Raw genomic sequence first — 286599 nt, forward strand, 5'->3', positions numbered from 1 at the left:
CTTTGCTTCTTGAGATCATTTATCTTGTTGAGAAGATAGTTTGAAAATACTTATTAGAGGGTAGTTTTTTTTTTTTAAAGGAAAGTGACTCAAAAGTGAAGTTTTCATTTAAGACCTCCCTCTCTTTCTCTGTCTGTCTCTCTCTCTTTTAAGTCATCCTTTAAAAAAAGCCTTACCCAAAAGGAAATGAGTATGAGGTAAACTGCGTTAACTTGAAGCACAGCAGAGGCGAACCTTAAAGCAGGAAGCAACATAACATCCATGTACCGCATGGCAACACATTTGGGTCATGTGAACAGACATGACCCAAACGGCCCTCCTTAAATTATTTGTGGCAATAGTGATGGTCTTCATTTTAATTTTGCCAGAGTTTTTCAAGACATCAGAAGGTAAGTGGATATAATTGTAATCTAGCTTTCCTTTCTTAATTTTTAAAAATGGGTATAGCTGATGCTTACAGGAAAGTTTTCTTTAGATATACACTGCATGGTCTGAAGTTCTATGTCTCAAAAACTAATAAAACAACATTACAATCTTAGTCGACTTGCAAATAGCATGGTAACCTTCCTCATAGTACTTAATTCAAGCAGCATACCTAATAATGCAAAGAAATATTTATAATCTGTATTCTAGATTTCAAACATTGAATTTACAATCATTTAGAATCACAACTACATGGTTTTGCTCTTTGAAACAGTCTCCTTCAAAACCGTGTGAAGTAGGATTCTCTGGGGAATTATTTAATGAAGTAAATAGCATGTGTTATGTTCAAATGCTTGAATTCCTTTATCACAACTATTTCACACAAATAGTTTGCCATCCGTTTTTGAAAAGTAAGAGTACTTACATATTTTGAAATAAGGTGAGTGCTAATGAAGCAGACATGTGTGTGTTACTTGTAACTAGAAAAATAGAACAAAATCAACTCTGTGAACATTTCAGAAAATTGTGATATGGTTGCTGAAACCTCGACTAGAAAACTAAATATATATAAATTTAAACTATTTTCATGTGTTAAATAAAAGATCTGCAAATGTATTCATGGGATTGTTTGGATGGCAGATGTGCTCCCTAGCAATTAATAAGGAGAAAAAGTAAAAAGGAGATGCTGTATTCTATCATTGAATAGTTATTATACGAGTTTGGTTAAAATCAGAGAAAAACTTAGACTTGCTGACTTACTGCGATGAATATTTATTATTGCATATATGTGATGCTAAGCACCCAGATTAAAATATTTTTGCTAATTATAATCGATGCCATATTCCAATGATTATTTAATGTTGCATATACATGCTACTAAGTAGCCAGATAAAAATATTTTTGCTAAATAAATGCTATGACTGCAATTTGGTTTTCTGGGGTTATATTGCTTAGATTAAGTAATTATAGTATATATTTTTAATGCTTGATTTCACGGAATGAAAACAAGTTATAAAAGATATAATTAGAATAAAGATAATCTATTTCAAGGATATTGTGGGTTGAGAGTAAGCTCATTTAATAGTCATCCAAGGTAGGTCCTATATAAATATACCTACTACCCCCCCCCCCCAAATCAGGTTGGATCCAACGAAAACTAGGTGAACATCCCCGCCAAAGAGTTAATAAACCATTTTCTAACCATTGGTTAGTATTTTATGAGAACTGGTGATTATAAGAGAACGTTAAAGTTTTCCTTTTTGGGTATTGTTCTTTTAGTTGTTATTTTTCTGAGTGTGAAGCATGGCCTTCAAGGGCAAGGTGAGCAGAAGGAAGCCTTGAAACGCAGAGACATTCCTGGAGAGGGACGGGTGGGAACTTCAGTGGCACTTTGAATTGGTGGGTCGAAGAGAGAGCTCTTGTAAAATCCACCTTAGCCAAACTTCCTTGGTTAATAGTTGTGTGTTGGTTCTTCTTCATCTTGACAATAGTCAACTATCACTTGTCATGACATTTGTTCTCTTGGTTTCATAACTGATGACAGTAGCTCCCAATATTACCTTTCCTGTCTTGCCCCAAACTTAAACTAGCTGTTGCTCTTTTCCTGGTCCAAGAACAGCATAGATATTTCTTAAAACTCCTTTTAGGGTGATGGAATTTTTTTTTTTTGTTTGAGACAGTGTCTTACTTTGTCATCCTGGGTGGAGTGCTTTGGCCATCATAGCTCACAGCAACCTCAAATTCTTGGGCTCAAGTGATCCTCTTGCCTCAGTTTTTCATTTTTAGATAAAACGGGGGTCTCATTCTTGCTCAGGCTGGTCTTGAATTCGTGAGCTGAAGCAATCCACTAACCTTAGCCTCCCGTAGTGCTAGGATTACAGGTGTGATCACCGCACCTGCCTTTTTTTTTTTTTTTTAATTTTAGAATCCAGGTCTTGCTATGTTACCTGGGCTTACCTTGAACTCCTGGCTCAAGCGATCCTTCCTTTTCAGCATCATGAGTATCTGGCACTCACCACTGTGGCAGTCTGGATTTATTTCAGGATTTTGTTTCAAAGAAACCCTGCTTGTGGCTTGGCACCTATAGCTCAGCGACTAGATGCCAGCCACATACACCAGAGCTGGTGGGTTTGACTCCAGCCCAGGCCTGCCAAACAACAAAGACAACTATAACCAAAAAATAGACGGGTATGTGGCGGGCACCTGTAATCCCAGCTTCTTGGGAGACTGAGGCAAGAGAATTGCTTAAGCCCAAGAGGTTGACGTCACAGCATTCTACCTAGGGCATAGTGAGACTCTGTCTCAAGAAAAAAGAAACCCTGCTTGAGGCCAAGAAACAAAAATGTTTAGAAACTATCATCTTCTATTATGTCACTTAGTGGCAGACATTTTAGACAGAGCTACCATGAACAAAAATTTGATTTAGGAAAAATATAATAATAATGCTTTATATTTTTATAATGGTTTATGGAGCACCAGGAACATGTTCCTTTCTAAAGGTTCATTTCATATAGTCCTGTGTTCGTTAGGTAAGGAGACTTGAACATAATTATTTTACTCCTTTTTTTATTAGTTTTTAATGACAATACTACTTGGCCTATGAAATAAGTGGAAGTGTGAACCAATGTATTTCATAAAGTAGCTGATAAATTTATTTGATGATAAGCTATGAATGTTCTGGAAGTGTTAAAATTAACCTTATAACATTCTCCTGCTTCCCCTGTTACTGGTGGCTTTTTTGTTTTCGTTTTTTCTTATGTTCTGTACACTTTAATTTCTAAGATAAATATTATAAAATGATTTTTACTTATAAATTATTCACTGATACCCAGTCTTTAACATGTCAAATGAATTCAAAAGGAATCTTAATGAGGAGTAATGTATTCACCAGGTTTAATAGATTTGATTTCAAAATAATAAACCCTCTGAAGTCCAAAGATAAAAATAGAGCACTGTGTTTGATCAGTTTCATTAAGAATGTATCTGAGCCTCTGAATAATCATTAATAGGAATATTCAATCATCACAGTTACATAGAGTAAGCTATTTAGTCTAACTTTACCAAAGAAGGGGGAACTTCTTTAATGTTGTTTGAGAATTTTAATGAGTTTGCGTTAGGTATGCACTACTCACGAGACAGTCTATTCTACAGCACTGTTTTTAATCTTTCGGTTTATTTGAAAGGCGGCTAAAATACAGTAGTTACTATAATGGTTTGATAAACTTATATTACATGTAGATAATGAAGATACGAAGAAATGGTGGATTTATTTTGACTTTGAGTTTCTTACAATTAAGGGAGCTGGGTTACTCCCAAATAAGAGATTTTACCAATCTGCTTTTGTTGGACTTACAGTTTGAGAGACTTGGTTACCTTCATGTAAATCCCAGTGTTCTTTATTTATTCTTTCACTTATCAATACTGTTTACCTTTACTAAGAACCCCAGGTTACAAAAATGAAAGGCAAGTGTTCCCTCAAGGAGTTTTCAGTTAAGGGAAGATTGACTGTCAATAACTAAATACATTTATACTCTACTCAGAATAATTTTGATTAATAAAAAAGGTAATTAAATCAATACCATGGTTACTACAATAAGGCTGCAAAAAAGGTGCAACTGAAACATAAATATTGCTTCTAGGTGTATTTTGGGGGAGGATGTTCTTTCTGTTTCCATTTGCAAAGAGAAGTAACACATGTCAGAGTTCAAATGTTCACCTAAGCCCTTTCCAAAAGAAGGGATGATTATCATTATTGATTCTAAAATAAACTGGTCTCAGATCAACATCTCAAAAGTTCCAGAAACTAGAAATTATAGTGAGCTACAAGTGTACTCCCAAAGATTTGCCCTGATGCAGGAATAGCACAGATGAAAATCACCCCACACCTGATTTTATCTAGCTGTTTTGACTTCTTCACTTTCTTGTTAGAGGCAAACATGCATAAACTATGTTTACCAACTTTCATTTCCCCTTCTATTTCAAACTTTCTGATGGAAATGGTGGTATAATGGACAGTGAAATTGAAGAAAACTAAGGATACAGGAACTTTAAACTCTTAGCAAACCGTAGGATAAACCCTGGTGGAGGGCGGCGCCTGTGGCTCAGTGAGTAGGGCGCTGGCCCCATATGCCGAGGGTGGCGGGTTCAAACCCAGCCCCGGCCAAACTGCAACAAAAAAATAGCCGGGCGTTGTGGCAGGCGCCTGTAGTCCCAGCTACTCAGGAGGCTGAGGCAAGAGAATCGCTTAAGCCCAGGAGTTGGAGGTTGCTGTGAGCTGTGTGAGGCCACGGCACTCTACCGAGGGCCATAAAGTGAGACTCTTTCTCTACAAAAAAAAAAAAAAAACAACAAAAAAAAACCCTGGTGGATATGATGTGTTCACATTATTTATGTCTCTGTAAAGACCCATGTATCAAGGGTAACTGATTAATTTCCTGACAGTGTTACTCTAGCTCTCAAAAAAGAGTACTTTATTTTCTTTTTATTGACTGGTTCATAAAAATTTAATCAAGTGGGCTGGGCGTGGTGACTCATGCCTGTTTGTAATCCTAGCACTTTGGGAGGCTGAGGTGGGAAGATTGCTTGAGACCAGCCTGAGCAAGAGTGAGACCTCATCTCTATTAAAAAAATAGAAATACTAGCTGGGTGTGTTGGCGCAGGCCTGTAGTCCCAGTAACTCGGGAGGCTGAGGCAAGAGATTTGCTTAAACCCAGGAGTCTAAGGTTGCTATGAGTTATGACTCCACAGCAGTCTAGCCTGGGGCAACAGAGTGAGAATCTGCCTCCAAAAAAAAATTTAATAAGTAAGCACCAAAAAGCTTACTGGGATATAGCCTTATAACTGCTAAAACAATTTTTACATGTACCAGGTACTACGTATTATGCTGGCACACAAGTATGTTGGCACAATAACTCATTTTAATTCATTAAGTATTTCACCTTACTCATGGTGACTTCTCAAGAAAGAATGTTCTAAAAACCTTCAGAAAGGAGGAATAAAACTAGATGGGTAAGTTTAATTTGTCATATGACGTCACTTCTTCGTGAATTTTCTGAATGATTATAGTTTTAAAATGGCTACTAATAGAGATGATATTTTATCTTATTTTAATTTTTTTTCAAAGTCTCACTCTTGGCCCTGAGTAGAGTGTCATGGTGTCATAGCTCACTGCAACCTCAAAATCTTGGACTCAGACAATCCTCTTGTCTCAGCCTCTGAGTAGCTGGGATTAAAGGCGCCCACCACAACGTATATATTTTAGACAATGTGTATTGGGGAAAAAATGTGCTGAATAGAATGCTTTCCATTGCTTTGGGACACCCAGCCTTATTCTTTCATCTCTTAGGTTGCAAAAGCAACAACCTTTGCTTGGGGTACTTACTAAACGCTTGTCTCATTGTTTTGGCAGATAAATGCTTTATTTGGATATATATATATATATATATATATATAATTTTTTTTTGAGAGAGAGAGAGAGATTGATGAATGGGGCCTCCCTTTATTGCCCAAGTTGGATTCTAACTCCTGGGCTCAAGCGATCCTCCTGCATCAGCCTCCCAAGAAGCATCTTTTTCGCTTTTATAGACAAAAGTGATTTTCCCCAAGACATTCATATGGTGATGTATCTTCTTACACTGTTCTGTTTCTTTTCTCTTATTACTTAGATACTTTATTTATTTGTTTTGCAAGTGTTTGGTCTGACTTGTCCACATAGAAGATAAGCTCCATTAAACTGAGATTTTGAATCTGTTTTGTTCACTAACCTATTTCAAGCAGTTAGGACAGTCCCTGGCTATTAGGGGGCACCCAATGAGTATCTGTTGATTGAGCAAGTTTCTGAGTCATGTTGTTAAGGAAATAAAAAGAAAACCTTCTGAAAGGAAGTATTTCTTATCTGATCTTCACAACCATCTTGTGACTTAGGCAGGCGCAATGTTAGCCTTTTCTTTTTTTAAAGATAAAAGTTCATCACAAATCTAGAAATTTTAGGTTGTGCCGCCTGTGAAATTTACTTTATAGAATATTTTACCTAAAAGATGTGTGTCTCTTTACCCAGCGTCATTCTCCTGCCATTTTCTTTTTCTGTGGGGAATTTCATAATGTGCTTTTACTTCCCTTATTTTGACAAGTAAAATGAGCAGTCTCTTTCTTATGTTTCAAACCTGCCTTTCAAATACTGTTACAGTATGTTAAATGTTACCCACAACTTTGCCCTCTTCCCTTACAAACATTTTATATAGTCTTCCCCAAATGTCCTATAAAGAATTCCATACCCTTTCTAGATACCCTTGTTTCTGATCTGGTTAACTTCGCAGATATATCACCAGCACACAACGTGATTTTTTTCCCCAAATTTCCCACTTACTATTATCAGATAGTGTCGTGACCGCATAAACGATCACCCGTGACAAAGATGGAGAGTACAAGCTTCAAGACGTGGGCTTCCCATAGGTGCAGGGAGAGCCCCGAGCACTTCTCGCAGAGTTCTTTTATTGAGAAGATACATATGGGTGGAAAGATTACTAAGCAAAGATATGCAGGGGCTGTGTGCTCAGGGAAATGATCTCAGAGGTGCCAAGAGAGTATGTGCTCAAGAAAATGATCTCCAAAAAGACTACATGCGATTTTTTCCCACTAATCCTTCAAGGAACTGCCATCAAATGCTTAATGTTTAACATCAGCCTTAGTATTGCAGGACTGATCTTTGCTTCTCCAGGATTACTTGGTGGCTTGCCTTCCAAGTCACAAGAGATTTCCAGGCTTGCCAGGAGACTGTCTTGTTCTCAGTAATTCCTCAGATGAGTTATGAGATTATTACTGTTATAGTAAGTATGATGTTCAATTCTCTATAAGAGAGGCTTCAGCTATTGGCCCCCAAATTGAAATATAAGTGTGTTTTTGCTATTTAAGCTGCTATTTAAACTCAAAATCTTTTTGAGTTTATGCTGATTGTTAAAAAGGCTGACTCGTGACCAAAGGAAAGCAACAAATGTTAATGAACATCTCTATAAATTATGCAGCTAAACCATAAGACCTGTCCTATTCAGGCAGCTAATTTTAAAATTGCTGAAGAATGTATATGGAATAGCTAATAAGGATGAAAGCTCTTTAGAAACAATTGACTATGTTTTAAAAAGGCGTAATCTATGTATAATACAATGGGAAGATCTTAAGTGTTTAGTTTTATGAATTTTGACACTTGTGTGCACCTATCACATACAAGGTACAGATTTATATCACCCCTCATAAATAGATTTCTAGTACCCATTCTTATTAGATCTTCCCTGGTAATTCTGAGACAAACTTCTAACCTGTGTCACCATATAGCAATTTGTCTCTTCTCATATTTCATATAAATGGACCCATCACACAGTATCTAATTTTGGTCTGGTTTCTTTGGCTTAGCATAATGTATTTTTTAAAATTTGAACTAATATAAAGGACCAATTTTTTAGTTATTATGGGTACATAATAGTTGTATGTATTTATAAGGGTACATGTGATGTTTTGATATAGGCATACAATGTGAAATAATCAAATCACAGTAATTAGGGTATCCATCACCTTGGGCATTTATCCTTTCTTTGTGTTAGGAACATTTCAATTCCACTCTTTTTCTTTTTGTTTTTTGTTTTTTTGAGACACAGTCTGTCACCTTGAGTAGAGTGCGATGGCCTCATCATAGCTCACAGTAACCTCAAACTCTTGGGCTTGAACAATCATCTGGCCTCAGCCTCCAGAGTAGCTGGGACTATAGGGACCCACCAGGATGCCTGACTAGTTTCTCTATTTTTAGTAGAGACAGAGTGTCTCTCTAGCTCAGGCAGGTCTCCAAATCCTGAGCTCAAGCAATCCACCCACCTTGGCCTCCCAGAGACCTAGGAGTACAGGCGTGAGCCACCACACCTGGCCAATTTCACTCTTTTGGTTAAAGTATACCCTAACTTATTGTTGATTATAGTCACTTTGTTGTGTTATCAAATATTGTTCATTCTGTCTAACTATATTTTTGCACCCACTAACCATCCCCACTTTATCCATTCCCCCTCCCCACTCTTCCCAGTCTTTGGTATCCATCATTCTACTGTTCGTCTCTGTGAGATTAATTGTTTTTAATAATTAGCTACCTTGTATGAATGAGTACATTGTGTAATATTCCATTCCAATATACCACAAGTTTTATTCATTCATCTGTTGATAGAGACTTAGGTTGATTACAAATCTTGGCTATTGCAAACAGTGTTGCAATAAACATGGGTGTGCAGATATCTTTTTGCTATACTGAATTCCCTTCTTTTGGAAATATATCTACCAGTGGGATTGCTGGGTCATATGGTAGTTCCTTTTTTGAGGTTTTTGAGGAACCTCTCTGCTGTTCTCCATAGTAGTCGAACTAATTTACATTTCCACCAACATCATATGAGGGTTCCCCTTTCTCCACATCCTCACCAGCCGTTGTTATTACCTGTCTTTTTGATAAAAGCCGTTTTGACTGTGGTGAGATAATATCTCATTGTCATTGTGATTTGCATTTCTCCAGTGACTAATGATGTGGAGGATTTTTTCCATACACCTGAAGTCCATTTGGATGTCTTCTTTTGAGAAATATCTCTTCACATCCTTTGCCCATTTTTTTTTGTAGAGATAGAGTCTCACTTTACCGCCCTTGGTAGAGTGCCATGATGTCACACTGCTCACAGCAACCTCCAGCTCTTGGGCTTAGGTGATTCTCTTGCTTCAGCCTCCCGAACAGCTGGGACTACAGGCACCCGCCACAATGCCCGTCTAATTTTTTGTTGCAGTTTGGCCGGGGCCAGGTTTGAACTTGCCACCCTCGGTATATGGGGCCAGCGCCCTGCTCACTGAGCCACAGGTGCTGCCCCTTTGCCCATTTTTTAATTGAATTATTTGATTGTTTTCCTATTGGGTCTCTGGAGTTCCTTATACATTCTAGTTATTACTCTCTTGTCAGCTGCATAGTTTGCAAATATTTTCTCCCATTCTATGGGCTAGCTCATCACTTTATTGATTGCTTCCTTTGCTGTGAAGAAGCTTTCTAGATTGATATGATTCCATTTGTCCAATTTTGCTTTGGTTGCCAGTGGTTTGGGGGTATTGGTGTCTTTTCTGTCTTCTCCCACGCCTCTTTCCTTGATATATGTTAACACCAGGTACTGTGATTGCTCAGCTGATTTTTGATTCTTCTGTAGGTCCTCCTTGCATGGATAACTGTGGATGGAGTCTGCGCGGAGGGATGCTTGCTAGAGATTTCTATTCAGGGAAGCTCCATCTCCCTGGCATAATGTTTTTGAGAATCATCCATGTTATTGAATGTAATAGGAGTTCTTTTCTTTTCATTGCTACGTGCTCCGTTCTATAGATACTCTACGTTTGTCCCTTTATCTATTGGATTTTTTCCAGTTTGGGGCTATTATAAATATGCCAGTATGGACACTATTTCACAAGTGTTTGTGTGAGCATGTTTTCATTTCTGTTGGGTAACTATCTAGTAGTGGATGGAGAAGCTGCCTGCCTTAGTTAGTTTGGGCTGCTGTAACAAAGTTCCACAGGTTGGGTGGCTTATAAACAACAGAAAGTTATTTCTTACAGTTCTAGAGGTTGGAAGTCTGAGATCAAGATGCCAACATGGTCAGTTCTAATGAGAGTCCACTTCTAAGTTGCAGACTGCTGACTCTTTGTATTTTTATGGGGTGGGAAGGGAGCTGGCTTGCTCTCTGGCCTCCTCTTATAAGGGCACTAATACCATTCATTAGGGCTCCACCTTCATGACCTAATTACCTATGATGGGCCTCCCTTCCAAATAGTATCATATTAGGATTAGGGTTTCAACATATGAATTGTATTCAGTGCATTACACTGGACATATTTAAATTTGTAAGAAGCTGCCAAATGCCTCCCTACAGTGATTGTAGTAGCAATGCTTCCAGTAGCAAAAATTCTTATTTTCTTTAGTTTACACTTAATATATGGAAGTAATAACACTTAGAATATGTATAATCTAAGGCTGGGTATGGTGGTTCACATCTGCAATCTCAGCATTTTGGGAGGCCGAGGTGGGAGGATCGCTTGAGTCTGGGAGTTGGAGACTAGCTTATGTAGTGAAGCGAGACTCTTATCTTTACAAAAAAAAAAAAAGGATGGCAAGGTGTAGTGGTATATGCCTGTAGTCCCAGCTAGTTGGGAGGCTGAGGCAGGAAGATTGCTTGAGCCCAGGAGTTTGAGGCTGCAGTGAACTATGATCATGCCATGGTACTCCAGCTGGGGCAACAAAGTAAGAGACACTATATCAAAAAGGTATGTACAGGCAGTGCCCATAGCTCAGTGGGTAGGGCACCAGCCACATACACCCAAGGCTGGCAGGTTCAAATCCAGCCCGGGCCAGCTAAAACAATGATAACTGCAACAACAACAACAACAACAACAACAAATAACCAGGTGTTGTGGCGGGCGCCTGTAGTCCCAGGTACTTGGGAGGCTGAGGCAAGTGAATCACTTGAGCCCAAGAGTTTGAGATTGCTGTGAGCTGTCTCCAAGGGCAACCAAGGGTGACAAAGTAAGACTCTGTCTCAAAAAAAATAAGTATGTACGGATGTGTAGTCTGAAATAAGCCATGTTTCTCCAAAGTACCCTGACAACCAGTTATATTGGAGGAATAGTCTCAGTCTTGGAAAAATGTGAGTTGAGCTAGAATAATTTCTGAAGTTCCTGTTATCTGTCAAACAAGGAGATTTTATTACAAATTCTCACTTATCTTCAAAAACCAATGGATGGTTGAGATTTTTGTTCTTACAGCCATACTCTGAAAAATATCCTTGGCATAAGATATCTAAAAAATGAGAAATTAAATGTTTTAAAACTTTATAAGTATATAATTGAATTGATAAGAAAATAAGAAAACTCTTCAGAGGCAGAAAATGAGTAGAAATTATAAATCCATATGGGTAAGCGAGAGTGAAAAATTAGTTGCCTCCAGAGCATCTGTAGATCTCTGGTGCCCTACTATTTTGGTCATTGGGCCATACATAGGGGAACAGAAGGCAGAGGCTAAGACTGAGATTCTAAAAAGTGATATTTGCTCCGGGTGGCGCCTGTGGCTCAAAGGGGTAGGGTGCCGGCCCCATATGCTGGAGGTGGTGGGTTCAAACCCAGCCCTGGCCAAAAACTGCAAAAAAAAAAAAAAGTGATATATGCTCCATAAAACAGTATTCTGGGGAAAAATATTTCTATATTTCTAGCTGTGAGAAAATTTGTCGGTCTCTGCCTTAGCTATGAATAGAGTAAGGAAAAACCTCCCTTGATACTTTATAAACACAACTGGACATAATGTGCATGTTGAGGGTAATTACTTGTGAGGTGTGGAAAGTCCAATCTAAGAATTTAATTAAAGTGATTTTGGGTAAATGGTGCCATTAGACACCCAGCAGAGAAAAGTACCAATCCTCTCTGGAGGAAAACATTTTCACACCAGGCCTCAAATAATTTCCCAAATAAAATTCCAAGGAACATGAGATATTATCTATTTTTTAAAGTTTTTAAAATATTTTATTTATTTACTTATTTATTTATGAGATAGAGTCGCACTCTGTTGCCCTGGATAGAGTTCTGTGGCATCATAGCTCACGGCAACCTCAAACTCCTGGGTTCCAGTGATCCTCTTGCCTCAGCAAGTCACAAGCAGATAGGGTTACAGTCACCTACCACCACACCTGGCTAGTTTTCCTACTTTTAGTAGAGATAGGATCTTGATCTTGCTCAGGCTGATCTCCAACTCTGAACTCAGGTGATCCACCCACCTTGGTCTCCCAAAGTGCTAGGATTAAAGGCATGAGCCACCTTACCCAGTTGAACATAAACTATTATCAAAATTCATAAAACATATGAAGCCTCAACAGAGAAGAATCAACAGAAAAAACAGAATCAGATCTTAAGGAATTCAGATAATGAAATTATGAGAAGTAAAATATAAGATAAATACTTAGTTTGTTTCAATAAATAAAAGATGACATCAAAAAGCATGAATAAGTGCAGATGAATGTAGATGGGCCTTTATTTCACATCCTTAACAAAAACCAACTCAGTGTGAATGATGATGATTATTATTATTTGTGGTTTGGGCTGGAGCCGGGCTTAAACTCACCACCCCCAGTATATGGGGCTGGCACCCTACTCCTTGAGCCACAGGAGCTGCCCCTCAAAGTGCATTGAAGACTTAAATGTAAGACTCGAAACTGTAAAAGTACTAGAAGAAAACATAGTGAAAAATTCAGTACCTATGGATAAAAGTTTCAATTCACAGGAATGTATATCAATTCTGAATTAGTATGTCCCCAATAAGAAAGCTTAAAAGAGACCTTCATAAATTCATTATAATTGTGGGAGATTTTAAACATACTTCCCAGTATAAATTACAACCAGATGAAGAATATGAATCATAGACAATTCAAAGAATTCAAATAGGCTTGGTGCCTGTAGCTCAAGTGGCTAGGGCAACAGCCATATACACCGGAGCTGGCGGGTTTGAATCCAGCCTGGGCCCACCAAGCAACAATGACAACTACAACCCCAAAATAGCCGGGCCTTGTGGCAGTTGCCTGTAGTCCCAGCTACTTGGGAGACTCGGGCAGGAGAATCACTTAAGCCCAAGAGAGTTGGAGGTTGCTGTGAGCTGTGACCCCATAGCACTCTACCCAGGGCAACAGTTTGCGACTCTGTCTCAAAAAACCAAACCAAACAAAAAACCCCCAAAGAATTCAAATAACTAGTTTTATCTAATAGACATATTTAGAATATTGGACTCAACATCTGGAAATACATATTTCTTTCAGGAACTTATGGAACATTAATAAAAACTCACCACATAGTAAGACCATAAAAGCAAGACTTGATAATGTTCAAACTATCTTTAAAATACATCTCTGACTAAATCTAATGAGTTAGACTCTAGTAACAAAAAGAAAGCTAAAAATCAATAATGTATTTGGAAATTAAAAATTTATTTCTAAATAACCTATGGTTGAAGACCAGGTGCGGTGGCTCAAGCCTATAATCCTAGCACTCTGGGAGGCCAAGGCAGGTGGATTGCCCTGAGCTCACAGGTTGTAGACCAGCCTGAGCAAGAGCAAGACACTGTCTCTAAAAATAGCTGAGTGTTGTGGTGGGAGACTGTAGTCCCAGCTACTTTGGAGCCTGAGGCAAGAGCATCACTTGAGTCCAAGAGTTTGAGGTTGCTGTGAGCTGTGATGCCAGTGCACTCTACCAAGGGTGACAAAGTGAGACTTTGTCTCAAAAACAAAACAAAACAAAAACTATGGTTAAAAAGAAATTATAATAGAAATTAGAAAATACTATTAATAAAAATATTATCTATTTAAACTCAAGGAATATTATAGAAATATATAACTTTAAATGCTTATACACATGTCTGAAAAAGAACAAAATAAACCCAAAGAAAGAAAAGGTGAGAAATAATAAATAAACACAAGAGAAGAAGTCAATGAAATTAAAAGGATAAACATAGAAAGGAACACAAGTTGATTCTTTGAAAGGACTAAATTGAATGGACAAAGACTGATGTTTTAGTTTCGTGTGGCTGCTGTAACAAACAGTCACACCTTAGTGGCTAAAAACACCACCAATTTATTATCTTTCAGTTGGAAGTTTGACAGTGGTCTCACTGGGCTAAAATCAAGGTAACAATCAGTAGGGCTGTGTGCTTTCTGGAGGCTCTGGGACAGAACCCATTTTCTGGCTGGTTTGAGCTTCCGGAAGCTGCCTGAATTCCTTAGCTGGTGGCCTCCTTCCACCTTGCAGGTCAGCAGTGGCCTGTTGAGCCTTTCTCACATTGTATGACTCTGACACTGAATCTGCTGCTGCCTTCTTCCACATTGTGGTGACACTGAAACCACACAGATAATCCAAGATAACTTCTCTATTTTAAGATCAGCTGATTAGCAAACATAATTTCATCTTCTGCCTTAATTTGCCATGTAATGTAACTTATTCACAGGTTCCAGAAATTAGGAGATGCACATCGTTGGCAGCCATTATTCTGATTCCCAAAACGGAATAATCAGAAAAGGAGAGAAGAAACAAATAATTAATGATAGGCCTGAAAAAGGAATTTAACTACAGAAATAGCCGAAATACAAAAGTATAATAAGAGAGTATTGTGAATGACATGTCAACCAATTTAAAACGTAAGGATTCATTTCTAGAAAAATATAACTCACTGAAACTTAGGATAAAATGGAAAGCTCAACAAGTACAACCATCAAAGAAATTGAGCCAATAATTTATTCTTCTCTAAAGGAAACATGAGTTTCAGATGATTTTACATGCAGGCTCTACCAGACTTCCAAGAGACAATCCAAATAGATAAATGTAACCTTATATAAAGCTTTTCACAACATAAAGAGGAACATGTTCCAATTTGTTTTATTTTATTTTTATTGTTTTATTTTAGAGACAGAGTTTCTTTCTGTAACCCAGGCTGGAGTACAATGATGCAATCATAGCTCACTGTAACCTTTTTTTTGAGACAGTTTTATTGTGTTGCCCTTGGTAGAGTGCTGTGGCGTTGTCACAGCTCACAGCAACCTCAAACTCTTGGGCTCAAGCAATCTGCCTGCTTCAGCCTCTCAAGTAGCTGGAACTACATGTGCCTGCCACAGTACCCAGCTATTTTTAAAGATGAGGTCTTGCTCCGACCCAGCCTGATCTGGAAACTGTGAGCTCAGGCAGTCCACCCACTTTGGCCTCCCCAGAGTGCTAGGATTATAGGGTGAGCCACCATGCCCAGCGTAACTCACTGTAACCTTGAACTCCTGGGCTCAAGCAATCCTCCTGCCTTAGCCTCCTGAGTAGCTAGAATTACAAGTACACACCACCACTAGTTAAAAAAAAATATTTTGTAGAAACAGGGTCTTGCTATATTACCCAGACTAGTCTCAAATTCCTGGCCTCAAGTGATTCTCTGGCCTTGGCCTCCCAAAGTGCTAAGATAACATGCATAAACCACCGTGCCCTGCTTCCAATTTATTTTTTAAAGCTAGTTCACCTTAGTACTCAAACATAACACAAACAATACAAAAAGAAAAAGTTTATAAGTCAATCTCATTTATAAACATAGATTCAAAACTTTTTTTTTTTTTTTGAGACAGAGTCTCACTTTGTCACCCTGGGTAGAGTGCCACGTCACCATAACTCACAGCAACCTCAGACCCCTGGGCTCAAAAGATTGTCTTCCCTCAGCCTTCCAAGTAGCTGGGACTACAGGTGCCCCTCCCCACCCCAAAGCCCGGCTATTTTTAGAGAAGAGGTCTCTCTCTCTCTAGCTCAGCCTCATCTCAAACTCCTGAGTTTATGTGATCCACCCATCTTGGCCTCCCAGGGTGCCAGGATTACAGGCGTGAGTCACCGCGCCCGGCCTACATAGACTCAAAACTTTGAAACTAAACACTAAGAACCCAAATGCAACAATGTGTAGAAAAATGGTCAAATTAGATTTATTCCTGGGGTGCAAGATTTAGTTAGCCTTAGAGAGTCTAATGATGTAATTTACTACTTTAACATATTAAAGAAGAAAGACCATAGAATCATTGTAATAATGGTCAAAAGCATTCAATTATATTCAACAGATCTTATAATTAAAAATTCTTAGTAAACCAGGAAAAGAAGGGAATTTCCTTAAATTGATAAAGGGTATCTAAAAGTGATGATAGGAAATATTATCCTTAATGATGAAATGTTACAAGGTTTCTTCTTGCCAGCTGTGATGCTTGTAGTCACAGCTACTAGGGAGGTTAAGGTGGGAGGATAGCTTAAGCACAGGAAGTGGAGGCTGAAATGAGTTATGATCTTGCCACTGTACTCCAGGTTGGTGACAGAATGAGACCTTTTCTCTATCCCACCCTCCCATAAAATCCACACGTATTCTTAAGATCAGGAGGCGCAAGCAAAGATGCCCACTCTCATCATGTCTGTTCAACATGGTATTGCAGGTCCCAGTCAGTGCAAGAAAAAGAAATTGAAAGTATAAGAATTGGAAAGTAAGAAACAAAATGGTCATAATTTACAGTTGATATTCATATCTGCATAGAAAGTAAAAAAGCTGGGCAGTGCCTGTGGCTCAGTGAGTAGGGCGCCGGCCCCATATGCCGAAGGTGGCGGGTTCAAACCCAGCCCCGGCCAAACTGCAACAAAAAAATAGCCAGGTGTTGTGGCGGGCGCCTGTAGTTCCAGCTGCTCAGGAGGCTGAGGCAAGAGAATCGCTTCAGCCCAAGAGTTAGAGGTTGCTGTGAGCCGTGTGACACCACGGCACTCTACCGAGGGCAGTAAAGTGAGACTCTGTCTCTACAAAAAAAAAAAAAAAAAAGTAAAAAAGCTATATAGGGGAAAAATTCAAATTAATAAGGAAGTCTAACAAAGTGGCAAAAGATAAGATTGGTATTTAAAAATCAATTTTATTTCTATATACCACCAACAAACAGAAAACACATATTTATTTATTTATTTATTTATTTATTTATTTATTTATTGAGACAAGAATCTCTCAGTCTCTTACCCTGGCTAGAGTGCAGTTCCATCATAGCTCACAGCAACCTCAAAGTGTTGGGTTCAAGCTATATCCTCCTGCCTCAGCCTCTCAAACAGTTCAGATTATAGGAATGTGTCACCATGCCTGGCTAAATTTTTGTATTTTTACAAGAGGTAGGTGTCTGCTCTTCTTCAGGCTGGTCTGTAACTCCTGGCCTCAAGTGATCCTGGCAGATTGCTCTGGCCTGGCAGAATGCTAGGATTACAAGCGTGAGCCACGGTGCCCAGCCATAAAACATATTTCTTATTTTATTTATTTATTTTTTATTTAGAGGCAGAGTCTCACTTTGTCACCCTTAGTAGAATCCTGTGGTGTAATAGCTCACAGCAACCTTAAACTCTTGGTTTCAAGCGATTCTCTTGTCTCAGCCTCCCGAGTAGCTGGGACTACAGGCACCTGCCACAACGCCCGGCTATTTTTAGAGATGGCGGGGTGGGGGGGTCTAGTTCTGGCTCAGGCTGGTCTCAAACCTGTAAGCTCAGGCATCCACCTGCCTCAGCCTCCCAGAGTGCTAGGATTACAGGCGTGAATCACCGCTCCCAGCCCATAAAACACATTTCTTAAAAGGCACTATTGGCAATAGCAGCATAAAGCAATGTGGCTAGGAGGAAATCTAACAAATGATGTAAAAGCTCATAAATGGAGAAAAATTGAAACTTTATGAAAGATATCAAAGAAAACCTGTCAATAGGGAGAAAGAAAGGAAGGGAAGGAATGTCAGGAGGAACTATTTATTATATCTTTCTTCTCCAATTGACTTCTAGAATCAAGTGAGAATTACAGTTGGGTTCCACACTGAGTTTAAGCTGATTCTAAACTTGATTGGAAAGAACAAAAGGACAAGAATCTCCAAGACACTCATGAAAAAAAGAACAAGCTTAGGGGAGTTGTCCTAAAAGAAAATGAGTTAAGTCAGTATACTATCTTTGTAAAGATAGAAAAATGGACCAGTGGCAGAAAATTGAGAACCCAGAAATGGGCTCATATATACATGGAATCTTTACATATATTTGAGAGATGTGTCTTTACAAATAAGTGGGGAAAAAACCAGACTATTCAATAAGTCTTAGTATAATTGATTATCCATAAGGAAAAAAGAAATTTGGCTTCCTCCCTCACACTGTATATAATTATAGGTGTTACAAGAACTTAAATATGAAAGGCATAGGGGAAGATCTTTTTAACCTTAAGGGAGAAGGCTCTCTTAAACAAGACACAAAACTCAAATTGTAAAGAAAGTGATTGTTAAATTCACTACATTAAAATTAAGAGCTTCCTTTAACTAAAAGTTCACACAGAAAATGAATAGACAAGGTGCAAACTGGGAAAAAATACCCAAAATGTAAACAACTCCTTTAGGCTGAGCACTCTGGGAGGCTGAGGCAGGTGGATCGCCTGAGCTCAGGAGTTCAAGACCAGCCTGAGCAAGAGCGACACCCATCTCTACTAAAAACAGAAAAAACTAGCCGGGTATTGTGGCTGGTGCCTAAAGTCCCAGCTCCTCGGGAGGCTGAGGCAAGAGGATCGCTTGAACCCAAGAGTTTGAGGTTGCTGTGAGCTATGATGATGCCAGGGAACTCTACTCAGGGCAACAGAGTGAGATGCTGTCTCAAAAATAAAAATAAATAAATAAATAAAGGACTCCCTCAAAATTTAAACAGAAAACTTAAAAAACTTCTGAGCATTAATAAGAAAAAGACAAACACCCCTCCTAAAATGGAAAAATAGAGGAAATTAGGAAAGCACACATTGAAACCATGATGAGATTCTATTTGATACTCACCAAATTGGCAAACTTGAAAACCATGGGCCACAATGTGTATCAAAGAGAACCTTTGCACATTGCAGGTGGTAGTATAAATTGGTACAACCACTTTGTATAATGATTTGGTATTTTCTAGTACAATTGAAGATGCACTTACCAAATGGCTAGCAATTTCACTACGCTGGAGACATGTCATGAATATTCGTAGTAGCATTATTTTAAGATTGACTTTATTGAGATATAATTTACATGTAATAAAAGGTACCCACTTTAGTACATTTTAGCGCATTTAGTTTTGATGGGTTTTGGCAAATGTGTACACCAAGGTAAGAACCACTACAATGAAGATGTAAGTTGCCTCTTTTTCTGTTGCACGAGGGCCCTTTTTGCATTGTCAATGCAGTTTTCCATTTTCTTGAATTTCACACAAATGGAATCAGACAGCATGTAGTTACTTGTGCCTTGCTTCTTCGACTTGGCATAATGCCTTTGAGATTCATCCACGTTGTTGCTCCCTTTTTGTTTCTGAGTGGTGTCCTATAATATTATGTAGAGACCTCAGAAGTTTCTGGCTATTATAAAGTTAAAAAACCACCATAAGAATTTATGTATAGGTCTTTGTGTGGACATATGTTTTTATTTGTCTTGTGTGAATTTCTAGAAGTGGAATTTTTGGGTCAGATGGTAAGTATATGTTTAACTTGTAAGGAAATCTGTTTTCCAAAATGGTTGTACTATTTTACAGTCATAGCAGCAATGTACGTGAGATGCAATTCATAGCAACCTTATTCATAACAGCAAAAAATGGAAACAACACAAATGTTTGCTGTCGGAAGAATGAATAAGGAAGTAAATTGTGGCATTTTATTTATTGTCATTCATAAGAATACCACAAATAAGTCACCACAGCTCTGTGTACCAAAAATGACTACAGCATATTAAACAATAACAAAAAAAGCAAATCATGCGGGGCGCAGTGGCTCACCCCAGTAATCCTAGTACTTGGGAGGCCAAGGCAGGTGGATTGCCCTGAGCTCACGGGTTGGAAACCCGCCTGAGCTAGAGCAAGACTTCATCTCAAAAAACAGCCAGGCATTGGGGTGGGCGCCTGTAGCCCCAGCTACTTGGGAGGCTGAGGCAAGAGAATCACTTGAGCCCAAGAGTTTGAGGTTACAGTGAGCTATGAGGCCATGGCACTGAACTGAGGGTGACAAAGTGAGACTCTGTCTCAAAAAAAAAAAAAAAGCAAATCACAGGAGAATACATACAGTACTGACAGTATATTCCATATGCATGTATGTATTTTCAAGATATGCTGTGTAGGAGTGGGAAGGGGATGAGATGGTGTAAAGATATTGCTAATATCTGTTTTTCCAATCTGGATATGAGTATTTGTTATTTTTATTACCCTTTAACTGAAACAGTACATTTTATATATACCTATATACATACAATATAATTTTATAATGCAATTTAAAAAATAAAGATAGGTGATACTTCTCTAGTGTTATTATTGCTTTTCTTTAAAAAGAGAAACTAGGGCGGCGCCTGTGCTTCAGTCAGTAAGGCACCGGCCCCATATACCGAGGGTGGCGGGTTCAAACCCGGCCCCGGCTGAACTGCAACCAAAAAATAGCCGGGCGTTGTGGTGGGCGCCTGTAGTCCCAGCTACTCGGGAGGCTGAGGCAAGAGAATCGCTTAAGCCCAGGAGTTGGAGGTTGCTGTGAGCTGTGTGAGGCCACGGCACTCTACCGAGGGCCATAAAGTGAGACTCTGTCTCTACAAAAAAAAAAAAAAAAAGAGAAACTAATTGACTTTCACATTTGTCCTATATTGCCATGTATTTCCCTAATTCTGTTTAGTATTCTATATACTTTCTCTGAAAGGCAGCAGTCTTAATACTGAAGTAATTCTGCAATGCATTTCCATCTCTGAGAGTGAGAATTTAGATGTCAGACTTCCAGCAATATTAATGATGGTAGTTAAATTCATAAATCCTTGTTTATGGTGCTGAGAATATAGCCCACCTGATAGCAAAAAAACGATCAAGTAGGATTTTTATTTATTTCTTAAAATCATACCAAGGAATAATGTGCCCTCTATTTCTTTTCCAATAGAATTATTTAAAACTGAGGTTTAAAAACCAACATCAAGTGACCTGATAGCCAAATATAAAGGATGTGGCATCAATTCTAGAAACCCCAGTAGGTCCCTTATTAGATAAGAGGACTGCAGTATTGATAGTAAAAATTTTCTATCTCCCTTCTAGGTCATATCATAGCAATATACATTCAAGAAGTTGAACATTTCATAAGATAAAAAAATGCCAGTAAGGAAAATGGAAAGATGGCAAGAAATAAATTTTTCATGTATTATAGTGATATTAAAAAGACTATAGATTATAGAGTTCCATGCCATAGTGTGTTTCCATATCACCATGGGACATTGTTACTGAATGCAATATTTTTTATTACATTTACAATTTGATTACAACTTTGACTGCAAATGTATTAAGACATATAAGATTGCACATGTGAGTAAATTTTTTATAACTGGAAACTAAATGTGAATTATTACAGAAGCATTTCATAAGGGCTAGTAAGTGATCTTTTAATTGATTATATAGTAAAAAAAAAATCACCAATCACCATTAATTAAAGACTGATGATGTTACTATTAAAATACAAATTCCACAAATTAAAAATAAGCTTTAATGCCAGTCGCTAGCTTGATTTTCTTTTCTTTCAAGTTTTAAACAAGATATATGACTGGGAGTAATCATTCTAAAAACTGAAATAATTCTTTCATCGTGCTCCACATTATTTAGAAATCTTAAAAATAGCCCCGGAGTGGTGGCTCACGTCTGTAATCCTAGCACTTAGGGAGGCCAAGGCAGGTGATTGCCTGAGCTCAGGAGTTCAATACCAGCCTGAGCAAGTGTCTACTAAAAGCAGAAAAACTAGCTGGGTTTTGTGGCTGGCACCTGTAGTCCCAGCTACTTGGGAGGCTGAGATAAGAGGTTCTCTTGAGCCCAAAATTGTGAGGTTGCTGTGAGCTGTGATGTGTAGCACTCTATCCAGGGAGACAGAGTGACTCTGTCTCAAGAAAAAAGAAAGAAAGAAAGGAAGGAAGAAAGAAAGAAATCTCAAAAATACTTTTGCCTACCAGGTGGCGCCTGTGGCTCAAAGGAGTAGGGCGCCGACCCCATATGCTGAAGGTGGCGGGTTCAAACCCAGCCCCGGCCAAAAACTGCAAACAAACAAACAAACAAATAAAAACCCCCTGAAAACTGTTGTGCCCGTATGGTTATATGAGAGATGGTAAAGAAGCCACATAAAGGTGGAATTGACCATGTCACATAGTAACTGTCAGACTGGGATTTTCTGCCAGAGCTGTTACCTATTCTTTAGTGGATCATTATTGCTAAATAGGAATTCCCGAGTTTTTCACCATAGGGTTTGATTATTTGTGTTAATTAAATCATAGGTAATCCCATCCTAAATGAAGGATGAATTTTTAATTTTTACTTTTGGTGGTGAGTTTGTTTTTTAAATGACATACATTTTGTACAAATTTTGAGTGTTATCCGATATTCTATACTACCTGCTGCTACGACGTATGTACAGCCCCATGAGGTTAGCAGGATCCAGAGTTAGTCTCTGTTTTACTAGTGAAAAAACTAGACTCATGGAGGTTAAGTAAATTGTTTAAGTATCTTGGCTAATGACAGATATTACAGTCTTCATCTTTCTGAACTCAGTTTCTGACCTCAGTATTCTTTCTCTTATATCATCATTTCCATATCTGATGTCTGCCTTCAGGCAAAGGTAAAAATTATGATGCCATCTTGTAAAATTTGATCTTTGGAGATTCTGATAGGCTGAATAATGGCCACCCAAAGATATCACCGTGCTGATCCTTGGAGGCTGAAAATGATACCTTACAAGGAAAGGGGCCTTCGTTGAGCCCGCATAGGTGAAAAACTCATTTCAATTCAAGTTGGGGGGAGGGGTAATAAGGGAGGGGGGTCAGGTGCTCTCACTGAATGGACATGGGGTGGGGTGTTGGGCACACCTTGTGTGTGGGACAAAACCACAAGAGGGACTCTACCTAACAAAATCCAATAATTAAGGATGTTGAGATGGGAAGGTCAACCTCGGTTATGAAGAGGGGATAACCTGGGATTGTCCCGGTGGGCTCTGAATCCAGTCACAAATGTCCTTATAAGAGAGAGGTGGGGGGGGGAGGGAGAGATTTGACCCAGACAGGAGTAGAAAACAGAGACACAAGGAGAAGGCAGTGTGAGCAAGGAACAATAGTAGCCACCAAAAGTTGGAAGAGGGATAAGGAACAGATTCTTCCCTGGAGCCTTTAGAAAGAACACAATCTTGTGGACATGTTAATTTGTGACTGTTGAAACTGACGTTAAACTTCTGGCCTCCAGAACTGTGGAGGGAATGAATTTATCTTGCTTTGAACCACTAAAGAGTTGTGGTAATTTGTTTCAGCGATGCTAAGAAACTAATATGGAGGGCAGCACCTGTAGCTCAGTAAGTAGGGTGCCAGCCCCATATACCAAGGGTGGCAAGTTCAAACCTGGCCCTGGCCAAACTGCAACAACAACAACAACAACAATGACAACATAGCCAGGTGTTGTGGTGGATGCCTGTAGTCCCAGCTACTCAGGAGGCTGAGGCAAGAGAATTGCTTAAGCCCAAGAGCTGGAGGTTGCCATGAGCTGTGATGCCACAGCACTCTACCGAGGGTGACAAAGTGAGACTCTGTCTCTAAAAAAAAAAAATTAAGAAACTAATATGGAAATACTGCCCAAGGTTTTCATTGCCTCTTTAGCTTCACGCAATTGACTTGAGTCTCTATTTTGGAACAGATAGATTCAAAAGAACTTAAGGTTTACCCATCAAAAATTCCCCAGATAAAGAATGGTTAAAATAGTAGTGTTTCCAAGCAGGTCCCTACAAGGAAATCTGTTCTCTGAAAATCAGTAGGAAACGTTGACAAGTTTAAAAAAGAAATATGTAGATGGAATATTGTTAATTCATGTTAGAAAAAAAAGCCTTGAAACTGATAAGTTGAATTATACTGAATCCTAAGAAAATTTGGGAGGGTGTCACGTACTTATCTGAATGCCCCAAACTCAAAATTTTACAGTAAAAAAGTATTTTTTTTCTTTACAGAAAGAGTGTTGGAGCTATCATGTCTGGAAGTGTGTTTACAACCTAATTTCACTTATACACTCTCGGACCTAAATTTTTCTTTTGTAACTCTTCTGCAACCAGTTAGGGAAACTCCGATTATCATGGGAATCTTTCTAAATCACTCTAATTGTCAAAACTTCACCAGAATTTGCCAAGACATCGCAAGTGGATTTAAAACGTGCTCTTCGTGTTTGGTTTGTGAGTCCAAAGGAAATACCGATTTTATTTTTCAGGAACAAACATCAAAAGGTAACACAAAGTGAAAGTGAGAATAAAAGGCATCAAGTATAAATTAACTTATTCTGTTCCAAACAGGTTAATAATATATTCCATTGTAAAATTCATGGCATTGGAACACTTGGTGGTGTGACTGTTGAGTGACTGTTGGGCTTTGGAATAGTGCTCGTTTTTGGTTTAGTTTTACTGAAGACAAAGTGTTCTTAAAATATGTGAAAAGGCCACTATCACTCACATGCATTAGATGGTTAACTACAAGCACAGTGTTGTACAGCAGATCTCTAGAACTTACTGTTTTTGCAGAACAGAAATTTTATAGTCATTCAGCAGCAATTCTCCATTTTCTCCTCCACCAAGCTCCTGGCAACCACCATTCTACTCTGTTTTTAATTATCTGACTACTTTGCATGCCGTAGATATGTGAAATCAAGCAGCTTTTTTCCTTCTGTAACCGGCTTATTTTACTTAGCAAAATGTCCTCCAGTTTCATTCATTTTGCACATGGTAAACTTTCCTCCTAAAAAAAGGCTGAATAATATTCCTCTGTGTGTGTGTGTGTATCACATTTTCTTAACCTACTCCCCTATCAGTGGACATTCAGGTTGTTGCTTTATCTTCTTGCCTATTGTGAATAGTGCCGCGATGAACGTGGGAGTGCAGATACCTCTTGAAGGTGCTAATTTCAATTCTTTTGATACCAAGAAGTGGGATTACTAGATCATAGGGTAATTCTATTTTAAAATGTTTGAGGAACTTCCATACCATTTTTCTTAGTAAATGGACCATTTTACATTCCCACCAGCAGTGTGCAAGGGCATCAATTTCTCCACATCCATGTCAACATTTATCTTTTTTTAATAAGGGCCACCCTGACAGGTGTGCGGTGTTTCTGATTGTAGCTTTGATGTTCTTTTTCCTGATGATTAGTAAGGCTGGGCACCTTTTTACAAACTATTGGCCATTTGTATGTCTTCTCTAGAAAAATATCTACTCAAGTCCTTTGCCCATTTGGTAATCAAGTTATTGGGGGTGGGTTTTGTTTGTTTCTTTGTTTTTGCTATTGCATTGTGCATATTAACCTTTATCAGATACATGTGTATATCTGGCCTTGTCATTCAGTTGATTATTTCCTTTATGTCATCTTTCTACTTGGGTTACTTCACAGCATGGTGGCCTTCAGTTGCCAGACTTTCCCAGAGTGGTTCAAGGCTCCAATTTTAGTGTTCTGAAGACCAAGGTGGAAATTGCTTCTCCTTTTTGGCTTAGTCATGCAGTGTCTCTTTCTCTGCATTTTATTGGTTATAAGCAGGTCATACACCCTCCCAAATTCAGTAGGAAAGGAATTAGACTCCGCCTATTAATGAGAGGATGGCAAAGTTTTAGAATAATGTGTGTTATGGATTGAATTGTGCTCCTCCAAAATTCATACGTTAGCGCCCTCACCCCTCCATACCTCAGGATGGGAAATTATTTGGAAATAGGGTTATTGCAGAAGTAATTAGTTAAGATGAGGTCATTATAGTGGGCTCTAATCCAATATGACTATGATCCTTATAAAAAGGGGAAATTTGGATACAGACATGCACATAGGGAGAATGCTGGTGAAGATAAAGGCAGAGGTCAGGGTGAAGCTTCTACACGCCAATGAACGCCAAACATTGCCAGCAAACCCCCATTATGTAGGAGAGAAGCATGGAACAGATGCTCCCTCAGAGGCCTTACAACTCGGCGACTTGTTGATACTGTGATCTCACGCTTCTAGCCTCTAGAACTGAGAGACAAATTTCTGCCCATTAAACGAGTTTATGATACTTTGATACAGAAGACCTAGAAAACTATTCATAGTGCACTGTGGGATGGGAAATATTGTTGTGATCATTATGGAAAAATGCAAGTCTGTCTGTCCCACAAGCCATCAGGGAAATGTCTGTATTTTCTCTGAAATGCTCCAATCTTTTTTCAGCCCTACCACCACCTGTTTTTCATGATGTTAAAAAAGTTAATCGCTTTAATAATTATGTTTAGCTCAGATTGTATTAAAAAAATCAACACATTGGGCGGCGCCTGTGGCTCAGTCGGTAAGGCACCGGCCCCATATACCAAGGGTGGCGGGTTCAAACCCTGCCCCGGCCAAACTGCAACCAAAAAATAGCCGGGTGTTGTGGCGGGCGCCTGTAGTCCCAGCTGCTCGGGAGGCTGAGGCAAGAGAATCGCTTAAGCCCAGGAGTTGGAGTTTGCTGTGAGCTGTGTGAGGCCACGGCACTCTACCGAGGGGGCCATAAAGTGAGACTCCATCTCTACAAAAAAAAAAAAAAAAAATCAACACATTGTACCCCACATATGTATAAATGTATTCATGATCTTTGTGTATTTGACTTAATAAAAAAAAAATTATGTTTAGTGCAGGTAACTTTTTGTTTTCATTTTCTTTTATAGAAAAGAGGATACTTAGTTTTGAATTGTATGTATTTTCTCATAATGTGTGAATATTTTGCAAGTAACATTTCCTTAATTTCTTTCTAGTTTTTATCATGACAGGATCAGTGGAAGTGAAAACAAATGGTTTTCATGCACCTTGTCAACATTTTAACTTCACTGTGGCCCCTCTAGCTGACCACTTGGAGGAATATAAGGCTACCTGTCATCTAAAGTCCCACACTAGACAATCATCAGTCATGGAAGAAGAGGCAGCCAAGGAAAAATCTGCAAACCATACTTGTAGAATTATGGAATACCTGAATAATTGTGTACATGTTTCTTTGCACCTGGAAATGGATGTAAAAAGTAAGTTTTAAAGGAAATTAGAAGGAAAAGGAATAATCAGATATAGACAGAAAATTAAGTAAGGGCTACCACATTAACTGAAACTCATAAGTTGAAAAATTTTATTGGTGAAAAAATATGATTTGAAAGAATGCTGGTCTTTTTTTTTTTTTTGAGACAGAGTTCGCTCTGTTGCCCTGGGTTGAGTGTCGAGGAGTCCTAGCTCACAGCAACCTCAAACTCTTGGGCTCAAGCAATCCTCCTGCCTCAGCCTCCAGAATAGCTGAGACCACAGGCGCCACACAACGCCTGGATAGTTTTTTCTATTTTTAGGAGAGACAGGGGTCTTGCTCTTGCTCAGGCTCGTCTTGAACTTCTGAGCTCAAACAATCTATACCCCTCAGCCTCCCGAAGTGCTAGGATTACAGGTGTGAGCCACCGTGCTTGGCTAGCATGCTGGTCTTTTTCTTTGTTTATTTTTCTTTTAAAATGTGATTTTTATGGGACTGTCACCTGAGGCAAAGGAAGTCTTTATGGGTCAGGATTCGAGGGGACTAGAAAGATTCTCTGTCCCACAATGACTTCCAGACATGAATATCAGCCATGCTGGAAGTAATACCACCACACTCGGAACTAAAGCGTGACATTTCCTTTGCAGTGTAAATATCCATGCGCATGATATATGCTATGTAATTTTTCTTTTATGTTGATTTAACATATCCTCTCTTAGAGTGAGAACCAGGTCTAGATGAAACGGGATTTTTGATTTAATGCTGGCAAGATGGGGTGAGGTACAGGTAAGGCACCTGGAGTCACTGAGTGACTCTGTGGGACAAGTGGGAGACTGAAAGAGAATTCTTAGATGTATCAGGATTCTGTTGAAGGGTGATTAACTTCCTAGTTTACCCTATTCTGAATCATTGCAATTTATCCTTTATACTAAGCAGTGTACTCCCACTTCACTCATAAAAACTACTCTTGAAAATATGATATATTCATTTAATGAGTGCCTGCTGTATGCCAGGCAGTGTGCTCTTCATTAGTTAGATGAGCGTCAAACAATCTAGAAGAGGGAGATGCCTCATATGCATGAGTAGGGGCATCCCAGAGCCACAGGAGCTGTGCTAGAGTAACAGGCCATCCTTTTTGATAGTCCAGACATGTGGAAAGCTTTCAGATTGCTTGAGAATGCCGTATCTAACGTGTTCATTATTTTAAAGGCAATTCTTTTAAAAGTATTACATTTAGCTGGGTGTGGTGACTCATGCCTATAATCCTAGCACTTTGGGAGGCTGAGGTGGGTGGATTGCTTGAGCTTAGGAGTTCGAGACCAAGAGTGAGACCCTATCTCTATTAAAATACTAAAAACTAGCCAAATGTTGTGGTTGGGTGCCTGTAGTCCCAGCTACTTGGGAGGTTGAGGCAGGAGGATCTCTTGAGCCAGGAGTTCAAGGTTGCCATGAGCTAGGCTAATGCCACAGCACTCTATCCTGGGGCAACAGAGACAGAGTCTCAAAAAAAGAAAAAAAAAAAAAGGATGCATTTATTTTAAAGCAAACAGAAATATTTTACATGTATGCATTTTTAAAGTAAAACAGGACTGCAAAGAAATTTCTCCTGTGAATTAGTTTGCCCAGGGCCCTATAGTCTGCAACTGAAGGTTGTTTCAAGGGGGGTGTATTTTGGGGGGAATGGAAAAGGACACGAAAAAATCTGAACAGAAGTGAGACTGGAAGGCTGATTCTGGAAAGATTGCATAGAGACAGTGACTCCAGTGAAATCTGAAAGATTACAGAGGTTTGGGTTATAGATGTAAAAAACATTTTTTCAGCATACATTTGTGTATCCATTTAATTGCTTTTCACATTTTCCTAAATCATAAAGAGAAAATAAGCACATGCATAATTTAAGAGTTTTTTTTGGAGGGGGGGGTGTTAATGAAAAAAATCCACAAATTCTAGATTCAGAGTGAAATGATTGTTAACAGCTTTTGTGCATCTACAACTCAGAAAGATAGTAGCCATGCACACATACATACTCTTGGATTCTGGAAAAGGTATAAATCCAGTTTGCCATGTGTAGGTAACAGGTTTATTCATAGTTTACTCTGCTGTGTAAAGACTAATTTGATCTTCTTTACAAACCCGCTTCATTAGGAGGTGAAACTAAATTTAGTCCATTCTGGGTAAATTCATTCTGAAACAATCATTGAAACAGTCATTTTAGGTTTTTTCCAGAAGGCTACAGAGGTGAGTGGGCAACCTGAGACACTGGGAGACAACTCTTCTGCATTCATGCTATGGTGGTGGCCCTGGCTGATTGGTCCCAATCATGTGTTTTGTGCCATTGTAATATACATTTGGCGAATGCATGGTTCTTTTTCCATAGTTTTATCAGTGCTCAGTGACATCTTGGTCACTGGGCCCATCTTGGCTTTTAATAAAAGCAACCAATGTTCTCTGACATTTAACTGAATTTTTTTTTTAAAGACAGGTTCTTACTCTGCTTGCCTTGTAATCATAGCTCACTGCAGCCTTGAACTCCTGGGCTCAAGCAATTCTCCTCAGCCTCCTGAGCAGCTAGGACTATAGGCATGTATCCCCGTGCCCAGCTGATTTCTTTAATTTTTATTTTTGTAGAGATGAGGTCTTGCCATGCTGCCCAGGCTGGTCTTGAACTCCTGGCCTCAAGAGATTCTCAGCCTCCAAAAGCACTGGGATTACAGGCATGAGCCTCTGAGCCCAGTTGACTGCGTGCTTTTATATTGCTGAGTAAAGAATGCAAGTTTGACAGGTGAATAGCAGGGAATGATTTTGAGGAGGCTGAGTGCTGCCATCCCAGACAACCCTTGCCCTTTCTCCGTTGAGCCTCTTCTCTGAATAAACCCATTCTGGGTTTCTGCGAAGGAAATACCCAGATCATGAGCACCACAAAGGCAGTCACCCCAGGGTAGAAACAAGTTCATATCCTGCTAAGTTGAAGAAGCACTAGCTCTGTTTTGTATGCAAGGAAGAGGGCACACAGGGTGGTTAGAAAGTCAGTAGACGATTGTGTTGGACATGATGAGGTCACTCTTGTTTGAATAACTGCTCCCTGGGGTTGCTGGCCAGGGTGTTTTCATGGGTCTGCGGGAGACCGTGCTAAGCTATTGCTGGACAGTGACCCTCCCTCCTATATTGCCTCACTATTATCTGAATTAACAAGTTTATCCTCATATTCTTAATAAATTAAGGCAGGGCAACTGTGTTTAATTAATGCACACGCTGTGTGATTATTGTCACCCAAGCCAGGGTACTGCCGTTGCCCTGTGGAAGGAGGGTCTGGTTACTGATCTGCCCCTCACTTATATACCTCAGCCCAGTCCTTTATCTTTGCCTGCCTTTCTTTTTCCCCCTCTCCTCCTTGTGCTCAGTACATCTTTGTTGATTGGAGGACATATTTTTGGGTTGCTTGGTCTATGGCCAAAATGGTTAATTACAAATGGTTCTGACTATGGGACTCTGTTATGCTGTGGTCTTATCCTAGTGACAGCAATGACAGTGAAACTACTATCAGTATATCAGCCGGGCACGGTGGCTCATGCCTGTGTCCTAGCCCTCTGGGAGGCCGAGGCAGGTGGATTGCTTGAGCTCATGGGTTCAAGACCAGCTGGAACCAAAGCGGGACCTTGTCTCTAAAAATAGCCGGGTGTTGTGGTGGGCACCACAACAGTAGTCCCAGCTACTCTGGAGACTGAGGCAAGAGAATTGCTTAAGCCCAGGAGTTTGAGGTTGCTGTGAGCTGTGATGCCACAGCACTCTACCGAGGGTGACTAAATGAGACTCAGTCTCAAAAAAGAAAAAAAAGAAAGAAACTACTATCAGTATAACATGTAAGTGGAATTAATCTAAGAATTTTGGAACTAAATAGATCCTTGGAAGAAACCTGGTCAAATTTCCCCATTTAATACATGAAAAAAGAATTGAGGAGAGCAAGTGACCCCTTAACAGGGATGGTTACATGGTCAGCTTTTCTGTGCAGAGTAGAATGTGCCTCTCATCAGTTGCATCATTTTACTGTATTTTTTTTCTTTGCAGATGTCATTCCTTCCATGAAGATCACTTGGTATGTTTTAGTTTTCTTAGTTTTAATATTTTTGATCATCCTCATTTTCTACAAAATACTTGAAGGTCACAGGAGAAGGCAGAAGTGTCAGAGTAAGTATTAGAAATAAATCCGTCACATAGGATAAACCATTTAATGTTAAGAATCTCCTAATCTTATCTGTGGATTTAATTTCCTTTTTAGTTCAATTTACTATGTATGCATGTGTGTACGTATGTGTTTATTTAGAGACAATTTCTCTCTGTCCCTCTGGGTTGAGTGCTGTGACATCACAGCTCACAGCAACCTCCGAACTCTTGGGCTCAAGCAATCCTCTTGTCTCAGCTTCCTGAGTAGCTCGGACTACAGGCACTCGCCAGCACACCTGGCTAGTTTTTTCTATTTTTATTAGAGAGAAGGTCACACTCTTGCTCAGGTTGGTCTCGAACTCCTAAGCTTAAGTGATCCACCCGCCTTGGCGTCCCAAAGATCTAGGATTATAGGTGTGAGCCACTGTACCCGGCCCAATTTAGCCAACTGTGTGTGTGTGGTGATCTAGGTAATTCAAGAAATAAAAGCATATGCCAAACACAGTGCTGGAATTTGGGGAGCTTCCTATGTCTGTCTTCTACTCAGACAAGTGACTAGGAAGGGAAGAAAGCCTGGGTGATGGGAAGAAGTTGGTGGCTGGAGGTTGAACAGTGGCTTAGCAGAAGTGAGGGCAGAGAGGGAGGACAGGAAGTGGTGAGGATTTCAGAGTTGGAGCTCTTGAACACAGCAGCTCTAGGTGTTGAGTGTGAGCTGGAGTCAGTCCTTAGTAAGTGTGAGGAGGTTGATAGATTATTGGCAGGACAGAACTAAAGGGGATAACTGGAAAATCAGACAGTAGGAGGAAGGTTAAAAATATCTATTAACTAGTAAGACACAGGTACCCACCTAGCGGGATGGACACTGATCATAAACTACAGGCATGGTACTACTGCAGTGTCCCTGTGCTTGTACCAGCTGAGTAGCAGGCCTGAGGGACAGTTAACGAGTAGCTGGTCTCTTACAGACAGGACAAAATGTATTCCTGTGAGAATAGGCTTTAGAGAGTCATCATGTCTACCTGCTCGGTGACACTGAGCATATTACCATATCGAGCATCCCTTTCCTTTTCTCTAAAACAAGGATAATCAACCACTACCACATAGGGTTGAGGGAAGGATTGGGATAAAGAGATTACTTAAGAATTTTAACAGTGTCTAGTGCACAATTAGTTTTCAATAAGGGACAGTAGCGTGGTGGTGGTTGTATTGTTTCCCACGTCTCCATGGTCTTTATTGGACCGGGCTGTTTGTTATTTCAGTAGACATAATGAGCGTAAGTGGTTGCCTCCCGTGTGAGTAAAGTTGCCATTAATGTTTTTGACTACGTATCTGTTGCAGGTAATTTTGCAGGCAGTTTCATATCAATCTTGTCATTGATACTTCAGTAAGAAAGCCCTTAATGCAATGATTAATAACATAACCAAAAATAATAGTTACTTTTGTAATAACTATTTTCACTAATTCTTTTTTTCTTTTTTTTTTTGAGACAGAGTCTCACTTTTTCACCCTGGGTAGAGTGCTGTGGTGTCATCATAGCTCACAGCAACCTCAAACTCTTAGGCTCAAGCAATCCTCCTGTCTCAGTCTCCCGAGTGGGATACAGGAGCTTGCCACAACATCTGGCTAGTTTTTTTTTCCTATTTTTTAGTAGAGACAGGGTCTCACTCTGGCTCAGGCTGGTCTCGAATACTTGAACTCGAGCAATCCACCCACCTTGGCCTCCCAGAGTGCTAGGATTATAGGTGTGAGCCACCCCACCCGGCCTATTTTTACTAAATCTTAAAGTACATAAACAGAGTATATGCTACTATTTTTATTTTATAGATAAAAACTGAAATTCGAAGAGATTATTTTGTCCAATGTGATACAGCTAGTAAAATGTCAGAACTAAGACCCATAGTCTTAACAGTTTTGAAAATTATATTCTTCTTCTTAATATTATTATTTTGAAACACAGTCTCACTTTGTGGACCCCAGTAGAGTGCTGTGGCATCACACAGCTCACAGCAACCTCAGACTCCTGGGCTGAAGTGATTCTCTTGCCTCAGTCTCCCGAGTAGCTGGGAGTACAGGTGCCCACCACAATGCCCAGCTAGTTTTAGAGATGGGGTCTTGCTGTAGCTCAGGCTGGTCCCAAACTCAAACTCCTGAGCTCAGGTGACCCGCCACCCTCAGCCTCCCAGAGTGCTGGGATTATAGACGTGGGTCACCTCGCCCAGCCTGAAAATTATATTATTTTAAAATAAATATGTATTATTTGGAAATAGTGCATCATTCTGAGTTTCTTGACCAATTTTTCTCTGTGAATACATGTTATAAAAGGGATAGAAGTGAGCTAGAAAAGCTCTCCAGGAAGAGCCCAGTAGTCAGAGGCCACGTTAAATTCTTATGAACATCTACCAAAGACAGACTATGTGGCTTTCAAAGGCTTGCCTTGCAAATTCGGGCATAAAATGTCATGACAATTATCACATCACTTAGGACTTATACATTACTGACCATTAAACATACGTTAAATGTTCTGTATATCATATATATGTGTGTAATATAAACCATGTAATTTTCTAGAGTTAGATTTAATGCTTTCCATTAGAGGAGAAGTCACGATGGCAATTTCTGATTGTGGAGAAGCCACTGGTGTTACAAAGAAATTACATTTGTTCATGGAAAACAATAAGGAAAAGCTCTTAATGTCTTTGTTCCTCTAGGTCCAACTGTGAATGGCCCATTCTTCTTGGTGATCCTTTGAACTAACCTGGGGAATATATGTTAAAAATGTGCTTGTTTGTCATCTAAATATTTAATTTCTTTTCTGGGAATAGGTCATAAATATAAAACTACGTCTGTGCTCTTGAGAGGAGGTGATTCTGAGAAGCTGAGAGCATTGAAAGTGTGGGTTATTCCAGGTGAGTTCCGTGGCTTGCAGACAGGAGGGCACTCAGGAAATTCCAAAGCTGCACTATTTCCCCACAGAGTAAACTGCAGATCTGAGGTCAGAACTCATTTAAATTAGCCTTGCATCTGGAATGAAGAAACTGTGGGCAAATGAGATCCAGTTTAATACGATTTATTATCAGGGGGCAGTCACGATCAACACTACCTCCTCGAATAAGGGAAAGTCTGCTTAATTGGCAAGAAGAAATTCATGTGAGTAGGCAGAGAGGAGAGAGCAGTAAGGAATAAGCCTCGGATTTATTTTTAAATGAGACAAGATACCATTATTCCTTGGAATTGCAAGAAGTAATTGCACAGTGGGTATGGCTTTCGAGGGAGCCTTCACTTAGCAGAGGGTGTTATTGTATAAAGAGAACTTCTAATAGCCCCAATTAAAAAGCCCCCTGTCCTCTCCTGAGAAATAGCAATGGAATAAGGGACTTCTAATTAGAGCAGCGAAGTGGGCTGTGAGCACCGATGCTGTGGTTCAATCTCTTTCTTCTAATTGTGAAGCCTCTTTCTGAGTTCCAACTGTCAAGTCACATTTCCAGAAAAAAGAGAGGGAGAATGTGACATGGACAAAGCCTCTTCTTCATCAAAGAGAAATAACGTCCTTGACTCTGGAAACCACAGAATTATGAGCGATTTTACTGAAGCTCCTTGTAAACAGCCAGTGCGCTTTTGTACTTTGGGAGAAGTTAGGAAAGAAAGGAAGCTTCAAGTCTAGTGTGTAAACAGTTTTCAAAAATGAAAGGACATTGAACAAAGCCCCAGTCCTCCCCACTCCCCAGCTGCACCAGTGGCCACATAGAGATTTGCACGGTATTTCATGGGAGACTATTTACCTGGAGCTCTTGTTAGCTATATAAATTGGCAGGTGCTCAGACCCTTTGCTTGAAGAAAAATTAGACAGGGTGCCCCCAAAGAGGTCAGTGAGCTTTTTTTCAATTTAGACTTTCTACTCAGTGTTATCAGTGAAATTATTATGCTATGGCTGATAATAAGAATTAGTTAAATAATCACTGGACACCAGTTAAATGGGGGTGGGGTGGGGGGGTGGTAAGTTTATGGGATTTTGTGTGGCCAATGCAAATTTTGTTTGATTACTAAAATAAAAGCCACAAAGTTGTTTTAAATGGTAAAATTAATTTTTAAAGGGAGGAAATGGCATTTTCCCCATATTCGGTACAAATGTTCAGACAGCAGGAATATTTCAACACAGTACTGCTGTATTTTATAGTTGCCTTAGGAATCCTGGTTATTTCTGTCTTCAGGTCATAATTTTGAACTCTGCAGTCTTGTCTGAGAAAAAAGTCCACGGTTCCCCTGTCAACCTGTATAATCGAGGGAATCACAAATTTTAAGTGCTGGCTAACCACAAGACTAACCTCATGAGTTGTATTTATGAGCCTGTAATTTTCGTTCACCAAAGAAACCTGTCTCAGCCATCCTTTCCCTTTAATAGCTCTTAGTAAAAATCTTCTGGCTTTATTACCAGGTATATAATATTAATGTTTAGTGCAGGCCAAGGGGTGATGGCCTTTTTTTAAAAAACCAAGAATCCTTTTGAGGCTTAGCATAGTAAAGGGGAGACAGAAGCAGATTCTTACTTATATTCCTTCCACCTAAAATGCAATCTTTCCCCTCCCTATTGTAAGTTGCTCTGAGAGAGAAATGGAAAGGAAATCATGTCTCCCTGGAGTGCTGTTTTTAAGGCCTCCCTTTGTAGTGATGGATTATGGGCAGCAGTGAGAACGTAAGGAAAAATGTGCCAGCAGGCTCCCTCTGGAGAGGCAGTAACATGGGTTTAAAAAAAAAAATGTAGTTCAACGTGGCAGTGACTGCATGTCACATTCAGCAGAGCAGCTAGTTGTCTGCTCTAACCAGACTTTCCAGAGTGTCTTTCCAGTTGTTCATGTGTTACAAAGTAAGTGTTGCTACACACATACACAGAGAGACATAGATGGGCTTGCGCCCTCCTAAAGAGATCTGTTCATCCTGCAGAGAAAAATAAGGAGAGATTACCAAGATGCTGACATCACACGGTGCTCAGCACCAGGAACGCTGGTAGAATAAATGCGTTTCACTGCCATAGAAAGAGATGCCACGCAGAATCAAATCCCAGGCTCATATAGGTTTCTAACAGTTTCCTTCTTGTTTTGAGAAATGTGAGAGCTTATGTTGTCTGTCTGGGCATTAATCTATTTTACCTCTTATTCATTCAACCATGGTCTTCACACCGATGCCAACTCTGTCTTATGTATCTTTGTATCCTTGTCATAGCATAAAATCTGGCTCATAGTTCATGCACAATAAAAGCTTATTAAATCTCACAAGCCCCAAAGGGAAATGAGTAAAAAGTGCAGGTGGTTAAGTGATGGATCGTAGGGGTGGGAAATAGACAAAGAGTAGTTAGAGGGAACATAATTCCACTCCATTAAAGAATGTCCAGCACACTGTAGAATTGCTAAGGATGTCCAAGAATAATAGAAAACACTGGCCATCTTGAAGAATGGATTCTGAGAACTTTGTGCAAGTGACTTTGGAATGTACCCCTAGAAAGAGTGCTTAATGGCTACACCATGTTAGGAAGGGACAGGAGGAGGGGGCTGGAAGCTGAATCACTGGGCACGAAGGATAGAAACCAACTTGACTGACTACAGAGAGGAAATTTGTTGGAGAACCAGTACGTAGCCCATGGAAGCAACAGGCAGGTTAGGGGATCTGAGGTTGGAAAATAAACAGCCACTAAAGGGGGCAGGAAGCCAAAAATACAGCCCAAGTTGTGTAACAGAAATGGTTTGGTGGGAGTGGCCCTGCTGGTGTCACCACCACTGCATGATCCCTCTGAGCTGCTGGGGCTTCTCTTTGCCCAGCAGCTTTGCATCTCCAAGGATTGCAAGCCCCAACGAGGATGACTGTGTGGGCATCACAGGCGCTTCCTTCCGGGGCTCCAGGAAGCAGGGACAGTTCTCTGCCCGTCTAGCTCTCTGCATCCTTGAGGTCACTCCTGACATGTCCTCATGCTGAACAATCAAGACATAATTAACTTTCTAGGATTAAAGCTTCCATTCATTCCTGAGGTCCACGAAGGGGTCATTTTTTTTATCTCCCCCCATTCTTCATCAAAAAGACTTGAAATCTTTTACCTTTGAATATTCAACTGTCCCTTGTTGAACACTGACCATGCGCCAGCCATTATGCTAAATGTTGGTGAGACAGTGGCGCTCACTGCTTTCGAGAGCTTCCAACACAATTAAGGACTTTCTGTTGCATTAGAAGAGGGCACTATGTCTCATTAAGCACCTCCCATAGGCACCATATTTTCAGACACCTTTCATTTAATTTTGTAAGAACATCACTCTTTGCCTGCTGAGAAAACTGAAGCTAAGGGGTTTAAGCAATTGGTTCACAGCCAGTTTCCTATCAGAATGAGGGTTCAAACGCAGTTTTGCCCAGTGGGTGCGCTCTCTAGTACGACACTTACTGGCAAGAGCGAACCACTGTGAAAAAAATGTGTCAAATGGTTTATGAAGTGAGTGTATGATGCCCCATAATCATATCATTGTATACAGTTATGATTTAATAAAAAAATTAAAAAAAAAAAAAAAAAAGAACCAGCATGGGAACAGCATTAAGGATTTGAGAAAAAAAAAAAAAAAAAAAGAGTGAACTGGGGATCTGCTGGTTCAGGCCACAAACCAAAACTCTCCTCATTCTTATGCTTAACACTGGAAATGGAGACAAAACATTTTTGTAGGAGCCGTGTGTGTTGACATGAGTCATCCACAAAGAAACATATCAGCATTGGCTTAAGTACTTTTTGCAGTTAATATGGGTGGGTTCTCAGGGAACATGGAGCAAAGGGATATGGAATTTTATTGTGAAAGAGAATTACTAAATGTCAAAAAGAAGTAAATGACCCGGTAATTTATATTACCCCCAAATAAAACTAATGGCAATGTGAAATTATAATTTGCAACATGTGTATATGGCTGGCATAATAAAGACTAGGCACATTTCAATTTCCTGCAGAAGTGAAGATAAATTACAGGTGTCAGATGTCCTGCAATGAAGGTAGATAATGCGAAAATTTAATCTTTACTTGCTTAACTATCCTATTTATGATTCTTAACGTACAGATTTGGGTTCATAAATTAGAAAAGGTTACAGCCATCTGCTTGGTTATAGAAGAGTTCGAAATGAAGAGGATGATTCTCTTTGCAGGAAAAAATTCACAAGTGTGAAGACTGTCTAGACAGAATAGGGTGATTTATTCTTTTCCTACATTGAATATCTGTATGTGACAACCAGTTATGCCGGGTCTGGAAGACTTGATGATAAAACACATAAGCCTCTCCTCTGACTTCATACAGACTGTCCCTGCCCGAACCATCCTGCCTTCCCCCTGCCCCTACCAAACTCCCTCTTCCCACCCTGACTTTGTCTAGTAAGCCTCATCCCTGCCCTTCTGATCTCAGCTTAACTAACACTTCCTCAGGGAAGTCATCCTGGACCTCTTGAACAGATCAATTCCTCTTATTATACACCCTTATGACACCACATATCTGTCTTTGTAGCAGTTATCCTTGTTGTTACTTTGATTGCTCTCTCTCCCATGAGTCCAGGACACTGATGACACTCATCACTGCATCCCCAGGCCATGGCATTTATGGGGGGAGCCAAAAAAGGATACACATTTCAAGAAAGGAAAAAAATTGTACTAAAATTGTAATACTCAAGTCCCACTTAATTTCTGTAAGAAGTGCTCTCATGTGACTTGTATTTATCTTTTGTTACCAATATCTATTGAGCATTATAATTTCAATACAGTTTTTTTCTTTTCTTAACATGTGTATACTTTTTTGGCACCTGCTGTATATGGGCATACAGTAGGTATTCAGTAAATCTTTGCCAGGTAAATACAATTCTACATTAACTATGTTGAAAGAATAGCTACTACTGTTTTACAAAGACCTTTCAAATACTTTCCCTTCCTAAATTATAAATTAGATAACGCCAATCCAAATAATAAAAAAGAAAACAGTTAAACACTTCATCAGTTTTATTCCTTGGAGGACTATTAAGGGTTCTGCAGTGTGAATTAACCAAGAACTGACTCAGTGGCTCAGAATATTGGCAGATGTCAGTTCAAGGAGGTTTTAAATTTCTTTTTCTTTTTCTCTTTGGTTGTTGATTCTAGATAATTTCACAGTCATTTATTTTCCATCCTCCTTTGATTTTCACATTGACCAGATTTGGAGCAGATGAGTAGTTGAGGGTCATTGTTAATAACAATGTTATTAAATGATCAATGTTAATAATAATGTTTGGAGCTTTGGTTATAGTAGGGAGTTGGCACCTTGAATAATAAAATCTATTTTAAACTGCTGTAATTGGGTCTGTTAGCCCTGAAAGGCTACTAGCTATCGTGGACTTGCAAAAAAGTGCCAATGTTTTTATGTGATGAAAAGGTCGAAAAGATATACAGCAGTTCTAAATTCCTATGGTGATATGAAGAAGTAATTAAGACTGGAAGGGTTTTTGAAATCAGGTTAAAAAACTGAATAAGAATCACTAAATGGACTGGAAATTTCTACAGCAGTCTTGACCAAAGTAATCTATGAAGATGACCCCAAATCCCTCCATTTTTGGAGAAGTCTCTTGTGAGGAAACCAAGTACGTTGTGGGCAACAGTTTAGACATTGGTACTGTCCTCACGAAGAGCCATGATGGAGAATCTGAAATACAGAGGTGAGGAAGGGAGGACTGAGGCTTGTTATTTCCAAGTTACCTGTCCACAGCCCTCCCAGCTGAGCACTCACAGGGGTCTTACTAAATTCAGAGCAGGCCCCTAAGGGGGTTTAAAAAGCTGCTGGTAAAAATATTCTGCTTTGCAATTGGTAATGCTTCCTACTTTTCAAAGTCTATCAAAATTTACCTTCATCACTTCATTTTATCTTTGTTTTCTTCCCTTTAGCCTCAAGGCAGCCACACTTGTTTTGCCAAAACCACAGGGAAATGGTCTCAGGAGTGCAGGTGTCACTGCCAAAACTTTGAACAGAGCGTATGGGGCAAGGCCGGGGCCCTGCCAGGATTGGCTGCCTGGCCTTGGCCGCCTACAAGTCCCCACAGGTGTCTCCTCTGAATGAATTCACCTGCCCCGGGGCCTTCCTTTAGGTCTGTGGACTTAGCCTCTTACAACAGCAGCGCATCAAGAAGGGTCCACTGTACAATTCAGCCCTCACCAACAGGTTCATAAAAGCTGAAGGCCAATGTTTTAATTCACAAAGAACTATCCAATCCAGAGAAATATGGACCAAAATGCTTTTGCTGGTGAACAAATCTGTCTCCTTAGACAGACAGAACCATGTTGGGAGTTTGGTAGGTTTTAAAATGTATTCCTTTGCCAGATAGTTTGAGACCACCTTTCCCACTCTAGGGATAGGCTGACTGGCTCATTTCACATAGCACTTTAAAGATTCAATTGGGTTTGGATTGGGAATAATTGTTTTGAAGATGACGCTGTGTGTTTGTGCTCTGCTCATGGGTTGATTTGATGGATTAACTCTCAGAGGATTCTCTTCTCTTCCTTACTCTCAAATCCCCAGGTCACTCCAGAGATGCCACTTGGTAGTGTCTAAACCTGTGCTCTGTTATTGAGAAAAGGGAGTGAAAGGTGTGAACTATGGTGCCCATAGATCAGCCCACAGTGGAGATGTTCAGGTCAGGTTTAGTGAAAGGGAGACTGCCCGCCTGGGCAGTACAAAGGTGGTGTCTAGGCCCTGAAGGGCAGTTAGAGACCCTGTTTATATGGAGCCATATGGGGTGGGCAAATTCTACAGCTTGCTTGGAAAGTTAGGGTCCTTTGGCAGGAGTTTCTCGGGGGTGGGGGTGGCCAGATCCTTTGTGTCTTTGTCTCAGGAGGCGAGAAGGAGAAAGGGGAGGGAAAAGGGTTTGTGTGTGGCTGTGTTGGGCCCCCCAGCAGTGAGGCACAGGTAAGTTAAATGACATTCTTCAACCACTGAGCACGTATTTATTGGGCATCTGTTATGGGTCATACTTTAAAGGTGGGTTCTGGAGAATAGTACAGGGCATAAAATGCAATTTTTGTGCTCAAGGAGGCAGACAGATGAGTAATGATAACAAAGTTGGACAAGTCCTCTGCTGGAGAAGTGGATAGCACAGAGACATGCACCTCGTATCATCACCTAAACCTATTGGTTTAATTTTGCTTTTTAGCTATTTTCAGCTTTCCAATTTAATAACCAAGTAAAATGTAGCTGAACCAGTAGTTTCAAAGATAAGAATATAAAAAATGGATGGGTCCAATTGCCATAGTAGCCCAGGGAGGCTGGCTAGGATGAAGAAGTTTTAGATGTCCCCTCATGGTGGAGTTGGAAGGTGTCTTTGACATGAAAATCATCAGGACCCAAGTGACAAAAACACCCTGAAAGTTTCCATTATTCATGGGAATCAAAAGTTACTTTGGAAAGATGAATTGAGGTTAGATGACACAGATATAAAACAGCTCTGAAAAGCAATAGAAATCTTAAAATAAAAGAGAAGAATAAGAAAAATGAGCAGCATCAGAGGGCAACTTGGACATGGTCGCAGACAGTGTGATGGGGCTTTACTTGAGAACACAAGGCGTGGAGTTTTATTTTTAATCAAAGTTTCTATTGCTGGAAATTCCCTCTGTTCATGAAATTCAGACTGGGATTCTTTTTAATTTTTTAGGCTCTTCTGAGGTTTCTGGGAAAAAAGTTGTAGATACGTTTGGTTCAGAGATTTGACAAATTCATGAAAAGACTTCTGTGAAGTTTTAAAATATTTCTGGCTGCTCCTGCTGCCTTAACCAGTGTTAGTGAATTAATGTTATTTGAAAGAAACTCTATTTCCCAGTGTAGAACTAGATCCTGCCTGTTTTAGCTATTCTGAAGAAGGTATTAAAATGACATATATCCTACCTTTTAGCCTTTTAATCAATTTTTTAGAAGTTTTGCTATTACCAGACAAGTTACATGGCTTTGGATACTAGGAGGAACTCAGGATAAAGCACCACTAGAGAATTACTTCAGACTGGCCATCATTTTGACAGGTAATAGCTTGTTATAGTACATTGCAGTTCTACTCTGCTATAAAACATCAGCAACCCAAACGAATAAGCTAATGATGAGTGGACTGGCTTTCCAACCAAAAGAACCCTATTAATTTCCTTTGATAATTAGTTTCATGAAGTGGGCTCTTCTGAAATTTTAACCTTTAAAAAGAACGATCTCCAAATCTCAAATTCTGGGTTATAAGATGTTTTGTCGAAGATTGAACAATTATATTCATTCTGAAGCTTTACTGTGCATCAGAATTAATTTGGATGTCTATAAAAATTCACACTACAGGGCGGCGCCTGTGGCTCAGTGAGTAGGGTGCCGGCCCCATATGCTGAGGGTGGCGGGTTCGGACCCAGCCCCGGCCAAACTGCAACAGAAAAATAGCCGGGCGTTGTGGCGGGCATCTGTAGCTGCTCGGGAGGCTGAGGCAAGAGAATCGCGTAAGCCCAAGAGCTGAAGGTTGCTGTGAGCCGTGTGACACCACAGCACTCTACCCGAGGGCGGTACAGTGAGACTCTGTCTCTACAAAAAAAAAAAAAAAAAGAAAAAATTCACACTACAGGTTGGCACCCATAGCTCAGTGGTTAGGGCGCCAGCCACATGCACCACAGCTGGTGGGTTTGAACCTGGCCCAGGCCTGCTAAATAACAATGGCAACAACAACAACAACAACAACAACAACAACAACAAATAACCAGGTGCCTGTAGGCCCAGCTACTTGGGAGGCTGTGGCAAGAGAATCACTTAAGCCCAAGAGTTTGAGGTTACCATGAGCTATGATGCCCTGGCACTCTACTTAGGGTGACATAGTAAGACTCTGTCTCAAAAATAAATAAATAAATAAATAAAATAAAATTCAGGCTCCCAGGCCACTATGAAGGGAGATTCTGACTGAACAATTCTGGGACAGGACCCAAGAACCTGCATTTTAAATTATTTACTACTTCTGGTGATTTTCACACCAAGGGCCTGTTGATCACTCTGTTAGCTTTCTGTTATTGTATAACCAGTTACCACAAACTTATTACAGTTTCTATTGGTCAGAAGTTTGGGCCCGGGTTAACTGGATTCTCTACTCGGGGCCCCACAAGGCTGGAACCAAAGCTGACACTTGGATTGCGTTCTCATATGGAAGCCCTGCTTGCACACTCACTCAGATTGTTGGTAGAATTCATTTCCTCAGGGGTGTGTACTGAGGGCCTTGGCTTCTTACTGGCTGGAGGCTGGAGCTGCCCTCAGGTTCTGCCAGTCTGCACGAGGTCGTCCGCAGGCAGGTCACAACATGCCAGTCTGCTTCTTCAGGCTCAGCAAGATTCTCTCTGGCCTCAGGGAGATGCCTCATCTCTCTTTTAAGGGCCTGCACCTCTTTCAGTCCGGCCCACTAAAGATAGTTTTCCTTTTCATTGATTTGGTATATTAATGACACCTGTAAAATCCCTTAATCTTTGTCTTCTAATAAAACCTAATCGCAGAGATGAAATCTCCTCCTGTTCACAGTACTGCTAACACTCACGGGGAGGAGATTATACAGAGTGTGCACACCAGGAGTAAATTAATGTTATTTGAAAGAAACTCTATTTCCCAGCGTAGAACTAGATCCTGCCTGTTTTAGCTATTCTGAAGAAGGTATTAAAATGACATATAGCCTACCTTTTTGCCTTTTAATCAATTTTTTTTTAGAAGTTTTGCTATTACCAGACAAGTTACATGGCTTTGGATACTAGGAGGAACTCAGGATAAAGCACCACTAGAGAATTACTTCAGACTAGCCATCATTTTGACAGGTAATAGCTTGTTATAGTACATTGCAGTTCTACTCTGCTATAAAACATCAGCAACCCAAACGAATAAGCTAATGATGAGTGGACTGGCTTTCCAACCAAAAGAACCCTATTAATTTCCTTTGATAATTAGTTAGTTTCATGAGTGGGCTCTTCTGAAATTTTGACCTTTCTAAAGAATGATCTCCAAATTTGAAATTCTTGAGGACCATCTCAGAATTCTGCCATCCTTTGAGAAACAGAGATTAAGCAAGACAAAACTCACAGACTGATAGAACCTTCCAGCATGAGACTAGGCTGATGCATCTAGCTCCATAGATGTGGTTGACACTTAATAAGAATAAAATAAAAGTTAAGGATACTCCAAGGCGCAAATGCAGTGAATCTGGGTGGAAGAGAACAGGGGAGAGGAGCTCCGGGCCCAGGGGAGATTGGGTCTCAGTCTCATTTTCTCGTCTTTGTCCTAATCAGTCAGGGAAGTTTTGTTATTTGCCCTTTAGAAGCTGAAATGCTCTGTAAGATGAAACTCTAACTTCAGCGGTGATTTTAGCATTTCCATAGATACAGTGAAGGGCCCTCATTAATGGCTGGGCATGGCCTACCTAATTCCTGCCCCCTAAACTTACTGTCTTAATTTTTAAACTCTTTAGTTAAAATGGATAATTTTCTGGGAAAATTTATAAAGCCTGACACTGAAAGAAATAGAAAATCTAGATAAATCAACTGACATAGAAGAAATAGAAATGTGTTAGTGATTCTTGAAATAGCAACAGGAGGAGCAGTTCACAGAAGAGTTTTTTTTTTTTTTATTGTTGGGGATTCATTGAGGGTACAATAAGCCAGGTTACACTGATTGCAATTGTCAGGTAAAGTCCCTCTTGCAATCATGTCTTGCCCCCATAAAGTGTGACACACACCAAGGCCCCACCGCCTCCCTCCGTCCCTTTTTCTGCTTTCCCCCACCATAACCTTGTCATTAATTGTCCTCATATCAAAATTGAGTACATAGGATTCATGCTTCTCCATTCTTGTGATGCTTTACTAAGAATAATGTCTTCCACTTCCATCCAGGTTAATACGAAGGATGTAAAGTCTCCATTTTTTTTAATGGCTGAATAGTATTCCATGGTATACATATACCACAGCTTGTTAATCCATTCCTGGGTTGGTGGGTATTTAGGCTGTTTCCACATTTTGGCGATTGTAAATTGAGCTGCAGTAAACAGTCTAGTACAAGTGTCCTTATGATAAAAGGACTTTTTTCCTTCTGGGTAGATGCCCAGTAATGGGATTGCAGGATCAAATGGGAGGTCTAGGTTGAGTGCTTTGAGGTTTCTCCATACTTCCTTCCAGAAAGGTTGTACAAGTTTGCAGTCCCACCAGCAGTGTAAAAGTGTTCCCTTCTCTCCACATCCACGCCAGCATCTGCAGTTTTGAGATTTTGAGATGTGGGCCATTCTCACTGGGGTTAGATGATATCTCAGGGTTGTTTTGATTTGCATTTCTCTAATATATAGAGATGATGAACATTTTATCATGTGTTCGTTAGCCATTCGTCTGTCATCTTTAGAGAAAGTTCTATTCATGTCTCTTGCCCATTGATATATGGGATTGTTGGCTTTTTTCATGTGGATTAATTTGAGTTCTCTATAGATCCTAGTTATCAAGCTTTTGTCTGATTGAAAATATGCAAATATCCTTTCCCATTGTGTAGGTTGTCTCTTTGCTTTGGTTATTGTCTCCTTAGCTGTACAGAAGCTTTTCAGTTTAATGAAGTCCCATTTGTTTATTTTTGTTGTTGTTGCAGTTGCCATGGCAGTCTTCTTCATGAAGTCTTTCCCCAGGCCAATATCTTCCAGTGTTTTTCCTATGCTTTCTTTGAGGATTTTTATTGTTTCATGCCTTAAATTGAAGTCCTTTATCCATCTTGAATCAATTTTTGTGAGTGGGGAAAGGTGTGGGTCCAGTTTCAGTCCTTTACATGTAGACATCCAGTTCTCCCAACACCATTTATTGAATAGGGAGTCTTTCCCCCAAGGTATGTTCTTGTTTGGTTTATCGAAGATTAGGTGGTTGTAAGATGTTAGTTTCATTTCTTGGTTTTCAATTCGATTCCAAGTGTCTATGTCTCATGTCTCTGTTTTTGTGCCAGTACCATGCTGTCTTGAGCACTATGGCTTTGTAGTACAGACTAAAATCTGGTATGCTGATGCCCCCAGCTTTATTTTTGTTACTAAGAACTGCCTTAGCTATATGGGGTTTTTTCCGGTTCCGTACAAAATGCAGAATCATTTTTTCCACATCTTGAAAGTATGATGTTGGTATTTTGATAGGAATGGCATTGAATAGGTAGATTGCTTTGGGAAGTATAGACATTTTAACAAGGTTGATTCTTCCCATCCATGAGCATGGTATGTTCTTCCATTTGTTAATATCCTCTGCTATTTCCTTTCTGAGGATTTCATAGTTTTCTTTATAGAGGTCCTTCACCTCCTTTGTTAGGTATATTCCTAGGTATTTCATTTTCTTTGAGACTATGGTGAAGGGAGTTGTGTCCTTAATTAGCTTCTCATCTTGACTGTTATTGGTGTATACAAAGGCTACTGACTTGTGGACATTGATTTTATATCCTGAAACATTACTGTATTTTTTGATGACTTCTAGGAGTCTTGTGGTTGAGTCTTTGGGGTTCTCTAAGTATAAGATCATGTTGTCAGCAAAGAGGGAGAGTTTGACCTCCTCTGCTCCCATTTGGATTCCCTTTTTTTCCTTGTCTTGCCTAATTGTATTGGCTAGAACTTCCAGCACTACGTTGAATAGTAAAGGTGACAGAGGACAACCTTGTCTGGTTCCAGTTCTAAGAGGAAAAGCTTTGAGTTTTACTCCATTCAGTAAAATATTGGCTGTGGGTTTGTCATAGATAGCTTCAATCAGTTTTAGAAATGTGCCACCTATGCCTATACTCTTCAGTGTTCTAATTAGAAAAGGATGCTGGATTTTATCAAATGCTTTTTCTGCATCTATTGAGAGGATCATGTGATCTTTATTTTTGCCTCTGTTAATATGGTGGATAACATTTATGGACTTGCGTATATTAAACCAGCCTTGCATCCCTGGGATGAAGCCTACTTGATCATGATGAATGACTTTTTTGATGATAAGCTGTAATCTATTGGCTAGGGTTTTGTTGAGGATTTTTGCATCTATAGTCATGAGTGAGGTTGGTCTGAAATTCTCCTTTTTGTTTGGGTCTTTTCCTGGTTTTGGTATCAGGGTGATGTTTGCTTCATAGAATGTGTTGGGGAAGATTCCTTCTTCCTCAATTTTTTGGAATAATTTCTGCAGTACAGGAATAAGCTCTTCCTTGAAAGTTTGGCAGAATTCTGGTGTGAAGCCATCTGGACCAGGGCATTTTTTGGTTGGAAGATTTTTTTATTGTTTCTTTGATCTTGGTGCTCGAAATTGGTCTGTTCAGGAGCTCTATTTCTTCCTGGCTAAGTCTAGGGAGAGGGTGTGATTCCAAATATTTATCCATTTCCTTCACATTGTCAAATTTCTGGGCATAGAGTTTCTGGTAGTATTCAGAGATGATCTCTTGTATCTCTGTGGGATCAGTTGTTATTTCCCCCTTTATCATTTCTGATTGAGGTTACTAGAAATTTTACTTTTCTATTCCTCGTTAGTCTGGCCAATGGTTTATCTATTTTATTTATTTTTTCAAAAAACCAACTCCTTGTTTCATTAATTTTCTGAATGATTCTTTTGTTTTCAATTTCATTGATCTCTGATTTGATTTTGGATATTTCTTTTCTTCTACTGAGTTTAGGCTTAGATTGTTCTTCTTTTTCCAATTCCATAAGATCTCGGGTGAGATTGTTGATGTGCTCTCTTTCTGTTTTTCAAATGTAGGCATCTAAAGCGATGAATTTTCCTCTCAAAACTGCTTTTGCAGTATCCCACAGGTTTTGATAGCTTGTGTCTTCATTGTTGTTATGCTCAAGGAAGTTAATGATTTCCTGTTTTATTTCTTCCTTCACCCATCTGTTATTCAACAGAAGATTGTTTAATTTCCATGCCTTTGGGTGGGGTCGAGCATTTTTGTTAGAGTTGAGTTCCACCTTTAGTGCCTTATGGTCTGAGAAGATACAAGGTAAAATTTCAATTCTTTTGATTCTGTTGATATTTGTTTTGTGTCCCAGGATATGATCAATTTTGGAGAATGTTCCATGGGGTGATGAGAAGAATGTATACTCTTTATCTTTGGGATGGAGTGTTCTATATGCGTCTATCAAGCACAGTTGTTCTAGGGTCTCATTTAAATCTCTTATATCCTTGTTTAATTTCTGTTTAGAGGATCTGTCCAGCTCTGTAAGAGGAGTGTTAAGGTCCCCTGTTATTATGGTATTATCAGATATCATATTGCTCAGACTGAGTAAGGTCTGTTTCAAGAATCTGGGAGCATTTAAATTGGGTGCATAAATATTTAGAATTGAAATGTCTTCTTGTTGTATTTTTCCCTTGACCAATATAAAGTGACCGTCTTTGTCTTTTTTGACTTTAGTTGCTTTAAATCCACATGTACCTGAAAATAAGATTGCAACTCCTCTTTTCTTCTGAATTCCATTTGCCTGAAAAATTGTCTTCCAACCCTTGACTCGGAGCTTTAATTTGTCTTTTGAAGCCAGGTGTGTTTCTTGCAGACAGCAAATGGATGGCTTGTGTTTTTTAATCCAGTCAACCAATCTATGTCTCTTCAGTGGGGAATTCAAGCCATTAACATTTATTGAGATAATTGATAAGTGTGGTAGTATTCTATTCGTCTTATTTTGTGAGAGTCCATTGCTTAGTTTTATCTTTTGCATCAGTGTGGAGGTTAGGTTCTGTCCTTTAATTTCTGAGTTCTTACTTTGCTGCTGATCCATTGTGGTGGTCAGTGTGCAGAACAGGTTGAAGTATTTCCTGTAGAGCTGGTCTTGTTGTGGCAAATTTCCTCAATGTTTGTATATCCGTAAATGATTTGATTTCTCCGTCAATTTTGAAGCTTATCTTAGCAGGGTACTGGAAATTGTTGGAAATTGTTCTGTTTAAGTAGATTAAAGGTAGATGACCATTGTCTTCTTGCCTGGAAAGTTTCATTAGAGAAGTCTGCGGTCACTCTGATGGATTTGTCCCTGTAGGTCAACTGCCGCTTACTCTTGGCAGCTTGCAGAATCTTTTCTTTTGTCTTGACTTTGGACAGGTTCATCACAATGTGTCTTGGAGAAGCTCGGTTAGAGTTGAGGCGACCTGGGGTCCGATAGCCCTCTGAAAGCAGAGTGTCAGAATCTTTGGTGATATTTGGGAAATTTTCTTTTATAATATTCTCTAGTATGGCTTCCATTCCTCTGGGGCATTCTTCTTCCCCTTCTGGAATTCCTATAACTCGTATGTTGGAACGCTTCATAAAGTCCCATAATTCTGACAGTGAACGTGCTGCTTTCTCTCTCTTCTTTTCTGCCTCTTTTACTATCTGAGTTATCTCAAAAACTTTGTCTTCTACCTCTGAAATTCTTTCTTCTGCATGGTCTAACCTGTTGCTGATACTTTCCATTGCATCTTTAAGTTCCCTAATTGACTGTTTCAGTTCCTTCAGCTCTGCTATATCCTTTTTATATTCTTCATATTGTTCATCTCTTATTTGATTCTGTTTTTGGATTTCCTTTTGGTTATTTTCCACTTTATTAGCAGTTTCCTTCATTGTTTCCATCATTTCTTTCATTGTTTTCAACATGTGTATTCTAAATTCCCTTTCTGTCATTCCTAGCATTTCTTCATAGGTGGAATCCTCTGCAGTAGCTACCTCATGGTCCCTTGGCGGGGTTGTTCTGGACTGGTTCTTCATGTTGCCTGGAGTTTTCTGCTGATTCTTCCTCATGAGTGGTTTCTTTTATCTGTTTCCTTGCCCTAATTTTCCTTTCACTTCCTCTTGCTCTTTAAGTTCTCGTGCCTGTGGACTAAGGGTTACAGGACCAGAAGGGTGAGATGGTTGAAGAGCAAAAAAGGGATGAAAGAAAGGAGGACCGAATGATAAGAAAAAAAAGAAAAATAGAGAAAGGAGAGGGGGTGGGTAAAAGGAATATTGACAAAAAGAAGAAAGGCACAGAAAGAGGGAGCCAGAACAATATAGGTGTACAATAGGGTACTTTGACACAACCTTAAAAAAAACCCACCTTCTGAGGGTGCCCAGTTGGGTGGTTCCCTTGAGGTCAGCAGCTCTTTGCTAACCTGATCAGACACAGTACCCCACCTCCACCCAGTAGAGAGGAAAGACAAAAATGCTATAAATCAAACCAAAACAAGCAAACAGAAAACTTTACGGGATAAAATTGGGTGAAAAACCAAATAATAGCAGTAGAAACACTAGCAAAAATGAAGTTCTAATTATTGAAAAAGACAGCAATGGGAAATTATAATTAAACTAGAAAAATTGAGAAAGAAAAAGGATCTGTATGGAAAAGGTTGAACTTATAAAACAAAACATCAACAACATCAAAATAAACCAAAAAAACCCCAGCCAAACCAAAAAAAAAAAAAAAAGAAAAAAGAAAAAAACACAACCAAAAACAAAGCAGTATGTATATGTTATTGAATATTGTCTGGGCAGCACGTGGTCTTCTGGGGTATGAGATGTTAATCACAGTTCTGATACGACTGAAGGCTGCTGATTTTTCAAACCCCAGCAGGTAGACACCCTAAATCTCTCTTCAGCCCACTTAAAAGGCACTTTGAACTTGTAAACTTGCTGAGCAGAGGCTTTCCCAGTAAAGTGCTTGTCGCTGGAATCACTGCTGAAGTGGCTATCCACTTACCCAGTGTGCCAAAACTGGTCTCACTCTGCCCCTGAGGGTTAGGGCTGCAAGGCGGCTCAGACCCCGCCCTTAGGCTACTTGGTCGCTGGGTTACCAGCTCCCACCCAGTTCTAACTCTGCGACCCTGAGGGCGGAGCTTGCCGGGGCAGATCGCTCACAATGGCTCCCTGTGACCCAACGCCAAACACCATTAGCTCCATCTGGCTCAGTGGCTCAGACTGGGGCCCTAGACAATAGCCAAAGTTCTCCGCACTCCCGCTCAGGCTCTCCCCAAGGCAGTTCAGCTGAGTGCCAAGTCCAAAGACACCAAAACAGTTCACAGGTAAGGCCTTTGGTTTGCAGTCTCGCTGCTACTGAACTTACAGTTGCGGGCGGGTTTAGATGGATTGAACACACGCGACCACTTGCCGGTTTTCCACTGTTTTAGTCCTCCTCTTGGGGTCCAGAAGTCTCTCGCTGACTCCCTGTATCCGCGCAGGGGTGATGATAGGCAGATCCCACCAGCCAGAGATGCCTGGAGTTCTATCTCCCCAGACTCACGGTGCCCAGATGCAAGAAAGTTGTTACTCGGCTGCCATCTTGCTCTGCCTCTTAGTCTCCATTTTTTTTAATGGCCAAATAGTATTCCATGGTATACATATACCACAGCTTGTTAATCCATTCCTGGGTTGGTGGGCATTTAGGCTGTTTCCACATTTTGGCGATTGTAAATTGAGCTGCAATAAACAGTCTAGTACAAGTGTCCTTATGATAAAAGGATTTTTTTTTTCCTTCTGGGTAGATGCCCAGTAATGGGATTGCAGGATCAAATGGGAGGTCTAGGTTGAGTGCTTTGAGGTTTCTCCATACTTCCTTCCAAAAAGGTTGTACTAGTTTGCAGTCCCACCAGCAGTGTAAAAGTGTTCCCTCACAGAAGAGTTTTGTGGATATTTCCAATGGTATTTCAACTGCTGCAAGACCAACAGTTGACATAAACCTGAATAATAAGATTAAAATCCAAGAAAAATGGAGTCTAATATATGAAACCATCAAGCAATTTTATTTATGTATGTCCATGAAAAAACCCAAACAAAATATTAGCAAAAACACCCAATAGTTTTAAAATAATATGTACACACACACACACACACACACACACACGCCTACCGTAATCAAATAGGGCTTATTCTGAGAATACAAAGACAGTTTAGCATTGGGAGATCTGTTAATGTCACTCATCAGTGTTTGTAGATCTAAGGGGAAAAAAGGGTTGACTATCTTTATAGATGCAAAAAATGCATTTGACAGAGTATTATACAATGTTCATTCTTCATTAAAACTTCTAATAAGGCCAGGCATGGTGGCTCATGCCTGTAATTCTAGCACTCTGGGAGGCCAAGGTAGGTGGATTGCCTAAGCTCATAGGTTCAAGACCAGCCTGAGCCAGAGTGAGACCCTGTCTCTAAAAATAGCCAGGCATTATGGAAGGTGCCTGTTCCCAGCTACTTGGGAGGCTGACGCAAGAGAATTGCTTGAGCCTGAGTTTGAGGTTGCTGTGAGGTATGATGCCATGGCATTCTATAGAGGGTGACAAAGTGAGACTCTGTCTCAAAAAACAAAAACAAAAACAAAAACAAAAAACCGAAAACCAAAAAAACCCTTCTAATAAAAATAAGATAAATATGTGTTTCCTTAACATGATAAAATATATTTGTTTCAAACAAACAAACCCCCAGAAATATGCTTAATAGAGAGACACTAAAAGCATCCCTAGCTAATCCCAGAAATTTTCAAGAATGTCCACTAATGCCACTTTATCTCCCATTGTATTAGTCAACACAATTATGTAAAAGACAGAAATACAAAGTTTCAAAATTTAAAAGAATAGGTAAAATGATCACTTATTTGGCAGATGACATAAGCATATATGTGGAAAATCTAGAACAATTCCCAAAAACAAATCATTAAAAAATTCAGCAAGGAACCAGGTATCCATTAATACTACAGAATCAATAGGATTCATACATCTAAACAACCAGTTAGAAGAATCACTGCATTCGAAACAACTGCTATATGATAGAGTAACTAGGAATAAATTTATTAAGAAATGTACATGATCTTTCTGAAGAAACTTCAGGAAAACGTTTCTGCAGGACAATAAAATAACTTGTGTAAAGGGAAAGGGGTACCATGGTCTCGAAAGGGAAGGTGAAAATATAAAAATGCCAGTTATTCCTCAATAAATAAATGTGATTTTTTTTTTTTTTGAAATAAACAAGTACAGGCAGGGCCTGTGGCTCAAGGGAGTAGGGCGCCAGCTCCATATACTGGAGGTAGCGGGTTCAAACCCGGCCCTGGCCAAAAAAAAAAAAAAGAAATAAACAAGTACATTTTAAATATTCCTATTTAAAAAACTGTCAATAATAGCCAGGAAGAAATTAAAATAGAAGAATAATGAGGAGAAGCAGTCATTCCATCATGGTTTGGGTACATGGCTAGATAAACCTATCAGATGAAAAATGAGAAAGTTCAAGACTTTGATGAAAATGGCATATCAAATCAGTAGGAAAATGAAGAATTACTTAGTGAATGGTGTTGGGATAAGCGAATAATCATTTAGGACAAGAAAATCTCACGCTAACATTAGAATAAATTTCAAGCAGATCAAAGATTTTTAAAAAATTTATTACTATTGTTTCTATGTTTTATTTTTTAATTTACTTTGATTATTATAGGTACATAACAGTTGGACATCTGTATCGGGTATGTGCGATGTTTTGTTATATGTATACAATGTGAAGTAATCGAATCGGGGTAACTGGGGTATCCATCAGGCATTTATCATTTGATTTTAATGGGAACATGAAACCATAAAAGTAATAGAAGAAACAACAGTAGAATTCATTTATAACTGTCAAGTCCACCTTTCTAATCATAACACAAAACTCAGATAAGAGACTGAGAAATTTGGCTATATGAAAAATAGTAGCAGGAAAACCCATCATAAGCCATAGCGATAAAAAACTATATCAGGCTGGGCATGGTGGCTCACATCTGTACTCCCAGCACTCTGAGGGGCTGAGGCAGGAGTATCACTTGAGCTCAGGAGTTTGAGATCAGCCTGAGCAAAGTGAGACCCTGACTTTACTAAAAAATAGAAAAATCAGGCAGGTGTGGTAGCACGCGCTTGTAGTCCCAGCCTTTGGAGAGACTGAGGTAGGAAGATGTCTTAAACCCAGGAGTTTGAGGGTACTGGGATCTAGGCTGATGCCATGGCACTGTAGCTTGGGCAACAGAGGGAGACTCTGTCTCAAAAAAACAAACAAACAGGGAAAATTATTTGCAGCTCATCAAAAATAAGCAGATAAATCCCTATCATATAAGGAGCTTCTAATCATCAATGAAGACCACAATCCAGGAGACAAATGGGTAAAGGGTAAGAATGAACTGCTTACAGAAAATAAAATACAAATGGATTTCAAAACATAGGAAAGATTGTTCAGTCTCACTCAGAATAAATTCTTTCAAAAACAATTTTTGGGGGTAGCTTTATGTGCCAATAATCTTGGCTCTCTGAGTACAGAAGGCATAGTAGTTAATCAACCAAAGATCTTTGTCCTTGTGGCACTTATGCTGTGGTGGAAATGCCAATTAAAGCTACACGGAAATGCCATTTAAAAAAAATTTATTGGATTGGCAAAATCCGGAAGTTTGACATCCCATTCTATAGCAAAGCACAATAGCTACTTACATACTTTATGCATCCAAGGGTAAATTGGCGCAATTTCTATGACAAGTCGTTTGGCGATGACCATTAAAGTTACAAATGCACAAGTCCTTTGAGCCAGCAAATCTATCTCTAGGAATTTTTCTTACATAGGACAGAAATGACATATGTGCAGTGTTTATTGCTGGAGTGTTTGCAATATCTAAAGATTAGGCACACTGTGATGGGGAGGCTGTTTAAATACTTGATGACACGTCTGTGCGATGAAATATCAGGGAGTTGTAAAAAGGAATGAGAATGTGCTTATATGGAAGCATCTCCAAAGCATACTATGATTTATACAAGTACGTATGTGGTCTGCTACCAATTATGTAAAAAAGGACCAAAATAGCACATACATATAAGTATAAATTACAGACAGTATATTTATCATATATGCATACGTAGTGTATATACACAACAGACAGAGGTGCCAAAAAATGTGTATACAGTTTAAGAAAGGAAAAAACTGTATTAAAATTATAATACAGTAAGGTTATTAGTTTTTTTATAAATATCAGTGTATATGTCGACATATACCGATAATAAAAGATAAATACAAGTCACGTTTGATTTCTGCAATTATAAGAGGTACTCAAAGTGGTGGCCATCAGTGTCCAGCCACTTTTGATTACAGTGAAATACTGGTTGAGCAACATTGACCGAGTGTCCTCATGTGTCCCTGCACATGCTGTTTCAATTTCTTCCAGAATTACCACCAGTGTAGCTGGTTTTCTATGATACACCCCATCCTGTAAGGCCCCGTCTAGGTAGAATTCAAGGGGGGTTAAGTCAGGAGAACGTGGTGAAAACTTCATCCTATCCACTGTCCTGGCAAATTCTCACTGAGGTAAGCGCTCATGTCTCAGTGTGTGTAATAATCTTGAGATGAAAACTTCCCCTTTCGCTGCGTTAAGAACATGTGCTTGTTCCGCTGACTCCTGTCTCCCTGCACACCGTAGACTCTGTGTAGAATGTGTAAACCCATCCAACACCATAGCAGAAGCAGCAGGACTTGTTGCTGTGTGAGGCCTCCCAGATCTTCCCTCGTGCACATCACACGCAGCACCATGCCTCTCACACTTGTCACGAGAGCGTGTAGTTGTTAGGCGTGTTGGAGCATCTGTTGCACACTCCCACCTCCATTGTTATACTTCCACAACATTCTTGAATTTCAAATATGGCTTCAAAATGGTCTTGCACTCCTCAAACGACAACCGTGCTTCCATCATTTTCTTTGTCCTCACATGGTGACTCTAGCATTCATTTGATTAATGCCATCTTTTGAGCAAATGTCGTACTATTCATTGCTACCATAATTCGATTCCACTTGGAGAAGTAATACATGGATAACAATGCTTAAAATGTGTATGTATTTTTTGGTGCCCCCAGTATATATATATATCAATCAAACATGACTTGTATTTATCTTTTATTATCGGTATATATATACATATACACTAATATTTATTAAAAAAAATAACCTTACTTGCCTTTGACAGAGGAAAATTGAATCCCCAAAATAAAGTTTTTATTATTAATATAAATTTTCCAATTAAAAGAAAACCTTCTGAGAGAACATTCTACAGTATTTGTATTTGAATAACATGTACCAGTATTTAGTTATCATCACGGATAAGAAACATCATATTATTGGGCGGCGCCTGTGGCTCAGTCGGTAAGGCGCCGGCCCCATATACCGAGGGTGGCGGCTTCAAACCTGGCCCCGGCCAAACTGCAACCAAAAAATAGCTGGGCGTTGTGGCGGGCGCCTGTAGTCCCAGCTGCTCGGGAGGCTGAGGCAAGAGAATCGCTTAAGCCCAGGAGTTGGAGGTTGCTGTGAGCTGTGTGAGGCCACCGCACTCTACCGAGGGCCATAAAGTGAGACTCTGTCTCTACAAAAAAAAAAAAAAAAAGAAACATCATATTATTGAATACACTTAGGTCCTCTGCCTGCCCTCTTTTTAAAATTTTTTTGAGACAGACCTTCAGTTTGATTCCCAAGGTGGAGTGCCATCCTAGCTCACAACAACCACAGACTGCTAGGTTCAAGAAATTCTCCTGCCTCAGCCTCCTGAGTAGCTGGAACTATAGGCACGAGCCACCACACCTGGCTAATTTTGCCATTTTTTTGTAGAGGTGGGGTCTTAATTTTGCTCAGGCTGGTCTTGAACTCCTGGACTCAAACAATCCCCTTGCCTTGGCCTCCCAGAATGCTAGGATTACAGGTGTGAGCCACCATGCCTGGCCTTAAATCTCTCTTTCTGATTTCCCTTCTTAAGAAGCAACTATGGAAACTTCTTTTTAAATTGTAGGTCATTAAATTTCCACCCAGGTTCAGGGCTTTTGTATAAAAAGCAGAGATGTCTATAAAAGAAAAACCATATATGGGCTTGGCGCCTGTAGCTCAAGTGGCTAAGGCGCCAGCTACATACACCAGAGCTGGGGTTCAAATCCAGCCTGGGCCTGCCAAACAACAATGACAACTACAACCAAAAAACAGCCAAGTGTTGTGGCGGGCACCTGTAGTCCCAGCTATCTGGGAGGCTGAGGCCAGAGAATCACTTAAGCCCAGGAGTTGGAGATTGCTGTGAGCTGTGATGCCAGGTGTCAAAAAAAAAAGAAAAGAAAAGAAAACAGAAAAAAAAAAAAAAGGAAAGAAAGAAAAGAAATCCACATATAATATAAAAATGAAAAAACCAACATCGCAGATTTCAGGTGAATGAAAGAGAGGCCAGGACATAGAAAATAACTTTGATCTCTACCTGATGTCAACTAAAGATAAATTAGAAGAATTTTAGAAAGTCACATAATCAGAGAGCAAGAAGACAGATTAGAATTCATCTAATTTGTAACTTTGCATCTTGGTAAAATTGTTCCTGAAATCAATATGTTGCTTTCAGGATATATTCCAACAAAAATGGGCAGCCAGTTTCCAAACTAGACTCTTTTCCTGTTACTTGACGTTGTACTTAGTTTTCTCTGGGTTGTTCCTCCTTAATTATCCTTTAGGTTTTGTGCCCAGGCAATGGGGTGAGAAGTTAAGGGAAAGAATGAAGGGAAAGATACATAGTTGAGAGAAATGGACCAAAAGTTGTAGGTAAGACATTGGGTGAGTGGTGGAAACTGCTAAAATCCTTCCTGGATGTGGGGCGTGTTTCTCTTTCTGTAACCGTTACATTGAGTGTACTCTGCCTTTTTGCATCATTATTGACTAAATACAGACTAAAACAGTTCCTCTTGAACAGCAGAGACCACACAGAGGCTGCCTTTGGCTCAGCTCCAGGAGGTGCTTCCCCCAATACCAGAACTGTAAGTTACCTTCCATGGGGCATCAGCAAGGTCAATACACATGGTGAGTAATGACTCAGCTTTGCTGACTATTTGACTTTACTCATGATAACCCTCGAACTACGTTTCTCTCTGGGGTAGGAGGTTGAAAGTGGTGAATTTGCAAAGTCAGTTCATATGAATTAGATGACATGAAATAAAATAACTGTTTTTCCCAAGATCTAGGAAGGATCAGTAAACAAATGTCTTAGTCTGTTAAACTGCCTCTGAGCTCCTCCCTGGGTGCTGTTTTTCCTGGAATTGAGCCATCTCAGAGACTCAGATGTGTAAAGCAGAAACTCCTCCCCTCATTCTTGAAATAAAAAACTTCTCTAAATTTAACACTTATTTCCACATATTTGAATCTAAAACCGTGGTTAGAAGTGCCTTTGACATTTTTTTCATTCATTCAACAAATATTAAGTAGCTATTATGTTAAAGGCTATGAATAGCCATTGTAAGGATATAATAAAAATTATAACAGGGAGGAGAAAGGGAACCAGCATTGAGTAGTACCCTCTCACTGTGTTTAGCTATATTATTACTCTCCATAATACCTTCGTGGTTATCAAAGTCCTATCAGGAAAATGATGTTATACTCAAAGGGAATAATTTGGGAAGTTTAATGAGGGCATATTAAGCCAGGATGTTAGAAAATCAAGAGGGTGTGGAGCACTCTGGCACTAGACACAGTGGGGTACTGCTGCTGTCCTTAAGAGTAGAGGGCAAAGAACACAGAGGGACAAAGACAGATAGACAGACAGACAGACAGACACAGAATGACCACATGGGGAGGACTGTCTAGCAGGAACTGTGGTCTTTGGCCAAGGGACTCCACAGCCTGTGGTTGCCCTAAAGAGAGAGGATAAATATCCCCACTTTGCTCTTCTCCTTCCTGGCACTAGTATGTGTGCTACTATTCCTCACTGGCCAAACCCAACCAGAGCCAGAGCGCACTGGAGCCCAGTGGAGGCAGTTCATGCGGGTTGACCTCCCAGGACACTAGGCAGGGGGAGAATAAGTGGAGACCAGAGGCAACCACCGGGACCCGGAATAGATCAATGCGTCAAGGACACGTTTGTGCTCAGGACTGAAGAGAGGGGGGGTCTTAGTGCATCCAGGGTCTACTTACTGTTGGCTCCGAAATTCTTGTGTAGACTATAATGTAGTCATTTGATTGTGTTGATGAAATATTGCTGGATGTTATGCTCGACAGCTTTCATTCTGGTCCTCATTCTGGCGTGCTCAGCTTTGCATTTGAAGAACTCCTTTTTGTTCATTCACCAAATGACTTTTGTGTACCTACTATATGTCAAGAATTCTACTCACTTGCTGAGCGTGGTGGTTTATGCCTGGAATCTTGGCCCTCTACGATGCTGAGGTGGGAGGTTCACTTGAGATCAGGAGTTCGAGACCAGCCTGAGCAAAGTGAGACCCCGTCTCTACTAAAACAAATAGAAAAATTAGCCCAGTGTGATGTCAGGTGCCTGTAGGCTCAGCTACTTGAGGGTCTGAGGGAGGATTGCTTGAGATCAGGAGTTTGAGGTTACTGTGAGCTAGGCTGAGACCAGGGCACTCAAGTCCAGGTGACAGAGTGAGACCCTGTCTCAAAAAAAAAAAAAAAAATTCTACTCATTGGCAATTCTACTCAGAGTCAGTGGAGAAATCAGATTAGGGAACCCCTAATTGCAATAAACAATGTTAAGTAACATGGTGAAGGTATTCACAGAGGACCAGGAGAGCATATCAGAGAGATTCCTCATTCACTGGACATCAGGCCCAGTGTCTCACAGATATTTGTAAGTATCTGTTGAATGAATGAGTAAATGCTAACTTCTGAGTCTCTCTTTGAGAATCATAAAATGTTATAACAGAAAGAAACTTGCATAAACACTTAAACACTTTCATTTTATAGAGGTAGAAAATAAGCCAAACATGCTGTAGCAGAAGAGGCTAAAGGAAACCCTAGGTGTCCTAGGTGCTGGGCTGTCAAGTTCATTGTTACTGAGCACATGGTCTTCTCAGGGAGTTTTCCCATCATACAACATAGGATCAGAAAGTGCCCTGAATCAGTGACTTCACGTTTTTTTGGTGTTCTCATAAATAAATCGTTTTAATAAATGGTTTTAAAATTGTTTTTTTTACCAGTTTTCATTCAGGTAACACTAAACAAAACTTGTGCATGAATAATACTTGCCTTTTTAAAAACATCTTCATAACATCCATCATCATAGAGGCAATGTGGACTGAACCCTTTTGAAGACCACTCATAATTTTGTTTGGGGACTGAGTCGACTGGTAAATGTTTGGATACATGACAGGAAGGCAGTAGAAATGCTGACTGGTTAATGAAAACTAGCTCAAGAGAGTTCATTTGACCCATGAGATCAAGGGAATATGAGTTTCTTCAGGAAGCCCTTGTGAGTCATAGAAAATAAGCTGATGAAAGCTGTGGAAACAGCAAGAGAATGCTTACTCTCTTTTTTTCATCCATTATTGTACAGCTTAGAATGGACCCGAGATTTTAACATTGAAGAACCAGAAACAGGATCAAGAATGAAACTTTCTCTCACTGGGCCACGCTGCAGATGCTGATTTGATGGGTTTCCCGTACAGATGGATTGTTTGTATTTAGCAAATTACTTCAAAGAGCCTGAGTTGTTTGTTTACACATTTATTTGCATTTATAAGTCTTGCCAACTTTTGGCATCAGGAGGTGCCAAAAAAATTCAAAGATACCAAAATAAAATGGATTTAAATGAAATACTTGAGTATTTAAATATAATAAATAGCAAGATGTCCCCTCTGATTTGGCTTTCCTGTTTGTCACAGCCATCACTGATGTCAGGGATATAATTATAATTATTAATATGATAAAAAGCCCACAGAGACAAGAGGGCAGCTCTTAACATGGAAAAATATGAAAATACTTTCCCAGAGTTCAGGTGAAGCTTAAATCTCCTGGGATCATTATGTGGTTAAAATTGCTTCTCTGAGTTGGTTTACAGTTTAAGTATAAGGTCAGTCTTCATATCAAGTTATGGGGCTCAGGACATGCTACGTTCAATATGGCACCTTGGTATATTGCATTTTTGAAGCTGAAGGAATTTGAGTAAATGGCAGAAGCAAGGTCACTCTGACCTTCCCCTGCCACCCTCTGAAGAAAGTCATAAACCGTTTCCTGATCTCCCTCTAAAAGAGATCATAAGAGAGGTGCCTCCCTCTGCTCACAGGAGAGGAGCTTCATGTCTCCAAAGACAGAGGGACACGGAGGAGAATCTGAACACGCAGGCCTTGCTGGGTTTCCCCCAGTTTATTTCTATCTACTCAGACTCTTTGTCCGATCACATATCTCCAACAACTCCTTTTTCTTCATCAAACCTCCAATAAAAAACACTCATGTTTAACTGTTCCTTCGGATCTTCATTTCCTTACGAAGGCTCTCGTGTACACAAAACCTACTCAACTAAAGCAGTGTCTCTTTCTCTTATTAATTTGTTTTTTATTATAGATCCCTCACCTAGGAACTTAGAAGGGTAGAAGGGAAAGAAACTCTTCCTCTTTACATGAGTAACTGAACAGGAATGAATGTTCCAGCACACAGAGGTTTTTCTGGTTTCCATTTTTTTCCCCTTCCGGATCACACACGGAGATTCTAATTGTAAAATTTAGGTACTGAAGGTTTGATAAATGGAATTCTCTGGTCCAACTTTTTCTTGTCCGTGTATCCCTAATTAATAGGTGAGTCAGGCTCCGATCTTGGGCTTTTCGGCAGGAGTGCAGGGGTGTTCTGCTCTATCATGTATGGATATGACGCAATTTCTGTGAAGCCCAATTACTGTTTCCCTGCACATCACCTATTATGTTCTGACAAATGACTCGGAAATCAATGGGAACTTGCCTTACAAAAGGCATAAATTAAGCTTCAAATTCTGTAAAATTGGGGCAGCTTTCAGGAAGCTAATTTTAATTATTTGTTAAAATAATAGACTTCAACAGATACTGTGAAGCATCCAAAGATGTGGATGGCCTCCCCTCTGCCTGCAAAGAACTTACCATCTGGTAGAGGAGACGGGGTATGCATACCACTAGTTAAGACACAAGACGCAGTAGGGTAAGGGAAGGTCATTTACAGGACGTGTGCACCCTGCTGAGGATTTATGGGCCCGTAGTATCATTTCCAGTTGTGGGGAATCAGGGCAAATTTTTCCAGATGGTGGCTTTTGAGCAGGGTTTTTTTTTTTTTAACTTTAATTAATTAATTATTAATTTACTTTGTCATCCTTGGTAAAGTGCCATAGCATCACAGCTCACAGCAACCTCAAACTCTTGGGCTTAAGTGATTCTCTTGCCTCAGCCTCCAGAGTAGCTGGGACTACAGGTGCCCGCCACAATGCCCGCCTATTTTTAGAGATGAGGTCTCTCTCTGGCTCAGTCTGGCCTTGAACCTGTGAGCTCAGGCAATTCACCCGCCTAGGCCTCCCAGAGTGCTAAGATTGAGTAGAGTTTTAAGGATGGTTTCTCCTGATCTCTCAGAATGATCAGACCTCCCAAGTATACATGATCTCAGCTCCCGTAGCCCTTTTCACATCTGTCATTTACAATTATTTTCCTGGTTGTTAATTAATAGCTGCCTCTCTCTAGGAGGGAAGCTGCATAATGGCAGAGAACATGCTTGGTTCTGCTCACCAGTTTCCCTGGCAGCTAGTAGGGTGTTTGACTCACAGTAGGTTCTTCATAAGTGCTTGCTGGATGAAGAACGGTTTATTGAGCCCCCACTATACATCTGGCATGGGCCAGGTGTAGTCTCGTTTCTTCCTCACATGACTCTGAGACAGGTGTCATTCTCCCTGGAGGCCACGGGAAGCTTGCCATCCTATTGATTGATGGGATTCAACCCTGGGTTTGTCGGGCTGCAGAGCCTGTGTTGCTCCTATCACCTGCACTGTGGAGTGGAGACGGGGCAAAGGGAGCAGAATGGATGGGGGCGCTGAGAGAAGGGGCTCAGGCCACGAGCACCACTGTGCTCTCCTCTGGGAGTGCAGGGAAGCAGCGTCTCCTGAGCCCTTGAAGAAGACGTCTGGCTGGAATTGCTGCGTGTTTGCTGCCCTGCGTGTCTTTCCTTAGCCTGGCATTCTGTCCCCTTCTCTTCCAACTGGTCTCCTAAAAACCAGCTGTGGGCCTTGGCTCCTGCCATGAGTCATGGCTTCCAGTCTACACCACTGATCCTGGCTTTTAGTGCACCCTGCTCTCAATCTGCTCTCAAATCTGACCTTGACCCTCCAGACCCTCCATGACTTAGTGTTATGTCCATGGTGCTCTCTACCTGCTTTCCTCCCCAGCTGTCACCCATACTCACCTCTTTGACCTCTGTGTCCTGCTGAGCAGCCTGGACCTTATTCCTCCATTTGAAAGATTCAGGTCTAAATTGGAGAGGGGACAGAGGAAATATGGCAGCATGCCAGGAGGCTGCCGCTGTTTTCAGTAGGTGGGTGGACTCAGTGGAACTGGAGTGGCACAGGGAAGGTGGTTTGAGGATAGTCTGTGTGGGGAGGGTCGGTGGAGCCTGATGAATGATCTGAGACAGGGGTGGCAGTGAGGTGGGCAGGGAATAGAGGAGAGAAGAAACTCAGAGGGCAACTTTCCAGGCTTCTGAGTGCAGAAAAGAACATTGCCCAAACTTAGTAGCTACTAGTTGTAGTTTCTGGAATAATTTTCCATTTCTAGAAAATGGAAATCTGTACTTTTATCTTATCCTTAAGTTCAACACTTTCCCCTCCCATGATGGTTCCATGCCTCTGCTGCTGGGTGGTTTACGGTGGGCCTGTGACCCAGTTCTAGGTGCTCTGACAAGAAAAGACATCTGCTAGGGGTAGGAGAGGATTTTTGTGGCTTTCTTTACTCTTAAGAAGGGCCTGGGGCTGGGTGGGTGGTTCATCCCTATAATCCTAGCACTCTGGGATGCCGAGGTGGGTAGATTGCTTGAACTCAGGAGTTTGAGACCAGCCTGAGCAAAAGCAAGATCCCATCTCCATTAAAAACAAAACAAAACAAACAAACAAACCAACCCCAGAAAAACTAGCCAAGCATCATGGTGGACACCTATAGTCACAGCTTCTCAGAAGCTGAGTCTAAGAGTCTGAGATTGCTGACAGCTATGATGACGCCATGGCACTCTACCGGGGCAACAGAGTGAGACTCTTTCGACTCTTTTCAACAACAACAATAAAATTAAAAATAAATAAATAAATCAAAAGGGCATGGGACCATTGTGACTAGTTCAGACCAATTAGGATTGGCCTGATTCTCAGACGAGGGAGGGGAATTGACCATCAGATAAAAACAGGGCTCTGCAAACAAGAAAAAGAGAAAAATGACTATTGATGTCAATGTTACTCCTCAATTCCCAGGAGATGTGCAAAGAGAGAAGTATTGAAAACAAAACAGACTTGTTTTTTTCCTCCTACTACACTCTTTTGAGATAGGTAAGGCTATTCTGCCACGGCATCTGTCCAAAGTTATGTGTGTTTTCAGATGGGCATTTTCACTTAGGAAAGTTCTCTCAGTATCACAAAGAGACACGACCTCTGTAGCCAACTCTGCAGGCAATCCTTACCTTTCTCCTAACCCCGCCCAGTGTCCTCTTAGGGAATTACCTCTCTCCTGTTGAACGACCTCTTGGTGGGACCTCTTGGTGGGAAAGCTTGGTAAATCAAGCTTTCTTGTCCACCGGTCAAAGGGTGGCATGTGACCTGAGCTACCTCAGTTTGACCCTCTATCCCAGGACTTTGAATTTTGGGTGCAGTGATGTGAGGGTGGAAAAAATGATTGGAATTTATTCTTTCCAGTAGCAGAGAGTGGTTCTTCTGATTCTGAACACCCAACACTTCCCCTACCCCCACCAGACCTCCTGGGTTCTGAGCCAGGTTCTCCAGCCTTTCCTAGGATTCTGTGAGCTACCAGGGATATCCAAAGGTCCTGCTTAAGTTTCCAGAGTTAGTGTCTGTTGCCTGCAGGATAAGACTTCTGACAACTGTTTTATTTTACAAAGTCATAATGTCCGAGCTGAATCTGAATGAGAAATCTTATACATCATCTAGTTTAACTCTCTCATCTTATAGCCGAGGAAACTAATGCCCCAGATGTTGAGGGTTTCACCCAAGGTCACATCACGGAGTTCATCGGTGATAGATGTGGAATAAAGATAAGGACTCCTTCACCCAAGGTGGTGCAGGCTGCTTTTTTCTTTTTAAATCCCTTTTTAGTATAAAGCTCAGCTTCTCCCTCCCTCCTCCCTGTCTTCTGTCTTTCCTTTCCTCTCTCTCTCTCTGTAACTGCAGTATTAGTAGAAGAGGATTACTTAAAAATTCCCCTCCCCTCCCCCGCAAACTGACAATTTGCTTTGTATAGTTTAAAGACTTGTTTTAAGAGAGTCCTTTCAGAGATTTGGCATCTGGTAAAGCCAGGCTTCAGCTTATATCCTTATATGGAGCCTTGCTTCTTTCCAGCTATCTATAAATGTTTATTCTCTTACATGAAATTTATGTTTGGAAAGGAAGTGGTTTGCTCTCAGGAAACATATGGGCTAGAATACTGAAAGTGATTGTTTACCACTTCTGTGTCTGTCCCTCCTAGCTATGAGTACTTGAGGAAGACTCACACAAAAAGATACATATCTGCTCTAGTTGATCAGTTGCTTTAGGGCCATCACAGCCCAGGCAGCCTCTGCCAAAGAGAGCCCAAGGCTGAGGCAGGAGTTGGGAAGGGAATTAATAACAGTACTGCTTACATGTTAGGTACTATTTGAAGCACTTAGTATCTATTAATTGATTTTTCTCCTCATAAGGCTAGGAGGTAAGAACTATTATTTTTTTTCCTTTTATAGATGAAGAAATTAATGCACAGAGAGGTTAAGTAACTTACTCAAGGTCACACAGCATTTAAGCTGCCAAGTTAAAATTTGAACCAGGGCAGTCTGGTGTGTTGCATCTTAATCATTGAATCTTACCCTATGCAGATAAAAGTGGATCCTTTTTCTTGGGGGAAAAAAGATTATTAGAGATAGATAAATACCTTTCCATGAACACTTCTGGTAGGGAGCTCTGTATTTGGAATCTCTTTTGTCCTGACAATGCTGGGAAGGTCTGCTTACCAACTATGTTCTTCCACAAGTACCTTACACAACAAATACCTCTGTTGTCTTGACCCATGTAACAAAGTACCTCAAAGAACTCAATTATTTGGTAGTGGTGAGAAGAATTGCAAGGAATGAAGTTTTTTGCTCTGAATGCTTGTAAAATAGGATCAATAAGGAATGTGTTTTTAGATCTCTAAGTGCTCTCCATACATCTTTCCAAAAGGAATGTATTAATTTGCATTCCAACCAGCAGTATAGGAGCGTTCCCTTTTCTCCACATCCACGCCAACATCTCTGGTCTTGGGATTTTGTGATATAGGCTAATCTTACTAGAGTTAGATGATATCTCAAAGTAGTTTTGATTTGCATTTCTCTGATGATTAAAAATGATGAGCATTTTTTCATATGTCTGTATCCAATGTACTCAGCCCTACTATGAAACTAATTTATGGCTTTCACATGAAAGCTATAACCCAGTTACAACCTAAGAATAGGGGGAAGGGGGAAAGGGAGGGGAGGGAGGGGGGAGGTGGGTAGATGGAGGGGGATTGGTGGGATTACACCTGCGGTGCATCTTACAAGCGTATATGTGAAACTTAGTAAATGTGGAATGTAAATGTCTTAGCACAATAACTAAGAAAATGCCAGGAAGGCTATATTAACCAGTGTGATGAAAATGTGTCAAACGACCAGCGGCGCATCTTACAAGGGTATATGTGAAACTTGGTAAACGGTCTGTGAAGCTAGTGAATGATGTCCCATGATCATATCAATGTACATAGCTATGATTTAATAAAAAAAAAGAAAAAAAAATGTGTCAAATGGTTTATGAAACTAGTGTATGGTGCCCCATGATCACATTAATGTGCACAGCTATGATTTAATTAAAAAAAAAAGGAATGTGTTAATTGATTTTTAAAAAGAAATTGTTTTAACCCACTTCACCATCCCCTGTGGTAAAAAAATCTTTCTCTCTTTCTTGCTCCTTTAAAAATATTTCAATAGATTTAGACGGTACAAAGGTTTTTTGTTATATGAATAAATTGTGGAATGCTGAAGGGAGGGCTTTTAGTATACTTATCACCAGACTGGTGTACATTGTACCAGACAGGTAGATTTTAAACCCTCACCCCCAATCTCCCTCTTTCCTTTTTAGTTTTCCATGTCTATTACATGGCCTTGTGGCTACATATATCCTTTGTTTAGCTCCCACCCATAAGTGAGAATATGTGGCATTTGTTTTTTCATTTCTGAGATACTTCACCTAGGATAGTGGGCTTCAGTTCCATCCACATTGTTGGAGAAGACATTATTTTGTTTCTTTTTTATGGCTGAGTAGTACTCCATGGGATATACAGGGAAGCCATAAAGTTTGCGTGTAATTTAAAATAGTGTGCAATTTTAAATTGCATGTGAATTTTATGGCCAGCCTATACACATTACATTTTCTTTATTTGCTCATCAATGGATGGGTACTTAGGTTCATTTCATTTCTTTGCAGCTGTGAGTTGTGCTGCGATAAACATTCAGGTGCAGGGGTCTTTTTGATAAAATGACTTCTTTGGGGTAGATACCAAGTAGTGGGATTGCTGGATCAAATGGTGGGTCTACGTTTTGCTTTTTTGAGAAATCTCTAAACTGTTTTCCATGCAGGATGTACTTATTAATAAATTCCCACCAATAGTGTGCGTCACCATCTATTGTGTTTTGACTTTGTAATAATGGCCGTTCTGACCGGGACAGGTGATGGTGAGCGTTTTTCATGTTTGTTGGTCTTTTGTCTATCCTTTGAAAAAAATATTTCATGTCTGTTGCCCACTTCTTAATGGAATTATTTGTTTTTGTCTTGCTGATTTGTATTTTTTCAGTTTTGGGGTAGAATATTCTATAAGTGTCTGTTGGGTCCTTTTGTTCTAGTGTTCCATTTAAGTCTAGTGTTTCTTTGTTGATTTTCTGCCTTGATGATTTGTCTGTCAGTGGCGTGTTAAAGTCTCCAGCTATTACAATATTGCTATTGATTTCTTTCCTCATCTCTAGTAGAATTTGTTTTATGAAAAACATACTAATTACAATGCAAAAATACCCATGTGAAGATAAGAAAAGGCCATATTCTGAGTACTTGTAAAGTCCCCCTTTGCCTTCTTGAGTTCAGAACACATTCTACTTAAAATTTGCTACAAAGAGACAGGAAATAATCTCTATTCCATTCTTATTTTGGCAAACACATATAAAGACAATGTAAGTTTTGTTTTTCAGCAATTTATCAATACAGAATTCCACTACGCCAAAGCAAATCAACAGTGCTTAATGATTATATCATAGTGAGACGTTTTTCTTGTATTAGTCTTTATTCAGAGTGAAAAATTCAGTAGGAACAAAAAGTGTATTCAAAAATTGTTGACTTGATTTCAGCTATCTAAATAGCAGTTTGATTAACAGTAGAGAAAACGTTGTACAGGATTCAATAATTGTGGCTTTTTTACAGAATAATTAGCTCAATGTGAGCAAAAGGACCTCTTTCAATGCCATATTTTAGTGTCAGCAATTTCATCAGAGGCAGAAATCACACAGACTGTGTTCTGGAGACTCCCTGCTGGTTGGGATGGAATGAGGGGTGGAGGGGCAGGAGGGAGGTTATTGGCCTATCTTGCAAACCAGTTGTATGAGTCCTAAATATATATGCTTCTCCTTCCAGGAACCCAGGTTGCTTCCTGTGCCCCAGAAAAGCCAGTGCTGACAAATCCCCTTCCTCGCTTGTTAATCACCACCACCACAGTTGAGCAGTATAGAACCTCCCCCATTAGCTCAGCTCCCAGACCTAACTTATTAGAAGTTCTTTCAGGGAAATTTAATAGAAACTTATTACATATTAAGCCCCTGGGTGAGTCCCCTTTGGATTATAAAAATGTTGCTAAGGTTAGGGGTCTTTTATTTACCCACTCATTCTTTAGTATAACACCTCCCATACGCCAGGCTCAGTCTGATACCAGGCGCAGTTAATCCAAACAGTTGCAGTGCAGTCTAGAAAGGGGTAGGCTGGGTCTTAACTCTTTGAGAGACTCATTTTGCCCATCTCTGAATTTCTAGTACCAAGCTAGGTACCCGACATAGAAATCAGCCAGCGAGTGTTGACTGCATAAAAGGAGCATCATGGTGGGCCAGCCAAAGGGCATCTAAATCAAGGCAGAAGACAGAAGTGAAGGAAGACTTCCTGGAGAAGAACATGTCTGATAAGTTAAAGGATCCTGAAAGGATAAGCTGGCCAGGGTAGAAGAAACACATATAAAGGTACTCGTGGAAGGAATTGATGAAGGTGCCTGAAAAGACAGGCAGAGAACAGACTACAAAGGCTTTGCTTGGGCATTTTCCTTAATGCTGGGGTGAGCCAGGGATTATTTTAATCAGAGGACTAAAACTATGCTGACACTACTGTCACAGCTGGATTAGAGGGGGACCATACTGAGACCAGGCTGGTATCCATCACACTGGTTTGCATGTTCTTTAACACACACACATATCATGTGCACACACATGTGCTCCTGACCTTCAGGAGACAGAGGAGGCTCTCTTTGCAAATCATAATAATTGTGCAATTCTCTATTCCGAGGACATTGCAGTAATTAATGTGAGAAGAGAGAGAGAGGTGGGCTTTGTGAAGCTTGAGAGTGTCAAAGTTCCTCAGGGGAAAATCGACAATACTGTGATCTATTGCGGTATTTTTTGCACTATATAATTTCAGCTTGTAACTGCTTAACCAATTAAAGATTAAGCAGGCAGCTTTCAAATGCTACTGCACAGCTGAAAGAATGATTTATTGCACCAAAGCTTGTTGGAATACAGAGAAGCCAGACTGCGTTCAGAGAAACACCACGGTAGGTAGCTGTTAACCCGTGTTCCAGAGCAGCTTCCTCATTCAACCTGGAGAAAAGCTGCCCTCTAAATCCTCCTCTGGCGGAGTTCCAGTGCACAATAACAAAGTAAGTCTCTAGTTAAAGAAAAGAAAAATATTCATTGATGGTTAAGCAAACACACTTTCCTGAAAAATCTTTTGTGTTTTCTTCCCAATTTTCCCCAAATAACCAGTTCTTGAACCATCACAATGAGAATGAGATATGGGGGACTTAATGAAATTTCATTCACTCTTTTGGCATGATACTATAGCCAGATTTTTAAAAATCCATTTAAAGATAAATTCTATTAAAGCACGATTTCTTTCGTGCTGGTAATACTATACTGATTTTAGGAGCGTGGCTGTAATCAATGCATAATAAGAGTTGCAGGAGTTAAATTGCCCCTCCATAGAGGTGAGATGGAGCACAGTGCAAGGGGTAACCCACAAGGATTTCTGTGGGTTTTATATTTGAGTTTTGTGGGAGGAATTGATGAATGTGGCTGAAAAGATGGGCAGAGACCAGACTCTAAAGGGCATTGGGCATTTTCCTAGAGGCTGGAGTGAGCCAGGGAATTTTTTTTTTTAAATTTATTTTTGGGGATTCATTGAGGGTACAAGAAACCAGGTTACACTGATTGCATTTGTTAAGTCCCTCTTACAATCGTGTCTTGCCCCAAAAGGTGTGGAGTCAGGGAATGTTTTAATCAGAGGAATAAGACTATGTTGACACTCAGCTTGGCACCTGTGCTCAGTGGTTAGGCTACATACAGCAGGGCTGGTGGGTTCAAACCTGGCCTGCTAAACAACAATGACAACTATAACAAAAAAATAGCCGGGCGTTGTGGTGGGCACCTGTAGTCCCAGCTACTTGGGAGGCTGGCAAGAGAATCGCTTAAGCCCAAGAGTTTGAGGTTGCTGTGAGCTGTGACACCCCAGCACTCTACTGAGGGCAACATAGTGAGACTCTGTCTCAAAAAAGAAAGACTAGTTGACACTACAGTCATGGGTGGATTAAAGGGGATTGTGCTGAGACCAAGCTGGTATCGATCACACTAGTTTGCAAGAAGGATGAGAAGAAAGTGAAGAAAGGCAAGGTGATGGGGGAAGATCTACAAAAAAGGAATGATTGATACTATTGGAAACTGATCAGGTATTGAAGGCGAGAAAAAGAAACAACTTCGGGCGCCTGGACTTGGGGCAGAGGCCATACTGTATAACCATTGAGACGGAGGACATAAAAGGGGAGGAACAGATGATGAATTCAACGTGGACATGCTTACATCAGGGCTAGTGGGACACCCAAGGACTGATGCATAGAGGTCTGGCAGGAAGTTCACAATGAGGCTGGAATTCAGGCTGTCTAGGCTCCACACTGAAACTGTGTTCTCACCAGCATGCTGGTGGGTGGTTGCAGAAGCCAGGGATATGTCCACTGGATTTCTTTGTTCAAGCTGCTATACAATTCTGGATGAAAGAAGTGCAAATTGGGCTGGGGGCAGTGGCTCATGCCTGTAATCCTACACTCTGGGAGGCTGAGATGTGTGGATTGGTTGAGCTCAGGAGTTTGAGTCCAGCCTAAGCAAGAGCCGGACTCGTCTCTATTAATATAGAAAAACTAGCTGGGCATAGTGGCAGATGCCTGTAGTCCCAGCTACTGGGGAAGCTGAGGCAAGAGGATTGCTCAGCCCATGAGTTTGAGGTTGCTGTGAGCTGTGATGCCTTAGCTCTCTATCCAGGGTAACAGAGTGAGACTGTCTCATAAAAGAAAAAAAAAAAAAAGAAGTGTGAAGTGAATTTCAAGTTGAACTTTATCTTACGTGGGAGCATGTAAAACAGTTGCAATCAATGTTTGTGGATGGACAAGCGGAAGGACAGATGACTAAATGAATGGAGAGTGTAGGTTTATGAAAATCAATAGATGTTCTCTTTTAGTTTATCTCGAGATTCACTTCTGGCATGAAAAAATGTGACTAAGAGAAGCAAAAAGGTGACATTTGCATGCAATCCACAGAGAACTTTAAAAATCACTGAGCCTTTCATTTTATAAGCCTACTAATTTCACACCATTTGATTTGTAATGTTCCCATTTGGTATTGATGCCCCAGCATTGACTGACCAACTGCTGCCTTTGCAGCAACCCAGATGGAGATGACCAGCGAGTGACAGACGGGATGCTGTTCAGCAAGCAAACATGTTGGTTAGTGCAGGACTTCCCCTGAGTAAATGTGAATCTTCACTCTCCATTCCTTGCCAGAGAACAAGTGGTTTTAAAATAAAGATAGCAGGCATTGGCTTATAACACCCATATCTTATAAAAAAATGGGGGGGGCCACATTGTGGTCCTGGGGGCTGCAGAATGGACCAAGACTCCTTATGGGGTATCAATCACGCCATCATCAAGGTGGAAGACAGGGCAGGGTGTGGACACAGGTCTTCCATTGTCATTGATGGAAAATTTTATACCTCGACATGGAAAAAGTGGCTCTGACCTTACACGAGTCATTTAAGGAAATGCTTAAAACACACAGGTGTGGTCCCTAAATGTCCCAAATGCTTTACTACTCCAAATGCACCAAATGGCTTGGGGAATGCCATGTAAATTACAAATCCACTTTGCAGTTCAGGAAGGTCTCTGGGCCTCCGATTCATTATCTGCTGAGGCTTTGCTTTGCTTTCCATTTGTTACTCTCCTTTGAGTGAAATGAAACTATGAGAGCAGAGCAGAGACCTCGATCTGTTCAACCCTGACACATTACCGGTATCTACAATTTCACCATAAATTTGGAGAAAGAGAGGCAGACGTTGCAAATGCAGGAATTTAAATCTCCTTGTGTTACATTTGTCAAGATGAGCAGATTGTAAACTGCCTCTTGCAAATATGATATGCATCTGGGCATGGAGCTAATAACGCTGAATCGCGGAATCATTCATCTGTGTAGTGTTCCAGGGCCGTCCAGGCTTAGTAGCAAGATGAGAGAGGCTCAGGAAGTTGGAGGCGTTTTCCAATGAGATGGAAATGACACATTTTTCTGTTTACGTCATCACAATCTTTACAAATTACACATTTGGAATACTTGGTTTGGACTTTTCTGAGAACAGCTAGGAGAGATTTGCATAATCATCAACTTTGTCTTAGAAACGTACAGGAACGTTGATGACAAATTCAAATCATTTAGGCACTGTCACTGGCTCTTCTGTTGAAGAATAATCTGTGTATTTTATTCTTTCCATCTCTGGCAGGGCTTGTCTTCTTATCTGCTTGATGAGAACAAATCTCTTTTGCTTCTGATTTTGATTTTTTAAAAATTCCATTGCCTAAGTCCTCAATGAATATATTTTCTTATAAAAATATAAGTATTACAAATAATACAAGAGTCCCCTTTGATGGCTGTGTCAAATTCTGACATTTTCCCCTGCATATAACACCCTTTTCCATCTCTGGTTACAAGCACCACTACTAGCTTTGTGTGTACCTTCTAGATTTTCCACGTGTGTGTGTGTGTATAGTATTTTTTGTGTGTTTGTACCTGTGTTAGTTTAGATAAAAATCATACCTCCGATTCTTTTTTCACTTAACAATACATCTTGGGGCTGTTAGTACAGGGATCTATTCTATTCTTTCTTACTGTTTCATTATACAGAATGTCCCAGAAATCACCCCTGAAGTTCCCCCAAACAGGGAAAATGGAAAATTGTAGCTCAATGTACAATTGGGCTCAATTGTAGCTCAATGTATAAAATATTCATTACAAAATTTCACAAAATACTTACAAAATATTCTCTGTGTGTTGGCCACCTCTTTGTAACATATTGTAACGAATATTTTGTAAATAAAGCTACATTTAGCTATAATTCCCCATTCTCCCTATGCATGGCAACTTCAGGGGTGACCTTTGGGACACCCTGTGAAGACTATTGGTGCACCATAGTTAACTTACTGAGGGATTCTGATGTTTCACTGCAGTCTACCCTACCTTGAAGAGTCTTGAGCGAATTCTTCAAAGTAAAAAATGTAAATTTTCCTCATTCTAATGGAAAAACATTTATGCATTTATAAGCCTCCAAATCATACCCATTTCCACAACAATACCAAATACCGTTGAAATTGATATAATTATTTCATAGTTAACATTTAACTCAGCCAAGCATTTTCTGTGAATTACCCTATGATATGGCTGCTTCCATCATCTCATTCAATATTTACAGGTTGCACACTGAGGAGTTTGACCTATTCTTTCATGCAACAAATAATTATAGAGCATTTACTCTGTGCTAAGCACTGCTCTGAGTGCTGAGAATATGGTGACAAACAAAATAGAGAAAAATCTCTGTTCTCAAGGAGCCTACATCTTAATGCAAGGAAGATAATAGACAAATAAGTAAGATAGAAAGGATGTTAGTGATGTTTTCTAAGAAAAAAAGGTGAAGGGGGTGAAGTTGCTGAATTCCAAAGGTGGCTTTTGAATAAAGACCTGAAAGCACATTTTTCTCAGTAATGTATCACAAGAATGGAAAAGCAAATATTCTATGTACTCAATACGAATATAAAGCCAGTAGACGATCTAACGCATGCCCACATAGGAGAAAAACTCATTTTGATTCAAGTTGGGGGGGATGGGGAACAAGGGGGGAAAAGGGAGGGGGCTTTGGGGTGCTCCCACTGAATGGGCACAATGTAGGGGTGTAGGGCACACCTTTTGGGTGCAGGACATAGCTACAAGAGGGACACAACCTACCAAATTCAAATATTGTGATGTGGTTGGTTGTACCCTCACATTAACCTGAAAAAAAAAAAACAAAAAAAAAAACAAACTGAAAGAAGTGAGGGAGGAAGCCACAAGGATGTCTGGGAGAAAAGCGCCCCCATGAGATGTGTCTGGGACCCAGTGATATTTTCTTTCTTTTTTTTTTGGCCTTGAGAAAGCTATTTTTTTTTATTGCTAGGGATTCATTGAGAGTACAATAAACCAGATTACACTGATTGCATTTGTTAGGCAAAGTCCCTCTTGCAGTCATGTCTTGCCCCCAAAAGGTGTGGCTCACACCAAGGCCCCACCCCCCTCCCTCCTTCCCTCTCCCTGCTCTTCCTTTCTCCACCCCCACCGTGACCTTAATTGTCATTAATTGTCCTCATATCAAAATTGAGTACATAGGATTCATGCTCCAGTGATATTTTCTGACAGAGAAGTGGATGGAGCCCTTCTGTCCTGCAGTTCACCATTTGGTTGTCCTTTATCACTTCCTAGCAGTGGAATTTTTTCCCCCAAAGATAGTTAACTAGAACTTTCCTGGAGAAGTGTCAAAAGGCAATCCTAGTTCTCAGTGAGAAATAAATTACTCAACATATAATGTTTCTCCTAGGATCAGAGGCACTTGAAGGGAAAGTGTGGTTAGCCTTCTGACAGGGAGATTGATGATGAAATCTGTCTCTGCTCGAGGCCACAGGATAGAGAGAGGGGGAATTCTTTTTTCTGACCAAGTATCTGCTCTTCTGTGGGCTCTATCATTTTATACAGTGCATTGATATAAATCCTAGCTCTTCTGATTATTAGTTAGATAATCACAGGCAGATGACTTAATCTTTCTCAGCTTCAGTTTCATCTGCAAAATGGATATGACAATAATAGCAGCTATCTCCTAAGATCGACTTGGAGGATTGTAAGGTAAAATGCTCTTCCTGTGTGTCTAAAGCATACCTGGTAAGGACTCAGTCAGTAACTATGCCATCATCCTCATTATCCCTATCACGCCACCAGGATCACCATTTCCTGGGCTTAATAGGGAACAGCGCCAAGTTCAAGGGTACAGAGACGTTGTTCAGTACTTCTTTCAAACACTCATGGGTATGTCACAGAACTTGGAACTGATGATTCAGCTTAAGGGCTGTCGAGACAGGTCTAATCTGCAAGGTAGCGAAAGCATTATAAACCAAACCAAACCAAACCATGTTCCGGGAAGGTACTAGAGGGTTAAGGATTTTCAGGAATGGTGATTGATAAATGGGCTGCCCTGGCACCAGAGAAGGGAACGGGAGGAGAAAATGGAGACATCTTGGTGGCAGCAAAGGGACCTGTGAGACAGGAAGCTGTGTAGACGATGACCAGGAAGCTGCTTGATGAAAACGTCTGTGAAATGACGGAGGGGCATGTGGCGAGAACCACTCAGGGGCCAAATGACCTCACGTGGCTTCACTCTGTGTCTCTGTAGTCTCAGTTGTTCATGGAAACAAGCAAAGCTACCGATCTACCTCACATCTCAAAGAGAGCTAAACTTATAAATCTGAGCGTGCAGATGGCTCTAAAAATAACATGTTTCATTTCTGTTTTATTGGGAAGCTCTAATTCAACAGTTAAAAATGCCAGCTTATTAGGTTAAACCGATTTGACCAGGTTTGAGTCCTGGCTCTGTTTTACTAGTTGTGTAACACTGGACGAGTTATAGAATAGGTCTGAGTCTTAATGTTCTCATTTGTACGGTGGAGATTGTAATAATATCTACCCAACGGGGCGATCGTGGGGATTGAATGGGATAATGCCAAGGAAACACTCAGCACGGTGACTAGCACATGATAAATGCATAAATAATGATTGGGACTGAAATCTTGGGTCCAGATTGTTTTCTGGCAAACGGGGAAAGGAAGTAAAACACGTAGAGAAAGAGAAGGGATATGGAAAAATATGGAAAATGGGGGGCAGGATATAAATGTTGATCCTGGAAGTTGGGTACTTGGTGATTGTCAAAAACCCAAAAAATCCTGAGAGAGAAAAAGGATAAAGATGGCAGAGACTCAAAGGCAGAAGCTCAGCTGTGTTTTATGCCAAGGTTTCATCCATCTGGCCTTGGCTTATATGCTGGTTTTTCCCTCCAAATGGCAGCTTACAAGCCTAGTAGTGAAACCCAGGCAGGGAGAGAGAACATCTCTGAATTACCCTAGATTTCTGCACTCAGTGAAGGCATTTAAGAAATACACACATTCTTCTTTTGCAATATAAAAGTCTTTTGAGATCCATAGAATAGATAGGCCTGTAAAGAGAGTTAGCAGGGACCACAGGGTGACATAACCCTTTTGGCTAATAGCTCATGTAGAGAAAAAGCCTCTGTGATCCAGACAAAGGTAAATGTAGCTTCAATCTCAACACAAAATTCTGACCCTTCATAATAAGCATCTATTTCCAGTCTATGATGACTAGTGACCCCAGAAATAGCAGAAACACCACCCATACATTTCTTACTGTTTGGGTTGTAATAATTCAATCATTGCTAAAGAGAAAATATCCAAAGGGTGGGATAACTCAGAATAATTTTAGGGTTTAAGGAAAAAAATGAACAGGTGCTGTCTTTCCCCAGGTATTTAAATAGCAGAGATTCTAGTCGAGCATCTAGTAATATGGATGAATATATGGAAAGTGAACAGAAATGGGCACAAGATACCTAGAAAAATAACGCACGTTCTTAACCTTGTCATTGTTTTTCTTTTATGTGAAAAATGGCTGGCCTGAATCCACTCATATGGTGTTATGAATTCTAATCTTCTACAAAACAAGAGCAAAACTGCAGCTCTTTTTTTTTTCTTCTTTTTCCTAATTGCAGTTCTAAGACAGATTTTCAGTATGGTCTCTTTTGATGTGCTTTATAACCACAGTAATTTAAGAAACTAAATAGAAGCCTAGATCTAAACATCAGAATATAGGGCAAACTTAAGAGGACGATCAAAGGGTAGTTTTTATATTACACAAAATACTGTCTTGACCCTGAGGAATAATTGCTTTTATAAAATTAAATACCCTTTGAAGTTACATGCTATGATCAACCCCATCTGTTCAGCACTCATGTGTGCACACACATACCTTTTTTTTAGGAAGGAGGGAGAGAAATAAAATGTTAATTTCAAATTTTGCTAACTTGCTTCCCTGAGATGTTGTATCCTGGACTTCTGGATGGCTGGGATTGAAATCTGGCTGCCTTTGCTTCTGACATAACCACAGCCTGGCCTGCCTGTGCAGGGGTAACTTCCCACATCTTCCAGCACTTTGGGGCAGCTGATTTCCACAAAGCACAAGGAAATGCTCCCATTTCTGTAGTTAGCACTTTCCTTTAGCCCACCCAGGGCCACTACTGCCTTTACTGCCTTTGAGCTCTGCAGCTGATGTCCAGCTCCTTAGCTGCCGCTGCTAAGGGTACCATCCATCCTCCTGGCTCCTGTCGGCCTTGGTTTGTCCATCATTCTCCTTTACCTGTGAGCTTGATGTACAGCCTATTGTGACACCCAGAGGGAACAGAAGCTTCACTTCTCAGGGGGATGGAATTTGTAAGCTTACACCTGTGCTTTAAGATTTGGGACTCAATTTTGCCCTTGAGATCTGTATGTGTCAATACCTGAAAGCAATTTTTCTTGAATGCATTTTACTTTGAATGTGAAATCTGCTTTTGATGCTTTTTTTATTTAATAAGATGCGGGCACAGGGCTACATTCATTATTTAGACTAGAACTTACTTTGCACTTGATGCAAGAAAAAAGTTGGGATGCTTGTTCAGGGTAATTGCATTGAGTGAAATGAATCCAACTTCTGTACAGGATTATTGAAGGAACACACACTTCCAAGGGAAGCGTGTTCAATCATTCATTCAGTAACTGATTGACATTTGCCCAGATCTGGATCCAGTGTTTGCTAAGTTTTAAAGCAAAGCAAAGAAGCAATTATATTATTTAAAAGTGATGAAAAGTGATGGTGAAAAACAGTATTAAAAGAAATTCTGGAGGGTGGATATATTTTAAGTGATCATTCTCACTTAAATAATGTCATTCACAGACCATGGAACTAGGCCCAGGGAATCATCTTTCAGCCTGTGTCTCGACCTGGCAACCTTCGACATCATGAAAAGAGAGATGCAACATTAATAATGCCAACCACTTCTGTTTTGAATAATTATCTCTTATTCTTTTAAAGATTTCTATTTTATTTTATAATTAAAAATGTTGCTATGTACTAAGTGGGTGGAGTTAGGCAAAAATCCTAAGTCTGGAAATTTAGCTCCTTAGAAAATACTTGTTTCTCTTTTACATTTCTAGTTAACATCTAAATGAATCTGATGCTAAAAATACCCTGCTGATGTGAAGATATTGTAGACCTAAATCACTTCCTCCGTACAATACATTAAAAAGTCTAAAATTTATCAACTAGCAAATCCAACATTTTTACCAGTTAATCATTCTCTGGACATAATAACAGAAACATTTCAGGCAATCAAAAAAGGAGAGAAAAAACATGTTTAATTGCTTCCCCGGGGAATTATCTTGCAGATTGTAAATAAATTGTTCTTATGTTTCTATGGCTGTTTCAGGAGAGATACAAATGCAAAACAGGACCCAGACAAATAAAATGTTAATAAGATGGTATGACAGCTTACCATCAGGATGATAGGAAAATGTCCCTACCCTGCCTGTATGGAGCAAAGGCAGTTTCTTTTATCAGGGGAATAAAAGCAAAGATGAATAAGAAATTTTTACTCTTGCAAAACTACAAGCTTCATTTGCCCTGGAGAGCGCCACTGGGCAGGACTACTTGTGGCTGCAGGCATGTGCACGGTGTTCTGAAACAGAAGCATCATCCAGAACCCTCACCCATGATGAGCGTGAGGAACCCAGGAGAAATGCCCCCTGCCAGGGCCCCTCAGCTCAGAGACTTCCGTGCAGCCGCCCACTGATCAATACCCCAGTTAGTCAAAACACACATCAGTATTTTCTGTCCTTTAGAAGTGACATTGATTCCATATAAAACAAAGTATTATTTTTTCGAGATCTTTAAAATATGACAATGGAGCTTTAATAGGAATTGCATTAAAACTATATATTGCTTTGGGTCGTATAGACATTTTAACAATGTTGATTCTTCCCAGCCATGAGCATGGTATGTTTTTCCATTTGTTAACATCTTCAGCTATTTCTTTTCTTAGAGTTTCATAGTTCTCTTTATAGAGATCTTTCACGTCCTTTGTTAGGTATATTGCCAAATATTTCATCTTCTTTGGCACTACTGTGAAAGGAATAGAGTCCTTGACTGTTTTTTCAGCTTGGCTATTGTTGGTATATATAAAGGCTACAGATTTATGGGTGTCGATTTTGTAGCCTGAGACATTGCTGTATTCCTTGATCACTTCTAAGAGTTTTGTAGTAGAATCCCTGGCATTTGCCCCCAGTGAGTGTGCTTTGTGCAGATTTTGAAATGCAGTCCTGGGAGTCTACTATGTTAAAACCCCTTTAATTTTCTACTTGACTACTGTGGGGACAAGAATGACTTTATTTTTTTTTAAATGCTAATCTGCCTGGATAACCTCAAATCTGGGAATGGCTCCAAAATATCTAGCTGATGATTCCTCCGTATGGAGGAACACCTATTCACTATCTGTTTCACTTCTCCTCCAAAACAACCCTTGAGGCTGTGACTCCAGCAGCATTCTCTTAGCCATCTACACATTTCTTCCAGAACATGTATACTTTCCCCCCAAGATATAATCCCTGGGACTGGGGGGGTCGTGGTGCAGAGATCCATCCACCTCATGGCCACCCAAGACCCATGCTTCTATCTGTAAGTCCCCCTAATAAATCATAAACTGGGTTTGTTGGCCTTACTCTTTGGTTTCTTGGCTCTTCCAACATTTGGGGGGAGTCACTTTGCACATATGATCCTTTCATGGGACAAATACTTCCAAGCTTTGTAATTCTGCCATCATGTGCTTAGATCAGAAGAAGGCAGTTATAAGCTAGATACTCTTCAACACCCCCTTTCATACATATTTTCACCCCATGTGTGGAGTTTAGGGTAAAATAGTTCAAGGAGTGTGGGAAAAAAAAAGTGAAGGATAAACTGCCAATTAAAAAGAAAAAAACACCAGTCTACCCTTTTCTTAAAGTTTTTTAAGTTTTCAAAAATCTGTTAGTATTTTAAGAATTATTATAAACCCATTGTCTGTCTCTACTGGAGTGAGATCTTTATTGTGTTTTTTGTTTGTTTGTATTTTGAGACAGAGTCTTACTCTGTCCCACTGGGTAGACTGCCATGGCATCAGCATAGCTCACAGCAACTACAAACTCTTGGGCTTAGTCAATCCTCTTATCTCAGCCTCCTGAGTAGCTGGGACTATATGAACCCACAACAACTGGTAGTTTTTCTATTTTTAGTAGAGACAGGGGTCTGCTCTTGCTCAATCTACCTGCCTTGGCCTCCCAGAGCATATTCCTTTATTTGTGAGCGTACAGTAGGTATACTCAATAAATGTTTTTGCGAGAATGAATGACTATAAAGAGACAACTATATTCCTCTTTTACCATGATTGGTAAAATATATGAGTAGTGTTATTTTCACCCATGACATTTATGTAACAAAAGTTCAGTATAAGAATTAATTTAGGCTCGGCGCGCCCATAGCTCAGTGAGTAGGGCACTGGCCACATACACCAAGGCTGGCAGGTTCGATCCAGCCCGGGCCTGCTAAAGAACAATGACAACTGCAACCAAAACAAAACATCTGGGCGTTGTGGCAGGCGCCTGTAGTCCGAGCTATTCGGGAGGCTGAGGCAAGAGAATCACTTAAGCCCAAGAGTTTGAGGTTGCTGTGAGCTGTGACACCATTGCACTCTACTGAGTGTGACACAGTGAGAGTCTGTCTCCAAAAAAAAAAAAAAAAAGAATTGATTTAAAGTAATGGAACATTTAAAGGATTAAATATAACCTAGGGTCTGCCCATGAATTTTTGAATATAGGGTGCTTACCTAGGAAAGTGGACATGAATATTTGTGAATGAACTTCAGGTTCAAGGACATTTTCCATATAAGCCACGTAGGTTTAAATTAACATAAAGAAAACACCATTATTTGTAGAAACAACCCATACAGATTAAGAAAAATGGTAACCCTCTTTAAACTTGCATTCTTAAAACTGTGCAAAATTGCTTGTAGTGTCCTCAAATGGGTGTCTGCGGCCAGCCGTACAGAAAACATCCGCTTAAATATCGAAGCAAGCTGGTGGCGTGTCCTGCCATTTGAGCTAGACGGAGCCAGCTAGACCTGGCCCGGTCACGGCCGTGCTTCCAAACAGCTGCTCTGGATATGCGAGACCTGCAGCACGGGCAGCAGCAGCTGGAAGGCGTCCTGCACATAGGTCGTGCTGTTGGAGCCCTGTGAGAGGGGAAAGGAGGTCGGGGGGTTATTTTTATAGTTTAATTCTGATGATTCTCTCAGTTTGATAATGTTCCCTCTCCTCAAACTCCTCCAATCTTGGATTCTATTTTTCTCGCCATATTGGTACTTAAAGCAGGTGTAAACACATGTTCTTGGATGGAGCATGTCCAGCTTTTAATTATCTTTAACTAACAGAGAGAGAAGAATTCACTCGAGGTGAGACAAATGATTCCTATAGACATCCGTGTGCATATTCATGGCCCAAGATGATCCGTCTTTATCTATCCTCTCCTCAGATCAACCTTGCTGCCCTGAAATAACACGAAAGCACAGCATAAAGGAGGTCAGCTGGTCCTGACCTATAGGTAACTAACCAGGAAGGGTCTATGTCAAGCTTTGGACATATCACTGGGTAACTAACTATTCACGGGAAACCCTTGAATACCATAATGCTCCGTTACATGGTCCCTTCCGCTCCGTTTGTCTATCCGATAGCACTGTTCACTAGTTTGTTAGCGTGTCACCCATGTCAGTGTGTGTCACCCATGTCTATCCGATAGCACTGTTCACTAGTCTGTTAGTGTGTGTCACCCCAAAAGACAGCATTAGACAGGCCATGGAAGGGAAAGGTAACTAAAACATGTGAAAACTTCCACTGGGAAAATGACAAGAACTCTTGACCTCATATCAGCATCAATCTGCTAATGCCGTTTCGGGTGGCCAGCACCGAGATCTCCTTATGCCACATTCAGCCTTTGCCTTCCAGGGTTTACTCTTAGCTGGGTCTGTCATCTAGGACCTTCTCCTGCAGATCCTGGCCCTTCTGGTCGCCTCCATCGCACTATGTGGCTGCATCTTAAACAGTAACCCTCGGTGCCACCACTTTGCTATCTTTGTACCTTGGTAGTTTTTCCTAAGAGTGAGGTACAAGTCCCTGAAACATGGCTATAAATACATAGGTAGTTTTGTAATTTTCAAGTTTTGCAATTGACACCTATTTCATAAAGCAAAAAAACTGCGTATCCATCACCCATGTTCAATCTTAGCTTCTTAATGCCTGAAGCTTTAGCTGGGTGCTGTGAGCCTACAGATAGGCCAGTTGCTTTTCTTTTACTTTCAGATTGATATGAGAGTACAAATGTTTAGGTTACATTGTTTCCATTTCTAAGGTAAAGTTCAAGTTGTAGTTGAGCCCTTCACCCAGGGAGTTGCTGGATACCCTCACATTTGATGGGCATTAGGTGAGATCCTGCCAATCACCCTCCTCCTCCCTCCCCATACCCTTTTTTCTCCCCCTTGCCAGACTATACTGGTGTTTTTTCTTTAGTGTGGGCTTGTAGTTGTCTATATTTTGATTTCATATTAGTATTGAGTACTTGGATACTTTTTTCCTCCATTCTTGTGATACTTTACTAAGAAGAATATGTTTCAACTCCATCCAGGTAAACACAAAAGATGTAAAGTCTCCATCTTTTCTTATGGCTGAATAGAATTCCATGGTGTACATATGCCACAGTTTGTTGATCCATTCATGGGTTGATGGGCACTTGGGTTGCTTCCACATCTTGACAATTGTGAATTCAGCTGCAATAAACATTGTAGTGCAAATGTCTTCGTGGTAAAATGATTTTTGTTCTTCTGGGCACCTAGATACCAAGTAGTGGGATTGTGGGATCATATGGAAGGTTCACTTTAGTTCTTTGAGGATTCTCTATATTTCTTTCCATAGAGGTTGTATTAGTTTGCAATCCCACCAGCAGTGCAAAAAGGGTTCCCTTCTCTTCACATCCATGCAGATTCAGGATTTTGGGATGTGGGATAATCTCATTGGAGTTAGGTGAAATCCCAGAGTGGCTGTGATTTGCATTTCTCTGATGATTAGGGATGATGAGCATTTTTTCATGTGTGGTTGGCTGTTTGTCATCTTCAGAGAAGTTTCTGTTTAAATCAGAATGGGAGAAGAAATGGCAGTTTCTTAAAGTTTGGTCTCTTGTGGAAGGCTCTGGTCCACCAATCATCTACCCTCTCTCTGCAGGAAGAATACAGCGTGGATGCTGTGAGCATGGGAGGGCTTCCCGGGCCTCTTCTCTTCCCTTCCATCACTGTTCCTGGCAAAGACCCAGCAGGGTCCAGGAAGCTTCATTTGTACACAACAGATGCCACAAAATCCTGGTGAGGGGGCAGACCACACAGTAAGTGGTCATAGAGGAGGGTGCCCCTTGTCACTGAACAGGGAAAGGCAAAACACTTTACTTGGCATTTTTGCCAGCTTGGGGCATAGATCAAGCTAAACCAAAGGATATTGTGAAGTGGGGGGTACCCATTTTGATGAAAATCATCACTGAGCAATAATCCCTCATTGCAGCCAATAACCACAGTGTTAACATCTAGAGTCAAACTTGGCAGCAGAAATCAGCTTCTGCTGGAGGAAACAGCGACAGAAATAACCTGCAAGCTTAGCGTTTCTTTTTATAATCAGGAATTCTTGAAAATTAGGTATTGTTGCTTCACCAGAGGGTTTACAGCTGGTCGAGACACACAGATGTACTCAAAAAAGACTGTTGATGATAAGATTTAGAATCGCAATAACACCTACTGCCTTTGCTTTGACTCAGAAATACTTTCTCTCTGGGGGCCACTTACCTCTAAGAACACACTATTGATCATGGGGTTAAGGACCTCGGCCTTCTTGTCACTCTGTGGAACCAAAAGTATGAAATAGACAGATTAGATGCTCATACTGCAAGGCTTGCCACACAAAAGGTCATACACTGGCTTTGCGGAGGGATCTCTTAGGAAGAGGAGCAGTGGAGATGCTTGCTACAGACCAGGCTTTGTTTTGGTGTTACGCCTGTAGGGTCTCATGTCATTTCTACAGAAATCTTAGGAGGTAGGTAGAGATCATGATAATTCCAAGTTAAAGAGAAGAAAATAGGGATTTGGAAGGTTGGATAACTTGTTTGAGGTCACATAATTTGACATTTGGTTGATCATAGTTTTTTTTTTTCCTACATTTTTATTATTCAAAACATTGCATAGGCCACATTGGCTCATACCTGTAATCCTAGCACTGTGGGAGGCCAAGGCAGGAGGATCCTTCGAGCTCAGAATTTCGAGACCAATCTGAGCAATAGCCAGACTGCCATCTCTACTAAATACAGAAAAACTAGCCGGGCATTGTGGTGAGTGTCTGTAGTCCCAGCTACTGGGGAGGCTGAAGCAAGAGAATCACTCCAGCTCAAGAGTTTGAGGTTGCTGTGAGCTATGATGCCACAGCACTCTACCCAGGGTACAGAGGGAGACTGTATCTCAAGAAAATATCTATTTAGATGACTGAGATTTCTTTTTTCTTTTTCTCTTTTGTGCCTCCTCAAATTTTGCAGGCAAGTTAAGTCACCTCACTCATCTAACCTAGTTCAAGCCCTGGGTTAGTCTTTTTTTCTTTCTCCCTTTTTTTTTTTTTTCCTTTTCTTTCTTTCTTTTTTTTTTGTAGCCTTCGGTAGTGGGTTGTGGCATCATACCTCACTGCAAACTCAAACTCTCGAGTTCAAGAGATCTGACCTCAACCTCCTAAGGAGGTGGGATGACAGGCACCCACCAGAACACCCACGTATTTTTTTAGACATGGGTGTCTCTCTCTTGCTCGGCTTGGTCTTGAACTCCTGAGCTTAAGCATTCACCCACCTGGGTCTCCCACAATGCTAGGATTACAGGTGTGAGCCACAGCACCTGGCCTTCTTTCTTTCTTTAAATGCAAACAAAGGGGCAGCATCTGTGGCTCAAAGGAGTAGGGCGCCAGCCCCATATGTCAGAGGTGGCAGGTTCAAACCCAGCCCCAGCCAAAAAAAAAAAAATGCAAACAAAGATATTTAATTATAGGGAATCTTCTAGAAGAGCACAAAATTAAAAACATCCTTAACTATAACTTGCAAACAGGTCTGGAGATCCAAATTTGAAAAAAAATATATATGAAGCACAGAGCATGGTATAAAGTATGTGCTTAAAAAGTGAAAGCTAGTGTTACTGTCATTACCCTTATATATGGTATTGGCCTATCAATCAAGAATCTTCTCTGTCTAAAATGTTCAATCTACTCTTAGACTATAAATGATTGAAGACAGAGAGTGCTCATATTAGCCTGGGTTCTCTTACTTTACCCGGAAGAGTTTATTGTAAGCAAAAATCGTACATTAAAAAATCTTCCCACAGAAATCTACATTCATGGGCATTACTCTGTTGAGGGTGGAGAAATGTCTTACTGGGGAAACCACAATGAGGTCTTGGGAAAAAACTCTTTAAAATCCCAGTCATTTTAGTAAGTAACCACAAAATCCATGATGATATTTGCTTTCATGTTTATTTGATTATCAATAAACCTCTAAAATATAATCAAAATGAGGGCAATAAAATGACGTTGGATTTCAGAATCAATGAGATGTGCAAGTGATTTAAGTGGAGCCTGGAGAGCAATACGCACTCATTAACTGCAAGTTATGAGTAATGGCTGTTTCAGAGAAGAGAAAAGACGACTTGATGTAAACGATTCATCATAGCACAGCGTCAGAGGCATTGTTGTGGAAGGATGGCATTTCAGCAAACTCTATTTTAAATCCAGCTTTTTCTTCTCCAAAATGATACCTGTGTATTCTTGATCTTGTGCATACAAACATCTGTGCATGTGTGGCTATGTACGTGTATAAATATAAGTTCAAGGACACTCCCATCTGCTAGAGCCTTGCCACTTCAGTGGTAGACAGTGGATCTGAAACCTTGTCATCACCTGAGAACTCGTGAGCAATGTCAAATCTCAGTTCTCATCATCCCAGACCTGAGAACCTGCATTTTAGCAAGATCTCCAGGTGACTGGCTCACAGGTGAAGGTTTGAGAAGCGCTGTGCTGGAACACGATATGTCAAAAGGAATGTAAAGCAACACCATGAAGAGTATGCACTAATGTATGGGAATTGATTTTTAACATGAATCAAATAAAACATAACACACACACATACCCCTGCAGACACACACACACTCAACCCCAGACAATCATAGAGAACAAAACAGCTGGCTATCTATTTGACAGATATGAGAGGCAACCAACTGGTTGCTGAAAGATCAGTTGGGTGACAGGGGTGTATCACTTCACCCCTCTGGTTTCTTCATTTAGTAACTGTGGAAAGAATGACAAGAAGGTACAAGAGAGCCCTTGGAACTAGGGTTGCCAAGGTGAAGACCTCACCCCTCTCTGCAAATCTAGCATTTACACCCAAGTCCATGGGTACTGGCTGACTTGGACAACACTGAGCACATAAGTGGATTTATATCATATCAGACATTCATATCAATGAGCTTTCACCTCCCTGTCACTCCATTTGTGTACTGTCAAGTTCTATTGCTGAAGACCTAAAATTAGAGAGACAGACTGGGCGTGGTGGCGAAGGCCTGTAATCCTAGCACTCTGGGAGGCTGAGATGGAGGGATTGCTTGAGCTCAGGAGTTCAAGACCAGCCTGAGCAAAATCGAGACACCCCCACCCCATCTCTACTAAAAATAGGAGAATTGAGAAAAGAGAATCGCTTGAGCCCAAGAGTTGGAAGTTGCTGTGAGCTGTGACGTCACAGCACTCTACCCAGGGTGACAGCTTGAGACTTCATCTATAAAATAAAATAAAAACACTAAAACTAGTTAAACATATAAGCTGCTGTTTTACAAAATAGGAGAAACAAAACCGATTTTTTTTTTCCAGATTAATATGAGGGTACAAATGATTAGGTCATAATGTTTGTATTTCTTAGGTAAGGTCCTTGTTGCAGTTGTGTCCAACCGGCACCGTAGGTGGTGATTAACTTACCCCTTATTGGCTGAGCCACTTATACAAGTGTGGGTGACAGATACCTTTTGGGGTGACAGCTAGGCCCAGGATCATTTCCCGCTTCTTTTGAGAACAGCTCTTGGTCTAAGGGGGGGTGGGGTGGGGTGTATCACAGCAGCCAGGTAGGTCTGTGAGATGTGACCCTGTCCCTATCTGCTGCTGAGTGATAACTGAGGGGGACATCTGATCCCCCTGATGGGCTGATGGGCTTTTCAAACCTTCTTATCAGGGCTCTGACTGGAGAGACACAGGGTCTGGCAATTGCTGTCGCTGAATCACATTAATAGCCGCATTATAGACAGAGGGTGCATGAGCTCCAGCTGCTCATGTGCCTACTCTGCCTTTCAGAAAGCTCCTTTTCTGTCTAAATTATTTGGAACTTGTTTCTGTTGCTTCCTGTTACAGGTTGAATTATGTTCCCCAATAAGATACACCAAAGTCCTAACCCCCAGGGCCTGAGACTGTGACCTTATTTGGAGAGAGGATTGTTGCAGATGTAGTAAGTTAGGATGAGGTCCTGCGGTCACACTCTAACCCAAGGACTGGTGTCCTTATTAGAAGAGGGAAACTTGTACACAGACACACAAGGAGGGAGGATGATGTGAAGGTACAGGGAGAAAATAGTCATGTAAAGACACAGGGACAGACGGAGTTTTTCAGCCACAGCCAAGGAATGCCTGGGGATACCAGAAGCAAGAACCACCAAGGAAGAAGGATCCACTTCCAGAGCTTCAGATGGAGCACAGCCCTGCCCACACCTTGACTGTAGACATCTAGTCTCCAGAACTGAGAGAGAATCAATTTCTGTTGTTTAAGCCACACAGGGAGTGTCTCAGCAACCCAAGGAAACTAATACCTTGCAACCAACGACACCCTCCCTCAAGCAGGAGCTAAAACCTGCTGTTTCTCACTGAAGGAATCATCAGACTTTGCACCCAGGGCTTTAGAAGGAAAAGTAGGAAGGTTAAAGGGGAATATTTTCCACCTGTCTTTTCTGGGACCACTAAGGTGGAGCTATATAATGTGCCAATTCCTTTCTTTCTTTTCTTTCTTTCTTTTTTTTTTTTTTTGTTGAGACGGGGTCCCATCCTATGCCTTGAGCCGAGTGCAATGGCGTCACAGCTCACCGCAACCTCAGACTCAGGCTGTGGGCAATCCGCTGCCTCAGCCTCCAGAAGCTGCTGGGATTACAGGTGCTTGCCTCAGCGCCTGGCTGGGCTTTTCTTTTTTTTAGGAGTCAGGGTCTCACTCAAGCTCAGGCAAGTCTCCAACTCCTCAGCTCAAGCACTTTTCCCTCCTCAGCCTCCCACAGTGCTGGGATTACAGGCACAGCGCTGGCTAATGTGACTTCTAAAGAAAACAGCTAGAAGCTACACCTCCAAACTAAGGCTGAGTCTTTCAAAGTTATTACCCTGAGAATAGAAACACTTAAGCCAATTGGTAACATTTTTCTTTGGATTACAGTTGAAGTGTGACAATAAAAACCAAGAAACTTCTTGTCTGGCTTATAAAATAGGCTTTGAGGGCAACAGTGAATGAAAATATTCCAAATTCATTATTTCAGGCTGGGTGCAGGGTGAAGCTGGGTGCTCATGTCTGTTATCCCAGCACTCTGGGAGGCCAAGGTGAATGGATCACCTGAGCTCAGGAGTTTGAGACCAGCCTGAGAAGAGTCAGGCCCTGTCTCTACTAAAAATAGAAAAACTAGCCTGGGGGTTGTGGCAGGCCCCTATAGTTCCAGTTACTGGGGTGGCTGAGGCAAGAGGATCTCTTGAGCTCAAGAATTTGAAGTTGCTGTGAGCTATGACACCCTAGCACTCAACCCAGGGCGACAGAGTGAGACCATTTAAAAAAAATTATAATTATTTTAATAAATCTTCCTGAATATATATTATCTATCTATCTATCTATCTATATATATACCTATTTATATACAGACTATATACCTATTTATCTGTAATGGGAAGACTCTTCACCTGACACTTAAAGAAAGAAAATGAGGCCCATGGCGGTTTGAAAACTCACCCTACATCTTGTATGTCTGAGATGGCAGATTCAGGGCGAGACCCCAGTCAGAGTGCCCCTTTGCTGCCCAAAGGAGCCCTAGGTCTGGCTTTAGCTTACAGCACAGTGTGGCTTGTTCTGTGGAGCTACTGAAGAAGGCACTCCATCCTCCCCGTCTCCTCAAAGCCCTTCACAGACCTACTTGCCTTAAAACAGGTGAAAAAAAAATCAATATTGTAATCTTACCCCAACAGCGGTTAAGGAATTTGTAAACTTCTTTGCTAAGGAGGCCACTTCATTGCACATGGCAGTAGTTAATCTGAAACAAGAAAAAAGAGGTTTGGAGGTTTTCAAGAAGGTACAATAATTTAACTGTCATGACCATTGCTGATACTTAAGTGTTAAATTTAAAAGAAACGCAGGTGTGCTTGAAGATGCTATACAGAAATGTGCACTCCGACAGTTTTGCTTAATAATCTTCCACGATTCACAATCATGGTTTCATCTAATCCTGGTTTTCTCTCCATGCTTAATTAAGGAATAATCATCTAACTCACTTGACTTCTTTTTAGAAGCAAAATCAAGTGCAGGAAAATACCAGGCGGGTGCTCCACATGTACAGAGGTATAAACTCTGGCCAGATGGCTTTTCTCTGGCTTTTTGGTAATTTGGAAATAAGAATGAACATTTACTGATGTACTATGGTAAACATTTTGCTATACCTGATCATATTTAATACTCATAAGTGACCTTATGGGTTATATTAATATTCTCATTATACATTATATTTAGATGGAAAAGTTGACATTTAAGGAGGTTAAGTGACCAGTTTAGGGCACTCAGTGGTGAGTAATAAAGTGGGATTCAAACTCAGACACACTCAGGTGTCTCTTGATATTTTATTTTTTTAATTATTTTTTTGTCTCTTGATATTTTGATTATTCCTTTATTAGATGCCTCAAAGTTAAGATCCTGTAGAATATGTTTTTATGATCTACATCAAAGTTTCAAGTTTACTCTAGCCATTGCACTTCTAGGACTTTACCCCAAGAAAATAAGGTATGATGGCAATATTTAACCAAAACAGTATTTATCCTCACATTATGGCTGACAAAAATTGAAAACAATTTTATTACCTAATAATGTGGGTATGATTTGATATTTTTCTAACAATTAGTATATATGACTTTTATAAATAGTCTAATAACCCCATATTACGAATCTTTTTTTTTTTTTTTTGAGACAGAGCCCACTTTGTCACTCTTGGTAGAGGGTTGTGGTGTCATAGCTCACAGCAACCTCAAACTCTTGGGCTCAAGCGATCCTTCTTGCCTCAGCCTCCCAAGTAGCTGAGACTACAGGCGCCTGCCACATAAGAAATTGTTACAAGTAGGCTCGGCACCGTAGCTCAGTAGCTAAGGAGCTAGCCACATACACCCAGGCTATCAGGTTCGAACCTGGCCCAGGCCTGCCAAACAACAATTACAACTACAACAACAACAAAAATAGCCAGGCGTTGTGGCGCGCGCCTGTAGTCCCAGCTACTTAGGAAGCTGAGGTAAGAAAATCACTTAAGCCCAAGAGTTTGAGGTTTCTGTGAGCTGGGATGCCATGGCACTCTACCAAGGGTAAGATAGTGAAACTCTGTTAAAAAAAGAAAGAAAGAAAAAGAAAGAAAGAAAGAAAGAAAGAAAGAAAGAAAGAAAGAAAGAAAGAAAGAAAGAAAGAAAGAAAGAAAGAAAGAAAGAAATTGTTAAAAGTAGTAGTAAAGTTGGTAAAGTTCTATTTTGGTAAATAGGGGCCCTATCTAACCTGTATTTAGGTTTGATGACCCATATCCATCGTCTATCCATCCATTCTTCCATCCACCCAAAACTTGTCTGCAGAAGGGGTTGAGAGTAAGACAAGGAGAGAGCCCAGACCATTCTATGTTCTTGGGCAGGTGGATGGGGAGACGTCTGTTGTACACAGACCAGTCAGGGGATTGGTGCTGCTTGGGGAGGTTGGGACACAAAGGAGCTAAGAGCAAGGTCTTTCTATCCTGTCCACACTCAGGGACTTCGGAATTCCAGCCTTCCCCTTTCTGGTACTGCCAAAATAGTGCCTAGAGATTGTCCTCAATATTCCAAACTTTCCTTATTTTTTCCTTTGCTCTTCCTTCTATATGTTAACTAAGTACATATTCTTAATATTACAAGGGGGTATTTTATGGTTCTTATATTTGATTTTTATATGCTTAGATATGAAAATCTAGATTAGATGACAAATCTTTATAAGTGAGGAAAAATGCCACCAGTACAAAAATACTAAAAGACCATTAGCCAAGGAGGCCTTCCCCTGGAAACCTACTCCTCAACCTTTAATGCCAAACGCAGTAATAGGCAAAGACCAGTCCCCTAGCAAAGTAGAATGAGCCTGCTGAGACGTGTGTGATGGTCCCTGTATATTTCTAGGGGGCTCTTATTTTTGCTCCTCTGTTTATCTAATTACATGACAATGTAATGGAGGGTACATGAACCTGTGCTAATTTTCTATATTATAAAATTCAATCATGCACATAAAGGTTGAGAGCTTATTCTTCAGCTCCACACCATTTTCATGTATAAATATTCACTAGATCGTATATACATATTTATATATACATGTATTTTTATTTCACTCAGTATACTAACAATAATAGCTACTATTTCTCAAGGAACATAATATATGACACAGATAGGTACACCTGTGCAATCCACAGTGACCATCATTGTGACCAACACACAGTTCAGACCCAGAGCTGGTGTAAGTCCCCGGAAACACTCAAGTGTGTTCGTCTACTCCTGCGAATCTCGCTGAGACGTTCCATTAACATTTCCTTTCTCTATTGGTGTAGTATGTTGAAAATGTAATTGTCCTCAAAAGTCTGTACTTCTAAGACTTTGCTCTGTTAAAAAATGATTTTGTGCCTGTCTCTGGAATGATTTAGGGTGTCTTCCCTTAAATCGTTTCATAAAGAGTTTCTAGATATAAGTCCTAGTTAATTATTCTTTTTCTTATTAACATAATGCACTTCTTGAAGGAGCCCTTCTTTCCTTAAGATGATCACAGAACAATGAAAGACCTGAAATCTGGATCTTTAGTGGCCTGGTGTGTACATGTGTGTATCTGAATGGCACACGCATATATAAAGTTGGAAAAATAAGAATTAAACATAACATTAATCAGAAATAAAATAACATGGGCCAGGTGTGGTGGCTCATGCCTGTAATCCTAGCACTCTGGGAGGCCACAGTGAGTGGATTGCTTGAGCTTGGGGGTTCACGACCAGCCTGAACAAGAGCGAGACTCTGTCTCTAAAAAATAGCTCGGTGTTGTGGTGGGCACGGCACCTGTAGTCCCAGCTACTCGGGAGGCTGACGCAAGAGGATCACTTGACTCTCAAGAGTTTGAGGTTGCTGAGCTGTTATTCCATAGCCCTTACTGAGAGAGACAAAGTGAGACTGCCTCAAAAAAAAGAAAGAAAGAAAGAAAATAACATTTGTTTACTTTATCAGAACTTTTGCTTGGTCCTGAGCTGGTTTTTCCTCTTCTTGTCCATGAAGAATTAATTCTGCTACTTTATGAAGCTGCTCAATGCAGCGGGCTGTTACTTCTGCCAGACTTTCAATGGACAACATGTATACTTCCTGAAATAAATACAAGGAAGAAAGTTAGTCACTGAGCAGATGCTTTTTAAAAATGCTATAATATTAAAAACTGTAGAATTCTTTTTGTTGTTGTTGAGATAGAGTCTCACTCTGTTGCCCTGGATAGAGGGCATCCTAACTCACGGCAACCTCAAACTCTTGGACTTGAGCAATCCTCCTGCCTCAGCCTCCAGAGTAGCTGGGACTATAGGCATGTTCCACCATGCCTGGCTAGTTTTTATATTTTTAGTAGAGATGGGGTCTTGCTCTTGCTCAGGCTGGTCTCAAATTCCTGAGCTCAAGGAATCCACCTGCCTGGGGCTGCCAGAGTGTTAGGAGTACAGGTGGGAACCACTGTGTCCAGCCAATGATAGAATTCTTAAAAACAAAACAAAACAAATATAACATGGAAAAGTTGACCTAAAGATTACGGGCACATCTAAGACTTTTGTAAGCAGAATGGTGCTATGAAGTGGAAGTTTTGCCAGGTAGCCAGGGATGGACTAAAGCTATTCACAGCTGCGTCCCCAGTACTTACAGCTGTGCTGTGCACACACAGACAGGCACCAGACAAGGTGTGTGGAGGGGAGGCTGAATAAATATACCTCAAGGGACATTTTTCCTTAGACTCATCTAATCTAAAAAGTTACTTCCATTAAAATTAAAATTCAATGTAAGATGAAGTTATTGCAAACTCCTTTTTTGAACACAAAAAGTATATAGATTACGACCACATAAATTTATTAAACCACAGAATAAAAGCTGTAGCAATGAAAATTTTTAAAACAAGCTTCAATTACTTCATTAGTTATGAGGCATAAAGACATGTTTTGTTTTTTTTTGGTTGTAGTTGTCATTGTTGTTTGGCAGGCCCAGGCTGGATTCGAACCCACCAGCTCTGGTGTATGTGGTTGGCGCCTTAGCCGCTTGAGCTACGGGCACCCAGCCAAGGCATAAAGACATTTTATAGTAACATATTTGCATGTAAGATGGAAAGCCACCCTACAGATAAATCAACTATGTTCTTAAAGACCTTTTTTTCCCCCTTTAAATTACAATCGTAAAGCTATGAGGAAAAGCTGTGCTAAGACACGAATTGCCTTGGCATAGAAAAATTTCAGTGTTTATCCCATTCTTACTCATATTTCTAGAATATGCAACATTTCTTCTCTACAAATGAAGAAGAAATGACCTCTCCTCGCTTAAAATTGGGCTGCTGATAAAATGAACCTGATATTATTGCCCTTTAGGTGGACAATCTAGAATAAATTTACCTCTACGGTCTTAGTTCTCTTTTCTTCCTTTTTGTCTTCTTCGAGACCTTCAGGCTTCTCTTCTTTTTCTTCCTTCTTCGTTTCCTCCTCTGAATCTTTTGCCACATCTACTGACACCATGGTCTGATCTTCCGCCACCCAGTCGTGGGCCTTCTTCATGGCCTGCAAAGGCCCCCAACCAACAACACCTTTATTGTGCAAATATGGAAACTAAGTAATTCCAATCCCATGACTAGACACAGGTTTCTCTAAAGGTTCAAGGATAGATCGCTGGATGTTTGAAGGGTGAAGTGGCGATTCCTTAAGCCCCTCAAAAGATAACCTTGATGTTGATTTCTGGCAAATATAAAGTAGGAAAAGGAGACAGAATAGAAAGAAGGCACGGGGAGAACACTGCCAGGGCCTGAGGATGTTTAAAAGTCAAAGTATCTTAAAAGGATGTTTGGCTAAGAAGAAAAATGACAGGGGAGGCTGAGGCGCATGGATTGTCTGAGCTCAAGAGTTTGACAGCAGCCTGAGAAAGAGTAAGACATAGTCTCTAAAACAAAAACAAAAACAAACAACAACAAAAAAAGCCAGGCACTGTGGGCGCCTGTAGTCCCAGCTACCTAGGAGGCTGAGGCAAGAAGATTGCTTGAGCCCAGGAGTTTCAGGTTGCTGTGAGCTATGAGTCTATGGCACTCCACCCAGGGCGACAAAGTAATAAGACTGTGTCTTAAAAAATAAATAAAATAAAATAAAAATGACAGTCACGTTGAAAAACCTGTAGTATATTTTTCACTTTTCATGACTAACTATAAAAGAATAACAGTACTTTAAAAAATATTTATATAGGTTAGAACTGAGCCAGGGCCATGGCTAAAGCCAGTTTCCTCACATGTCTCATGAAGCTCTTAATGTTTCATGAACCTAATAATACATAGTGCTGGGAGGGTGAAGGATGGCGCTGTACTTTTTGATTCATGGCAGGTGTTCCAACCTCCAGGTGGAGAAGGGAAGGGCTGTTGGAAAGACCAGGTGCTGTGCTGTGGCCAGTTTAATCTCACATGAGCACAGTGCAAGAAACCTGTCTGTTAAATCATGGCTGAATTAAGCAAGCAGAGGAAACCACCTTTCCTGTTATCCCTTCCATTTGGGAAAGACTCACCTACATTTTCCCATTATATTTTAAGCTGGTTATTTGAATAAAAATTGTTTCTGAGCTTATGCTAAACTTCTCACAGTGAAGTTTAAAGGTCAATGTTTAATATGTCAGAGTGTTGGACAGCAAGTTACCAGCAAAAAGATCTGGAGAGAAAAAAAAAAAAAAACAACAAAACTGTCCTGGGTATGTCCTTTTTTAGGGACAATGGTTTAACTCTGACTATGGAAATAAGCCAGTGGAATCTTGAAGCCACCACGCGCCCCTTCTGAGCAATGGCAGGGGCAGCTGGGAGATGAATGAGGCAATTTCCCACTGTGTTCAAGTCTCTGACCTGGCAGAGCCGGTGACCCCTATCAGAGATAAAGAAATCCCTCCCATCGCCACCTCTCTGCTTCCCTCTGCCCTTTTCTTTCCCACCTTGATAAGTGAATGCGTGTATAAAGCACGGCTCTCAAAAAATAAGAAAGGAGTAAAAACAGAGAGCGAGGGAATGGAAAAATATCACAGCATTTTATGTAATTAATGATCAGTTTCTCTTAAGAAACTTCACAGCGAGACCTTGAACTATCTCGAAAAACACACTCTGGTATTATTAGAGGAACCCAGATGGGTAAGGATGGAAGGCTCTTTCCAGGTGGGAAGAAAGGTGTGGCTAACCTGGTTAATATGACTGTCTCCGCTGTATCTTAGCATTTCTCTTTACGAGGGGGACGGGTAGGGGCTTGGAATTTGGAAAAGCTGCTTGGCGATTCTGTTCCCCTCTTCCATCCCCTGTCCTGGTGATAACCACTGCTCTGACGTAACATTCGATTTTGCCACGAAAAGGTAGATGCCTTGTTCAAGGTCACAGGTAGTTATTAGTAAAATTACAACTAAAACGCAGGTCTCAGGACAGTCTAGCCTGTTCTCACATTTTATTACGTTGCCTCTTCAAATCTTAACTACTGACCTCAAACTTCCCTCCCCCGTAACGTGCCATTCGGGATTTTTTCCATTTCAGATGGATCTCTAGAATTTTACAATGGAGAACACCCCCTTGCCTGCACATCCCCCCCTTTTTGTTTCAAACAAAAACTCAGAACCAAACAGTGCTGACCTTATTGAGTTTGTCAGGTGTGGCCGCGACATGTAATTCAAAGAGAAGCTCTGTAAGCTTGCTAGCAAATTCTTCTCCCTTTTCTTCTAAGCCTAGGAATAGAACATGACAGAAGTAAGAAGCATGGTTGAATTTTCACCCTTCAAAATGTGGCAGCTGCCCCAACTTTACAGCCTGAAGTCAGGGCAGACAAAGGGGAGGCCATAGTAGCCCACCAGCAGCTGCAGGGCAAAGACGGATGTCTCCCATCTGTGAGCAGGGCAGTGAGGCAGCACAGGGATCTTGCTGCCAGCAGCTCCCAGGATGCCCCCAGGTGGGCTAACAGCACTGGGAGGGACCTCGCCCCATCTTGTTCACAGCCATAGGTGGTGAGCAGCTGTGTATTGAATGAATGATGGAACAAACAACGTATGACAGCAGCATAGTTATGACTTCGATCATTCTTATGCTTGGCACTGCAACCCTGCAACCCTGATGCCACCTAAAGTGCCCTTCCTCCTGCAGAAGTACAGCATTGAGCACACAGAATTAGTCTTAATCATCGCTCTGCGGAAATTCCCCAAGGTTCCTAGGATACCTGTCGGCTTTTACAATCTCTCTCTCATGCTCTTTTTTTTTTTTTTTGAAACTGAATCTCCCTGTTCCCCTAGACTAGAGTGCTGTGGCATCATAGCTCACAGCAACTTCAAACTCTTGGGTTCAAGGGATCACCTTGCCTCAGCATCCCAAGTAGTTGGGATTACAGGCACCAGCCGGGACACCAGGCTAGTTTTTCTATTTTTAGTAGAGATGGGGTCTCACTCTTGCTCAAGCTGGTCTCCAACTCCTGAGCTCAAGCAATCCCCCAGCCCCAGCCTCTCAGAGTGCTGGGATTGCAGGTGTGAGCCACGTGCTTCTGTAACATTTCTTAACGATCTGCCTTCTCTTTACACTGAAAACTACCAAAGGACAGACATAGTATTTATTTTGCTTGTTCCTGAATCTGGAGCATCTCACACAATCCCTGGAACACGAAAAGTGCTAAAATGAATATTCACTGAATAAATAGTTTATTAATGAATTACCTAACATATAATAATACAGTAATGATATATATCATTATACATGATACAGCAATAGATATCATAAAATAAAAAAAATTAGTGTCATTAACGGGCAAAAAAGAGAATTTTAAAAGCTGCAATCTAATTTCTCTCATTTTTATCTACAAGGCAATACCATTTCAAAAGTTTCTGATAGGTGCTAAGAAGCTGATTCCACAATGGGTTTGCTACCAGTTTGGGGGAAAATAAAAACATCATTAATCTGGCCTGATTACATGATCTCAAACCCTCCAAGAAGAAACTCTCTCGTGTCAGGCCAGCAGAGAAGGCAGTACTTTCAGGGAACCGCAAGCCATGTGAGAAAGACTGTATCTAACACCTGCCTGGATGTGCTCTTTTCTGTTTTGTAGACAACCTGGTTAATCTGCAGCTCATGATGACAGCCTGGGTAGCTTGTAGGGCTTGGTTCAAAGCATGGCTTAGATCAGTTTATTACTTCCTATAATTCACATATTCTCATGAAGGAGACAGATCAATAATCAAAGTAGATCTATAAAGCACATCTATGAAGGTTTCTGGAGAACGATAAGGTGAGGAGAGGAAGAGAGGCGGCGGGGGTCTAGAAAGTGTAAATAAAAGAGTGGTGGTCTGAAAATCTGTGCCGTAATTCACCCACTGAGAGCTAATCACCTGTGTGATGCTGCTAAGACGCAAGGCTTCGGGGAGGCACTCAGATCATGAGGGTGGAGCCCTTGTGAATGACAGTGCCTTAGTAAAGAGCCCCATGGTGCTAGCTGGCCCCTTGACTAGAGGGCACCGCGTGTGAACCAGAGGGCAGGGATCCTCCCTAGGTATGGAATCTGCCAGCACTTTGATCTTGGACTATCCAGTCTCTGTAACTGTGAGAAACAAATTTTTGTTGTTTATAAGCCACCCAGTCTATGGGATTTTGTTATAGAAGCCTGAATGGACTACGATGGGAGAGAGGGTAAGCAGGTGGCATTGGGGTGATGACTAGGGGGAGGACTGTGCGGAGCCTTGAGATGCAGGAGGCATAAGAGGGGCTGGAGGAAAAGAGCCTTCCAGCAGCCATGCAGGGGAGCAAAGTCCGGGGGGAGTGTGGCCAGCAGGTTCAGAGAGCAACAAGGCTGCCCCAGAGGCTCAGGGAGTGAGGGAGGTGCATGTGTGTCTCTCAGAGGGCAAGGGGAGCAGAGAGAGATGATTGTCTTCGCTCAAGATGAAACTGCAACAAGCGAATTATTTCAACCCGAAGAGGTAGGTGCTCGGAGGGGGCATTTGCAGCACTTAATCCAGTTCTTCGTGGGGTGTTCAGGAAGCTTTCTGGAGGTGGTGATGCCTGACCAGAACCTTCAAGAATGAGTATGCATTCGTCATGCAAAGGGAGAGCTGGGGGGCTAGGGAGTGTCAGGGATGGAGACGGGCTGGGGCTGTGCGGGAGTGAGGCTGGCGCCATCAACAGCTGAGATTCTTTCTGCTGAGCAGAGGTCTAGGGGGACAAAGTGAGAGGGGCAGGGCACACCTGGGCAGCCCCCGCAAGGCCTCCCTTCCCAACCTTCCTGCTGCTTGTCATCCTGCATGAGGCAGAAAGAGCCCTGGACTGAGACTTAGACTATGTGGTTCCCCCCAACCTCTGGGCCAGTCACGGGGCTTCCTCAGCTTCTCTTTCCTCCTCTGCAAATTGAGAATAATAAAACCCATCTTTCTCTTCTGTAAAGTTGTTTTAAGGACCAACTGCTACAGCAAATGGGAAGATGTTTTGCAAACATGAAAGTTTTATGTAAATAAATAATTCTGTGCTACCTGGATCTAAACATAGGGAGATTAAAGACATAGGGGTGGAAACAACACTAAATTAGGAGGCAGGACTTCGTGTAGCTCCAACTTTCAAAGGTGCATTAATTCTGCAAAACATACACTGATAGCTTTTAGCAAATGTTTTAGGGGAAAAAAAAATCGTAGAGAAAAAAATGGAAGGAAATAAAAACAGATGATAATAAATGTTGCAACAAAGAATACCTGTTACTACAACTCTTGATCTGTGCACATGGCCAGGAAGACCTTCACCAGGGCAGTAAAAATAGAAAATGGCTTTTTAAAATCTCTTCTCAGCCATGGTAAATCAAATTAGAGATCTATGGCAGTGTGATAAAATTACACTCCGCCGGAAAGACAAACATGCAAATCATTAGCTAACATTATTAACTATAGCAGAGATTGATATTAAATTTATCTAAAATGACAGTTATTACATTTTCTCAGAGTATCAAATAAATTATTTAGTTGTTGGGAGGCTTTTAGGAATATCAATGCTTATAAGGAAAATATTTGATGAAAATGCTGTTTTCTCCCAGAATTTTGTTCCTGGATTTTCTGCCCACCTCCACTGATAAGATTCTCCTCTGTAGGGTAATCCTTTGACTTTTTTGGAGTTGTAACACTCCATCGTAATTGAATTGATAACGGAAATAACACTATTTCCTATTTAGGAAATAACACTATTTCCTCTTTTCCCAGTTCTTCATTAAGTGTTTGAATGACAATTTATTTATTAAATTAAATTAATTGAAATTAATAGTGTTTTGATAATCTAGAGATCCCCTTTGGGAAAATGGATGTATTAGGAGAGATAATAAGGTTTTGTCACTTAAGGAGAGACATTTCTTAAAGCATACTGTTTAACACTTCAGTGTTGTCTCTCTGTGTGTACCTGTGCGTGTGAGCTATTCACAAATCCCAATTTCTTAAGTTTACAGTAAGACTGGTACAAAGAAGCTGAGGCAAGAGGATTGTGTGAGCCCAAGAATTTGAGGTTGCTTCTGAACTGTGCCGCAGCCACGCTCTAGCCTGGGGCAATAGAGTGAGACTGTCTCAAAACAAACAAACGAACAACAACAACAACAAAAAACTGGTATATATCACCTATAGCAAAATTTTCTATTTAATAGCACTGAATCAAGTTTGCTTTCTAAGGAATAGAACCAAGTAGGGATGTATTACCACTTTGACTTGAACTGGCAACAATAACTCCTTGTTGTTAGGGGAGAATTTGCCATATTCTTTTTATCCTAAGTGACATCCCTCATAGGACCAGCATCTACCTCAACCATCATGAGAGTTGAAGAATAACGGCCTGATTCTTTGGGGGGATTGCTAGTCTGGGATAGGGGCATCTACTAATTCATCTTGGGTCCACATGGCAAGCTGCATGACCTTTGACAGCTAGTGTTTTAGTTTCTTCATTAGAAAAAGAAAAAGACAAGGCTGTCATCCTTTGTGACTTCTGCAGAAACAGACAAATGCTCAAAAACATTATTCCCCAACTGTATCTTTGATACTGACCTCTTCTATGCTTCCCTATAATTGATTCTTTTGTTTTGATGCGATAAGCATAAATCTCATTAAGCTGAAAGCACATAAGGTAGTAAGTGGGCTAAAGAGGGAAATGGTGTTTAAATGACAGTTGATGAATGCTTAGACTAATTTTGCCCTGAGCATTGAGGTTCAAGTATTTGAACCCTTGTGTTTAAACTTCAATAAAAAGGTCTAACACACTTGGGCTCAAAATACTGCCAGCAATTTATGAAGGCACATTATTATTACTTTGCACAGTAGGTAATAACAAGCAGAATAATAAATAAAAACTACAATTCATTGGTATTTTCCTGACTTTGTGTTAGCACTTTAAATAATAACAACAGCTAACATTTCTGAGCAGTTTTGTGTGCCAGGCACTGTGATACGTGTGTTTATATATATTATCCAACATATATAAACAGACTTGGAAATACGTATCATTGTCTGCATTTTACAACTTTAGATGCTGAGTTCTTGGAAAGGTTACATAACCCTTTTAAGGCCATACAGGTGAAAGAGTGGTGAAAATGTTTCAAATAGAATCCTTCCTGTGGTTCTAGGCCATCCCAGCCCTGTGTCTCTGGTTGCTGGAGACTTCAGCACAATCTCCATGCAATAACTGTGGGCTGTGTTTGGCTGTGTCATCAGTAAGAAATCACTCTCCATGTACATAACAAAGGGTTTACTCTCACTCTCTAATGGACAACCTAAAGTAATCATTTAGCATGCCCAACTTTGAGAATAATGTTTCTCTTCTGAAGGAAGCTTTGGTTCTCATAAACTAGAATCTAATCTCCTTGGGGTCAAGTTCATTATCTGGTTGGAAGATTACTGGGAAGTGTGTACCTGGGTGTCACTTCAGTGATTGCCAACCTGACATGTCACGTCCTGTTGTTGCACTGCAGAAAAATGGTACAGCCTTTGTCAGAACTGTACTTTTTAGTAAAAGTGTAGGACACTAATACATCCTAGCTCCTACACATGTCAATTAAAAGGAATAAGAAAAAATTGCAAAGAAATCATTGAAAGGTGTGCCCATCATCAACATGAATCATGTAAAACAACTTTCACAAGCAGACAAAAATTAGAACTGGGAGCAAAAACTGGCCATCAGAGCCCTGTTTAGCACACTGTGCTCTTGGCTAACTCAACAGTACACCCTTCTTTTAAATGCCTGTGATGTGCCAAGAATTGTGCAGAACAGCAGAGAAGTAACAGGCGTTTCCTCCTAGTGAAAAAGAGGATTATAAATCAACATGACCAGCTCCCATAACAAGCGCAGATAGATGCAAAGGGTGTTTTAGAAGCACAGAGGGTGAACACTTGAATTAAATAATTCTGCCCTGCTCAAAGGGCTGTGTTTGTTAACAGCAGTTTTATCAGGATTATGCCAACCGATCGTCTTGCTTTTTAACTGATTTCCCTTTACCTTCTTCTTCTTGATTCTCGTCATTCTCGAATTCTTTGGCTGCAAAGATGTCTTTAATGGAAATTAGGTCATTTTTTAAGAGTTCCAGCTTCTCTCCATCAAGCGATGCTAAAAATGACTGAACCTGAAAAAAGAAATAGGTCAGCATAACTGTCATCTTTTCTTCTTGTGAATAATGTTTACATACAGCTGTCCCCACTTTTCCCCAGGATGGAGGTGATTGTGTGTGGGATGGAACGCTGGGTTGAATGCTGGCTTAACTGCACATTAACTGTGCAGTTTGGGCAAGGTACACAAGCTCTCGGGGTTTTCTTATTTTTACAGCAAGATCCTTTGTGGGGCAAATGAGACAAAGAATATGAAATACATTGCACAAGTATACACAGTAGATGCTAAATAAATGGTGGTGGTAGCTCTTCCATCACACTGTGGTGTCAACTCTGGGATGGAACATCAGCTCCACACTTCCTATGACCTTGGGTATCTTATTGAACCTTTCCCTACCTCAGTTTCCTTGTCTATAAGATGAGAATTAGCTACATTGACCTTATAAACTTGTTTAGAGGGTTAAATAAAATAATGTCCTTGAAATATTTATATATGTGTATGTGTATACACACGTAAACATATAAATATTATCTGTCCATAATACACTTGCTAGAGGTCAGTCATCCTATCGACATGCACAAGACACATTTTCCTTCTCCCAGATCTTGCCGTGTGGGTGAGGCAGGCCTGTGTCAACCAAGAATGGCCATGACGGATGGGAGTGGAGGGCACACTGGGGGCACTGGGGAAGGGAGAGGGTGTGCAGGTAGACTTCACGGAGGAGGTGACACTTGGACTAATGTCACCTCTGCTCTCTGTCTTCAGAACCCCTCTTTGAAACTGTCTTCTGTATCCACTTTAAAATTATTTGTGCAGAGGGCAAGTCATCCTCTGAAGATTAATCAGACTTTCCAAAATGGTCAAAGGGCACGGAGCACCATGTAACAAGTGCAGTATGCCTGTAAAGCAGTAACGTTTTTATTTTTTTGTTCTACAGGCTGAACACTTGCTCTGGAGGGAGAGCCAGGTGAGGGGCTGCAGCCCCCTTGAGAATGTGTTTGAATACTCATGGTAGTGGATGGGCACATTGGGATGAGTGACAGGGCTAGGGAGGGCATTGGGATGCCAAGATGCCATTGTCCTAACAGTGGCTAATGCGTACCTCCATAATGCACTGGAGCAGAGCCGTGGGAGGAATCCCGGAAGGAAGTCATCAACAGGAAACCCATTAGCAGAGCGTCCCCCCACCCCCCAGAAACGAATGAGCCCTGCCTCCTCTCTGCGCTCACCTCAGAGTCTTCATCGCAGCTCACATTCTCAGGTTTTGGTTTCGGGGTCCCAGACATGTGCACATCACATTGCTATGCTTCACGTCTACTTTCTAAACAGCAGTTTTCTAATGGTAATTATTGAATAAATGTGTCTGAATACAATGCTTAGTGAAAATACATGCACACACCCGGAATAGTCTGGTTTCCCATGTTCTACTGGTGGTGGCAACCTTCCTGGAGGGAAGGCCTGGGGTTTTATATTTTGGGCACCCCACAGGGTTTTTCTAGTCTGGAACTCTTTTGTTAGCATCTTTCTAATACAGCGTCTTGTTTGTTTCCTCTAGTTCATTCCATCATGCCAAGGCAATGTACCCTGAATTTTCAGTTCAGTCCAATAATAACTAATAAGTTATTAGTTATTATACCCTCCTCAATATACATATGCTGGCTCTCTGCTTGGCACTGTGTTATGTGCCCCAGACACAAGGGTGGACAGTCTACCTTAAATCCTTTCCTTGAAAGGTGGTGTACGCTGCCATTTTGAAGATTTTCTTGTTTATGTTTACTATTTACTATTAAATGAGTGAGTATAATGGCAATCAAAAGGACTGTGTTTCTTTAACTTTTATTGAACACCACATTGCCATGCTGTTGCCATCTAGAATTGATCTAGTCAAATGGTAATGATAATAATTCCTTATGTTTCCATTTCCATTTTAGCCAATGGAATGTCAGCAGGGATGATGTGTAGCATTTCTGGGCCAAGATTATAAAAAAAATGGGAGTGTCCCCTCCTTTTTGGTATGCTGATGCAATTCAGAGCATAAGAGTGCCCCAGGGGATGGTGGAATCTGATACTGCCTTTAGAGTTGGACACAGGGAGTCCACAGGGCCCAAAGGATGTGCCCACCAGAATCCACGCTCCTCCTTCTGGAATGTTCTCCAGGTAACTGTAGCTTCCCCTTCACGGCCTGCATGGGCCTCTTGCCTAGGCTATACCCCTGAAGGCTGCCCACGCCACTGACCTGTGTATCCCCAGGCCCATGGGACAGCCAAGTATGGCTGTCTGCAGGGGGTATGGGTGGAACTTGAACTAGGGCACCCTCATACGTGCACACAAGGTTCTCTGAGGCGAGAGACAGAGCCGAAGACAAGGGAGGAGACAGGCTGAAGGGGGGTGGTATGGAGATTTGATGAGTCTGGGAATTCTAAGCAGAAACTAGCCTTCCAGGTCATCATGAAAGGATATCTATCACAGTAGGAAGGCAGAATATATTTTCTTTAACGGTTTGTTTCAAAAGTTCTTTAACTTTTAAATATTTGGTGTGTGTAGAGTTGCCAAGTAAAATACAGGACGCCTAGCTAAACTTGAATTTCAGATAAACAAGCAATATTTTCTCAGTATAAGTGCATGTCCCAAAGATTGCATGGGATATATGCACACTAAAAAAAAAAATTACTGTTTATCTAAAGTTAAAATTTAACTAGTCAGGCAGTATTTCTTTATTTTCTAAATCTGGCAACCCCAGTCTAGGTCTCTACTTGTATTTTTGCTGGAGGTCTGTGTACATAGGGGGGAGCGCAGTGGAGCCACGAGGTGGACAGACCCTGGCTCCTCATCCCTAAATGCAGGAAAGCCACCTGCTGACCAGGCACCCCTATCTTGGAATGTTATAGGACAGAAAAATAAATTCTACTGTTTATTGTAGCACCCAGTCAATATCCTTACTAAGTCAAGAAAAAATTCTGCATTCTTTACTATGAATACCCCAGAAATCTCCAGGCTAGAGAAAGAAAGCAGAGCTTAGGGAAGCAGTGTGCAAACAGAAGGAAATAGATCCCTCCAAGGACCAAATGTCCTTCCCAGCAACGTAAGTCCTTTGAGGCTCCTTTCCAAAGGGACCTGGGGCTGTTATGTAGCTGAAATATGTGCTAGAAACAGCCAGAATGAAATTTCTGTCTACCATCATAGCTTGTAATGTTTTTTACAGGGGGACCGTATTCCCTTGTAATACATATATTTTTAATTTTTGTAGAGACAGGGTCTTGCTATGCCACTCAGGCTGATCTTGAACTCCTGGCCTCAAGTGATCCTCCTGCCTTGGCCTTCCAAAGCACTGGGATTACAGGTGGGAGCCACCACACCTGGCCTCTGTAATGTTTTTACTAATAACAAACACAACATAAGAATACATATAAAAATGAAGTGTCATCGACATTCTGCGTACCTTGTTGAGTGCCCATTATGTTTTAGGCATCTTGCTACTAGCTTCACAAAGATTATCTCCTTTGACTCTGTTAATAATCCTGTGATGTAGCTTTCATTATTATTCCCATTTCCAAGTAAGGGTATCGAGGGAACAGGGGTCCAAAATCATATAGCTACCGAGTGTTGTTTAATAACATCACATCTGACTCTAGACCCCACTTTTGTAGGGAAACAATTGTGCTTCACTGGAGAACTGCATTTTCTAGACTAATACCATCCTGGATTATCAGATTCTGAAATCTATGGGGGTAATTTTACAACTCTAAATTGTAGAGAGCTGATAACAGTGTAAAATGTGGATGGCTCCTGTGTGGTAGGGAGACACCCTCCCTGCTGTGGAAAGACCAGATTTGTTGCACATTCACTTCAACATTCCTTTACTCTGTATACATTTGTGCTTCTTTGGCTTTTCCCTTGAAATGGCTATAATATCTGCCTGGTTCTCTCATTTAATTAATGAGCTAAATAAATTTTTGAACACGTGGTCATTTTGCATGACAGTCACAATTTTGCCTTTTTTTTTTTTTTTTCTGAAAGTTACCCTTGGGCAGTTATAACCACAAGACTTTCATCAAAGGTTCATGGATAACAAAAAAGGAAATAAACACAAAGTGACAAATAACTCGACAATCTGGGGTCAGGAAGGGTGTCTCCATCCTGTCTGGTGCCTGGTTGTCAGTTACAGGGCCGAGGTTGTCCTTCCAGCTTCAGCAGGCTTCAGGAGTGGCTCTGCCTCCGCACAGTCCAAACATAAGGACACAATGCTCAGAGAGCCAAAAATTACTTCTCCATTGTAAGGCTCACTGCCAAGTTCAGCTTCCTGTCCGAGGACCTGCTCTCTGCAGTGAGTGTCTGCAGGATGGCCTGCATGTGGCCTCCACTAGAAAATGACCCCAGAGTACAATCAGGCTGACCTCGAAGGAGGGTATTGCCATGTGGCCTCCACTAGAAAATGACCCCAGAGTACTGTCACGCTGACAGCTCCTCAAAAGAGCCATATAAACAATTGAGCTTATAATTTCATAGTGTTTAAAATGGTGACTAGGGCAGCGCTCGTGGCTCAGTGAGGCGCCAGCCTCATATACCAAAAGTGGCGGGTTTGAACCCAGCCCTGGTCAAATTGTAACAAAAAAATAGCCAGGCGTTGTGGCGGGTGCCTGTAGTCCTAGGTACTTGGGAGGCTGAGGCAAGAGAATCGCTTAAGCCCAGGAGTTGGAGGTTGCTGTGAGCAGTGACGCCACAGCACTCTACCCAGGGCGATAAAGTGAGACTCTGTCTCTGGAAGAAAAAGAAAAAATGGTGACTAAATAAGTGTCATGTAAATAAGATACACTCTGTAGGACATTCCTGCCCTTTGTGGGCCCAGGTGTTCTAACAGAGGGCCAAATAAATAACTATATAGACCAGAACACAAAATATACCAAAATCTTACAGTCTAAAAGAACTATCAGGTGCTTTGTTTTTACTAGGTAGGAGTGAAGACGTGGGTTGGTGGGGCATCTCTGATCTGAGGACTGTGTCACCCCAGGGAGGCCAAGGGCCAGGAGGAGCCTGATGCTGGGGGAGTGATCACTCTTCCTGCACTGGTTTTCTTGGTATTAGGGTGGGGTGATAAGTTGGTCCAAGACAGACAGGATATTATATGGAGCATGAGGGTCATCAGGCTGTTGTGATCTCAGCACAACAATGATGAGGCTCTAAAAACGAGATATCTTAGTTTGTCCAGCGTCTTTCATGTTTAGGAAAAAACACCATGGAGCAGTGGTTCTCAACCTTCCTAAGGCCATGACCATTTAATACAGTTCCTCATGTTGTGGTGACCCCCAACCATAAAATTATTTTCGTTGCTACTTCATAACTGTAATTTTTGCTACTGTTATGAATCATAATGTAAATATCAGATATTAGGCAACCCCGGTGAAAGAGTCGTTTGACCCCCAAAGGGGTTGAGACCCACAGGTTGAGAACCGCTGCCATAGTGCATGCTGCTTCCAATGAGCGGTGCAGACGTACCTTGCTTTCGCTTTCATTGGACAAAATTTCCAGGGCTTCCAGGTGTGACAAACCTTGATATTCATCAAATAGCATCCCATAGTGTGCAGTCCTCTCCACCGTGAGCTGCTGTGCCAGCCTCTGCTTCTCTTTCTCCTTAGCTTCCCTTAACATCTGCAGAAATACACAACATCTGTACAGGGGATCCATGCTTATAAGCCCTCTTTCCCATGCAAGCCAGGGACAGGATGGGGAGCACTGAATTCGTATTAAAAAAGGGTAGATTTTGGTCACTTGGACATTTCTGAAAATGAGTTTTTGATTGATGCTACTGATTATTTTGACATAATGCTCCACTTTGAATTTTCTGTGTTCCTAATGTATAAGGCAAACCAAAGCAAAAATTCTGTGCCTGGGAATAAGAAGCTTAACAGTGGTTCCCAGTGAAGTGTTCCCACGTGTGGGGCTGACTTACTCATTTTTTAAAATGCCTAAATGTTCTATATGAGTTACTTTCATATACACTGGGAAAGTCTAATCTCCTGTGAGAGGATTAATTGCAACTTTTGCACCTAGGCAGACTTCAAAGCAGAAATCAGCTGGCCTGATTTGATCTGCGGTTTACTGTTTTTGAAATTATGTGTACAAGAATATCTTCAGTGAAAAAAATTAATAAATACAAAATCATAATGTATTCATCATCAGATACTTAATACAATTAAGGCTATTTGCTTATAGATTCTTAGGCTGGTTTTTAAAAGTATTAATGGTGAACGGCCATATTAATAATTTTCTTCCTGTTATTTTTTTGGTGATTAACTAAAGAGACAACAAAATGAACCCAAGTCCACAAGTCCATCAGTCACTCCCAATTTTCTGTACTTGCTTTCGTTGATTCTAAGTATCTTTTATTTGATTACTCATTGAGTTTACTAGGGCATTAACTTTATAGGGTTCTTTAATTTCAATGGCGAGTACCATAAATGCCCTGGCCACCACTACAAGGTCACAAGGGGAAGAACATTGACCAATATAGACTTTGGTTTTTATTGTCCTTTTGGGTTATTGAGGTTGCTAGCCAAGAACCCACTGTGCTGCAGAGAGAATTCTCTCTCTTGTCTGTCTTTTTTTTTTTTTTTTTGAGACAGAGTCTCACTATGTCACCCTTAGTAGAGTGCGGTAGCATCACGGTTCACAGTAACCTCAAACTCTTGGGCTCAAGTGATTCTCTTGCCTGAGCCTCCCTAGTAGCTGGGACAACAGGCGCCCACCACAATGCCTGGCTATTTTTTGTTGCAATTGTCATTGGCCTGGGCTGGGTTCAAACCCACCACCCTTGGTGTATATGGCTGGCACTGTAACCATTGTGCTACAGGCGCCGAGCCTCTTGTCTGTCTTTAAGACTAAATTAGTACAGGCTGTGAATTTTAGAGGTTTACAAAAAAAACCAATGAAATCATCACTGGGAATTTTTAACACTTGCAATAAAACCCTACTACCCCCACTCATATCAAGACTTGGCGGTGGTAAAATAAAATAACAAAGTGACACTGAAATTGTCTCTTTTCTCTATACCAGCCTTCATCTCTCAATCTGTACTTTGGGACAGAGGGAAGAAGGGATGGGATGGAAGGGAAAAGGAAAATGTCACTTTGGAATGAGTAGGATTCACTCAAAGACAGGGAGTGAAATTAAAACTGCCTGAAGGAGGGCAGCGCCTGTGGCTCAGTGACCAGGGCGCCGGCCCCATATACTGAGGGTGGCGGGTTCAAACCCAGCCCCGGCCAAACTGCAACAACAAAATAGCCGGGCGTTGTGGCGGGCGCCTGTAGTCCCAGCTACTCGGGAGGCTGAGGCAGGAGAATCGCCTAAGCCCAGGAGTTGGAGGTTGCTGTGAGCTGTGTGACGCCAGGGCACTCTACCGAGGGCAATAAAGTGAAACTCTGTCTCTACAAAAAAACTGCCTGAAGGATAAACAGCCTGGGGAGAGATGTTGGTTCTATTTACTGTGCTCTGGAGAAGAAAAGAAGATGTGTTTCAACAATTGTGAGTGATTCTGGCCTAGAAGAATTCCTGAGAGAGGGAAGCCATGGAGACTTGCATCAGTGGAATCCCCACATCATCCTGTCTGTGTTATTCTAAGAGTGTTCCCTGTTCCACTGGGATAGCACACGTGAGCAATTTAGGTAGTTCATGTATGTACATTTCTTGTTTCTATAGTTACACATTCTTTAGCGTATAAAGGAAAAATATAACAGACTTCCCTATCTCAGTGAATGGAAGTGCCTTCCTCCTAGCTATTTAAAAGACTTTAGAGCATCCTTGATGATGCTTTTATTTCACATCTCACTTCCGCTCCATCAGGAAAGCTGGGTCTATCTTCGACTTATACCCAAAATGAGGCATTCATCACTCTCTGCAAGGTCTCCATGCTGTTTTGAGCCACCGGATCTTGTTTAAATACTGACAACTGCAATTGCCCTTGGGGAGGATGGGCAGGTGCACCCTGCAGACCCTCCTCCTCCTCCTGGGAGCACAAGTGATCAAGGGGCCCAGTGGCTGGGCATGAAATCCACCCTTCAGCCTCCCAAGACTCCTCCCTGCCAATCCCTGGTGCAGCAGGGACGCTAAGGCAGGCAGTTTGGGGACGGGCCACTCCTTGGTCAGAGGCTTTCCTGAAGGACTCTCCCGTGGCTTTGCCCAACCTTCCTCAGGCTGCCCAGCAGTCTAGGACATGTCACCCCATCCTCTCTCCCTTTCCCCTTCACTGGGGTAGGACCTGCATCTGGGACTATCAGTTCTCCCAATTTTCATTGTCTACTTTTTGGTGCCATTTGAATTTGGATTATGTACTTTAAATTACCTACACAAAAAGATAAACAAAAATGTGTTTATTTTATCGACTGAAAGAAAAAAACTACAAAAGTATATGATCCAACCTGAGACAGGGAAACAGTTCTCTCCATGAGTGTCTTGGTCCGCTTAAAGCCTGGGTCACTTTCTGCAAGGACATTCATGGTTTTCTTGCCGATAAATTCTAAGGCGTCAAGGCCTCCAGTTAAGACGCTTTTACCCTGCAGATGAGATCACGGCATGAGACTAGATGTTTAGGTTTTGCTGTTTCACAGCATTCAGCAACTCCTAGGTCACCAGCATTATCTTCAAATATTAGAATCAATATAAAGTCACAATGTTTTTTCATCAAGAGTTTTATCATCTACTGGATCCTATTTACTTTTCCTTAGAAAACCATGTATTACATAATCTGTAGGACATACAATGTTATTAAAGATGATGCTTAGAAAAATCTAAAGCATATTAGTGATTAATTTTACTGACTCTGAGGTGGGTGTGTTGGCCTGTAATCCTAGTATTCTGGGAAGCCGGGGCAGGTGGATTGAATGAGCTCAGGAGTTCGGGACCAGCCTGAGCAAGAGTGAGATCCCTAAATATAGAAAAACCAGCTGGGCGTTGTGGCAGATGCCTGTAGTCCCAGCTACCAGGAAGGCTGAGACAAGAGGATTGCTTGAGCCCAAGAGTTTGAGGTTGCTGTGAGCTGTGACGTCATGGCACTTTACCTTGGGCAACAGAGTGAGAGACTCTGTTTCTACAGAAAAAGAAAACAATTTTACTGGCTCTGTGTGCATGAATAGATATATATCTCAGACATCACATTCATAGGTGACCTAGTTGCTGTTTTTATTTGAAAAATTTTTAACCCAAGTAATGGAATTATTTGCAGCAATCTATTAAAATGTCAAATACTCTCCCTCTAGAGAATTCTTTAATCTAGTACCTTGGAGTGTAGGCCCCTCAGGCTACTTCAGATGGCTCTTGCATACTTTCAGAAACTAGCAATAACAAGCCGTAATTAGTATATTCATGAAATAAGACAGGTTGATTTCCATGTAATTCTGGCTTTAAAAATTGTTCTATTATAGAGTTATCTCTCTAAAAAATGCCCCTGTCAGCCATTGTTTTCTTGAAAAAACAAATGAGATAACCAAGACTTACTCACATAAACTATTCAAGTGAATGGAACACTGTGTGTTTCTTTGCAGCCTCGTCTGTGTTTAAACCCCAATTGTGTAACCATAAGTACACGATGCATACATCTGCATTTTCCCCACCAAACATAAAAAAATATACTTTATTTTATTATATTATTATCTCAAGCATTTCCCAATTATTCATTAATTATTATTAAATAGCAATATCAAATTTCATTGAATTAATAAAACTTATTAGTCATGTCCACCTTGGGCATTTAGTCTTGGCTTTCAGATTTGGGAGATGATCAAAAATCATGCTTTAAAATGGGTTTTAAAAGAACCATACTTAAAAAAAAAAAAAAGGATATCAGTAATTCATACTTCTGTGTAATTTGATTTATTCCCTACTAACATCCGATGAGGGAGTACGTTAGTAGGAAATAAAATGGGAGAAGGAAGGACAAGGGGACTTTTAGTAAGGCTGACCTGGTGGGGTGGTGGCATCTGGAAGGGGGTGAAGGAGGATGGAGAAAGCACAGGAAGGAATGTGAGGATCCCAGAGACAAACTCAGAGTGCCCCGTACTGTACAGAGAGGCTGTGAATTTGTGTCTTACAGCAGAGACACTGAAAGAGCTCCCTCTGTCCTTAGTCCTACAAACCCCCCCGTGGGGCGCCTGGCAGGTGTTGCTGCTCTTCACCCTACCCAGGCCAGGGGTCCTCAAGTAGGAAGGAGAGGAGTGGTCGTTTTCTATATTTTTGCCCCGAAGCCCCAAAGTCTGGGTAGGACATTCTCATAGGTTTCCCATCATGCTGGTTTCTGTTCATACCTCTAGGTCACTGCCTCTAGAACATTTCATTGCCTCTAGGACATTGTACCCTCTTGTTTGTCTATGTCCAGCATCTAACCAAGCTCCTGGCATATACTGATGGCTTAATAACATTTATGTTTTTATCGATGAATTAAAGAATGACTAAGTAGGGCATGAACTGTATTTTACAAAAACGAGTTAGTTGGTTCTTTATCATCGAAAATAAACTTTTTCTTTCTGATCCTGATGACCAGCAAGCTGTGTCATCTCAGCTGAAGTACCTTTTCCTCTTTTTAAATTATGCCTCAATGTGTTATTGTCAATATCAAGCTTTTTTAAAGAGACAGGCAGGGATCTGGGGGGATAAACTTAGGGTGATGTGCAACTTAGGGCAAGAGCAGGAATTAGGAGGTAGGGGTGGGGGAAGAACGTTGGTCTGTGCCTAAAAAATCCTTTAAAAATACATCTGAGCTATAATTCCTGACTCATTACTAGTACTTTGTTATTTGAATGGTTTTATGATTTTTTTTTAAATTTAAGAGAAACCAACCATTCAGGAAAAAACAGCTGTCCCAGCTCTGACGAAGAGTTTTCTCTCCCCACAACCAGAGGCTGTCCTTGCTGCAGCTGGGAAGGACACTGTTAAATCAGACTGAAAAATGTTCCTCTAAACAACTCCTTTCTTTTAAACATAAAACGTATTTCGTTTTGCCCTTATTATTTTGGATACAAGGTTACTCTTACTCTGCAGCACAAAGCATCAAAGAACCCATAATCCAAAGTTATGAGCAAGGCCATCTTTTCTCTGATGTATCTAGGTCACCGGTAAATAGAAATATCAAAAGGAGGCCCTGGGAAACACACGGGGAAAGAGAAGAAGTAGCTAATGACTTACGGTGTTTTGAACCACATTGGTGATGGCTGACAGCATGCCCCGAGACCCTGATGAAGGAGAGGTGGGTGGGCTTTCTGCAGGGTCCTGATCTGCAGTCACATCTGTTACTGAAGAGAAGAAAAAATCCCTATGGAGTTCATTCTGTAGCTCTTAGCTTGGAAACCTTCTAAATGTGCACAGGTTGTAATCAAGCCCAAGTCCAAGGACACCCTAAGTAAACACACCACTCACTTTCAGTGACTCTGTTTTCAGTATCAGTTTGGGTCCCTTCAGGAGATCCAGAATTTACACTGTGAATCCATAGGGTAGCTCCTGCTTTCTCCTTGACTGCTGTCAATCCATGACCTGTTAGGAAATAAAAATACAGTTCATGGATACATTAGAAATCCATGGTCTACAGATTGTCTAGGTCTGCAGTCCCCAGCTCAAGGGCTGCAGTCCCCAACTCAAGGGCTGCAGACCAGTACCACTGTGGCCTGTTGGGAACTGGGCTGCACAGCAGGACATGAGTGGCGATGAGTGAGCACGAAGCTTCATCTGTGTTTACAGCCACTCCCCATCACTCCCATCACCCCCTAAGCCCTGCCTCCTGTCAAATCATCAGCAACATTAGATTCTCACAGGAGCAGGAATCCCACTGTAAACTGTGCCTGTGAGGGATCTAGGTCCCACGCTCCTTATGAGAATCTAAGGCCTGATGACCTGATGTGGAGCTGAGGTGTGATGCTAGCGCTGGGGAGCGGCTGCAAATACAGGATGGCATGGTCTAGGTGCAGGAAAACAAGCTTGGGGCTCCCACTATTCTGTATAATGGTGAGTTGTATAATTATTTCATTATATATTACAGTGTAATAATAATAGAAATAAAGTGCACAATAAATGTAATGCACTTGAATCATCCTGAAACTATCACCCTCATCCCTGGTCCTTAGCAGCTCTGATAGTTGTCTTAAGAAGTAATGGTCCAAAAGAGCTTTCCCAGTAGTCAGCCAGGCTGCAGGGCGCTGGGGTCTTACTCCCTCTGAGCATGGACAGCAGCTTTATTCCTCCAGGACACTGCACAGTGAATATTCAATAACTATTTGGTGACACAGAGCTGACCTTCCTACCCACACACACACACACACACACACACACACAACAGTCCTTAACCGATAGGGAAATAGTCTTGTCTACATTTTATCTGGAGAGGGTTTCCCCCCTGTGAGGCCCTTATGGTGAGCTATAGCTTTTCTTAGCTGCCAAATCCAATGAGGGAATTAATAGCCTACAGATGGTCCAAGTGGTTATTTGAGTTCTTGAAGGAGAAGCAACATAGGCTGCCATTGTAAAAGCATTAGTAGGAAGACTTCCTTAGGGACTGGGCAACCTCTGGTTGTTAAAATAAAAGGCAGCAGCAATATTAACAGGTGGGGGGGAAGTTCCAAGTCACAGCAGGATTTGAGAGCTAAACAGAACCACCTACTCTTAGAAGGCACTGTTAAAACAATCTGTTAGTTGTCCACTTTCTGAATAAGAAAGAGGAAAACCTAGACGAATCCCGAACCCAAAGAGTACTATTTTATCAACAGTAACCTTATTTATCAGAGGATTTTTAACATAAACAAGGCACTGGTATTTACCAAATACAGGACTAATTATATCTGGTGGAAACCACCTATCATTATACATGACCTAGGAAACGCTGAAACTTAAGAAATGTTACTTACACTATTTACAACTTCAGTTACACACAGAAATATGGTAGAACCTCCACAGCTAACCACCTGCCTACATTGGCCACCTCCTTAAGCTGACCTAATTTGCAAAGACTGAAGATGCACCACACATACGTATCAGTACAGCAGGCCTAGAGCCTTCTGTGGACCACCTCTGTATGTTGACCTCTTTGTGCAGTCCCTTGGGTGGTCAACTTACAGAGGCTCTACTGTATCTCTATATTCACATGCAGATCATTATTATTATTGAATAATCCAAACTCATTCTTAGTAACTTGAAAAGCTAACAATGTACTGTAACTGCTAAAATTAAGATGAATTCTCTCTACCTTCCAGTGAATTCCAAGCATTTCAATGGAAATTTAGCTGAAGTTTCAGTAACACATTTAAGTAATAGGGTATCATTGTCTAAACTCTTTACATACTGAATCCATACTCCCTGCCATTAAAAAAAAAAAACACAGATGTTTTCCAAAAGGAAATAATGTGCAAATCTCAACCCATGATTCTCATCTAGATTTCGGAGAGCCAAACAAAGGAACAAATGAGTTTGAGGAGACCGGAAGATACCATCTGCTCCAATGTTATTATTTAAATTGTGTAAGAAGGATGAGTCCACATCCTTCCCTGAGATCATGTCAGGGTTTTAATGAACCTCATGTTCATGACCATCTCTTTCACCTTCCCCACCCCTTTCAGGTTAGAGCCATGATGGCTGGTCCTTTTGGAAGGGAAAAACAGCTTCTCATCATCTCAGAACACAAACAATCCCGTATACACAAGCTGCCTTGAGAAAGCCCACTTTGTTTCTGGAAGGAAATACCATTTTTTGTGTGCATACAAATGGGATCTATCTAACAGACATGAACATAGTCTGTTACATCAACTGTATTTGGTGATGAACAATTTTTTTCTGAATTTTTTTGTTGGTCAAAGTAACTTTACCACATTCTACTGGAAATTTAAAGTCGAGCTTTGTGTTTAGGTATAAGCTGTAATTTTTCATAGCCAAGATTTACACACTGTGCCACACCCTATTCTGAAGAGTAACTTCTAAAACTTTACTTAGTGTGACATCTAGTGCTCAGAAGAAGAAAATTATAATATGGAGTCACTGTGATGGGGAGGGATCCATTTCCAGGGATATTGATTGGGTGCTACCAATAAGAGAAAAATAACAAATATGAATAATACTACAGTGTACAGTTCATGGATTAATTTCTTCACATCATCATGAACCCTCTCTGAAGGCAGCATTATTACCTCCCAGGGTTTTGTGAGATTATTGAGGAGGAATGTGTGAAACCCCTGCTATAGCCAACATTTGTCAGGCACTTACTATATCCCAGGTGCTGTACTAAATGTTTTTAGTACAGCAAATCATCTCATTTAATCATCTCACCAAACTTATAATGTAAGGGATACTATTACACCCATTTCATAACTCAGAAAATGGGTGAGGTGAAATCACTTGCCCAATTTTGCCCAAAGCTGGTAAGTGACAGAGGCAGGATTCAAACCCAGTCATTGACTCTACAACCCACGTCATTTTATTTATTTATTTTTGAGAGCCCCTCTCCCAGGGGGCGTGTTATACACCCTTACAATGTATTCGCCTTACCTTAGGTCAGAGCCTGCCTCCTGCCCTCCCTCCTTCTGCCAATCGTCCTCCCCTTCCACCTTCCTCTACCCCCAGACTAGATTATATTTGTGTTTTTTATTGTTCATATGAGCATGCCATTGTTTATGTATTGATTTCATATTAGCATGGAGTACATTGGATATTTATTTTTCCATTCTTTGCCTCTAACTCCTTGGCAGTCACATCGTTGGTAAGAGCTTCCTCCTTTTAAAAACATTGTTTTATTCAAAAATGAGCTTGACTTACTTTACCTTGACCAAAAAGCAAGGTGAAGGTCCCCTCCACGGTGAAACCTTATCCTAACCCTTCCCTCTCGACTATGCCTTATGGGGGCATAGCTTGATGTTTTTGGGGTCATTTCTGTGCTGGCTGAGTTCTCAAGATGCTGGACTGCTATCTCATACACCTAGGTTAGTTTTTCTTCTCAAAAAGCATTGTGGTTCCGCTAAGCCCTCTTCTTGTTAGTTCCACCAAGCGCAAAATGTCATTGAAGGGACATCTCCCCTCTTTCTGCAAAGATGAAACAATTTGCTGATGGTAGGAGGTTCTCGCTGACCAAGTGGTAACTGAGGGAAGCAAGAGCAGTTGTGAGAAGCACTCTAGATTCCAGGTGGCTCAGCGTGGGTCCCCTATGCTGAAAGACCCCAAGAAGGGCACCAGCTAATTCGTTAGCAGGGGTTCTCTCTTTCAGTTTGCTTCATTATCGAATACGTTTCCTTCTTTTTTAATTTTCTCTTTTTCTTTTTTAAAAAATGTATATGCAAAAAAGAAACTAAAAAAAAAAAAAAAACCCTCCAGGGTGGTGCCTGTGGCTCAGTGGGTAGGGTGCCGGCCCCATATACTGAGGGTGGCGGGTTCAAACCTGGCTCTGGCCAAATTGCAACAAAAAAATAGCCGGGTGTTGTGGCGGGTGCCTGTAGACCCAGCTCTCGGGAGGCTGAGGCAAGAGAATCGCCTAAGCCCAGGAGTTGGAGGTTGCTATGAGCTGTGTGATGCCACGGCACTCTACTGAGGGTGACAAAGTGAGACTCTGTCTCTCAAACAAACAAACAAACAAAACTTTCCATAATATCATTTCCCTGATATAGCTGGTTATTTTTTTTTTTAATTAAATTGTAGCTATGTACATTAATGCAATCCTGGGGTACAATGTGCTGGTTTTATATACAATTTGAAATATTTTCATCAAACTGGTTAACATAGCCTTCATGGCATTTTTCTTAGTTATTGTGTTAAGACATTTATATTCTACACCTAGTGAATTTCACATGTACCCTTGTAAGATGCTGTAGGTGTGGACCCACCAATTACCCTCCCTTCACCCATCGTTCTCCCTCCCCTCCCCTCCCTCTCCTCTTTCCCCTTTTTCTTGGGCTATAATTGAGTTATAGCTTTCATATGAAAGCTATAAATTGGTTTCATAGTAGGGCTGAACACATTGGATACTTTTTCTTCCATTCTTGAGATACTCTGCTAAGAAGAATATGTTCCAGTTCCATCCATGTAAACATGAAAGAGGTAAAGTCTCCATCTTTTCTTAAGGCTGCATAATATTCCATGGTGTACATGTACCACAATTTATTAATCCATTCATGGGTCAATGGGCACTTGGGCTTCTTCCATGACTTAGAAATTATGAATTGGGCTGCAGTAAACATTCTGGTACAAATATCTTTGTTATAATGTGATTTTTGGTCTTTGGATATATACCTAGTAATGGAATTGTAGGATCGATGGCAGGTCTATTTTTAGATCCCTAAGTGTTCTCCAAACATCTTTCCAAAAGGAACGTATTAGTTTGCATTCCCACCAGCAGTGTAAAAGTGTTTCCTTTTCTCCACATCCACGCCAACATCTCTGGTCTTGGGATTTTGTGATATGGGCTAATCTTACTGGAGTTAAGTGATATCTCAAAGTAGTTTTGATTTGCATTTCTCTGATGATTAAGGATGATGAGCATTTTTTCATATGTCTGTATGCTGTGTGCTGTCTTCTTCAGAGAAGTTTCTCTTCAAGTCCCTTGCCCACCCTGAGATGAGATCACTTGTTCTTTTCTTGCTAATACGTTTCAGTTCTCTGTGGATTCTGGTTATTAAACTTTTGTCGGAGATGTAACCTGCAAATATCTTCTGCCATTCTGAGGGCTGTCTGCTTGCTTTACTTACTGTGTTCTAGGCTGTGCAGAAGCTTTTTAGTTTGATCAGATCCCAGTAATGTATTTTTGGTGTTGCTTCAATTGCCCAGAGGTCTTCCTCATAAAATATTCGCCCAGGCCAATTTCTTCAAGTGTTTTCCTTGCACTTTCTTCTAGAATTTTTATAGTTTCAATAAAAAGTTTAAATCTTCAATCCAGTGAGAGTCTATCTTAGTTAATGATGAAGGTGTGGGTCCAGTTTCAGTCTTCTCCAGGTTGCCAGCCAGTTCACCCAGCACCATTTGTTAAATAGGGAATATTTGCCCACTGAATGTTTTTAATTGGCTTGTCAAAGATCAAATAATGATAAGTAGCTGAGTTTATCTCTCGGTCCTCTATTCTGTTCCATACATCTACCTCTCTGTTTTTGTGCCAGTACCATGCTGTTTTAATCACTATCGATTTGTAATATAGTCTGAGGTCTGATAGCATGATTCCTCCTGCTTTGTTTTTATTTCTGAGTAATGTCTTGTCTATTCGAGGTTTTTTATGATTCCACATAAAAGGAAGTATTATTTTTTCGAGATTTTTAAAGTATGACAGGGGAGTTTTAATAGGGATTGCATTAAAATTACATATTGCTTTGGGTAGCATGGACATTTTAACAATGTTGATTCTTCCCAGCCATGAGCATGGTATGTTTTTCCATCTGTTAACATCTTCAGCTTTTTCTTTTCTTAGAGTTTCATAGTTCTCTTTATAGAGATCTTTCATGTCCTCTGTTAGGTAAACTCCCAAATATTTCATCTTCTTTGGCACTACTATGAATGGAATAGAGTCCTTGACTGTTTTTTCAGCTTGACTATTTTTGGTATATATAAAGGCTACTGATTTATGATGTTAATTTTGTAACCTGAGATGCTGCTGTATTCCTTGATCACTTCTAAGAGGTTTGTATTAGAATCCCTGGTGTTTTCCAGATATACAATCATATCATCTGTGAAGAATGAAAGTTTGATCTCTTCTAACCCTATATGGATACCCTTGATCGCCTTTTCTTGGCTAATTGCAATGGCTATGACTTCCATTACAATGTTAAAGAGCAGTGGAGACAATGGGCAACCCTGCCTGGTTCCTGATCTGAGTGGAAATGATTTCAATTTAACTCCATTCAATACGATACTGGCTGTGGGTTTGCTGTAGATGGTCTCTATAAGTTTAAGAAATGTCCCTTCTATACCAATTTTCTTAAGTGTTCTGATCATGAAAGGATGCTGGATATTATCAAAAGCTTTTTCTGCATCAATTGAGAGAATCATATGGACTTTGTTTTTTAATTGGTTTATGTGCTGAATTACATTTATCGATTTAAGTATATTGAACCAGCCTTGAGACCCTGCGATAAAACCCACTTGGTCATGGTGTATAATTTGTTTGATGTGTTGCTGGATTTTGTTTGCTAGGATCTTGTTGAATATTTTTGCATCAATATTCATTACTAATACTGTTCTATAATTTTCTTTTCTTGTTGGGTTCTTTTCCTGGTTTGGGATCAAGGTGATGTTTGCTTCATAGAATGTGTTGGGTAGTATTCCTTCTTTTTCTATATTTTGGAAAAGGTTTAGTAATATAGGTACTAGTTCTTCTTTAAAGGTTTGGTAGAATTCTGATGGGAAGCCATCTGGTACCCGGCTTTTCTTTTTAGGGATATTTTGTATAGTTGATGCTATTTCAGAACTTGATATAGGCCTGTTCAACATTTCCACTTCATTCTGGCTAAGACTAGGAAGGTGGTGTGCTTCCAAGTATTGGTCTATTTCCTTTAGATTTTCTGATAAATCTCAGATATGTCTGAGAATAGAGTTTCTTGTAATAGTCATTAGGATTTTTTGAATTTCTGAGGAGTCTGTTGTTATTTCATCTTTACCATTTCTGATTGATGAGATTAGAGATTTTACTCTTTTTTTCCTGGTTAGGTTAGCCAAAGATTTATCTATTTTTTTGACCTTTTAAAAAAATCAACATTTTGATTTATTGATCTGTTGTATAATCCTTTTGTTTTTAATTTCATTTAATTCTGCTCTAATTTTGGTTATTTCTTTTCTTCTGCTGGGTTTGAGATTGGGATGTTCTTCTTTTTCCAGTTGCTGAGATGTCCCATTAAGTTGTTAACTTCCTCTCTTTCCATTCTCTTGAGGAAGACTTGCAGTGCTATAAATTTTGCCCTTAGGACTGCCTTTGTGGTATCTCAGAGGTTCTAGTAATGCATGTCTTATCGTTTTGTTCCAAAAAATTGGTAATTTCCTTCTTAATCTCGTGTATGACCCACTATCATTCAGCATAAGGTTATTTAGTTTCCATGTTTTTGTATGAGTATGCAGATTCCTGTTACTGAGTTCAACTTTTATTCCACGATGGTCCGAGAAGATGCAAGGAATTTCTATTCTTTTAAATTTGCTGAGGTTAGACTTGTGACCTAAGATGTGATCAATTTTAGAGTATGTTCCATGGGCTGATGAGAAGACTGTGTATTCAGTTTTGTTAGGATGAAATGTTCTGTAGATGTCTGTTAAATCCAATTGTTGAATGGTTAAGTAAATCTAAAATTTCTTTGCTTAGCTTCTTATTGGAGGATCTATCCAACACTGCCAAAGGAGTGTTAAAATCTCCGACTATTATGGTGCTGGAGGAAATCAAGTTGCTCGTATCTGTTGGAGTCTCTCATAAATTGAGGCACATTCTGGTTGGGTGTATAAATGTCAATAATTTAAATCTCATCATGTTGAGTGTTACCATTAACAAATACAAAGACCATCCTTACATTTCCTTACTTTTGTTGGTTTAAAGCCTATTGTATCTGCGAATAAAATTGCAACTCCTGCTTTTTTCTGATTTCCATTTGCCTGAAATATAGATGACCAGTCCTTCACCCTGACTTTTAAGGTAAGATAAGATTCTTGTATGCAGCAGATATCTGGCCTGAGTTTTTGTATCTAGTCAGTCAACCTGTGCCTCTTTAGTGGACAATTTAAACCATTCACATTAATTGCAAATATAAGCCTGGTAGAATTTTGGGTATTGAGTTTTTCAAAAGTCCAGTGGACATTTTTAATCCTTTTGCCACTGTGGAAGTTAGAATTTGATGAAAAGTTTCTGAGTGAGTTTACTTTGGTGGTGTTGGATTGCACTGGTCATTATGGAGGATAGGTCTGGAGAGCTGGTTTAGTTATGGCAAATTTCTTCCACATGTGAATGTCATTAAAGTATTTAATTTCTCCATCATAAATGAAACTCAGTTTAGCTGGACACAGATGGTTAAATTTTTGATTCCCCTAATTCTTTGGTGGTAAAATGCATATAAGATTTATTATCTTAACCATTACTAAGTGTATACAGCATATAACCATCACCACAAACATCACTATAACCCATCTCCGTAACTCTTCTTTTCTTGTAAAACTGAACTAAATACCCATTAAACAATAATTCCCCCATTCCCCCTTCCCACCAGCCCCTGGCAACCTTCATTCTGCTTTCTCTCTCTCTGATTTTGACTACTGTGAGTACTTCATGGAAGTAGCATAATACAGCATTTGTTTGTGACTGGCTTATTTCACTATGCATAATGTCGTCAAGGTTCATTCACATTATGGCACATGTCAGAATGTCCTTCCTATTTGAGGCTGAATAATAGTCCATTGTATGGATATGGCACATTTTGCTTATCCACTCATCTGTGGATGGTCACTTAGGCTACTTCCATGTTTCAGCTCTTATGAATAAGTCTGCTATGATCATGGGTATATAATTACCTCTTAGAAACCTTATGTTCAATTCTTTTGGATATATACCCAGAAGTGCAATTGGTGGATCATATGGCAATCCTATCTTTAGTTTTTTTAGGAACTGCCTTACGATCTTCTACACCAGTGGTTCTCAACCTTTGGGTTGTGACCCCTTTGGGGGTTGAACGACCCTTTCACAGCTGTCACCTAAATACATCCTGCATATCAGGTATTTACATTGCAATTCATAATAGTAGCAAAATTATAGTTATTAAGTAGCAATGAAAATAATTTTATGGTTGGGGTCACCACAACATGAGGAACTGTATTAAAGGGTCACGGCATTAGGAAGGTTGAGAACCACCGTTCTACAGAGACTCCACCAAGTTTCCGTCCACTGACAGCACACAAAGTCCAATTCTCCCATATCAGCACAGTTTTCGGCTTTTTTTGACAGGGCTCTTCTTAATGGGTGGGAGGTGGAGGCTCACTGTAGTTTTCATTTGCATTTCCCTAATTGCAAATTAGAAATGAATATTTACTTAAATGTATTCAAAACATAATATTGGATCAACTGGTCAACCGTCATTCAAATAAATTCAACTCTTTAGTTTTTCATACATTTAAATTATATTTAATGAGGAATGTGGGTCCTTTTAACACTTTCGCTGTGATATAGGAGGGTCTTCCAAAAGCAGGAGTGTTTAGAGCTTTTGAAAGGCTTAAAGTAGTATTCTGGACCTGGCTTTTCCCACTTGGCAATACATAGTTAAAGTTTTGGCACACGCAGACAGTGGTGGGCATTTACTTCTAAAGTGACCATAGTAACATTCAGCAATGAGATATGTAGGACTTTTCCTAGGAAGAACTTATTTGTCAGACCTCCTACAACGACAGCTCTGATGGCCATTCCAGAAAAAGAGTTCCAAAATTGCTTTGAAGGGTGGACTAGGTGCTGACGTTGGTGCAGAGCTTCCCACGGGGAATACTTCAAAGGCGAATGTTGTGCCTTTCAGCAATGAGGTGTGTAGCACTTTTTCCACAATGAATTTGTGAACTTAATTGTCTGACCTGGAAACACACACACACACACACACACACACGTGGCCATAAAGTTCGTAGGCAACTATTTAAAATTGCACATGAACTTTATGGCCACCCTGTAAATACACACTGTGTTTCAGACACTTCGGTCAATGACTTCAAGATATTACAAAAAGTTGTGAAGAGCAGTTGCTTGGAAATATACATAGTTGCTATTGCCATGCTCAACTAAAAGCCAACAATAGTGTATCAAAATGAGGAGCCGATCAACCTTCCTTTTGGAAAAGTCTTCCTTCTCCATAATCCTCGTTCATGTCCATAATCAAATGCTCTTATCCCTTTAGGTTTGAAATTGACGAGAAGTGTTACTGAACTGATAGTGTTTGCCTACTCCCGGCCTCATCCGTAGATTCTACAGGATTGTGGACAAACTCCAAGTGTTAATCCTATTATCTTTGTATCAAGGATCCTTGAGAATTTCTACATCATCTGTAATGTCACCTTCAAAAACAAATCTATGAGCTACCGACAGTGATTTACAGGGTGAGGTGTTCTCACTGCACTACCAGTTTGACAAGTTTGCCATTCTCTGTAATAAACACTGTCATTATTTCTGACAGGGCTGGTAGAAAAAGTTTCGTTAAAATGTGTGGAAGGAAAAAACTGTGTAAGTTGGGAGATGATGGGGAAGGGGAACAATGGTGATTTTGAATAGTAAATAAACAGATCAGATATGGACTACTGCCCAGCCCACCTCAGGCACTCATGTAGAAGGTGTTTGTTTAGACTCATAAAACTGTCAAAACTAGAATTTCAAATAAACATTCAGGCCACTGGTAGTGTCTAGAAATAAATTACTGCATTCTACTGTAGAGCTTTTTCTTTGGCCTACTTGCATAAGTCATAGTATTGTTTCATTTTCAATACTGGTCTATCACTCAGCTTAGGAATTTATCTCAGGAAAAAGTCGAGTCTACAAGATGCTTGTGGGAAATTGTACGTAGCTGGTTCTCACATCACGTTGTTACCATCAAAATTCCTTTTTTGTGATTACATTTTCCTACTTAAAAAAACATTTCCCACTCTGGTTTCTGCTGGGAAAAAAGAACTATTTATATTGCATGTTATGAATTTGTTGAAAGCATTGTTGGCAGGTGATTGAGTCTTAGAATGTAATGGTGTGGATGTGGATGAACCAAATGCCAAGGTCAAGGCCTCTCTAAAAAGAATTGCCGGCTAGAAAATCTTTGATTTCATACATGCGTTGGGTAGGTCACTTTTTCTCATTTTCCCTTAACCTTAGGGTCAAAGCAGTAAGGCAAAAGATACCATATAAAATATAAAGGATTGACCTTTAACTCCTAATAAAAAGGAGTCAAAGGTCAATCAATTTTCTGTAGTTTTCCACTTAACACAGTAGTGGCAAATATCTTTCTCCTTCTAACATAGACATACAATATGGGATCATCATATTCTAGAAGTTGGAAGGGACCTTGGAATTTCTCAAGTTCCCCCCCCCACACCTTTCCATATCAAGAACCTGAGTCTCAGAGAGGTTAAGTGCCTGGCGTAGCTACTGACAGTCTCTCCTGATCACAGAGAGGTTAGTAACATTCAGGACCTGGCCGCAGGTCTTTTAATTCATGGTGCAGAGCTCATTCCCAGAGAGTACCCCTTTCCAAAAGTTTCTATTCTCCAATTACTCTCCTGCCAACTCCAAATACTTCTGACTATTCTAACTGCAGTTTTTCAACAACTGTAAGAAGTATTGGTTTCTATTTCTAGAGCTCAATTGATAGCTCTGTGTTTTGTTAAGGACTGTGTTTTGCACTCCCCTCTGCAACTGGAATTACCCTGGGGGTAACATGAGCTTTCTGAGTGGAAATCAATTGCAATTGAACATATGGTTATTTTCTTTCTTTATTTTCCACAGGCAATTTATAAACCTTCAAGAGCTTGTCTACTGCTGTTAGTGATCTGTTTTCCAGTAAGTTTCTTTTCCCAATGATAATAAACTCTTAATGCTGCAAAGCCCTTGGGTTGATATTATGCCTGTACCTGATGGCGGTTGTATCTAGCTTGCCTCTCTCAAGACTCCAGCTTTACATGGACAGCCGTCCAGGCAGGCACCGATAACTTCTTAAAGCCTGTGTTCACAGATGGTTGAGCACCATTCCAACCTCTGCTTCGGGCTATGAGGCTGGCTATGGCATCTCTCCATGTGTGGGATACTTCTGACCCCTATTACCTTTTGGGTTTCAAATTTCTACCACTGTTGTTTATTTCCAGCCTTGGAACCTATGACTTCAGCCTCTTCTTCTGCTGCATGATTTAGTTCTGTGTCAGGTCTGCGTAGATGCTTATCTAGTTTCAAAGTACATGTTGCTATTGTTTTAGCTATTATCACTATGTAAATTCTCAGCATGTCCTAACCAGAAGTCTCCAAAATATGATTAAGGAGCAATTAACGATGATATTTCCATTTCCATTGCGTTCATTGAGGTATGATGACCAGTGGTGATGAACAATGGAAGTACTTGCTTTTGTCCAAAGGCATTTTTAGAAAGAGCACCAATATTTCAGAAATTTTATAATCTTCTTCCTCACGTACCCTTTGTCAATTCAGGTACAACCAACTAGAAAATTTCAAAGACTCACTTCATTTTCAAAAGTCTATCATGTAGCCAGAGCCATTAAAAAATACACAGATTTGGGGACTGGCGATGTAATGGATAAGGATTTCAAACAGAAAAGAGAAGTGTGGTAGGTCGTGTGGTCATGCACCACGTAACATTTCAGACAATACTGGACTACATATATGACAGCGATCCCCTAAAATTACAATACTGCATTTGTACTGTACCTTTTCTCTGTTTAGATACATAAATATAAATATTTACTATTGTGTTCCAGTTGCCTACAGAATTCAGAACAATACCATGTTGCCTGGGTTTATAGCCTAGGGGCAGGAGGCTATCCCATAGAGCCTATGGTTATAGTAAGCTATCCCACGAAGATTTTGCACAATGATGAAAACACCTAACAAACCATTTCTCAGGAGGTATGACCATATTGAGAGATAGCCCCTAAAATTCTTGTGACCCTCCCAGATTTATACACCCTATATCATCCTTTCCCCTTTGAGTCTGGGCAGGGGTCCCTCCCAGCACCTAGGGGCTGCCCTCAAGTTCTTCTTCAAAGCCAGCAGGATCTTCTATCTCATGCTTCAAACCTCTACCTTCTGGAAGGGCCCAGTCCCTTCTAAGAGCTCTCCTGATCAGTGTAGGCCCATCAAGGATGATCTCATTTGAGTCACTCAAATTCAAATAATTAAGGACCTTAATTACATCTGAAAAATTCCTTCTTTTCTGCCAGATAGAGTAGCCTAACGACAGGAATGAAATCCCATTATATTTGCACTTCTGTCTAGACTCTGAGATTGAGGGCAGCCCCTAGGTGCTGGGAGGGACCTCTGGATACAAAGCAGGAGGAAAGTGGGGGACCTTAGTCTTAACAGCTGCAAGGAACTGAATCCTGCAGCAACTTAACTGACCTTGAAAGATGATGGACTCCTTCAAAGCAGGGGTGCCAGCTGAGCAGGCATACTTGTCTCTGGGCCTTGCCTGGCTGCACCTGCCTATCTGCCCAGTCATAGCTGCCATGTTGCCTTAGGCAAAGGTAGCCTCAGACAAGAACACAGCTGGCTGTCATCTTGACTTTAACCTGGTGAGATTTTGGACAGCTACCCTATACATGGACTCCTGACTCATGGAAACTGTCAAATGTATGTTGTTGTAAGCTTCTAAACTTGTGGTTATTTCCTACACCTGAACTTCACTCTGATACTGTATGGGACCATGTGCAGACTCCATACAGTCTCAGAGAAACCACATCTTCACCAACCCTAAGAGGTAAAGTGGCAAGGGACTGGCATGGAGACCATGCCACAGGCAGTAAGTTATTTCTTTAGGTTTTTCTGGATTAGTTACTATACAGAGCCAGGTGAGGACCACCAGAACTTTTAAGTTACTGAGAGGGTAACACGATGCCATTTACCATCTGCCTGGTGCTGTAGACATGGGGAAATTTCAAGAGCAAGTGCAAACACAAGCTCTGACTTCAGATCAAGCCAAAAGAAATCTGCCGTAGATATCACATCCTGCTTTGTAAGAAGGAAAGCCGGCACCATCTACTGGCTCCATTTGAACAAGGTAACAAAAGGCGGAGGCCTTGGGGCACACTCCACTGGAACCAAGGCTGCCCACACACAGAGGTCACATGACAACAAAACACCTAAGAAGATGCTGTATCGTAAATTCAATGGGTGAGCTGTCAGGCGACAGACAGAAAACCCTGGGAGGATCTAGGAAGCCAAAAAGTCAAATGGGTACAGCCTCTGACTGATAAGAAACAATAGCAAATGGTCTGGCCAAGTAGGGGTAGCGGCAGATACACCTGTAAGTGTGAATGAAAAGCACCTACAATTGCGACCCACGGGGCAGACACTTTCTGTATTTACTTTGAAAGGAACTTATTTAAAATTATAATGAAAAAGTAAATATTCCACCTATAATACAACCTTCTAAAGCACCAAATTCATTATAAACCAGAGTGGTTTGGACACCATTATAACTGGAAGTGTCCAGGACACTTTATTATTTTATGATCGAAACTATGAGAGCTGTATACTTTTGGTGACTGTATTATTTACTTTTCCATGACTTATTCCGATTAAAAGGTATTTTCAAGTCCCCATTTTTAGTTTTTATTTCAGAATGCATGTCACCCCTGAGTGCTGCTAGCTGCACCAGCCATTTTATAGCCGCTAAAAGTGCAAACATTTTTCGAAGGAGGATGCCTGCAGGTGCTTGTCCTCATACCTTGGGAAGAGACTCTCTCCTGTTTATAAAACAAAACAGACTCTTTTACCTTAATTTGGTTAATTTTGTTATCTGGATATGTGGTATCCAAGGCATACCCATCCCCTTCAATTAGTAACAGAGAAACATCTGTTCTATGGGTTCTCACCAGATAGGTCAACATTTATTTGGCCACTGTCTACTTTTTGCCAGAACCCTTCTAAGAAAACTAATATTTGACAGAGATGGAATTTGGAGAATCAATTGACCCCTTCTTCCAGGCAGTCTAAGTTCTATCAGGTTAGATGTCTGACCTATTTCTGACCTTGATCCATTGGGGTGGCGTGACCCCAAGGTCTTCCTATCCCTCTTGGTATTAGGAGTAACAGGAAATTGGACCAATTCATAGCCCATCATGACAGCCTCATAGTGAGGACTATACCTTGAGAATAACTAAGGTAAATAACTTGAAAGCTATGTAACCTGGGGCTTCTCTTGCCTTCCCCTTACCTTCCACTTCAGGATGAAATGACTTGCTAAATTATCTTAGACATGTTGATGTTCCACCTTCAGTTTTTATAAAGAGTACACATAGGAAGTGGTAATATGAAGAGTATCTTGACGAACCAATACTGATGGAGACATTGTCCATTATACTTTCTCTTCATATAAGAACAAATACAGAAAGTTTCTTTAAAAATTTAAAATCAAGGCCGGGCATGGTGGCTCACGCCTGTAATCCTAGCACTCTGGGAGGCTGAGGCGGGTGGATTGCCTGAGTTCAGGAGTTCAAGACCAGCCTGAGTTAGAGCGAGATTCCGTCTCTAAAAACAGCCGGGTGTTTGTGGCGGGTGCCTAAAGTCCTAGCTACTTGGGAGGCTGAGACAAGAGAACTGCTTGAGCCCAAGAGTAAGAGGTTACTGTGAGCTATGACGCCATAGCACACCAGGGCAACAGAATGAGACTCTGTCAAAACAAAACAAAAAAAAAAACCCATCATGTTATAAAAGCCCAAATCTTATATATTAAAAGACAATATAATACAGTGGTTAAAAGCCATACTATTTGGTTTGTAAATCCCAACCCAGACATTTCTGACTTTGGCCAAAGTCTTAGTCTCTCTGTGATTCAGCTTCCTTATCTGACAAATGGAGTACCTACTTACAGGGTTATTTTGAGGAACAAATGTAGTTGAGGAATGAATGAAGCACTTAGAACAGTAAGCCCTAAAAATGGTTTGCTTATATGCCAATGTTAAACCCCACTAGTATAAGGTACAATCAAAATGTCCCATCTTATTCAGTTTCTAGACTTTGTCCCAGAGCAGAGTGTACGCTTACCTACGGTGGCAGATGCAGATGAGAGCAGAGACTTGCCCCAGGAGCCCCAGCCTGCCCATCCTCCTCCACCTGGAGGGGGATCCACAGCCTATAAAAAAAACACATCAGCTGCAAGTCAGTGATTCACTTTATTTCTGAATGGAAAAACACCCATTGATTTGAAACAAGGAGAAGGCTCAAAAATAATCATCAATGATCACATCTCAATGGCTTATAGTTTATAAGGGTAATAAAAAAAATCCTGACCCTTGCTGCAATGCGTACTTCGGGACCAAATTGATTAGTGGTGGTGTTGGCTTCTGAGGGCTTAGTTTGAAGTGAGAAGGGAGTTTGGTGTTAACCGGGTCTCAATTCTCTCCCACTGTCTGGAAGGCAAGGACAAGGGCTATGTGGGGGGAAAGATATAATACATTAGGGCACAAGAGTGATTTGAAAAGGTTCAAAATAAGCAGAACCAGGCAGTTCTTACAGAGCTAAGCGAAGGTACCCTTGATGTGGAGTTCATGTTCGAGCCTCTGGGGCAGTAGGCGGAGCTCTGGCATGGGTGATGGGCAAAGAGTCTAGAGAAGTGTCAATAAGCCTGGATAGCAAGCTCTGGGAGGTAGACACCCTTCATCTGATGTGTCTGCTCCACTTTCAATGACCCCTGTAACACATGGATGGGTGAGACTGTCCCTGGCTTTGCTGGATGCAAATTCTTTTGCCTAAGTTTTTGGAATTGGAACTGAGAGATTGTGGTTCAGCATAAGCTGTTTGCTTGAATACAAGATGAAAACTCAGGCTATGCGGGTGACCATATTATATGCCTCCCCACATGAAGACTAAATATTAAGAGAAAGCAGAGTGAGCAGAATGAAGAAGCTAAGTTCAGAAGACCTGGTTGGATTTCGGTGGCTTCTCAGTCCCTGGTTTCTCTCCCTCCCCAAGGCCCTTGTCCCTGGGAGTCTATGAGATTCCCTCATTCTTGCTCACTGTTTTTTTTTTTTTTTCTTAAGTGTTTGGATCACTGATAGATCCCCAGAGGCTCAGAAGAGTACCTGGAATATAACAAGTGCTTAATAAATATCTGTTGAATAAATGGCTGAAATGCATCCATTTTCTCAGTTAGGTGTGGATACGTTTCTGTTACTTGCAACCAATGAATTCTGACTCAATTAGTGAAACCATTAATTTCTATCTGGGAATAAATTTTAGAAAATGAGGCCAGTATGGAATACATTAGGAGTTACCTATATGGAGAATCATATCTCTTTCACTCAACAAAGAAAGAAAAAGAAGTTAAGGAGGCAAGATATGATTGCAAGAGGGACTTTACCTAACAATTGCAATCAGTGTAACCTGGCTTATTGTACCCTCAATGAATCCCCAACAATAAAAATAAATAAATAAATAAAAATTAAGGAGGAAGTGAAAAATTCCCATAGAGTTTGTAGATTCTGTAATGTTTGACCTCCGGCTGGTCCCTTCCTTCTCCCTGGCAATCTTTCATCCTTGCAGATAAGAGTGGCCATGAAAAGCAGTTTTGAGCCAAGAGATATACATATAAATGGGAAAGTCTTTGCTTTCCTGATAAATTAAACAGTTATAGCTAGTGGCAACATTCTCCCCTTCCCTTTTTCTTTCCCTGAGTATAAACATGATACTTGAAACTGAAGGGATCGTTTCTGCTGCGACAAGGAAAAGGCCAAACAGTCACAGAGCCACTGTTCTAGCTCTGCTGAGCTACTAAACCAAGGTGAGAAGCTGCCTCTCCCCATTCTTTCTACTAAATGAGAAAAAAAAAATAGCTGTTTTGTAAACTACCATATGTTAGATTTTAGTACTTCCACCTACATTCCTTATTGATTCATTTAGTAAAATACCAAGTTCCACCCCTCAATGTAAAGTACTAGTCAAGAGAAAAAGGTATGGAATTAAATTGCTTGGAGTTGACCCAGGCTTCGCCAATCTGGACTAGTTACTCAAGTTAATTTAAGCATTCATTTCCTCATTTCAATAAAGAACTGTAAGTATAAGAGTCAATAACCTCACAGGTTATCGTGAAGACTTAAATAAAACTGTACAAAGTGGTAAGCATAGCGCCTGGCATATAATAAATACTCCATAAATGTTAGCTAGTAATAATAACACAAAACTCTATTTTTAAGACTCAGAAGCAAAAAGCTCTGAAAGTTGGCCGTCATTCTTTTCTTTCTGTCTGGAAACAATGAGGAGCTTGTTAACACGAATAGAAATACTTATGAATCATGACTGTCTGCTTTCATTTTTGGTGTCTACACTGATTACTTGCCTTAGCAAAGGAACCCTGTGGCAATTTTAAGTTGGTGATTAATACCACTCTTTCAGAAGATAAATTGCTGCCTATGATTAGGAAGAGTTAATACAATTAGGGGTGACAGCATCTGACTCAAATTTACAATATTTATTATGCTCTGACAGCTGGTAATTGACTAGCAAATGGAAATAAATGTTAAATGAATCTAGAACTTTTTGCTTGTATAAGTGACTTCTTCAATTGCCTTATTAATAAAGTCCTTTTACATTGAGCTGTGACTTCTCAATGAGCTACAAAGAATATTTGTCACCAATGGCAGATTCTCTAATGACTAAATATACACATTTAATATAAAATCATAAACTAAAGGCTAAACATGAATGGTAAATGTATGTCATCATGAATATTGTCTCCACTTTAAATGACCTTTATGTCACACACTTATGAGACTATAAAGTAACCAGCATGGATCTCAAGTCTATTATCAAATGTAGTTAGTTTAAAGCTTCTCTCCCACATAACTCCCACTTCCTTCAATAGATAACTTCGCATCCTAATTCATACAGAAAACAGAAGCCATCAGATGGGACCTCTCTCAATTTCCTGTCCATGCCCCATAAACTCTTTAAATAGGAAAGACATTTACATATCTAGTATCCCATTTAAAGGTCTTTATGAATAAATATGAAATAAATTTATTTAATTTAGGCTATCAAGTTTAAAGGTATCATTAGATAGGAAAAAAATACAAATCTTAGAATTCTATCAAATTCAAAGGTCTTTAACATTTAGATGGAAAATACAGTAAAACCTCTGTAAGGTGACCACCCAAGGGACTATAACAAATAGGTCAACATATGGAGATGTTATACAGTAGGAACTAGATCTATTGTACTGATAGGTACATGTAATGTATCTTTAATCTATGAAAATTAGGTCAACTTAAGGAGGTGGTCAATGTATGGAGGTGGTCAACTATGGAGGTTCTACTGTATATTTACCTACCTTAAAGATCAAAGATCAACCTGGCTGTCTCAACCCCATCAGCTTGAGTGGATTGAGAATCAGGTACCATGTATAACTTGCATCCAGGAATATATGCAGTGGGACCTATGAGACCCGACCCTTGTTAAGTTTTGTAACTCATAACCTAGCTATTCTAAACAGGGGTGCAGTACAATAGTCGGGAGTGATGTAAATTGCTCTGCAGGCTGCAGCTATGTCAAAACGTCTGCTTGAAAATGACCTCAGTTATTTCTAAGTCATTTTCTTTCTTGGTGAGCATGCATCATTCAACTCTAGGAAGATTAAAAATTAAATATAGAAAGGTTTAAAGCATCAAAGATATGTTATTAATATTTTTGTACATACTTGATCTTTTCTGTACTCCTGACCAATTAGGGTTACAATTTTTGAAAACCACTTTAAAATGAATAATTGAATTATTAACCTTCTGATTTTAAGCTGAAATGTTTTGAAGTTTATACATACTTTTACAGTATCTCCAAGGTCTTTAAATCCACTCCATAAACTTAATTTGATGGCTTTATAACGATTATTAAGTACTCAGCAAGGTTTTATACAAGTCAATAAATGAGGTACTTTAAAAGGAAACAGAATGTATTACACTTACACATTTACACCCTTAAACACATAAATGCAGTGCAAAATATTTGAATTTTGGGCAGCGCCTGTAGCTCAGTGGGCAGAGTGCCAGCCACATACACTGATGCTGGTGGGTTTGAACCCTGCCTGGGCCAGCTAAAACAACAACAACTGCAACCAAAAAAAAAATAGCCAGGCATTGTGGTGGTTGCCTGTAGTCCCAGCTACTTGGGAAGCTGAGGCAAGAGAATCGTTTGAGCCCAAGAGTTTGAGGTTGCTGTACGCCACGACACTCTACCCAGGGTGATAGCTTGAGACTCTGTCTCAAAAAAAGAAAAAAAAAAAAGTGAATTTTAAGTTGGTAAAATGGACCAAACCACACATTAATCAAAAGTTTTGAAGGTGTTCAATTTTTCTAGACTTCTAAACAGAGTAAGATTTGTGAGACGAACATAAAGCCTAAGAAGAACTGTTTTTTTTTTGTTTGTTTGTTTGTTTTTCTTTACAGTTTTTGGCCAGGGCCAGGTTTGAACCCACCACCTCTGGTATATGGGGCCAGCGCCCTACTCCTTTGAGCCACAGGCACAGCCCAAGAACTGGGTTTTTGAATTTGAAATTTTAATATCTCGAACATCAAGTGTTTGAAACAAAGTCAATGAATGAGTAGCTCTTTTTATGCACAAAAGACACACTGGCTGCACCAAAAAACCATCTAAGCATAAACCTAACTGTACTACACCCCAATTCACAATTACTTCCTCCTTTTTAATGATCATGGAAGTGACGTCTTCCTCTGAGTTACCATTATCATCTGCCCCCTAACTCCCCCAGCGCAGGTAGTTTAGTTATCTTCTCTCCTGTTTTTTTTTTTCAACCTTTCTCCATACTGGGTACTTCTCACATTTAATCATGTCCACAATTCCTCCATCTTAAAACTAACAAATGAAAATCACAAGGACAAAATGTTTCTTTCAAACTTACCCTGTGTCCTCTCAACATCTTTCTTCTTCACCTCTTGACAAAGGTGGCTATATGCTTCCTCTCTACTCCTCTACCCACCATAGCAAGACTTTTGGATTCTTATCAAGGTCACGGTGGCTTCCTGTTGTCAAAGCCCTGGACTATTTTATTATTTTATTTTATTTTATTTTGACGGAGCCTCAAGCTGTTGCCCTGGGTTGAGTGCCGTGGCATCACAGCTTGCAGCAACCTCCAACTCCTGGGCTCAAGCGATTCTCCTGCCTCTGCCTCCCAAGTAGCTGGGACTACAGGTGCCTGCCACAATGCCCAGCTATTTTTTGGTTGCAGCCGTCATTGTTATTTGGCGGGCTCAGGCTGGATTAGAACCCATCAGCTCAGGTGTATATGGCTGGCCCCTTAGCCTCTTGAGCCACAGGTGCCGAGCTCCCTGGACCCATTTTAATCTCTTTACTGTTTGACCTCTGAGTAGTTGCAAAGCTTCACCACTTTACATCCATAGAGAGTTCGGTTCTGAAGGTGTCCAGGCCCTAGCTTCTGACTCTTACTTTCTTGCCATCCTTAAGTATTATGATTTCAGCTATTTACTTTAGTTTCTACGTGCATGTTGTGATATTATGGGTGTTTGGCAGATTAAGCTACACGCCAAGTGCTGGCAGCATTCCTGTAAAATACGTATGATCCAGGGTGGTCACCCGGCATTCTAATCAGGAAAGCCATACTCGAGAGGCAGTCACAATGAGCAATTCCATGTCTCCAGTAACATCTGATGCTTTGCTATTTAGCATACTGAATTGCAAAAATGTGTTTTAATTGGCGAGCATGGTGGACTATTTACTAGCTCCTCAAAATCTGCACAGGGTTCTAGATGGTGGAATTAAAGGCACTCAAGATTTGTAGATGGTGGGCGGTGCCTGTGGCTCAAGGAGTAGGGTGCCGGTCCCATGTGCCGGAGGTGGCGGGTTCAACCCTAGCCCTGGCCAAAAAAAAAAACCACAAAAAAAAAAAAAAGATTTGTAGATGGTGAAATGTGTTTCAGAGGCTCTTCCTACCTTTACATGAATAGGCGTAAGAAAGGATTCTGCCCTGTGTAAATGGTCTTCCACCCAGCTTTGAACTTTGAACTCTCTGCTTCCTTGATGCCAGCTATCAGGAAAGAAACCCTACCTCTGAAATCCAGGCAGGTGCCCTAAGTGAACCTTTCACTCAAGGTGGTCAAAGCACTTAAAAGTATAGACAGAACAATGGCACATTCTCAAGCCTACCTGAGAAGCTGTTCTCATGGACTATTTTTAACTCTTATGTCAGGTACTGTTTCATTTAAAAACATCAGTGGTGTACAGCATGATCTGAGACTTGTTTTCATTTATAGAATGTGGTGGTGGTGAGATTGTAGAGGAAGGAGGTAACTCTCAAAGCCTCACTTTCTTGGCTGGCTCTCATAATCTATCAAAGTCTAAGAATTGCGTAGGAGCAAACTGACTTAGAGACAGGAGGCGTCCAGGGCTACGTCCTTGACCTCTGTTATTCTCTACTTATATGGGAGATCTCATCCTTTTCCATAACTTCAATAACCGTCCAAGAGCAGATAGCCTCTAAACCACATCTCTCTCCAGACCATTTTAACCAATTGTCCACAAAATATCTTTACTTGGATGTCACATGGCATGTTCAATACTGAACTTAACATCTTCTCAGTTCCTCCCCGCTCCCCAACTAGCACCTCTATGTCCCAGTATTAGTGGTTCCAAGAGTATCATCTAAGGGAACGCATTAAAAATACAGAGTCCTGGTTTGGCGCTTGTAGCACAGTGATTATGGCACCAGCCACATACACCAAAGTTGGCAGGTTCGAACCTGGCCCCGGCCAGCTAAACAATGATAACTGTAACAAAAAATAGCTGGGGGTTGTGGCAGGTGCCTGGAGTCCCACCTACTTGGGAGGCTGAGGCAAGAGAATCGCTTGAGCCCAAGAGTTTGAGGTTGCTGTGAGCTGTGATGCCACAGCACTCTATTGAGGGTGACATAGTGAGACTCTGTCTCAAAAAAAAAAAAAAGTACACATTATCACAAAATCTACTTTGTCCTAGAAAATTCTGGTTCGTACTTTCTCAAAAGCTATTCTGCCAGTTTCTTCTTTTTTAGTAAAGCAGGTATTTTCCCACAGAAACTTATTTAAAGGGGCGACGAGATTTTTGTCAGGCTTAGAGACACCTGGGATCAAATAAGCTTTTGCACTTGGCTGTTTTCCTACAGAACCTGCCATTGCTTGGGGATCTGCACACAAGATGGAAACACTCAACTTGTAAATGAACTTTTGATTCAAAAATTTGTTCTGTAGAATTTATTCTCTTCAGGATCAACAGATAAAGAGTTTATTTTCATCACTGCAAAAGACTTCTTATTAATCTCTAACAAAGGGAAAATGAAATAGAATAAATGAATGATATTCAGTATACTTGATAATGAGGCACAAAGCTAACTTCTAATATTCACTTAAGATAAAAGGATACATCAACAAGAGAGAGAGCAGGCCGGCGCCTGTGGCTCAGGGAGTAGGACGCTGCCCCCATATGCCGAGGGTAGGGGGTTCAAGCCCAGCCCTGGCCAAACTGCAAAAAAAAAAAGAAAGAGGGCTCGGCACCTGTGGCTCAAGCAGCTAAGGCACCAGCCACATACACCTGAGCTGGTGGGTTCGAATCCAGCTCAGGCCTGCCAAACAACAATGATGGCTGCAACCAAAAAATAGCTGGGCATTGTGGCGGGTGCCTGTAGTCCCAGCTACTTGGGAGGCGAAGGCAGGAGAATCGCTTGAGCCCAGGAGTTGGAGGTTGCTGTGAGCTGTGATGCCACAGCACTCTACCCAGGGTGACAGCTTGAGGCTCTGTCTCAAAAAAAAAGAGAGAGAGAGAGAGAGCAGATTCCCTTTTCTGGTAATCCCTATAAAGAGACTAAATCCCCTTTTCTGGTGATCTTAAGAAGAGACTACACAGAAGGGTATAAATATGACCTGGGTGAAAGAGATACCCTCTCCCCCGAAGGCCTTTCAGCCAGGGATATCAGCTTTCTGCCTTTCTTAGAACAAACATACTTACAGGTCTTGGCCCTATGCATTGGCTCCTTCTGAGCTCCAGATGCAGTGGAGAAGTCTGAAACTGGACGGTTTATCTCTCAGCAACACAGGATTTTGAATTAGTTCCTTTAAGTCATCTCAGGGCAGAATAGTGTGGTCAGGTAATACTTTTCTTACCACACTGGGATAATTATTAAGGGTGGCATTTATACACATAATAAAAAATGGGAGCCACAATTCCCCACGGAGAAGGATTGTGGGGGGAAAACTTGTTCTGGAGTTGGGCAGACTTGGCTTGAATGCTTACTACTTAGCCTTTTCCCTATTTTGGGTGGGCTGTTTGACATGATCTTGTGGTCCACCTCTCTACCAACAGCATGCAAATTGCCAGCTTTATAGTTTATTAATGTCCCACCTTTATTTCCTGTGTGGCTGTTGTCATTTCTTTCTTTTCTATTTATTTATTTATTTTTTTTGAGATAGAGTCTCAGTCTGTCACCCTGAGTGTGATGGTGTCATCTTAACTCACAGCAACCTCAAACTCGTGGGTTCCAGTGATCCTCTTGCCTCAGCCTAGTGTATAGGCTTGCACCACCATCCTGGCTAGTTTTTCTATTCTTAGTAGAGACAGGGTCTTTTTTATTTTGTTTAATTGTTTCAGGTTAATTTGAGGATACAAAGAATTAGGTTACAGTGTTTGCGTTTGCATCCCCCTTATCGTGCCCCACCCCCAAGAAGAGTGCCATACACCTTAACACTGCGCCCATTAAGTGGGAGCATACCCATCCTCCTCTCTCGTCTTTCTCAGCTCCTTTGTTCCCCACCCCTACCCCCACCTTGAATTGATTGGAGTGTTTTAGAGACAGGGTCTTGCTCTTGCTCAGGCTGGTCTCCAACTCCTGAGCTCAAGCAATCTACTTGCTTTGGCCTCCCAGGGTGCTAGGACGGCCTCCTAGGCACAAGCCACTTTGCCTGGCCATCATTTCTTTCTTAAACCTTAATGAATGAAAAAGTATCCCAGTGGCCAAAAGAACAGATTTGTTCTCAGAATGCTTCTGAACCATTATTTAAGCACCACAGAATTTTATTTTATTGTTTTTTTTTTGAGACGGAGTCTCACCATGTCTTCCTCGGTAGAGTGTGGTGGCATCACAGCTCACAGCAACCTCAAACTCCTGGGCCCAAGCAATTCTCTTGCCTCAGCCTCCCAAGTAGCTAGGACCACAGGTGCCTGCCACAATGCCCAGCTATTTTTTTGTTACAGTTATCACTGTTGTTTAGCTGGCCCCAGCTGGGTTCGAACCCGCCAGCCTTGGTGCACGTGGCCAACACCGTAACTGTGCTATGGGTACCAAGCCATCACAGAATTTTAGAGCTGGAATGGTAGTGAAGATCACCAAATCAAAGAATCATAAAAAGGACCTTGAAAGTTCCTTAGCCTGGAGCGATTGTTCTCAATCCCCATTGAACATTAGAACCACTTGGTATACTTTAAAAAAATACTAATATCCAAGCCTGATGTGTGATCGCTGATTCAGAATCCTTGGGGTTGGTATCCTGGCGTCAGTCTGTGTCAAATCTCCCCCAGTGGCTATTATGTCCAGCTAGAATTGAGAATCTCTGGTCTAGGGGCTCTTAATATTCTAATCTAGGGAGTCCATAGCTGGCTTTAAAGGGCCTGGGAACTCTCAGAACTCATAAACAACATCTTGTGGATGTTTACTTTATCTGATCCAAACTCCCAGTAGAGGGCAGACCTCAAATCCACCCTACTGTACCACTGCTCAAGAAGGCAGTCCAACCTGGACAGGAGGAAGACCAGGGCCCGTCTCCTACTTTCATGATGATGGTGGAGGTGGTGGCATTAGGAAAACCCAGCTGGGGCAGTGGTATTGCCATAGTATAAGGGACCAACAGGGAGATGCTGGCCTAGTCTATCCCCCTTAGAGACAGGTGCAGACACTGAGGGGAAGGAGAAGCAAATGTGCTCTGCCTCTGGCCCCTGGAAGGTGGTGTGTGATGATAAAATAGGGACCTAAATGCTGAAGGTCTCCAAAGTGGATTCGTAAATGTGCATTGGAATTTAAGTAGTCTTATAGCAGCTTGACTCGTTCAGGATTCAATCGGCCTTGTTAATCATCCAGGGCCATTATGTCTGATATTTTACTACCATGTAGGCCAGGACAGGCTGACTTCTCTGAGCCTCATTGCCTCATCTATAAATTGGGGTCAGTAATACCCAGCTTTGAACTGTTGGTGGAGTGAATGACATTGTATATAAAGTGGCTAGCAGAGGGCCTGGCACACAGGTTGTGTCCTATAATTGGTGGATGTTATAAATGTTAATTAATTATAAAACAATTATAAAAATGCAATTTTTAGGATAAATTATTCTCCTATGTCTTACCAACATTTTTTTTTTTTGAGACAGTCCCACTTTGGCACCCTCAGTAGAGTGCTGTGATGTCATAGCTCACAGCAACCTCAAACTCTTGGGTTTAAGTGATTCTCTTGTCTCAGCCTCCCAAGTAGCTGGAACTATAGGTGCCCACTACAACGCCTGGCTATTTTGAGAGATGGGGTCTCACTCTGGGTCAGGCTAGCCTCGAACACGTGAGCTCAGGCAATCCACCCGCCTTGGCATCTCAGAGTGCTAGGATTACAGGCGTGAGCCACTGCGCCCGGCCCCCAACACGTTTTTGATGATAGAAGTGATGACATAACACATTCTGAACTCCCAATTCCCACCCACAGAGCTTGGTGCTAAGCTCTGTCAGTTAAGAACTCAGGTTGAAATGAACTGGATGCATCACTCTTACCGGGTCATTCTGCTCCTTCAGGGGTATTTCAGATCCTGGTTCTCCCTCAAGGCTGACAGAATCAATGCACCCAGCAAGTTTATCCTCAGGCACTTCTCTGTTGAGAGGTGGCTCTGTGGCCCTGGTGTCTCTGGGCTGCTCAAGGCACTCAGCGGCTTCAGTTTCTGTACCCTGAACAGCTGCGGTTTCATGCCCCTCTTCTGCAGGACCAGCTGGCGTTGGTGCATTTGAAATTGTAGCTGAACCACAGTGCATTTCTGCATCTTCAGGTAAAGAATCACTATTGGGCATCTCAGTAATTTTGTCCTTATCTCCAGTGGCTAAGGTGTCACCAGCATCATCAGACATTTTTATTATCTGCCAACACAATTATAAACACTTTATGCTTTAATCTGAATTATAAAGCTTTCATTTAAAGCCCTCCATATTTAAATTAAATCTAGTAGAGCTAAACTTTCTTCTACTAATAAGAAACTTCATGTAACCTCACAGGAGGCTGAATTACGGCGATATCCATGACTTAATCCCCAGAACCCGTGAGTGCGACCTTACATAGTGATTAAGGATCTGGGGATGGAGGGATTATTTTGGTTATCTGGGTTGGCCCTAAATGTAGTCAAGAGTGTCCTTATTAGAGGGAGGCAGTGGGAGATTTGACTACAAAGAAGAAAAGGTGATTTGATGGCAGAAGCAGAGGCTGGAGGGATGCACTTTGGAATTGCAGAGGAAGGGGCCCCAAGCCAAGGAATATGGGCGCCACCAGGACCTGGAGAGTGGCAGGGAAACCACTCTCCCCTGAGACTCCAGAAGGACCCAGCCTGCCAATACCCTGACTGTAGTCCAAAGACACTGACTTCAGACTTCTGACTGCCAGAACAGGAAGAGAATAAATTTGTGTTGTAATTTGTTAGGGCCATAATAGCAAACTAATGCAAACCTACAGTGCCATCTTTAAACTTTCCTGGATCTCTTACTTGGCATGAAACAATATGCACATGGGAACTAAGAGTATTATCTATAAAATTATTTATTTAATCTGACTTTATTAGTTATAGAGGTAGCAATTCTGAGAATAAACATAGGAAGCACCCAAGTGCTTATCAAATAAATACTTGTAATTTGCTTTGCAGTGTCATCAGAGATTCAAAGCAAGAAAGACATACATATATATATACGTATGTGTTGTCAGGGACCAGTGGTCATGGCCTGGGACAATGGTTTAGTCAGGGAAATACAAGGATAAAATGGAAAGAAGTGAGTATTCTGTTCTTTCCTTTCCTTCCCTCACCTCCTAGTGAACTGAGTTAGGAAGTATTTTCATTTCATTATTGTTAATAACTGATAAAAATGCAACTATTAGGAGAAATTATTCTCATATATGTCTTACCAACACATTTTTAATGAGTTATAACAGAGATGATATTACTTTTAAACAAAAGTACCTGCCAGACCTTGAATTTGGTGATAACGCTTTCGTAAACAAGTCTACGGGTAAGAAAGGCAGTGAATGCGGCCCTCGCTCTAGCTGGTATATGAAGTCTGGGATATTCCTGGTTGGTTGTGGGCTGTCAAGGACTTGGGTCAAAGCTAGCTGAAATAGCAAAGAATGACACAAGGCCACTGCACAGAAAAGGGGTGGTTGCTGTGGTTTCTGCAGGGGAGGGGAAATGACTCAGGGGTACTTGAAAATCACTGGGCAGTTGATAAAATCTCTGTGAAAACCTCTGAGTCAGGACTGGCCTGAGACATGCAATTGGCAAACTACAACCTGCTGGCCAAAACTTGCCCTCTGCCTGTTTTGATAAATAACATTTCATTGGTCCCTTTGTTTACATACCATACGTCATGGCTTCTCCAGCACCACCACAGCAGAGCTGAGTAGTTGTAACACAGATGACACAACCTGCAAAGTTGCAAAGCCTAAAATGTTTACTATCTGACCTGTTATAGAAAATTTGTGCTGACCTAGGGTATTGCTTGATTGCCACGGCCTAGACAGCTCTGTCTTAATTTCTTAATTTCTCCCATCCTTGCTTGAGTCCGAAGGACAAAACCAATAAGGAAAACGGACCCATGAATACATAACACTTCAATATCACTTTTATTCCTTCCCATTTTTTTCATCAGAAGTCAGTTGTAGGGATTGTCCTTTTTTTTTTTTGAGACAGAGTGTCACTCTGTTGCTCTAGGCAGAGTGCTGTGGTGTCCTAGCTCAGATTCTTAGGCTCAAGAGATCCTCTTGCCTCAGCCTCTCAAGTAGCTGGGACTAGAGGTGCCCGCCACAACACCTGACTAGTTTTTCTATTTTTAGTAGAAACGGGGGTCTCACGCTTGCTGAGACAGGTCTCAAACTCCTGAGCTCAAGCAATTAACCTGCCTCAGCCTCCCAAAGTGCTAGGATTACAGGCATGAACCACAACCCGTGGTTTAGTATTTTTATTTCTTGGTAAGCTGAATTGAAAACCCTTACTATTAATCTGGATTATTAAGAAGCTCTAAACTATTTTCATTTTCTATAAGCAGGACCACAAGAATAAACCTGGGAATGACAAACATTTATGGGCAAAAAAATAACTAAAACCATTGTGGACACTGATATATGACATGTTCTGTACTAAACATGTTGTTATACTGTTTGTAACATCTTCTAAAATACTTCATGTTACAGATGACCTGTTAAATAATTTTAATTCATGCCTTCAGGGTGGTTAACATCTGAAGTGGTCTATTCAGGAATATACCCTCCGTACGGTCTCACTATGTTGCCCTCTGTAGAGTACCGTCGTGTCACAGCTCACAGCAACCTCAAACTCCTGGGCTTAAGCAATTCTCTTGCCTCAGTCTCCCAAATAGCTGGGACTACAGGCACCCACCATAATGCCTGGCTATTTTTTGTTGCAGGTGTCATTATTGTTTAGCTGGCCTGAGCAGGGTTTGAACCCTCCAGCTTCCATGTATGTGGCTGGCACTGTAACCACTGTACTACTGGCGCCGAGCCAGGTGCCTGATTCTTGAAAGGGTTCAGCCATTGTCCTCTTTAATCAGCACGCCAGGGTGTGCTAATTAGCATAAGGGATATTAGAAATCATTCTTCACTGGTGAAATGGAAGGGGTTAAAGATGTATGGATCAGCAAGAAACAACGTACAGAAGCCTTCTGCCCTTCTATGGCCAGGGCACAACATTATATTGAGTCCACATGAGTGCCCTTTGGAGTAGGGTTTTTTTCTAGTGCTTCTGGCTGATTGCAGAACTCTGAAGCCTGAAGGTGACTAGAGTCCTGCCACCAGAATGCAGGCCTAAAAGGACAGTGAGCTTATGAGAACAGGCTGCATAACTAAGCCTAGTTGCTAATATGCATGTACATGGCAGAATTCCATCAGAGAATTTGGGTTTGTGGTAATACAGATCTTGATAATGACGCTGCAGGGAAGGAAATCTTTAATCTTCACCTACCTCTGATGGCCAAATTGCCTTAGTTCAGTTAACCACAAGGGTAGGAAAATCACTGCAAGAAAACTTCTCTGCAATTGCTCTGTATTCAAGCAGCAACATCAACAACCCTTCAGAAATACCACCCCCCCAAAACAAAAAAACCCAAAACAAAAACAAACCCAAAAATGAATAAGCTGTAAGGTGTTGAAGTGATATTGTTAGAAAAATACTCATGGGTAGCTTGGCGCCTGGAGCTCAAGCGGCTAAGGCGCTAGCCACATACACTAGAACTGGCGGGTTGGAATCCAGCCCGGACCTGCCAAACAACGACAACTCTAACCAAAAAAAAAAAAAAAAAGAAAGTCAGGCCTTGTGGCGGGCGCCTGTAGTCCCAGCTACTTGGGAGACTGAGGCAAGAGAATCGCTTAGGCCCAGGAGTTGGAGGTTGCTGTGAGCTATGATGATGCCAAGGCACGCTACCCAGGGTGACAGCTTGAGGCTCCATCTCAAAAAAACAAACAAACAAAAAAAACTTATGGGTAACTCATAAATTTCAGAAAGACCAGATTTTCATATTTATTTAGAAAATAAAAATGGTCACCATAAGGAGAGCCCTATTTCAACTTCCAATTGCGCGTATCTTTAATCTGTATTCACTTCTACCTCTTTACAGGCTTAATTTTCTCTAAATAAAAATAAAAAAGTAAAATCTTTTTGTTTGTTTTGGTATACTTTTATTACTGTGATGAGGGAAAGGTAATCGTTTTTAAGATGCTTCCCTTTGGTCTGAAATCATTAGAAACTTAGTCCTAAATACACAGCTGTTTCTGAACAGGGACCGCTGGAGCACCCCAGGACTACAGCTGTGACCCACACTGTGTTTCCAGGGCTGGTCCTCATCTTGGTCTGGTCCCCATCTCCATCTGCCCCCAAAGCACAGTCAGCCTTAGAAACCTTTCCTGATTTACGGTTTGGAATGCTGATCACTGCAACCATGTCCCGTGGCTTCGAGACTATGGAGACTCAATCCACAGAAACAAGGAGGCTGCTTCAGGAAACTCCGAGGAGAGGAAGGGTGGCATATAAAGAAGCCTTTGTAGGCTGGGAATAAGTTAGTTTCTCATGAGGAAATTCATTCATCACCTAAAATGTTCCCAGAACTATGTAAGGTTTTGGAGCAGCAACATCAGAGTTGCTAAAATAAGCAGGCAACAGAACACACGGTCGTTATCCTTCAGAAATGAATGACCTTATGCACTAACACAAAACAGTCAAAAAGTGATCCATCAGATAACGGAAAGATGCACCTGAACTAGACTGACCCTGTGCAAGGGATAACCTCTGTACAGTAAGGTTGCACCAAATGATCTATATACTTTGTTCCCAACCCCCAACTGCGGGACTGGGGCCAGTCCATGATAGAGAAAAATAAGGACAAGATTGCAGCAAATTTTTTATAAATCTAAATTTATTAAATGTTAAGGATTGCCTTCACCTTGCAAGTTTATCCTTCATTGCTTTTCTTGGCATTAAAATATCTTTCATTTTATGTAATGGCAGTGACAATGGACGGATGGACTCGGTTGGCAAAATAAAAATTTAGTTAACATGATATCCTATGTGAGATCATCTCCCCCAGTTAAAAAAAGTACTAGTCAGTGAAGGACCAGGAGTAAAACTCTGGATGAGAGGCTCTGAATCAGGCTGTGACAATCCCCATGAAGCCTGTCAAATACATGTACCCAGCCTGCTGCCTTAAGGCCACATGTCCTTAACTGGATTATTTTATTTTATTTTTTGAGACAGAGCCTCAAGCTATTGCCCTCGATAGAGTGCTATGACATCACAGCTCACAGAAACCTCCAACTCCTGGGCTCAAGCGATTCTCCTGCCTCCATCTCCCAAGTAGCTGGGACTACAGGCGCCCACCACAACGCCTATTTTTTGGTTGCAGCCGCCATTGTTGTTTGGTGGCCAGGCTGGATTCAAACCCACCAGCTCAGGTGTATGTGGCTGGCGCCTTAGCCACTTGAGCCACAGGTGCCGAGCCAAGGGACCTTTTAATTGTATCTAAATTTTGCAGAACAAATTCTTTAAAATCCAGATTTATCCAAATTTTACCTAACAAATTCTTTAGGCTGGGTGCAGTGGCTAAAGCCTATAATCCTAGCACTCTGGGAGGCTGAGGCAGGTGGATTGCCTGAGCCCAGGAGTTCCAGACCACCCTGAGCAAGAGTAAGACCCCAACTCTAATAAAAATAGAAAATCTATTGGGCATTATGGCAGGCACCTATAGTCCCAGCTACCTGGGAGTCTGAGGCAAGAGGATCCCCTCAGTCCTCAAGAGTTTGAGGTTGCTGTGAGCTACGATGCCACAACTCTCTACCACTTTATGGAGGGGTGACAAAGTGAGACTCTATCTAAAAAAAAAAAAAAAAAAAGGCTCAGTGCCTGTACCTGTAGCTCAGGGGCTAGGATGCCAGCCACATACACTGGAGCTGGAGGGTTCAAACCCAGCGCGGGTTTGAACTACAACCAAAAAACAGCCGAGCATTCTGGCGGGTGCCTGTAGTCCAGCTACTTGGGAGGCTGAGGCAAGAGAGTCGCTTAAGCTCAAGAATTTGAGGTTGCTGTGAGCTGTGACGTCACCACATTCTACAAGGCAACATAGTGAAACTCTGCCAAAAAAAAAAAGGACAAAAAATATATATATTTTTTTAATTAAAAAGGGTACAGCAGAGAAAGATGAAGCATTTCTTGCCTCTTTGGGTACTTAAAAAAAAAAATTTTGAAATCAGAAGGCTATAGGTTTCCCACCCCAGCATGGGACCTATTTGCTTACCTGTTTAAAAACAATTAGGTGTAAACACCCCCACACTGCACCTGTGCCCCTGGTAATCTAGCTCCAACCTCTCTGACCTCCTGCAACTCTCAGCACACCCTGGGCTCCTGCCTCACCAGACTTTCCATCACTTCCCACAGCTCATGAGCCTCCCTGTCTTTTCTCACACTGGTTCCTCTGCCTCACTGCCCAGCCTCTGATAGGTAATGTCACCTTTATTACGAATTTTTCCTTAATATGCCCACTCCTGCCAAAGAATTAACCACTCCCTTTTCTGTTTTTGGTACTTTGCATAAACTTGTACTGTGTTGACAGGGAGATCTGCTTCTGTCATCCTGTCCTCCAGGACTGTGACCAAGCAGCACCTAGCTTGGGTTCTGATCGTCACGTATTTACTGAAATGCACTGTGTCTGATATTAATTAAAGGACAATATTTGACATAGCCCTGGGCTTATAAGTAAATGGCTACTTATATGGAATGAAATCTCTGAGACTGAAATGAAATCTCTGAGACTGAATGAAATCCCCTCCCACCCTCAAATTCCTTCTGCACAGGCTCACTTGTGCCTCAAATTCCACCCCTAAAGTTTGTTTCATTCCTTTGCTTAAGCTTACAATATAGAAGTTTAGCAGATTCTTTCCTGAGCTCAGGTTTGGTGAAAGAAAAAAGGGAGAGAACAGACGAATACGGGTGGGGTAGAAAAAGGGCCACCAGGCGGAAGAGAGGATTACAAGCTGCCTCTGAGGACAGGGTGCGTCTCTTTTTCCGTCCCCCCAGGTTGGCTGAGGTCTTAATGGAGTTCGAGAGACTTTGATTTAAAAAGCCACCTGCTAGCATCGTTTAAGATGTTTAGAAAGGGGACCGATGGGGTCAGAGAGGTACAGAATATGTCCTCATAGCCCACAGAGATGTCTTCCTACTCTAGGATGAAGGCAGCACCGTTCAAGCCCCTGATCCGAGGTGGCTGGAAACTTCAGTTTCCAGGGGTGGAGGGGGCTGGGGCTCTGGAGAAGAGAGGGGGACCCAACCCGGGGGTCTGCGAATCCAGGTGGCGCCAGCGTAGAGAGCGGGCTGGGGTGCAAGTGGGGGCAGGGCGCGGGGGAAGAGTGATGCGCTTGGGTGCGAGGTCAAGGCTGCAGCTCTGCTGTCCAAGGCCCAGGGCAGGACCACCGCCGGAGGAGGCCTTTGCCTCGCGCGTCCCGCTCCCACCGCGCCCCGGGCTGCGGGGACGCCGCTGCCTCTGACCCGCTCTCTGGGGGGAACTTTTTCAGACTCGCTTGGCGCTAGGACGGGGAGTTCGAGGCCAGCTCCGCGGAGGTTCTCGCCGGCCGAGGGGGCAGACCCGGCGTGCGGGCGTGTGGGTGTGTGCATGAGCGTGGACCCGGAGCGACACACACTCACACACACACACTCACACGCCCGCACCCACGCAGGGCCCTCGGCCGCGCCGCCAGCGCCTCGGCGGACCTTCGCCCCCAGGCCGGGTCCTCCCGGGTCGCGCCAAGTCCCTGCCGCTGGCTTCTCACTACCGCAGAGGGCAGGAGCGACAGTAAGGTCCCCCGACCCCACCCCGCGGCGACCGCCCAGCGTGCCCAGCCCTCCCGCTCGCTGGGGAAAGGGGATGGGGAGAGGGTGCCCGGGGTTCTTACCCCTCCGGCGGCCAAGTGCGCGCGGGAGCGCCCGGCGCGTCCCGCCCCGCCACGTCGGCAGGGCTGGCGGGGACGCGGCCAGAGGGCGGGCGGGGAGGGGCCGGCGAGGCCGCTGGAGAGGGCGCCCCGCCCCCGCCGAGGCCCCGCCCCGCCGAGGCCCCGCCCACTGGGAGCCCCTCGGGGGCGCTCCGACCCCAGAGCCGGGCGCGCCCTGCCTGCAAACTTCTCGCGAGCGGAGTTGCCCCCCCAGCGCGGGGCGGTTCTCGGGGTTCTCGGGATCCCTCTGCTGCCTCTGAGAGCGCCCGGAAAACCCTGCAGTTTCCCTGGAAGGGGCTGCTCAAGTTAAGCCAGAGTTTGTGATCTGCCAGTTCTGCGCGGAACTGAATTCCACACTGCGGTCGGTGGGAGCGAACCTCCCCTTACGACAAAACCCCCCATTTTCTAGGAGGCCAGTTTGGGAATGTGGATCAAAACTCAAACTCATTTGCTCTGACCCAGGAATTCCTCACCTGAGAATTGGGCCGGGGTGTCAACTGTGCGAACAGGGGTGTATGCAGGAGGGTGTTTATTGAAGTTTACGCCGGGGAAAATCGGGAACACTCCAGATGTCCCTCGGTAATGCATTGGTGAAGGAAGCTACGGGAACATCACCGTCGGATGTGTGGTAGCCTTCAATATTAGAGCTTGTTAACCTGGAAGGAAGGCCGTGTACTAAGGCCTTCCTCAAATATGGCTAAATATTAACTCTGGGGCGGGGAAGCTTTCTGTGGTATAAACTAGTTCAAACTAGTTTTGTTAATATGTGTGTGTACATACGTTTTATATAAAAGTCAGGAAAAATATAATTGAAAACCAGAGATTCTTTCTGAGTGATGTGTTTAAGGCAAATTTGCTCCTCTTTCTCCCGCTCTACACCATCTTTAGACAAAAATTATAAATTCAAAAATAAAGAAAAATACAGCTTCACTATCTCACCTTCAATATCATTACTATTTTTAATAGTGTGTGGATCCAACTGTAGTTTTTAGCTTCTATAAACACACATATATGTAACAGTTTTTGTTTGCTTTGTGTAAAAACGACAAGATATTGATATTGTATAAAGTTTTCCCTACTAATTATATATCACAGTCATCTCTCTTGGTCAATATATATCAACCCATATCATTCTTCTAATACTTGCATTATATTTTATAATATATTTGTATTAATTTTTTTCAATTCTTTCCCTATTGATGGACAATCAGGTCATTCTTTATATTCTAGTTTCTTCCTTAAATTTTCCACATTAAATAAAAAAAATTATTATGCTTATAGAAAAACTGGAAAGTTATCTTACTTTGGGGGGAGGAGGTGGAAATTGCTTTAAACTGAGATCAACTTTTTTGAATTGGGCCAGAACTTTGATCTGTAACTAGACCTTGGCTTTTGTATCTCAGTTTTTTTTTTCCTTTAAAATAGAGAGCATTGCCCTGCACTGTCCCTTTCAGTTCTGACATTGTGAGTGTTATCAAATTGTGTTCCGGTATAATAGGTGTGTTTGGGTGTGCCACAGATGCAAACATCCATGCTGTGACTCCAGCGCCTGCCTAGAGACCTTTGCAAGCATCTTGGCTAGACATGCCTGCCCTGCCCCGCTGAGTGACAACAGTCCAATCAGACAGTGCCTTTTGAAAGGGCTGGTTCCTTTTCTCCCTTGACCCAAATCACAGCTGTCTGGTAAAGGACATCAACCAAACAATCCTAGCGGCAAGTTTTTCTTTCTTTTTGCTGACTGCAAATTTTTCCCTTTTACTCAAATGTAGCTGCTTCCAAGCCTATCAGGTTTTTTTTTTTTTTTTTGCAGTTTTTGGCTGGAGCTGGGTTTGAACCCACCACCTCCAGCATATGGGGCCAGTGCCCTACTCCTTTGAGCCACAGGCATTACCCCACCTATCAAGTTTTATTTCAAACATTTTATTTTTCTGAAACTAAAAATTTTAAAGTTAATTATGAAAATTCTGGAGTATTTAAAACATATTTAAAAGGTAGAGACTAAGGCTGGGCGTGGTGGCTCACACCTGTAATCCTGGCACTCTGGGAGGCTGAGGTGGGTGGATTGCTTGAGCTTAGGAGTTTGAGACCAGCCTGAGCAAGAGTGAGATCCTAGCTCTACTAAAAATAGAAAAAATTAGCCAGGTGTGATGGTTCACACTTGTCATAGCTGCTTGGGAGGCTGAGGGAGGAGGAGCACTTGAGCCCAAGAGATTGAGGTTGCTGTGAGCTATGATGCCACACACTTCATACGCGGTGACAGAGTGAGAGTTTGTCTCAAAAAAAAAGAGAAAGAGCGAGAGAATAATATGACAAATACTAATTTGTGTAAAAAGATGAATACTATGATGATACCCAGATTTACCACATTTTTTGCCATATTTATTTTATAACCTTCTTTTATTTCTTTTTTCTTTATTTTAATCCCATGACAGATTATAGAACCTTCTTTTAGAAAAAAATTGTTGCAGGTATGTCTATAACCCCATCCCTTCTACTTTCCCTGTTCACTGGAGGTGACCATTAGCCTGAGGTGGTTGTATATCCCTCCCACCTAAATTTCTGTATGTTTATTACATATATCCGCATCACCCATAAACAGATAAATAATTGTTTTACGATGTTTGAAGATTTTATAAATTATATCCTGTACATTTGTTTACTAAGCATTCTACATTTGAGAATTAATCATGTTCATACACGTGGCTCTAGTATGTTTATTTCAAAGTTCTCATAAGATTCCAGTGTCTGAACATGCCACAATTTATCCATTTCCTAATTGAAGGACATTTACTGGCTTCTGTGCTGCAATGGCCACCTTTGTACATATTTTCTTACGTCCCAGGCTAGAAATGCAATATGGTTCACCTTTACTAGACATTGCCATATTTCCCTTCACTGTGGTTCAATCACTTTTTTAAAAAGTATGTGCTATGTACCAAATACTGGGAATAGTATTTAGGTGCTGGGAATAAGGAGCAGTGCAAAATCTTGCCTCCAGGAACTTACATTCTATAGAAAGGGAGGCAGACCCTGACTAGGTGGTGGAATAAAGCAGACTGTGGAATCTACAGGGTCCAGGGAGTAATGGGTGTGAGCAACTACGGGCAGGGAGGGCCTCGTTGATAAAGTGACATTTCAGTGTAGGCTTTATGGAAGTAAGGGGCTGAACCATGGTGATATCCGGGGACAGACTCAGGCAGAGGGAAGTGCAAGAGCAGTTGTGGATTCCAAGGAAGGGATTTTTGCAAAGATCAGAGAAATGGGAGCATTGTATGATGTTGATGGATACACTCTCAGAAGGGTAATGTCAACGTGATTGGAGCAGTGAGTGGAAGAAGGTGAGGCTGGAGAGGTGGGCGGAGTCTGAGAGTGGGGACAGACCAGGCAATGCCTTGCAAACTATGTAGGCATCTGAGCCTATACTTTGAGTGAGAAGGGAAACTTGACAGCTTTTGAGGAGTGTGCATGATTCTAGTGTTTGAGTCTAGTCAGACAGGGATGAGGCAGGGTGGGTAGGTGGAGGGAAGGGTGCAGGAGGGGATACCTGTCAGGAGGCCATAGGAATTATCCACTTGAGAGAGAATGGTGCCTTTGATGGCCATGGGACTGGTGGAGGGCATGAGAGATGTTCTGTTTGTCGACTTACTTCAGATAAAAACCCAATAAAATTTGCTCATGGACTGAACGTAGAACTTGAACAGAAAAGAGAGGCGTCTCTGGTTACTCCAGGGATTTTAAGCCTGAGCTAGTGGAAGAGTAGAAATATCATTTATTGTAATGAGGAAGGATGCAAAGGGGATTTGGGGTTTGAGGTATAGAGATTCAAGTGTTTGTTTTCAACAAGAATTGTGTAGCAAGGGTTTAGTAGGCAGCCGAATGTGACAGTTCAGGGAAGTCTGGTCTGGAGACAGTAATTGGGGAGCCATCGGCAAACAGATGGTTTTGAAGCCATGGACCAGGATGAGAGTGCATGGAGTTAAAGAAGAGAAGACATCTGAGACTGAGTCTTGGGTATTTCATGCCATAGAGATAAAGGGAAACCAGAAGGAGGCTGAGAAAGAATACTAGTGAGATAGCAGGAAATTTGGGGGTAGGGGGAGTAGGGAGGGGAAGTATGGTGTCCAAGAAGCCAAGTAAGAAAACATCTCAAGATCTTTTAACTCTGTTAAATGCTGCTGATCGTTTATCCATAAGATAAAAATTGAGAGTTGACCATTGGATTTGGCAATGTTGTGGTCATTGGTGACCTTGAAAAGAGCTATGAATATTCTCTTGAGTGGTGGTGAAGGAAACCTGACGAGTAGATTTGAGAGAGTGGGAGGAGGATAATTGTAGACAGTGAATAAAACAACTTTTTCAAGGAGTTCTGGTATGTAGAGCAGCAAGGAAGAGGAGGCTGTGGATTCAAAGGGAGGGGTTTCTATAAAGATGGAAATATTGTAGCTTTATATGATTGCTGGAATAATACATCAGAGCAGGAAAATGTTGATGCGGTAGAGAAAGGATAATTGCAAGAATGATTTCCTTGACTAGCAGGATGGGGATTTAGTGCTTGATGAGGAGGGACTGGCTCTGACATAGAAAATTATTTAGAAGGGCAAAGAAAGTGCTTGCAGAATGATAGTTCTGGGGGAGGTTGTGGAAATGCTCTTTTGGTAGAATTGTTTTTTTCCTTGTGCAAATGAAGCATCATCAGCCAAGAATATAGAAGGGATGGAAATTTCAGGAAATGGGAGATAGAAGAGCAGGAGAGTGAAGGGGCAGGGGAGGGGAGGGGTGATAGGGAGGGCAGTAGGATTGCTGCGCTCTTCTCTTTCTGAAGGTTGGGCCCCAGGCATAAACTTCAAGTGAGACCATCCTCCTAGGTGTGTATTTCTCGAACTATGTTCAGCCACTTGAACTCAGTATAGTCCAGTGGAGAATTGGGTTCAACTTGGGTTAAGTGGGAAGGAGTAAGTTAGCTTAGGGTGAGTACAGAAGAATGATTACAAAGATAGATCATGATCTTTCGGTGCAGTGCAGTAGGGCTGGGGAATTGTTGACATCAAAGGGAAAGAGTTGAAGGTAGAAACTGGAAAGTGGAATGCTGACAATAGAGGTTACAGAGGGAGGTGCTGGCAATGGTAACAACAACATTTAAGACATAATAAGGGAATGTGTGACTGAGGTAGGATGCAGGACAAGATCATTAGATGAGACAATATCAAAGAATTGAGAGGCCAGAGGAATGGACGAATCTCTACGTAGCCACTGAAATCACTAGAATTATGAAAGGGATGGTATTGAACTTAGTGAGTGGTGCTAGAATACTCGATGGGGCTCAGTAGATGATTGCAATTAGAAGGAGTGGGTTGTAAGAAGTGAGGGGAGGAACGGTGGTCTGGAGCAGCAGGGCGGGTTAAGGACACCTGTGCCACCTGCAGGCTCTGAGGTGTGAGGGGTGCCGTGAGGAAAACGGCGACCACTAGAAGGCGCTGTGCTCAAGATAGCGTGCACGTCTCGGTGCCCTGATCCTTGCCGGCTTGGAAAGCACTAACTTTAAGAGCTTTCGAAATAAAATGGAAAGCTGGCCTCTCTGCCCCAGACCATTTGAATCAGAATCTTTGAACATGTGCAAGCATTCTGTGTCCTCACATTCTAAGCAACGTTTGGTATTGCTAGATGTTTTAATCTTTGTCTACCTCAGGCGGCGCAGGGTGTCTCCTGGTTATCTGAATTTGTATTTTCCGTGTTCTAATGAGAACACCCGCCTTTTCATGTATTTGAGCTAGTTCTGTTTCCTATCCTGTGATCCCTCTGTTAATTTTATTCTTTGCTCATCTTGCCTCATTGGGTTTGTTAGTCATTTTTGTATTGATTGTAGGGAATCTTTATGTATGTTGGATATGAACCATTTTGTGATTATGTGTGTTACAAACACCTCCCTGACTTTACATCTTTTGTATTAACCTGGATGGAGTTAGTAAAGTATCACAAGAATGGAAAAGCAAGTATCCAATGTACTCAATGCTAACATGAAGTCAGTTGAAGAACTAATATAGGCCCACACAAGAGAAAAATTCAATTTAAGTTGGGGGGAGGAGAAAAAGGGTGGGGTGATGGAAGGAGGGAGGGGGATGGGTATGGTCCCACCTAATGGGCACAATGTAAGCGTATATGGCACACCTACTGGGTGCAGGACACAACCACAAAAGGGACCTTACCTAACAAATGCAAACATTGTAACCTAACATTTGCACCTTCATATTAAATAATCTGAAATTAAAAAAAAGAAATTAAAATAAAAAGAACTTAGGAAAATGAGAAGAAGTCGCCTAGTCTGTGGCTTGACTTTTTTTTTAAGTTCAGCAGAAAATTTTAGTTTCAATATCAATAGCCAATATATAATATACACATTATTAATCTTATTCATGTGGTTTGCACATTTTATGGTAGTGATAATTATCACATAAGTCATTTCAAAGCTGTTGGTAGACACTAATATTTATTCCTCATGTGGAGAAAGATGAAAGGCAGTTATTTATTTATTTATTTATTCTGAGACAGAGTCTCAAGCTGTTGCCCTGGGTAGAGTGCTGTGGCATCACAGCTCATAGCAACCTTAAACTCTTGGGCTTAAGCAATTTTCTTGCCTCAGCCTCGCAAGTGGCTGGGATTACAGGTGCCTGCCACAACACCGGGCTATTTTTTGTTGTAGTTGCCATTGTTAAGCAGGCATGGGCCTGGCCTCCAACCGCCAGTCCCCGTGCATGTGACTGGCACCCTAACCACTGAGCTACGGCGCCAAGATTGAAGGGGAGTTTTTTAAAAAGTAAAAACCCTCAAAATAATGTTTTGCCTCTATATAGGAACTTAATATTTGCTGGCTTTAGACTGTGTTATTTTACTTATCCCTCTGTTACCTTTTGAAAAAGTAAGCAGTACATATGTACGGTAAAAAATCCAAACAGAACCTTAAGGTATACTATGGGGAATAAAAATCTCTCTCCTGCTATATCTCTTTCTCTCTCAGTTCCTGCTTAAAAGTCACAGTTTCTTTTATAACGTTTGAGAAAAAACCTTTTTATTCTCAAAAAACCTGCGGCTTTTCTAACAAATTACTTTAAATTGCATGGTTTAAAACCACAGAAATTTATTCTCTCACAGTTCTGGAGGCCAAGGCAGCCAAAATCAAGGAGTTGGCAGAGTGGTGCCCTCTTCAGCCTCTGGTGGCACCTGACATCCCTTGGCTTGTGTCTACAACACCCCTATCTCTGCCTGTGTTTGAAAGGCTCTGCTTCTCTCTCTGTGCCTCTTGTGAGGACAGAGGGCCTTATAAGGCAGGATGGGGTAGCACTGAAGCACATAGATACTGGGGCCTCAGACGGCCTGGGTTCGAATCCCAGCCCCTCCACTCTAGCAGGGCAACTTTGGACCATGACCTAACTGCTCCTGCCCTGCTGTTAAGTGGGGTAATGGCAATACTTATATCACCTTTATGTGGGTGAAGTGAATTGAGGCTTGCACAGTACTCACAACAGTGCCTGGCAAGAAGATAATCTGTGTACACATGTGCCAGCCAGATCTTGTGCAAATGATGTCACATCCTCCACACTGCTCTGCCCCTTGATTTTTTTCACTTCACAGAATATCCTGAAATCTTTCCACTTTAGCACATAAAACCATATTACTTGCATACAATTCCCAACTCTTCACTATTATGACTTCTCTACCACTTCAATCACTGTTCTAGCTACTCTGGGCATGGTGGCTCATGCCTGTAATCCTAGCACTTTGGGAGGCTGAACTGGGTGGATTGCTTGAGCTCACCAGTTCGAAACCAGCCTGGGCAAAAGAGGGAGACCCCATCTGTACTAAAAATAGAAAAACTAGCCGAGCATTGTGGCTCACGCCTATAGTCCCAGCTACTTGGGAGGCTGAGGCAAGAGGATTGCTCAAGCCCAAAAGTTTGAGGTTGCTGTAAGCTACGATGCCACAACACTCTACCCAGGGTGACAGAGTGAGACTGTCTCAAAAAAAAAAAATCATTTTTTTCTCTATAAAAACACAAGTGCTTTCATTTCATGGATGAATACGTGGGGTCTAAACAAGCTTAGGGAACGTGCCCCAAGCTGTACAGTTTATAGGTGCCCAAGTGGGGACTTGAGCCCTGTACTGTTTGTTTTGTTCCCTATTACTTGATTTTTGTGGTCTTTGCCATGCCCTGGAAAACACTTCTCAGAGTTATGGCAGCCTCAACAAGATTGATCTCCTCATTCCCCAGCACTGGAGTGGCAATGCCATACCTTAATGAGACGTGTGCAGTGTGACCAACTCTGCAGGGATGTGTGTGTGTTTTCTTAAGACTTCAGTCCAGTGTTGCTTGAAATTCCATCAGAGCCATAGCTGGCCCCTTTCCCCTCTGCCTGGTTCATAGATCTGGTTTCCCAGTGCTGTCTGTTTCCTTTTGCTGAGGGAGCCAAGATTCACCTCCTCCTCAGTGAGCCTTGCCAAGCCTGAGAAGACTTCCTGTTATGTTTGATGAGTAAGGATGAATCTTAAGAAGTAAGCCTTCCTCTTCCTCCTTGAAAGTGGAAGTGATTCTTACCCAGATGTTCAACTTTGTTATTGGCCAAATTGTAGGGTTTTTATAGAACCTCAGTTAAGAGAGAGGTCTGGGGACTAGAGTATTCTGGCTACCTGAGGTCTTTGGTTGGCCAGATACCTTCTTTTTGTATTAACCCTTGTTGATATCATTTTAAAATTACTCTAAGTGATCTTTAGAAGACTGATTTTTATTTTTTTATTTTTATTTATTTATTTATTTTTTAAAGACAGAGTCTCAATTTTGTTGCCCTCAGTAGAATGCCATGGCATCACAGCTCACAGCAACCTCCAGCTCTTGGGCTTAGGCGATTCTCTTGCCTCAGCCTCCCGAGTAGCTGAGACTACAGGTGCCTGCCACAGTGCCCAGCTATTTTTTTTGTGGCAATTTGGCCAGGGCCGGGTTTGAACCCACCACCCTCAGTATATGGGCCTGGAGCCCTACCCACTGAGCCACAGGCTCTGCCCAGAAAACTGATTTTTAAATTAGTCCTTCAGGATCTCAGGGTTATTTATTACTCCAGAATTAAAAATTAGAACTTCTAATAATACCAAGTATAGATCAGAATGTAAGGAAACAGGGTGCAGTTCTGCTCAATTATGGCTAAATAGGTATCAACCTCTAAACTTTCCTTGAAAGTCAAATAAAAAAAATAAAAAGCAAATTGTGGACTTAAGCTTACTTTAAAGTATTTCATCCAGCTAAAACTGTGTTCAAAAATTGCTTGATAATGAAAAAAAATTGCTTGATAATGGTAATATCAATTATCTTAAAAAATGTTAAGTATGGTGATGATAAAAAAACAAGCCAAATTCAGTAACTTTCTATCCAGGTGACAATTTAATAGTCAGGCTGCAAACTCCTAGGGAGGAATATTACTTTAGAAAAATGTTTTCCTTCACACCTAAGTTTTGATCAGCTGCTTGCTTCTATGAATTTAAAAAATTGTTTACTGGTTTAGTCTGTAGCCTAGAAAAAGCTGCCAACTTGGGTGGTTTGCTCCTGACCTTCAAAAGTGAAATTTACTGGGAGAAGTAATTCCAGTGAGGGCCAACAGATGGCACCAGGTGTTTCTAAGATAGCGCTTTACTTAAATTTCAGCTGAGGACTTGCTTTTTCTAAGCATTTACAAACGTATTTCCGTGCGTTTACCGGTTATTTTCTCTTCTTCTGAAAAAGAAATCTTGGTAAGTAAAAAAGCTTTTGTAGCTTTTTCAAATCATGCCTCACGTGCTTCAAATAAGCAAGAAAATGCTAATTATTATGTAGGAAATAGGGACTGTTTGCTTGACGTCTCTGCAAAATGATTTAAAGTATTTTCTTAAATGTTGCGCTGGCCTCTGAACTGCACAAAAAAGATACGAAGTAGCGCTTGTGTATATCTTGAGAAGATAAAAACCAACCAGCTCTTGCAATGATAGCTGAGGGAAAAACGAACTCATTTATTTCTTCTTTGAACTGCTCAATTTTCTCTTTCCCCTTTCTGTAGTTTCTGGGTTTTAGTAACATGTAACACTGATCGGCAGTGTATTTTTGTGTATTTGTGTGGTGTATTTTTACAGTAGACGCGCGTGTTTCATTTCTGCCTTCCCTTGCTACCCTAACAGTTTATTGGTCTGTATCTGTCCCTAATCCCTAAGCTTTTTGAAAGCAGGAATCGCGTCAGTTCTATTGGTGTTTATGTGCCCAGCGTGGGCGTCGGCACAACGCAGACTCGTAATAAACGTTTCTTAATTGAGGGAAGTAGCAGAGACCCAGCTCTTCTCAACACCGAATATGCATCAGCGCCTGGCGCGCCCCTTTCTCCAGGTCTCACCTTAAGTTTGACAAATGAATTCTCTTGCAAATTTGTCGACTTGATAATGACATCTTTTCTCCACTTACCCCACTTTTTGTTTCTGATTTCTCCTATCTTGCAGTTTTCATTTTATAGCTCTCACCCCCATATGTTTTCTGAAATAGAGTTTTTCATCTTTTCTTCTTGCCCTTTTCATTGGATGTATAAAAGAAATCAACAGCTTTGTCCTGTTACCTCTTTTTTACATGCTTAAAAAGACTGTGAACTCTCTAATCTTTTCCCTTTCTACTCGCTCCCCCTTTCCCCCACTCTTAAATATAAAAGTTACTGGCTTGTTCATTTCATTAATACTTGTGTTTTTGTGACAGGGTGCTGGAAGGACAGCTGATCAACTTTTCACATGGTGGCTGAATTTCAGTCCCCTGAACACAGATATGGCTCTGGGGGGTTGGGGCGCTGTAAGGGAGATCCTTATCCATGAATGTCCCTTACCTACCATTGTGTAGATATTCTGTCTTTGTATTTTAATATTCCAAATAATATGTTTCTTAAATATAAAATATTTTTACATTTTCTATATTTAAAGACAACTCTTTTTTTTTTTTAGAGACAGAATCTCACTTTGTCTCCTGGGTAAAGCGCTGTGGCATCACAGCTCACAGCAACGTCCAGCTCCTGGGCTTAGGCGATTCTCTTGCCTCAGCCTCTCTGGGACTACAGAGGCCCGCCACAACCCCTGTCTATACAACCCCTCAGTGTATATGGCTGGCTCCCTACTCACTGAGCCACAGGCACCACCCTAAAGACAACTCTTGAATTGTCCTAAGATAACTTTTTCAAATTGTAAAAGATATTCAAATTTATAAATATTCAAAAATATGAGAAAGAAAATGAAATTTTCTATAATTCAGAGATTCAGAGATAATCATGATTAGCATTTCGTGTATTTCTTCACATTCTTTTGTCCCCTAGCCATTGTGTATATGTTAGGTTTTAATCATATTTTATGAAACTAGAGACGTACTACAGATATAATTTTGTATTCTTTTATTCACTTAACATTATATTGTAGGTTTTTATTTCCTAGTGCAATATTTGAGGCTGCAAGCTATTCCATGTTATGGGGTATCATAACTGATGTAACAATTTTCTACACGAAACATTCTGGCTTTTTTCAATTTTTCATGTTATGAGTATCTTCATGGTCATATTTTTGTAGGTATCTCTCATTATTTCTTTAGAAAATTCCTAGGAATGAAATTACAAAAATAAGAGGAGGCATATTTTTAAGAAATTCATATAAATTACCAAATTGCCCTTTAGAAAAGTTGTGGTGATTTTTCACTTCTGCCTAAGCAATACATAAGAATTCTTTTAGTTCCCACTTAACAACACTGGGTATTACATTTTTGAATTTTCCAAATTTGGTATGTGAAGAAAATCATACCTTTAAAAAAATCTTTTAAGAAATAAAAATTCTCATTTGACTCACTTTGTCTTTTTATGCTTAAATATCTTAAAGTAAAAAGTGTAAATATTCTCAAAACCTATTCCTAATGCTTTATTTTGTATCTCTAAAAAAAGTAATTTTCCTAAGTAGCCAAGTAACATTAGCACAAATTGAAATTTTGTTCTTTTTTTTTTGAGATAGTCTCACTATGTCACCCTTGGTAGAGTGCGGTGGCATCACAGCTCACAGCAACCAACTCTTGGGCTTACAAGATTCTCTTGCCTCAGCCTCCCAAATAACTGGGACTACAGGTGCCAGCCACAACGCCCAGCTATTTTTTTCTTCCAGTTGTGATTGTTGTTTAGCTAGCCCGGGCTGGGTTTGAACCCCCCCACCCTCAGTGTATATGGCTGGCACCATAACCACTGTGCTATGGGCACCGAGCTGAAATTTATTCTTAATAATATTTAATAGCTGGTCCAACTTAGAATTCTCCCTTTTGTTACTAAATATCAACAAGATGTTATGTGCTATTTAATTTTAACATGCATTTTTACTGTTTGTGAGATTGGACATTACATGTTATCGGCTATTGATTTTTTTTGTAAATTCATTGTGCAAATAATATGCTGTATTTAATTTTTAATGTTGAAAATCTGGGAAGCATAGGTACAAACTAGGAGGAAAACAAAACTCCTTCATAATCTCATCATGTACACAAAATGATTCTTAATATCTTGGTATACATCTTACTAATTTTTCAACATATGTGTACATATTTACTTAATTAGTTTTTTATAAACTGCTTTTTGTCACCTACATAGAGATGATGCGATTTTTCTCATGGAATTAGATTATTATTATTTTTTTTTTATTGTTAACTCATAGCTGTGTACATTAGTGCAATCAAGGGGCACAATGTGCTGGTTTCATATACAATCTGAAATATTCTCATCAAACTGTTCAACATAGCCTTCATGGCATATTCTTAGTTATTGTATGTAGACATTTGTATTCTGCATTTCGTAAGTTTCCCCTGTATCCATTCTAAGATGAACCATAGGTGTGGCCCCATCCATTACCCTCCCGCCACCCTAACCTCCCCCCACCCTTCCCCTTCCTTGGCCCTTTCCCCATAGTCTTGTGCTATAGTTGGGTTATAGCCTTCTTGTGAAAGCTATAATTTAGCTTCATAGTAGGGCTGAGTACATTGGATACTTTTTCTTCCATTCCTGAGATACTTTGCTAAGAAGAATATGTTTCAGCTCCATCATGTAAACATTAAAGAGGTAAAGTCTCCATCTTTCTTTAAGGCTGCATAATATTCCATGGTATACATGTACCACAATTTGCTAGTTCATTCATGGATCGATGGGCACTTAGTGATTATGAATTGGGCTGCAATAAACATTCTGGTACAGATGTCTTTGTTATATTGTGATTTTTGGTCTTCTGGATATAAACCTAGTAAAGGAATTATAGGATCGAATGGCAGGTCTATTTTTAGGTCTCTAAGTATTCTCCAAACATCCTTCCAGAAGGAACGTGTTAGTGTGCATTCCCACCAGCAGTGTAGAAGTGTGCCCTTTTCTCCACATCCGCACCAACATCTCTGGTTTTGGGATTTTGTTATGTGGGCTACTCTTATTGGGGTTAGGTGATATCTCAAAGTAGTTTTGATTTGCATTTCTCTGATGATTAAGGATGATGAGCTTTTTTTCATGTGTTTGTAGATCGTGCATATGTCTTCTTTAGAGAAGTTTCTCTTTAAGTCCCTTGCCCACCCTGAGATGGGATCACTTTTCTTTTCTTGCTAATACATTTGAATTCTCTGTGGATTCTGGTTATTAGACCTTTATCGGAGGTATAACCTGCAAATATTTTCTCCCATTCTGAGGGCTGTCTGCTTGCTTTACTTACTATGTTCTTGGCTGTGCAGAAGCTTTTTAGTTTGATCAGGTCCCAGTAGTGTATTTTTGATACTGCTTCGATTGCCTGGGGAGTCCTCCTCATAAAATATTCACCCAGGCCAAATCCTTCAAGAGTTTTCTCTGCACTTTTTTCAAGTATTTTTATAGTTTCATATCTTAAGTTTAAATCTTTTATCCAGTGAGAGTCTATCTTCGTTAATGGTGAAAGGTGCGGGTCCAGTTTCAGTCTTTTACAGATCACCAGCCAGTTCACCGAGCACCATTTGTTAAATAGGGAATCTTTTCCCCACTGAATGTTTTTAATTGGCTTGTCAAAGATCAAATAATGGTAAGTAGCTGGATTCATCTCTTGGTTCTCTATTCTGTTCCAGACATCTCCTTCTCTGTTTTTGTGCCAATACCATGCTGTTTTGATCACTATGGATTTATAGTACAGTGTCAGGTCTGGTAGCGTGATTCCTCCTGCTGTGTTTTTATTGCTGAGTAATGTTTTGGCTATTCAAGGTTTTTACTGATTCCATATAAAATGAAGTATTATTTTTTCAAGATCTTTAAAATATGACAATGGAGCTTTAATAGGAATTGCATTAAAATTGTATATTGCTTTGGGTTGTATGGACATTTTAACAATGTTGATTCTTCCCAGCCATGAGCATGGTATGTTTTTCCATTTGTTAACATCTTCAGCTATTTCTTTTCTTAAAGTTTCATAGTTCTCTTTGTAGAGATCTTTCACATCCTTTGTTAGGTATACTCCCAAATATTTCATCTTCTTTGGCACTACTGTGAAAGAAATAGAGTCCCTGACTGTTTTTTTGGCTTGGTTATTGTTGGTATACATAAAGGCTACAGATTTATGGGTGTTGATTTCATAGCCAGAGACATTGCTGTATTCCTTGATCACTTCTAAAAGTTTTGTAGTAGAATCCCTAGTGTTTTCCAGATATACGATCATATCATCTGCGAAGAGTGAACATTGATCTCTTCTGACCCTATGTGGATACACTTGATGGCCTTTTCTTCCCTAATTGCAATGGCTAAAACTTCCATTACAATGTTAAAGAGCAATGGAGACAATGGGCAGCTTGCCTGGTTCCTGATCTAAGTGGAAATGATTTCAATTTAACTCCATTCAATACGATATTGGCTGTGGGTTTGCTGTTAATGGCCTTTGTTAGTTTAAGAAATGTCCCTTCTATACCAATTTTCTTCAGTGTTCTGATCATGAAGGGATGATGGATATTATCAAAAGCTTTTTCTGCATCAATTGAAAGAATCATATGGTCCTTATTTTTTAGTTTGTTTTTGTGCTGAATTACATTTATTTATAGATTTACGTATATTGAACCAGCCTTGAGACCCTGGGGTAAATCCCACTTGGTTGTGGTGTATAATTTTTTTGATGTGTTGTTGGATTCTGTTTGTTAGGATCTTATTGAGTATTTTAGCATCAATATTCATTAGTAATATTGGTCTATAATTTTCTTTTCTTGTGGGGTCTTTCTCTGGTTTGGGGATCAAGGTGATGTTTGCTTTGTAGAATGTGTTGGGTAATATTCCTTCTTTTGCTATATTTTGGAAGAGGTTTAGTAATATAGGTATTAGTTCTTCTTTAAAGGTTTGGTAGAATTCTGACGTAAAGCCATCTGGTCCTGGGCTTTTCCTTTTAGGGAAATTTTGTATAGTTGATGCTATTTCAGAACTTGATATAGGCCTGTTCAACATTTCCACTTCGTTCTGGCTAAGTCTTGGTAGGTGGTGTACTTCCAGGTATTGGTCGATTTCTTTCAGATTTTCATATTTCTGAGAGTAGAGTTTCTTGTAGTATTCATTAAGGATTTTTTGAATTTCTGAGAGGTCTATTGTTATTTCATCATTACCATTTCTGATTGATGAAGTTAGAGATTTTACTCTTTTTTCCTGGTTAGGTTGGCCAAAGGTTTATCTATTTTATTGATCTTTTCAAAAAACCAACTTTTGGATATATTGAACTGTTGTAAAATTCATTTGTTTTCAATTTCATTTAATTATGCTCTGATTTTGGTTATTTCTTTTCTTCTGCTGGATTTGGGGTTGGCGTGTTCTTCCTTCTCCAGTTGCTTGAGATGTCCCATTAAGTTATTAACTTCCTCTCTTTGCATTTTCTTGAGGAAGGCTTGCAGTGCTGTAAATTTCCCTCTTAGGACTGCCTTTGCAGTATCCCAGAGGTTCTGGTAATTCGTGTCTTAATTGTTGTTTAGTTCCAAAAATTTGGTGATTTCCTTCTTAATCTCGTCTATAACCCATCTATCCTTCAGCATAAGGTTGTTTAGCTTCCATTTTCTTGTATGGGTATGCAGGTTCTTGTTGTTATTGAGCTCAACTTTTATTCCATGATGGTCTGAGAAGATGCAAGGAATAATTTCTATTTTTTTTAATTTGCTGAGGTTAGATTTGTGGCCTAGGATGTGGTCGATTTTGGAGTATGTTCCCTGGGCTGATGAGAAGAATGTGTATTCAGTTTTGTTGGGATGAAATGTTCTGTAGAGGTCTGTTAAGTCCAGATGTTGAATGGTTAAGTTTAAATCTAAGATTTCTTTGCTTAGCTTCTTTTTGGAGGATCTATCCAGCACTGCTAAAGGGGTGTTAAAATCTCCAACTACTATGGAAGTGGAGGAAATCAAGTTGCTTATGTCTGTTAGAATTTCTCTTATAAACTGAGGTGTATTATGGCTGGGTGCATAGACATTAATAATTGAAATCTCATCATACTGAGTATTACCTTTAACAAATATGAAGTGCCCATCCTTATCCTTCCTTATTTCGGTTGGTTTAAAGCCTATTGCGTCTGTGAATAGGATTGCAATGCCTGCTTTTTTCTGCTTTCCATTTGCCTGGAGTATAGATGACCATCCCTTCACCTTGAATCTATATTTGTCTTTTAATGTAAGATGCGATTCTTGTATGCAGCAGATAGCTGGCTTGAGTTTTTATATCCAGTCAGCCAACCTGTGCCTCTTTAGAGGGCAATTTAAACCATTCACATGAATTGAGAATATTGGTAAGACTTTTGAGAGTCTGGTGGACATTTTTAATCCTTTTGCAACTGTGGAAGTTGGAATTTGATCAAAATTTGCTGGGTGGGTTTACTTTTATGGTGGAGGATTATGCTGGTCTTTATGGAGGATAGGTCTGAGAATATCCTGAAGAGCTGGTTTATTTATGGCAAATTTCTTCAACATGTGAATGTCATTGAAGTATTTGATTTCTCCATCATAAATGTAACTCAGTTTAGCTGGGTACAGGATCCTGGGTTGAAAGTTATTTTGTTTTAGGAGATTAAAAGTTGATGACCATCCTCTTCTAGCTTGAAAGGTTTCAGCAGAGAGATCTTCAGTTATTCTAATATTCTTGCCCTTGTAGGTGATGGTTTTCTTTTGTCTGGCTGCTTTCAGAATTTTCTCCTTCATATTAACTTTAGTGAAATTGATTATGATGTATCTGGGGGATGTCTTATTTGGGTTGAGTTGTGCTGGAGTTCTGAAACTGTCTGCTATCTGAATTTCAGAATCTCTTGGCATGTGTGGAAAGTTCTCTTTCATAATCTCATAGAGAGGAGACTCTGTGCCTTGTGAAGCCACTTCGTTGCTTTCGGGGTTCCCTATAAGACGAATATTGATTTTCTTCAAATTATCCCAGAGCTCTCTGAGAGAATGATCTGTTTTCACCCTTCATTTCTCTTCCTCTTTGAGAGTTCGGGAGCATTCAAAAGCTTTGTCTTCAACGTCAGAAATCCTTTCTTCTGCTTGCTCCATTCTGTTACTGAGGGATTCTACTGTGTTTCTCAGATCTTTGAGGGCTGCAACTTCTTGTCTCAATGTGTCAAAATCTTTGGTCATCTGGTCTTTGAATTCGTTGAATTCTTGAGATATCTTTTGGGTTACTGCTTGGAATTCTAATTCGATCTTATTTGTTATCCAGATTCTGAATTCGATTTCTGACATGTCAGCTATTTGTTTGTGCATGGGATCTTGTGCTGTGTCTGCCCCATTGATCCTTGGGGGTGTTGATCTACTCTGATTATTCATATTGCCAGAGTTTTTCTATTGATTTCCCCTCATGATTGTTTTTCACCATTGCCTCTGGCCGTCCTCAGAGTTGGGGAGGTGTCTCTCCAAGATTAGACCCCAGTGGGATCACTCTATTGTTGCTGGATCTTTGTAGGGAGTGACCCTGTGTAGCTCCTCTGGGGCTGCCCCAGCCGGGGAGTTCTGGTTGTGGAAGCAGCTCCGATTGTGACACATCTGGATCCAGCAACAGGGCTAGAGGTGGTGTGCATGGTTCTGGGAGTGCCTGGCGCCCAGTGACTTTGGCACAGAGAGCCCAAGGCTCTAGCAATCTCTGGCTGGGAGAAGGGCTCTGCATGTTGGCAAGGAGGGCTCCCGAGGGCACATGGCTACCAGAGTCCCTGGCCATATGAGCGGGCCAGTGTGGAGGCAGGGAGGGTAAGGGAGGGAGGACGCAGGGTTGCGCGGCTCCTGTAATTGCTGGTCAGGGCATGCGGAGGCCCGGTGGTTACAGGTCACGGGTCATGGGTCACGGCGCAGCTCTTATGGAGGTCCAGGCAGCGCCAAGCCCAGGAGTTTGAGGTTGCTACGAGCTGGGACACCACGGCACTCTACCCAGGGCAACAGCCCGAGGCTCCAGTGTGCCAAAACCGGTCTCACTCTGCCCCTGAGGGTTAAGGCTGTAAGGCAGCTCAGTTCCCGCCTTTAGGCTGCTCAGTCACTAGGTTACTAGCTTCCACCTGATCCTTGGTCTGCGACCCTGAGGGTGGAGCTTGCCAGGGCAGTTCTCTCACAATGGCTTCCTGAGGGCCACAGCCAAACACTATTAGCTTCGTCTGCTCAGCGGCTCAGTCTGGGGCCCTAGACAATGCCCAACGTTCTCCGCACTCCTACTCAAGCTCTCCCCAAGGCATTTCAACTGAATGCGAAGTCCAAAAACACCAAAACAGTTCACAGGTAAGGCCTTTCCGGTTTGCAGTCTCACTGCTGCTTGTACTTATGGCTGCTGGCGAGATTAGGTCAATTGAACAGAGGGGCAAAATTTCTTCATGCCTTCCATCAGGGAATCTGTTGAAATTTGAGTTGTTGGATTAGTGAGTGCTGAATCATGTCTAGCTGAGTTTGTTGCTTCTTGTCTAATGTAGGTTGGAAAAATACTTATCTATTTTTTTTTTTTTTATTGTTGGGGATTCATTGAGGGTACAATAAGCCAGTTACACTGATTGCAATTGTTAGGTAAAGTCCCTCTTGCAATCATGTCTTGCCCCCATAAAATGTGACACACACCAAGGCCCCACCCACCTCCCTCCATCCCTCTTTCTGCTTCCCCCCCCATAACCTTAATTGTCATTAATTGTCCTCATATCAAGATTGAGTACATAGGATTCATGCTTCTCCATTTTTGTGATGCTTTACTAAGAATAATGTCTTCCACTTCCATCCAGGTTAATACGAAGGATGTAAAGTCTCCATTTTTTTTAATGGCTGAATAGTATTCCATGGTATACATATACCACAGCTTGTTAATCCATTCCTGGGTTGGTGGGTATTTAGGCTGTTTCCACATTTTGGCAATGGTAAATTGAGCTGCAATAAACAGTCTAGTACAAGTGTCCTTATGATAAAAGGATTTTTTTCCTTCTGGGTAGATGCCCAGTAATGGGATTGCAGGATCGAATGGGAGATCTAGGTTGAGTGCTTTGAGGTTTCTCCATACTTCCTTCCAGAAAGGTTGTACTAGTTTGCAGTCCCACCAGCAGTGTAAAAGTGTTCCCTTCTCTCCACATCCACGCCAGCATCTGCAGTTTTGAGATTTTGTGATGTGGGCCATTCTCACTGGGGTTAGATGATATCTCAGGGTTGTTTTGATTTGCATTTCTCTAATATGTAGAGATGATGAACATTTTTTCATGTGTTTGTTAGCCATTCGTCTGTCGTCTTTAGAGAAAGTTCTATTCATGTCTCTTGCCCATTGATATAAGGGATTGTTGGCTTTTTTCATGTGGATTAATTTGAGTTCTCTATAGATCCTGGTTATCAAGCTTTTGTCTGATTGAAAATATGCAAATATCCTTTCCCATTGTGTAGGTTGTCTCTTTGCTTTGGTTATTGTCTCCTTAGCTGTACAGAAGCTTTTCAGTTTAATGAAGTCCCATTTGTTTATTTTTGTTGTTGTTGCCATTGCCAAGGCAGTCTTCTTCATGAAGTCTTCCCCCAGGCCAATATCTTCCAGTGTTTTGCCTATGCTTTCTTTGAGGATTTTTATTGTTTCATGCCTTAAATTTAAGTCCTTTATCCATCTTGAATCAATTTTTGTGAGTGGGGAAAGGTGTGGGTCCAGTTTCAGTCTTTTACATGTAGACATCCAGTTCTCCCAACACCATTTATTGAATAGGGAGTCTTTCCCCCAAGGTAAGTTCTTGTTTGGTTTATCAAAGATTAGGTGGTTGTAAGATGTTAGTTTCATTTCTTGGTGTTCAATTCGATTCCAAGTGTCTATGTCTCTGTTTTTGTGCCAGTACCATGCTGTCTTGAGCACTATGGCTTTGTAGTACAGACTAAAATCTGGTATGCTGATGCCCCCAGCTTTATTTTTGTTACTAAGAACTGCCTTAGCTATACGGGGTTTTTTCCGGTTCCATACAAAACGCAGAATCATTTTTTCCAAATCTTGAAAGTACGATGTAGGTACTTTGATAGGAATGGCATTGAATAGGTAGATTGCTTTGGGAAGTATAGACATTTTAACAATGTTGATTCTTCCCATCCATGAGCATGGTATGTTCTTCCATTTGTTAATATCCTCTGCTATTTCCTTTCTGAGGATTTCATAGTTTTCTTTATAGAGGTCTTTCACCTCCTTCGTTAGGTATATTCCTAGGTATTTCATTTTCTTTGAAACTATGGTGAAGGGAGTTGTGTCCTTAATTAGCTTCTCATCTTGACTGTTATTGGTGTATACAAAGGCTACTGACTTGTGGACATTGATTTTATATCCTGAAACATTACTGTATTTTCTGATGACTTCTAGGAGTCTTGTGGTTGACTCTTTGGGGTTCTCTAAGTATAAGATCATGTCGTCAGCAAAGAGGGAGAGTTTGACCTCCTCTGCTCCCATTTGGATTCCCTTTATTTCCTTGTCTTGCCTAATTGTATTGGCTAGAACTTCCAGCACTATGTTGAATAGTAAAGGTGACAGAGGACAACCTTGTCTGGTTCCAGTTCTAAGAGGAAAAGCTTTCAGTTTTACTCCATTCAGTAAAATATTGGCTGTGGGTTTGTCATAGATAGCTTCAATCAGTTTTAGAAATGTGCCACCTATGCCTATACTCTTCAGTGTTCTAATTAGAAAAGGATGCTGGATTTTATCAAATGCTTTTTCTGCATCTATTGAGAGGATCATGTGATCTTTATTTTTCCCTCTGTTAATATGGTGGATAACGTTTATGGACTTGCGTATGTTAAACCAGCCTTGCATCCCTGGGATGAAGCCTACTTGATCATGATGAATGACTTTTTTGATGATAAGCTGTAATCTATTGGCTAGGATTTTGTTGAGAATTTTTGCGTCTATGTTCATGAGTGAGATTGGTCTGAAATTCTCCTTTTTGTTTGGGTCTTTTCCTGGTTTTGGTATCAGGGTGATGTTTGCTTCATAGAATGTGTTGGGGAAGATTCCTTCTTCCTCAGTTTTTTGGAATAATTTCTGCAGTACAGGAATAAGCTCTTCCTTGAAGGTTTGATAGAATTCTGGAGTGAAGCCATCTGGACCAGGGCATTTTTTAGTTGGAAGCTTTTTTATTGTTTCTTTGATCTCAGTGCTTGAAATTGGTCTGTTCAGGAGGTCTATTTCTTCCTGGCTAAGTCTAGGGAGAGGGTGTGATTCCAAATATTGATCCATTTCCTTCACATTGTCAAATTTCTGGGCATAGAGTTTCTGGTAGTATTCAGAGATGATCTCTTGTATCTCTGTGGGATCAGTTGTTATTTCCCCTTTATCGTTTCTGATTGAGGTTATTAGAGATTTTACTTTTCTATTTCTAGTTAGTCTGGCCAATGGTTTATCTATTTTATTTATTTTTTCAAAAAACCAACTCCTTGTTTCATTAATTTTCTGAATGATTCTTTTGTTTTCAATTTCATTGATCTCTGATTTGATTTTGGATATTTCTTTTCTTCTACTGGGTTTAGGCTTAGATTGTTCTTCTTTTTCCAATTCCATAAGATCTCTTGTGAGATTGTTGATGTGCTCTCTTTCTGTTTTTTGAATGTAGGCATCTAAAGCGATGAATTTTCCTCTCAAAACTGCTTTTGCAGTATCCCACAGGTTTTGGTAGCTTGTGTCTTCATTGTTGTTATGCTCAAGGAAGTTAATGATTTCCTGTTTTATTTCTTCCTTCACCCATCTGTTATTCAACAGAAGATTGTTTAATTTCCATGCCTTTGGGTGGGGTTGAGCATTTTTGTTAGAGTTGAGTTCCATCTTTAGTGCCTTATGGTCTGAAAAGATACAAGGTAAAATTTCAATTCTTTTGATTCTGTTGATATTTGTTTTGTGTCCCAGGATATGATCAATTTTGGAGAATGTTCCATGGGGTGATGAGAAGAATGTATATTCTTTATCTTTGGGGTGGAGTGTTCTATATACGTCTATCAAGCATAGTTGGTCTAGGGTCTCATTTAAATCTCTTACATCTTTGTTTAATTTCTGTTTAGAGGATCTGTCCAGCTCTGTAAGAGGTGTGTTAAAGTCCCCTGTTATGATGGTATTATCAGATATCATATTGCTCAGACTGAGTAAGGTCTGCTTCAAGAATCTGGGAGCATTTAAATTGGGTGCATAAATATTTAGAATGGAAATGTCTTCTTGTTGTAGTTTTCCCTTGACCAATATAAAGTGACCATCTTTGTCTTTTTTGACTTTAGTTGCTTTAAATCCACATGTATCTGAAAATAAGATTGCAACTCCTCTTTTCTTCTGAATTCCATTTGCCTGAAAAATTGTCTTCCAACCCTTGACTCGGAGCTTTAATTTGTCTTTTGAAGCCAGGTGTGTTTCTTGCAGACAGCAAATGGATGGCTTGTGTTTTTTAATCCAGTCAGCCAATCTATGTCTCTTCAGTGGGGAATTCAAGCCATTAACATTTATTGAGATAATGGATAAGTGTGGTAGTATTCTATTCGTCTTATTTGGTGAGAGTCCATTGCTTAGTTTTATCTTTTGCATCAGTGTGGAGGTTAGGTTCTGTCCTTTGATTTCTGAGTTCTTACTTTGCTGTTGATCCATTGTGGTGGTCAGTGTGCAGAACAGGTTGAAGTATTTCCTGTAGAGCTGGTCTTGTTGTGGCGAATTTCCTCAATGTTTGTATATCTGTAAATGATTTGATTTCTCCGTCAATTTTGAAGCTTAGCTTAGCAGGGTACAGAATTCTGGGCTGAAAATTGTTCTGTTTAAGTAGATTAAAGGTAGATGACCATTGTCTTCTTGCTTGGAAAGTTTCATTAGAGAAGTCTGTGGTAACTCTGATGGATTTGCCCCTGTAGGTCAACTGGCGCTTACTCCTGGCAGCTTGCAGAATCTTTTCTTTTGTCTTGACTTTGGACAGGTTCATCACAACGTGTCTTGGAGAAGCTCGGTTAGAGTTGAGGCGACCCGGGGTCCGATATCCCTCTGAAAGCAGTGTGTCAGAATCTTTGGTGATGTTTGGGAAATTTTCTTTTATAATATTCTCTAGTATGGCTTCCATTCCTCTGGGGCATTCTTCTTCCCCTTCTGGAATTCCTATAACTCGCGTGTTGGAACGCTTCATAAAGTCCCATAATTCTGACAGTGAACGTTCTGCTTTCTCTCTCTTCTTTTCTGCCTCTTTTACTGTCTGAGTTATCTCAAGAACTTTGTCTTCTACCTCTGAAATTCTTTCTTCTGCATGGTCTAACCTGTTGCTGATACTTTCCATTGCATCTTTAAGTTCCCTAATTGACTGTTTCAGTTCCTTCAGGTCTGCTATATCCTTTTTATATTCTTCATATCGTTCATCTCTTATTTGATTCTGTTTTTGGATTTCCTTTTGGTTATTTTCCACTTTATTAGCAATTTCCTTCATTGTTTCCATCATTTCTTTCATTGTTTTCAACATGTGTATTCTAAATTCCCTTTCTGTCATTCCTAACATTTCTATACTGGTGGAATCATCTGCAGTAGCTACCTCATGGTCCCTTGGTGGGGTTGTTCTAGACTGGTTCTTCATGTTGCCTGGAGTTTTCTGCTGATTCTTCCTCATGAGTGATTTCTTTTATCTGTTTGCTTGCCCTAATTTTCCTTTCACTTCCTCTTGCTCTTTAAGTTCTTGTGCCTGTGGACTAAAGGTTACAGGACCAGAAGGGTGAGAAGGTTGAAGAGCAAAAAAAAAGGGGATGAAAGAAAGGAGGACCGAGTGATAAGAAAAAAAGAAAGATAGAGAAAGAAGAGGGGGTGGGTATAAGGAATATTGACAAAAAGAAGAGAGGCACAGAAAGAGGGAGACAGGGCAATATAGGTGTACAGTAGGGTACTTTGACACAACCTTAAAAAACCCCACCTTCTGGGGGTGCCCAGTTGCGTGGTTCCCTTGAGGTCAGCAGCTCTTTGGTAACCTGATCAGACACAGTACCCCACCTCCACCAAGTAGAGAGGAAAGACAAAAATGCTATAAATCAAACCAAAGGAAGCAAACAGAAAACTTTACAGGGATAAAATTGGGTGAAAAACCAAATTATATCGGTAGAAACACTAGCAAAAATGAAGTTGAAGTTATTAAAAAAAGCAGCAATGGGAAATTATAATTAAACTAGGAAAATTGAGAAAGAAAAAGGGATCTGTGTGGAAAAGATTGAAATTAAAAAAACAAAAGAATATCAGCAACGTCAAAATAAACAAACAAAAAAAACAACCAAGCAAAAAAAGAAAGAAAAAAATACACAACCAAAAACAAAGCAGTTTGTATATGTTATTGAATATTGTCTGGGCAACACGTGGTCTTCTGGGGTATGAGATGTTAGTCACAGTTCAGATACGACTGGAGGCTGCTGATTACTCAAACCCCAGCAGGTAGACACCCTGAATCTCTCTTCAGCCTATTTAAAAGGCACTTCGAACTTGTAAACTTGTTGAGCAGAAGCTTTCCCAGCTTTCTTGCTGGAATTGCTGCTGAAGTGGCTATCCACTTACTCAGTGTGCCAAAACCGGTCTCACTCTGCCCCTGAGGGTTAGGGCTGCAAGGCGGCTCAGACCCCACCCTTAGGCTACTTGGTTGCTGGGTTACCAGCTCCCACCCGTTTCTAGCTCTGCTACCCTGAGGGCGGAGCTTGCCGGGGCAGATCGCTGACAATGGATCCGTGTGACCCACCACCAAACACTATTAGCTCCGTCTGGCTCAGCGGCTCAGACTGGGGCCCTAGACAACGGCCAAAGTTCTCGCACTCCCGCTCAGGCCTTCCCCAAGGCAGTTCAACTTAGTGCCAAGTCCAAGGACATCAAAACAGTTCACAGGCAAGGCCTTTCTGGTTTGCAGTCTCGCTGCTACTGAACTTACAGTTGTGGGCGGGTTTAGACGGATTGAACACACGCGACCACTTGCCGGTTTTCCACGGATTTAGTCCTCCTCTTGGGGTCCAGAAGTCTCTCGCTGACTCCCTGTATCCTCATAGGAGTGATGATAGGCAGTTCTCACCAGCCAGAGATGCCTGGAGTCCTATCTCCCCAGACTCACGGTGCCCAGATGCAAGGAAGCTGTTACTCGGCTGCCATCTTGCTCCGCCTCCGAGGAAGTCCTATTCGTCTCTATTTTTTATGAAAATTGTGTTAGAAATGAGATCTCATGCCTAAAAAATTTTTCTGAGATTAGAAAAGATCTATATTTCCTATGATCTGAATATTTGTGTCCCTCCACAATTCATATGTTGAAACCTAATCACCAGTGTGATGATGTCGGTGTCGCTCAGCCGCCGACCAGCAGGGACGAACACACCAACGCAAACAGCTTTCAGCAAGTTTATTATCGGGGGCAAGCAGCTTGTCCAGGGAGAGCAGGATGGAAAAGCTCTAACCTTGTTTACAGCACTCTATATTTATACTCTAGGACACTTCCTGTTGTCGGTTTCTTGACCTAGATATCTCTCCAATGAGCGCAAAGGGCATGGGGCGGCAAGGTTGTTGCCAGGGCGCAGCCTGCCGAGCATGTTTCCTAAAGTACGCCTCCGCCATCCTGTTTTTGTGCCTGATCGACACATTGTATAAGGGCCCTCCACATGATGACATTAGTAGATGGAGCCAGGAGAAGGTGATTAGGTTACAAGAGTGGGCAGTCGGAAGCCACTGAGGGGTTTACACAGTCATGGAGCCTTGTCTGGCCTTGTGAGCTGGTGTGTGCTGGCTTTTGTCCTCCATGAAGACACACAGATGCTTTTCTGAGCAGATCAGAGCCTGGGTAGAGTAGACTCCTGAGTACTGGCCTGGGTTCCTGGGACTACCTCCTTGTTTCCCTTTAGTACAATTTTAGTCTGATTCCTTTTTCCCAGTCATAGACATGGGGTCTGGGTGCATATGTCTGCTGCCACCCCTCAGCCAGTCATAAATGTAGGTTTGATCTGCACTAATTTTATCTCTTCCAGTGGCCCCATGAACAGGGTATCATTTCTGGCTGTCCACTTATAGCTAGTTTTCTTCAGGCCCAATTCATGGAAGGGAAGGAAGTAAGAAGTTCTTCCTTGTGACATGAGCTCAGACTCGTTCCAATCCTCATCTGCCCTCATGAATATTTATTCATGTTATCTTCCACTGGGCTGATAGTCATCAAGCTGCAGCTGGATCTGCCTCCTGGCCGGGCCTCACTGTCACATCCATCCTGGGCTGGTGGACATTTAGGCTGTTTCCACATTTTGGCAATTGTAAATTGAGCTGCGATAAACAGTCTAGTGCAAATGTCCTTATGATAAAATGATTTTTTCTTCTTCTGGGTAGATGCCTACTAATGGGACTGCAGGCTCAAATGGGAGATCTAATTTGAGTTCTTTAAGGATTCTCCATACTTCCTTCCAAAAAACTTGTATTAGTTTGCAATCCCACCAGCACTGTAAAAGTGTTTCCTTCTCTCCACATCCAAACCAGCATCTGCAGCTTTGAGACTTTATGATGTGGGCCATTCTCACTGGGGTTAGGTGATGTCTCAGAGTGTTTTTGATTTGCATTTCTCTGATGATTAGGGACAATGAGCATTTTTTTCATATGTTTGTTAGTCATTCGTCTGTCTTCTTTAGAGAAGGTTTTATTCATGTCTCTTGCTCAGTGATATATGGAATTGTTGGGTCTATTTTGTTGATTAATTTGAGTTCTCTGTAGATCCTACTTATCAAGCTTTTGTCCAATTCATAATATGCGAATATCTTTTCTCATTCTAAAAGTGTGTATTTGCTTTGGTTATTGTCTCCTTAGCTGTACAGAAGCTATTCAGTTTAGTCTTTTTCTCTGTTTTGAGACAGAAGCCTGCTCTTTCTGCACTCCCATCTGCAGAGTGCCTTTGTGTCACTGTAGCTCCCTACAATCTCAAACTCCTGCCTCAGCCTCTTGAATAGCTGGGACTACAGGCATGTCCCACCTAATTTTTCTATTTTCAGTAGAGACAAGGTCTTGGTCTTACTCAGGCTGGTCGTGAACTCCTGAGCTCAAGGGATCCTCCCACGTTGGCCTCCCAGAGTGCTGGGATTATAGGTGTTTACCACTGTGCCTGGCCATCCTTTGCATTTCTGGGGTCTCAGTTATAAGGTCTACTTTTTCATTTATTTATTAAGTATTTTCTTTTGGGGGGGTTATTTATATTGATTTTATCTTTTAAAAAGACCAATTTTTGTTTTACTAATTTTTTTTTTCGGTCTCTGTTTTGTTATGCTCTGATCTTTACTATTTCTTTCCTTCTACTAATTTTGGGTTTGTTCTTGTTCTTCTAGTGCCTTGAAGTGCATTGTTAAGTTATTTAATTTGAAAGCTTTCTGCTTTTTGGATGAAGGTGTTTATTGCTATTATATAAACTTCCCTCTTACCTCTCTTTTGGTGTATCCCGTAAGTTTTGGTATATTGTGTTTCCATTTTCATTTGTTTCAAGGAATTTTTTTTATTTTCTTTTGAATTTTTTCATTGACCTAATGGTCATTCAGGAGCATTTTATTTCATTTCCATGTATGTGTACAGTTTCCAAAATTCCTCTTATTGTTGATTTCTGGTCTTATTCCATTATGAAATCTATTTGCATTCAATGCTTTTATTGACAGGTGAGCATTTATTCCTGTCATTGGGTTGTTTTCTGGTTGTTTTATATGTATATATTTTTCCTTTTTCCTCTTGTGCTTATCCTTGCTATTTGTGGGTTAGTGGTAATATTCTCTGGCCCCTGGGCAGGAGGTCTTTGGGCATCCAAGAGGCTTACTTAGGTGCTTTCAATGGCAGTGATGTGCCAGGTGTGTTCTTGGGTGATGTGTGGCATTGGCAGTAGCAGCAGGTGGTGGGACAACCCTTAGGCCCCACAGTGGCACATACAGGTTCCAGCAGTGGTGGTAGCAGGCTGGCTGGGTCGAACCCTGGGGCCCCACGTGACATGCATGGATGGGTGTCTGTAGCATGAGTGTGTGCAGGTGCTGGTAGTGGAGGGTGGGGCAGACCTGACCTCAGGCATCCTGAAGCTTTGTGCAGGTTTGGTGACTTCACCACTGGAGGGGGCAGACAGGGCTGTTGTCAATGGTAGCAGCCCTGAGCGCGTGCCTCTTAGGCTTTGGGCAATGCAGGCTTCATTTCCCTTTGTCCTGGGGGCAGCCTCCCTAGTGCACTGTGCTGCTTGTTCCCAGGTGGGACATCACATGGGCTAGCGTGCTGGAGACTTGGCTGTACTGCTGGGGTTAGTACATGATGCTGCAAACCTCTGGGTAGATCTAGGGGGATGTCAGTGAGGCTTCTGGGATATGGAGATTTAGGTGCTGTGGGGCCTCAGAGCAGGATATAGTTTGATGGGGTTTTGGCTCTCAAAATGGCATTGTGCTGCAGCTGCTTGGGTCTCTGGGGTATGCAGGGGACATCCAGGGTGAATTCCTGCCCTGGAACAATGGAGTTGCATGGACTCCAGGCAGCTTCCTGTATTATTCTTAGTGCTCTTAAGGGCTGAGGGGCTCTCCTGTGGCTAGCGTGGCAGATGTCCATCATGGGAATGTAGACTGCTGGGAATCTTTTGCTTACCCCTTCCCTGGAGAGGGGAGCTCCTCCTGGCTCCTGGCTGATTCTAGTTGGGTTGGTACTTGCTTCCCTCGTTCAGCGCCTCAGAGGTTCCTTGTCACTTCCCTGCTAAATTCTGGTGTTCTCTCTTAGAATCTCCATTTGACACATGGTTATCTAATTGCCATTTTGGTCCTTCATTGTAGAGAGAATGAGTACTGGGTGCCTCTAGTCAGTTCCTCCAATTCATTTATTTTTATTGTTGAATATTATTTTATTATATGAATGGACCAGTTTATCTTTTTGTGTTGAAAATGTATCTTGTTGCTTCCAATAAACTTTTATAAACATCCACATGTAGTTTTGGGGGAGTTTTCAATTCATTTGAGTAAATACCTGGGAGTGTGGTCTTTGGATATGGTAATATTACCCTTAGCTTTATAAAAAAACTGTCAGATTGTCTTCCAAAATGGCCATACCATTTCACTTTCCAACCAACAATGAGAGTTCCTGTTGCTCCACACCCTCACCAACATTTGATGTTGTTTGGGGATGTTAGGCACTTTCGTAAGTGTGTAGTGATCTCTCATTGTTGTCTTCATTTGCACTTCCCTAAGGACACGTGATGTTGAGTTTCTTTTCACACCTGTATTTGTTATTTGTCTATCTTCTTTGGTGAGGTGTCTGTACAGGGGTTTTGCCTATTTTAAAATTGCTTTGTTTGTTTTCTTATTGTAGAGTTTGAGTCCTTTGTACCAAATATATGTTTTGCAAATATTTTCTCCCAGTGCATGGTTTGTCTTTTCAACCTCTTAGCAGTATCTTTTGCACAGAAGAAAATTCTAATTTTGATGGAATCCAACTTAATAGTGTTTTCTTTCTTGGATTATGTTTTTGATATGATATCTTGAAAGTCATCACCAGATCCAAAACCACTTAGACTTTTCTCATATATTATCTTCTAGAAGTTTCATAATTTTGCATTTTACATTTAGGTCTATAGTTCATTTAGGATAATTCTTGTGAAAGCTGTAAGGTCTGTGTCTAGAATTTTTTTTTTTTTACATATGGATGTCTAGTTGGTCCAGCACCGTTTAGTGAGAAGACTATTCTTTCTTCATTCTCACTTCATTGAGTGTCTTTACTCCTTTGTCAAAGATTGGCTGACTATATTTGTGTGGGTATATTTCTGAGCTCTCTATTCTTGTCCATTGATCTATTTGTTTAATCTTCTGCCAAAATCACATCGCTTTGTTTATTATAGCTTTATAGTAAGTCTTGATGTTGGGTAGTTTCAGTTCTCTGACTTTGTTCTTTTAATTTCTTTTTTCCCTGCAGAGTGGGCAACACTTTCTTGTTTATTTGTATGACTAATAGTTAATAAGCTTTTTTTTTTTTTAAAGCCCAGACATTTTGAACGTTATCATGAGGTGACTATAGAAATCAGTTTCCTCTTCCTTTCCCAGGGTTTATTATTGTTGCTTGTTGTGGCTTGTAGTTTGGTTTGTTTGTTTTGCAACTTTTCTAAACTATTTTTGTAAAGGCTGTATTTCTTGTCATGTATGGCCATTGAATTCTCTGTTCTGTTAGCTTAATGGTCAGCTAGTGACTTCAGATTTTCTTAAACACTTAGAGCAAAACCAAGAAACAAAACACCAAAAACAAAAACTCTCCTGGTTTTGCAGATTGGTTCTGTGATGAGCACTTTCTCACTGCTCATCCGGGCTATTCACAATGCTGCCTTACACCTCACTTTCTACTTGCATGGAGCCTAATATTCAGCCAGATAGAAAAATTTGGGATTTTCTCAGGTCTTTTCTGAGCATGTGTTCAGCCCTGGCTGTGTGTGTGGATTTCTAGATTCCCTGGTAAACACAGAGTTTTCCAAAGCCTTTTCTTCTTTCATGGATTCCCTGTCCCAGCCTCTTCCTTACCCTGGCTATTTAGTCTGTCTGCTGCTTGTCCCATCTGCCATCCCTTGCTCCAGAGCTACAGCTAGTTTATGCTTTCAACAAACACTCCCCAAGAGGCTGTTCCTATCCTGGGAAAGTTCTGAGGTGTATAAAACAAAGGCAACCCCCTGAGGGAAACCTTCAGGCAACCACCAGGCAGGTTAAAACACACAACCACAATTATTTGATAACAAAGCTTTTATTGTACCTGCTGCAATAACTGGGGGAAAAAAATCACATTCAATTATAGAGTAAAAAATGACTTCAATATTGAATGAAGAAATCATTTAGATTTGTTGTCTAATAAGTGGGTGTTGGAAAGTAATCATTCAATCCTTATTTATCCTAATATATATTCTAATTCTAGAATTTGGACTTATATCAAAATTCTCTGAAGGACGACAGCCCTTAAGCATAGTCACTGCAACATAATGGCCCAAGACAAAGAACTTACTATCCGAAGCTACCATTTTGTTTGCGTTATGACCATAATCATTAGAACCATAAGCCACTGCTCTGATGAAAGTGAATTTTCAATAAACATTTCAAAAATAGGCCTTACTCATGTTCCAAAAGACCTACCACTGAAAACCAAAGCCTTAGACATATCTCAAAACAACATATCTGAGCTTCGGATCTCTGATATCAGCTTTCTGTCAGGGTTGAAAGTTTTGAGACTTTCCTATAATAGAATCCAGTGGCTTGATTTTAGTATTTTCAAGTTCAACCAGGATTTGGAATATTTGGATTTATCTCATAATCAGTTGCAAAAGATATCCTGCCATCCTATTGTGAGTTTCAAGCATTTAGACCTTTCATTCAACGACTTTGATGCCCTGCCCATCTGTAAGGAATTTGGCAACTTGACACAACTGAATTTCTTGGGATTAAGTGCTGCGAAGTTACAGCAATTAGATCTGCTGCCAATCGCCCGCTTGCATCTAAGTTACATCCTTCTGGATTTAGGGAATTACCGTGCAAAGGAGGCAGAAAGTCTTCAAATTCTAAATACAAAAACACTTCACCTTGTTTTTCACCCACATAGTTTATTCTCTGTCCAAGTGAACATGTCAGTTAATACTTTAGGATGCTTAAAACTTACTAATATTAAATTGGATGATGAGAACTGTGGAGTTTTAATTAAGTTTTTATCAGGGCTCACTAGAGTTTCAACCTTACTGAATTTCACGCTCAACCACATGGAAACAACTTGGAAATGCTTGGTTAGAGTCTTGCAGTTTCTTTGGCCCAAGCCTGTGGAATATCTCACAATTTACAACTTAACAATAGTTGAAAGCATTGATGAAGAAGATTTTACTTATTCTGAAACAGCATTGAAAGCTCTCACAATAGAACATGTTACAAACAAAGTTTTTCTTTTTTCCCAGATGGCGTTATACACAGTGTTTTCTGAGATGAACATTATGATGTTAACCATATCAGATACGCCTTTTATACACATGCTTTGCCCTCAGGCACCAAGCACATTTAAGTTTTTGAACTTTACCCAGAACGTTTTCACAGATAGTATTTTTCAAAATTGTTTCACGTTAGTTAGATTGGAGACACTTATCCTACAAAAGAATGGATTAAAAGACTTTTTCAGTGTAGGTCAGATGACTAAGAACATGCCATCTTTGGAAATACTGGACGTTAGCTTTAATTCTTTGGAATCTGATAGATGTGAGGAAAACTGCACTTGGGTTGAGAGTATAGTGATGTTAAATTTGTCTTCAAATAAACTTACTAGCTGTGTTTTCAGATGTTTACCTCCCAGGATCAAGGTACTTGATCTTCACAATAACAGAATAGAGAGCATCCCTAAAGAGGTCACTCTACTGGAAGCTTTGCAAGAACTCAATGTTGCTTTCAATTCTTTAACCGACCTCCCTGGATGTGACACCTTTAGCAGCCTTTCTGTGCTGATCATTGACCACAATTCAGTTTCCCAGCCATCAGATGAATTCTTCCAGAGCTGCCAGAATATAAAGTCAATACAAGCAGGGAACAATCCATTCCAATGTACATGTGAGCTAAGAGAATTTGTCAAAAACATAGGCCAAGTATCAAGTGAAGTGGTAAAGGACTGGCCTGATTCTTATAAGTGTGATTACCCTGAAAGCTATAAGGGAACGCCTCTAAAAGACTTTCACATATCTGAATTATCCTGTAACACAGCTCTGCTGATTGTCACCATTGGGGCCATCATGCTGGTGTTGGCTGTTACCATGACCTTCCTCTGCATCTATTTGGATCTGCCCTGGTATCTCAGGATGGTGTTCCAGTGGACCCGGACCCGACACAGGGCTAGGAATGTACCCTTAGAGGAACTCCAAAGAGCTCTCGAGTTCCATGCGTTTATTTCATACAGTGAACATGATGCTGCCTGGGTGAAGAATGAATTGGTACCTTGCCTAGAAAGAGAAGATATACGGATTTGCCTCCATGAGAGAAACTTTGTTCCTGGCAAGAGCATTGTGGAAAACATCATAAACTGCATTGAGAAGAGTTACAAGTCCATCTTTGTTTTGTCTCCTCACTTTGTCCAGAGTGAGTGGTGCCATTATGAACTCTACTTCGCCCACCACAATCTCTTCCATAAAGGAGCAAATAACTTAATCCTGATCTTGCTAGAACCTATTCCACAGAACATCATTCCCAGCAAGTATCACAAGCTGAAGGCTCTCATGACGCAACGGACTTACCTGGAATGGCCCAAGGAGAAAAGCAAGCGTGGACTTTTTTGGGCTAACATTAGAGCCGCTTTTAATGTGAACTTAATATTAGACACTGAAAACGATGATGTGAAAACTTAAAAAATGTCAAGAAATTCATTAGCTTGCACTCTGAAGAACACTATGATTCTAAGTCACTGTTTAGGGGGACCTATATTATCCCCATGTCTTCAGGAAAAACTTAAGGAAAACTGTGTTTCAACAGGGGAATTAGGCGGGGGCATGAGGTGGTGCTCTACTTCCTAATGAAAAGCAGCTTATTCCTTCTTTTTCAAATTGAGGCAGTCTCTTTTGAGCAAATTCTCACTCTTTAAAGGGTTCCTCTCTCCTCTCCTTTCCCAAATGGATTTTTTGTGAGCAGGAGGAAACAGTTAATGTGAGAATCGTATGCACTGGTCCTTGGAGTGTTCTGTGACTCCTCACTGGGTTCTGGGGGAGCTTTATCATTCTGTTCAACTTTGGGGCTTAGGAAAAAGATTAGCTATGGGATATAAAAAAGTATTTTGTTTTACAGCTGTGTGATCATTTATTTAATTTTTTACTCTACTGCACAAATTACTGTGCTACAAAATTAACCAGTGGGGATTCATGGGATAATGATATACACATTAAAGGGCAATATGGATTTAGTTATAGGATGTTGAGGTGAAAGATGTAGATTTACCTGCTTGCCAAGAAAACTCAGAGCCAAATTTATTCGTCGCTGGATAATGATTGAGAATTTTCTGATCATGTTAGAATTTTGGCTAAAACCTGAAAACTGACCAAGGACAGTAAATGCTTCTAGAGTTCCAACAGAGAATGCTAGACACAGCCAGCTGGACTTACCAAGAAAGAGACCAGGTATTTTAAACCCTATTCCTCAACTCCAGACGACTAGATTAAAAATGGTGATTAAAGAGTCATTCAGTGGAAGTTCTAGGCCAGGGATGTCCAAGTTTTGGCTTCTCTGGGCCACACTGGAAAAAGAAGAGTTGTCTTGGGCCACACATTAAATACACAAACACTAACAAGAGCTGATGACCAGAAAAAAAAGCCTGTGCATGATTTTCATGATCTCTGCCACCACAAATAACCAAAAAAGTCCTTACATGGTAATCCTAACTAGGCAGCAGCCTGTTTAGAGAGTCTTTTAAAATGATTGAGTAGGTCCCAAGTTTGTGATCACTAAAGTAGAAAGTGTACATACATAAGTAATAAAACATCTTTTCTTTTGTATTTTTTAAATTATAAATGTAAAAGAAAAATGGGCAACATAAAACTAGTGAATATTTGACACTATTTCAGAAACTAATGCATCAGTATCTTGTTCAATGGAAGTAGTTGCAATTCTCAGTGAGTTCTTAAGGTGCTCATCAGATAATTTGGTTCTAATTTTACTCTTAATGGTGCTTCATTCTGGAAAATAGTTGCTAGCAAATGTCGGTGTTGCCAAAAAGCAATAGCATGAATAAAGCGTGATTGTGAAGCGAGGGATATTTGTCTCTGGGAAGACAGGACCTATAAAAGTTTACTAAAGGACCTGATCACATTTTTCTTTAAGTTGAATGTCAGATTGCAGCTCTATGCACTCCATTTGAAAATTCACAGGTTTCGTATTAACCTGGATGGAAGTGGAACACATTATTCTTAGTAAAGCATCACAAGAATAGAGAAGCATGAATCCTATGTACTCAATTTTGATATGAGGACAATTAATGACAATTAAGGTCATGGGGAGGGGAGGAAAAGCAGAGAGAGGGAAGGAGGGAGAAGGGTGGGACCTTGGTGTGTGCCACACCTTCTGGGGGCAAGACATGATTGCACGAGGGACTTTACCTAACAAATGCAATCAGTGTAACCTGGCTTATTGTACCTTCAATGAATCCCCAACAATAAAAAAAAAAAAAATTCACAGGTAATATATTTATGTTGACTGAAAGTTGAATCACAAATGCATCAGAATATTGATTACTTTTCTGGAAATCTTGAAATCTGTTTTCAAATTCTTGTATCAAATCAAAAGCATGGCTGCATATTTTTTATTGTTCACAAGATTGTGTTTAGCCAGTGTGTTGAAATGCATAAAATTGTTTGTCTTAATTTGAGCATGGCATAATTTCAGTTTCATTTGGATTATTGTTATAGTTTGAAACATTGTATTCTTGTTTTTCACCTTGAAGATTCATATTTAACTCATTTATGAGTGATTAAATCCACTAACACTGCTAACTCTGTAAGCCAGTTTTCACTGTCAAATTCTGGCACAAATTTGGTTTTTGATACCATAAACCACTCGATAACATGTCAAAACTCATAAAATCTTTTCAACATTTTGCCATGACTTAACCGTCTTAGTTACTGAAAAGTAAATGACAAGGACAGTCATGATAAGCATTTACTATCATCACATCAGTACTTTCAAGGAATTCCTGGAATTGGCTATGATTCAATCCCTTGGCTTTTATGAAATGTATAGACTTGATGGTGATTTGCATGATGTTATCCATTTTTAAAGATTTTGTGCATATACTCTGGGAGGCCGAGGCAGGTGGATTGCCTGAGTTCAGGAGTTGGAGACCAGCCTGAGCAAGAGCGAGACCTTGTCTCTAAAAAAATAGCTGGGCATTTTGAAGGGTACCTGTAAGTCCCAGCTACTTGGGTGACTGAGACAAGAGGATCACTTGATTCTCAAGAGTTTGAGGTTATTGTGGGCTGTTAAGCCACAGCACTTCACCAAGGGTGACAAGGTGAAACTGTCTCAAAACATTTTTTTCTTGTGTGTATAAATTGTCTTGATGTAATATGCAATGATACTTCATCAAACCTGACTTTTGGGTGGCAATTGCATCGTCTTCTATCAATTTTACAAGTTCTTCTCTTTTACCTGCCATTGCCAGGGCACCATCAGTAACTATACCAGATACGTTGACAATGGACAAAGAAAATTGCTTTAACATATTTTTTACTGGTTTGTATAAATCTCTTGATTTAGTTGTATCTTTTAATGGCACTAAAGAAGCCATTTCTTTAGTGACATTATGTTTGTCACCAATACTTCTAATAAAAATGGCAAATTGAGCCATATTTGTAGCATCAGTGCTGTCATCCATCACCAATGTATAAAATTTAAAATGAACAGCTTTACTTTCAAAACTTTTTTTTTTGGATTTTCCAGTTTATTCAATTTACCTTGATACAATCTGGGGAGACAAAGTGATTCTAGAAACATCCCTTTTTTTAAAGGCAAATTATATCTGCCATGTTTTCCATACATTGCTTAGTAAACTCACCATCAGTGAATGTTTTTGATTTTTTTTTCTATTAAATATGCTACCACATAACTGGCTTTTACAATGGACTCCGTCTGGGTTGTAACTTTATTATTATTTTATTTTTATTTTTTTTGAGACAGGAGTAGAGTCTGTCTCCCTGGGTAGAGTACCATGGTGTCAGAGTTTCCAGTAACCTCAACCTCCTGAGGTCAAGCGATCTTCCTGCTTAGCTTCCTGGAGGAGCTGGGACTACCTGCGCCTGCTACAACATCTGGCTAGTTTTTCTATTTTTAGTAGAGACAGGGTCTCACTCTTGCTCAGGCTGGTCTCCAACTCCTGAACTCAGGTGATCCATCAACATCAGACTTTTCAGTTCTGCTATTTTGTCCTTACGACACAAACCTTCATATGCCTCGAATTTGGCAGCGCGTTTTTGCTCATAATGCCTTTTCAAATTATAGTCTTTGAAAACTTGCACAAATACCCTGCAAATTAAGCTGAGTGCTTTACTATTTGCTGTGACAAAAAAGTAGTCATCTGCCCACTTTTCATTGAACGATCTTCCTTCATCCGTAATTTTCCTTTTTGGGGGGTTTTGTATTCTTTTGATTCATTGTGGGAGCCATGATGAGATTAATAAAATAATAATAGATAAAGGGCTATATATATTTTTATTATGAAAATGAATTTACAGGAAAATAGAAAGCAAGATTTGGGCCCTCCCACGTCTTGGCTGTAGGTGCAGGGCGAGGAAGGAGGAGGCTGATGGTGAAGTGTGGTGAGTAATGTGTGAGGCACCTCCGAGCTGTGGAAGTTCCCTTAAAATCAAATAAGAATGCCTGCCTGACATCTAAAGAACAGTAAATGACTAACGTTGCAATGGCAGCTTGAAATGTTATTGGTAATCACTGCCTCACCGGGTCACCATGAGTACATGTAATGTCCGATGGTGTCAGTTTGACTTTCTGCATCTGAAGACACTCTGGAAGCCACCTACCATGTAAAACGGTGTGCGTGTGTACAAATAGCTAGAGCATATGTATGTTTATTTTATGTGACCTTGTGACGTTGTCTACGAAGTTCATGCTCAAGAACCATGCAGTTGGTTCCACCAAAAAATTATCAAAAAATCTCATAATGTTTTAAGTAAGCTTTTGGTTTTGTGTTGGGCCTCACTCATGTCCATTCTGGGCTGCACGTGGCCCCTGGTCCACGGGTTGGACACTCCTGTTCTAGACCATGAGGAGACTGCTTTGGATTTCTTCCAAAGAGGGGCTCCAAGGATACTGGAAAAGTAGCCTGCCATCACTTAGAGACTGAAAGCTTGCAAAGTAACACAAGTGCACAGTTCCAGCATAGCAGACCAGGTGTGGGGTGAGACCTTTGGAACATTTTGAGGAATGTTTGCTGAAGTTTGGGGGTGGGGATTGGCGGTAGGAACAGTTTTTGATAAATATTCATTGACTGAATACTTCCCAGATGGAGAATTCGGAAGGTGAGGGCTTGGGTTGGGCAGCCCCAAGCAGTAGGATGTTAGAAGGGAAGCAGTGACTGTAACTTGTCCTACCATTGCTGGCATGGCAACAGTACGTGAGTTTTTTCACATGGCCTTGACCATGGAAAGAGTAGCTGGGCTTGAGCTGTCATGATGGGACCTCAGTCAACCAGGCAGCCTGATGTGCAAAGGGACTAAGGCAGTGAGAGGCCATGGGCTTGTGGGAGAAGAGGGGTACTGCAGGGGAGAGGAGGGGACATTGCTGCAAGAGATCAGCCAGGTAATGTACCATTTGCATCAAAAAACTGCAATGTGGGGTCCACTCAAGTCCTTCCAATAACCCACTAATGTGCCTCCCGTGAAAGAGCCGGCCTTGAACTCTGCCACAGTAGGAGGCAGGGGCCTGGTATCCTGCTTGCTTCATCTGACAGTTAAGGCAGGGAGATTTGCTCTTCTTTGTGTAAGCCCTGCTTCCCTTGCTGGAGAATATCCAGAATGTAGAGAAGAAAGGGTGGAGGAAGAGTAAAGAAACTGACTGAATTCATTCCTTGCTTCCCCCCTAGAGCCCCCGCGCAGCATTTGTCACCTATGCACCAGCCTGAGCAAAAGCGAGACACCCCCCCCCCCAAAAAAAGGGCTTCTGTCTTGAGTGGCAAACATGGGGCAACTCAACTGCTCTTTGTGTGGAATCGACATCAAGAGATTTTGAAAGCATAATTTTTTGGTGTCTGGGCAGCTGGTGATCGTTGGTCCCAGTGCCCATGGCGGGGGGGGGGGGGAAGGTGTAGGGGGAAGAAGAGCGAGACCCACTCTCTGCAGAAAATAGAAAAAAACTAGCTGGGAGTGGTGGTGCATGGCTGTAATCCCAGCTACCTTGGGAGCTGAGGCAAGAGGATCGCTTGAGCCCAGAGTTTGAGGTTGCTGTGAGCTTTGGTGATACCGCTGTACTCTAGCCCACCCGGGTCACAAAGTAAGACTCTGTCTCAAAAAACAAACAAACAAACAAAAATAAAATCAAGGTATTGGCAGGGTTGGCTCCTTCTGGAGGCTCTGAGGGAGAAGTCATTCCACGCCCTTCTCTTAGCTGCTGGGGTGGCTGGCAGTCCTCGGTGTCACTTGGTTGGTAGATGTGTCACTCCATCTGTGACTCTGTCTTCACAGAGTCCTTCTGGCTGAAGGACTGAGATATAAATGGGGGAGTGTAAATTCCAAGGAGGAGAACAACAATGACAAAATAAAATTCTGGGAAAGGAGGAAGTATTTCTGGATAGATTTCTAGAGGAGGATTTGATTAGAAAGGAATCAAAGAAACCAGCGGCAGCGCAAGAGCTGAGGGGATTTCTAGAATGGCAGGGACTTCCGGGGAGATTAATTACAGTCAGTTTATGAGAAATCTCAACATAGCCAAGTTTAGATATGAACTAGTTTTAATTTTACTCCATTCATTCCACCAACTGAATTCTGAAATTCTCCCCTTCTCACCCCTTGGTTGGAATTTTGAGCAGATTTCATACCTTTTCAGTCCTTTTGAGGTATAGATACTGGAATCTAGTTTAAGATTTTACAACTTCCAACTCCACCTGAAGCTCATCTTCTTTCACCGTATCATGGACTGGGCTTATAGCTCAGCTGTGGTGTACATATGGGGGTGGGCACAGTTTACCTGAGATACACACTTCCTGCTCCATGGGGAGACCAGGGAGGAGAGGGAGGAAGAAGTTCTTTTCTAGAACTGAGTGGATTAAGGCACAGGCTACGCTATAGGACAGGGAGACCTCAAATGCAGGGGCTTAAATAAGATAGAAGTTTATTTCTTTCTCAAATAATAGGTCAAGTATAGACAGGGGGCCTAGGATAGGGAGCTGTCTTTACCCCACAAAGTCATTCAAGTGCCCAGGATGGCCCATAGCGCTGTCTTCTCCTCGGCCCTTTACTCTCTCTTGCACTGCATCATTCACAGGCGCTAACAAAGCCCTCTTCTCTGAGTGTTGTAGCCCAGGGGAAGCTGAGAGGGAGACACACCCCTTTCCCATTTAGGTGACACCACAGTCTCTAATTGCCTGTTGGCAAGATTACTCTAACAGAAATCTCTAGGAGAGTAGACACCTGTCCCTCCGTCAACTTACACTCCTGAACTCCAGGAGGAATGTGTAATGTTCTCCAAATCTGCTCAGAGGGGCGGCGGGGGTCCTCCACATTTCTGGATCAGAACCAATATCCTCCCAAGAAAAGAGATACATATCTAGTCTCCCCGCGCAGTGGCCGTGAGTGATTCTACAAGCATTGCCCTTCCACTTGGCTTGAGAAGGAGACATCATCTCTCCCGTAGAGAGAGCCTGCAGGCTCACATCTTCCTGAGCTGCTGACTCACTGCCCTCCCAGCATTCTCAGGGGGATGGGAAACATTCTCAGGGTGGTGGTGGTAGAGATGGTACCATCTGGTTCAACTGCTTCTTAGCATGCCCTGGGGAAGTGTTCCAATTTTTAGCAGCTATCTGTAGAATTTGGGGTTACATAATATTTCCTTGTCCTTTGTTTTGGATCCAAGTCATACAAAAATTTCCACCCTATCCCATAATGAGTAAAACCAACTGATGTGTAGCCCAATTGAGATGTTCTGTTAAGTGGAGAACACACACCAAATTTTGGAGACTTAGAATAAAAAAAAGGTAAACTATCTCATTAAAAATATTTTATATGGATTGTGTGTGAAATAGTATTTTGAATATATTAGGTTAAATATTTTTTATAAGAAGCCATGTTCTCTGAGAATGAAAGTTTTCCTGGGGAGATGTGGCTGTATCAAGTGCATAGGTATACATGATTACAAGTGTGTGTTTGTGTAACAGTGACCCACTGGATAATAAGGAGAAAAAAAGGCAGGCAGGCAACTCAGAGGGGTGGTGATGAGTTTGCAGGGAAACACAGGATTTTAGAGTCCTTAAATGTTTCACTTCCCCTCCCCACGCCCAGCCCCTGGGCATTACTCTCTAGACCTATGCTTTTTTTTTTAAATTTCAGACTTGAACCTATAGTTAAACTTCCGGGGCACGCTTAAATTACGTTAATCAAAAGAAAGAGTTAAAACAAAAGAACGTACTTATTGTGCTTTGAACTTTTTTTGAAAATAATTTAATTAATGATCTTTAAAAAATTTCGAGGCACACCTAAGATCCTCTCCCAGCACACCAGTGTGTCGGGGCAACACGGTTGAAAATCACTGCTCCAGACCCAGATTCACCAAGTCAATGCCTTTGGGAGCCAAGAACTAATTTCTTAGTGAGAGACCACCCTCAGGTCCAGTTATGAATCTCAGGGAGGAAACGGTGGATGGCTGGGGGGAGTTTCATCCTTTCAGTTTCAGAAATGTATTTATAGACAAACCTCAGAATTTTAAACAAATTTTGAGGTGGGGGAGAAGGGGAATGGAGGAAGACAGTGATAATATCACAACTCAAAAAGAATCCCAGCTTTTTTAGTTTAGGGAAGTTGGTCTTGTTGTCTGTGTGGTGGAAAAGCTGATTGTAGGAAAGAGTTATGGAAGGAGAGAAGAGAAAGAGCTTTGTCACCCTCACGTTCAGTTTGTGACTGGACGCCCTGCCAGGCTGAGGACAAGTTCAGAGGCAGACAGGTGGCATTCCTTAGCTTTATTTCCCTATTTGTTGTTCTGTTATTTTTGTCGGCATTGTCTTAAAAGACAGGAGTGGAGATGTCAGAATGGTTTCCTTGAACATGCTGACAAAAACTAACCCAAAGGAAGGGTCTCGGACCTTCTCTGAGAAAAAAGATTCTTCATGTGTTTTTCATGCAGAGTTAAAAAAAAACAAGAACAAACTCATGTTTTGAAGAAAGTTTGAAAATATCGGAAAAAAATTTCAGCATCAAGTTTTTTCTGTAAGCTACGATTGGCATCCGTTCGATAACCAGCACATGAATTATCCTTCTTCTTGGAGAACGTGGTTTGCAAAACTTTGATCTTTACCCCTTCCTCTTTCCCGTCTCAGCCACTTTTAATAGTGAACTGATCTAAAGGAAAGAGGAAATGCAAGACACAGGAACACACCCAGACCCACATTCCCGCCTCTGCCCGCAAAGCCACCACAATGAGCATGCTGCATTTGGCCAGTTATGATCTGTGGGTTATTAACAACCCCTCCTTCGCTTCATCAGTGTAGACAGGGGTGAACTGGCTGCAGTGAAACACGGAACCCGAGACATGTGATTCTATCTCATTACAAGCCTGTCAGGTAACCCAGAGCCCCCAGTCTATACATTAATAGGAGAAAACAAGTTTATACTTACTATGTAATGTAACGCCAGTGGAATTCAGTAGATGGTGTAAAAGACCTTGTTTTGTTTTGTTTTCAACACTCAGCCGAGGCCAGCAAAGAACTAAATGTTCAAGGAAGTGCTTGAATTTCCTACAGATTGTCAAATGGAACAGCAAGCAGGTTGTCCTGGTAAGTAACATTGTATTTTGTAAAAGAAAATAATGGCGTAGCTAGTTATGGGGTGCAGAAATCTCGGGAGTCTCCAGGACTCAGTCCTGAGTGCTTTCTAAGTGGGTTTTAGGCTGGCCTGGTGCACAGCTACCACGTGGTGTGAACTGGCGTTTGTTTATCAGCTCCTAATCCTGAATCAGAGAGAAAGTTTTTTTTTTTTTCCTGGATGAACACCTCATGGGTGATTTGCTTTCCAGAGGTATTTCTGAGTTGGGAGATGCCTACCTGGGTCACAAACGTCTCCTGGTTTTCTCCCAGCACAGCTGCTAGCTCTAGTTGTTGCTTTCCAATGGCTTTTCTCTTCACTCTGTGTCCCCAGCCCTGCTCTCTTCACAGGGACAACTTAAGGAAAGTGAGATATAAGTCAGTTACTCTCAGGGGCAGTGGACAACTCCTGTGGCTTTTTTTTTATTAAGTCATATACTCATAGATCATGAATACATTTATGCATATATGGGGTACAATGTATTTATTTTTTATACAATTTGATGTGCTTACATCAAACTAATTAATATAGCTTTCACCTCATTTACTTGATTATTATGTTAAGACATTTATGTTCTACACTTGATAGATTTGACTTGTACCCTTGCAATATGCTCCACAGGTGTGGTCCCGCTGTTTACCCTCCCTCTATCAAACCACCCCCTTCCCCTCCCTTTTTTTTTTTTTTTTTTTGAGACAGTCTCAAGCTGTCACCCTGGGTAGAGTGCTGTAGTGTCACTGCTCACAGCAACCTCCAACTCCTGGACTTAGGTGATTCTCTTGCCTCAGCCTCCCCAGTAGCTGGGACTACAGGCGCCCGCCACAACACCTGGCTATTTTTTTTTTTTTTTGCAGTTTTTGGGCAGGGCCGGGGTTTGAACCCACCACCTCTGGTATATGGGGCCGCCACCCTACTCCTTTCAGCCATAGGCGCTGCCTAGGTCCTGTGTTTTTATGAGCTGATTTACTTTCATTTTTTTCTCTGGGCTATTCCCACTCCTTACTCTTTTCTGTGTTCTCAACCCACTGAATATGTTCTGAGAGCTAGAAATCAGACGGAATTGCAAGTGATGAAAATGTTTCCCAGGCCACACCCAACGTGGCCAAAAGACTTAAAAGTGAATGCGCCTTTACAAAACACAGAAAGCAAAAGGTCACATAAACACATAGGAAACAAAGCAGAAAAGCTCCTGACCTGCTTCTGACCCTTTCAATTTGTGGTTAATAGCTAGTTGGTTGGGTGCAGAGAAGAGTCTTACTAACTATTTGCAGGACTGAAAAATATGCCAGATTTATTACATGACTTTTATCCATTAAAACCCGTCAAAGCAAAGCAAAAATGTTCATCATCCCTATATATTAGAGAAATGCAAATCAAAACCACCCTGAGATACCATCTAACCCCATTGAGAATGGCCCACATCACAAAATCTCAAAACTGCAGATGCTGGCGTGGATGTGGAGAGAAGGGAACACTTTTACACTGCTGGTGGGACTGCAAACTAGTACAACCTTTCTGGAAGGAAGCATGGAGAAACCTCAAAGCACTCAACCTAGACCTCCCATTTGATCCTGCAATCCCATTACTGGGCATCTACCCAGAAGGAAAAATATTCTTTTATCATAAGGACACTTGTACTAGACTGTTTATTGCAGCTCAATTTACAGTCGCCAAAATGTGGAAACAGCCTAAATGCCCACCAACCCAGGAATGGATTAACAAGCTGTGGTATATGTATACCATGGAATACTATTCAGCCATTAAAAAAAATGGAGACTTTACATCCTTCGTATTAACCTGGATGGACGTGGAAGACATTATTCTTAGTAAAGCATCACAAGAATGGAGAAGCATGAATCCTATGTACTCAATTTTGATATGAGGACAATTAATGACAATTAAGTTCATTGGTGGTGGGGAAGGGAAAGCAGAGAGAGGGAAGGAGGGAGGCGGTGGGGCCTTGGTGTGTGCCACACCTTTGGGGGGCAAGACACGATTGTAAGAGGGGCTTTACCTAACAATTGCAATCAGTGTAACCTGGCTTATTGTACCCTCAATGAATCCCCAACAATAAAAAAAATAAAAAATAAAAAAAATAAAACCCGTCAAAGCCCTGATTTGATATCCCCGAAGTCTCCAAACCAAGGCAATTCACATGTATTGATTCATTGTATCATATAATGTGAGGCTAAACTGATCATAATGAAGAAAATTGACATAAACACACCTAGTGGTATTTTGTATTTTCAAATTAAAGCATTCTTTTTCTGCTCAACTTAGCAAATAATCATTTTACTTGGTTGTAAAAGTTTTGAGATTCTAATATAGATGAGGTTCAGTGATGTGATGTCATTAAGATTTTGATAAAAAAATACTTTGGTCTGGGGAATTGAGACATTGATTTTCATTGATTTGGCAAGTTTGGTACATGACATTTAAAGATGCTGTGAATTCCTAAAAATCAGTTCTTCCTACGTACAAAACTTTGATTTCTTAACTACAGAATAAAGTGGTTTCATAAGCTGAATACTTGAAATTAATGACTTTAAATGAAAGGGCCAAATGTAAGTTGGGTGAACAGAAGATGTTTGAGTCAATGAACTCAGCTAGATATAAAACTGAAGCCATGTTTCGAATCAATGCTTGGTGGGCAAGCAATTTTGTAAATGTAAATGCTTTGTGGTGGTTGCAGTGGTTAAGGGAACAGGACAACGTCCCTCTTGCTGGTGGTGGGCTCTATGTGAGCTAAGCACTCATGTCTGTGTCTTCCCCTTGTCTCTCGGGCCACTCTCCGCATATCTCATCGACAATGCTGATGGCTGGCTGCTTCCTTGAACGCTGGAGTTGACCAGCAGGTGGAAGGAGCCCTTGATTTGAGTACAGGCATAGGAATAAGTAGAGAGTCCCATGTGGGGCCTTAAGCCCCAACAGTTTTACTTTGACCTAACTAGTTCTGTTTTGAGATATTAGGCACTGGCCCCAGGAGTATTTGTAGTTACTTTTATTGCCATGGTCTTAGACAGTTGGGGCTGCCATAATAAAGTACCATAGCCTGAATGTTAAAAACAACAGAAATTTATTTCTCACAGTTCTGAGCCTGATGTCCAAGATTAGGGTACCAGTATGGTTGGGTTCCAGTGAGCGCCCTCTTTGGGTGCAGATTGGTGCTGTCTTCTTGTTTTCTCACCTGGTGGAAAGAAAGCCAGAGAGCTCTCTGCCGGCCCTTTCATAGGGGCATTGACTCCACTCATCTGGGTTCACCTCCCCCGACCTCACTGGGGGTTAGGATTTCATCATATGGATGGCGGGGGGAGGCAAACCATTCAAGTTACACTTTGTAACATCCATCTAAGTATTGCTCCTTGTGCCAGCAGCTCATTTAGGAAGCTGGAGAGGAAGAATTGGGAAATTTCTAGGTCTTTCAGCCAAATACAATAAATGCCATAAAAAGGCCACCTTGACTTTTAACATGGTGTCATTTCCCTTGTTCAGAGTCTTCGTGAATGCTCTTGGGGTTCCCAGGGTCTCTTCCATATTAGAAGCAATCAGGATGATGAAGGCATCTGTGGGCTCCTCTGCAAAAGGGTAAGTCCAAGAAAAGCTCTGAATACCAATAAGTTTGCATGTTTAACTTGGGGAACTTTTGCAGGTCAGGGTTGTTTCTGGGGGGTGAATTATTTATGTCCTTTGGTGCCTGCTGAGATATGGGAGGGGACATGTAAGGAGGAGTTTGGTGCTTTGCTAATGCTGATGGCGTGCTTGTGTAATAGTCCCCTTACTATTAATAAATTACTTAAGAGTACTGAGTAGCTGTGCAGCCCCAGCTGAAAGGGTCTCTAGGGGCGAGGAGTGTACACTTTCTAGGGTTCATCTCAACACAACTCTCTCTGGTCTCATGTGCCAGTGGAATGGGGACCACAAAATGGTATCTGAGCTCCAGTGGTGCAACAAGCATAGCTTAGGATGATGCCTAGCACTGCACAGGGAATACACACGTATTTGGTGAATAAAGGAAAACAAAGTTTTCTGAATAAGAGAATAAAAGTTTTCCCATTCTCAAAATCTTCCAGTCTTCACCCCCCACCCCCCACCATCATTCTTGGAATAGAATCTGCACTCCTTGCAGTGATCTTCAAGGCCCTGTGTGATTTTTTTTTTTTTGGAGACAGAGTCTCACTCTGTCACCCTAGGTAAAGTGCTGTAGTGTCATAGCTCACAGCAACCTGAAACTCTTGGGTTCAAGTGATTCTCTTGCCTCAGCCTCCCAGGTAGCTGGGACTACAGGTGCCCGCCACAATGCCTGGCTATTTTTAGAGATGAGGTCTCGCTCTAGCTCAGGCTGGTCTGAACTTGTGAGTTCAGACAGTCCATCCACCTGAACCTCTCAAGAGTGCTAGGATTATAGGCATGAGCCACCGCACCAGGTCCCCTGTGTGATCTTGGCTCTAACTCTGCTCATCCTTGCTCACTCTGTTCTAACAGACTGCTTCTCTTCTCCTCTGACAAGCCAGCCTCATTCCAACTCAGGATCTTATACCTGCCTTTTCCTTTGCCAGAAATTCTCTCCCTCCAGATCTTCCCAGAGGTTCCTCATCCACTTCATTTCTACCTCAGCTTCATCTTCTCTAAAAGACCTTCTTTAGCCAATCACTCAAAAACAGCCACCACCGAGCACTATATCCCATGCCCACAATTTACTGTCTTATTTTTCTATATAACTCTTACTGCTGCATCATATTAAATGTGGTCCTTTATTTATTTTCTGTCTTCCCACTAGATAATAAACTCCTTGACAGTTAGAACTTTATCTTGTTCACTGCTTTTTTTCCAGTTCCTAAAACATGGCCAGTAGGTGATCAATAAATATTGGTTGAAAGAATGAAAGAATGAATCTTCTGAGAGGCCTTTTATCGTGACCTAGTTACTTTTTGAATAAGACCAAGTTAGGCCCAAACTATGTGTAGGTAATAAGAGGTAATGCAAGAACTGTCCCAATTCTACTACATGGGAGAACTCTCAAGATAAGTCGTGGGAAGACATGGGGAAGTCCACCTAGCTGGAGCTCTGAATGGTCTTGGGAGGGTTGGAGGCCAGAGGATTTTCCACGAACCGTCTGTTTTGGCTTTCTATGTCTGCTGTAACAAATTACCATAAACCTGGGGGCTTAAGACAACAGAAATGTGTTCCCTGGAGATCACAAGTACAAACTCAAGCAACAGTCCAGTCTCTGCCTCTGTCTCCACATGGCCTTCTCTTTGCGTCTCTGTTGTTCCTCCTTTTGTCTTTGTCAAATATCCTCTGCCTTTTTAAGGACACTTGTCATTGCATTTAGGGGCCACCTAGATAATTGAGGATGATTCCCTCGTCTCAAGATCCTTCTCCTCATTATCTCTGTAGAGGTTCTTTTCCAAAATAAGGTTCCATTGATTTTCTAGGGATTAGGAAATGGTTAAGATGTGGACATCTTTTGGCAGGAACTATCCTTCAACCTTTTACATCACCATCCATATTAAAACTCACTTGATTAGAGCTGGCATAATCATTTATCTATATGTATATTGGCCTGGTTTTAGGCTGTATACCCCAAAAGGATGTAGCCTTCATTTTATGAGCATCTAATAAAAAATGTTTAATATCCACCATGCTTTATTTAATATAATCACCCAATATATATATATATTTTTTTTTTTTTTAGAATCTGGGTCTTTATCAAGATGCTCTGAAGAATCACTTCTACCTCGAGGAATGCCTAGTGTTACAATATGACAAGCATCTTCTGTTTTGTCATCACCTTCATGTTAATACTGGAGATTAGAATCCAATTATCTGATGAAAGTGAATTTTTAGTTGACATGTCCCAAACAGGTCTCATCCATGTTCCCAAAGATCTATTCCTAAAAACAACCATCTTAAATATATCACACAATTATATATCTGAGATTCAGACTTCTGAGATCTCATCACTGTCAAAGCTGAGGATGTTGATAGTCTCTCATAATAGAATCCAGCATCTTGATATCAATGTTTTCAAATTCAACCGGGATTTGGAGTACTTGGATTTGTCCCATAACAAGTTGGGGAAGATTTCTTGTCATCCTACTGTGAACCTCAAACATTTAGACTTGTCATTTAATGCATTTGATGCCCTGCCCATATGCAAAGAGTTTGGCAACATGTCTCAACTAAAATTTCTGGGTTTGAGTGCTACACGACTAGAAAAATCTAGGGTGCTGCTGATAGCTCATTTGAACATCAGTAAGATTTTTTTGGTGTTGGGAGAGACTTTTGAGGAAAAAGAAGACCTTGAGAGCCTTCAAGACTTTAACACAGAGAGTCTTCACATTGTTTTTCCCACAAAAAAGGAATTCCATTTTATTTTGGATGTGTCATTCAGGACTGTGGTAAATCTAGAACTATCTAATATCAAATGTGTTCTAGATGATAATGCATGTTCTGATTTCCTAAATGTTCTGGCAAAACTTCAAATGAATCCAAGGTTATCAAATCTTACTTTAAACAACATTGAAACAACTTGGAATTCTTTCATTAGAATCCTCCAGCTGGTTTGGCATACAACCATAGAGTATTTCTCAATGTCAGATGTGAAACTGCAGGGGAAACTAGACTTCGGAGATTTTAATTATTCTGGCACTTCCCTGAAGGCCTTATCTATACACCAAGTTGTCAGCGATGTGTTCAGTTTTCCACAAAGTGATATCTACAAAATCTTTTCAGATATGAACATCCAAAGTTTCACAGTGTCTGGGACACGCATGGTCCATATCCTTTGCCCATCCCAAGTTAGCCCATTCCTATATTTGGATTTTTCCAATAATCTCTTAACAGATACAGTATTTGAAAATTGTAGAAGCTTGACTGAGTTGGAGATACTTACTTTACAAAAGAATCAATTAAAAGAACTTACAAAAATAGTTCGTATGACCAAAGAAATGAAGTCTCTACAGCAATTGGATATTAGTCAGAATTTTCTAAGGTATGATGAAAATGGAGAAAATTGCTTTTGGACTAAAACTTTATTAAGTTTAAACATGTCTTCGAATATACTTTCTGACTCCATTTTCAGATGTTTACCTCCCAGGATCGAGGTACTTGACCTTCACAGTAACAGAATAGAGAGCATCCCTAAAGAGGTCACTCTTCTGGAAGCTTTGCAAGAACTCAATGTTGCTTTCAATTCTTTAACCGACCTCCCTGGATGTGACACCTTTAGCAGCCTTTCTGTGCTGATCATTGACCATAATTCAGTTTCCCAGCCATCAGATGAATTCTTCCAGAGCTGCCAGAAGATAAGGTCAATACAAGCAGGGAACAATCCATTCCAATGTACATGTGAGCTAAGAAAATTTGTCAAAAACATAGGCCAAGTATCAAGTGAAGTGGTAGAGGACTGGCCTGATTCTTATAAGTGTGACTACCCTGAAAGCTATAAGGGAACGCCTCTAGAAGACTTTCACATATCTGAATTATCCTGTAACACAGCTCTGCTGATTGTCACCATTGGGGCCATCATGCTGGTGTTGGCTGTTACCGTGACCTTCCTCTGCATCTATTTGGATCTGCCCTGGTATCTCAGGATGGTGTTCCAGTGGACCCGGACCCGACACAGGGCTAGGAATGTACACTTAGAGGAACTCCAAAGAGCTCTCGAGTTCCATGCATTTATTTCATACAGTGAACATGATGCTGCCTGGGTGAAGAATGAATTGGTACCTTGCCTAGAAAGAGAAGATATACGGATTTGCCTCCATGAGAGAAACTTTGTTCCTGGCAAGAGCATTGTGGAAAACATCATAAACTGCATTGAGAAGAGTTACAAGTCCATCTTTGTTTTGTCTCCCCACTTTGTCCAGAGTGAGTGGTGCCATTATGAACTCTACTTCGCCCACCACAATGTTTTCCACAAAGGAGCTGATAACTTAATCCTGATCTTGCTGGAACCCATTCCACAATACTCCATTCCTAGCAGCTATCACAAGCTCAAAACTCTCATGGTACGGAGGACTTATTTGGAATGGCCCAAGGAGAAAAGCAAGCGTGGACTTTTTTGGGCTAACCTAAGAGCAGCTGTTAATATTAAGTTGACAGAGTAAGCAAAAGAAATAGATTACATGCAGAGCCAAAAACATTCCTCCTTTCCACTCAAAAGTATGCCAAAAATGAAAGAAGTTCTCTTGTCAACATTGTTGCTTTGGAAGTTCCAACAATGACTTTATTTTGCATCCACACAAATGTAAACACATTTTTGAGTTTATGATGTAGATGAAAATGTGTGCTTTTTTGAGGCCCTGGTTCACCATTTATACATGTTAATAAAAACAAATAAAATTATATAAATTCTGACACATCTGGGATTCACCTGTTTCTTGCTGTAACTGAATTCATTGAGTTTATTATGAGGTCAACAGAAGCATTTGTATCTCTTTGGTGGTGTATGATCCTGGGTACCAGAGTCAATATTAGAAAACTCCATACCTTTTATGCCTAGAGCTCGCTTTCTATTACAGATTTCTACAGATATTGGTGCCTTCCCCATTTCCACTCTGCATTCATCTCTACGTGTGGGAGGCTGCTCACTGATAATGCTGGAGACTATGTGCGAAGGGGCTTTTTTCCTGGCTAAGAGGCTCATACAAAGAAGTGCTGGAAGAGATGTCCTTGGAAATAGGCCTCAACAAACATCCAAAGGATAATTGGTGGATGAATATGTCAACTTTCTGACCCAGTTTTTCAGATACATCTAGCATGAACTTTACATTATCCTTTAATTTCTCAGCCAGATAAGATTCTGCATGTCCACAGTGACAAATACAGTATTCTTTATTGGGTTCCTTCCTATTTTTTTTCCTTCTCATTTATTCATTCCTCTTTGGATGTTTCCTGAGATCACTTACTTTTGAAGTAAACTACTTGCATTTGAATCCTTGTCTCAGGGTCTACATCTGGGGGAATGCAAACCAAGAGTGCTTTCTACTCAATCCAAGTGGAAATTCTGAGTCTGGTTTTCTGTGGCTGGAGATCTTGCTAGGATTCTTGTTGCCTGAATATGTATATGCCAGAGCCTTTGCTCTGCTGATCAGAGGGAATAATATAGTTGATACGTAGTGCTTTTCTGCACAGAGCATGCCTCTCTCCAGCAACTATTAAATAGAGGATGAGTGGATTGGGACAGTGTGAGGAGTGAACTATAGCAGATGCTTTTTCATACCCAGCACACATCCTCTTGGTAGCCAGCTCAAGGCAGGGGTAGCCTTGTCATGACTGCACCATTTATCTTTCACTTTATGCTACATGCATTCACCAACAGCACTGGATGGTATCCTTGTCTGTCCAACCATTCTGATACATGCACAGACCTGGAAGTGCCAGGGATATTCTATGAGGTGATCCTGGAAAACTATATGATAGGAGCCATTAGAATTTCGGTGGTTCTCAACTTTCCTAATGCTGTAGCCCTTTAATATAGTTCCTATGGGTCGCGACAGGTTGAGAACCACTGCGTTAGATAAATATTCTTTTCTTCTAGTCTTGGGTAAAAAAAAAAAATAATAAAATGAGGCCTAGTCTATACCTGGAAAACTATATGATAGGAGCCATTAGAATTTCAGTGGTTCCTGGAAAACTATATGATAGGAGCCATTAGAATTTCAGTGGTTCTCAACTTTCTTAGTGCTGTGGCCCTTTAATATGGTTCCTATGGGTTCTAACAGGTTGAGAACAGGTTGAGAACCACTGCATTAGATAAATATTCTTTTCTTCTAGTCTTGGGCAAAAAAAAAAAAAAAAAAAAAAAATGAGGCCTAGTCTACACCAATTCTCAAGCAGTCCCCAATGCCACTGAGCCAGCTTCACTTACTAGGAAGGATTGGCTTTTGGTCCTCCTTGTTTTACTCTTCTCATTCTCCTCACTCTTGAGCCCTGAGATTACTTCTCCAAACGAATGTCCTGTACACACCTGTCTCCTTCTCCACTTATGTGTGTGTTGGGGGGGATCCAAATGGCACACAGTATACTATTAGCTTCTTGCCCTAAGGGACTTACCGCCAATCGGAAGATGTCACATGTATCCGGAAAAAAACTAAAATGAAAGTCAATGAAAGAAAAATATATAATGGAAGTTCAGAGTGGGAAAGGGTCTCCTTAGAAATGATGGGTTTTCCATTAGGTCCTGAAGGAAGATTTTAACTTTGGATTTTTCAACATGTAATGATGAATGATGGGAAGGCTATTTTAAATAGAGAAAAGAGAGCAGAGGCAGAAATACCCAGGCCTAAAACTCTCGCTCTTCGCAGATGATATGATTGTGTATCTGGAAAACACTAGGGACTCTACTACAAAACTCCTAGAAGTGATCAAGGAATACAGCAGCGTCTCAGGTTACAAAATCAACATTCATAAATTGGTAGCCTTTATATACACCAACAACAGTCAAATTGAAAAAGCAGTTAAGGACTCTATCCCATTCACAGTAGTGCCAAAGAAGATGAAATATTTGGGAATTTACCTAACAAAAGACGTGAAAGATCTCTATAAAGAGAACTATGAAACTCTAAGAAAAGAAATAGCTGAAAATGTTAACAAATGGAAAAACATACCATGCTCATGGCTAGGAAGAATCAACATTATCAAAATGTCCATACTACCCAAAGCAATATATAATTTCAACGCACTCCCTATTAAAGCTCCACTGTCATATTTTAAAGATCTTGAAAAAACATTACTTCGTTTTATATGGAATCAGAAAAAACCTTGAATAGCCAAGACATTACTCAGAAATAAAAACAAAGCAGGAGGAATTATGCTACCAGACCTCAGACTTTACTACAAATCGATAGTGTTTTGATAAACAGCATGGTATTGGCACAAAAACAGAGAAGTAGATATCTGGAATAGAATAGAGAACCAAGAGATGAATCCAGCTACTTACCGCTATTTGATTTTTGACAAGCCAATTAAAAACATTCAGTGGGGAAAAAATTCCCTATTTAACAAATGGTGCTGGGTGAACTGGCTGGCAACCTGCAGAAGACTGAAATTGGACCCACATTTCACCATTAACTAAGATAGACTCTCATTGGATTAAAGATTTAAACTTAAGACATGAAACTATAAAAATACTAGAGGAGAATGCAGGGAAAACCCTTGAAGAAATTGGTCTGGGTGAGTATTTCATGAGGAGAACCCCCCGGGCAATTGAAGCAGCTTCAAAAATACACTACTGGGACTTGATCAAACTAAAAAGCTTCTGCACAGCTAAGAACACAGTAAGCAGAGCAAGCAGACAGCCCTCAGAATGGGAGAAGATATTTGCAGGGTATATCTCTGACAAAGGTTTAATAACCAGAATCCACAGAGAACTCAAACGCATCAGCAAGAAAAAAACAAGGGATCCCATCGCAGGCTGGGCAAGGGATTTGAAGAGAAACTTCTCTGAAGAAGACAGGCGCACGGCCTTCAGACATATGAAAAAATGCTCATCATCTTTAATCATCAGAGAAATGCAAATCAAAACTACTTTGAGATATCATCTAACTCCAATGAGACTAGCCTATATCACAAAATCTCAAGACCAGAGATGTTGGCGTGGATGCGGAGAAAAGGGAACATTTCTGCACTGCTGGTGGGAATGCAAATTAATACATTCCTTTTGGAAAGATATATGGAGAACACTCAGAGATCTAAAAATAGATCTGCCATTCAATCCTGTAATTCCTCTGCTGGGCATATACCCAGAAGACCAAAAATCACAACATAACAAAGATACTTGTACCAGAATGTTTATTGCAGCCCAATTCATAATAGCTAAGTCATGGAAAAAGCCCAAGTGCCCATCGATCCACGAATGGATTAATAAATTGTGGTATATGTATACCATGGAATACTATGCAGCCTTAAAGAAAGATGGAGACTTTACCTCTTTCATGTTTACATGGATGGAGCTGGAACATATTCTTCTTAGTAAAGTATCCCAAGAATGGAAGAAAAAATACCCAATGTACACAGCCCTACTATGAAACTAATTTGGGACTCTCACATGAAAGCTATAACCCAGCTACAACTTAACAATAGGGGGAAGTGAGAAAGGGGGGGGTGGGTAGAGGGAGGGGAATCGGTGGGATCACACCTGTGGTGCATATTACAGAGGTATTTGCGAAACTTGGTAAATGTAGAATGTAAATGTTTTGGCACAGTAACTGAGATAACGCCGGAAAGGCTATGTTAACCACTGTGATAAAAATGTGTCAAATGGTTTATGAAGTGAGTGTATGATGCCCCATAATCATATCATTGTATACAGTTATGATTTAATAAAAAAAAAAAAATACCCAGGCCTATTCTGGGACTGGTGCCCAATTTGACTGGACCATAGGGTTTATGAAAAGTGATGGTAGGAGATGAGTGTAGAAAGTTCTACTAAGACCATATTGTTGAAAAATGACAGCAGGACATGAATGTGGAAAGTTCTACCAAGACCATATTGTTAAGGACCTTGAAAGTCAAACTGTGGAGTTAGAGCTTGGGATATAGGAAAGGCATCATGTAAACATCTATCAAGCATAGAGTGGAAAGCAAATCCAAACCATGATATATATGCTAAAAAAAACGTATGAAAACTCTTGTTCTGTAACGGAGTTACAACAGCTGTTAGAACTGGGTTTTCCCATTTATTTCTAAGATGATTGCACTTCCTGTATTGAACTTCATGATTTCACAACCAAGTTTCAATTACCAAGCAAGCAGTTGTGCATTGGTACTGTAACAAAGTACCACAAACTGGGTGATCTAAACAACTGAAATTCATTTTCTCATAGTTCCAGAGCTGGAAGTCCAAGATCAAGGTGTTAGCAGTGTTGGCTCTTTTGGAGAAGGGAGAGAAAAGGATCTGTTCTTCACCTCTTATCCTTGACTTGTAGACAGCTGTCTTCTGAGTCTCTTATCGTCGTCCTTCTATGCCTGTCTCTGTCCAAACTCCTCTTTTTCATGCTAAAACCAATCATATGGAACTAGAGCCCACTCTAATGACCTCATTTAACTAATTACTTCTACAACAACAACCTTATTTCCAAAGAAAGTCACATTCTGAGGTATTGGGGTTCTGGTATTCAATATGTGAACTTTGGGAGACGCAATTAAAGCCATTACACCTGGTAAGTTTAAAAGAAAAATCCTTGAAGGGAGGCATAATGTCACTTAGAGTTTATCAACAAACTCAAGATTTTGAGAAGGAAAGTTACATGATTCCCACATATACAGAGCAGATCTCACAAGTGGTTCTAAGGAAGTTGGTAGGAGGCTGAAATTGTATTGGTGGAATCTTCTGCCAAAGAATTCCAAATTGGAAGATGAAGAATTCAGGCCAAAGTATGGATAAATGTAAGTAATGAAAATAAAAACATTTTATTTCACAGGTAAATGATCAGAAGGTCTTGGTTTCAATTCTAGTTCTATCACTTATTTGTGGTTGACCTTGGACATGTTACTTAAACTCTCTAAGCTTACATTTCATTATTTGTAAAATATATTCTGGAGTAGCTAGCCAACACCTTTATATTTTTAGGTATGAATTAAAGATTGGTCCAATGTGTTCCCCTTACTACAGAGTTCGCATAGCAAGCTTCCCAGGTGGTTCTGCTGAAGCCCTTTTCCCTATAATTGAGGTAACAGGAAGTTCATGACCCCTCCCCTTACCATCCTTCTTGAGAGTAAATGGAACTCATAATATACAAAAACCTCTTTCTACAACCCTCTTCTAATTTTTAACGCCTCTTAGCCTCTTGGCCTCTCTTATTGGCTAGAGGTTGGTGATCAGCAAAGTTATCTAGTCTCACACCTCACTCAGGCACTTCTACCAAAATTTAGACTAACATTGTTCCATTTTATCAGCCTGCTACCCTAGTGAGGCTGCAATGGAATGAGCATTTTATATGGCTTATAGTAATGGCAAAGTAATTTGGCTATATATTGAGAGTTTAAAAATATTCATGCACTTCTACCTGGTAATTTCACTCTTAGGAATCTATCCCAAGGAAGTAAGTTGAAATGTTGACAAATATTTATTTACAAGTATGTTAATTGCAGGATTATTTGTAATAATGAAAAATTTGAAATACTGTAAATTTCCAACAATGGAGAAATGTGTTATATTCATTTAATGATATATTTCACAACATAAAGAACTAATAGAACAAAAGAGAAAAGCACTGATATCTCAGTCTATATACTGGCAATGAGGATGGACAACTCAAAATGGAATCCAGTTAAGAAACAAACATGAAAAATTTCAACCTCATTAATGCATCTCAAGTTTTCTCATGATTTCTTGTTTTGGGGATTTCTAGCCATGTGGATTAAAATCATGAGTGATAAATGATCAGAAGGTCATGAGTGATTTTAACCCACATGGCTACAGTAAAGAGGTTCCTCTTAAGGATTTCAGAGGAAGCAGAATTTTCTGACTGCCTCTCATATTCTCTCCTTCTGGATGACTTCTGGTGGCTTCCCATCACTTTGGACCAGCTCACCAGCTTGTGCTGCCTTGGTTGGCTGTTATAAAGTTGTGTGATGTACTTCATCCTACCAGGACACAGTCACTTTTTGAATTTTCAAAGTAAACACACATACAAGTGGATGACAAGCCTTAATAAAAATCCATCATTAAAGTTAATCAATAAGATCCCAAAAAAGATACTTTTGAGAGTCCGGAGACAGGAGAGTTATCTGTTATATAGTCATAAGGATGTTTACCTTTCTTCCCAGTCAACTTGAAGGTCCAGATACTTCTTGGAACTTAATTTTATAGTCCCCTCTTCCAAAGAAATAGAAACATGGGGAAACATGCTTAGGGAATTTCTAAGAAATTAGAACAAGATGGTTATTGCCAATGCAAGAGAAAAAAATAAAAGTAAGAGTCTAAGTCTGGGAGGTCCACATCCATCTAAAAGGTATTCCAGAAAGTTAAAAATAGAGAAAATAAAAAGAAAGACATTGTCAATAAAAAAAGCCAGAGAAATCCCACTGAAGGACATGAAATCTCCTTATAGTGCCTAGCAAAATGAATAGTACACAGACCCAAATGAAGGCACTTTCTCTAGAAATTTTAGAACACTAAGGACAACACTCAGAATGTCTTCCAGAGATATAGACAAACGAAAAACTGTGTCACATTACAAAGAATCAGAAATCAAAATGGCATTGCACATTACAATACAATAATAGAAGCTAGAAAGTAATAGAGTGATATCTTCAAAATTGCATGGGAAAATTACTTGCAACTTGGAACTTTAAATCCAGCCAAACAAGCACTCAGATATGAGGTATGACATCCAGGTTTCTTCTCCAAATTAACCACCAATGCATTTCTCAGAAAAGTACAGGTGAATGTCTTTTACTATGATGGATAAAAATCAATAAAGATGATGTTATACATTTCAGGAAACAAGAGAACCAATACCTGTGAGAGAAGTAAGGACTTTTCAAGATGGTGGCAACTGAAAGTTAGACGATGTTAGCTCTGCAGGAGTCCTAGAGAGCATTCAGTCCACACTGGAGCAAATGACAGAAGATTATTTGAAAGAGGTGATAGTTCATTTGATAGATTTGATTATATAAAAAATTTGGCTTGAGAGCTATTTGGGAATATGGAAGAGATTATCACAGATACATAGAAAACTAAAAAAATAAAAAACAAGGCTATTGTTAACTAGAAGAAAATCAAAAAGTCTAATCACTAAAAAAATAAATAAATAAATAAAAATAAAAAGTCTAATCACTGTAACCACAGTGTGTAATGTAGTTTTTAGCTATGCCCTAATATTGCATAGGTCATAATGATGTTAACAGTTGAACAACAATTTAGCCATAAGTGAAGATAGTTCATATGTAAATCCCTGACTAAATAGTGTTCTTTAAAAAAGTAAACCATTGAGTCTCAGAGAACTATTCCAGGTGCTCCTTGTAGGAGTTCAAGTGGCATAGCTTCCCTCTCCCTCCATCTCAGATCTCGTTCTCAGCCTTGCAACTTGGAACTTTAAATCTGTTTTGGGACCTGCGTGCAGTCTTGAATCTTGACCCAAGTGGCACCTTTTCTTGAAAGAACTGTAGGCCAGCTGAGTGGGGGTGAAGGTAGCTCTCTGGTGAAGAGGGCTCTCAAGTAGTGAGTTGGGGATTCAGGGTCAGTGGGAGGGGGCAGGCAAGAAGATGAGCTCTTGCAGCCCCTGAGAACAGAGAAGAGCTTGCAGTACCAAGTGGACCACCTGCTGAGTGCCATGGAGAGCAAGCTACAGGTGGCAGGCAGAAGGGTGACCCCACAGAGCATGAGCTGGGCATGTGCCCACAGGAGAGTGAGCTACAGGTGGCAGGCAGAAGGGTGACCCCACAGAGCATGAGCTGGGCATGTGCCCACAGGAGAGTGAGCTACAGGTGGCAGGCAGAAGGGTGACCCCACAGAGCATGAGCTGGGCATGTGCCCACAGGAGAGTGAGCTACAGGTGGCAGGCAGAAGGGTGACCCCATAGAGCATGAGCTGGGCATGTGCCCGCAGGAGAGTGAGCTTGTGCTGGCTGATGACCACTGCTGGAAGTAGGTGAACTGGGAGTGGGGGCAGATGCAGGCATGCTGACATGCAACAGTCGGTCTGCATGTTTATTCATGCTGCAGTCCCACCACTGTCGGTCTAGCCTTGGAATGCCCGTGCATACTAGCGTGCTCCCATGAATCATAATGCCAGTCCATCTGCTGGCCCTGGTCAGGACCCCAGCCTGTGGTCTGTGAGCAACCACACCATCACTCCAGGCTCTCAGACAGGGGTGTCCAACCTGCTGGGAGTCTAGTTCTTCCCAGGCTTCCCTTGGTGCACCCCTCACTCACTCTGTCTTGGCTTCCTGCTCCTCAGGATCCCCTGTTTGAAGGGGCAGCTGCTTCCACATACATTCCTGACAGCCAGTACCACACCTTGGCCCAAGGAGGCCTCATACAGCTTCGCAAACACCTGTATCACCGTGTTTCAGGTGAATAGAGGCACTTGTCTTAAAGTATGCAGTGACTTTTTGTTGTGCCAGCCAATGTTGATTGGATTGATAAGCACAAAACGGCAATCTCATGGGTCAAAAGAAGAATATAAAGCCTCACTAATTTCATTTTAAAATAAGAAGAATACATGCTCTGCTATTCTACCGAGCCTACCTCCCCTTGCTTATATCTGCAGTAGCAGTGTCCTCTTGAGTGGTTTACAGGTGACTCTAAGCACTAAAAGGATGCAGCTAGCCCAATTCCCCATGATTCAAAGTCAAAAATTTATTTCTCATACAGCATATAGGTGACTTTGGCACACCAGGATTTGCACACTCCACTGGTCATACTTTAGTGAGATAAAAAATACTTTTAATTCTCTTGTTGCTTTTGAGTAGTTGGAATTGAACTGTTAAGGACAAAATAAAATCACAGTTGAGGACAGCAGACTTTAGCTGAATTGGAGATTTGACTGCTCTGCCCACTAGAATGTATTCGTATTGAGCATATGTAGCTAATCTCTTGTACTGTTAACCCTATAACTGTTTTGTTTTTGTTTTTTTTTTTTTTTGAGACAGAGTCTCCAGCTGGCACCCTAGGTAGAGTGTTGTGGTGTCACAGCTCACAGCAACCTCAAACTCTTGGGCTTAAATTCTCTTGCCTCAGCCTCCCAAGTAGCTGGGACTACAGTCACTGGCCACAGCACCCAGCTATTTTTTGGTTGTGGTTGTCATTGTTGTTTGGCAGGCCTGGGCTGGATTGGAACCCGCCAGCTCTGGTGTATATGGCTGGCGCCCTAGCCACTTGAACTACAGACGCCACCCCTACAACCGTTTTATATTTTTCTTTTGACAAAGTAGCCAAAAAACAATCAGTGAAAAGCATTTTCTTCAAAATAAAGGCAATACACAAAAGAATAAAAAGTTCAGAACCACTGAGTTGACCAAATGTTTTATTTTTTAATTAGATATAAATGATATCAGATGCAGTGGTGTGCTGGTAAATAAATATTTAACAACAGATTCTCAAAAAAAAAAGTTTGACAAATTAACATTATCTCCGTTTACTTTCATAAGTCTGGAAAATTAACAAAGCAATAAATTCCTAATTTATAGTGTTTGCCAATTTCAGGGTGTAAATACTTCTACTATGGCCAATTTCAAGGAACCAATGTGATATCACTGAAGGTGAAGTTAGAAAGAAATATGCATAATAATAGTAAATATATAGTAAAATAACTAGGGAGTTCTGAGTACTTATTTCCTCTGTTTTAAATATATATAATAGTTTATGCCACAGAAAGAAATAAAAGGCTTCCAAACTGAAGAGGAGGAAGTCAAATGGTCCCTGTTTGCAGACAACATGATCTTATACATAAAAAAACCTGAATACTCTACCAATAAACTCTTGGAACTGATAGATGAATTCTGTAAAGTTGCAAGATACAAAATTAATATACAAAAATCAGTAGTGTGTTTATGCGTGAACAATGAACTGGCTGAAAAAGAAATCAAGAACACAATCCCATTTACAAATAGCTACCAAAAAGGAATAAATTTGACCAAAGAAGTGGAAAATCTCTACAAGGAAAACTATAAAACACTGGTGAAAGAAGTAAGAGGGTACAAACAAATGGAAAGACATCCTGTGTTCATGGATCAGAAGAATTAATAGGGTTAAAATGATAATACTATCCAAAACAATCTACAGATTTTGATACAATCTTTATCAAAAAATACCAGTGAAAGGGTAGTGCCCATAGCTCAGTGGGTAGAGCGCTGGCCACATACTCTGAGGCTGGTGGGTTTGAACCCAGCCTGGACCTGCTAAACAACAATGGCAACAACAACAAAAAATACCCGGGCATTGTGGCGGGCACCTGTAGTCCCAGTTACTTCGAAGGCTGAGGCAAGAGAATCACTTAAGCCCAAGAGTTTAATATTGCTGTGAGCTGTGATGCTACAGCACTCTACCCAGGGCAATAGCTTGAGACTCTGTCTCAAAAAATAAATTAGTAAATAAATAAAATGCCAGTGACATTATTCATAGAAATAGAAGAAAAATTCTAAAATTTGTATGAAACCACAAAAGACCCTAAATAACCAAAGCAATCCTGAGCAAAAAGAAGAAAGCTGGAAGCATCGCACTACCAAATCTCAGAATTTGTTATTATACAGAGGTGTAGTAATCAAAACAGCACAGTACTGGCATAAAATCTGACCCATAGGCCTATGGAACAGAATAGAGAAGCCAGAAAATAATCCACATATAGACGCCAACTGATTTTTGACAAAGGTGTCAAGAGCACTCATTGGGGGAGGGAGAGTCTCTTCAATAAATGGTGGCTGGAAAATTGGATATGGATTTCACAGAAGAACGAAACTAGACCCTGCTTCTCACCCTACACAAAAATCAACTCAAAATGGATCAAAGACCTAAATGTAACCCATGAAATGATAAAAACTACTGGAAGAAAACACGAGGAAAAAGCTTCATGACATTAGTCTAGGAGAAGATTTTATGACTAAGACCTCAAAAGCATGGGCAGAAGTCTGGGCACAGTAGTTCATACCTGTAATCCTAGCACTGTGGGAGGGCAAGGTGGGAGGCTTGCTTGAGGTCAGAAATGCAAGGCCAACCTCAGCAAGAATAAGATCCTGTTTCTACAAAAAAAATAGGAGATTTAGCTGGGCATGGCTTGCTCCTGTAGTCCCAGTGACTTAGAATTGCTTGAGCCAGCAGTTTGAGGTTGCAGTGAGCTATGACGACACCACTGCACCTTAGCCTGAGAAACAGAGTGGGACTGTATCTTAAAATAAAATAAAATAAAATAAAATAAAATAAAATAAAATAAAATAAAATAAAATAAAATAAGCATAGGCTGTAAAAAGAAAAATAAATGAGATTATATCAAACTAAAAAAATTCTGCACAGCAGAGAAAACAATCAAGAGAGTGAAATGACGACCTGCAGAGGGGGAGAAAATATTTTCAAATTACTCATCTGACAAAGGATTACTATCCAGAACATACCAGGGACTCAAACATCTCAACAGCAAAAAACAATCTGATTTAGAAATGGGCAAACACTATGAACAGACATTTCTCAAAAGAAGACATACAAATACAAGAAGGCAATAAATATATGAAAAAATGCTCAGCATCACTAATCATCATGGATGTGTAATTCAAAACCACAATTAGGTACCACCTCACCCCAGTTATGATGGCTATTCTAAAAAAATACTCCAAACTAACAAATATTGATAAAGTTATGGAGAAAAGGGAGCTCTTATACACTGTGGATGAAAATATAAACCAGCCACTATGGAGAACAATAAGGAGGGTCTTCAAAAAACTACACATAGAACTACCATGTGATTCAGCAATCCCACCATGTGGAATTTATCAAAAGGAAAGGTGATCATTATAAAGAAGAGACATCTGTACCCTCCGTGGCCATAATAGCCAAGCTATGAAATCAACTTAGGTGTATAACAGAAGAATGGATAAAGAAAATGTGGTCTGTACACATGATGAAATATTATTCAGCCCCCTCCCCCCCCCCATGAAGGAAATTCTGTCCTTGGCAATATGATGGAGCTAAAGGACGTCTTGTAAGGGACATAGCCAGGAACAGAAAGATAAACATAGCCTGCTCTCGCTCATCTGTGGAAGCCAAACACAGTTGATCTCATACAAGTAAAAAGTAGAACAGACACTATTAGAAGCTGGGAAAGGTAGGGAGAGATTTATTAAAGGCTACAAAGTTATAGCTAGATAGGAGAAATAAATTCTAGTGTTCTGTACCATTGTGGGATGACTAGAATTAACACTTCTATTATGTAGTTTCAAAGAAGAATATTGAATGTTTGTAAGGCAAAGAAATGATAAATGTTCAAGATGATGGGTGTGCTAATTACCGTGATCTGATCACTATTCATTATATTACTATGTATTGAAACATCCTTAGGGGCTTGGCGCTTAAAGCTCAAACGGCTAGAGTGCCAGCCACATACACCGGAGGTGGCGGGTTCGAGCCCAACCCGGGCCTGCCAAACAGCAATGACAACTACAGCCAAAAAATAGTTGGGCGTTGTGGCAGGTGCCTGTAGTCCCAGCTACTTGGGAGGCTGAGACAGGAGAATCGCTTAAGCCCAAAGAGTTTGAGGTTGCTGTGGGCTGTGACGCCATGTCACTCTACTGAGGGCAACATAATGAAACTCTGTCTCAGGGGCAGCACCTGTGGCTCAACAGAGTAGGGTGCCAGCCCCATATGCCAAAGGTGGCGGGTTCAAACCCAGCCCCGGCCAAAAAAAAAAAAAAAAAAAAGAAAAGAAAAGAAACATCATTAGGTACCCCGGAATACATACAGTTATTATTTGTCAATTAAAAAGTAAATTAAATATAGTTTATTTAAATGCAAGTATAAATACAATCTAATTTTTAATTGTGGTTATTTTTACCAATTGGCTCACAAAATTCTTTTTTTTTTTTATTGTTGGGGATTCATTGAGGGTACAATAAGCCAGGTTACTCTGATTGCAATTGTTAGGTAAAGTCCCTCTTGCAATCATGTCTTGCCCCCATAAAGTGTGACACACACCAAGGCCCCACCCTCGGCTCACAAAATTCTTAAAAATTAAAAATTAACTGTCATGAACTGGTATCAGCTGGCTGTAGTAGAGGGCTGGCTGTATTGGAAAAGATCATAGCAAGTATGATTCAGTGTGAAATGTTTTCATGTTCAGTCAAAACAATGGCACACGATTTGGTTGCAAACTAGGAAATTCAGGGGAATTCCTCATGCTGACATGTCTGATAGGGTGTTTATTACATGATCGAGCTCGGTAACTCTGCCTAAGATCAACGCTAAGCCACTCGTCAATAAAGTTATAAAAATAATTACACGTGGGTGAAAAATTCAGGCTTTTCCCTTATCCTCTCAACTCTTTCCCCTTGGCACTTCCTCATTTGACCTACAAATGATATTTTGTCTCTGTTCCCCTCTTGTTCTTTGCCTTCTACTCTAATTTTCTCCACTTTGGTTTTCCCAATCTTTTTGCTTTCTCTTTTTGATCCTCTGTTCTTTCTAAATTGAAACATGCTCTAAGTATAAAACACACACCAGATTTCAAAGACATCATACACAAAAATGTAAAGTATCTCATTAATTTTTTAAATATAGAGTCCTGATGAAATCATCTTTCAATATGATGGATTACATAAAATCTGTTTATAAACTTAGTTTGGCCTTTTTTGTAAAGTTACTTACAAGGCTTGCATTATTTCTATATTCTCCTGGACAGTGCTGATCTATGACCTGATAATAAAGAATTTACCAAATCCCTGCCAAAGTCTTAGGTTTCCACTAGATATCGAGGACTGTTTAAATTTATTTCATTAAACTAAAATTTTCTCCCCTTCATATCAAATATAATAAATGAATGATAAGCTATTTGAATTTCCTAATCATCTGAGAATTTTGTTACTTTTTATTTATTTTGCAGAATTATGACTCAGAAAAAATAACTTCTGTCACTATTCTCACTTACTGATACCCATAATTAAAGCAAAGGTGCTTTCCCCAATTAACACCTGCTCTGTCCTGAACTCTGAGCTAGCTCACTGTGCCCACAGGAGAAGGCGGGCCTGCCTCCTATGACTTTCCTGCCTGGATCAGGGATCTTGGCACTGTCAATCAAAGGCAAGTCACAAAACAGGCCAGCGGGCTCTCAGGTGGTCTACGAATCCTCTGCTCATTTTGGATAGTGAGACAAAGACCCAGTAGGATTGCTCACTTGGGGAAGGTTTCCTCGGGGTTAGCTTCAGCCCTGATTATAACCCAGGAGACAAAGAAATGGCTGTAGAAGGAACTATGAGAAGTGAGACTGGGTGAGGTGGCTCACACCTATAATCCCAGAGCTCTGGGAGGCCAAGGCAGGTGAATGGCTTGAGCTCAGGATTCAAGACCAGCCTGAGCAAGAGTGATACCCTGTCTCTAAAAAACAGCTGGGCATAGTGGCAGGTGCCTGTAGTCCCGGCTACTTAGGAGGCTGAGGCAGGAGGATCACGTGAGCCTAGGAGTTTGAGGTTGCTGTGAGCTATGATGCCATGGTACTTGACTGAAGGTGACAAAGTGAGACTCTGTCTCAAAAAAAAAAAAGAAAAAAAAAGGAAAAAAGAAAAAGAAAAGAAATATGAGAAGCAAAGTTAGCAAAAAGGAGAAGTGGGAATAGGAAGAGAAGCAGATTGAGGAAGAGTTAAAGAGAAGCCAGGTCATAGCTAATGTGACAAGAGCCCATGCCACTCAGGAGGGTCCAAAAAGACGGTGTGACCAGCAGGGCTGCTTCTGGGTTGTCCCGAGAAGACCTTATGCCAGGTCTCTCTGAGCATGGCTGTGTTGAGGCTGCACTTCCTGACTTTGTGCAATGACTTTAAAATAAAACTCCATTCACACGAGGTAGCCCAGGGCTTTCTGGGTGCTGCTACCAAATTACATCCCTAAGTTAATTGCACACATGGTTCTGACCATACTATTTTTTGGTTGCTAATTGTGAATAATGGTTTAAAGATTTTTGAAATCCCAGGTGAAGGCAGAGGGGGTATTATATAAACTACTAGCCACCCAGATTAGCAAAAAAATTGTGGGCTTTGGAATCAGACAGACTTGGTTTTTAATCTTGGCGCCATCTCTCACTGGATGATGACCTTGGACAAATTTCTTGTTTTCACTTAACCAGTGTCCTCATCTGTCACATGGGCAAAATGTGTATGTAATTTGTGGTAAGAATTAGCCAATATCTTGTATATGATGCTTACTGCACTTAGGAAGTAAATGCAAACTTTAGTGATAATGATGACACAGCACCGACCACTGCTCCTGTAACTTGGCCCAACATGTTTTTGGCAAACAGATTAAAAAATGAAGAAAGAAAACTTCTTCATTTGCTAACAATGTAAAACATGGTTTCTGGGAGAAGGAAGAATATGCCTTTGGACAAGTGATTATTTTTCTTTGAGATGGCAATATGATGTGAGTGGGCTCGTTGTAGTTTGAGAATTTCTGAAATAAAAAGACTTTAGAGATTAGTTCACCCAAACTAGGAACAACTTCTCCAACATTCCTAATGGGTCCAACTTGTCTCTCTGTGTCTGTAACGTAGACAAGCTTGTGTATATGTCTGAGGGGAGCAGAGCAGACTGGGTTTGTTTGTCCTTGCTTTTCCTTACACAGTTAGATGTAGTGTGATTTCCTCTCCTCTACAATATATGTAGAAACACATCCATTTTTATAATAATAACAAATTGCCTATATGATTATAAAATTTTCTTTAAGAACCCACCCCCTCCTCAGTTTTATATTACATAAACCCATTATAACCATTCATTTTAATTAAATTAATTAATTAATGAATTTTTCATTTCAGATTGATAACAGGGTGCAAATGTTTAGGTTACGTTGTCTTCATTTCTTTTTTTTTTTTTTTAATTCTTAATAATGTTTTATTTAAGCCTAACTACATATCTATTAGGGGTGGAGTTATGCTGATAACATGAGTTGCAACAATCACAAATCAGAACAATTTCCTTTGGCAATTTCCTTAATTTCAACATAGATGAATTCAAACAATTTTCCAGAAATGTTTGTATTTTGCTACGTGTTACAAGTAGCATATAAAACAGCAGTTGTAGTATTGCATGTGGACCTGTTCTCTGAGCCATTCTGAGATGGGGACAGTCTCAACCAAGATTATCTTTCCCTTAGTATTGTATTCAAATTCAAGCTTTTTGGTCAGAATCACGTAAATATAGGCAACTTGGTATGCGCGCCACTCTTTCTTCAGTCTTTTCATTATACACTAATTCAAAAAGATTAGCAACAGTCTTAAATTCATTTCTCTTCCCCAGTCAGGAGACTTTTTGTACCTACTGCATGTAATGTCATTGAGAATATTGTAACTCCCTTCTTATAAGTGAAGTGTTCCTCATGAACTTCCCATTTGTGGAAAGATTATTTCTTTCTTTGTCTTTGAGCAGTTTGAATTCATAGTGTGTTCTCAAATTTTCACCTGCTATACAAATGTAAAATCCCAAGCAATTCTTTTTGAGATTTAATCAAATAAAGTTTGGTTACCAATGTCTTCAACTTGTCAACATGTTCTGTGTCCACACTCACTGAACAAGATTGTAAACAGAACTGAAGTCAAAATTACCCTAGCAAAATATACAGATTTTCCAATATTCAACAAGTATTTCTTTTTTCTTTTTTTTTTATGAAAGAATGCTTTTATTTTTTAAAATAATATTTCTTTTTTTTTTTATAATCCAATACATACTTTAATGCACTGCTAAGAATGAAAATTCATTACTATCCAGGACAGTTTGGCAATATCTATTAACTAGTAATTACAGTTTTTACAGTTTTTTATTTATTTATTTTTTACTCTTTTTTTATTAACTTATTCATTCACTCATATAAATTTAGCTTGTACTTTGTGCACAGATCTTTTTAGGTGCTGGAGGTACAGAGATAAATAAAACAGGTGAAGTCTCTGTCCTCCAAGGAATACAGCTAATCAACAGGGGAATAAATACGCTGATTTTTGACAGAGATCATCACTTCTTTTTCTTTTTTTCTGTTTATTGTGCTTTTAATTTGCATCTTTTTTCTCTCTTCCTGACCTTATCTGTTTTTTTTTTAATTTTCTCTATACATATACATGTATTTATTTAGTTTCCACTTTTTGTCTTCACAAAATTAAAAAGGCTTAAAATTTAACGACAATAACAATGTTTAAGATAAGGACTAGAAACAAAAACCTTATGAAGAATGAACAAAGATAGATACATTCAGAAAAGAAATCAGATGATTGCTGCAATGAAATATTGAGTAATAATAATAATAATGCAAAAAAAGTAACATTCGCATTATCAGATAAGAGTATGTCTATCATAGAATGCTTTGACTCTGAGGTTCAGTATGGAGTCATCAGTTAATTTCTTCTGATTTTTTTTCCAAAGTCCCAAAAAACAGACAACTAATATTTATAAATAAAAATAAAAGATAGGGTGTTGCCTATGGTTCAGTGAGTAGGGTGCCAGCTCCATATACCGAGGGTGGTGGGTTCAAACCTGACCCCTGCCAAACTGCAACAAAAAAATAGCCGGGCATTGAGGTGGGTGTGTGTAGTTCCAGCTACTTGGGAGGCTGAGGCAAGAGAATAGCCTAAGCCCAGGAGTTGGAGGTTGCTGTGAGCTGTGATGCCACAGCACTCTACCCAGGGCAATAAAGTGATCTGTCGCTACAATAATAATAATAATAAATAAATAAATACAATAAAATAAAATAAAATAAAAGATAATTTCAAAAAAGAGATCATGCAAATATTATAGACAATAGAAAAAGAAAAAATACTTCAAAATCATTCTGCTTCATCTGGATACACCTGATACTAAAATTGGAAAAAATATATTATTATAAAGGGAAATTATAAACATATTTCACTTATAAATGAGGATGCAATATCCTAAACAACATATTAACAAGTTGAATCAAAAATTAATGTTCAAGTAATGTACCTTGGTCAAAATTAAATCCAATTGTTGTGAGAATTAGTCACTATTTTCCTTTTTTTTCTTTTTCTTTCCCTCACCCCCTCCCTCCTTCTCTCTCTGTCTGCTCCCCCCTTCTCCCATGCCCCACCATGTCATTAATTGTCCTCCTATCAAAGTTGAATACACAGGATTCTTCTTCTTCATTCCTGTGATGCTTCACTAAGAATAATGTGTTCCACCTCCATCCAAGTTAATATCAATGCTGCAAAACCTCCAGCAAAGTCTTTAACAAATGGAAGAGCATACTATGCTCATGGCTGGGAAGAATCAACATTGTTAAAATGTCTATACTTCCCAGAGCAATCTATTGATTCAATGCCATCCCTATTAAAATACCAACATCCTATTTTCAAGACTTGGAAAAAATGATTCTGCATTTGTATGGAACCAGAATAAACCCCGTATAGCTAAGGTAGTTCTTAGTAATAAAAACAAAGCTGGGGGTATCACAATACCAGATTTTAGGCTGTACTACAAAGCCATAGTGGTCAAGACAGGATGATACTGGCACAAAAATAGAGACATAGACATTTGGAATCGAATAGAAAACCAGGAAATGAAACCAACAACTTAAAACCACCTAATCTTCAATAAACCAAACAAGAACATACCTTGGGGGAAAGACTCCGTATTCAATAAATGGTGTTGGGAGAACTGGATGTCTACATGTAAAAGACTGAAATTGGACCCTGACCTTTCTCCACTCAGAAAAATTGATTCAAAATGGATAAAGGACTTAAATTTAAGGCATGAAATGATAAAAATCCTCAAAGAAAGAATAGGAAAAACACTGGAAGATATTGGCCTGGGGAAAGACTTCATGAAGAAGACTGCCATGGCAATAGCAACAACAACAAAAATAAACAAATGGGACTTCATTAAACTGAAAAGCTTCTGTACAGCTAAGGAGACAATAACCAAAGCAAATAGACAACCTACCCAATGGGAAAAGATATTTGCCTATTTTGAATCAGACAAAAGCTTAATAACTAGGATCTATACAGAACTTAAATTAATCCACAAGAAGAAAACCAACAATCCCATACATTAATGGGGAAGAGAGATGAACAGAACCTTCTCTAAAGAAGACAGACAAATGGCTAGCAAACACATGAAAAAATGCTCATCATTCCTAATTATTAGAGAAATGCAAATTAAAACCACCCTGAGATATCATCTAACCCCAGCAAGAATGGCCCACATCACAAAATCTCAAAACTGTAGATGCTGGCGTGGATGTGGAGAGAAAGGAACACTTTTACACTGCTGGTGGGACTGCAAACTAATACAACCTTTCTGGAAGGAAGTATGGAGACTTTACATCCTTTATTAACCTGGATGGACGTGGAAGACATTATTCTTAGTAAAGCATCACAAGAATGGAGAAGCATGAATCCTATGTACTCAATTTTGATATGAGGACAATTAATGACAATTAAGGTCATGGTGGGGGTGGGAGAAGGGGAAAGCAAGCTGTGGTATATGTATACCATGGAATACTGTTCAGCCATTGTCTTCATTTCTGATGCAAAGTTCAAGTTGTAGTTGAGCCCTTCACCCAGGGGCGTGCTGAACACCCTCATATTGCACATATTAGGTGAGATCCCAGAATCTCCCTCCCTCTTCCCTCTTCCTCTCCCTTCCCCTTTGCTAGACTATACTTGTGTTTTTTTTCATGTGGGCATGTAGTTGTTTATATATTGGTTTCATATTAGTATTGAGCACATTGGATACTTCCCCACCCCCCATTCTTGTGATACTTTACTAAGAAGAATGTGTTTCAACTCCATCCAGATAAACACAGAAGATGTAAAGTCTCCATCTTTTCTTATGGCTGAATAGTACTCCATGGTATTTATACACCACAGTTTGTTAATCCATTTATGGCTTGATGGGCACTTGGGTTGATTCCATGTCTTGGCAATTATAAATCGAGCTGCAATAAACATTCTAGTGCAAATGTCCTTGTGATAAAATGATTTTTTTTTCTTCTGGATAGATACCCAGTAATGGGATTGTGGGATCAAGGAGAAGGTTCACTTTTAGCTCTTTGAGAATTCTCCATACTTCTTTCCATAGAGGTTGTATTAATTTGCAATCCCATCAGCAGTGCAAAAGTATTCCCTTCTCTCCACATTCTACCATTCATTTTTAAATTGATCATTCCTCCTGTGGACAAATCTACTTGGAAATTTTCTTCTTTACTGGTGATCTCCAGTAGTGTCACCTAAACCTTTTTTTTTTTTTTTTTTTTTTTTGGAGACAGAGTCTCACTATGTTGCCCTGGGTAGAGTGCTGTGATGTCACAGCTCACAGCAACCTCCAACTCTTGGGCTTAAGCAATTCTCTTGCCTCAGTCTCCCAAGTAGCCGGGACTACAGGCACCCAACTGCCCCAATGCCTGGCTATTTTTTTTGTGGTTGTTGTTGTAGTTGTCACTGTTGTTTGGCAGGCCTGGGCCGGGTACGAACCCTCCAGCCCCGGTGAATGTGGCCAGCGCCCTAGCCACTGAGCTATAGGTGTCGAGCCTAATCTTAAATCAAGTGTTAATAAAACCCCCCAAAAATTTTCCTTTAAAAAATTTGTCTTCACTCTGCAATCTATCCATAAGATAGAAAGCTTTTTTATTTTTTACCACTTCAAGGCAAAGCCTCCAGATAACCCCTTCCTCGCCTCTTCCAGTGGGATCGCTGAAAACATGAAGTCACGTTTCTGCTCCTTCTTTTCACCCCAACCAACTTGATGGGGCAGATAACTAACCTGAACCTTGAAGAAATGCATCATTAAAGTCCTCTAAGATGTTGTGGAAAACCAGCCTGAAGAGTCTGCAAAAAATTCAACAGAGAATGAGATTTCTAAACACAGATTGATCGTGCAATTCTACGTCTCGTACATACCTCAAAGAATTGGAAGCAGAGACTTGAGCAAATATTTATGCACCCGTGTTCGTAGCATGTTCCTAGCAGCATTATTTACAAGAGCCAATGGTGAAAACAACTCCAATGTCCACTGATGAAAAAACCAATCAATAAAATGTGATGTACACACACAAGACACATGCAGGGTGCCAAAAAAGTATACACATTTTAAGAAGGAAAAAATCAGCATTAAAATCATAATACTCAATATGTACCAATAACATTTGTTATCTTGTATATTGTATCTTGTATCTCTTATATTTTCAGAAGTCAAATATGACTTGAGTATTAACAATTTTAACACAGTTTTTTCTTTTCTTAGAATGTGTATACATTTTTGGCACCTCTGTAGATGTATATCAACACATATAACACACAGAGGAATATTACTTAATCTTAGAAAGGAAAGATATTTTACTGGGCACAGCAGCTCAACCCTATAATCCCAGCACTTTCGGAGGCTGAGGTAGGAGAATCATTTGAGACTAAGAGTTCAAGAAAGGAAAAAATTTCTGATACATGCTATAACATGGAAGAACCTTGGAAACACTGAAAAGGACAAAAATTTTGTGATTTCACGTACATCATTACAGCCTTACCAGGTTCATTGCCTGCTGCTCATGAGGAATCCAATATACTGAGATAGTAGGTGTTACAGCAGAGCAAAAGTTGAACATCACGGGTGCCATGGGAGGAGATGGGAGGAAGTTTCCAAATCCATCTTCTGGAGAATTCGGGAGAAAGCCTTTTTAAAGATAGTTTAGTGGGCAAAGGGCTCGGCAATTGGGTCTGCTAATTGTCTGGGTTTGGGGCAGAACCATAGGGTTCAGAAATTGTCTTTTTTCTGAGTTGGTTCTTGAGTGTGGGTCACAACACCAGTTGAGTATGGCCCGGTGGCCTGGGTGGGTCAGCTGTTCCACCAGAATGCAGGAGCTGGGAGACATCTCAAATTAGCCTTAGGTTTCACAAGGGTGATGTTACCTATGGGAGCAATGAAGAAAGCTAAGAATCTTTATGGCCATCAACTGTGCGATTCCGGAGTAGTAAGCAAGTCTAACTAATCCCAACTGGGGAGCGATAGCTGGTTATACATATATTTCCCCTGCTACAGTTTGGTCCTTCATTAATTTTATAAGGGAATTTTCAACATGAGGTACCTAAGTAGTCAAATTCACAGAAACAGAAAGTAGAATGGTAGTTTCCAGAGACCAAAGGGAGGAGCATAGAGGAAGCTATTTTAATAGGAACAGAGCTTCAGTTTGGGAAGATGAAACAGTTCTGGAGATGGGTGGTGGTGACAGTGGCACAACAATGTACTTATTGCCATCGAACCATACATTTTAAAAATGGTTGAAATAGTAAGTATTATGTTATGTGTATTTTATGGCGCTGGCCCAATGTACCTGAGGTGGCGGGTACAAACCCTGCCCCGGCCAAAAACTGCAAAAAAACAAAAAAGTGTTCTGAGATTATGACGGACGTAACATGTAATGCCACCAACATCCAGTAGAGGGCGGAGGGGCTTAAGCTTCGTGGAAGAGCTTGCTTCAGCCCCACTCCTGTTGCTGACCCTGACCTGGTCAATTAATCGGCCTCACACCTGCGGCTGTACCCAGACAGTGCAAGTCCGGGGTAAGAACTGTAGCTTTCTTTATTGTAACCCTCATGGAAAAGAAATAAGGCTTGCAGGGTCTTTTCTAAAGAGGAGGTAATCTGAGCTGGTATAGGAAAGTAAATTTACTCAGAATTTTAGTATTTATTATTTTGCCTACAATGAACGTTGAGTGATCTTGGCGCTATTGATCTGAGGAATTAGAGATGGGTGATGGTGCTGCAGGTGCTGAAGAGTTTGGGTTTCCTTTCACTGGTTGCATATTAAACCTGGTCAGTGCTTCTACCTAGAGGGAATGGTCCCAGGCATTGCGGTGAGTTTTCTATGGCTTTTATTTTCCCTTAATACATGTTAACTGCATTTGTTGATGAGATCTTTGGCTACTTAAAGCATAATTGCTGCCCCTTTACAAATTCAAACGTTTCACATTTGTGCTGCAAGTCTAAAGGTAGGGGCCAATCTCATTGATCTGGAACAAGGAGCTCTTGCTCAGTTTCCCTCAGAAGTCAGCAGTGGCCATGTGGCTGCTGGAGAGCAGAGAACAGCGAAGGACACACATTTATTTGGCTCCTGTAAGAGCTTTCTCCCAGACAGCTAAGCTGAACTATTACTTAGAGATGTGCACACTTTGAGTTTTATTTCAATTTTTGTGAACTTAGAAGTCTCTTAAGAATATATTTGCACGCAGGCAGTCTCTTGAGCTGTGCGGGATCTTACAGTGTCTCACAGCAGTTGCTGATGGCTTCAGAGAGGCGCAGGGGGTGGGAGGGAGGAAGAGGCCAGCACCGCGCCAGGCCAGGTCAGCGGAGCCAACCTCAGTAACCCTACCCTAAGCTGCCTCATCCCAGACATTGAAGTGCCTTCCATTTGGGTTTAGCTGCCAGCCACAAAGGACCAGACACATCTGGGCACAAATCCCTGCTCTGCTGCTTGTTCACTGGGTTACCTTGTGCCAGTTACTTGATCTCTGGGCCTTAGCTCCTTCATCTCTAAAGTGGGGATAATAATGGCCGTCATTTCACTGGTTTGGAGGGGAGGGGATTGAATAAGATAACATATGGAAAGCACTTACCTCCTTGTTGGACTCATAGGAAACACTCAAAAAATGCCATTTTACTTCTGTGTTGCAAAGATCATTCAACTTGCAACGAGTTCTTAAACCCTTCTCTTTTTTTTTTTTTGCAGTTTTTGGCTGGGGCCAGGTTTGAACCCACCACCTCCAGCATATGGGGCCAGCACCCTGCTCCTTGAGCCTCAGGAACCACCCTCTTAAACCTGTCTTAATTTCTTTGCATTGGTGAAGAAAGAGACATTAGATGGTTATGTATTCTTTTGCAAACTGCCAATTGTCATTTTCTGGTGTCTTTTGACTTGGACTATTAAATAATAAGCTATTAGAGAAAGTCTTTCTGTTTTTCACCTGCTTTCAGCATAATAGCAATAGCAGAAGGAATATGATAATTATACATCCATATATACACAATTTATTGAATACAAAAGCTTATGTCCTACTTTGTAACTTTTTTTTTTTGTTTGTTTTTTTGTTTTTTGTTTTTGGCCGGGGCTAGGTTTGAACCCGCCACCTCTGGCATATGGGACCGGCAACCTACTCCTTGAGCCACAGGCGCCACCCTAACTTGTTTTTTTTATTGTTAAATCATAGCTGTGTACATTAGTGCAATCAAGGGGTACAATATGCTGGTTTCATATACAATCTGAAATATTCTCATCAAACTGTTCAACGTAGCCTTCATGGCATTTTCTTAGCTATTGTATGTAGACATTTGTATTCTGCATTTAGTGGGTTTTGCTTGTACCCATTCTAAGATGCACTGTAGGTGTGGCCCCACCAATTACCCTCCTTCCACCCCAACCTCCCCCCTCCTTTCCTCTTTCTTGGCCCTTTCCCCATATTCTTGTGCTATAGTTGGGTTATAGCCTTCATATGAAAGCTATAAATTAGCTTCATAGTAGGGGTGAGTACATTGGATACTTTTTCTTCCCTTCCTGACATACTTGCTAAGAAGAGTATGTTCCAGCTCCATCCATGTAAACATGAAAGAGGTAAAGTCTCCATCTTTCTTTAAGGCTGCATAATATTCCATGGTATACATGTACCACAATTTGCTAGTCCATTCATGGGTCGATGGGCACTTGGGCTTCTTCCGTGACTTAGCAATTATGAATTGGACTGCAATAAACATTCTGGTACAGATGTCTTTGTTATATTGTGATTTTTGGTCTTCTGGGTATAAACCTAGTAAAGGAATTATAGGATCGAATGGCAGGTCTATTTTTAGGTCTCTAAGTATTCTCCAAACATCCTTCCAGAAGGAATGTATTAGTGTGCATTCCCACCAGCTATTGTATGTAGACAAGTTGTATGTGTAGAGTGTGCCCATTTCTCCACATCCATGCCAACATCTCTGATTTTGGGATTTTATTATGTGGGCTACTCTTACTGGGGTTAGGTGATATCTCAAAGTAGTTTTGATTTGCATTTCTCTGATGATTAAGGATGATGAGCTTTTTTTCATGTGTTTGTAGATCATGCGTCTGTCTTCTTTAGAGAAGTTTCTCTTCAAGTCCCTTGCCCACCATGAGATTGGGTCACGTGTTCTTTTCTTGCTAATACGTTTGGGTTGTCTGTGGATTCTGGTTATTAGACCTTTATTGGAGGTATAACCTGCAAATATTTTCTCCCATTCTGAGGGCTGTCTGCTTGCTTTACTTACTATGTTCTTGGCTGTGCAGAAGCTTTTTAGTTTGATCAGGTCCCAAAATACAGTCTAGTGTATTTTTGATACTGCTTCAATTGCCTGGGGAGTCCTCCTCATAAGATATTCACCCGGGCCGATTCCTTCAAGAGTTTCCCCTGCACTTTCTTCAAGTATTTTTATAGTTTCATGCCTTAAATTTAAATCTTTTATCCAGTGACAGTCTATCTTCGTTAATGGTGAAAAGTGTGGGTCCAGTTTCAATCTTCTACAGGTTGCCAGCCAGTTTACCCAGCACCATTTGTTAAATAGGGAATCTTTTCCCCACTGAATGTTTTTAATTGGCTTGTCAAAGATCAAATAACGGTAAGTAGCTGGATTCATCTCTTGGTTCTCTATTCTGTTACAGACATCTACTTCTCTATTTTTGTGCCAGTACCATGCTGTTTTGATCACTATTGATTTATAGTACAGTCTCAGGTCTGGTAGCGTGATTCCTCCAGCTTTGTTTTTATTGCTGAGTAATGTTTTGGCTATTCGAGGTTTTTTCTGATTCCATATAAAACGAAGTATTATTTTTTCAAGATCTTTAAAGTATGACAATGGAGCTTTAATAGGAATTGCATTAAAATTATATATTGCTTTGGGTTGTATAGACATTTTAACAATGTTGATTCTTCCCAGCCATGAGCATGGTATGCTTTTTCCATTTGTTAACATCTTCAGCTACTTCTTTTCTTAAAGTTTCATAGTTCTCTTTGTAGAGATCTTTCACGTCCTTTGTTAGGTATACTCCCAAATTTTTCATCTTCTTTGGCACTACTGTGAAAGGAATAGAGTCCCTGACTGTTTTTTTGGCTTGGTTATTGTTGGTATACATAAAGGCTACAGATTTATGGGTGTTGATTTTGTAGCCAGAGACATTGCTGTATTCCTTGATCACTTCTAAAAGTTTTGTAGTAGAATCCCTAGTGTTTTCCAGATATACAATCATATCATCTGCGAAGAGTGAAAGTTTGATCTCTTCTGGCCCTATGTGGATACCTTTGCTCACCTTTTCTTCCCTAATTGCAATGGCTAAAACTTCCATTACAATGTTAAAGAGCAATGGAGACAATGGGCAACCTTGCCTGGTTCCTGATCTAAGTGGAAATGATTTCAATTTAACTCCATTCAATATGATGTTGGCTGTGGGTTTGGTGTAGATGGCTTCTATTAGTTTAAGAAATGTCCCTTCTATACCAATTTTCTTAAGTGTTCTGATCATGAAGTGATGCTAGATATTGTCAAAAGCTTTTTCTGCATCAATTGAGAGAATCACATGGTCTTTATTTTTTAGTTTATGTGCTGAATTACATTTATAGATTTACATATATTGAACCAGCCTTGAGATCCTGGGATAAATCCAACTTGGTCATGGTGTATAATTTTTTTGATGTGTTGTTGGATTTGGTATGTTAGGATCTTATTGAGTATTTTTGCATCAATATTCATTAGTGATATTGGTCTATAATTTTCTTTTCTTGTTGGGTCTTTCCCTGGTTTGGGGATCAAGGTGATGTTTGCTTCGTAGAATGTGTTGGGTAATATTCCTTCTTCTTCTATGTTTTGGAAGAGGTTTAGTGATATAGGTACTAGTTCTTCTTTAAAGGTTTGGTAGAATTCTGACGTAAAGCCATGTGGTCCTGGTCTTTTCTTTTTAGGGAGATTTTGTATAGTTGATGCTATTTCAGAACTTGATATGGGCCTGTTCAACATTTCCACTTCGTTCTGGCTAAGTCTTGGTAGGTGGCGTACTTCCAGATATTGGTTGATTTCATTCAGATTTTCAGATTTCTGAGAGTAGGGTTTCTTGTAATATTTGTTAAGGATTTTTTGAATTTCTGAGAGGTCTATTGTTATTTTATTGTTACCATTTCTGATTGATGAAATTAGAGATTTTACTCTTTTTTTCCTGGTTAGGTTGGCCAAAGGTTTATCTATTTTATTGATCTTTTCAAAAAACCAACTTTTGGATATGTTGATCTGTTGTAAAATTCATTTGTTTTCAATTTCATTTAATTCTGCTCTGATTTTGGTTATTTCTTTTCTTCTGCTGGGTTTGGGGTTGGAATGTTCTTCCTTCTCCAGTTGCTTGAGATGTCCCTTTAAGTTATTAACTTCCTCTCTTTGCATTTTCTTGAGGAAGGCTTGCAGTGCTATAAATTTCCCTCTTAGGACTGCCTTTGCAGTATCCCAGAGGTTCTGGTAATTCATGTCTTGATTGTTGTATTGTTCCAAAAATTTGGTGCTTTCCTTCTTAATCTCATCTATAACCCATCTATCCTTCAGCATATGGTTGTTTAGCTTCCATGTTTTTGTAAGGGTATGCAAGTTCCTGTTGTTATTGAGTTCAACTTTTATTCCATGATGGTCTGAGAAGATGCAAGGAATAATTTCTATTTTTTTAAATTTGCTGAGGTTAGATTTGTGGCCTAGGATGTGGTCGATTTTGGAGTATGTTCCCTGGGTCGATGAGAAGAATGTGTATTCCGTTTTGTTGGGATGAAATGTTCTGTAGATGTCCGTTAAGTCCAGATGTTGAATGGTTAAGTTTAAATGTAAAATTTCTTTGCTTAGCTTCTTTTTGGAGGATCTATCCAGCATTGCTAAAGGGGTGTTAAAATCTCCAACTACTATGGAACTGGAGGAAATCAAGTTGCTCATGTCTGTTAGAGTTTCTCTTATAAATTGAGGTGCGTTCTGGTTGCATGCATAAATACTAATAATTGAAATATCATGATATTGATATTTCAATATTTCATACTTTAACAAATATGAAGTGTCCATCCTTATCCTTCCTTATTTCGGTTGGTTTAAAGCCTATTGCATCTGTGAATAGGATTGCAATGCCTGCTTTTTTCTGCTTTCCATTTGCCTGGAGTATAGATGACCATCCCTTCACCTTGAGTCTATATTTGTCTTTTAATGTAAGATGCGGTTCTTGTATGCAGCTGATATCTGACTTGAGTTTTTGTATCCACTCAGCCAACCTGTGCCTCTTTAGAGGACAATTTAAACCATTCACATGAATTGAGAATATTGATAAGCCTTTTGAGAGTCTGGTGGACATTTTTAATCCTTTTGTAACTGTGGAAGTTGGAATTTGATCAAAATTTGCTGGGTGGGTTTACTTTTGTGGTGGAGGATTATGCTGGTCCTTATGAAGGATAGGTCTGAGAATATTCTAGTGAGCTGGTTTAGTTATGGCAAATTTCTTCAACATGTGAATGTCATTAAAGTATTTAATTTCTCCGTCATAAATGAAACTCAGTTTAGCTGGGTACAGGATCCTGGGTTGAAAGTTATTTTGTTTTAGGAGTTTAATAGTCGATGACCATCTTCTTATAGCTTGAAAGGTTCAGCACAGAGATCTGCAGTTATTCTAATATTCTTCCCCTTGTAGGTGATGGTTTTCTTTCGTTTGGCTGCTTTCAGAATTTTCTCCTTCATATTAACTTTAGTGAAATTGATTATGATGTGTCTGGGGGATGTCTTATTTGGGTTGAGTTGTGCTGGAGTTCTGAAACTGTCTGCTATCTGGATTTCAGAATCTCTTGGCATGTCTGGAAAGTTCTCCTTCATAATCTCATGGAGGACAGACTCTGTGCCTTGTGAAGCCACTTCATCACTTTTGGGGATCCCTATGAAACGAATATTGGTTTTCTTCAAATTATCCCAGAGCTCTCTGAGAGAGTGATCTGTTTTTGGCCTCCATTTCTCTTCCTCTTTGAGAGTTTAGGAGCATTCGAAAGCTTTGTCTTCAATGTCAGAAATCCTTTGTTCTGCTTGCTTCATTCTGTTACTGAGGGATTCTACTGTGTTTCTGAGATCTTTGAGGGCTGCAACTTCTTGTCTCAATGTGTCAAAATCTTTGATCATTTGGTCTTTGAATTCGCTGAATTCTTGAGATATCTTTTGGATTACTGCTTAGAATTCTAATTCGATCTTATTTGTTATCCAGATTCTGAATTCGATTTCTGGCATCTATTTGTTCATGCATGGGGTCTTGTCCTCTGTCTGCCCCATTGATCCTTGGGGGAGTTGATCTACTCTGATTATTCATATTGCCAGAGTTTTTCTGTTGATTTCGCCTCACGATTGTTTTTCACTGTTGCATCTGGCTGTCCTCAGAGTTGGGGAGGTGTCTCTCCAAAATTAGACCCCAGCAGGATCACTCTATTGTTGCTGGATCTTTGTAGGGAGTGACCCTGTGTGGCTCCTCTGGGGCTGCCCCAGCCAGGGAGTTCAGGTTGTGGGGGCATGTCCGGAGTGTGACACACCTGGATCCAGCAACAGGGCGAGGGGTGGTGCACACGGTTCTGGGAGTGCCTGGTGCCCAGTGACTTTGGCACAGAGAGCCCAAGACTCCAGCAATCTCAGGCCAGGAGAAGGGCTTCATGAGAGGCAGGGAGGGCTCTGGAGGGCACGCGGCTACCCAAGTCCCTGGCCAGACTAGCAGGCCAGTGTGGAGGCAGGGAGGGTACAGGAGGGAGGATGCAGGGTTGTGCAGCTCCTGCAGTTCCTGGTCAGGGCATGTGGAGGCCCAGTGAGCACAGGTCACAGGTTGCTGCTCAGCTCTTATGGAGGTCCAGGCGGGCGCCGATCATGGTCACGGTGCAGCTCTTATGGAGGTCCGGGCCAGCTATCCATGACTATGGTGTCTGAGAAGTCCTACCACAGACTGTCTGCAAGCTGCTGATAGAGTGTCTCAGTTCAAGTCCAAAGTCCTCAGAACTAGGGCAGTCAATGTTGGAACTCCACTTTGTAACTCGTTTTAATGAAATGTCATGATGCATTTCTCATGTTATTGCCCAATAGTACCTTTTATTTATTATATTAATTAAGAGAAGTTCAAACAAGAGTTCCTTCCTCTCTCATTATAGTTCCAGATCAGGTTATGGTACTAGGCAGGGAGAAGTGAGTAAGAGATGGAAACTGACAACCCAGAGGAGTCCAGATAAAGCAGCTGTGTTACATTCTGCATTTTTCCGGGACTGTGGCTCTCAGACCTAAAAGCTTAAAGTAATTTGCCACCAGTTAAAGCACTCTGCAAGGCAACATTAAAAACACCTTTGTCAACTTAATGATTTATAATCGCCAGGGTCTTGCCAACTGTGATGGAGCCTGAGGCAAAATAAAAACTTGGTTAACACTGATTCTGAGTTTATGAAAACTTTCAATATTTTGTTCTACAGCAATTTTTACATCAATTTTGACTTATAAAAATATTCATGTGAGCATGATTTATCTTGATCACTGAGTTCCTTGGCACCCCCTTAAAATTTAAGCTTTATTTGCCTCACCCTAGTCTTGGCCCTAATAACTGCCACTGTTTAAGTGTGGTACGCTAGGCATGGTATTGAGTTATTTATATCTGGTATCATTTTATGCCTCTGCACAAGCCCCATTTTATAGGTAAGAAAACCAAACCTTTTAGAGGGTGGATAATGGTTCAAGTAACACAGCCAATGAGTGGTAAAGATTGAACTTTAGCACAGTCTATCCATCCCTAATGCTGGACCCATTATTTTGTTTGTTTTTGTTTTTTGAGACAGAGTCTTGCTCTGTAGCCCTAGCTAGAGAGCATTGGCTTCATCATAGCTCATAGCAACCTCAAATTCCATGATTCAAGAGAGCTTCCTGATTCAGTCCTCAGAGTAGCTAGGACTGCAGGTACACACAATCACACCAGGCTAATTTTTCTATTTGTTTTGGTAGAGATAGAACTTAGCTCTTGCTTAGGATGGTCTCAAACTCCTAGCTTTGAGCAATCTTCCTGCCTCAGCCTCCCAAGTGCTAGGATTATAGGTGTGAACTACTATGCCTTTCCCCAAACTCATTCTTTAACTCCTGCACTGTGTCAGAAATTCACAGCATAAATTCATGTATTCAACACGTACTGCTGAGAGCATATTATGTTACTATGTTGGGCTATGGAGTAAAATGCTGAAATCATTCATTCACACATATGTAACATTCAACAAACATTTTCTGAGCACGTGCCACATGCCAGGCACTATTCCACAAGCTGGGAATACAGAAGTGAACAAGACAGACAGTGTTCATGGGGCCAAGGGGGAGGGGAAGACCATAAACCAGTGAACCAAGGTTCGTCTGCTAAGAGGTCATTCACAAGAGATGGTGAATTCATGGAAAATTATTTTCTCCATCTAGTGGCAAAGAAATTAAGATCCTCTGAAATTTAATGCATAGTTTTAAGGAAACTGAAAGAAAATGTAAACTTTATAGTCACACAATGGATGATATGGACATCATAATTTGACGAATATTTAACTATTCCTTCAGGCAACAATTGTAAACTTATTTTCTATTGGGACTATTTAGAAGTAAATAAAGAAAACGTACTCTTAAATATGTAACAGTTTAAAAATCTGTCAGGAACTAAATTAATTAAATAGAATATTCACTAGTTTTATCTGATCATTATACTATACATTTACATATTAATGCAGTATAATATTTTAGTATATACTGCACTCTAGGGAGTCACTAAAATGTGGGCAAAGAAAAAGACTACTGAAGGCATCTTAAACTCATTTGATCATGTTTTTAAAAGTTGGTGTTTTGAGAAATCATCTAATGGTGGAGATCTCACCAAAATTAGAAGTTTTGCTCTAAGATATTCAAGAACACATAGTAGAAATAATAGCTTATAGACTATAAAAATTATATAATCAATGTGGATAATTGATTTTTTTTTTAAAATTAGGCATTCTTCAAGTGTACAAGGTAAGGGAATTTACACAAAGATATTGTGATGATGTGTGTTACCAAGATCAGGAAAAGAGGCCATCTCTGCTATTATGAATGGTTACCTGGAAAACTCAGGAATGGTGCTTGTTCTCACATACACGCGCTCTCTCTCTCTCTCTCTCTCTTTTCCTCCATGTGGTGATGTACACCAGGAAGAGGGCCCTCAAAAGGAGCTGGCCTGGGTAGCCAGCTTGAGTGTAGACTTCCCAGCACCCAGAACTATGAGAAAGCCACCCAGTCTGGGTGATTTGTGCTAGCAGCCTGAACTAAGATGAAGCATTTTCATGTTCAAGTTATTTTGGGAAATAGCTGACTGTTTTCTACAATTTCTTCACTTCAAGAAAAAAATCCCTAACTCAAGAAGGTTCTAGAGAAGGACAAATCCAGGTAAGAGAGGTAATATTCTCAAGTGGCTTCAGGTTTTAATAATTCTGCCAATTCTGCTACCACATTTGCACATGTGTGCACACTCACATGCAGAGCCTCTTAGAGCGACAGGACAGCATAGCCACACTCTTCCTGTAGAGTATGGCTTCTGTTCCCTCCACTCGTCCATGGGAGCGACCAGTCTGAGGGGCAGTGTGTGCTGAACACATGCAAAGGAAGGCAGGAAAACTCTCACACTGCTAATTTATCACCTCCCCTTCGTGCCTGGTGTGGGGAAACACAGAGGCCAAGACTTCACTAATTTGCCATTAAATCCTGACAACTTCCTTCTCCCCACATCTACCTCCACCTTCTCTCTTGCGCAAGTTACTCTCTAGAGTCCCAAGGGGTTTTCCCTGCCATTCTTACACCCTCTAATCATTTCCACCCAACAAGCAGAGGAATCTTTAAAATGTACATCAGAGCTGTCACTCCTAGACTCTAAAACCTCCTCTGGTTTCTTATTTCAGAGGAAAATTGCCAAGTTCTGACAAGATCTGACCTCTTCTCCAACTCACTTTCCCACCTCCACTCATGTCAACCCTCACATTTTTCAGGCATGTTGCTACATCAAATCTTTGAATTATTCTTGCTGTTCTTGCCAAAACACTCTTTTTCCAAACAAGTGGTTTGCTCCCTTGCTCCCCTTAGATCTCTGCATGAAGGTTGACATCTCAGTGGGCTTTTTGATCACCCTATGCAAAAAAAATCCCTCCTCTGTCTCTCTGTCCCCTTCATCTTAATTTTCCTTCGAATCCTTACTACCACCTAACATATAAAGTTACTGTTTTACTTGCAGCCTCTCTCAAATTACCCAACACTAGAAGGTAGGCCGTGTAACAAGCACAGAAATCTTCTGCTCTATTCACTCCTGTTTCCCCAGTTCTTAGAAAAGTTTCTGGCAAAATAGGTAATAACTATCATCAATAATGAATATTATGAAAATCCGAGTTCTCCAACCACCTCAGCTCCGTGTCAGATCAGATAACTTGAAGGCTGATCTTCTTCTCAGATCCCTCACAGATTTACACCTGAGTTTCCTCACCTTTTAAATGGGGGTAGCAGTACTTTCCTTACAAAGTATTTTGGTAAATTATAGAGATAATGTCTACAAAGCACTTGATATATATCCTATCATACTGAAAGACACCAAGAAATGGAAACTCTTTTTGATAATTATTATTACTATTTGTCAGCTATCTAGATTGCTTTTACCACCAACCTGACAACACATGGAGGCATGAGGAAGAGAATCATTCTGTTTGTTTCTATATTTTGGACCTTACATGTGCATGGGTAAGTGTTTTTGAAAATCAGGTATCAGCTCCAGGGATTCCCTTTGTCCACAAAGAAAAATTTGAGGAATAATCCCATGATATTATTTTAAGGGCCTACAATATTTGGTGATAAAAAATATCTTTCAGGGCAGCGCCTGTGGCTCAGTGAGTAGGACGCTGGCCCCATATACTGAGGGTGGCAGGTTCAAACCTGGCCCCGGCCGAACTGTAACAACAACAAAAAATAGCTGGGCATTGTTGTGGCAGGCACCTGTAGTCCCAGCTATTTGGGAGGCTGAGGTAAGAGAATCACCTAAGCCCAGGAACTGGAGGTTGCTGTGAGCTGTGTGATGCCACAGCACTCCACCAAGGGCGATAAAGTGAGACTCTGTCTCTACAAAAAAAAAAAAAAAAAAAAAAATCTATGTGTCTATATATCTATATATCTTTCCAATTTGCTAAAATATTCAGGCCATCAAAAGGGTATTGCCTTTGACCTGAATATGAGGTTACTAAGTTGAACTGGGGATAAAGGCACTTCTATTAACTAGCATACTTCTCTCTGAGAACCCTACCTGGCCTCCGTGATGGGGCTGTGGCACAGGTTACTGGGTGGAGATCTGTCACCCAGGGCTCTGAGATCAAGTCAAAGACTCAATTCCCAGGTTAGTACCCTGTTCCAACATCTTGAAGAATGTGAGATCTGACAATTAGGTTTGTGAACTTGCCAGCACACACTTATGTTGGCAGTACTGTACAAACAACTTGGTGAAGTTTCATTCATGACCTTTGTATATCAATGTCTCCAATATATAAGACAAATAAAAACGTAACATTATATGCTGTTTTTCTAGGGGTTTGAACTCATCTTTATCATTTATATGAGGAAACCAGTGATAAAATCCTTGGAAATACAATGAAACTTATCAGAAACATTTACATTTTTTGTAGTATTATTATGTCAGTGGAAGGCTGGGCTCCAAAGCTGCCAGAAGAAAGGGAATTGACTACCAACTGTTCCAACATGTCCCTAAGAAACATTCCCACAGACATAACCCCAGCCATGACCACACTGGATTTATCCTATAACCTTCTTTTTAAACTGGAGAGTTCAGATTTTTATTCTTTCTCCAAACTGAAATTTTTGATTCTATGCCACAACAGAATCCGAGAGCTGAATATCAAAATTTTTGAATTCAACCACGAGTTAAGATACTTAGATTTGTCTTATAATAGACTGAAGACTGTAACTTGGTATTCACTGGCAAATCTCAGACATTTAGATCTTTCTTTTAATGACTTTGACACCATTCCTCTCTGTAAAGACACCAGTGGCATGTCACACCTGGAAACCCTGGGGTTGAGTGGGGCAAAAATTCAAAAATCAGATCTCCAGAAAATTGCTCATTTGCATCTAAATACCGTCTTCTTAGGATTGAGAACTCTTTCTCATTATGAAGAAGGTAGCCTACCCATCTTAAACACAACAAAACTACACATTGTTTTACCAGTGAACACAAATTTCTGGATTCTTTAGTGTGATGGAATCAAGACTTCGAAAATATTAGAAATGACAAATATAGATGGCAAGAGCCAATTTGTACGTTATGAAATTCAACGGAATCTTAGTTTAGAGAATGCCAAGGCATCTATTCTGCTACTTAGTAAAGTTGACTTACTCTGGGATGACCTTCTTCTTATCTTCCAATTTGTTTGGCACACATCTGTGAAATACTTCCAGATCCAAAATGTGACTTTTGGAGGTAAGGTTTATCTCGACCACAATTCGTTTGACTACTCAAATACTGTAATGAGAGCTATAAAATTGGAGCATGTACATTTCAGAATTTTCTTTATTCCACAGTATAAAATCTACTTCCTTTTTACCAAAATGGATATAGAAAACCTGACAACATCAAATGCACAGATGCCACACATGCTTTTCCCTAATTATCCTACAAGATTCCAATTTTTAAATTTTGCTAATAATATCTTAACAGATGAACTGTTTAAAAGAACTATCCAGTTGCCTCATTTGAAAACTCTCATTTTGAAGGACAATAAACTGGAGACACTTTCCTTAGTGAGTAGCTTTGCTCACAACACACCCTTGCAGCACTTGGACCTGAGCGAAAACCTATTACAACACAAAAATGATGAAAATTGCTCATGGCCAGAAACCTTGGTCACCATGAACCTGTCATTCAATAAATTTGATGATTCTGTTTTTAGGTGCTTGCCCAGAAGTATTCAAATACTTGACCTAAATAATAACCAAATTCAAACCATCCCCAAAGACACTATTCATCTTAAATCCTTACGAGAGCTAAATGTTGCATTTAATTTTCTAACTGATCTCCCTGGGTGCACTCATTTCAGTCAACTCTCAGTTCTGAACATCGAAATGAACTTAATCCTCAGCCCATCTCTGGATTTTTTCCAGAGCTGCAAGGAGGTTAAGACTCTAAATGCAGGGAGGAATCCATTCTGGTGCACCTGTGAATTAAGAAATTTCATTCAGCTTGAAAAATATTTGGAGGGCATAGTGGTTGGATGGTCAGATTCATACGTCTGTGAATACCCTTTAAATCTAAAGGGGACTCAGTTAAAGGACGTTCATCTTCCTGAATTATCTTGCAACACAGCTTTGTTGATTGTCACCATCATGGTTATCATGCTATTTGTGGGGATAGTTATGGCCTTCTGCTGTCTCCACTTTGATCTACCCTGGTATTTCAAGATGCTGGGTCAGTGGGTACAAACGTGGCACAGGATTAGGAAGACAAACAAAAAACAACTCAAGAGAAATATCCAATTTCACGCATTTATTTCATACAGTGAACGTGATTCTCCCTGGGTAAAGAATGAATTGATCCCTAGTCTAGAGAAAGAAGATGGCTCTGTCTTGATTTGCCTTCATGAGAGAAACTTTGACCCTGGCAAGAGCATTAATGAAAATATCATAAACTTCATTGAGAAGAGCTTTAAGTCCATCTTTGTTTTGTCTCCCAACTTTGTCCTGAGTGAGTGGGGCCATTATGAATTCTACTTTGCCCACCATGACTTTTTCCATGAAAACTCTGACCATATAATTCTTATGTTATTGGAACCCATTCCATTCTACTGCATTCCTACCAGGTATCATATCCTGAAAGCTCTCCTGGAAAAGAAAGCATACTTGGAATGGCCCAAGGACAGGCATAAATGTGGGCTTTTCTGGTCAAACCTTCGAGCTGCTATTAATGTTAATCTATCAGACACAAGACAAATGTGTGAATTACAAACATTCACAGAGCTGAATGAAGAATCCCAATGTTCTTCAATCTCTCTGGTGAGAACAGACTGCCTATAAAACCCCACACCATTAAGGAAATTGGGGGCTACATACAGTGTTGGGCTATAAATTGATATAACATTTATGATGGCAATTTGGCAATATCTATTAAAATAAAAATGGTTATTCCCTTCATATCAATCCCTGGAAGGACTTCTGAGAATATATCCTATGGAAACATTTGTACAGATTTGCAAAGGTTTCTATAAATAGTTGCTTATCCCAGCATTGTTTATAACCACAAAATGTCAAAAACATCCCAATGTCACAAAATAAGGGTAGGGTCAATAAATTTTACTACATTGATATAGTAGAATATTACATAGCAATTAAAAGAATGAGGCAGGCTGTGCCTGTAGCTCAGTAGGTAGGGTGCCAGCCATGTTGGTGGGTTCAAATCCAGCCCAGGCCAGCTAAAAGAACAATGACAACTGCAACGAAAAAATTATCTGGGTGTTGTGGTGGGCGCCTGTAATCCCAGCTACTTGGGAGGCTGAGACAAGAGAATCACTTAAGCCCAAGAGTTTGAGGTTGCTGTGAGCTGTGACGCCATGGCACTCTACCCAGGATAAAAGCTTGAGACTCTGTTTCAAAAAAAAGAAAAAAAAAAAAAAAGAATGAGGCAGCTCTATATTTATGGGTATGAGGAAAGTATATTAATATGTGAATTTATACATAGAAATCAAAGTCTAAAGGAATCTATCTGAACAAAATACATGGATGTCGCAACAGTGGTTTGGGTCTGGGAGGTTTAAATTACAGGAGTATTTGACTTCTGTATTATGTATTTTTATAATGTTTGAATTGCTTAGAATGAATCTGTATTTCTTTTGTAAGTAGAAAAAACAATAAATATAAATTTTAAAACCTATATTCTACTCATTTTGTTTGAGTCTTCCCTTTTAGACTCATGGTTCATGGGAAGAAAACATGCACTCCTGAAAATTGCAAAATTTTATTTCAAAAAGAAACACCATGCCACTTCCTTCATTAGAAAGAAATGTTTTTGCTTACCCATGTGATAAAGGAAGAAAACATCATGTTCCTTTAAGATCTGTTACCAACTCCTCTTACCTCCTTGATTCCTGTTGGGTTATTCACTTTTTCCTGGAACATTTAGTGTCTTTTCATGCCCCACGGCCGTACATTTGACTTTGTCCCTAGCTGCAAGGCCTTTCCCACCTTGGTTTGTTCAGAAAATCTTACCTTTTCCTTCAAGGACAATCTAAATGTCAACTCTGCTTTGAAATCTTCCTTACTCCTTCCTCTGAGCATGAGACTCCTTGATTCTCTTTCAACATTCTGGACGTATTTCTGCAATGGATGATGGAAGTTTCCATTTCTCACTAGACTAGGTACTCGACAAAGACTAAGATGTATTTACATCTACCCTTGTCTCAGTAGAAGTTTCTGATTCAGAAAAGGAGCCCAGTGAATGCTTATGGACCAGATACTGGATTAGGTAGAGAAGCTGAGTGGGGGATTCCATTGGCTTCAGGATAGATGTTGGAATTTGAAAGCACATTTTGAGAAGCTGAAGAAGAGCAGGAATAGGCCAAAGTCAGGCGAGAAGATAAGAGCATCCAGAATTGGAGGGTTCCTGAATATAGCTTGAGTCCTGTGAAATTGCCCATATTTCATTGCTCTTGACCTATAAAAACATCTATTTTTTTAACCTCACTCAATCTAATGAAATTAATCTCCTAACCAGATTAAAAATGGATTCTATTAATATATCTACTTTATTTCCTTATAGTTTATGGTCTTACGAATTCTTGTTAGTGGTTATTTTAAAAACTGCACTCAGGCTGGGCATGGTGGCTCATGCCTGTAATCCTAGCTGTCTAGGAGGCCAAGGTGGACAGATTGCTTGAACTCAGGAGGTTGAGACCAGCCTGAGCAAGACCCTGTCTCTACTAAAAATAGAAAACCTGAGGCAAGAGGATCACTTGAGCCCAAGAGTTTGAGGTTGCTGTAAGCTATGATGACGTGGCACTCTACCTAGGGCAACAAAGTGAGACTTTGTCTCAAATAAATAAAGAAATAACAACAGAAGAAATACTTGAGACTTTGTCTCAAATAAATAAATAACAACAAAAGAAATATTTGAGACTTTGTCTCAAATAAATAAGGAAAAAACAACAGAAGAAAACTAAGTTTAAGAAGGCCAACCTGGGAGTTTGGGGAAAGGGCTGGTGTCTATCTAGAGAGCAGATTGTGCTGTCATTTGGCTGGTAGCTAGAGTTCTGCATCATTGAGGGGGTGTGTCTCCCTGTCTCCTCCCTGGTGAGCCCGTGGTCTGTCTGGCAGGAGAGGAAACCACAGTGGGGACAGACCTGGAGAGACCACCTTTCCTGGGCTGGGTATGGATGGCAGCATGATTTTTGGAGTGAAATAGATTCTGTATAAGGGTTTATAAATCTTGAGTAAATTACTCAGTATGAGATTGTCACCTTTAAAGATTAATTGAGAACATACAAAGAAGGTAAAATTAGTCACCAGGATTCAGTTATTTCATGGTGGAATCCTCAGTTTAGCAATACAGTTTTAAAAACAATTTTAATTGTAATTTAATTACAATTTAAAAAATAACACATTTGGGTTAGCTCTCAGCAACTTCTTATTTCAGCAGCTGGAAAACCTTTAAATCTTACCAATCAGACCATTGTACTGTTTCTTTCTCTGAAACTTAGATGCCACCCAAAACTTCTAATGTGCTTGGTTTTGACTATTATGACTTATAATCAGAGAAAATGAACTTTATGTAAATTGAATCTTTTCTGCTTCTGGGGTTTGAGAAACAAGTACCAACCTGGTTTTATGCAGATCTGATAATATACTTTTGTTGTGGTGCAGGAGGGAGCTATACCTTGCCTTTGGCAAGCTGAGAATTCCCCAAGTGGGGGCTTTCCCTCCTGATCTCTGGAGGTTTGGGAGCAGAGAGAGGAATGATGTGAGAAATTCACTTGCAGAATTTTCAGTGAAATAATCTGCTGAGGCCCAGAGAGACGAACATTGTATCAACCTATAGTGAGGCCGCCTTCTCAAACCAAAAAATCTCAGGAGGCTTTTATTAGGCTTTTGGGCCATGTATATACAGAATAAAGAAGTAAAGAATTAATAGTCTCATAACTCAATCATGTGGGTGGTCTTTTGATTATAGCAAAGGTCATCAGGGTGAAGGGCAATAAGGCACCAAATCATAGAACAATTCTTAAGGACAGAACTAAATAGGTAACAAACAAAGTTACCTTAGGAGATGAGAAAAGAATGATTACAGTTATAACCTTTGGGCTAAATTGTCTTGGTTTGAAGGTAATTTTTAATTGCCTCCTAATTTTGCTGATATCTTATCTCTGCTAAACTGCTGATTTCTACCCAGATGTTCCCAAACCAGTTTCCTATTTATTCTGCTGAACATTCCAGCCCCCTCCCCACTGTGTGGGTACTGAGCAGCAGGATAGTGGGGTGAGTGATGGAGGGGTTTGGGGAGGTGAGGGGGCTGAGGCCTAGGGCCTTCCCCATGAGTCCTCTGGAATTTCAGCCTGTATTATATTTTTACCCACATCCTTTGGCCTAAGAAATTTCAGATTTCAACAGTGACCCACTCTTCTGAATCATGACATTGATGGGGATATAAGCATACTTAGACTAAATGGTGTTATGAAAACTGGAGTAACAACTCCAGTCATGTTTTAAAAAATGACTCTAGAGCTTGTGCCTTGCAAGTTCCTTTCTATTTCCTTGCCATCTGACAACTTGGAACTTCTTTCATTTTGTTTTCCCCCCAAAGGAAACTGAAGTCTCTATCAATGTGATTGAAGCCTGTGGATTCCCTGAGGGCCTTTCAAAAGCACTGAGCATCCCTGCAGATAAATGGCAATCTTTTCTGAATGTCAACAGTTAAGTTGTTGAGAATGATCCATACTCTCTCAGTAAATGTGGTACTAAATGATAGCTGTACTGAAGGAGGATTGTAATCCTCAAATTCTAGGCAGATTAGGGGAGAGGAAGAGTTTTAAATCTAATTTATGGCAAAAGCTCCAAAGGTTTCACTTCTTTATGTATTATGATGAGCTGTTCAAATAAAGCATAGATTGTGAATATTTAAGCTGAGTGAAGATTTAGAGATTATTAAGTATAACTTCATTTTCAAGTGCGGAAATGGAGGCTCTAGAATTTTAAATAACTCACCCAAGCTCAAGGTCAAACATTAGTCTTTTAACTCCTGGACTAATGCATTTCTTTCCAATCACTAAAGAATGGCTTTACTTTTGCATTTGATTTTATTATCTCAATCCTTCTATTGCCGTTCTCAAGATCAGAGCCCTGGGCAGGGCCCTTGGCATATCATGTCTAGACTCCCAAAGCCAGTTGGAGATCTAGACTTTCTGCAGTCTTTCCTATATTCTTTATTTGCCATCTAATTCATATCCCTAAAACAGTATTCTCATACTGTCAGTAACTTGCGATAGAGGCTGCTCCACAGATAAAACACCCTTGGTCCACAAACCAGAGCATCTTCTCTATATAATGGATGAAGGATAATGGGGAGCCTGGTCTCCTGTGGAGGCTTTGAAGGTGACTTCATCACTGGTACCCTGCTGGGGACACATCTCACAGTCCCTGGCTCAGTTTTCCCTCTGGTGTGCTGGGGAAATGATGTACTACTGGTATTGGTTTCTTTAGCCCTGTGCAGAGTGGGGAATGGGTCTGAGGGTGCATCCTGAAGTCCTCCAGGGGGCAAGTACAATGAGCAACTCCTGACTGTGGCTCTGGGGCTGGCCCACGCCTGCACGTATATTTCAACAAACACCAGCTGAGATGCTTCTTCCCTTCACAGAGAGGGCTGTGGAGCTGCTAGGGACACTGTGTTCCAGTTGTCCCAGGAAAAAGATGTGGCCAAAGACAAGGTTGTTCAGGGTCAGTGTGAGGGAAGTTGTGTGGGGGCTCCTGGCCAGTACAACCCCAGATGGCAGCCCCATGCTGAGCTCTTCATCATGGCACACATGTCCTCAGGATGTCTTGTTAGTAGCATCCAAGCAGACCTGTCCCTCCCCCCCACCCCACACACATCAGGGTAATTAACAATACATACAGATTCTAATCATTACTTTAAAATATTTAATGAAAACCCAGTGGACTGAATTCTATATTCTTTCACATTTTCTCAAGACATTTTGAGAAAGTCATCCCAGGTGACCTAGATGAAATGGTGGCACTTCTCATCCCCCTGCATTTGCCATCCTCTCAGTGACTACGCCATGTCCTGTTTATATTGCCTATTCCCCATCTTTTTCCTTACTAGAATGAAAACTCTTTTAGGGTTGAGATTTTGTCTGTTTTGCTCACAGACGTTGTCTCCTCCACCTCTCCCTAGAAAAGTGCCTGGCACACATTTTCTCCCCCTATGTTTTCTGAAGGGGACATAGTTTGTTTGTGGACCCTTTGGTAATTGGCCTCCCCTGAAGCCCAGTAGGGCTTTTGCTGCCAGGGTTGCCCACTTCAGCATCAACCCTTGGTGAAAATCAGGGATATAGATTTGACTCGGCAGGGGGCATTCCTTACCCTCAATAAGTGTATTATTGCTGAAACTTTCTAGGGCCTAGCATCCCTGACCTGTCCCCCCTCCCCACACACACACTCTCCATCCCTGACCTGTCTCCCCCACCACACAATCATATTCTCCATCACTGACCTGTTCCCCCACCACACACACACACACTCCATACTCTTTATGTTCTCCTATCAGAAGCTGCCTGGTCTCAGGTGCCTCCTGTGGGTAGCCCTTGAACTATTATGATATTACTACAGTAGGTTGTATAAATCACCATAAATGGCATGCATGGCTTCCCCACCCCACCACAGCTCTGTTCTTGTTGTTTCAGCCTTTTTAGAGGAGCAGGGGCAGTATTGGGCCAACATAGCCCTGCCACGGATCCATGCCTCAGATCCCCTCCCCCAGGCTTTGGAGCATCTTCCTTGACCTTTCCAAGTCCTTCGTGGGACTTGGTACTGCCAGTCCTGTCAGTGCTTTTCAAGACGGATGCCCCTGGCCCAGACCCAGACCTATATGGGACCCAGCTGTCATTTCTCCCCTTTAAGGTGACTTCTGACTCTTGCTCCCTGAACATGGGGTCAACCAGATGTCCCGAGGAACTCTGGAACTAACACATCTGGGGGTGCCTTAGAGCCTGTTTGTTGGGCCCCCAGTTGAGGTGGCTGGTCTGGCAAGCAGAGCATCCCTGTTGGCTGAAGCAGCGTGGGGTCACCCAAGATCGCTGACTCATTGATCTAGAGTGACTCTCACACTGAACACAAGATGACTTCAGGGTTTATCAGCAACCCTTAGCCTCAAGGCCCAAGTGTGGGCCTCTGTCCATCTGTGTTTTGATTGTGGTTCCTCCTCGTGTCTCCAACATCTGAGGATGGCAGGTGTGCGGGCAAGTGTCCTCCACCCTCTGCTCCCTGTGCCTTGGATGCCCAGGGCAATAGCGGCCATTGTCACCTGCTCTGAGCTGTGTGTTGTCAAGCAGTCCCTTGAGGTTGGCTTTCAAGACTGAGCCCCAGTGGGCCTTCCAAACTCTGTCCTTTCATGCCTCCTACTGATGTGATTACTTGGCTCTTCCCTGCCGGGATTAAGCAGTGCCTGACGAGGGAAGGGCATTTCTTGCAGGAGCATGACTGTGCACAGACCCTTTGACAGCCTCCCCACAAAAGACCCTGCTGGAAGCTGAGTTTATTCTGTGCTTTATAAAGTTCAGAATGGTGAACCTAACAGGACCAGTAAATGCATACTGTACCGGCTCACATTTTCCTGTACCATGTGGGGAAAACTTCCATCAACAAAGCACAGTAAGAACTTTTGAGACAGTCATTGGGAGCCAGGGTGGATGGATGATGCAGCAGCATGAGTAACAATTGGACCAGATTGCAGACCCGCTACCAGGGCTCCGCAGAGGCTGCACAGGTCCTGGGTTTGAACCAGAAAAGGTATTGCTTGTACGTTACAGAGAATCTCCAGATGTACTGAGCAGATGATAGACAGTATGTAACTCACTCTCCTCCCCCCGTCTTCATTAGGAAGTCACTAGAGCTTTATTTTATTTTTTATTTATTTTTTTGAGATTGAGTCTCACTATGTCACCCTCGGTAGAGTGCTGTGGCATCACAGCTCACAGCAACCTCAAACTCTTGGGCTTAAGTGATTCTTTTGCCTCAGTCTCCCAAGTAGCTGGGACTACAGGTGCCTGCCACAAGGCCCAGCTAATTGTTTTTGTTGCACTTGTCATTGTTGCCTAGCTGGTCCAGGCTGGGCTTGAACCCACCAGCCTGAGTGTATGTGGCTGGTGCTGTAACCACTGTGCTATGGGTGCCGAGCCGGCTCCATACACTTTAAAACAAATTTTTAATCAACTTATTTATATAGACAGAAGCCCTGCACTACCAAAGACTCTGTCCCCAGGGCCACGCACACCCTGACCAGGAGACCATCCTGGCTTTGTGCTGCTAGAAAACCTATCGCTTCTTATTACTCGGCTGTACAATGCCTTGCTTCCATTTCAGGGCAAGTCATTGGCAGCAGGACAGTATTTATCTCCAGTGCTAATGGGTGATGTGGCGAAATTCTGTGGAAGTATGATTTCTCTGACAGATTGGAACAGGCAAGTTCTAATACCACAAAAGAAGGTTTTTGGATGTTCCTCCTGTGGTTTTTATTAAAAATTGCAAGGAGATGAGGCATTTCTTATGTCATCATGGGTTAAAGCACCACATTACTAAGTTCTGTTCTGCCAGTGGAGACAGATCCTTTGTCATGCCCAGAAACTTTCTAGGCTTAAGGATTTAAGTGCCTTTCCTAGTAGTGGTGCCTTTGGCTCTGGGGAAAAAAAAAGGCCAGAGAAAGATACTGGAAGAATCTATGCCAGAATAGCTTTAATATTCCTTAGACCAAGATGGGTCCAGAGACCCATCAACTCTCAACCTCCGCCTGGTACTTTTATTTCTGGCAAAATAAGCTGACATGATGCTGTCATTAGAACCTGGCCTTGTGCTTGGCGATTGGAAGCACTCACCCTTCTTGAGGTTTTATAGAGCCAGCCACTGTTGTCAGGTTTTCATGAGTTATACCTGTTACATCTCATAGACCTAAGAGTTAATTTTTAACATTATTCTATTTAACAGGTAAAAGACCCAACCAGAAAGTTAGGATTTCATGAGCAGTAAGTGGCAGATTCCTAAGACAGTACAGTTGTAGAGGCTGCTTTCATAAGTGCACGTGCTCTGCTCTCCTGGCATAGCAAGACACAAAGACTTGACTTGGTTTATTCCCTATGTACAGTGACCCCAGGCGTACTTGTCCTTGCTAAACCCCATTCTTGGACGGATGTACCGTGTGGTGTAAGAGCAATTCTTATCATTTTGTGTGTGACCCAAATGCTACCAATCCTCACTGGCTTGTGGCTACAAAGAAGGCAGGCACGTCCATATCAGTGACCCCTCTTCTTTATCTTGCCCCTACCTGTGGAAATGGGACCTCTCGCCCTCCTGCAAAGGTCCCCAGGAGCATTTCCACTAACACCCCAGGAACACTGTGCTTGCCTGATGCTTCACTGTCACCATGCATTGTCCCCATCGTCTACTCTGTAGCTTGCAGGCAGCTAGACTTGGAGACTTTCAAGGTCCTCGCAAGAGTGTCTCACTATTGACACTGCTGAATGAAGAGCCTTCCAGATGCTGCTGTTGTCCTTGTTAAGGGGGTTTTCTCCCAGGAATCCCAGCTCTAGTTACCCCTGACAGGAGGAGCCATGCTGAGTTCCATGTGGCCAGTGTAGGTTCCATAGCTTTCTCCCCAAACAACATGTCAGTAACTCAACACCCCAATGCTGCAGGGCTGGGATCCAAGGTCTCACAAGTTTCCATTTGTACAGCACGACTCCCACCTCCAGGGGGCTCCAAACCAGTCCGCGGGGGCAAAAAGTATGACCCAGCGCCCATCCTTCCCACTATCCCGATTCCTTCCCACGCCCCCTTCCCGCCCCTACCCACGCGGATCAATTCCTGCGTGCAGAATGTGACCCAAATAAAAACCAAACTTTAATTCCTAGTTTGAGCGCAGCCAGGACACCCTGCTATATAGTGTGTGCAAATTGGATGGGGAGGTTTCCTTTACACGCAGGAAGCTGGACAAACTTGAACCTGAGCTGATAGGATAAATAGAAACTGAATAGATAATACTTTGACTTTTAATTATTGTTTTCTGTCTTAAAATTCAGCTTCAGGTCCAAGAACAAAAAGGACAAAAATGATATATGAAGATCTTTAAAAAGGAAAAAACTAAATGGAATTCAAAAAAAGGAAAGTAGCAAGAGAAGGCGAAACGCTGCAGGCCCCAGCCAGGGGGCGGCTTTCCGCTTTCCAGGCGCCGCTACCGCAGAGCGGGGCCGGGTAGCGGTCAGACGCCCCGCCCGCTCAGGAGCAGTTTCAGTTCTCTGGTGCCCCCTCCCCGCAGGCCCTTTCGCTGTGGAAAGCAGAAGTTGAGGGTATCAAAATAAACCCCATTGTGTATGCAAGGGCAGCACCGTCCGCGGAGCGCCGCTTCCTGTTGCCCACTTCTTCAATTCTGAGGGCGGCTCTTTCCAACTCGTTTATATGAACCCTGTTAGAAACTCTACTTGGCTTTGGGGGGGAAGCTGAAGGGATTTGCTGAAGCGCTTGGCTACTTAGCTGTTATCCTGTACTAAATTCTGGAAGGAGGCCTTGTGTCCGAGAAAGAATGTGCTGGGAAGGTCCGTTCTGACTTTCTCCACAACTCACCTTGACCAGGACCCCTTGAGTCAGTTCTCAGAGGCCAAAACTACAGGACTCCTGGGATTGGAATGCTAAAAGAAATGCCCCAGTTTTCTTTTGTTGTTTCGCATTTTTCGTTCTTCCTCCGCCTGCTCTCCCTCCCTCTCCCCTTCCCTTCCTCTCCCTCTCCTTCTCCCTCCCCTCCCTCCTCCCTCCCACTCCTCACTTTCCCAAAAATGTAGAATGGGGCTGCTTGGGGGGGGGGGGTGCTGCTTAATTCTCACTTCTCCCCCGAATCAGAATCAACAGCAGAGAATTGCTGAAAGCTGTGCTCTGGCTAGAACCATGCTGCAGCCCAGTCACCCGGAGAGCTTGCTGGAAATGCAAATTCCCAGGTTCTAGCACAGAATGGACATTTTAGCAAGATCCCATCTGGTTTGTAGGCACCAAGAAAGAAGGCTTTGAAACAAACTGAGCGGTACAACTTTTTTGTTGTTTTGTTCCGTAGCAGAGCAGGGTGGCTGTAGATAGTAACACGTATTGCATATTTCTAAGTAGCAAAAGAGAGGACTTAAAATGTCCCAACACTTAGAAATGATGAACACTCAGGGCGATGGACATTTGATCTTTACATATTCAATACATGTAACAGAATGCATAAATACAGAATGCGTAAAATATTAGGTATCAATTTTTTAAATCTCAAAACAACAACGGAAAAACCCCAAACCCAAACCCCCAAACCTGGTTTTTCACTGCGGCCCCTTGCGTGAAATTTGGGGTCGCAGCGCCACCATGTGGTCACTCTAGAAGTTGCTGTTGAGGTCAGCCGTAGCTGCTGGAGACGTGTCTGCGATCATGGCCTCTCTGGATCACGCTGTCAATTAGAGAGAGATACGCCCTCTTCCAAGATGCCTTCTACCCAGTCTTAAAAGAATGGTTTCTAGACTTAGGTGTTTTCTGCATTAGAAACAGTAGCAGCAACACATCAACAGCTTTCAGATCTCATGACTCGCAGGATTTTTCATAAAATTCATGAAGTCATTAAAAGTCAGATGCACAAAGCGTGACGTCAGAGACCATGTAGGTGACTGAGCCAACCTTCCAAGGATGAGGATGGCTTTATGATGATGCTTGATGTTGCCCCAACGTGTCCTGTGTCCCGGTACTGTTTTAGGCACCTATGCCTACTTCACCATAGGAACCTCACAGCAATTCCAGTAAGGAGGCTGCTACATTATTTCTGTTTTATACAAACCCATATTTTGTTGTAAGTATTTTGTTTGTAAGTATTTGCTGGTTAGGAAAATCTACAAGAAAAAGAAACTATTAGTGTAAATCTAGTAACTCTTGAAAATGAATTTGAATTAAACCCATGACTATTTGTATATTTACAGAGTGGTAGCATAGGCACATAAAAAATGTCATTTACTGCACTCCAGGCCAGGGCTAGGCACAGATAGGCTCAGTGCCTCTTGCCACAGCTCTAAGACTCTCCCAAGGATCCCAGTCCACAGGCTTGGAACCCCAAAGAAGAATAACATACCAAATGCCTTACAGATGGCACACCATAATCTGGAACCAGCTTGATTTTGTCCTGTCTCTGATGGCCTTGGCCTTGGATGGAGGACTCTTGGGGAGTAGCCTGTGAGGAAATGGACTGCAGAGAGGTTGCCCATGGTTGCCCTTCTAGCTCAGAAATGCCACACTATAGAGAACAGCAAAGCCCATGGCTAGTTTCTCCTTCCTGCTCTCCAATCTATACACTCTAGGAATGTTAATTTTCCCAGAATACAGTTCTGTTTGGGGTATTTTCCAATTCAAAGAACCTCCAGTTCTGTGCAGCTGCTAATGTGAGATGAAGCCATCTTGGTTTCCAAAGCAAACTCAAACACCAACACACCTGTTACTGGACAGGGTCTCTCTCTTACTCAGGCTGGTCTCAAACTCCTGAGCTCAAGCAACCCATCTACCTCAGCCTTCCAGAGTGCTAGGATTACAGGTGTGAGCCTCCTTGCCCAGCCATTATAAAAGATTTTAGATACACAAAAATCAAGAATCATAGAATCTGCACAGATGGAAATAAATGAAACCCTCCCAGTAACACCGATAAGCTGAGCAAGTTGAAAGAACGCTGTCAACTGTGCTTCTTGGAAGTGAAATAATGGACCATAACACAGTCTGTCTCAAAACTTTCATAGTGACCTACATATAACCCTCACCATGTGTCAGGCACTGTACTAAGCATGTGATACTTACCGATTGCATTTAGCCTCACAGTGACTCTGTGAAAGAGGTCTTGCTGCTGTAATTGTTTATAGATGAGGAAATTGATGTGCAGAAAAGTTAAACAGATTAGATCAGTGTTTCCCAAGCTTTTTGACACCAGGAACTGGTTTTATGGAAGACAGTTCTTCCACGGACAGGTGGGGGAGGCATTAGATTCTCATAAGAAGCCGCAACCCAGGTGCAGTTTACAATGAGTTCCTGTTCCTATGAGAATCTGATAATGCCACTGATGTGACGGGAGTGGCGCTCAGGTGGTGATGCCTGTGATGGGGAGCAGTTGTGAATACAGATAAAGCTTTGCTCACTCGCCTGCTGCTCACCTCCTGCTGTGTAGCCTTGTTCCTAATAGGCCACAGGACTATGCTGGTCTGGGTCCTGAGGCCAAGGGGTGGGGATTGCAGGATTAGATAGAAGAGTGGGAGTCAGGATTTGAACATCCAGGGTATCCAGACATCCAGGGCTAGAACCACAACACACTACTTACTGCTTACTCTTGTTAAGCTCTCAGTTAATTCTAGTAATATACCTGTCTGTTTTGGAGTTTTCCATGCAAACAACAATAATAATAAACACTTTAGACATCAGCTAGCAAACACATGGTTAATGCCCTAGTGAAGCAATGCAGGGTGTACAGGGGGCGGGGGGGGGGGCCTGTGTGTGGGTGCATGTGGTTGTGCGTGCAGCGAATGGAGTCCTCCAGCCCTTGGGATGCTGCTGCCCTTCCTAAGGAGCAAGGAATTTCATGCATTTCAGTACTTGCCAACTCAGGGCACCCTCAGAGAGGGCCCACAGGCTCCAGGGAGGCCCAAATAGGGAGTGGAGCCGGGTGGGGTGGGGGAGTTGGAGGCCCAGGGCCAAGCCCAACAGAAAGTGTCAAATAACAGAACTGCCTCCTCCTCAGCCTCCACCCCCAGGTTTGGGCTGAATCAAAGGGCCATTCAAGCCCCTCCCTTTCACAGGCCCAGGCCCCTGAGACTGCAACTCAGGGATCCTGATCCCACGGGCTGCTAGCTCCAAGCAGGCTTGTATTGGAAACCACAATATACTTGGCCCTAGTTTTATACACGTTTCTTTCCTGGTGCTGCAGAAAAAGGAATGAGAAGAATGAAAGGGAGAGTTCTTGGGAGACAGGCCATTCTTTCTCCAGGCTAGTGAATGAGGTTAATAAGTGGAAAAAGAAAACTACACTGTGGGAAGGGTCTTTGGAAGGGCTACCAGGCCAGGACAATTAAAAGCAAATGAAAAGGCTATATGGTCGGCTGTCTGAATGCCTCTCTCGGCCCTGAGGGGAACGCATGGACCTCAGTGCAGGGGAGGGAGGACAGTGCCTGCTCGGTGGGCCTGGGAGGAGTAGAGGTGCCTGGGTGGGCTTCTCTCCGCGTCCCTGATGCTGCTTTAGGAGCCGAGGCATGAGCTGCACAGTGATCTCCCCAAAGCCCAGAGCCAGTTAGACACTTGTTCACATCTTTGAAAGGCACACTTTTTTAGCGCTTTGCATAGCGGGATGGGGAACAAAACAAACCCCAGTTTGGGGTCTTTTTGAGTGAGTCACTTGAATCTCTGGCTGTCAGTTTCCTCTCTGTAAAATGAAGTTAGTGTTTGGACAGTCCTCTCCTGAGTCCTCTCTGAAGCTGGAACAGATAAGAGGGAGGGAAATGGAAGAATTTATTGAATAAAGTAGCCCACGTGGCATCAGTCATCTGTGACCTCAGACCATCTCCAACCCAACCCTGAAGTTGAGCCAGCCTAGTTCTGGAACTTGCTAATCCTCTCAACAGTTCCAGGTAAACTTCAAGGTGGGAACCACTGTCTCCGCATTGCCTTGGCTCCTAATGCCACCTTGCAGAAGGTGTGGAAGGTTCCTGCCAGCATCGTAGCATCGTGTTTTATTCTCAAGAAGACTTGCAGCCACGCACTTGTGTGGGAAGGAGCCCCGGGTTGTGCGCGGTGGCTGTGGAAGGTGGCTCTGTGGCCTGTGCTGGTGTGAGATCCGTAGATCTACATGTGTAGTTACACAAATATAGGTGATATTTTCCTTAAGATTCTGCAACCATTTCCCTGGTAAACGTTTCTTGCACCCCATAGTTGGGTCATGATACTTTGCCTGTGTTTTCTGAAGCATCTTAATAAATTAAAATTGTTAGCATTATAGCTTGCTCCTCTACCCTTTAAGCATCCTTTCTCTTGTCCTTTCACTATGACTCCCACCGGACCTGGCAAAGTCCCTGCCCTACAGAGGTGAATGTGTTTTCCAAAAATAGAAACAGCAGTATTTCCGGTTTCACACGTGTTCTTTCACAAACTTTCCACTCCTCAGCGTGAGGCCAAATGTATTTCTCCTCCCCTGAGACCCAGGGTGGTGGGAGGGAGGGAGAGAGACTCTGTGGCCACCTCCATAAATAGAAGGTTACTGCCCTCTTGCCTTCCAAGTCTAAATTATAAAAAGCAACTAGGCTTTCTCCTGCTGTTCTTTCCTTTGGGTCGTTCACCCTTGAAACCAGCCACCAGATTGTGAGGAGCCCTACACTAGCCCACCCAAAGAGCAAAATGTGCCACCAGAATGACACAGCCAGCCTCAGCCACCAGGCAGAGGAGTGAGGGAGCTCTCAGGTGACCCACCCTCCACCATCAAGTCACTGCAGATGTTGTAGAGCAGAGACGGGGTATCCTTGGTGTGCTGTGTCTAATTTTTGACCCACAGAATCTGCAAGGAGGGTATATACCATAAGGATGGGGGTTACTTATTAGGAATCCATAGTAACTGCAATAATGGTCAATGACAGACACCAAAGATAGCAATGAATGGCTGACCACAGACTCCGTCAGATCCCTCGACACACCCAGAAGGTGGAAAAGATAAGAACGATTGTAGGAGATGGGCGGACATGTATTGTGTTTTACTCAAGTTCTAAGACATAAATATATATAAATATCTTCTATACTTTAGTAGAAAAGATTCTTTTAAAAATCAGAGTCCTGCCTGCACTCAAATGTTTACTGCAGCACAATTTGCAATCACAAAGATGGAGAGTCAGCCTACGTGCCCATCGATTCATAAATGGACTAACAAAATGTGGCATAGATGCCATGGTGTGCTACTCAGTCATAAAAGGAAATGAATTAATGTTCTTTGTAGCAATATGGATGGAATTGGAGACCATTGTCCTAAGTGAAGTGTCTCAGGAATGAAAAAACAAACACCACGTGTGCTCTAATAATTTGGAACTAATGGTTGGGCACGCATGAGACAAGTTACAAGTCACTGGAAATCAAGAAGAGGGGAGGGGGAATAAGAGGGGGTAAAAACCCACCTAACAGCTACAATGAACACTATGTGGGTAATGGGGACGCTGATAGGCCTGACTGAAGCATTATAAAGTTATCCATGTAACAAAAATATTTGTACCTTCTTAATATTTTGAAATTTAAAAATATCAGGGTCCTATTCAGCTATAAAAAGAAATAGAGCAGTCTTGAATGCACATTAGTAAGTGAACAAAGCCGATCTGAAAAGGCCACATCCTGTATGATTCCAACTTCACGATGTGCTGGAAAAGGTTTCATAAAGATTTCTGTTGAACACCACCAGACCCCTGCCTGCCTTTTTCTATCCCTGATTTCCTTTCTTGAAGCTGTTGTTTTGGAAGTTTGACTCCATATTTCTAAATGATAGACTCATTTTCATTTTGTCATCTGTAAAATGGGCTTACAAACATCATAAGGTTAGTGTGAGCATTAAACGGAATTAATTCATAAAAATTCTTGTCACTGGCTGGGCGTGGTGGATCAGGATCATGCCTGTAATCCCAGCACTCTGGGAGGCTGAGGCAGGTGGATAGCTTTGAGATCTGCCTAAGCAAAAGCAAGACCCCATCTCTACTAAAAATAGAAAAAACTGGCTCAGCCTCTATAGCTCAGCAGCTAGAGCTGGCGGGTTCGAATCCAGCCTGAGCCTCCCAAACAACAATGACAACTGCAGCCAAAAAATAGCCGGGTGTTGTGGTGGGTGCCTGTAGTCCCAGCTACTTGGGAGGCTGAGGCAAGAGAATTGCTTAAGCCCAAGAGTTTGAGGTTGCTGTCAGCTATGATGTCATGGCACTCTACCCGGGGCAACACAGTGAGACTCTGTCTCAAAAAAATAATAATAATAAAATAAAATAAAAATAGAAAAAAATGAGACAAGAGGATTGCTTGCACCCAAGAGTGTGAGGTTGCTGTGAGCTATGATGCCACGGTTCTTTACCCAGGACGGCAGCTTGAGACTATGTCTCAAAAAAAAAAAGCACTTGTCACAATGCCTGTCACTGTCAACGTATGTGCTGATTTTGCAGTTTCAGTTATTGTCTGTTGTCTTTCTACTATAAAAAAAGATGATTTGTCTGTTGTAACACCCCCTCATGCACACCCACGGCCCCCACCTCTTCCCCTGCTGTCTGTCAATGTATCTCTTCCCTAAATTTTTAAGATCTATATTTCATGTCAGCATAATTATGACTTTGTAAATATCTATAGCACAGTCACATAGAATCTTTATGATTACATTTTCTTTCCTTTTTGACTATTTGTTTTCACTGGAGTTTATCGTCTCATTCTTTTTCTTGTTCGTTTGCTGGATTTTTGTGTACGGGGTTGCCTCTTGCATGTGGTTTCATTGTCTGTTGGTTCAGTTGCCTATGGTTAATCCCAGTCTGAAAATACGAAGGGGGAAATTTTAGAAATACACAATTTGTCCACACTGTCTATGCTCCCTGCGGGTTGGATACTTACTAGGCCATCTTGGTTATCACATTAGCTGCTGTGGAATGGCCACGCTTGTGTTTAAGGAACCTTTATATTATTTAATAACGACCCCGAAGCACAAGAGTCCTGTGCCTAATTTATAAATTAGACTTTGTGATAGGTAGGCATGCACAGGAAAAAACGTAGTGTATAGTATAGGGTTTGGTATTGTCTGTGGGCCTCCACTGGGATGTAATCCAGTGGATAAGGGGGGTGCTGCTGTACCTCTCCTGAAATCATTCCAAATCCTCCATCAGAAATGAAAATCTCTTCTATGTATGTTCTACCAGTGTAAACTTGGTTTTTTGAAAGGTATCCTTCCTGGAGCTGTCCCTCCTTCTCCTTCACCAGCTGCTCTTGAAGCCTACTGCACTGTTCTAACCCTGGAATTCCTTTTATACTCAACCTCAAAATTCCTTTCATTCCCCCTCTGTGTTAGACACTCTCTTTTATCATCCCAAGAAATCCTGATTCTTGTCTTACACTTTCATTTTGGGTGATCACATCCTCCTCTAGCTTCCAGATCATAAATATCTATAAAATTACTTCAACCTCATATACGATTGATGTTGGATTAGGTATAGAATTCTAAATTGAGGCCGGGCATGGTGGCTCAAACCTGTAATCCTAGCACTCTGGGAGGCTGAGGCGGGTGGATTGTTTGAGCTCAGGAGTCCCAGAGCAGCCTGAGCAAGAGTGAGAATCTTGTCTCTAAAAAATATTGCCAGGTGTTCTGGTGGGCACCTGTCATCCCAGCTACTCAGGAGGCTGAGGCAAGAGAATCACTTGAGCCCAAGAGTTTGAGGTTGCTGTGAGCTATGACGCCACAGCACTCTAGCAAAGGCAGCAAAATGAGACTCTATCTCAAATTAAAAAAAAAAAATTATAAATTGAAAAATATTTTCCCCTTGGAAATTTGAAGGTCTTGCTCTTCTTGCTTCCAATGTAGCTGTTGAGAAGTCCGATATGTATTTTTTTAATTTTTGCAGTTTTTGGCTGGGGCTGGGTTTGAACCCACCACCTCTGGCATATGGGGCAAGCGCCCTACTCCTTTGAGCCACAGGCACCACCAGAGAAGTCTGATATTTTATCTTGTGAATGAGGCTTATTATCGCCTGGGTGGATGCATTTAGAATCTTCCCTGTGTCCTTATAATTTTATAATTTTATGATGATGTGTCTTGATACGGTAATTTCTAAATTCATTTTGCAGGGCACCCATTTTCTCAGTAATGAAAAGTCATGTCCTTTGTCCTGAGGAATTTTCTTGAATTAGTTTTTGAATAGCTTCAACCCCTCTATTTTTTCTGTTTTTTCTTTCTGGAACTCCTATTTTATTTGAATGTTATAATTCTCAGTCAGATCTTCAAATTTTCTTATTTGTTTCTTTTTGGCCATGATTTGTAGTTAGGATTTTTCTGTTTCTCTATCAATGTTTACCTGGTCTGCTGTGCTTCTCATAGTCAGCTGATGATTTTGATGCACAATTAGATGGATTTTTGCAACTTTTTTGGTCAGTTCCACTTGTTACTGGCTGCCCTGACCTCTGTTCGTCAGTGATATTTCCTCTCTCCTCAGAAAAACATTTGCCCATTGCTGTTTTCTTCATGGCATGATCCCCATAAACTTGAACTAACAAGTTGCTGAGTTCACTTCCACTCTTGCCAAGTTCAACAAGAAATTTAATGTTTGTTCATTGCTCTGCTTCAAACTCTGACATTCTTGTGGTGACACACAGAGATATAGAACAACAGTAATTAATGAATGCCTCTCAGCAAGACACTGCCACATGTTGACATGGACGCATCTGTGAGACATTGATCCACCAAGGTCATAAAACCTTACCAAGCTGTTTATGTTGTGCTGCCGGCGTTAAGTGCAGGGTGGCAAGTTCATGAACTGAATGGTCAGACCTTGTAGGTCTTGCTGTAGCCTAGAGTTTAAGCACCCTGCTTCTGAAGATGGACGGCTCTGGGTTCAGTACCCGCTCATCTGAGTCAACTTGGTCAGACATGGCTTTTGGTTTCTTCTACAGTTACAGAAGAGAATTGAAGTGAGTGAGGGCTTGTGAGTCCCTTTCTCACAACCATGCTTCCAAGTTATAATTCTGCCACATTTATTTATTTATGTGCTTGTTTGTTTATTTAGCAAACACGTATTCGTGAGCAAGTGCAGAGCCATTTCCGTAACCTGGTCTTTAAGGCTAAAGGAAGGCCCCGATCTCTGTCCCTTGAGGTGCTTCATTTACCACCTTGCATGACAATGACATTCAAAACAGACACATCAAACCTCAGACACAGGATTCTGTTGTCTTGGCAGCTGGCATTGGAGGGAGAGGGAGGTGGGATCCTCTGGATCATGGCTATATGTAGAACCAGTTTACTCTTAGGGTGAAGACCACAGGAGTCATGGATCCTTGAATTTCATTTGTGCAACCGTGCAAAGTACCTCTAAAATGTTTTAGCCAGCGCCTGTAGCTCAGCGGCTAGGGTGCCAGCCACATACACCGGAGCTGGCAGGTTTGAATCCAGCCCAGGGCCTACCAAACAACAATGACAACTATATCCAAAAAATAGCTGGGCATTGTGGCGGGCGCCTGTAGTCCCAGCTACTTGGGAGGCTGAGGCAAGAGAATTGCTTAAGCCCAAGAGTCTGAGGTTGCTGTGAGCTGTGATGCCATGGCACTCTACTGAGGGTGACAGCTTGAGACTCTGTCTCAAAAAATAAATAAATAAACAAAATGTTTGAGCCAAGCCACACATCTTAAATATCCTTAATCACTCCCATTAGAACCCATTTCTAAACTCTCTCATGCTATTTAACAAGCCACTATAATCACAAACAGAAACCTGTTTCTGACATTTCTGACATTCTCTATGCTGATTGGCAGCACAGTAGCTGTTTGTTTGTTTTTTATTGTTGGGGATTCATTGAGGGTACAATAAGCCAGGTTACACTGATTGCAATTGTTAGGTAAAGTCCCTCTTGCAATCATGTCTTGCCCCCGTAAAGTGTGACACACACCAAGGCCCCACCCCCCTCCCTCCGTCCCTCTTTCTGCTTTTCCTCCCACCCCATAACCTTAAGTGTCATTAATTGTCCTCATATCAAAATTGAGTACATAGGATTCATGCTTCTCCATTCTTGTGATGCTTTACTAAGAATAATGTCTTCCACTTTCATCCAAGTTAATACAAAGGATGTAAAGTCTCCATTTTTTAAAATAACTGAATAGTATTCCATGGTATACATATACCACAGCTTGTTAATCCATTCCTGGGTTGGTGGGCATTTAGGCTCTTTCCACATTTTGGCGATTGTAAATTGAGCTGCAATAAACAGTCTAGTACAAGTGTCCTTATGATAAAAGGATTTTTTTCCTTCTGGGTAGATGCCCAGTAATGGGATTGCAGGATCAAATGGGAGGTCTAGCTTGAGTGCTTTGAGGTTTCTCCATACTTCCTTCCAGAAAGGTTGTACTAGTTTGCAGTCCCACCAGCAGTGTAAAAGTGTTCCCTTCTCTCCACATCCACGCCAGTATCTGCAGTTTTGAGATTTTGTGATGTGGGCCATTCTCACTGGGGTTAGATGATATCTCAGGGTTGTTTTGATTTGCATTTCTCTAATATATAGAGATGATGAACATTTTTTCATGTGTTTGTTAGCCATTCGTCTGTCATCTTTAGAGAAGGTTCTATTCATGTCTCTTGCCCATTGATATATGGGATTGATTGTTGGCTTTTTTCATGTGGATTAATTTGAGTTCTCTATAGATCCTAGTTATCAAGCTTTTGTCTGATTGAAAATATGCAAATATCCTTTCCCATTGTGTGGGTTGTCTCTTTGCTTTGGTTATTGTCTCCTTAGCTGTACAGAAGCTTTTCAGTTTAATGAAGTCCCATTTATTTATTTTTGTTGTTGTTGCAATTGCCATGGCAGTCTTCTTCACGAAGTCTTTCCCCAGGCCAATATCTTCCAGTGTTTTTCCTATGCTTTCTTTGAGGATTTTTATTGTTTCATGCCTTAAATTTAAGTCCTTTATCCATCTTGAATAAATTTTTGTGAGTGGGGAAAGGTGTGGGTCCAGTTTCAGTCTTTTACATGTAGACATCCAGTTCTCCCAACACCATTTATTGAAAAGGGAGTCTTTCCCCCAAGGTATGTTCTTGTTTGGTTTATCGAAGATTAGGTGGTTGTAAGATGTTAGTTTCATTTCTTGGTTTTCAATTCGATTCCAAGTGTCTATGTCTCTGTTTTTGTGCCAGTACCATGCTGTCTTGACCACTATGGCTTTGTAGTACAGACTAAAATCTGGTATGCTGATGCCCCCAGCTTTATTTTTATTACTAAGAACTGCCTTAGCTATACGGGTTTTTTTTCCGGTTCTATACAAAACGCAGAATCATTTTCTCCAAATCTTGAAAGTATGATGTTGGTATTCTGATAGGAATGGCATTGAATAGGTAGATTGCTTTGGGAAGTATAGACATTTTAACAATGTTGATTCTTCCAATCCATGAGCATGGTATGTTCTTCCATTTGTTAATATCCTCTGCTATTTCCTTTCTGAGGATTTCATAATTTTCTTTATAGAGGTCCTTTACCTCCTTTGTTAGGTATATTCCTAGGTATTTCATTTTCTTTGAAACTATGGTGAAGGGAGTTGTGTCCTTAATTAGCTTCTCATCTTGACTGTTATTGGTGTATACAAAGGCTACTGACTTGTGGACATTGATTTTATATCCTGAAACATTACTGTATTTTTTTATGACTTCTAGGAGTCTTGTGGTTGAGTCTTTGGGGTTCTCTAAGTATAAGATCATGTCGTCAGCAAAGAGGGAGAGTTTGACCTCCTCTGCTCCCATTTGGATTCCCTTTATTTCCTTGTCTTGCCTAATTGTATTGGCTAGAACTTCCAGCACTACGTTGAATAGTAAAGGTGACAGAGGACAACCTTGTCTGGTTCCAGTTCTAAGAGGAAAAGCTTTCAGTTTTACTCCGTTCAGTAAAATACTAGCTGTGGGTTTGTCATAGATAGCTTCAATCAGTTTTAGAAATGTGCCACTGTTGATCAACAAACTAATAGTGGAAGCGTGTGCAGGAGCTGCCTGAAGCCCAGGCTTCCTGAGTAGAAGGCTCCACAACCACCTGGGTTAGAATTCTTGCTTAGAATTGACCACCTGGGCCGGGCGTGGTGTTGCACACCTGCAGCCCCAGTTACTCAGGAGGCCAAGGTGGGAGGATGACTTGAGCACAGGAGTTTGAGGCCAGCCTGGGCAACATAGTGAGACTCCTGTCTCAAAGGAAAGGAAGAAGGAGAATGGAGAGAAGGGAAAGGAAAGAAAGGGAAGTGAAGGGAACGGAAGGGAAGTGAAGGGAAGTATGAATGAGCAATCTGTTCTGGTTAAGTCTGTAGCGTAACTAAAGTAACACATATGTACATACAGAAGTTTTTTTTTTTTGAGACAGAGTCTCACTATGTCACCCTTGATAGAGTGCTATACTGTCACAGCTCACAGCAACCTCAAACACTTGGGCTTAAGCAATCCTCTTGCCTCAGCCTCCCAAGTAGCTGGGACTGTAGGCGCCTGCCACAATGCCTGGCTATTTTTTGTTGCAGTTGTCATTGTTGTTTAGTTGGCCTGGGCTGGGTTCAAACCCTCCACCCTTGGTTTATATGTCTGGTACTGTACCACTGTGCTATGGGCACTGAGCCCATACAGAAGGTTTTTTTTTTTTTTTGAGACTGAGTCTCACTATGTCACCCTCTGTAGAGTGCTGTAGCATCACAGCTCACAGCAACCTCCAACTCTTGGGCTTAAGTGATCCTCTTGCCTCAGCCTCCCAAGTAGCTGGGACTACAGGTGCCTACCACAACGCCCGGCTATTTTTTTCTTGTAGTTGTCATCGTTGTTTTAGCTGGCTCAGTGTGGGTTCGAACCTGCCAACTTTGGCACTGTAACCACTGTGCTATGGGCGCTAAGCCACCATACAGCAGTTTTTAAAAGTAAATCGGAGACATTGGAACAATCATCTCTTTCACAACCTCATTAATAATCTGGACAAGTTATTCAACATTTTTGTGCCTTGGTTTTTCTTTTTTATTTTTTTTTTAATTTTTTTTATTAAATCATAACTGTATACAATGATATGATTATGGGGCATCATACACTCACTTCATAAACCATTTGACACATTTTTATCACAGTGGTTAACATAGCCTTTCCGGCGTTATCTCAGTTACTGTGCCAAAACATTTACATTCTACATTTACCAAGTTTCGCAAATACCCCTATAATATGCACCACAGGTGTGATCCCACCGACACACAGATTGTTGCACGAATAAAATGAAATAATGTACCTGGAGTACTTAGAATTGTGCCTGATATACAAAAACATTTAATAAATCATTATCATTATCATTATCACAGTGCATACCATAGCTTGCCTCTTAGAAAGCCTTGGCCGTCTGTCCAAGTTCAGTAAAAACGGAGAGAGAAAACCGAGACCCACCCAGACGTGCTGCTCCTGTGTAAAGGCAGGTCCTGGGAAAATTGGTTTCCCTTCGTATTCCCAGGGTAGCTCATACCAATCAAGCTTATTAGAGACTGATGTATAAATCAGACTTTCAATTTATAAACCATCATGAGAAATTTAGTTACCAAGTGCCTCAGATATTTGAGTTCCTAGGAGTAAGTGATGACATCTTTAGGATAGATTCATTTTATGTAATAGATACATTCCGTGTAATTCAAAACTTAGTAATTCAAGGCAATTGTTCCCACATTAATAAATTTAAAGTATGGAGGAGTCTTTTACAGAGTACATTAATCTATACCCTTTGGTGTGTAACTGCCTTTTAATGGTGCTTTTCATTTTTTCATCATGATCGCTGATATTTTGCAGAAATCAGTCGACTACATTATAAGCAGATCACATCATAATGGCTGGGGGTCTTCTGCAAAGCCTTTTTTATGACGTCTAAAGCGGGGAATAAATGCATTCCTCCTGGTGCTTTTCTGCACCACCATATTATGAATGCTTACACTACATGGTCAGAGGATATTTAGAAAGAATTTTAAATTATAACAACTGCTCAGTTGTCACCCAGATTACTTGAAGTTCTGAGCCATGGGAATAGCATTATGGTTCATGAGATATTGGCAAAAGGAACAGGGGATTCCTGTTTTAGAACCAAATGGGGGCACAGTTTACAATCGTGCAGCCTTGACATTGAGTAAGTCTTGATTTTATTTTAATTTTGGGGATTTGCACAATTTCTTATGTTTAGCAGAAAATGAGACTTTATCAATGTACTTTATGACATAATTCCCATTAATTGTGTCTTAAATCACTTACAATACATCTGTGCAGTACTGATATATTATTACCCTTTAGGTATTTTCCTTTCCCAGGAGGGTAGTAGAGTAGAAAGACCTTGGCCTTGGGGCCACCAGGGAAAGCTGTACCTAATGTTGTATTTTGTCACTTACTAGCTATGTGGGACTTAGTTTCCTCATTCATGAAGTGGTAATATAAATGCTTGTCCTAAAGGATGATTCTGAAGATGATGATAAAATCTACCATTCCTTCGGGAGCTTACTATAGGCCACCCAATTTATATATGTCCTTCTATTAATTATACAGAAATTCCATGAAATAGAAACTATTATTCCAGGGAGAAAATAGGACTCATGGAAGTTAAGCAACATGACCAAAGCTTAATAGCTAATAAACAGCAGAACTGAGATTGGAACTCAGGAGTGAAGTGATCCCTCTTTTTTCCAACTTTAAAACATCCAGGAATAGGTTAGAGGTGTTGAGGGTACAGTGGTGAGCATAGCAACCTTCCCAAATGTCCAGGAATCATATCTGACACAAAACAATCACTAAATGGTGACAATTATTATCATTATTATGAGAAACTTCTTCCCCATGTCCAAAATATATACACACACACATTCATGCACACAATAACAAAGAATGTGTATACTAAATTCCGTCATCTTTTCCTTTGTCCCATTCATGGTTTGTAAGTAGATATGTAAATGTACATACGTGTGTGCAGAAGGATGTGACAGGAGAAATGGGACTCCTCAAGGCCTTTCCAGAGAGCTTACGAGAGAAAGATAACACAACCCCCTTCGCAGAATAGATAACTCTGGCGAAGTCCCCATGTTACCTGACCATGAATGAAGTGTACATGTTAGTTTTTTAGGGCTTTGGGAACAAAGAACCACAAATCGAGTGACATAAATAACAAACATTTAGTGTCTTATGTTTCTGGAGGCTTAGAAGTCTGAGATTTGAGTGTTGGCAGGGCAGGCCCTTCTGCTGGCTGTGAAGGACAGTCTGTCCCATGCCCTAGCCCTGGCTTCTCCTGGTTTGCTGGCAAGCTTTGGCTTTCCTGGCTGGGAGACACATCACCCTGATCTCTGTCTTCATCATTGTGTGTCATCTTCCCCCTGTTTCTGCCTCTTCAGATCATCTGTGCACTTCTCCTTTTCATAATGACACCAGTCACACTAGATTAGGACACAGTGTATTGACCTCCTTGATGACCTTTGTAATGGCCCTAGTTCCAAGTAAGGCCACATCCTGAGTTGCTGGAAGTTAGAACTTCAGCATATCTTTTTAAAGGATGCAACTCAACCCCTTGTTAGGGGTGCAAAAGGGCGTGTGTGTGTGTGTGTGTGTGTGTGTGTGTGTGTGTGTGTGTGTAAGAGAGAGAGAGAACACGGAACAAAAAAACTGGGGGAGGTAAGATAGATTTGTGGTTGAAGCTCATCTCCCTGCCAGAATCTTGCCTGGTTTCTGGCATATCAGATGTGTTAATTCATATATCTTAGGGCTGCAACCAACTTGAACTAGATTAAGCAAAGAGGGAATATGCTGAGTTATATAATCAAACCATAGAAATGGTGGGGGGGGGGGATGGTGTGGAACAGTCTTAAGGATCCAGGCACTTGAATAATGTCACATCAATCAATCTCCCTCCCTTCCTTCCCTTTCTGCTCCTCTTTTCTTCCCCTCCCCTCCTTTCCATCCAGTCTTCATTTGCTGGCTTCCTCCATGAGGCTGCAGGCATGAACTCTTTGTCTTTTTTCTCTGGGCAAAAAGCTTCTATTTGGCAGCCTCCTTTGAAGTTACAATGCTGGTAAGCACTGGCCAGGTAACTGAGTTCCAGCCATATGGTGATTAGAAGTGCTGTGGGCCACTGCAGCATCTGATCCATTAACCTCCATCCTCTGAGCTCTTTTCCCCACTGCCAGCTTGTAGTGGAGGGATGTGGTCCCTTGAAGTCACGTGTTGAAGTTGGTGGTGCCAGCCATTTGCATGGCTCGTGCCTGTAATCCTAGCACTCTGGGAGGCTGAGGCGGGTAGACTCCTTCAGCTCAGAAGTTTAAGACCAGCATGAGCAAGAGCAAGACCCCATCACTATTAAAAATAGAAAAAACTAGCCAGGCTTTGTGGCTGGTGCCTGTAGTCCCAGCTACTTGGGGGGCTGAGGAAAGAGAATCGCTTAAGCCCAAGAGTTTGAGGTTGCTGTGAGCTGTGACGCTAGAGCACTCTACAGAATGAGACTCTATTTCAAAAATGAATGAATGAATGAATGAATGAATAAATAAAATGTTAAAAATTTTAAAATGAAATGAAATTGGGGGTGCCACAGATGAGTGGGGCACCCCTGAAGTTCCTGAATCCCTGCTTAGAGAAAACCCACCTGCTCATCAGGTACCATATCTTAGACCTCATGTGAGAGAGAAACACAGGTCTCTTGCAGGAGTGATGACAAATCTCAGGGATTGTTACAGCGGCAAGCCTTACTCTAACCAATAGGTAAGATTTCTTCCCTTTCTTCATCAGTTCCCTTTTCCCAAGTAGCTGCAGAGAATATTGAGTTGAGCTGCTGATTACCAGCAGGCCCTTCACTTCTTGAAGGTGCAGTTTTCTGATGTGTAGAGTAATCACACCTATTGCACCAAGCTGATGTCAACTTTACACTCTAGAGGGTAGATGACAGTGCTCTAACTGGAGACTCTAGGTGTTGATTGGACTGTGGTTTTCAGCTACCATGGGGTGACACCATCCTCACTGGCTGCCCATGGGCCTATGGCTGCCTTGGAGAGAGTATTTTGTCAGTTAGGGGATTCTGCAGTCTCGGGAGAGAGGACTTTCTGACTCAGATCACTCAGTTTTGTCCTTGAGCTACGGAAGTGAAATACTGCTCCTGCTGATCCCTCTTTCTCCAGGGAAGCAAACCCCAGCATGTCTTAAATCCTAGTCTCTCTGGAAACTGCTCAAGTAGGAATGACTCCCAGTTCCAGGCTGGCAGGCTTCTGCTCGTGTCTCATTCATTTACTAATTCATTCATTTGTTCAGCGCTGCCCTGTCCATCTGCTTCCGTATCCAGTCAGCCATGCAACAAATATTCATTGCGCACTGACTCTGTGCCAGGCACCGTGCTAAGGGATGGTGATACAGAAGTGAGCAGGAAAGGCCCTCCTTACCTCACCAGGCTTTGTTCTCCTGAGAGACCAGAGAAGAGAGTGCCAAGTGCTGTGGTGGGGGCGGTACAGGTTGCTGTGGGGTCTCAGTCCAGGGGCAGGAGAGGTGGGCCACAAGGAGGGATGCCAAACACAAGTTCTTCCAAGTAAAAGGGATGGCAGAGCGGGTTCTACCCCTGAAATCAACTTTTTGGAATCTTCTACCTGTCTAATCATTTGGTAAATGATTCTAAATGATTACCTATCTAATCATGTAGATATACCATCAGCATCCTCCCCTTGCCCTGCCCAACTTCAAAACTTCTTAAAAACAGTGTGCCGGGCAGCCCTGTTGTTACCAAACCTCTTGTATGTCTGCCTCAGTCCCTGCAGCCACCCATGTTTCACTCAAAGGGCATCAACATGTATAAGACACTCTGTACATGTGTGTATGTGTATATAGTCTTAAACATACTCACAACATTTATGTATATAAAGGTATACATGTTTGCATGCTTGCACATATATGTATAGACACACACAGTACATGTGTATATATGTATAATTACAGTCTCCAAATTTTCAAGAAGACTAATCGTTCAGGTGAGGTTACCTGTTGCTATCTCAGAAATCCGACTTTATTAAAATCTCCCCCAAAGCAGAAATCAAAAAGTCATTCTGTAGACTATGTTGCTATCATACAGAAAGCCTGGCTGATATGAAAGTTATCCTATGAATGTTTTACTGGAATAAGAGAACAATGTCCTCCCTGCCTTTGGTATCTAGAATAATAAATTCCTATGATGCACTCCAGGGTGTGAATACCTAACAGCTAATAGTAATTGAATATTTACTGAGGGGTGAAATTTCTTCCCTGTTGATGACTCCCAAAACATTAGAATATCTGAGGGCCGTGACAGTGATTCTTAGGGTTGAGAGAGAGAGAATCTTACATTAGATTTTATTAACAATGACGAGAATAATGATGACTATATTAATACTAGAAATAATCAACACACATATAATTAACACTTACAGTGCTCCCCAGGTACCAGGCACTGTTTTAAGTGTTTTGACTGTTACCTCATTTATGTCTCAGCCTTTGAGATACTACTTCGTTCACGTCTCTGTGAGGGAGGCTCGAATGTAATCACGCCAATCGTACAGACGGAGAAAGTGACGCACAGAGAGGTTTAATGACCCGCCCAAAGTCACACAGCAGAGAAAGGCTTTGAACCCAGGCAGCCTGGCTCCAGATCACTGAGCTACGTCGCCTTTGCCAGCACTACCTCATGCCGTGGAGTCCTGGAAGGACAGGAAGGAGAAGAGGCGTCTGCGGGAAGGAGGAGGAGCTCGGGGATCCTCAGAAGCCCCCCGCCCTGAGCTCGGAGGCCTCGGGAGACCCCCAGAAGTCCCCTGCCCTGAGCTCGGAGGCCCCAGTGTCTGCATCTCCCTCTCCAGCAGGGGGCGCCCCCGGCCCGCATTGCCCAGGCTCCCCTAACTGCGGCTGCGTCTGCTACTGAGAACCGATTCCGACCTCTTTTGGAAAAAGCCCCGATCTTAAAACTTCGTCTAGCATTCCTTAAGTATTTATAGCGCGCTAATCAAAGGAACGATCCAGAGCATGGAAATAATCCAGGGAATGGGCCGTGGAGTGCCTGCTTCGGGGCGCTGCTGAGCAGGGGCCCCATAAATCTGTAAGGCCCCGAGGTCTTGGCAGCTCTGCGGATTCCAGACAGAACACAAGGACTCCGAGGCAGGAACTTCTCGTCCGACACTCAGAAAGCATGCTGTCCACGCTGGGCCAGCTCACAGCGCTGCCCACAGGCACCCGTCCCCACGCCTGGCCTGTCAGTGCAGGGGCCTGCGCTGCACTCACCGCCTTGCCCCGTGGAACGGTGCTGAGATGATCTCTCTGTAGTGACCTTGGTCACATCCTTTGCAGGAAATTAGCTCCGAGGAGGAGCCCCTGAAGGCTGAACTTTCACTTGCACCAGAGGCAGAGATGCCCGGAAACTAGGTTTGGTAGAACTTTTAGATTCTACCAAATCTACCAAATGGTGGGAGGAAGAGAACAGCTCCGGGAGGGAGGGCTTGCCGCTTCCTCCCAGGTGCACACCCCTCACCCTTTTTCTAAGGCCAGCACGGGGGATCTCCTTATAATGGGGCCTCTCTGACTCTGCGCAGGAACAAAGTTGATTGCCTGGGAGTGCAGAAGTTTCTCCAACATCCAATACATCCCCCAGCTCTTTGAGCAGCCCTGGGAGGCTTCAGGGGATCCTCATCCATCCCTCTGGTGTGATCTGAATGTTTGTGTGCCCTCAAAGGTCACATTTTGAAATCCTAGCCCTTCCCTCCTCCCACCCCATGGTGGTGGGCCTTCAGGAGGAGATGATATCAGGAAGGTTGAGGCCTCATTCGTGCCCTTGTAAGAGACCCCCAAGAGAGAGCTTTAGCCCTTTCTGCCAGACGAGGACTCACAGGCACCGAATCTGGACTTGGACTTCCAGCCTCCAGAACTAGGAGAAATAAATTTCTGTTGTTTACAAAATACTCAGTTAATGGGTATGTCATCATAGCGGACAGAAGGAATGAAGGCATCCCTTTTCTGCATCTATTTGGCCGTAGGAAATCTGATTCAAAATTAAATGAGAGAGACCAAAGAGAAACAGCCTCTGCCAGCCCCCAGGGAGGGGCTGTAGAAGGTGTCTCACTTCAGACTGTAGTGCTGCCTCTGAGGGGCTGAGCAGGCCTGGACAGGTGATTGCCTTCTCTGTACCATGGTTCTCTCACCTCACAAGGTTGAAGCCTATAGCCTTGAGCTACAGCTGCAGGCCAGTAACCCGGCCAGGATCTTACAGTCTCACAACTGTCAGCTTTATTGGTGCCCTGGCAGTTTTTTCTGCTCTGGGGGGGACACTGGCATACTTCTCATCTTCCCCAGAACATGACACTCCTTTGGCCTACCACCCCTGAATATAAACTCTCTCCTTCAAGATGCCATGTTTGAGTTTTCACTCCTGGACCCAGGTTCCTACCTATTTGTCTTCAGGACTAACAGGCTCAGAGTTGAGGTCGGTTGAAGTTCACAGGCCTCCATTCTGACTTTTACTGCTTATTGATTTGCAGCATTTATAAGCCAAAGTGCTTGTCCTTCTGGCCTTCAGGGCCAAGGCCAAGGTGGCAGGCACAACAATGCCGCCCTTCTTCAGTGCCCTTATTACCTTCCGGGAGCAGGCAGTGTATGGCAAGAACTTCTGGGTGGCAGGAGCTCCAGGGTGTGGTGAGAACTCAGGGTGTGGCTGCCAGGACAAGCCTTGGAGAAAGCAGTTAAGAAACAAGCCACAGGCCTGGCGCCCTAGGTCTGAATGCTGGGGCCCTGGTGGCTCCTGCTGTGTTACAGAGTAGCTGTGGAGACTCAAGCTCTGTGCCCCTCACTTTCCCCACCTGTTAAACACCACAGCAGCAGCAACAATAACAGCAGCACATGCTTACTGGGTACTTACAACCCACAAGTGCCACTTTCTCATGCTCCCTTAACTGCCAAGACCAGGGGCTGCATGTGTGTTCTGGTCCCCACTCTCACTAGTTTGGTGACCTTGGGGACATCCCTTGGGCCCTCTATTCCTCAACTTCATCTTAAGAAGCGGGGCAATTAGGGGCACCTTCCTTGTTTGGGTTGTATGAGGATTAAATGAGGAAGTTCTAGAATAATTGCTGGCCCAAGGTAATGTTGAGTAAGTATGAGCAATTGCTGATATTTCAATACAGCAGTGACATACGCCACAATCCTCTTGTTACAATCCAGTGACATAGGTCCTCTGCAGGGGAGAGGCTTAGGATACGCTGAAGGAAGCAGGGAAGGGCAGGATTTGATCCCAGGATTATCTGCAGTTTTTGTTTGTTTGTTTGTTTGTTTGTTTTTAAAAGATAGGGTCTTGCTTTATTGCCTAGAATGGAGTGCAGTGGTGTGACCATAACTCAGTGTAAACCTTGAAGTCCTGGCCTCAAGCGATCCTCCCACCTCAGCACTGAGATTACAGGCATGAGCCATGTGCCAGGACTTTGGACTTCGTATCTCTTTTTGTCTTAACTGAAAATGATCACTCCATTTTGCTTGAACATTCCCACATCTAGATAGATGTTTCAAGTGGACTATTCAATAAAATGAAACAAATAAATGAACCAGAGAGTCACTTACCAGTTATCAGTTCATCTTTGAAAGACTGGAAAGATTTGATAAAGGTTTGAGGAAAGGAAAGACCCCTACAGTGTCTGTACCCCCTCGGGGTACCCGCCTTCTCTAAGCAGTGGGATTTGGAAAATTGCTTCCAGACTTCAGAAGAGAGGTCAGGAAAATGTCACTCACTGAGAAACTAGGAGGAAGTAGCTAAGGAGATGGACTGTTTGCAGGTGAAACCCACTCCCAAGATGTGCTGTACACTGACGCTCAGAGAGACTCACAATACCAAAGTCAAATCCATGCATTTGTGAAACAGGTATTTGCAGTGTACCCTACAGGCATTGTATTAGCTGGAGCTTTTCAGAAGAACAGATCCATGAGATTAAGGTGTAAACTCAACAGCACTCAACGTAACAGCAGGGAGAGGCACGGCCACATGGAGTCACTTGCACCCAGAGGAAGTGACCAGGAAAATTAAACCACTAAGGAGGTAGCTCCTCTGGGGCCTACAGATCCCCTAGTGCTGTGAGTCCTGGGGCCAGGTCTAGCCGGAGGGCACGTGAACCTTGAGTACATTATTTATGGTCCCAAGGCCTCATATGTTGGAGGTCTTGGAGAGGGGACAGTAGTTCAGTCTGTAGGTGCGTTGTGAGGTTGAAATAGGCCATCAGACAGAAGGGTTTAGAACAGCCCTGGACACACAAGAAGCCTCTATGGGTTCTGAAGTGGTAAGTTTGCCCCAGTTTCTCTGAGCGGATTGGAACCAGGGCCCTCCTGGGACTGGATAGAGCCTGGGTGAACTTCAGGCTCGATCCCCCTCGCCCAGACTCTGTGCTGTCCACTCACTTCTGTGGTCATGTCGAGCAACCCTCACGTACGTACACTTGAGCCACCTGACAGCCTCAGGGTGCTCAGAAAAAAAATCACAGTCCCTACTAGGAACATCAAAGGACAAAGGCAAAAGAGCCCGAGTCAGGGGCACATCCAAAAACAGACGGTCCATGAGCACACAGCAGTAAACCCAGGGCCGGAACTCAGGATTCCTGACTTCAGTCTTGGAAAAGGAAAAGAAAAGACTTCAAATGTTCAGGAATAAAGTTCTGAGGACATTGAGCCACATGTAGTCACTTTGAAAGTACCAGGAAGCTAAGGACTTCACTAAGCACCGGGTCATTTTTTTCCTCCCCTCAGTCTTCACTCATGGGCGTGGGCTCCTTCCGGAGGGTGGGGGTCCAGGGCCCAGAGGCCTGGCAATGGGAGTGAGGGTGGACTGGACTACCTTTAGAATCTTGATTTAGGTGTTTGAGAGCAGGTAGACTTGAACCTGCAGGGCTTTGGAGAGACTGAGATGGGTTGAGTTAAACAGAAACTGGGTGCCTGAGAGGCCCTCAGAACAGGAGTGCTTAGACATTTTCTGTTAGAGCTGCTGGACCTCCCGTGGTTAGGGAGGGAAGGGCCTAGGGCCTCGGGGTGCTGGCTTGGGTGTGGCCAAGTTTGAAGGTTGAAGATAAGGCTCCCTGCCCTACCCTCTTCCAAGCCTAGAGGTATTAGAGCAAGGCCCAGAGGATACAGTTCTATCAGAAAGGAGCTTGGGTTAAGACAAAGTCTTAAGGGAACAGGCCTTCCAGAGAGGAACAGATGACTCTGGAATCCAGGAAATCTGAAAGAGCCAGAAAACCTTTACTGTTTCCATTCCATTGCATCCCGTCCCATCCCATCCCATTCCATACACACAATAAACATTTACTAAGCATCCGCTGTACACTGGGCTCTGTGCTGGAAGACAAGAATTCAACAGTGGGCCAGATGGATTTACTTTTCCTGCCCACATGAGGTTTATAGTCTAGATGGAGAGGCAGATAAAACACAATTAAATTGGCTCGGCACCTGTAGCTCAAGTGGCTAGGGTGCCAGCCACATACCCCGGAGCTGACGGGTTCGAATCCAGCCCGGACCTGCCAAACAACAATGACAACTACAACCAAAAAATAGCCGGCATTGTGACAGGCACCTATAGTCCCAGCTAGTTGGGAGGCCGAGGCAAAAGAATCACTTTAAGCCCAAGAATTGGAGGTTGCTGTTAGCTGTGATGCCATGGCACTCTACCTAGGGCGATAGCTTGAGATTCTGTCTCAAACAAAACACAATTAAATTGACATGGAATTGCACATGGCAGGGTGTGCCATGAGACAGTGGGGGGACTAAAGGAGAAAAGCTGTTTTTGATAGGGTCACCCCAGGAAGTGACTTTTCCTCTGCTGCTGGTAGGATGAGGACCCCCACCCACCCAGAGGGGAAGTGGCTGCCCATAGCAGCTCACCCCTCTACAGTTTTCCCTCCTAATTTTTATTGCTTCACCCAGCCTGCTGGTGCTTTTGAAAGTTGTTTTTTTTTTTTTTTTTTATAACTGTATCTAGATTTTCTGGTTTTTCTTGGTAGGGCTCTGGTCTGCTGTAGGCTACTCCATCCTACACACTAGAGGAAGGGTTCTTTTTTCTTTCTTTTTTATGACTATAGTATGTTTATAAAAATGACTTTTAAACAGTAGCAGTATATGGAGTAAAACTGGGAAAATTCTCTTTGCCCCTTTACACTACACTTCCTGCCAGGAGGTAACTGTTAGGGGTGAACCCTCTCACCCTCCTTGGTAATTCTTCCCCGCCTGAAGTTGCAACACCACTGGCTTCTCGCTTCCTCTCGCTTTCTGAGGTGGCTGGGAGAGGAAAGGGGTGGCTTATTCTGGTTGGTGAATTTGGGGAAAATACTGGGCACTGGGCTTGCTCAGGTCAGGAATTCCCTTTTTTCCACCTGGGAGTGAGCTGTCTGCAAGAACCCCATATTCCCTTCTGACTGGACATCTCTAATGTTACCAGTTCCTCCCCAGTACCTCTACCCTCAATAGGGGAAGGCCCCTACCAGTCCTAAGTTGCCCTGACTGGCCGGGCAGGTAAGCCGGCCACATTCTGGGCTTCAATTAGCAGGCTGTCAGGACCCCACACTAGGCATGACCTTCAGCTTGGCCTTTATTGGTTAAAAAGAGAATATTCTGGAACTTTTCTGACCTGACTTTAGGGGGATCTAATTCTCATCCCAAATCTGCAAGAGAACCTGGAAAGTGTAATTTCTAAATTGCCAGGCTCTGTAGTACAGGAAGGAAGGGGACAGCAGAATTTGCCATGCCCAGATATGCTACCTTGGCCCCATGTTTGTATGAGATAGGTTCATAAACTTTTCATTTTTCTCTTGTTAATCTGGCTTTTGTTACACAGCTCTAGTTGAAAACCTAAAAGGGTAGAAAATAAAAGATTTTTTTCCCCCTATAAATGCATACTGGAAGGAGGTAGAATGGAACCCAGGGGGCCAGTTCACCACATCCACCAGTGTGTATGATAAGCTTACCGTTCATTGGCACCCTGGGGGCAGTTAGTCTTTGAAGTGTCCTAATCAGAAACCCACAGTTGAGGTGTGTGGCTCTTGGTTTAAGGTTGTGACATTCTCCTCTATTCACTGGAGTCAACTGAATTTTGCCAGGAGAATCTGAGAGTTGTTGCCCAAATTAGTACAGATTGGTTTGCAACAGGTTCCTACAAATGAGATATCTACATGTTGAATTTTGATAAACACTATCAAATTACTTTCTAAAAGGTCTTTATCAATCTGCCAATTAGCGTTTGCGAATGTCTTTTTCTTGTAGCCTCAACAACTCTGGGGCTTCTTTCTTCTTGTCACCAGCTTGTCCTCCTTATTCATTCCGAAAGCACAAATAGTAATAGAGTGAAAATAAGGACCATGGTTGTTGAGTACTATGCTTCGCCAAGCACTTACAAATGGTAATTCACTTGATCCTAGCAATCCTGTCAGCGAGTTATAAGCTGCCCCTGTTTTACCCACCAGGCAACTGAAGCTCAGAGAGGTTAAATAGCTCGCCAGAGGCACAGAACGCCGAGAAACAAATAGGAAAGTGAACAAAGGTAGTCTCCTGGGAACCCTGGGCACTTTGGAACAAAGATGTCAAAAAGAGAAACATTATTAAGAATATTGTTTAGTGGGTATTTGATTATTCAAATGTCTGTGGGGGTCATAGGTCAGGCTATCGAGTCTCATCCTCCAGCAGCGCAGAGATAAAGGCTTAATTTGTAGATGGAAAATCATCCTTGGGATGTAAGGAGCAGCCAGAACTCCAGGTGGATGGTATTGGTTTAATCACTCAGCTGAACCGGCTGTACGGGAGATGAGTGGGAGTTAATTACTTCCGTTCTGGACCACAAGAAGACCACGGGTTCTCAGTTTCCAATCGACTGGTTGGATTCCAGTCAGTAGGTTCAGCTCTTGGTTTAAGGTTTGAACTTGAAGTAGCAGAGGAAGATACAGCGGTGTGTATGGGTACGCCTGTGCCTGCCTTCAGAATGGGAGTGTAAGGGCAGGGGCAGCGATAGCAGTTTGAAGAAGCTGGCCCTGGCCATCATTTCTTATTTTTACTTATTGATTTATTTTTTTTTTGAGACAGAGTCACACTCTATTGCCCAGGCTAGAGTGCCATGGCCTCAGCCTGGCTCACAGCAACTTCAAACTCCTGAGTTCAAGCGATCCTCCTCCCTCAGCCTCCCAAGTAACTGGGACTACAGGTGGCCATCACAACACCTGGATAATTTTTCTATTTTTAGTAGAGATGGGGTCCTGCTTTTACCCAGGCTGGTCTGGAACTCCTGGGCTTAAGCATTTTTCTAGCCTCGGTCTCCCAAAGTGCTAGGATTATACGCATGAGCCACCGTGCATGGCCATGGCCACCATTTCTTGAAATACTAGAAGACCTTAAAAGATGATGGACAGTTTGAGGGTTGCCAGGACCAACCCTGAATATACTGATTTCAGAGGCCTCCGTGAGTTCTCTCTGACCCACCCCCATGCCCACCTTCCTCACCCTGCTTAGCTCCCCAAAGTACCTCTTCCCTTTCCACTGTTGAAACAGAATCTCCCAAGCTGGGATCTGGGGTCAGCACTTCTCTAAGGGGCTGCAGCTGAGCTTGCTGGTCAGCCAGGTTTGTAGCCCTCTAGGGTCAGAGGTGGATTTAGTGTGCAGCTAATGGTCCCGCAGCTACAAGGCCTTTCCAAGTCCTGGCTCAAGCCCCAGTGTTGCGCTCTCTGGCCATTTGCGACTGAAAGATTTGCAGAAGTTCAGTAAGTCCTCACTTAATTGCGTCCATAGGTTCTTGGAAACTGACTTTAAGCAGAATGACCTATAACAGAAACCAATTTTTCCAAAGGCCAGGAAGACCTAGGTGCGTATGTGAATGCCCGTGCCTGCCTTCAGAATGGGAATGTAAGGACAGAGGCAGGATGTGTGTTTGTGGTGCAAAGGAAGCGATAGCAGTTTGAAGAAGCTGGCCCTGGCCATCATTTCTTATATATAAATATATATTTATATATATTTTGCAGTTTTTGGCTGGGGCTGGGTTTGAACCCGCCACCTCTGGCATATGGGGCCAGCGCACTACTCCTTTGAGTGCCACAGGCACCACCCTTTATTTATATTTTTTTGAGGCAGATTCTCACTCTATTGCCCAGGCTAGAGGGCCGTGGCCTCTATTTTTTTCTATCACAGCACACTTGAACCTATAGCTAAACTTCCGAGACACGCTTAAATTATGTTGGTTTAAAAAAAGAGTAAAAAAAAGAATATACTTACTGTGCTTTGAATTTTTCTTTCTTTCTTTTTTTTTTTTTGAGACAGAATCTTACTTTGTTGCCCCCAGTAGACTGCTGCAGCGTCACAGCTCACAGCAACCTCAGATTCTTGGGCTCAAGCCATTCTCTTGCCTCAGACTCCCAAGTAGCTGGGATGAGAGGTGCCTACCACAACACCTGGCTATTTTTAGAGATGAGGTCTCTATCTTGCTCAGGCTGGCCTTGAACTCCTGAGCTTAGGCAATCCACCTATCTTGGCCTCCCAGAGTGCTAGGATTATAGGCATGAGCCACCACGCCTGGCCTATGTTTTGAACTTATTTTGAAAATAATTAACGATCTTTAAAACTTTTCGTGGGACACCTAAGATCCTTTTACAGCATACCAGTGTGCTGTAGCACACCGTTGAAAATCATTGCCATGGGCTAATTGATACAAACATTAGGCACCTCTGGCGTATTTCTGGTCACTAAAATATAACCAAACTTCTAAATAAAGACCAAAAGATTTCTGATATTAAACACTGAATCCAATGTGAGCTACACGTACATTTAGGAAAGATTAATAAAAACAAGTAAGATAATTATTTACCTGCTTATTATAGTTTGGCGTCATGGGTGGGCCAGAGCCTGACCCAACGGTTCAGGGTGCCAAATGGGAACCAGGCCTGAGTGGACATCCCCTGACATCCCCACACTCGCTTGAGGGGGACTATGTGAAAATGCTATCCACCCAACAGGCACAGCTTTGGGATGAGGGAGGAAGCCAGAGTCCCCAGAGAAAACCCACACAGTCACAGGGAGAATGTGCCAACTCCACACAGACAGCGGGCCCAGTGGGAATCAACTGTTTCTCCTCATCACTCCAATACATCATTTCAATGTATTGACATGACATTGAATGAAATGACATTATTGGAGGACCTGCTGTACAACGTTTGCATTTGTTGGGTAAATGCCTGTTGTAGTTGTGTCCTACACCCCCTGGGAGGTGTGCCATATGCCCCTAGGTTATGCCCATTAGGTAGGAGTTCAACAATCCTCCTCTTTTGTTCTCTCCCCCTTCTCCCTTCCCCCAACTTGATTTGAATTGAGTTTTTCTCTTATGTGGGCGTGTATCAGATCGTCTACTGGCTTCCTATTTGTATTGAGTGCACTGGATATTTGCTCTTCCATTATTGTGATACTTTACTAAGAAGAATGTGTTCCAACTCCATCCAGGTAAATACAAAAGATGTAAAGTTGTCACCTTTTTAAAGGCTGAATAGTATTCCACAGTGTACACATACCACAGTGTGTTAAGCCATTCCTAGGTTGATGGGCGCTTCGAGTATTTCCACATATTGGTGATTGTAATTGAGCTGAGATGCTGTACAATGTTTCAACTGCATGTCGGTCAAGGCTGCTGTCTCTTTCCTTTCTGACTTCTTCATAGGTTAACAGGCCTGGGACAGCTGCAGGCACTTTGGGGTTCATCTAAAGCGGTGGTTCTCAACCTTCCTAATGTCACGGCCCTTTAATACAGTTCCTGTGGGTCTCCACCCACAGGCTGAGAACCGCTGATCTAAAGGAATAGTGACTAGGACATTTCATTTTGTTTGGGTTCTGTAGGATATTCAAGTGTTTCAAGTTACTTCCAGGCTGAGTAATTGTTAGTTCCTCCCAGTGTGGGAATAACTTCCAGGAAGGAATCCTGTCACCCAACTGTGCTGACTTGACCTGATCAGGGATGTGACGCTGCAGGGCCAGAGGTTGTATTCGTCCTGTGATATCTGGCCCAGATGTGCCACAGAAAGAGAAGCAAGGTCTGAACATGCAGGATGAGAGGCTGACCCAGCAGGTTCAGTCACCAGACAAGCATAATCACAAGCAGGGAACTCAGTTCTCATCAACATATGTTCGAAACAGAAGTTCTTTCTCGAGGCAGTTCCTATAGCTCAAGGAATAGGGCGCTGGCCCCATATGCCGGAGGTGGTGGGTTCTAAACTCAGCCCTGGCCAAAAACTGTAAAAAAAAAAAAAGGAAGAAGTTCTTTCTTGTCAAAAAATTTCTTAATGCAACCATATACTTACAGATGAATCATCTGAGTTTTTCCTTTGTTGATGTAATCATGTAAAATAGATTTTATTAGGACCTCTGTATTTATAAGGCAAAACCTATAGCAGTCTACAAAAGCAAGTACCTTTGTGTGTGAAGTCACGTGTATTATGCATATAATTATTAATAATAAAAAAGAAATTGTGATCATCCATGCCAAGGAAAGATTGATTTGTCTTTGTATTTTTCTCTCTATGAAAAATATTCCAAGGCCGGGCATGGTGGCTCATGCCTGTAATCCCAGCACTTAGGAGGCTGAAGCAGGTGGATTGCCTAAGCTCAGGAGTTCAAGACCAGCCTGAGCCAGAGAGAGACCCTGTCTCTAAAAAATAGCAGGGCACTGTGGTAGGCGCCTGTAGTCCCAGCTACACGGGAGGCTGAGGCAAGAGAATCGCTTAAGCCGGAGAGTTTGAGGTTGCTGTGAGCTGTGACACCATGGTACTCTACTGAGGGTGACAAAGTGAGACTCTGTCTCAAAAAAAAACAAATCTAAAATTGTTGTCATAGAAAGGCTATAAAGGGCGGTTCCTGTGGCTCAGTGGGTAGGGCACCGGCCCCACATACCCAGAGTGGTGGGTTCAAATCCGACCCTGGCCAAAATGCAAAAAAAAAAAAAAAAAATAGCTGGGCATTGTGGCAGGCGCCTGTAGTCCCAGCTGCTTGGGAGACTGAGGCGAGAGAATCACCTGAGCCCAGGAGTTGGAGGTTGCTGTGAGCTGTGACACGACAGAACTCTACCCAGGGCGATAAAAGTGAGACTTTATCTCTAAAAATAAATAAATAAATAAATAAAGGCTATAAAGACTTTACGGCCCCCAAAATGTAGACAAGAAGTATTACAGAAATGGTTAGGCAGGCATTTAAGAGATACTATAATTTTTTTTTTTAGATTTCATAATGTTTAACGTATCTGTTAGCTTTTAAAATTTGTAGTTTATTGGAACTTCTTTTCTCATTTGAAATAAAAATTCATAATTATAGTGGATTTTGTATATATATTTCTATATTCTTAAATCTTTAGTGCCCCCACGTCCCCACACCAAATGGATAGGTGTCAAGCTCCACGAAGGCAGCGCTGGCCCGGACTAAATTAGGTTGCTTTACTGAGACTCATTTCCTGTGTGGCTGCCTGCCCATCCTTCCTGCCCTCCCTCCCCTTTCCAACTGAGTTAGTTGTGTTTCTCCTTTATTTATTTTTTGCCATTCTCACTTAGCAAGATACTCTCCTATTTAATCCTAGCCAACTTGTCTTCCTATGTATAAAATTCTTGTAAAAATCAGCAGAGCAATTTTTTGTCTTTTGCGATGCCTGGTGGGCAAAATACTTGTAAGCATATTAAATTTGGTCTAATTAAAAACTCAAATGCAAGCCATTGTTCATTCCACTCTTTATTAGGGAAGAGAGGCCTTTAAAAGAGATTAGTCGAATGTCTCCTTCTTCATTTCAAATATTCAGTTCAGCATTTTGAAGGTTGAAAGCTTTTGGTTATTGAAAAAAAAATTACAGCAAACCCAGACTGGGTTGCACAATTGTACAGAGATTTTTAAGGTGGTGGTGCAGGTAAGCAGCTAACATAGGTATACAGTTAGTTGTGGGAATACTAACTAGACATTTCACAGATGTTTTCTGGCCTGATTTTTTTTTTTCTCTGCAGAGAGCTGAGTTACTTTGGATAGATGGATGATGACCCTACCTGCTGAGCTGAACTGTAAGTTTCTCTTATTTTCTTTTTTCCCTTCTTCCATAGTCCTCTCTTTCCTCTGCCACGTGGTCACCCATTTTAATGTATTTAAGTTGTGACTTTCCATGTGCACATGTTCTTGTACAACATATGGTTTTGATTTGCATTTATGTGTGTATCTAATTGATATGAATGGTGTTGTGATATTGATACAGTGGTCCCTCCCTTATCTGCAGGGGACACATTCCAAGACCCCCAATGGATGCCTGAAATGTTAGATAATATGGAACCCTATATCTACTATGGTTTTTGGTTTTTTTGTTCACATGATTTTCATCTGACAATCAAGACGCCTATTAAGTGACAAATGGGCAGGTAGCATTGGATATGCTGGACGGGGGATGGTTCGTGTCCTGGGTGGGACAAAGCAGGGTGATAACGAGATTTCATCGTGCTACTCAGAATGGCATGCAATTTAAAACTTATCAGTTGCCTCTTTCTGGAATTTTTCATTGCATATATTTGGTAACTGAAACCACAGTTTCATTTGGTAGTGAAACTGTGGGGTGGGGGCTGCTGTTGTGTTGTTTACTGTTTTTCTCATTCAACCTTGTTTTTGAGATGTTGACTTACAGGTGTTCTTTGTACAGTCCTTGTATTGATATTAGAAATACCTTCTGGGCGGCACCTGTGGCTCAGTCGGTAAGGCGCCGGCCCCATATACCGAGGGTGGCGGGTTCAAACCCGGCCCCGGCCAAACTGCAACCAAAAAATAGCCGGGCGTTGTGGCGGGCGCCTGTAGTCCCAGCTACTCGGGAGGCTGAGGCAAGAGAATCGCTTAAGCCCAGGAGTTGGAGGTTGCTGTGAGCTGTGTGAGGCCACAGCACTCTACCGAGGGCCATAAAGTGAAACTCTGTCTCTACAAAAAAAAAAAAAAAAAAAAAAAAGAAATACCTTCTGTGGGGCGGTGCCTGTGGCTCAAGGAGTAGGGCACCGGTCCCATATGCCGGAGGTGGGGAGTTCAAACCCAGCCCTGGCCAAAAACCAAAAAAAAAAAAAAAAAAAAGAAATACCTTCTGTTAGCTATTGCTAAGTTTTCTGAAAGAAATTAGTTTTGATATGTTCAAATCCATCAACCACTTTGCTATATGGTTTATCCATACACATTCAGCCTTATAGAAGAAATCTCTCCTCACCCAGAACTCACAATGATGGACTCCCACATTTTCTTCAATTAGGTTTCATTTTTTTCTTTTACATTAGACATCCATCTTTGTATATAAGAAAAGGGAGCGGATCCAACTTTGTTTTTCCTCAAGTAGTGATCCAGTTCTTCTCATGTCATTTTCTAGAGAGCTTGAATTTTTCTCCATTCTTCGGCACTACCTGTCTTGTGTAGCAGAAGCTGGTATGTGGAAGGGCACATGGTATTTCTAACTTGTCCACTCAGTTCCTTTGGTGAAATCTTGATGAGGCAATAGCTCATTTCACTTATTTTCATAAGTACAAAATCCTTGGCTGGGCGTGGTGGCTCACGCCTGTAATCCTAGCACTCTGGTGGGCTGAGGCAGGTGGATTGCTTGAGCTCAGTTGTTGGAGACCAGCCTGAGCAATAGTGAGACCCTGTCTCTATTAAAAATAGAGAAACTAGCTGGGTGTTGTGGTGGGAACTTGTAGTCCAGCTTCTCAGGAGGCTGAGGCAAAAGGATTGCTGGAAGCCAACAGTTTGAGGTTGCTGTGAAATATGACTCCATGGCACTCTACCCGGTATGACAGAGTGAGACTCTGTCTCAAAAAAAAAAGAAAACCTAGGTAAAGCATCAGCTAACCAAATTTTACATTTTATTAAAACATACATATTTATATATCCTGTGCACAAGTGGGCTTTATATAAGAAATGCAAGCCAGGTGTGGTGGCTCACGCCTGTAATCCTAGCACTCTGGGAGGCCAAGGTGGGTAGATTGCCTGGGCTCATGAGTTCAAGACCAGCCTGAGCTAGAACAAGACCCTGTCTCTACAAAATAGCCGTGTGTTGTGGTAGGTGCCTGTAGTCCCAGTTACTCGAGAGGCTAAGGCAAGAGGATCACTTGAGTCCAAAAGTTTGAAGTTGCTGTGAGCTATAATGTCATGGCACTCTACTGAGGGTGAAAAAGTGAGACTGTGTCTCAAAAAAAAAAGAAAGAAAGAAATGCAAATATGAGTCCACATTGAAAACATCTATCACTGTCACCATATTAATGGTTTAAAGGAGAACAATCACCAGTGTCTAAATTAATGAAGAGCAAGTTCAATATTTATTTACATTCAGAAAGCTAGAAAAAGAAAGGAACTTCTTTTACCCAGATAAAGGCTATATACTAAAAATCCTAGAACAGAAAGCACGCTTATTAGAGAAATGTTAGATGTACTTCCCTGAGGATCATGATATGACAGGATGTCACTAACACTTCACGTGGGGTTGCATAATTTACCATAGAAAAGAGAAAAGGATACGAAATAAGAGGATTGAGGGGGGAAATAAAAGTTAATATTGTAGCTATTGCAATAACAATAACAAAAAACAACCAATAGCATCAACCAAAATAATAGAACTAATTGGATAGCGCAGCTGGTTTGCCAGATACAAGATGATATTATAAAATGCAAATATAGAGTGTCTTAAAAGTCACCATTTTATGAAATATTTACAAAATATTCTCTACCTGTTGACCATCTCTTTGTAAAATTTTGTAATAAACATTTTTATAAATAAAGGTACATTTAGCTACAATTTCCCATTTTCCTTATGCATGGCGATTGACTTTTGGGATATCCTATATAATTGAAATAAAGAGGGAAGAGTATTTGTGAGACCTGGGGCCAGAATGAAAATGAAGATCAAATTGTATATGTAAATATCTAAAATTTAAAATTGAAGCTCTTTAAAATAAGCTATAAAATGAGAATTCATTTAGTAATAATATCTACCAGCAGCAAGCTTACCACTTGCTTGACTCACCAGACCACTCTCTGAAAGAGGGAGACAGGGGCCATTTCTTTCTGCCTCTGTGCCAGCTGGTGCACATCTAGGTCAGGTTCTGCAGAAATGCACTATGAGATAGAGATTTCCATTCAGGTTGTTTATTGTATTTATTTATTTTTTTGAGACAGAATCTTTCTTACTTTGTTGTCCTTGGTAGAGTGCCGTGGTGTCATAGCTCACAGCAACCTCGAACTCTTGGGCTCATGCGATTCTCCCAAGTAGCTGGGACTACAGGTGCCTGCCACAATGCCTGGCTATTTTTAGAGGTCTCACTCTCACTCAGGGTGATCTCCCACTGCTGAGCTCAAGCAATCCACCTGCCTTGGCCTCCCAGAGTGCTAGGATTACAGGTGTGAACCACCGTGCCCAGCCTGTTTAATGGGAAAAAACCATTTGTAATAAAGAAATCTTAGTCTGGCATGGTGGTTTACATCCATAATCCCAGCACTTTGGGAGGCTGCGGCAGGAGGATCGCTTAAGGACAGAAGTTTGAGGCCAGTCTGTAGACCTCTCTCTATAAAGCATAAAAAAATTCTCTGGGGGTGGTGGCTCATGCCTGTAGTCCAACTTATTGGGAGTCTGAGGCTCTTGCCTCAAGACCACGTAAGCCCAGGAAGGAGTTCAAGTCTGCAGTGAACTCTGATTTGCATCACTGAACTGCAGCTTGGGTGACAGAGCTAGACCCTATCAAAAAAAAAAAAAAAAGGAAATAATCCAATACAAAATGGGCACACAGTTTAAAAAAGCATCCCACTATTCCAGTGAAGAAGATACAGGATGGCAAATAAGCACATGAAAAGATGTTCACCATAAGTAATGAGGGGAAATGCAAGTTAAAAGTACAGTGAGATACCATTCCCCCATCAGGCTGAAGAAAAGACACTTGACAACACCAAGGGGAGGTCTGTAAGCACTTGGAACTCTCCACTTGATGGTGGACATGCAGAATGGTTTAGCTACTCTGGAAGAAGCCTTTGGCAATTTGTTAATGAGCTAATCTTTTACTTACCACAAAATCTAGCAATCCAGCAATCCCACTCATAAGCACTTACCCAAGAGTAATGAACACAAAAACAAATGAACCAAAAATGTTAATACCCGTAAACAAATGTTTACATGTCAGTGCAAAGCTTCCCCAGGGGAGCACCTGGAAAGTGACTAGTGATATTCAGCAATGTGTATGAGCACTTTTATTAGGATGAGTTTGTGAACTTAATTGTCAGTATCCTTCAACTGGTGAAAGGATAATCATTTTGTGGTATATCCACATTTAATAATTAAAAGGAACAAGCTAGTAGATGTGTGACCACATGGTTCAATCTCAAATACCAAATGCTGAGCAATAGAAGCCAGACTCCAAAAGGGGTATATATGGCTTGGTGCCCGTAGCTCAGTGAGTACAGCGCTGGCCACATACACCAAGGCTAGCAGGTTTGAGCCCAGCCCAGGCCAGCTAAACAATGACAACTGCAACAAAAAAGACAGCTGGGCATTGTGGCAGGCACCTGTAGTTCCAGCTACTTGGGAGGCTGAGGCAAGAGAATCGCTTAAGCTGTGACGCCATGGCACTCTACCGAGGGCAACATAGTGAGACTCTGTCTCAAACAAACAAACAAACAAACAAACAAAAAAAGGTGCATATATACAGATGCATATTTTGTTAAAATGAAATGAAACTATTTTATTTTAAATTGCACACAAACTTTGTCTACTCTGTATATATGAGCCATATATATACGGTGGGTAGGGAACGGGCCACATACACCAAAGTTGAGGTTGCTGTTCTGTCTTGATCGTGATTATCTCATGACGTTTAGCTATAATTTCCCATTTTCCCTCTGGGTAATGACTTTATGGGCAACTTTTGGGGCACCCTGTATTATCTACCGAGGCTTTCTATGTGTGTGTGTGCTGAGGGCAACTAAGTCTCAGCCCAGATGCGGGGATCTTATTCTGGTGAGAAAGAGAATTTTGAACAAATAGTGTATGATGAGCACCGCCAGGGAGGGCAGGGTCAAGTGTGTTGAGCAAGAAGTAGGCACTGAGGATGTCATTGGAAAAGCTGGTTTGAAGGTGTGGGCAGGATTTTAGTTTAGTTGAGGGACCACATAGCCATGGCGGTGTGTAACGGCCAGACAAGCTGTTGGACTTTATGGCAGATGACATCTGTTTTGGAGCAGATCAGCAGAGGCTTGAAAGTCCCCAAGAGCCTCTTGTCCCCGAGTGCTTTAGATGCCAAGTCCTTGGATTGATGGAGTTCCTGAGTCTTGAGAGAGGAGGAAACATGCCATGCCGTGAATGTGTACAGTATGGGAGGGACAGGATCTCAGAAGCCTGAAGATCGAGTTTCTGTCTTCTATTCTTAACTCGGATCACTCAGGGTGCCTGCAGGGATGCAAAACAGAAACCTTCAAAGCAATAAACATGTCTAGACTTGGTGAGAACTGGCCCCTCCCTTAAAAATAATTCTAATGTATAAGCATGTGTCATTCTAGTTTGGGTATCACTGCATATACATCATTAGTAACCACTGGGACTATGATCTGCTTAGAAAATCGGAAATGGTAACAGGTTTGGTTTACACATCTTAAAGTGAATGTTCCCTGAAGAGCAATTCATTGTTGAGTTTTGTGCATATGCACTGGTCACTCTGGTCTCTAACGGTTTAACTTATACATCTATATGTATTTACTACCATCTCAACCCATTGTTCAAATTAATTGGGAGGGCATTAAGCTGAGACAGCAAACCAAAGCCCCAGAGTGAATGATCATAGCCCAGGAAAATAAAACTTAGGCTTAACCAATTAGAAATTGCCAACTAACATAGAGCTTTTGCCAAGGGGAAACTGCCATTAGTCTTTAACTCCGGACTGTCAACTTCAATCAAATAATTTGTTTTGCTTTTGGAAACAGCTTATAAGCATTCCCCCTCAGCAGCCTTGGTGGAGCCCAACCACTTGTGGTCTGTTGCTGCCTGATACATGAATTGCTGTCTGCTCAAATAAACTCTTTAAAATTGTAATGTGCCTAAGTTTATCTTTTAACACCATCCTTCTCTGAATAGAGCCACTTCTTTATTTAATTCATACTATAATTGATAACTTACTCCACAGCAAGACTCTGAATCCCACTTCCTTCCACCTGAAAGCACTTATAGTTGTCCCTCAGTATCCAGCGGGGAAGGGTATGTTGCTTTCAGTACCCCCACAGATACCAAAATCTTTCTATGTTCAAGGCCCTTATATAAAATGGTATAGTATTTCTACATAATCTCCTATATACTTTAAATTTTCCCTGATTATGAAACCTAAATGCCTAATACAATATAAATGGTATGTAGATAGTTGCACTGTTTCTATTTGTATTTACTATTATATCATTGCTTTATTTGTTTCCCCCCCTGAATATTTTCAATCCACTGAGGGTTGAATCCATGGAACCTCCAGATACAGAGGGATGAATGCAACCGGCAATATTACCTTTACTTGTGTCAAATATCCTTGCTTTGTTTAACCATTCCTCGAAGAGTTTAGTTTCTCATAGAATTTACATTTGTCACACCTTGTTCATTTACCTGGGCAGAATCCAGCTTGTAACAATTCCTCCTAGAAGAACAGGTCTTAATTTGAACTCACCAAGTGTTACACCAACCATAAGAAACAGAGTGGGAGGATTATAGCCAGTCAACTGGACTAATTGAAGCTGATGCTCCTTTAACAGTCACACACAATTGCTTTTGAGCTTGCAGTCCACTACAACTCAGTATAAAAGCAGTGAAGTTCCCTGGAGAAGGCTGATGGAGTGCTCCAAAGGCTGAATTTAACCTAGCCTTCTCCTGACCTTCCACTCTCCAACCTGCAAAGGTAAGTCAGGGTGAACTGCTGGCCAGACATTATTTTGAGTTTCCGCTAAAATGAAGTCCAGGATGGGGGAAGCTGCTGGGATCTAACAAGCCAGTATCTTGGTTTCAATGTTAGCAGGGAGAAGAGAAGAGAGGTTATTACATTTTGACTTAAACAAAAGAACTAAATGACTCCATTCCCATGATGCTATGTCCCGGGACATGGCTACTGGAGGCTTAAAAAATGTTTCCCCTGAACTATTTACTTAAATGCAGTTATGGTCCTGTTCCTAATTCCCTACTTTTCAATCTATGAATCCTGATGTTATCCTAGTTAAAAATTTAAAGTATTATACATGTGTCTTTTAATACAAGGCACTGAAAATTCTTCATGGAAGCAGGCAGTGGTAATAAACAACAAATAAGAACGCAGTAGGTATTACAGTCTGCAGTTTCATGATTTGAGCTTAGAAGAC

At 41.2% G+C, this 286599-nt stretch overlaps 5 protein-coding genes and 1 non-coding gene across 12 annotated transcripts; 5 read left to right on the forward strand and 1 right to left on the reverse strand.

The window, feature by feature from the left end:
- The first annotated feature begins 231 nt into the window (after positions 1–231).
- Positions 232–60663, forward strand: TMEM156 (transmembrane protein 156). Of its 2 annotated transcripts, none has more exons than XM_053577749.1 (7): positions 232–389; positions 23999–24268; positions 26780–27040; positions 31096–31215; positions 34014–34097; positions 57859–57965; positions 60445–60663. In XM_053577749.1, exons 1-6 carry the CDS (start codon positions 302–304, stop codon positions 57924–57926), a joined length of 891 nt encoding a protein of 296 aa, XP_053433724.1. In that variant the 5' UTR covers positions 232–301; the 3' UTR covers positions 57927–57965; positions 60445–60663. The 2 variants fall into 2 exon arrangements, with proteins under 2 accessions (XP_053433724.1, XP_053433725.1); XM_053577750.1 differs by having other exon boundaries at positions 300–389; positions 57862–57965.
- An 18557-nt stretch (positions 60664–79220) lies between these two features.
- FAM114A1 (family with sequence similarity 114 member A1) lies at positions 79221–150290 on the reverse strand. 2 transcript variants are annotated; one of them, XM_053577820.1, is made up of 14 exons: positions 150034–150290; positions 141598–141954; positions 130848–130935; positions 114557–114670; positions 114326–114432; positions 111568–111702; positions 108650–108802; positions 103049–103172; positions 97202–97293; positions 94962–95123; positions 93548–93687; positions 90266–90338; positions 84790–84843; positions 79221–82143 (listed from the first exon to the last, which is right to left on the reverse strand). In XM_053577820.1, the coding sequence occupies exons 2-14, from the start codon at positions 141943–141945 to the stop codon at positions 82042–82044; spliced, it is 1692 nt and encodes a 563-aa protein (XP_053433795.1). In that variant the 5' UTR covers positions 141946–141954; positions 150034–150290; the 3' UTR covers positions 79221–82041. The 2 variants fall into 2 exon arrangements, with proteins under 2 accessions (XP_053433795.1, XP_053433796.1); XM_053577821.1 differs by lacking the exon at positions 150034–150290 and adding an exon at positions 149525–149629.
- Positions 150291–159264: 8974 nt separating this feature from the next.
- On the forward strand, positions 159265–185770 carry TLR6 (toll like receptor 6). Its single transcript, XM_053578012.1, has 2 exons — positions 159265–159331; positions 180922–185770. The coding sequence occupies exon 2, from the start codon at positions 180986–180988 to the stop codon at positions 183368–183370; it is 2385 nt and encodes a 794-aa protein (XP_053433987.1). The 5' UTR covers positions 159265–159331; positions 180922–180985; the 3' UTR covers positions 183371–185770.
- Positions 159281–200883, forward strand: TLR1 (toll like receptor 1). 5 transcript variants are annotated; one of them, XM_053578015.1, is made up of 4 exons: positions 159315–159331; positions 192414–192498; positions 196019–196111; positions 198222–200883. In XM_053578015.1, the coding sequence occupies exon 4, from the start codon at positions 198289–198291 to the stop codon at positions 200635–200637; it is 2349 nt and encodes a 782-aa protein (XP_053433990.1). In that variant the 5' UTR covers positions 159315–159331; positions 192414–192498; positions 196019–196111; positions 198222–198288; the 3' UTR covers positions 200638–200883. The 5 variants fall into 5 exon arrangements, with proteins under 5 accessions (XP_053433992.1, XP_053433990.1, XP_053433991.1 ...); XM_053578016.1 differs by lacking the exon at positions 159315–159331 and adding an exon at positions 168306–168326; XM_053578014.1 differs by lacking the exon at positions 159315–159331 and adding an exon at positions 192244–192285.
- On the forward strand, positions 188668–188801 carry LOC128576158 (U11 spliceosomal RNA). The gene has a single exon (XR_008377270.1). It is a non-coding gene; the product is annotated as a U11 spliceosomal RNA (small nuclear RNA).
- Positions 200884–223657: 22774 nt separating the features above from the next.
- On the forward strand, positions 223658–238403 carry TLR10 (toll like receptor 10). Its single transcript, XM_053578106.1, is given in 4 exon segments — positions 223658–223718; positions 233384–233618; positions 234854–234953; positions 235789–238403. A coding segment is annotated over 1 exon segment (2436 nt). The 5' UTR covers positions 223658–223718; positions 233384–233618; positions 234854–234953; positions 235789–235850; the 3' UTR covers positions 238287–238403.
- The last annotated feature ends 48196 nt before the right edge of the window (positions 238404–286599 follow it).

The sequence above is a fragment of the Nycticebus coucang genome, chromosome 23 (assembly GCF_027406575.1).
Source record: "Nycticebus coucang isolate mNycCou1 chromosome 23, mNycCou1.pri, whole genome shotgun sequence".
In the NCBI taxonomy this organism is placed as follows: Eukaryota; Metazoa; Chordata; class Mammalia; order Primates; family Lorisidae; genus Nycticebus; species Nycticebus coucang.

What these genes read in the sequence shown, in the direction of transcription:
- TMEM156 (XM_053577749.1), top strand. Translation starts at nt 302, where the DNA reads ATGACCCAAACGGCCCTCCTTAAATTATTTGTGGCAATAGTGATGGTC. An exon ending in TCAGGAACAAACATCAAAAG is followed by an intron (nt 24,269 to 26,779) that starts GTAACACAAAGT and finishes ATTTCTTTCTAG; the next exon opens with TTTTTATCATGACAGGATCA. An exon ending in GAGAAGGCAGAAGTGTCAGA is followed by an intron (nt 31,216 to 34,013) that starts GTAAGTATTAGA and finishes TTCTGGGAATAG; the next exon opens with GTCATAAATATAAAACTACG.
- FAM114A1 (XM_053577820.1), bottom strand. Translation starts at nt 141,945, where the DNA reads ATGTCTGATGATGCTGGTGACACCTTAGCCACTGGAGATAAGGACAAA. An exon ending in GAACTGTTTCCCTGTCTCAG is followed by an intron (nt 108,803 to 111,567) that starts GTTGGATCATAT and finishes GTATTTCTGCAG; the next exon opens with ATGTTAAGGGAAGCTAAGGA. An exon ending in CGAGAATCAAGAAGAAGAAG is followed by an intron (nt 97,294 to 103,048) that starts GTAAAGGGAAAT and finishes TTCTATTCCTAG; the next exon opens with GCTTAGAAGAAAAGGGAGAA.
- TLR6 (XM_053578012.1), top strand. Translation starts at nt 180,986, where the DNA reads ATGGCCCAAGACAAAGAACTTACTATCCGAAGCTACCATTTTGTTTGC.
- TLR1 (XM_053578017.1), top strand. Translation starts at nt 198,289, where the DNA reads ATGACAAGCATCTTCTGTTTTGTCATCACCTTCATGTTAATACTGGAG.